This window comes from Petromyzon marinus, chromosome 2, assembly GCF_048934315.1.
Source record: "Petromyzon marinus isolate PM22_M1 ecotype Great Lakes invasive population chromosome 2, UKy_Petmar_22M1.pri1.0, whole genome shotgun sequence".
NCBI lineage: Eukaryota > Metazoa > Chordata > Hyperoartia > Petromyzontiformes > Petromyzontidae > Petromyzon > Petromyzon marinus.
The window spans coordinates 27,989,084-28,277,441 of record NC_133668.1 but is presented as its reverse complement, the minus strand read 5'-3'; the positions used below and the strand labels follow the sequence as shown (position 1 = coordinate 28,277,441).

At 45.2% G+C, this 288,358-nt stretch overlaps 1 protein-coding gene, 2 long non-coding RNA genes and 3 pseudogenes across 4 annotated transcripts; all 6 read left to right on the top strand.

Annotated features, from left to right (window-relative positions):
- The first annotated feature begins 59,057 nt into the window (after positions 1-59,057).
- On the top strand, positions 59,058-74,498 carry LOC142925590 (uncharacterized). Of its 2 annotated transcripts, none has more exons than XR_012942553.1 (3): positions 59,058-59,244; positions 60,769-60,847; positions 74,409-74,498. It is a non-coding gene; the product is annotated as an uncharacterized LOC142925590 (long non-coding RNA). The 2 variants fall into 2 exon arrangements; XR_012942552.1 differs by lacking the exon at positions 74,409-74,498 and adding an exon at positions 68,513-68,735.
- Positions 74,499-75,103: 605 nt separating this feature from the next.
- On the top strand, positions 75,104-79,588 carry LOC142925586 (exosome complex exonuclease RRP44-like). The gene is made up of 4 exons (XM_076068632.1): positions 75,104-75,294; positions 76,460-76,618; positions 78,203-78,313; positions 79,235-79,588. The coding sequence occupies exons 2-4, from the start codon at positions 76,496-76,498 to the stop codon at positions 79,262-79,264; spliced, it is 264 nt and encodes an 87-aa protein (XP_075924747.1). The 5' UTR covers positions 75,104-75,294; positions 76,460-76,495; the 3' UTR covers positions 79,265-79,588.
- A 6,296-nt stretch (positions 79,589-85,884) lies between these two features.
- Positions 85,885-104,951, top strand: LOC142925578 (exosome complex exonuclease RRP44-like; annotated as a pseudogene).
- Positions 104,952-139,058: 34,107 nt separating this feature from the next.
- LOC142929817 (uncharacterized) lies at positions 139,059-246,030 on the top strand. Its single transcript, XR_012945964.1, has 3 exons — positions 139,059-139,404; positions 140,289-140,367; positions 245,750-246,030. It is a non-coding gene; the product is annotated as an uncharacterized LOC142929817 (long non-coding RNA).
- LOC142925560 (exosome complex exonuclease RRP44-like) lies at positions 162,881-187,633 on the top strand (annotated as a pseudogene).
- Positions 246,031-260,027: 13,997 nt separating the features above from the next.
- Positions 260,028-284,214, top strand: LOC142929816 (exosome complex exonuclease RRP44-like; annotated as a pseudogene).
- The last annotated feature ends 4,144 nt before the right edge of the window (positions 284,215-288,358 follow it).

Genomic DNA, 288,358 nt, shown 5'->3' with positions numbered 1-288,358 from the left:
ACGCAAACTCCGGTCATCCTCGCAGCAGCAGCTCTTGGCCATCGAACAAAGACAATCACCGCTTCCTTCCGATATTAGAAGCCACGAGCTATGAACGACTCGGAGGTTCGAGCAACCACAGCCGAGTGGGAAGGCAGCAGCAGCCCAGGCGGTGAGCCAGCTCCAAAATCCCCCAAGCACTGAAGTTCTCGATTTAGTACATTGAAAAACACGACGGTAAGTGAAACAACGTAAATCGAAACCAATTTTGCCATTCACTTGAGGGGCCGTCCATAAATGACGTCACGCAATTTTTGACCTCTCGTCACTCGGCGTCACAAAAAGTCAGACCCCCCCCCTCAAATATGACGTCACAAAGCTCTGCCCCCCCCCCCCAAAACCATATTTCCATTTTGAAAATAAAACATGCTTCAACTATTGTCATTGTAGTGCGTGGCGCTGCACTGATGTTGTAGGAGTGTTATAACAATTAGTGTTATAACAATTCTATACTTAAAAAAGTTGCGCATTTTGATGTGACGTCACATTTCTCAAACCCCCCCCCCCTCGCCCTCGTCACACATCGTCACAAATGTCTGACACCACCCCCCCCCGAGGTGCATGACCGCGTTACCGTGTTCATTCTGTGGTGAAGGGATGAGGAAAAGGAAGAGGGAAAAGCATCCAGCGTCGCCGCACGCAGGCAACGTGTTTATCACACAGTGGTCAAAATATAAAAATACATATATATGTAGTGGGTTCCACAGAGACTGGAGACGTCTTTAGAGGCAACACGGTTTATTTGTAACTATGAACAGAACTCCCCTTAACTCCCACTATCTAGGGAGTTACAGCCTCTGGGCTAGCGTGCCCTCGCACTGATCAAACCTGGCTCTCAGCCCTCTGGCTATCTGTGCCCTAGGGGAGGCTAACTGACCCGACCCAGCCAAGGTGCGGGTCCTGACCACTGGTCCGCGCTCGGCCCCGACCCTTATAAGGATGTCGGGTCCCAGGGTCCTAGCTAGGCTGGTCTTCTGTTCTTCGTCTTCGGAGCACTGCCCGAGCTGTCCCAGAGGTGCCCCTTTAATACACCTCTCGGGGGCTCTCCGCCCCCGGTACCGCCCCCTCTCTAGAACCTTCCAGGGGGCTCTGGAAGAACCCCCCAACCCTCACCTGGGGCCTGGCTCAGGGTGGCACCCCCTATGGGCTTGTGCCCACAACTGCAGGTAAGTATACCGACGGTATAGGATGGGCATTTATTACGCTACATCTATGCAAGAGAGGTTGTGGACAAGAGTCTGCTCTGCGGGAAGCAAGCATTGCCATACGAATGAGATGAGCTCGCGTTCGATGCGGGCAGTCTTGAGGACGACCGTCGACAGGCACGCGTGGAGGCACGCCGTGGTCACAGCGCAGCGCCGACTCGTGTAGGTGGTGATGGCCCAGTTGTAGAGAGGAATGCCGGAGCTTCGAGCAGATGTAGCCGAATGTAGGATAGAGCATCTTGAGGAGCGTTGCCCTCGACCCCCTCCGGAAGGCCGTATGGTTTACTTGGCACTCCCGTCCCTTAGAGTCCAGTCTGATGTAAGCCTCCTCAGTTCCAGCAGCCTGGCTTCGTAGGTCTTCATTGCACCGCTCTGCTCGTCTAGCATAGTCTGAAGGGTCATATGTGGCTGCCTCCTGAATCTTCACCCTAATGCAAACCTTACTCGACATCTCGTTGAGGACCCGAAGAAGGGCAGTATTCTCTTTGGGTTTTTTTTTTACAAAAGGGCTTGTAAGAGCTCTCGTTCCTCCCACCGGGATCTCTGGTGTCAACTTGAACGGGGGGGAGACAAAGCTATGGCTTTTTCCCAGGGGATCTGTCTTCCATGGAGCACAAAGATACAGGCGGAAGGTCCCCTTGGCCTAGCCATGAGGTCAGGCTCGAGTTGCTTACTGAGGACCCTACACCTAAGGAGGCTGTGGATCGCCCTAGGAAGCTCCAAAGTAGAAAACCAGCTTTCCAAGGCCCCCTATAAAGTGCCTGAGGCCAGGTAGAAAAATAAGAAAACTATCAAACAGGAAAGCGCGTGGTTATGTTGGGTCGAAAAAGGTAATGTTCTAATGTAGGCGTTGGAGCGATCATTGCTGCTTACTCGGCCATGACGTCACTGCAACGCGTTGATTAACACTTTTAAAATAAAAAATCACGACGCGTACTGAACATATTATTCCGAATCGGTTTTACCACCACTACCACCATGCCACAGTGGCAAGGCTAACACATCGCTGTGCAGCTGCTAGGCTGAATCATATGAATAAATATAATCAAATCTATAAATATCCTTTATGTACCCAGGAGAGCCACATTGAGTCTCGAGACTCATTATTAGCTCCGTGCTGCATTAAGATGTTTGGACAATTTCAAGCATCAGGGTTCGGCACGTAGGAGGAAACCAGAGAAACACGCAAATGTTGTGAAGCTGGCTTGGTGGTAGAAGTCAGTCCAGAACATTTGGCCCCACACCTATCACTGTAACGAATCAGTGTTCTATGGGGGCATTCTAAGCGAGGACTGATTGTATTAAAATCTACTTTGATCTACGAATCGTAATGTATCAATAATGTTAACGTGTAACATGCCCCACGGTTTTTCTTAATCTGGAAGGAGAGAACAACGGATGATCTGTGTGCTGATGATGTTGGTGATGATCTCGTAATGGCTGTTCAATTCGAGGAGTGGGAGAGTCTGATGGTGAACCTGGATCGTGCCAATAAGAGTTAGGGCCTTACCATTTGCCCTACCAAATAAATCAAAGCAGTACCTGCCTTGATATTTTGTATGTCTTCAAGGACTCCACCCCCTCAACTCCGCATGATAGGTAGTTGTGGAAAGAGTGGAGGTATTCCCATATCTGGGCAGTTGTTTATGACCAGCTCCGATTTCAGAGCAGAGGTCTTACTCTGAATTAGTTCAGTGGCATATCCTTTTTTTCAGCTGCTTAGCGCTGTATAAAAGTTACATGGCCTATCACTTCATACAAAGCTCTGGTTCTTTTCTGCCAAACTTGTCCTCTCCCTCCCAGCTATAACCTCCCGAAAGCAACATGTGACCTTTGTTTTGGCGTGACATACACCAGTGAAAGCAAAACACCGAAAGTGTAATGACTACATGTAATGCAAGAATCTCAGTTGTATTTCTCAACGGGTATTGAATATGAAGTCCCAGGAGTGGTGAAGGTGCATCAGCCTGCAGACCCACAGGTGGCAGCGGTGGATTGGCCTGCAGACGTTGGGCTGGTGGTGGATTGGCCTGCAGACGCTGGGGTGGCGGCGGTAGATCGGCCTGCAGACGCTGGGGTGGCGGTGGTGAATCGGCCTGCAGATGTAGGGGTAGCGGCGGTGGATCTTCCAGCAGTAGCCGACCAGTGAAGTTCTCGAATAAATTTACGCAATTTGCCTAACCTGGTGGCTTTGGCACAGGCGGTGGTGGATCTCCCAGCAAAAGCTGGGGAGGCAGTGGTGCATCTGCCAGCATGAGCTGGGTTGGGATGACAGCGTTGGATCTCCCGACAGCAGCCGGGGTGGTGGTGGCGGTGTTGGAGATGCCAACAGCAGCCGGGGTGGCAGCACTGAATCTGCCAACATCAAGCGCCATGGCGGTGGGGGTGAATAATATGCCAGAAGCAGTCGGGGTGGGGGTGTCGATGCATCTCCCAACAGCATCCCTGGTGGTGGCGGCGGAACTGCATGTGGCTGCCAGGATGGCGTTGAAGGCAGTGGTGGTGTTGGTGGAGACTGTGGCCGTGGCTTTCTCCAGCTCCTTGAGCTATCGACGCATCATTTCCAACTGCAGATGGCGCTCCACATTCTCCCGTTTGTATACTTGAGTGCAGGGAAATCATCGACAGTTTGGTCAACATTAGCCCCTACACGAGCCTTCTAATCATCGCAACTCTTCAAACTATATCGCTTATATAATGTACATCATTTCAGTCACAACAAAAATTACATATAACACATCGGGGCTGTGAAAATTACGGCTTCGTATTACCAATATCTTGCCTGTCCAGAGAAGCCCATGAACTAACGTTGTACATACAAACTCATAGACTCAGAGGCCCATAGACTGAGTCACAAATAGCAGTGGATAGGGCCCGGAACGGTGTGGTGGTAGTGAAAATATGAACCCAACTGCGTCCTTTTCAATGGAACCAGGGACCCAAGTGTCATCATAGGCCTTCCCTCACAATCGAGGATTGCCTTCCAGAGAAAATTTGGATTTTCTGTGGGTCCAAAGATGGCTGAAGAGACCAATCTGGGATCGACAGATTCTGCCGCAACTCTGGCACATGTGTCCAGAAATAGTGGTGGGTGGAACTGCATTAGTAAGTCGGGCTGCAGGCTGTTGTTTCCGCCATTCCCACTTTTTCTGTTTTTGCTGTTAAGTTTAAAAATGTTTGGCTTCTTGAAATAGACTCTGCCTCCATCTGAGGTGATCCTGGGAAAGATACTCCCTTGAGTTAGTGAAGATGGAGCACTTCTTCATGTTGGACTTGAGGACATCCTTGAAGCACTTTCTCTGACGAACTACATTCTCCCACTTTTGGTTAATCAAGTTTGACGGTTTTTCATTGAGGCATTGGCGGAAGAGGTGTTGTATATATAGGTGTTATGAAAATTGATGAAAATAATGAAAATTAAATGAAATTTGAGATTTGCATAATTTATCCGAAATTATGTTAATTAGTGTAATTATGCGCATAAATTATGCTGATTCGAGAGATAATTGTATTAATTTATGCGAGTGGGCGTGGTTAGGATAATGAAGGTCGTTATGGATTATCAGGTCGAGCCTCGGTGACTAGGATTGTGTTATGAATTGGAATGACGCAATTAATCGTATGCAGTGACGCAGGCGTTGTGAGTGTGAATGAGGGAGAGTCGATTCGACTCTGTTCTTTAATTCCGTATTATCGATAAGGATACGATTACTCTCGATTGAACATTACGAATTATGTGTGTTATGGATCATGTGGTGATAGTGTGCTTATGATAGGTCCCCAGGATTCAGATCTCATACGCAGAACAATATTATGCAGAATTTCAGGAAGAATCACACACAAACCTTCTGCTTTAATCAATTTTATTTCTAGCTAACTTTAATTTTTGGATAATATGAAAAACTCAATCTCGGGATTTGGAATTTCAACACAGCGTTAACACGATACCATCACGATTGCGTTGTTTCACCTCGATAGCGGCACCTGTGGTTAATTCCCGACGCGTAACGCAATCGATCGGTTGTTGAGAGAGAGATTAAAAACATGCGAACTATTCTATCAAACCTTAACTTTATAATATGCAAACTCGTATGCTTGAATTGTTACACAACACGGCACTTGGTCTTTGATTCGTATCCAATCCTTAATACATTCTGATATGCGAAGTTATTATGCTTGAAATCGTCAGCACAGTACCACGTTGATGTTCGTTCATTGATTCATAACGATTATGAATTTAAAGCGTTCGACTGTAATACTTCTAATTGCCTTATCAACACCACTCGATGGCCACAAAGCTTCGTTACTTGAATTGTCACACAAAACAGCATTCGGTCACTGATCATGCGCGGCCCTTAATGCAATTATTGTCACGTTGTTAACAATAGGATGACTGATTATTATGCAACGCTACTCGTTGACAGGGCACTCCAACCAGTATTATTCTTGGAGGCACAAATATGCGTTTGAATTCGTTATTTCATTCGTGGATACCGGCAAGATTATGCAGAAAGACAAATATTAACGAACGACTCAAGTATTCCTAATCAACTTCTCAACGCGACTCAATGGGTGGCGATGTTTCCTTTTGAGATCCTTATCTCGGGCCAATCTTTTAATTGATTGTGGCCAGACCCCTGACAGGGAACCGGTTGAACAAGCTCTCTATCCCCGCGAGCGGCGCTCCGTGGTGAGGAGTCAAGAATTAATCCTTGTTAATGGGTCAGTTGGTAATTTATGCGGTTAGAAGTACAGCCCCAGCACAATATTACAGAGAAAAATTATGAACACTCTTAAAAACGATGGATTATTCACTCGGTCGTTGCGATGTTTCCACAATCACGGATGGTTCAATGGCTTGAGGTTTTTAGGCTTTGTTAATGACCCGTGTGTGTGTGTGTGTTGAATGGTGTGAGTGGTGAAAGAGTAGGCCAATGTTCGGAATCGATTCTTTGCGTCAAGCAGACGTCTGGTTTGTGTGTAGTGGGGGGCAGTGTATCATACGTATCAGTTGATTCTTCTTTCAGTAGTTGGTTCGGACTCGACGGACGTTGGTGAACGAGTAGATGCGTTGTTGTAGCTGAGATGACCGTCTGGTAGACGGCGTTAGAAGCACGCCCGCAGCGGCGCGCTGGTGCTGATGCTGGTGCTGATGGCACGCTGGTGGCGCGCGCTTCCTCTCCTTGAAGACGCGCGAACGCGCCTGTGCTGATTCGCTGATAGCAGTTTCTCTCCACTGCTGGCTGAGCTGCTGCACGCTCTTGCTTGGCGTTGCTGGCCGCGCTCTTTCTCCTTGAAGATGCGCGAACGCGCCCGTGCTGATTCGCTGATAGCAGTTTCTCTCCACTGCTGGCTGAGCTGCTGCACGCTCTTGCTTGGCGTTGCTGGCCGCGCTCTTTCTCCTTGAAGATGCGCGAACGCGCCCGTGCTGATTCGCTGACAGCAGTTTCCTCCACTGCTGGATGAGCTACGCCAGCGCGCGCTCTTTCCGCTGCTGTAGTAGCTGACGCTGCGCTCGCGAGCGACAGGTCAAGTTTTTCTTCTGCTGAGTTGAGTTGAGATGAGTCTTCTTCTGTTGAGCTGAGTTGAGATGAGTCTTCTTCTGTTGAGCTGCCCCCGAGGGCTGATGAGTTGGCCCCGAGGGCTGATGAGCTGGTTTCAGTGCTGAAACGGCTCCTTTTTATGCCAAAAATCTCTCCCCTTCTCGGCTCCCCCTCACGAGGTGGAGCTATCTTTGATCTGATCGTATGTCGGTGGGGGGGTTCGTGTGTCGGTGGTGGGGGGGGGTTCGTGTGTCAGTGTGTATGTTTGTGTGTGTGTCATTTATGACATGGCCCTGTTTGGGTCTTTCCTCAAGCCATAAACATCAAGACAACAGACACCTCGATTCATCTTGGTGGCGTCTGGTTGTCTAATCCCTCCACCCAGAGAGAGGGGCGGGTTCCCCCCCCCTTTTCCGTACGCGTTCCGACGCACAAAGAAATGGTTAAGATTTTTTTTAAGTTTAACATTTCACATCACAGTTGGTATCTTATCATACACAGTTATCATCCTGCTTGTGATTCATAGTATTTGATTTATTTCCAAGTGAAGATGCTCTTCCGAGCGTATGCATTTTATCACGTGCTGCAGGGAAAGACAAAGGTGGCCGGGATCTTCCCATCTCTCTATACTTTGCAAATATCATTTCGACTCCATGTTCGCCACGACTCGTGTTTGTAACTACGTCCTCCCGACACCTCTCGGTTTACCGAGGTTCGAATTGTTATGATGGAATTATTAAAAAGAAAAATAATTTTCATCCTGAGTTTAAGAGGTCCGTTTCCAGATTGTTGGAATCCATATCCCTTGGTTCTGTAAGGTTCTATAATGGAATATCGTTTAAGGTTAACACATTATTATTAATGTTATTTTGCAATTTCTTTAAAACTTGTTTGTCTGGTTGCCGTGTGTGGGGTGGGTGTGTCTCCTCATCAAACCCGGCTGGCTTTTCCAGATGGCCCCTTGTGATAAGGTGTAATTCCTGCTTCTCCGCGCTGTGAGAGAGACAAATGTGGTCGGGGTTGCTTGGAATATTGTTTAAACTCTTTCGCAAGTTTGCTCGTTGTCTCATTCCTTCTCGATAACCTTTGATGTGACTCGGTATTCTTGCTCCAAGCTTTGTTTTAACAGTAAAAGTATTAAAGGTGAAAATAATTTGATAGCGAATTAATCATTGGATAATAATTCACTGATGTGTCTGGTGGCCTGTTCTTAATTGGAGTGAGCGTTAGGCTCGCTACTTTTATCTTATTCTTGTTGTTGCCTTTTAATTTTGTTGTTGTTGTTTTACTGGAAAATAAGGAAAAGAATATGTATACGATTTACCCTGTTGGCGTCTGGTGTCTGCTCTCTTGGTGTTCTGACCTCGGGGGGACCTTTCCTAAGGGGCCCATCAAACTCTTGTTCATCTGGAGATTTTCGCCGATAGCTGTTACATCCTCGCCTCGAGAGTTTTATTATTTCTTTATTTCTTAATGGTCTGTTTATGACTGACATCTGGTTTTTCGTGTTTCTGGCTTACGGGTTTGATTCATTATTAAAAATATATATTGTTTGTCACGAAAGAAAGGAAAAAGAAATCTATGTGTATGCATCCGTAAATATTCTTATGGATATTAATTGTGGAAAAAGGGCCGTATACAACATTCCGCCCTTTTAAAAATGATCGGTGGTCTGCCACCGGTTATTTTTAATATTAAAGAAAAATGCCTTTTTCCACCATGAACTATCGATTGTCTTCAAGTTTGTGATTTTTCCTTACAACGCGCGCGTACGTGTCACAACTTAGCATGATTACATTTGAAATAAGAAAATAAAAGAACAGGAAAAAGAGAAAAATTAAGGCAACATGTTACATCGGGTCTTATCAATTATTGCTTTTTGATTTTTGTTTCAGTTCCTGGGAAACACTGGATAGCGGTTTCGAGCCCGGTGGTACACCGTTTCCCTCCTGGCATCTCTTTGTTTAATGTTTACCAAGTTATTGGCAACCTTACTGCCACCTTTGGTCAAGAGTGCAGAATAATTTTTGTCATGACCAGGTATTTCAGAGTAACCTGTGACCTTTCCATGCAACATCATCACATCGTCGTTTTGGTTCATCGTCGGTATGGCTTTAGCCAAATGAGCACGGTTCCTTGGTTCGTATCGGTAATTTTTTTTATCCCTCGCCTTCCCTGTGGGTTTATGTGGCGTGAAGCCATGTCGTACGCCACCAGGATTAGTACACAACACGAGTTTCCGTGCTCGACTGTTGGGGTCATTTGCCTTCTCTGCAGCCATGTGCAGATTTGCTGACTCCGTACCACGATCCGATTCCGTGCCTCGATTCGATTCCATGTTTTTGCGTGTGCTGGATTTCCACACATTCCCCAATCCATCATGGATTTTTGTCTCCGTAACGCGTTTCCCTGGCACTTTTACTGTACTCTCACGCAATTTTGCGACACAATTGATCGCGTTTCCATTTACCAAACAAGCATGTTTCTCCCGATCCTGTTGGTTATCATTTCCTGTTAGATCACGCTTCATGGTTAATTTTCTTTGTTCAATAGGTGGGTTCACCACGGGAGCGACTCTCGCGTTCCCCACCACATCAAAGCGGGTGCATGACGCATTTAGTTTTCCACAATCATGGTTCCCCTCCTGGTTCTGTTTGTAACCTCCAGCCTGCTTGATTTTTTCCAAGGGGTGTGAATTTTTTTTCAGATCAGCGGACACCTCTTTCCCTGTCATTTTCCTCTCAACCAGTGTGAGCGATTTATCACGTGCCCATGTCACCCTCTTTGTTACAGCCAAGCCATGTGTGCCCCTTGTGTATCGTGGAATGGGGAATCGGCGTGATTCTGCTCTTGGCCTATATGCGCCATGATTCTCGCGATTATGTGTCTTTGTGTGTCGTGGCCGCCCATTCTCTATGTGCCACTGTCGACCGTAATTGTTATATCGCCATCTGTGTGGGTAATTTTGGCCGGCTGTGTGCCGCTGCATTGGGTGAAGATATGGTCCTGCTCTTTGCTTCCACCCGTGGAGATTGTCGCAAATACGCGTCTCTGCACGCTGCGAACGCTCTCGGTCTGTGTGCCGTGGAATTGGGAACTGGTCTGACTTTGCTCGTGGTCTCCACACGTTGCGATTCTCGCAAATACGCGTCCCTGCACGCTGCGATCGCTCCCGGTCTGCGTGCCATTGTCTCGTGTAATTGTTATTTGACCACCCGTGTATGTAATTATGTTGGTAATCCGTGGGTGCTTTTTGTTTTCTGCACTGTGGGCCTGCGTGCATCAAATGCCTCACATGTTTTTTATTTTCCTCTGATAGGCTGGTTGCCTTGTCCCGTTCACTGTGTGCTGTGAAATCATTGTTTTTAGCCCGGTACAGCCAAGCCATGTGTGCCCGATCCACTATGTGGTCTAAGGAGGCTGTCTCTGGATTCAAGACCATTCCCACAATTTCTGTAATCTCTGGACTCAAAGATCCAAAAAACATAATTTTGAACCTTTTGTCACCTTCGTGATACTGATCCACATCGCCCGCATAGTACGCTCTTTTAAATCGCATGAGGTAATCCCGAGGATCCTCGTCTGCACACTGGGTCATAGATTTTGCAGCGTTAAATCCCTCAGACAGTGTTGAATATTCTCCAAACTTCCGAATCACTGCCAGGCTCAGCTTTTTAAAATCGTTCCGAACCTCGTATGGTAGCGACTTTACCCATGATATGGACTGTCCATGCAAGCTGCGTTTCAGCAAACTCGCTTTTTCATCCGTTTTCCTCAGACCCCTGATCATTGCTTCTGCTTCTACCGTTGCGATGTGAGTGTGAATGTCCCTGTTCTTATTGTGTGGATCAAAATAGGGAATTCTGACGAGAGCTTTGTCCATCAATTTCAGAGTGTCACTACTGAACGAGTATTCGGAAAGTTGATCATCGTCATCCGAGTCAGATTCGGATGAGTCATTAACATCACGGTGGCGTTGCTTAACATGATTTTTGTAGTGTATTTTGCGCCTGTAACGTGGGTCAACTTTGCTCGGTGACTCCTGTTTTCCCCATGGCTCATACTTAGGTGGTTTTTGTGGGGTGTTTGATTTATATTTGTCTGGTGCGTCGTGCCTGTCGCGATGTTTGTGTCGGCCGTCTGTGCGTGGTGTGCGTTTTCCTGGAGAGTTGCCTCGGAGCTTCGGCTCCGCCCTTTCTCGCGTTATTAGTACAGAATCTCCTGGTGATTTAGTTTTAATATTCTGTCTCACTCTGACTTCAGGGTTATCAGTCCCACCTGTTTCTTTTCCGAAATTTTCCTCCTCCCATAATCTCGGTTTGTCTGTCTGTGCGAGAGGGTCTGAGTTCAGCGTAGCTATTCCTGATGTTTTTACATCGTGTTCGCTTTTCTCCCATTTTATCCAGTTCTTAAGCAGTGTCCCAATGTCATCAATACAGCTCCTCTTCCATGTGTCTCCCTGCTTTGTTTGCTCTGTCTCACTCGGGAAGGAGTGAGACAGACTATGTTTAGGGCCACTTTCCTAGCTCCTTCCCCACGTGGGGTGAGCAGAGTGGATCATTTGAAAGGACTTCTTAGTCGCAGGTACAGCTGCAGAAACACACTCTTGTTTCTGCTGAGTGTTAGACGACCTTCTTGTAGCTGCCACTAGAAGCTTCCAGACTTCACAATCATGCTCCCGTCGTCACTAGCTGGTCACCAAAAACACTGTATTGAATGGGCCAGAAGATGTTGTTCCTTTAATGAAACACGCCTGTGCATGATTTATTTTATTGTGGAGAAGGTAATAATTGTTTTTTTACCCTGTTATCTGGCAACAAAACTGACACCAGTTTTTTACAAGGAGTCATGTTTGCATTGACCACAATACCTGCGGTAGGAATGCAAACAAAAAACATAACTCTGATAATGTATGCACTGTCCTTGAAATTGATTGGTCCACACCCCAGACAGGGTTCCTTAGAGCCTAGTCTCACATGGTGTTGGACCAGATGACGCCAAAAAGCTGTTGTACAGTAGCTTCCACACAGTTCTTGAGAGAATGGGACCATGAATCCAATGGCAAGGAAACCAGTACGATTGGAGATATCGTTCTGCTGCAGTCTTGGTCCGCCTTCACAGCTGTTGAGATGCTAACATCTTCTTCCTCCTGCTCTGCCGTTGAGGACTTGTTAACCCATGGCTGGTGGCAGACATGCCTATTATAATAGCGGCCTATACTCGCCATGTGGCAGCATCGTTAAAGGGTATATGTCGCTTTCAAGAGGAAAACCATTGGCATTTTCAGTCCTAACCACTTCCTGGTGGTGCTGTCACTGCTTGGTCCACAACTGCTTATCCGCCAGGGTTGCCGCTGCTTATTTTGCAGCTAAAGTTCACAGAGGGTCGTTCCACTATCCACCACCTGCGGACACGCTGGGTCCCTGATATACAATACCCTGGCGTCTACAAACTAAGCCATATCTGTGGCAGTAGTTACATTGGGGAAACTAACCGACATGTCTCGGACTGTGTTCATGAGCATAAGGAAGATTTGAAACACGGTAGGACCAACACAGTAGCCTTGGCTGATCATTGTTTTAATGCGGTTGGCTCACACGCCAATTGATTTCTCTAAGACGAAGGTACTTTGTAAGCCCACTGGCTATCAAAAAAATTCGTTCATGAAGCCATCCACATATACAGACACAGTCACAATTTCAACCGAGAGGATGGGTACAAACTCAGCAATCATTGAAAGAACGTCATCAACCAGTTTAAGTCATAACTGGTGTTGTTCTCATCCTGCCACCTTCCGATGTTAGTTTTTATTTTCCCCGTAGGTTCGGCTCTCCGATCTTACATTAACAGGTGAAACAAATTTCACACCAACATAGCCCCTTCCGCGTGCTGACCTCGACGTGGCGGCAGCTCTGCGATCTTACATTAAAACGCCAATCTCTCACATTAACATAGCCACCTCCGCGCCCTCGTCATGGAGGCCGCTCTCTAATCTTACATTAATGTGCTAATTTCTCGCATTAACATCACTAGCCACGTCGTTTATGACCCTTGGGCTACACCCATTTTCAACCTTTAAAACAGGCTGCCTCAGCAGCTTTCCCCCTCTTTCTTCTTCCTGATGACGATCACTTGTGTTGTGATTAAAACGTCAGAGTTTTTTGTTTATTTTATTCTTATTAATTTGAACCTATCTACGTGACTTTACCGAAAGACCCAAATAATATGAATTCCTGCAGTCACGAAAGCTTTAAGTCAAGATTTATAGTAATGACTCTTCCTCAGATCTAATAAGATGAAATCATTACCAGATGTATTTGCACAATGCAAGGCTCTCACGAAGGTGATATGTTTTACAGATGGGTAGAGTGTGCCATGGTTTGACATTAAGGGCAATGCTGCTCTGTGGTTTTAACCAATTGGATAATTGGAAAGTATTATTTAAAGTCTGGTAAATTTGGACTGTGGCACTGACGCATATGGCCGGCTCTTTTTTGAATAACAACCACCATTAGTTTAACAAGCCTAACTGATGAAACCCAAATGGAAGCCGGTATAATTATATTGCTTAAAACAAATGCTGCTGGGGAATGTTGGTGGGAAAAGCCATTAGGCTGATGTATTTAAACATCGTATTCTGATTTATGTGGATACACAAAAAGCGAGTTATGCTTCTACAGTATTTGCTTGTGCAAAGCATGGACAATCATTGCCACAGTGAAAGAATCAGCTCGGTGGCTAGGAGATGTTAACTACCTCACCTGGTATGGAGGAGGCCGAGGGTTTGATCCCGACCCTGATGCCTTTATAAGGAGTACCCTGTATATCGAGGTGGTTAAAATTTTGAAAAGTGCAGCAAAAGCCAAAAGCGTGATATTCAATACTTAAGCTTGACCTAAATAATGAGCTTACATACACGGCAACCAAAAAGACACATCACAATAGAAATGTGCTGTACTGAATGCCAAATTTACTACTATAATGAGCCAAGAATGTCTGTCCTGCACGTGACGTCACTCACGTCGAGCAGGCCCCCTCATTAATACTCATGAATAGACTAATCTCTCACAATACAAAGGCCACTGCCACAGCCATTGACATGCTAATCTCACAATACAAAGGCCACTGCCCCAGCCTCTGTGGTTGGACCATCTCTAGCTCCACCCACCTACCTTGATGCACTCATCTCAGACCTATATAAGACCTTGTCTCAGCAACTTTCGGGTGACGTCACTCCACATGGGGGGAGGGGGGGCGAAGTGCCTCCTCCCCCCTCCTCAGCGTCAACTTAGAAACTCACTACAAAGGCAGAACCCTCACGTCACGCGATCTTCCTAACGCTATTGAGACATCGAAGTAAAAAGGACGTCATGATGAACAAGGGATTATAACCTTTAAATGAAATAGGTCCGTCACCGCGGCTTTACAAATTGCACACAAATGGATGCAATGAATATCACTTCGCGGTCTGATTTACTGCAATAGATTTACTGCAATACACCCATCCTTGGATGGGCAAAAGGCTAGTAAACAAATAATCCCCTCGCCCGCTCCCCACCACGATATCACACAATGATACAGTACTTCCTTCTACAGTATACCCGCTAAAGACCAAAACTAATCCCCATGATAGGTAAATTGATATACATAGAGCTTGCCGGCGATAGGTCTAAACCACGAACTATGAACTCGTGATATTCAAGGGTCTCCCGTATTTGGAGTGTGCATGTTCTCCCCATGGTCACGTATCCTTTTCTCCAGGTCCTCCGGTTTTTTTCTCCACATCTAAAAACATACGTTAAGATAATTACTGCTATAAATATTCACATAAGCCACTTCATTGAGCAATCATATGTGGCCAGGCTGCTTCTGTAAAAGAGCTATATATCTCAGTGGGCCTTACCTGGTCAAATAAAAATAGGTCGCTTACAGGAGCTGAATGGATTGCCACATCACAGGGACGCAAGGAATCGCAGCATGGAGAGGGCTTCATACAGCAGTGGATTGATCCTGGTTTATGTTTTGCAAATAGTAAACTGCAGTGTGCACTTCCAAATGAAGGTGTGTAAAGTGTCTGTTTATCTTCTTTGGTTGTTTCGGTAAAGTCACGTAGAATGAGAATAAAATAATAAAATAAAAATAAGACAATAAAATTCTCACGACGTTTCGGCCGCAACACAAGCGGCCTTCTTCAAGTGAAAGAACAGAACTGTCGGGACGATAGTGCTTCAATGAGTGCTGCTGAGATTCGTGGCGTCTTTTAAGCTCGGTGATAGGTGTGAATGACCTAGAAAGCAGGAGAATTTAGCATTGAAATAGCAAGGGATTAGCTTGTGACAAAAAATAGCTGTGTTAAAGTCAAAGTTTACATATCAACAGAGGCATTTAGTATATGGACGCTAAAGGGCCTCCAACTACCCAACTATCATACAGTAAACCAATGTGAGAAAAAACTAAGTCTATATTACATCAGTATAATAATTGTACTTGATATATTCTTCAATAAGCTGAGCTATTAATCACAAAGCAACTGGGTATACACTATACTATATAATGAATACCATATAGTAAAACCAATGAAAACCAAAATATAAAGTACCTCAATGTTATCAATAAACTCTATATACTCTCCAATCAGCTGAGCCACCAACAATAAGTCGTTATATATCACAATGCCATATTGCAAAAAATGGCGTTTTTTCTTCCCATCAACGACCAGCACCACGGACAACGAACGAGCTTCGTTCAGACGGACGACTCAATCCATGCTCGGGAACGGAAGAGGGAGAGAGACAGCCATAATGCGTTGTTATACTCCATGTTATAAACCATACCATTAACCGTGGTGTGAGAGGTATTAAGAGGCAATATCAGCGAAAGAGCTGCGGTCTGACAGTAACCGTGAAATACAATTAATTAAGAACCATTGGAAAGATGTTTTAAACCATTTCGGAACTTCATTAAATTTATTGGCTGGTTGGGGAGGCCATATTAAGTTTGCGAGGTCTGAAACTCCAGGCCAAACATAAATAAACTTTCGTTATCTCCGAAAAAGTAAGATGGATTGATGATCAAGCTGTGGAGGTCTGCCTAAATTTATAAGATGTCCATTGTTTCACAAGAGATAGCATGAATCGGATAAGAAATACACTATAAATTCTTATACACTGGTCCATTCATACAATTAGTATATTAGTCGGCTACATTAGAGACGATAAAGGGAGGAGAGGAGAAGAGGAGGGCCGGGGTGCCCGGAGCCCAGAGAGTGCCCAGAGGGGCCAGAGAGCCAGGGGCAACCCTGATGTTTATGTTGGCTGGATAGCATGTGCTCCCGTGCATGTGAGGTTGCTCTCAACAGAAGTCGTTCCTTGCACGAGAATGGCTGAAACGCTGAGTAACCACTCAGAGGTATAGTGGTTAAGCAGTGGAGACGGTATAGTGGAAAAACAGTGGAGATTTCTGAAGCAAAGTTTAAGATTTGCAGTTGTCAAATTATATTGAGCCGATCCATATGGCAAGTGAAATAAAGAAGACTTAAAGTGTGTTGCTAAAACAATCTTGGAGGAAAGAGGATACATGTGTGCCTCTTGGAGAAGGAAAGGCATTGCTCAAAACTGTGCTGCAAGGTCACGTGCCATGAATCACATGAGTTTAAAAAACGTGACTGTAAACCAACAAGCTTGTGAATAATATTCATGGTGAAGACACCTCTATACGTTGGATACTGCACTTTGTCTTTTCATAAATGTCATATTGGCACTGGGTTATGCCTTATTAACCTAAATTCTGAATTTAGCTATTTATGTATTTCTATTACAGTATCACATATTCTTTGGACCAAGTGTCAATTGACTATTTGATGACTGGTACTCTGATTATTTTTTGCAAATAAGGGACTTGTTTTATTTAAAATGTGTCTGTGTGTGTGGTTGAACAGTGTAACAAATCCATGCGTTACATGTGTAGTGTTGCAGCGCCGACCTGGACAAGGCCTATGATACAATCAGTAGGCCAGGGCTCTGGATTGTTATTCGTGTTTTCAGAGTTTCTAACCCTCTGCTCACAATGATTAAGGACCTTCACGATGGTGGGCAGGCCCGGATAAAGTTGCGTGCCCGGGAGTCAGAGCAATTTCCTGTTTACAGTGGGGTGTGACAGGGATCTACAGTGAGGGAAAAAAGTATTTGATCCCCTGCTGATTTGTACGTTTGCCCACTGACAAATAAATCATCAGTCTATAATTTTAATGGTAGGTTTATTTGAACAGTGAGAGACAGAATAACAACAACAAAATCCAGAAAAACGCATGTCAAAAATGTTATAAATTGATTTGCATTATAATGAGAGAAGTACATATTCGACCCCCTCTCAATAAGAAAGATTTCTGGCTCCCAGATGTATTTTATACAGGTAATGAGCTGAGATTTTGAGCACACTCTTAAAGGGAGTGCTCCTAATCTCAACTTGTTACCTGTATAAAAAACACCTGTCCACAGAAGCAATCAATCAATCAGATTCCAAACTGTCCACCATGGCCAAGACCAAAGAGCTCTCCATGGATGTCAGGGACAAAATTGTAGACCTACACAAGGCTGGAATGGGCTACAAGACCATTGCCAAGCAGCTTGGTGTGAAGGTGACGACAGTTGGTGTGATTATTCGCAAATGGAAGAAACACAAAAGAACTGTCAATCTCCCTCGGCCTGGGGCTCCATGCAAGATCTCACCTCGTGGAGTTGCAATACTCATGATAACGGTGAGGAATCAGCCCAGAACTACACGGGAGGACCTTGTCAATGATCTCAAGGCAGCTGGGACCATAGTCACCAAGAAAACAATTGGTAACACACTATGCCGTGAAGGAATGAAATCCTGCAGCGCCTGCAAGGTCCCCCTGCTCAAGAAAGCTCATATACATGCCCGCCTGAAGTTTGCCAATGAACATCTGAATGATTCAGAGGACAACTGGGTGAAAGTGTTGTGGTCAGATGAGACCAAAATGGAGCTCTTTGGCATCAACTCAACTCACCGTGTTTGTAGGAGGAGGAATGCTGCCTATGACCCCAAGAACACCATCCCCACCGTCAAACATGGAGGTGGAAACATTATGCTTTGGGGGTGTTTTTTCTGCCAAGGGGATAGAACAACTTCACTGCATCAAAAGGACGATGGACGGGGCCATGTACCATCAAATCTTGGGTGAGAACCTCCTTCCCTCAGCCAGGGCATTGAAAATGGGCCGTGGATGGGTATTCCAGCATGACAATGACCCAAAACACACGGCCAAGGCAACAAGGGAGTGGCTCAAGAAGAAGCACATTAAGGTCCTGGAGTGGCCTAGCCAGTCTCCAGACATTAATCCCATAGAAAATCTGTGGAGGGAGCTGAAGGTTCGAGTTGCCAAACGTCAGCCTCGAAACCTTAATGACTTGGAGAAGATCTGCAAAGAAGAGTGGGACAAAATCCCTCCTGAGATGTGTGCAAACCTGGTGGTCCAACTACAAGAAACGTCTGACCTCTGTGATTGCCAACAAGGCTTTTGCCACCAAGTACTAAGTCATGTTTTGCAGAGGGGTCAAATACTTATTTCCCTGATTAAAATGCAACTCAATTTATAACATTTTTTACATGCGTTTTTCTGGATTTTGATGTTATCCTGTCTCTCACTGTTCAAATAAACCTACCATTAAAATTATAGACTGATCATTTCTTCGTCAGTGGGCAAACGTACAAAATCAGCAGGGGATTAAATACTTTTTTCCCTCACTGTATGTGAGGAGTCTGTGGGTCGCAACATCACGTACGGCTGGAAGTAGGACATTCCAGACTAAGAGGGTTCATAATGGCAATGTGAACGGCACTGAACCAGCCAGCAAAACTCACCGCCAATAACACATATCACATAATTCACTCTTAAGCAATTGTTCAATCAATTAATTGAATCACTACAATTAAAACCAAAGAATCTCCCAGAACAAACACTTCGCACTCTCCTCCGTCAGCCACCTGCATCGACAATAGAAACGCATCAGTCCAGCAGTGGATAAAACCTGGCGTGGGAAGTATGGGGGAGGGGGCGGCGGCTTACACTTGCGGTGGACAGCAGGGGGGTGGCTGGATGCAGTAGCCATCGCAGATCAAGCGGTAGAACTTGTCATCGACTGCCATGCGCCAGGGTAATGGGCCTCTCCTACACCTACACACATCACACTGAGCGGCACACACGTCACACCGAGGAGCACGCACGTCAAACCAAGGAGCACGCACATCACACATCCAGCGGCACGCACGTCACACACCGAGGAGCATGCACGTCACACACCGAGCAGGTTGCACAGGTCTCCTTTATCAAGACAAACGTGGAGCAGATTACAACTACAACTCTTCTACGCCTGTCACAATGCCCCCCTCTCCCCCCCCCCCCAGTTTATGGGGGGCCGCGGGCCTCACTCCCCCTTTCGCGTCAGCCCCGCCTAATAAATGGTCCGGTTGCATTGTGAATGCACCACTCGAATGACGTGCAGTCCCGTGGCGCACTGTAACGGGCTCGTGATTTACTCAATAAAATTCAACGTAAAAAATTAAAACGATCCCAAGACATTATTTAAAATAAAGGATGGCCATCGTGTGTCAGCATCACAGGCGAAAATTGTCATGTAAAAAAAAACTTCACTGCGAAACACTCAATTGGGATTGCTCGCAGCAGACAGCACTTGACCTGCTTGCAGGTTAGGTGCTGAATAACCGTGTGTGACACAGAGAACAGTTGCCACTGAGGGTGCTCTTTTCAAATGCTTGAGATGAGATGTGATTATCGCGTGTAAATGTGCACACTAAAATAAAAAAAATCTTAATTATAAGCGAACTATTATCGTTTCAGGTGGCAGGGTTGTGCAGCGGTGATCTTTGACCCTCGCAACAAGAAGGGCCTTCTTCTTTGGTTCTGTCGGTAAAGTCACGTAGAATGAGAATAAAGCAATAAATTAATAAAATAAAATAACACAATAAAATTCTCACGACGTTTTGGCCACAACACAAGTGGCCTTCATCAGGTGAAGGGACGAGACTGTCTGGAGGAGAGCGCTGGAGCGAACACAGCCAAGCTCAGACCGCGACCTTTAAGCTGTGTGAGAAGAAACAGAGCGCCTTGACAAAGGAATTAGCATAAAAAGTTAGCATTTAATTGGCGGACTTAGCATGATGCACGGTGTAGAGGGGGTGAACATGTGCGGACAGGCGAGGGGGGGAGGGGTAGTTTACATATTGATGGTGTGAAAAGGGAATTTAAGCTGCTGCGAAAGTTTGGGGTACCATCACTTGAAAAATATACTGTACCATTGAAAATTAGTTTAATGTTTGGTTCGGATAATTTAGCATTGAAATAGCTGCGTGATTAGCTTGTGACTGGTCACAGAGATGGCTATGTTAAAGTCAAAGCCTACACATGCACAGAGGCACCTAGTACAAATCAAACAGGATAATTTAGCATTGAAATAACTGAGGGATTAGCTTGTGACTGGTCATAGAAATAGCTATGTTAAAGTCAAAGCCTAAACATCTACAGAGGCACCTAGTACATGGACGCCAAAGGGGGCTGCATCCAATCGACTATCATATAGTAAACCGATGTGAAAAAACCTAAGTCTAAATTACATCAATATAATAAATGTACTCAATGTATTCTTCAATTAGCTGAGCTATTAACAGTAACTGGATATACACTACACTATATAATGAATACCATATAGTAAACCAATAAAAAACTAAAATATAAACTACCTCAATGTTATCAATAAACTCTATATATTCTCCAACCAGCTAAGCTACCAACAATAAGTCGTTATATGTCACAATGCTATATGGCGAAAAAATGGGTGGATTCTTACCCTCAACTTTAGCACCACGGATAGCTACGAGCCCCGTTCAGACGGACGGACGAGGAGGGGGAGAGAGACAGCTGCGACGCGCTGTTATACTCCATGATGTAAAACATACCATTAACCGTGGTGTGAGAGGTATTAAGAGTCAATGCCAGCGAAAGAGCTGTGGTCTGAAGCTCATCGTAAAATACAATTAATTAAGAACCGAAATGGTTTAAAACATCTTTCCAATGGTTACTAAGCCAGAATCCATCTTCTCGGTTGAAATTGGCTCTGTGCTTGTATATGTGAATGGCCTCATGAACGAATCTCTCATGGTAGTCGGTTGGTTTGCAAAGAACCTCCGTCTTGGAGAAGTCAATGTCATGTGAGCCCACTGAATTATAACTGTGATCTACCACGGCAGAGGAGTTCGTTCTACCGTGTTTCAAGTCTGATTTATGTTCGCGGATGAGGTCCGAGATATGTCGTTTGGTTTCTCAAATGTAGCTACTACCACAGAGGCACTTTAGTTTGTAAACGCCCGTGTACTGTATGTCTGGAACAGCATCAAGAAGGGCCTTGGTTAATTATCCGACTGGCACTTTGCGGAGTTTTCTACGTTCTCCCCTTTGTTCTGTATGGGTTATCCAGTTTGCTGATATAGCTAGAAAACACACAATCACAATGTAACTGGGTATTGGCCAAGCATCCCAATGCTAAAGTTACCTGCAAATTACTTCATTGGGATGACACTCGGCAGCAGAGGCGGATGATGGCATTGCTGGGGCCCTATGCCATTGTAAAGTTTAAGAGGCCCCTTCTATGAATGACTGTATATTTTTGTCAGCAGAATGAAAATAACTGCTTTGGAGAGTATTTTTTTCTCACCGATCTTTATTTTTTAAAAATTATGTTAAAACTCGAAACCTCGTGTCCATTTCTTGTTTTGTATTTAGAGCCCCCCCCCCCCCCCCCAGTGTGAGCTCGACTGTGATGGATCACACGTATAATGCACTCATTTTCTCTGGGTAGCCAGGATAATTTATTATTTAAGTGAATGCAATGGTGATCAGGAGATTGGACCCAGAGCCCCACGTACACAGTAGAGTACAAGGGAACGCCCACAGTACAGATTTGAACTGACCTCCGGATTGAGAAATTGAACTGTGTTGTGACGTGGAGGGTGTTTCTGAACGCTATTATGACCGACCCGTCCCGACGGGAGGAGAGAGGACAGGGTGGACCGGCTGCATGAGCTTACTCTCCGGCACTGCACAGCACAACATCGCCTCCCTACTGGAAAAAACTCGGCAGGACCCTCCTAAAAATAAAAGTCTTCGGAATCAGTGAGGCCTGTCCTTGGGAGGACAGGCGAAGTCTTGGTCGTCACAAGCGAACATTTGTTTCTCCACATTAATTTGTATCCCCGGGTTACCATCAGGGCTGGGCGCTGCAAGCTTAGCTTCTGAGATCTGATGAGACTGGTAGCCGTTTTTTAAAAGGTAATTTCGGCGTCTGGAGCCCAAGCATGCAACAACTTTACGCAACTTCATGGTTCTTTCGGTAAAGTCACATAGAATGGAAATAAAATAATAAAAATAAAACATAATATAAAATAAAATTCTCACGACGTTTCGGCCACAACACAAGTAGCCTTCTTCAGGTTAAGGAACAGAACTGTCGGGACGACAGCGCTTCAATAACTGCTGCTAAAATTTGCAGCGTCTTTTAAGCTAGGTGGGAGAGGTAAAGCGCCTTGACAAAGGAGTTTACATATCAAACAGGAGAATTTAGCATTGAAATCGCTGTGTTAGAGTGTTGGATCAGCAGGGTGTTAAAGTCAGAAATTAGCATGTAACTGGGAGATTAGCATCATGTTAATGTGAGTGATTAACATGTGACTGGTCACGGAAATAGCTATGTTAAAGTCAAAGTTTACATCTCAACAGATGCATTTAGTATATGGACGCTAAAGGACTGCAACTACCCAACTATTATACAATTAACCGATGTGAAAAAAAACTACGTATAAACTACATCAATATAATAAATGTACTCAATATGTTCTTCAATACGTTGAGCTATAAACATAAAGTAACTGAGTATACACTACACTATATAATGAATACCATATAGTAAACGAATTAATAAAACTAAAATATAAACTACATCAATGTTATATTCTTAGTTTTTTCGGTAAAGTCACGTTGAAGAGAAACAACAAAATAACAAAATATATATAAAACAATAAAAAATTCTCACGACGTTTCGACCATAACTCAAACGGTCATCATCAGGTGTGTCGGTTTGCATAAATTTATTTTGAAAACGGCATATTTATTTATATATATAAAAATAACGTTTGCGTCACGCGCAACGATGGCAGTTTGCCAGGACTAGTCCATCTATTTTTTGAAAAGAGGAGGGGGGAGACGAAATTTGTTTTTATGTATGCTGTCTGAAAGGCACTGTAAGCGTGAACAATCAATCAAGAACTGAAATGATTTATCAAATCTTTCCAATGATTGCTAAGATAGAATCCATCTTCTCGGTTGAAATTGTCTCTGTGTTTGTATATGTGGATAGCCTCATGAACGAATCTCTCATGGAAGCCAGATGGCTTACAAAGAACCTCCGTCTTGGAAAAGTCAATGGCATGTGAGCCTACTGAATTAGAACAATGATCTGCTACGGCCGAGGTGTTGGTCCTACCGTGTTTAAGGTCTGCTTTATGTTCACGAATGCGGTCCGAGATATGGCGTTTGGTTTCTCCAATGTAACTACTACCACAGAGGCAACTTAGTTTGTAGACACCAGGGTATTGTATGTCCGGAATCACATCTTTTACAGACGGAACCAGATCACGGATTTTATGTAATGTGTTGAAACGGACCTGGATCTTGTGTTTATTCAAGATTTTGGAGATCTTTTTTTTTTTGTGATCCCAGCAATGTAGGGTAAAGTGATGGTTTTGAAAGGCTCCTCAAGAGGGTTCTTCTTCATGGTTTGAGTGATAGCTTTGCGGATTGTATAGTCGGAGTAACCATTAGCCCTAAGAGCTTGGTGTACGTGCTTGAGTTCACTGCTTATGTGTTCCTGGTCGGATATGCATTGGGCTCTATGATACAGAGTCTTGATGAGAGAATTCTTCTGTGATGGATGGTGGTGGGAATCCGGTTTCAGATAAGCATCCGTATGGGTAGCTTTCCTGTAGACAGAGTGGCTCATTGAACCATCAGGTCTCTTTTTAATTAGGACATCCAAAAAAGGTATCTTGCCATCTATTTCGACTTCCATGGTAAATCTGATGGCTGGGTGTATGGAATTGATGTGGTCGAAGAATTTGTCTAGAGCAGGCCGGCCATGTGGCCAGATGACAAAAGTGTCATCCACGTACCTCTTCCATAAGGTTGGGCGCAGAGTGGCAGTCTGGATGGCGTCAGTCTCAAATTTCTCCATGAAAATGTTAGCTATAACTGGAGAAAGGGGGGAGCCCATTGGGGTGCCCTCAGTTTGTTTGTAGAAAGTTCCATTCCAAGTGAAGTATGTATTGGTTAAACAGTGTCTCACCAGGGGGGGTACCTCAGTGTTTAGTCCTTGATGAACCAAGTCTTCAATGATTGCAATGGTGTCAGGTACAGGAACCTTGGTGAATAAGGAAACTACATCAAAACTGACAAGCAGGTCGTCTGGGGACAGGGAAATACCCTTGATTGTTGATACCAGGTGAGTAGAATTTTTGAAGAAGAAGAACCCTCTTGAGGAGCCTTTCAAAACCATCACTTTACCCTACATTGCTGGGATCACAAAAAAGATCTCCAAAATCTTGAATAAACACAAGATCCAGGTCCGTTTCAACACATTACATAAAATCCGTGATCTGGTTCCGTCTGTAAAAGATGTGATTCCGGACATACAATACCCTGGTGTCTACAAACTAAGTTGCCTCTGTGGTAGAAGTTACATTGGAGAAACCAAACGCCATATCTCGGACCGCATTCGTGAACATAAAGCAGACCTTAAACACGGTAGGACCAACACCTCGGCCGTAGCAGATCATTGTTCTAATTCAGTAGGCTCACATGCCATTGACTTTTCCAAGACGGAGGTTCTTTGTAAGCCATCTGGCTTCCATGAGAGATTCGTTCATGAGGCTATCCACATATACAAACACAGAGACAATTTCAACCGAGAAGATGGATTCTATCTTAGCAATCATTGGAAAGATTTGATAAATCATTTCAGTTCTTGATTGATTGTTCACGCTTACAGTGCCTTTCAGACAGCATACATAAAAACAAATTTCGTCTCCCCCCTCCTCTTTTCAAAAAATAGATGGACTAGTCCTGGCAAACTGCCATCGTTGCGCGTGACGCAAACGTTATTTTTATATATATAAATAAATATGCCGTTTTCAAAATAAATTTATGCAAACCGACACACCTGATGATGACCGTTTGAGTTATGGTCGAAACGTCGTGAGAATTTTTTATTGTTTTATATATATTTTGTTATTTTGTTGTTTCTCTTCAACGTGACTTTACCGAAAAAACTAAGAATATGAATTACTGCAGTCACGAAAGCTTTAAATCAAAATTTAATCGCCTCTACGGGGAGGGTTTTCACATAACTTTAAGATCTTTCAACAAACTCCGGGATAAGAAAGCTCAGCTGATCGAGTCTCTCACCTTCCTGAAGAGATGCCGCGACTCTGGGGTAATACCAATCGCATTTACACTCACCTCTGCTACTGTAACTTCTTCTAATGCGAAACGAATTCTTTTCAAAACTAGCTTAGCTCTTATCTCAGAAAAAATCAGACTTATACGCACAGAACTAGATCAGTTAGACAAGACACTCTACAAATCACACTTATCATTGACGGCAATAATGTCCACATCGGATTGGGAACATGTAGACAATATGACTGCCTCTTCAGCTGCTACTATGTCGACCAAATGTAAGGAAAACCTGATTTCCAAATTTAACCTCCTCTTAAACAAAAGACCGGACCCACACACCAAAAAGTTAGACGTTAATAAAGTCGTAATTAATCGCAGTAACAGTTCTATTTCCGATGGTCTGAAATCCGTTTTAGCTAAAGGTCTAAACTTTGCAGTCACACCTAAACACATACCAGTTAATGATATAATTGCCCAAGTAGACGTTGCTCTCAGGGGCCTGGGTCACATCGCTGCAGACGTAGCAAGATCTGAAATCGCTGCAACCCTCAAAAACGCTAAGATGCCAGCTAGCAACCTCAGCAAAGATGAGCGTTTTGAATTATATAAATTAAAAAAGAGGAATGATATTGTAGTTCTCTCAGCTGACAAAGGCAATGCTACTGTTATCATGGATAAAATAGAATACAACAACAAAATTAAAGAATTACTCGACGATGGTAGTTATACAAAAATAAAAAGAGATCCCACCAACAGCCTCGTCACACAAACCAACAAAATAATTTCTGATTCAACCGCATTAATTGATCAATCTAAACAGTTTTCGTTGAAACCTTCTGCTGCCAGGCCACCAAGATTATACGGCTTACCAAAAATACATAAAGTTGATACACCTCTTCGTCCCATAGTCTCTACTATCAGCTCCCCCACCTACAAACTAGCTCGTTTTTTGTCTGAAATCCTGCGTCCTTTCACTGGAAAGACCACCTCTGCGGTACAAAATTCTACTCACCTGGTATCAACAATCAAGGGTATTTCCCTGTCCCCAGACGACCTGCTTGTCAGTTTTGATGTAGTTTCCTTATTCACCAAGGTTCCTGTACCTGACACCATTGCAATCATTGAAGACTTGGTTCATCAAGGACTAAACACTGAGGTACCCCCCCTGGTGAGACACTGTTTAACCAATACATACTTCACTTGGAATGGAACTTTCTACAAACAAACTGAGGGCACCCCAATGGGCTCCCCCCTTTCTCCAGTTATAGCTAACATTTTCATGGAGAAATTTGAGACTGACGCCATCCAGACTGCCACTCTGCGCCCAACCTTATGGAAGAGGTACGTGGATGACACTTTTGTCATCTGGCCACATGGCCGGCCTGCTCTAGACAAATTCTTCGACCACATCAATTCCATACACCCAGCCATCAGATTTACCATGGAAGTCGAAATAGATGGCAAGATACCTTTTTTGGATGTCCTAATTAAAAAGAGACCTGATGGTTCAATGAGCCACTCTGTCTACAGGAAAGCTACCCATACGGATGCTTATCTGAAACCGGATTCCCACCACCATCCATCACAGAAGAATTCTCTCATCAAGACTCTGTATCATAGAGCCCAATGCATATCCGACCAGGAACACATAAGCAGTGAACTCAAGCACGTACACCAAGCTCTTAGGGCTAATGGTTACTCCGACTATACAATCCGCAAAGCTATCACTCAAACCATGAAGAAGAACCCTCTTGAGGAGCCTTTCAAAACCATCACTTTACCCTACATTGCTGGGATCACAAAAAAAAAAAGATCTCCAAAATCTTGAATAAACACAAGATCCAGGTCCGTTTCAACACATTACATAAAATCCGTGATCTGGTTCCGTCTGTAAAAGATGTGATTCCGGACATACAATACCCTGGTGTCTACAAACTAAGTTGCCTCTGTGGTAGTAGTTACATTGGAGAAACCAAACGCCATATCTCGGACCGCATTCGTGAACATAAAGCAGACCTTAAACACGGTAGGACCAACACCTCGGCCGTAGCAGATCATTGTTCTAATTCAGTAGGCTCACATGCCATTGACTTTTCCAAGACGGAGGTTCTTTGTAAGCCATCTGGCTTCCATGAGAGATTCGTTCATGAGGCTATCCACATATACAAACACAGAGACAATTTCAACCGAGAAGATGGATTCTATCTTAGCAATCATTGGAAAGATTTGATAAATCATTTCAGTTCTTGATTGATTGTTCACGCTTACAGTGCCTTTCAGACAGCATACATAAAAACAAATTTCGTCTCCCCCCTCCTCTTTTCAAAAAATAGATGGACTAGTCCTGGCAAACTGCCATCGTTGCGCGTGACGCAAACGTTATTTTTATATATATAAATAAATATGCCGTTTTCAAAATAAATTTATGCAAACCGACACACCTGATGATGACCGTTTGAGTTATGGTCGAAACGTCGTGAGAATTTTTTTATTGTTTTATATATATTTTGTTATTTTGTTGTTTCTCTTCAACGTGACTTTACCGAAAAAACTAAGAATATGAATTACTGCAGTCACGAAAGCTTTAAATCAAAATTTACATCAATGTTATCAACAAACTCTATATACTCTCCAATCAGCTGAGCTACTAACAATAAGTCATTATACATTACAATGCCATATGGCGAAAAAATGGGTGGCGGTTTTTTCCTTCTTTCCAACGTTAGCACCACGGAGAGCGACGAGCCTCGTTCAGACGGACGAGTCCATCCATGCTCGGAACGGAGGAGGGGGGAGAAACAGCCACGGTATGCTGCTCTGTCCTGTGTTGCGTTACAACCATGCCATAAACTAGACTACTATACATTGTAACGTTATACCTTCCAATCCAAACTACATTGTATAATATCGTATACACAGCCCAATGTAAGCTCGAACATTATGCAGTATATTTATATGTCTTCAACTAAACTTTTTCCTACATTACACGACTATACACCGTAATATACACTACCATAGACAAACCCACCCTTGAATTACACAATGCGTTACTTTAGACTACCCTATACTTTAGACTTTAAAATGTTAGACTTGTAATATTACACTATGTATTATTCTACCAACCCTACTGTATACCACACTGCTGTATATTCACAATACAATTACGATACTATATATTGCCTTATGAATTATGTTAAACATTACAATGTTATACTATTTATTATTATATAACATGCTATAAACCATACCATTGACCGTCGTGTGAAGAGGCAGTGCCAGCGAATGGACTGCAGTCTGAATGTCACCATAAAATACAATCAATTAAGAACTGAAATTGTTTATAACGTCTTTCCAATGAAATTTTGATTTAAAGCTTTCGTGACTGCAGTAATTCATAATCTTATTCATAATAACGGTTTTTGGGTTAGATCGCGTTAATTTATAAATGTGTCGTAACCCTCCACCACCCGACACGGCCAATCAGCAAAATTGCAGTGGATGAGATAATTGCTGAGGTAGAATCAGCAGTTAGACTCCTTTCACATAATGAGGCAGAGATGACTAGACATGAGGTTGCTAAAATAATTGAGAATAGCAAAGTTCCAAAAGTAAATATTAGCTCTAACGAGGCAAAAGCCTTAAGAGAGCTGCGTGTAAATAAGGATATCCAAATCCTAGCAGCTGATAAAGGCCGCACTACTGTAGTGATGTCACGAGCCGATTATGATAATAAAATTAGAAATTTACTAGAGGAAAGTACCTATATTAAAATTAAACGAGATCCAACTAATACTTTAGAACGTAAGACCACTGCAATAATTGCAAATTCATTAATCCCTAAAAATGAGCAATACCTAATTAAGCCAAGGGCCTCAAAACCACCTAGACTCTATGGGCTACCAAAGATTCATAAAATCGGCATCCCATTACGACCCATAGTCAGTACAATTGGCTCTGCCACATATCAATTAGCAAAATATATAACCAAACAAATACAGCCCTACATCGGTAAAACATCTTCATTCATAAAAAAATCAGAACATCTTGTGAATGTGATTAAAGATATTAAACTTACTCCTGATGATATTCTGGTAAGTTTTGATGTGATTTCTCTATTCACTAAGGTTCCAGTGGACGAATCGCTTAAATTACTTGATACACTAGTAAAGAATACCGGTTTACCAAAAGATATTCCGAAACTTGCTGGCCAATGTTTAAATAACACTTACTTCTTATGGAGAGGGCTAAAACAGTGTCAGATGGTGAGAGTCTAGTGAGAGAGATTAAACACGTTAAAGACGCACTACGACAGAATGGCTACAATAATGCTCAAATTAACAGAGCACTGAATGCCAAATCACGATCGCAAAGCAATACTGCTGAAAGCGACCAGATTGTTAAAACAATAAAAATTCCATATATCTCAGGAGTAACTGACAAATTAGCCCGCGTTTTGCAAAAACAAAACATTACAGTAAGATTTGGCTCAGTACACAAAATTCAAAAACTAGTATCTTGCACTAAAGACGCATTACCTAAACCATCAACAGAAGGTGTATATCGGATTAATTGTTCATGTGGCAGCTGCTACATTGGGCAGACGGGACGTAACATCAGTGTAAGACTAAAAGAACATCAGAGAAATATTAAATTATCTCAAACACAACTGTCGGCAGTGGCAGAACATGCTTGTCAACAAGGACACTCAATTGATTTTGACAATGTTGCAGTGGTGTGTAAAACTAATTATTACTGGCAAAGACTAATTAGAGAATCCATTGAAATTGAGAGGAACAAGAATAACTTTAATCGCTCTGACAGCTACCGGCTTAGTGCGGCCTGGAAGCGTATTATTAAATAATACACATTACATTTTGATTTAAAGAATTACTAATCTACAACTCATTACTAATCATAACCAATGACTGATTACTAATCGATTATATAATTACAATACCCCCCCCTCCGCCTCTAATCACTGCACCTGATATGAGTTAAGTGATGACGTCACCCTGCTGCTCTATATAAAACCGGGAGCAAGCGAGGGCTTTACCATTCTGGCGAATTGCCCGATGATGCTGGAAGTATTTACCAGCGAAACGTCGTACTCAAACTGTAAATGTGGATTCACTCTTCAACACACCGGTGGGCTAACGTTGTGAATTATTTGTCTTTTGTCAACGTGACACTTTTTTTTGCTGATTGACCGTGTCGGGTGGTGGAGGGTTACGACACATTTATAAATAAACGCGATCTAACCCAAAAACCGTTATTATGAATAATATTGGTCGCGAAAGCCTACGTGTTAAACTGATTCATAATCTTAGTTCTTTCGGTAAAGTCACGTTGAAGGGAAACAACAAAATAATAAAATATATATAAAACAATACAAATTCTCACGACGTTTCGACCATAACACAAACCAATTCCTCGACCACATCAATTCCATACACCCAGCCATCAGATTCACCATGGAGGTCGAAAAAGATGGCAAGCTACCCTTTTTGGATGTCCTAATTAAAAGGAGACCTGATGGTTCAATGAGCCACTCTGTCGACAGGAAAGCTACGCATACGAATGCTTTCTTAAAACCGGATTCCCACCACCATCCATGCCAGAAGAACTCCCTCATCAAGACTCTATACCATAGAGCCCAATGCATTTCCGACCAGGAACACATTGCCAGTGAACTTAAGCACGTACACCAAGCTCTCAAGGCTAATGGTTACTCCGACTACACAATCCGCAAAGCCATCACTCCAGCCATGAAGAAGGATCCTCTTGAGGAGCCATTCAAAATCATCACCTTACCCTACATTGCGGGGGTCACAAAAAAGATCTCCAAAATCCTGAATAAACACAAGATCCAGGTCCGATTCAACACAGTACATAAAATCCGTGATCTGGTCCCGGCTGTAAAAGATGTGGTTCCAGACATACAGTACCCGGGCGTCTACAAATTAAGTTGCCTCTGTGGTAGCAGTTACATTGGAGAAACCAAACGACATATCTGGGACCGCATCCGTGAACATAAAGCAGACTTGAAACATGGTAGGAAGAGCACCTCAGCCGTGGCAGATCACTGTTATAATTCAGTGGGCTCACATGACATTGACTTCTCCAAGACGGACGTTCTCTGCAAGCCATCCGGCTACCATGAGAGATTCAGTCATGAGGCCATCCACATATACAAACACAGAAACAATTTCAACCGAGAAGATGGATTCTGGCTTAGTAACCATTGGAAAGACGTTATAAACCATTTTGGTACTTAATTGATTGTATTTTATGGTGACTTTCAGATCGCAGTCCATTCGCTGCCACTGCCTCTTAATACCTTTCACACGACGGTCAATGGTATGGTTTATAGCAGGGGTGTCCAAACTTTTTTTCCCCAGGGCCACATAGAGAAAAATATACGAAGGATTGGGCCACTCACTAGACGTGAGGTATACTGCCTTACTTCTCATGCACTAATATTGTCAAAATCAATCAAATGCAAGTAAATTACGTTTGATTATTGAACATGTTTGAATAAAAAAAGCCTCCATCATAGCTCTTCATTAGTAGATTTTAATTTTATTTTTTACAAAAAGGTTGGCAGGTAATTCTCTCAGTGACAGCCTCAGATTTGTTCTTAGGGTGCTGATCCCCCTTCATTGTCCATATAAAGAGAGAGACAAGAAGACAAATAGGGGATGTGGATATTTCAAGCTTATTACACAAATAAATTATTGGGCTTGTTAACACATCAACTAACGTTTGTTAAAAAAAATTGTCATCAACTTTAATTGACTGAATTTATGAAGTAATTGGGCTTATTAACAAATGAAAACGGTGTGTCTATTTTTAACTCACCTGTAATGGGAATAATGTTACGCTCAGTGGGAGCAGTGATGCTGCGCTTTGGTCTGAAGGATAGCTGGCAGGTCAGGAGTAAGTTTGGTGGTTGAGATGCGAAGGACGTCACGGAGATGGCTGTCGGTCGTTCTGGTTCTCAGCCTGCTTTTGTTCAGCGTTAACAGAGAGAATGTCTGCTCACATATGTATGTTGAGCCGAACAGACTCATCATTCGTTTTGCATGGCGTCTCGTCAGAGGAAACTTGGCCTTTTCCAAACTCCGGTAGAAGTCAGGTAGGGAGAGAAGCTGATGCTGATTCTTCAGAGAATCATCACACTGAATTTCGATCAGTTCTAATTGCAGACTCTCCTCCACTTCTTCTGCATCCATTGAAAACGGAGCCGCAAACAGTGTGATTTCCTTCTCAATGACAGAAAAATCTTGGAAGTGCTGACTGAATTCTGTCATGAGAGATGTGATCACAGACACATATTCTCCCATTTTTGCAGAGAGCTTGGCATTTGGAAATGCGCATTGATTTCGGTCAGCGTGGGGAAGTGCGCTACATTGAAGTTGCGCAGTTGTGACTCGAAGAGACGGAGCTTCGCACGGAATGCTTTCATGTGCACATACAGCTGTGGTACCAGCTGCTCTTTGCCTTGTAGTCTCTTGTTCGGGGTGTTGAGATGATCAGTGAGATCAACTAAAAAAGCCAGGCCTGCCAACCATAAAGGGTCACTGATCTCATGGAGAGGTCTGCCCTTTTCTTTCAAAAACTTGTCGATATTTGATCTCAGGGAATAAAACCACTGCAGCACGGAGCTGCGACTGAGCCAGCGCACTTGAGAATGGTAGAGTAGGTCCCCCTATTCAGCATCGACATCAGAGAGGAACGCTTGCAATTCTCTGTGGTAAAGCCCTCGGGCCATGATTTTTTTTGACATTTTTCACAACTGTGTTCATCACATCGCCAAGCTGGATTATCTTGGCACAGAGGGCTTCTTGGTAGATGATACAGTGCATTTTAACAGTCTCACCTCCGCTCTCCTGCACCTTGGCACTCACCATAGAAGCCATTCCTTTGCGCTCGCCTGTCATTGCTGGAGCCCCATCCGTTGTAATTCCACACAGCTTGTCCCATTTAAGTCCAGCCTGGTTAATTGAATCTGACACAGCTTCAAACATGTCCTTCCCAGTTGTTGTCCCCTTTAGACTCCGAAGATCAAGCAGTTCCTCCGTAATGCAAAAATTCTCATCAACTCCCCGCAAAAAAATTAACAGCCGTGCAGTGTCCGTGGCATCTGTGCTCTCATCACATGCAATCGAGTAAAAATCGAAAGCACAAGCTTTATCTGACACTTGCTGTTTTAAGTTAGCCGACAAGTCTTCAATTCGCCGCACAACCTTATTTCTGGACATACTAACATTGTTAAAATCCTGCATTTTCTCCAGGCACATTCCCACGACTTTAGTGAGGCACTGTTTGATGAAGTCACCGTCTGAGAAAGGTTTCCCGTGTAGGGCAATGAGTTGAGCTACTTCATTGCTGGCTATTGTTGCATTTTCTTGAGCTTTGTTAGCACGGAAAAAAAACCCTGCTGCTGCGTTAGCAGGCTAGCTTTCCATTTGCTTTACCTTCTCTCTCCGCTCGGCGCCAGTGTAGGACGTGAAGGTCTGATGTTTCGTTTCATAATGCCGTCGTACATTGTACTCTTTCATCACGGCAACACTCTCATTACAAATCAAACAAACACACTTCCCCTTGGTTTCAATGAAAAAAAATTCATTTTTCACCGAGTCTGAAATTTTCTGCACTCGCTTGAAACCTTGCGTCTCTTCGGTTCCGGCATTTCTGGTGACCCTGAGCAAATGTTTTCTTCGATTGCTTGCTTTGTGGAGACGCTGCCTTGTTCAATACAATAGCGCCATCTAGTGTTTAAATTAAGAAATGCAATACAGTGGGCCATAGTCCATATTTTTAAACTTTGATACGGGCCAATTAAAAATGGATGGCGGGCCGCAGTTGGCCCGCGGGCCGTAGTTTGGACACCCCTGGTTTATAGCATGTTATATAATAATAAATAGTATAACATTGTAATGTTTAACAGAATTCATAAGGCAATATATAGTATTGTAATTTTATAGTGAATATACAGCTGTGTGGTATACAGTAGGGTTGGTAGAATAATACATAGTGTAATATTACAAGTCTAATATTTTACAGTCTAAAGTATAGGGTAGTCTAAAGTAACGCATTGTATAATTCAAGGGTGGGTTTGTCTATGGTAGTGTATATTACGGTGTATAGTTGTGTAATGTAGGAAAAAGTTTATTTGGAGACATATCAATATAATGCATAATGTTAGAGCTTACATTGGGCTGTGTATACGATATTATACAATGTAGTTTAGATTGGAAGGTATAACATTACAATGTATAGTAGTTTAGTTTATGGCATGGTTGTAATGCAACACAGGACAGAGCAGCACATCGTGGCTGTTTCTCCCCCCTCCTCCGTTCCGAGCATGGATGGACTCGTCCGTCTGAACCAGGCTCGTCGCTCTCCGTGGTGCTAACGTTGGAAAGAAGGAAAAAACCGCCACCCATTTTTTTCGCCATATGGCATTGTAATGTATAACGACTTATTGTTAGTAGGTCAGCTGATGGAGAGTATATAGAGTTTATTGATAACATTGATGTATATTCTTAGTTTTTTCGGTAAAGTCACGTTGAAGAGAAACAACAAAATAACAAAATATATATAAAACAATAAAAAATTCTCACGACGTTTCGACCATAACTCAAACGGTCATCATTCGTGAACATAAAGCAGACCTTAAACACGGTAGGACCAACACCTCGGCCGTAGCAGATCATTGTTCTAATTCAGTAGGCTCACATGCCATTGACTTTTCCAAGACGGAGGTTCTTTGTAAGCCATCTGGCTTCCATGAGAGATTCGTTCATGAGGCTATCCACATATACAAGCACAGAGACAATTTCAACCGAGAAGATGGATTCTATCTTAGCAATCATTGGAAAGATTTGATAAATCATTTCAGTTCTTGATTGATTGTTCACGCTTACAGTGGCTTTCAGACAACATACATAAAAACAAATTTCGTCTCCCCCCTCCTCTTTTCAAAAAATAGATGGACTAGTCCTGGCAAACTGCCAATCGTTGCGCGTGACGCAAACGTTATATTTTTATAAATAAATAAATAAATAAATATGCCGTTTTCAAAATAAATTTATGCAAACCGACACACCTGATGATGACCGTTTGAGTTATGGTCGAAACGTCGTGAGAATTTTTTATTGTTTTTATATATATTTTGTTATTTTGTTGTTTCTCTTCAACGTGACTTTACCGAAAAAACTAAGAATATGAATTACTGCAGTCACGAAAGCTTTAAATCAAAACATTGATGTAGTTTGTATTTTAGTTTTTTTATTAGTTTACTATATGGTATTCATTAGATAGTGTAGTGTATACCCAGTTACTTTATGTTTATAGCTCAATTTTTTGAAGAATATATTGAGTACATTTATTATATTGATGAAGTTTCTACTTAGTTTTTTTTCACATCGGTTTATTGTATGATAGTTGGGTAGTTGCAGTCCTTTAGCGTCCATATACTAAATGCCTCTGTTGAGATGGAAACTTTGACTTTAACATAGCTATTTCCGTGACCAGTCACATGCTAATCCCTCACATTAACATCATGCTAATCTCCCAGTTACATGCTAATTTCTGACTTTAACACCCTGCTGATCCAACACTTTAACGCAGCTATTTCAATGCTAAATTATCCTGTTTGATATGTAAACTCCTTTGTCAAGGCGCTTTACCTCTCCCACCTAGTTTAAACGACACTGCGAAACTTAGCAGCAGTCATTGAAGTGCTGTCGTCCCGACAGTTCTGTTCCTTCACCTGAAGAAGGCTACTTGTGTTGTGGCCGAAACGTCGTGAAAATTTTATTTTTTATTACGTTTTATTTTTTTTATTTTTTTTCATTCTACGTTACTTTACCGAAAGAACCAAGAAGATGAATCCCTGCAGTCACGAAAGCTTTAAATCTGAACTTTACGCAATTAAAAATCATAGTGTAAGATAAGACTACAATCGTTGTCTGCTGTGAGGATCTTCTGTACTCAGGGCCCCGAATGTTTGTGGCAAGTGAAAGTTTGTCTCAGCAAAATATAAGATTTCTCACAGTAGCATACTGTATGACCACACGTCACTCTGCACCTTGTAGAGCCCATGGAACATGCTTTCTGAAGACATCCACTTTACAGGCAGAGGCACCTAATGGACATGACCGCATGGCCACAAGCACAACAACAATACGTTCAGTAAATTCAGTTCAGGCCGATGCATCGCGATTCGTCATACGTTTTTTGCGTGAGGCCACATATTCATCTGGCCAAATTAGCGTCATCTAGCCCTCCACTACCCTGAAGGGTTAAATGTGTAGTGACATCACGGGATGTCACTGTGTAGTGCCGGCCCTAGAGAGGCACGGCGTGCGGTGTATTGACATCGCGGATACCACTCTGGTGTGGGTGTAGTACCGGCCCTAGAGGGGCTCGGTCAGCGCTGATTGATCCGGCTGGATGGCATCACGCTTGGCGTGCAGTGCCAACCCAACAGGATAGGGTGTGGGAGTGCCGGCCGTAGGAAACGGGTTACTAAATGCCATGGCACTCTGGTTGACCCGAGAGGACACGTGACCGGTTAAGTCTACAAAGGGGCCCCAAGTGGGGGCTAGGGGTGGTCACGTGGTCGGGGTCCAGATCCTGCTGCTCGATGATTCTAGAAGGTGGTCGTGGCCAAGGGCGGAGCCAGCCACGCCACAGAGAATATAAGCTGGGTCCCCCAGAGGGACCGGCGTTGTTGTTCATCCTGAAGAACCTTTGTCTACGTCTACGTTCTACCGAGTCTCCAACACATGGACTGGGACCCGAGCTGTGGTCCCGTTCTGTCGTAGCTAGTCATGTTGTAATTAGTGTAGTTAGCCTGGTGGTCACCACCACAGGTTGTTATTCTGGGCCAGTTACCCCGTGTACCACATGGGGGGGGGGGGGAGGAGGAAGGGGATTTGTGAAATTGCCCCATATTTTGAACTGTCGGCAGAGCAGGGAGATTGAATCCAATTGCCGACCTCTGGATTGCAAGTCCAGGGTGGGAGAGCCATTGCACTACCGTGTGTGGCAGCACCCCCCACTCTTTTTTTCTTAGGGGCTGTGCAAAATAAAAAACATTGAGTACAATTAAAGTGATGGGCCTTCCATTCCGATGATGGTGATGACATTGGCGATACTGATAATGATGCTGATGATGCTAAGTAAGATGAAGGACTCACTTTGCCCTTCACCACGTAGTTGGGGTCAGTCTGGACGTTCCGTGCCAGCCCAAAGTCGCAAACCTTGGCGATGTGTCCATGCGTTACCAGCAAATTCCTCGCAGCCAGGTCGCGGTGGATGCACTAAAAAAAAGAAAAAAATTCCCTGTGTGGCCTTCAACAAACTTGGGGCAACTTCTGTGAAGGTCGGCCACGGTACACGACGGGGTGGGTGCCCAGCACCACGCCCGGCCGCCTTTGTCTCCCCAGTGTAGATGTTTACACACCGCACCAGGTACTCATTTGAGACTGAGTCCATCTGGGGAGGCCCAAGACCGGTTCAGATAATTGTCACTGGTGTTGGCCGTGAGCGGGAATCGAACTCTGGCCGTTGGGTCCGTAGCGCAGTGAACTAACCACTGAGCGACCACTCGCCACCCAGACAGACATATTAAGGGCAACAAAGACGTGCACCACAGACACAGTCACATACAAAGACACAGTTAAACACGCACAGTCACAGAGATACAGTTAAGCATACTCTTTGGTTCTTTCGGTAAAGTAACATAGGTATAAAATAAAACAAATCACGACGTTTCGGGCGCAACACAAGCGTCCCTCATCAGGTAGGAAAGCATGATCTGCTGCTGAGGCAGACTGTTTTAAAAAGTTTGAAATAGGTGTAGCCCAAGGGTCATAAAGAAGTGGGCGGGGCTAGTGATGTTAATGTGAGAAATTAGCATGTAAATGTAAGATCGGAGAGCGGCCTCCTCGACGAGGGCTTCAAATCAAGACAGTTAAACACGCGCAGTCACACATGGTCAAATTGAAACACAGAGGTGAATTTCCGGAGGTTCTTAAAGATGGTCATGGCCCTGTGGGGATAGAGACAGACAGGCACGGAGACACATACCGAGAGACACAGAGACAGGTTAAAATCATCACGTATTTTCATCATTATGTTCCACCACTCTTTTAACCGAGGAGAGAGGCTCACTGCTGATTCACTCCTCTCGCGACTCACGTTCTTGTGAGCGAGGAAGGCCATACCGCTCGCGACCTGCTCCGAGAAGCTCGGGAGGTTGTCCACCCCGGATGGAGTAGAGTCGCTCACGATCGCTTCTCTCTCCGACGAAGACGCGTCCCAGCCTGGGGCACACAAGGAAGCCCGGACGATTCAGAAATGCCCTAACTATAGAGTATCTATAGTAGATCATCGATTATTCGGCGGCTACGGGGGGGAAGGGGACGCCAAATTTTTTAACAACGCCGGATATTCACTACATAATAATTTTAAAAAGCAAATTTTTTGCACATTCTTGCATAGCATTGTTTTTAAATGTTGTGAATGTTTTGTTGTCTTTTAAATTAGTTTACTATATGAAATTGGTATGAATGAACATACAAATACACAAAAATAAATATCCTACTGTAAAATGTAACCTATTTACTGTACCGTACTTACCAATCCAATCTCAAAGACTCTGAATGGAGTGATGTATATACGTGCAGTATTGTCATTTTTTAAGTTGTATTTAGTGTATAATGTACCGTCTATAATATTTAACACTGAAATCAAGTCGGTGGCCGCTCTGGTTAATACCGCGGTCTACTTCGCAGTAGACACTGTTAGAGCGAACACGTACATGATTCGAAAAAGAGAGTCGGCCAAGTGTTGTGTGGTGTAATTATCCAAATTTGAGGAATTTACTCGCAAATTACTCCATCGGGGAAGCTGCCTAATAACATCACAAACCCACTTGGCAGGGTAAAGCCCGCTTGCAAGGCTGTGGCTGCACAGGGGCAGCTGCCCCCAGTCCATGGAAACTGGTATTGATGTAGTTTACGAATCGCCATGGGCGGCATGGTGGCACATTGGTAAGTAACCCTTGCGCCTTGCAGCAAGAAAGCTGGGTTTGATTCCTGACTCGGGCGCGTTTCGGCGTGGAGTTGTCATCTTCTCTCCCCCTGTTCGTGAGTGTGTAAGTGCAGTGAAGTGTTTGAGTGTGTGAGTGAGTGAGTTAGCGTGAATGTGTGAGTGTGTGAAGAGTGTATGTTCTCCCCCTCTTCTGGGTCTCCTCCGTGTTCTCGAGTTTCCTCCCATAGTAAAAAAAAATACCCAATACAACGAGTCTGGCATTGGGCAAAACATCCCAATACTGAAAAATCACCTGCAAATTACTCAATTGGGACTACACAGTGACGGCAAAAACTTCGCAGGACCCTCATGAAGAAGTCTTGAGTTTTTGCACAGTAAACAAATGTAATAATAAATCTCGACTTAAAGCTTTTGTGACTGCAGGAAGACATATTCTTTGGCTCTTTCGGTAACGTCACGTAGATAGGTTCAAATAAAATAACCAAAAATAACAAAAAACTACGACGTTTCGATTGCAACAGAAGCCTTCGTCATCAGGAAGAAAAAAAGAGAGGGGGACAGCTGCTGAAGCAGACAGTCTGCCTTATCTGAACCGGTGTTGTGCCTATCCTAGGTAAACTCTGTCTTAAATGAGTACCTGGTGCAGTGTGTAGGCATGAGCACTGGGGAGACAGAGGTGGCTGCATGCGCGTGGTGCTGGCCACCCACCTCCTCGTGGGCCATGCCGCCTAACAGCAGCACAGTCTGTTAAGGCTTATTTGGGTGATCTTCATCTTTGTTGTACACTTGTGCCATCTTGTGTGTCCGCTGTCACAGATTCCAGGCTACAACCCTCCGGAGTCCACCCCATGGGGCTCCCCTTCTCCCTGGCCCAAAAACCCAGACAGTACTCGTGCATCATGCATGCGGTGTCAGCAAGAGGTAAGAGGTGCATGAGTGGGCACACACTCTGGGTTTTACATCTGCAGAGTTAGTTAAGTGTACATTGTGCTCGCAAGCAGAGGTGAACAATAAAAAAATCAGTGGCGGTTATGAGAAACGCTACCCTGAAGTAACGGGCGGTTTGCACTCTGAACTTGCAATCCAGAAGTTACTGGTTCGTTTTCCCATCGCAGCGTTTGAAACAGTATCGCAATTTTCTTAAATTTACAATTTTTACCTTTCCAACCAGTACAAACAGCCAGGTGAGGTGTATAAGCGTCACTATGTATGAATAGTTTAGGACATCTTATGCCCACTTCTTAACCAGCCAAAACACTGACCCCCTTGTGACGAAGGTGATTTCACAAAAATATTGGTTACTGAATCGGTGGTGTTTATTGACTAACCACAAAACACTGTGATCCATTCTGGTATATCTCAAGATGTTCCGTAATCCACCAGAAAGCTATGAACAACAGTTACCCGGATGGATTTAACCGAGTAATACAACACGACAGACATGCCAAGTGCTAGTGCGATCTATTGGTAGAAAAGTTATGTTTTTAATCCATTAATTCTTAGTCAGGGATTCTTATTTGCCATCGACTATGAGGATTATTACTTTATATTAGAGGTGTTTGTTCTTATTTGTCCTGAGATCCACAGCCACCATTTTTTGCGATCATCCACCTCTGAATTGCGATCAACATATCGGCCACCACTTATCTAAAGTTCAAAACCTGCAATTGTGCCAGACTTGGCCTGCAGGAATGGGCCTTTAGGGCGGCCACTCAGAGGGCAAAACTCTGTGGGGAATACAAGCAACAGCTTCGTAGGCTGTGTCTCCACTCTCACAGTCACAAAGTGTAATTGTACATGGTGATACCTGCACGGGTCACGTGATGGATAGCCAATTGAATGTTTACATCGCGAGAGAATTTCCTGCAAGGCATGTTAGGTTTACTTATTCTTGTGAGGAGCCGTTTACGTTATGAAGGGGTAGGGATCAGCTGCATAGAGCAAAATGAATATGAAATTCCCCGAGCTGTTGCTGTTTAAACCGTGGTGGGTTTAAAGGAGACACGAGGTGTTTTACGCAGCAGACCCCCATCGGCCTCTGTGTGAACACACAAGGAGTGTTTTTGTTAAGAAAAATGTCGGGTTGTCAGAAAATTGAAAGGTTTGTTTTCAAATGCGCAGTTCAATTTCGTTAGAGCTACTATTTTCCTTTAGACGTGCAAAGATAATTTATGACAAAAACATTGACACGTTTGCAAATTGTTTCGTAAATTGTCGTAACTTTGCTCAGTATATACTTGGGGAATAATTCTCAACAGTGGTACAAATTTGAGCGAGTTGACGTCTTCGACACTTTGTAAATGTCTTTCAACTTTTTTAGCTGAATCGTATATATACAAGCATAAACACGTAATTAGTTCTACGCATTCATATACAAAATTAAACCGATTTATTTTCCATGCATGCTCTGTTGTCTTGGTTACTGTAAGTCGTTACGTGCACCACTGCTGGATGAACATCTCGCCACGTTGTGTTGTTGGACGTCAGGTTTAGTTTGACCATACTTCACCATGCTGGTCATTGTTGGATGATAATAATATCCACTTGTAACGTGCCACCGCATGGTATTCGCTCGCTCTCGAATAGAGAGTTATGTACCGCCGTTTCACATGCAAAATCGATTCTCAATCCCTGGGCCAACTTGCTCCTGATTAACATTCGATTTGCCACGTTTAGATCTCGGAGGTGATTGAATCCGCCGGCTTCCAGGCTGGTTGAGCCACTCAGAGGAGCAATTAAAGCAAATTGTTTCCAAAGCAAAGCGCGAGCTCGAATGTTTGTCCGTGTTCTCTTCAAACCACCAGTTGAAGGCTGGCCTCTGCCCACTTCGACCGTGCGGAGGCCCTGGCCATCGGGGAGGCCCCCTGGCCCCCGTGGTGCCTCACCACAAACGTGGGGCCCGGTGGGCCGCGTCGACTGCCGTGATCGCGTACAGGCGGTGAAACTGCCACACATGAACCATAATACCTTGCTGATCTCGTGTCAAGGAGAATAAACCAGCAGACCTTCGTTAACAATGGGAATGATCGGTAAGGGAACACATTGGGCTCTACAGAGGCACTCCACTATTATACACCACTACTCTACAGTACACATTGGGCTCTATGGAGGCCTGTCGTTAAGGAATTACTCGTTAACATGGGGTGGTCGTTAAGAGGGGTTCTATTGTATATAACAAGTTTAAATATTAAATAAGTTAATAGAGAGTACTCAACTGAGATGGCGGAGGAGTTTGCTAAACTCACAATACAAAGGCCACTGTCCCAGCCTCTGTGGTTGGACCATCTCTAGCTCCACCCACCTACCTTGATGCACCTATCTCAGGCCTATATAAGACCTTGTCTCAGCAACTTTATCTCTCACCTGAAGACGATTGCTTGTGTTGCGATCGAAACGTCGTGATATTTTTGTTATTTTTTTATTAATCATGAGCAGGTGACGTCCTCCAAATGGACACCCCCCTCCATTGATAATAATTAGCGGGTGACATCACTCCACATGGGGGGGCGAGGTGCCTCCTCCCCCCTCCTCAGCATCAACTTATAAACTCACTACAAAGGCAGAACCCTCACGTCACGCGATCTCCCTAACGCTATTGAGACATCTAAGTAAAAAGGACGCCATGATGAACAAGGGATTAAACCTTTAAATGAAATAGGTCTGTCACCGCGGCCTTACAAATTGCACACAAATGGATGCAATGAATATCACTTCGCGGTCTGATTTACTGCAATAGATTTACTGCAATACACCCATCCTTGGACGGGCAAAAGGCTAGTAAACAAATAATCCCCTCGCCAGCTCCCCACCATAATATCACACAATGATATAATACTTCCTTGTACAGTATACCCACTAAAGACCAAATCTAATCCCCATGATAGGTAAATTGATATACATAGAGCTTGCCGGCGATAGGTCTAAACCACGAACTATGAACTCGTGATATTCAAGGGTCTCCCGTATTTGGAGTGTGCATGTTCTCCCCATGGTCACGTATCCTTTTCTCCAGGTCCTCCGGTTTTTTTCTCCACATCTAAAAACATGCGTTGAGATAATGACTGCTAAAAATTTTCACATAATCCACCTCGTTGAGCAATCATATGTGGCCAGGCTGCTTCTGGAAATAAAAACAGGTCCCTGCAGGGTGGGCTGGTAGGAACATTGGAATTTTGCGCCATTTTACGACATTGTTACGTAAAATTGTGCAAATTGAGAGCGTCTTCCCACCTTTTTGCCCTCAAAATCGTTGAGGGTTCTTTGGACAAATTAACCTCTGTAGAGGAATGGAATGGTGAAATCCTTATTGACTGAAAAATGACAACAATTGCATTTTTAAATGAGGAATTGTTTCCCGGTATACGGTAGTATGGGGCTTTTGAAAGGGGACGGACGGACGGACACATTAATCTATTGCAGGCTGGTACACTCAGTTTACAACTTCGTTCCTACCAGTAATAGGTCGCTTACAGGAGCTGAATGGATTGCCACATCACAGGGATACGAGGAATAACAGCATGGAGAGGGCTTCATCCAGCAGTGGATTGATCCTGGTTTATGTTTTGCAAATAGTAAACTTCAGCGTGCACTTCCAAATGAAGGTGTTTAAAGTGTCTGTTTAGTCAAGTACACTTTTTTACATACGAGAGAAAAAAAATGCGTATACTCGTGTGTCACGAAACACCTCTCTTAATCCCCAAATGCATTAAAATGTTCTAAAAAGCCTATTTGAGCAATTTTCAATCCACAGCTGGACGAAGGCCTCTCCACATCATGTCATCCAAAGGTGTTTTATGACCATGTATCACCACGCTGCTCAGTGCAGATTAGTGGAGGGAAGGGAGGACACGATATCACTCTCTACTGATGTTAGCCATTGCTTGGAACAGCCATCCCTGGTAATGGCAAATCGGGGCAACTTCCCTAGGCCTCAGGCTGTGGGTGGACCCTGTGCTTTGACGTTGCGGTATCAGATGTAATACTTCTGGTTTAAATCTTGACTTAAAGCTTTTGTGACTGCAGGAATTCATATTATTTGGGTCTTTCGGTAAAGTCACGTAGATAGGTTCAAAGAAAATAACAAAAAAACTGTGACATTTCGATCACAACACAAGCGATCGTCATCAGCAGGAAAGAGGAAAGCTGCTGAATGCAGACTGTTTTATAGGGTGTCGTCCTAGGGTCATAAACGAAGTGGGCGGGGCTAGTGATGTTAATGTGAGAAATTAGCATGTTAATGTAAGATCGGAGAACGGCGTCCACGAGGAGTGCATGTGTGGCGACGTTAATGTGAGAGATTAGCGTGTTAATGTAAGATCGCAGAGCCAGCTCGACGTAGAGGTCGGCATCCGTAGTTGGCCACGTTGGCGCGAGAAATTCAACCTGTTAATGTGAAATTGGAGAGCCGAAGCCACGGGATTTTTTTTTAATTTACATCGAAAGGTGGCATGAAGCATCACAGCCAGTTATGCCCTAAACTGGTTGATAACGTCCTTCCAATGATTGCTAAGTTTGTACCCATCTTCTCGGTTGAAATTGTGTCTGTCTGTATATATGGATGGCTTCATGAACGAATATTTGTTGATAGCCAGTGGGTTTGCAAGTACCTTCGTCTTAGAGAAATCAATTTTGTGAGCCCACCGCATTAAAACAATGATCAGCCATGACCGAGGTATTGTTCCTTCTGTGTTTCAGATTTGCCTCATGTTCACGAACACGGTTCGAGACATGTCGCTTAGTTTCCCCAATGTAACTACTGCCACAGACACAGGTTAGTTTGTAGACGCCGGGGGTATTGCATATCAGGGAACACATTCTTCACAGATTGGATCAGATCACGAATTTTACGTACTGTGTTAAATCGAACCTGGATCTTGTTTGTTCATGATTTTGGAAATCTTTTTAGTGACCCCTGCTATGTATGAACCTATCTACGTGACTTCCGGTTTAGTTTGAAGGCTTCAGGAATCCCACACGGTGAGATTTGCACCAGGCCCCACACTCCCTCTGGATGGCTGACTGGATTATAGTGCAGTGCACCAAATAAATATTCCACCACCGTGGACGACATCGTTTTGTGTGTAGAGCTGCCGTGACGTCACCTGTATAGCTGAACACGAATGGGAACTGAGCTGTGACTTCATGTACGACTTGATGCATGGAAGGAGACTGAGAGAAGCGATCAATGATTTTCTGAATGAATGACTAAATGGATTAAGTGCCTAATTAATGAATTAATTGACAAATAAATTATTTAATGAACCTATGAATTGAAGAATGAACAGATGAAAGACGAAATGAACGAACCAGTGAGTTACTCAATTAATGCTGGTGACGCGCTCCCTTTTGTGCTGTCGCTATCTGCTGGGAGTGCACAGACTGCGTGAGTCTCGGGTTCAATATGAGACTGGGGACCATGGTGCATCATCAATACATCGATTACAAGCATTTCTTGAGGCGACCCCATACCTGAGCGATAAGTGTAACTTGGTTGCATGCAACTGAATAGGGTTAGATCGCGTAAATATGTCATTAAAACTCGGCACCACTTCACACAGCCAACTAGTAAGGGTTGTCACGTAAACAGAACATGCCAATTCGTCACTAGTACACACCGGTGTGTTGGAGAGCCAAGCCACAAGATTTACAATCTGAGTACGACGTTTCGCCAGTAATTACAACCAGTTTCATCAGGCGACGGCCAGATTTGTGGAGAAGTCCACGTGTTTCGTTCCTTATATAGAGGCATAGATGTGGTGACCACACTTCTGCGAGCCCTTTGATCTTGTCCTTCCTGTCCATTGTGTGTGTTAAAATAGCCGTACCAACAGTAATCCCTCTTGAAGTATGGTACTCTGTATAGGCATGCATTAAAATCAATGTATTATTTGATGATTTGCTTCCACTCAGCACTAAGTTCGTAGCTATCGAAACGGTTAAAATTATTTTTATTTATTTCAATTTCGATAGATTCTCTAATTAGTCTTGGGCAGTCGTAGCTAGTTTTGCACATAACTTCAACAATATCAAAATCAATTGAGTGTTCTTGTTGACACGTGTGTATTTAATATTTCTCTGATGTTCTTTTAGTCTCGTGCTGATAATTCGTCCTGTTTGCCCAACATAACATTTGCCACAAGTGCAGTTAATCCTGTACAAACCTTTTGTTGATAGCTTCAGTAATACATATTTTGTACCAGAAGTCGAGTTCAAGAAACATAAGTACGTTTTTATTACAATTGAAATATATATATAAATATCCATGTCCATCCAACCACGTCTCAATGTCTATGTCTGGGAGAACACGCTAGTTTCTCCCTCTGCGGAGTCTCCACCACTTTTCTTTCTTCTTGTTTCCCGGCTCCTGGTCTTGGTGCTCCTTCCCTCTGTCTCCTCCTCGTTCATTCTCCTCTTCCTCATCTTCCTCCTCTTCCTCATCTTTCTCCAGCTGCCGTGTGCAGCACATGAAGCTCCAAATTGCCCAACGCCAGAAACTGTTCTTTCTCTCTCCCTTAGAAGATGGGATGTGCTTAATCTCTTTCTTCTCTTCCTGAACACTCTCTGCCCTCCAAGGTTGCTCACATCTTCCTTCCTCATTCACCACTTGCTGCTTTATATCGTCTTCAATCGTGTCGACCTCCTTCAGCTCTACCTCATTTGCCTTTAACTCAATAGCTCCTACTTCTTTTGCCTCTACATCATTCTCCTCTACCAAAATCCCCTCACTCTCCTCCACCTCAATAGCCCCTACCTCCACTTCTACCTCAATCACCTCTACATCATTCGCCTCTAACTCATTTGGCTCTACCTCCATAACCACTTCCTGCTTGGCCTCTCCCTCAATCTCCTCTACCTCTTTTGCCACTTCCTGGATGGCATCTACTTCATTTGCCTCAACCTCATTTGCCCCTTCCTGCTTTATCTCCTCCACCACCTTCTCAACTTTTTTTGCCATTTCCTGTTTGGCCTTTACCTCATTCGTATCTACCTCATTGATCAAGACCTGCATGGCCTTTTCTTCGATCGTGTCGACCTGAATTGCCTCGACCTGTTTCACCAATTCCTGCTTTGTATCTCTCTCAATCGCTTCTACGACATTGGCCACTACCTCTTTCACCACTTCCTGCTTGGCCACTGCATCAACCTCAATCACCACTACCTCTACCTCACTCGCCACTTCCTTCTTGGGCTCTCCATCATTCCTCTCTCCCTCAATCTCGTTTTCTTTCATCTCTTCTACTTCACGAACTTTCATCTCAGTCCTTCGTAGCTTCCTATTCCTACGTTTCCTCTGAACACCATCCTCTCCCTCTTTCTTTGTCTCCACAACATTATCAAATTTCTTAGCCACTTCCTGTTTGGCTATTCCCTTATTCCCATCTACCTCACTTGCCTCTACCTCTTTCCCTAAGTCCTCCTTGGCATCTCTCTCAATCCCTTCTACGACATTGGCCACTACCTCTTTCACAAATTCCTGTGTGGCCACTGCATCTACCTCAATCACCGCTACCTCTACCTCACTCGCCACTTCCTTCTTGGGCTCGCCATCATTCTCCTCTCCCTCAATCTCGTTTTCCTTCATCTCTTCTACTTCCCGAACTTTCATCTCAGTCCTTCGTAGCTTCCTATTCCTACGTTTCCTCTGAACACCATCTTCTCCCTCTTTCTTTGTCTCCACAACATTATCAACTTTCTTAGCCACTTCCTGTTTGGCTATTCCCTCATTCCCATTTACCTCACTTGCCTCTACCTCTTTCCCTAAGTTCTCCTTGGAATCTCTCTCAATCCCTTCTACGACATTGGCCACTACCTCTTTCACAAATTCCTGTGTGGCCACTGCATCTACCTCAATCACCACTACCTCTACCTCACTCGCCACTTCCTTCTTGGGCTCTCCATCATTCCCCTCTCTCTCAATCTCGTTTACCTTCATCTCTTCTACTTCCCAAACTTTAATCTCAATCCTTCGTAGCTTCCTATTCCTATGTTTCCTCTGAACACAATCCTTTCCCTCTTTCTTTGTCTCCACACTATTCTCAACTTTCTCCACCACTTCCTGTTTGGCCATTCCCTCATTCCAATCGACCTCATTTGGCTCTATCTCTTCTGCTAATACCTGTTTTGCATCTCTCTCAATCCCCTCTATGACATTGGCCGCTATATCTTTCACCACTTCCTGCTTGGCCACTGCTTCTACCTTAATCACCGCTACCTCTGCCTCATTTGCTAATTCCCGCTTGCCATCTCCTTCTAACACCTCTACCTTATTCAACTCTACCTCATTCATCACATCCTCAAAAGCCACTGCCTCAATCATCTCTACCTCAATCGTCCCAACCTCCACCACTTCCTGCATGGGCTCTCCCTCACTCCCCTCTCTCTCAGCCACCACTTCTTTCACTGTCTCCTCCAGAACTTTCTTCTTGTTCTTATGTTTCTTCCTACTCCCACGTTTTCTCTTCATACCATTTCTCTCCCCCACTTTCTCCATCTCTTCCATCTCGTTCTCAACCTTGTTGCTATTCTTAAATGTCTGCTGCACATCCTCATTATTGGTGCTGACTTCTGCCTGCTGCTGCTCTTCTGCCTTTTGCTGCTGCTGCTGCTGCTGCTGGTGGTGGATGATGAAGTTCTTCAGCTCGGTGCTGTTCTGGAATTCCAGCAGCTCCCGCTGATACTTGGCCTGCTGCTGTGCACAATGATCCAGCAGGATCATCTCGAGCTCCCGAATCTGGCGCTCAGCTTCTAGTTTTGTAGCACAGAGCATCCTCTTGTGCTGCCTCTTCGAGCGACGGTCTGGGGAGTCACATGGGGAGGAGAGAGCAGCACCACAATTGATTCGTTAATGGGTGTTTGAGTATTTCCAGTATGATAATAGGTTTTTCCCATTTTTTCTGGCAACAAAACAGGTATTAAGATGTTAAAACACAAAACTGAAACCTTTTACAAGGAATCATGTCTGCATTAACCACGATGCTTGTGGTCAGAATGCAAACAAAAAACATACTCTGATAATATATGCATTGTCCTTGAAACTGATTGTTCCACACCAGGGACAGCTTTCTTTTGAGCCTCGTCTCAAACGGTGTTAGACCAGAGGATGCCAAAAGGCGTATTTCCTGTATGTTATTTTGGTAAAGAAACTTGGCACCATTGACAGGAATCTTACTTAACTTGAGACCGATGTAACAATGATAACACTGTAGGGAGGTCTGGAGGTTGACTCATATGCCGGAGACACCTCCTCCTCCAAAGAACTTTATTAGATTAATGGGCTGGCTGGGGAGGCCATATTAAGTTTGCGAGGTCTGGAAACTCCAGGCCAAACATAGATAAACTTCCATTATCTCCGAAAAAGTAATATGGATTGATGACCAAGCTGTGGAGGTCTGGCTAAATTTATAAGATGTCCATTGTTTCACAAGAGAGAGCATGAATCGGATAAGAAATCCACTTTTAATTCTTATACACTGGTCCATTCATACAATTAGTATATTAGTGGGCTACATTAGAGAAGATAAAGGGAGGAGAGGAGAAGAGGAGAGCCGGGGTGCCCGGAGCACAGAGAGTGCCCAGAGGGGCCAGAGAGCCAGGGGCAACCCTGATGTTTATGTTGGTTGGATAGCATGTGCTCCCATGCATGTGAGGTTGCTCTCAACAGAAGTCATTCCTTGCACGAGAATGGCTGAAATGCTGAGTAACCACTCAGAGGTATAGTGGTTAAGTAGTGGAGACGGTATAGTGGTAAAAGAGTGGAAATTTTAAAAGCAAAGTTTAAGATTTGCAGTTGTCAATTTATATTGAGCCGATACATATGGCAAGTGAAATTAAGAAGAGTTAAAGTGAGTTTTGCAGAAGAAATCTTGGAGGAAAGAGAGGATACATGTGTGCCTCTTGGAGAAAGAAAGGCATTGCTCAAAACTGCTGCAAGGTCACATGCCATGAATCGGATGAGTTTAGAAAAACGTGACTGTAAACCAACAAGCCTGTGAATAATTATCATGGTAAAGACACCTCTGTACGTTGGATACTGAAGGAAATCCATTGTGCTACACATCGTCAAAGCCCGACAACAACTGACATTCGAGAAAGAAGTACAATTTCATCGTTCTGCACATCCTCAATACCCCACCACATCTGGAAAGTCACCAGCTGCATCAAGCACCTGACTGTTGTGTTGTTCGAAAGACACTGTGTGTAACGACTTTACATCCACCGGCACAGCGGGTTTCTAAACGCTTGCCATGTCACCTTCTCAACACTAGCGTCAGAGACCATCTGATACAGACTGAAAGCTGATTTCCTTTGTTGCACTGTTTGCCTTTTCATGAATGTCATATTGTGCACTGGGTTATGCCTTATTAACCTAAATTCTGAATTTAGCTATTCATGTATTTCTATTACGGTATCACATATTCTTTGGACCAAGTGTCAATTGCCTATTTGATGACTAGTACTCTGATTCTTTTTTTTACAAATCAGGGACATGTTTTAATTAAAATGTGGCTGTGTGTGTGGTTGAAAAGTGTAACAATTCCATGCGTTACATGTGTAATGTTGCAGCGCCGACCTGGTGAAGGCCTATGATACAATCAGTAGGCCAGGGCTCTGGATTGTTATTCATATTTTCGGAGTCCCTAACCCTCTGCTCACAATCATTAAGGACCTTCACGATGGTTGGCAGGCCCGGATGAAGTTGCATGCCTGGGAGTCAGAGCAATTTCCTGTTTACAGTGGGGTGCGACAGGGATCTACTCTGGCTGACACATTATTTAGCATCATCTTCGACCACATAGTTGTAGAAGCTTTTTATGGCTGTACCGGTGGATTTTTTTCTATTTGCTACAGATACAATGGGAGGCTGATTGATGCCTGGGTGAGGTCAAGGGATTGCTCCCTACTGGTCAACCATGTTATGTATACTGATAATTTGGAAGTTGATGCTCACACTGAAAAATAGTTGGAGGTTCTGCTGCTAAGCCTGGAGCGTGCGACAAAGAGGTGGGGCCTTACCTTCAGCACCACCAAAACTAAGCACTCGGCTGAGTATGTTGTGTAATTTAATACTCCGCCCCCTCAACTACTCTTCAGTGATGGGGTAGTTGTAGAGAGAAGAAGTTTCCGTACCTGGATAGTGTGCTTATGCAAAAATTCCAGTTTGGCAGCAGAGGTGTCACTCCGAATCGGCATATTTTAATCAGCTTCGTAACACTTTGGGGAATCTACCTGGTCTGTCACTCGACACAAAGTGCTGGGTCTTCTTGGCCAATGATGGAATAAATTAAAAATCTGAACCAGCTTTAAACTTTCAGACTGGCCTGCCTATGATCCACCCTGGGTTTAACTAGGCTGGAATGTGTGAAGAGCTCACAGTGAGCTCCACTGGTGGGCAGGGCTGCATTGCCTGGGTCATGTAGCCCGCATGCTCAGCGACCGCATGCCCAAGCAGCTTCTGTTTTTCTAGATAGAGGGGGCTAAATGGGCGTGGCACGGCCTGGAGAAGAGATGGACTGATGCAGTACAGGAGGATACGGAACTAAGTGGACTTGCCAAAAACTGGTACCACTGGTGTCAAGATCTGCCTCTATGGAGGAAGCTCGTGAAGGACGCTTATGGGAAGTTGGTGGCAGTTGCCCTCCAGCAAAAAAGGAGGGTGAGAGGAGCGACGCTCACAACAACAGATGGTGCACTGAATGACTAAAACGCAGCAAGTTGGCACAGTAGGATGCAAAGGTGATGCGTCTGCCAGTCATCTCAGTCAGTCAACCCATCGCACTGGGGTCTGTCCCCTGATCTCCTGTCGGCAAGCCTTCGACACTTCAAGTGGCCTCGGAGTGCACCAGGCCTGGCACAAGCGCCATGGTGACGTCTCCGTCACTTAGTGGCGAATGAGGGCTGTTGTTGTTATCTGAGTCGGTTAGGGGCCTCCCCTAGGTCCACTCAGCCTCAAATAAGTATCTGATGCGGTGTGTAAACATCGCCACTTGGGAGACAAAGACGGACAGGTGTGGTGCTGGCAACCCACCCCTCGTGTGCGGTGCCGGCCGTCATAGGTGCTCACTAACAGCACTTGCTCCTACAGTGTTTCAAAGCTATACACGAGATTTCTGTCTTTGTGTCTATGTGCAGTGTCTGTATGAGTGGTTGGGAGCAGTTGTGTCTGTGGGGATCGACCTGAGTTCGATTCCCATTCACAACCATCAGTGACTAATAAATAAAACCGGTCGTGTGCCTCCCCTACATCTACTCAAATTTAAAATAGTACCTCGAGCAACGTATAAGCATCAACACTGGGGAGACAATGCATCCGGATGCGGTGCTGACCACCCACCCCATCATAGGTGCTAACTCGCTAACAGCACTTGACTCAATAGTCTGTTAAGGCTATACGGGGATCTGTCTTTGTATACAGGTGCATGTGTCTGTGTGTATGTCTGTGTGTGGAATTACAGTACTCACTTCCCGTCGGCTTGCTCTTCTCTCCACCCTGCAACAAAATCACAGCAGCGCACGTGAGACTCTAATCACATCACAGCTTACAACCACCACCACCATCATCATTACCGTCCTCATCATAACCACCATAACGATCACCATGGTAACCATCATCTTATTTCTGACTCCCCGTGCCCCTCCCCACGTGTGTCACTCCCTATACCTAACTTCACGTGTGTGGATACCGCTTCGACCAATTACTGCAAAGTATTGCAAGTCTATGGAAAATAGCACAACGGGACGCCCCCCCACTTGCCCTCTGCCCCCCCACGTGGATCCCACATTCCCTCTCGTGCCCCCACCCCTATCCCGCCCGGGCAGGGGGGGGGCGGCTGTAGGGGGCCACGCGGGGGTGAGGGAATAGAGAAAGGTCGACTAAGCTTTCACTGATGACCCAGTGCGGTGTATAAATATCAACACTGGGGAGGGAAAGGCAGCATGGTGCGGACCAAAAGGATCACTCGTTAGCTGCCTCAGCCTAAATAGAAGCACACTAACGATGCTTTCCCCAGCGGTCCATATGAATCTAGGGTGACATTCATCTGTGTGGATGTTTGTGTGAAGGCGACACGGGGATGTGTGTAACATATGTGCATGTGTGTCGATGAATGCGAGGGGCAAATGTACTCACGGGAGACATGGTCTTGACGGTACAAGAGATGTCGTGGATCTTCACCTTGTCAACGACTTTGTTAACGATGTTACGGACGTGTTCAACCTCGTTAATGTTAGTCAACGAAATTTACCAAGTCAGTTAACTGTCAACGATGTTTTTTGGCAATGTTGTCAAAGTGTGGTCCCGTATGCGATGTTGAAGTGCACAGCGAGTACGTCGGATCCTCAAGGTGAACTGAAGTCACTACTTGTCAAGACCGCGTACCCACAGCACCTAGACGCGACAGATAATGAAGCAGAGTGAGCTCGGGTCCAATGTTGCCAACTAACTCCACGACTCACATCTTATGGCACCTATACATATACGTACAGTGTCCACCATGTACGGGTCAGTACCGAAAGAACCAAGAATATAGTGATCAAGCTATGACATTTTAATATGTATGTCGAAATTATTGATCATTGATTCAGCAGTGATACAGATATGACATTTTTAATACAGGTGTCTATGTGTTCGAGCTATGAAATTTCGAATACACGTGTCTATATGATTGAGCATTGATTGAGCAGTGATCGAGCATGTGTCTATTTGTTCGAGCAGTGATCAAGCCATGACATTTTTAACATGTGTCTATCTGATCGAGTAGTGATCGAGCTTTGACATTTTGAATAAGTATGTTTATGTTTTCGAGCAGTAATTGAGCTGATATTTTGACAATGAACTAAAAACTATGATTTTTTTTTTATTTTACCAGGTAAGGCCAACTGAGCTATATTGTGCTTCTTGGGAAGCAACCTGATCCAAAAAAATATAGCCTGGCCATAAATGATAGCGCAACTAATTGTTTTATCGTGTGGAACTGTAGAGCAGACAATTAATCAAAATGCATGTTTCAAAATTTGAAAAAAATAATGGAGGACCTGAGAAAAACCCACACGACCAGGGTGAGAACATGCAAAGTCTGAATATGCAGGGGTCAGGGTTAGGATCAAAACCACAACCTCCTGTGTCTGTGTGATGAAGCATTGATCGAGCAGTGATCGAGCTATGATATTTAATACTTGTGTATACGTGATCAATCAGTGATTAAGCAAAGGTGATTTTTTTGATCGGTATAGTGATTTCTGTAAGACGATTTACGTATCGTAAAAAAGACGATTTGTAGATCAAAAAAGCCCAATGGTGGATTTTTTTGGCTGTCAGCCCTCCCATTGTACCTGATTGGCTTCCCTAAGCATGAACATAATGTATCATTAATTTTGTCGTAGATTAATTTAATTCTGTTACAGCGCCTGTGTGCATGAATGCGAGGGGAGAATGTACTCACTGAAGATGTCGCCGTGACGGTACAAGAGATGTCGTGGATCTTCACCTTGTCAACGACTTTGTTAACGATGTTACGGACGTGGTAAACCTCGTTAATGTTAGTCAACGAAGTTTACCAAGTCAGTTAACTGTGTCAACGATGTTTCTTAGCGATGTTGACAAAGTGGGTCCCGTATGCGATGCTGAAGTGCACAGCAAGCACGTCGGACCCCCACGGAGAACTCAAGTCACTACTTGTCGAGCCGCTTGTGGAGATCACGTACCCACAGCACCTAGACGCCACAGATAATGAAGCTGAGTGATCTCGGGTCAAATGTTGCCAACTAACTCCATGACTCACAACTTGTGGCACCTACCGTATACTTAGTGTCCACCATGTATGGGTCAGTCGAGAACGAGCTATGACATTTTGAATACATCTGTCTATGTGTTAAAGCAGTGATCGAGCTATGACATTTTGAATACATCTGTCTATGTGATCGAGCAGTGATCAACCTAAGACATTTTGAATATGTGTCTATGTGATCGAGCATTGATTGAACAGTGATCACGGTGTGACATTTTGAATACATGCGTCTATATGATCGAGCAGTGATCGAGCAATTACATTTTGAATATTTGTTTCTATGTGATCGAGCATTGGTCGAGCATTGACAAATTAGATAATAAAAAACGATTAATTCTTAATTTACCAGCTTAGGCCCACTGAACGACATAGCTCTTTTTCAGACGTGTCCTGGCCACAAATGATAGCTCATTGAAGTGGCTTATCACGTGGAAATTTATCTCAGCCAGGGCTCAAACCCACAACCGTCTGTACACCAGACGAGGTCGTTAACATCTCGCCACCATGGCACCACATTACATGTGTCGATGTGATCGAGCATTGATCGAGCAGTGATCGAACTATGATTCTTAATACTTGTGTTTACGTGACCAAGCAGTGATCAAGCAGAGGCATTTTATTTCAATCGGCAGTGATTCCTGTCACACGATTTGTGGATCAAAAAAGCCCACTGGTGAAATTCCTTGGCTGTTAGCCCTCCCATTGATGCTGATTGGCTTCCCTGAGGATTAACATAATTGATCAGAGATTAGCTTTACTACCCAGCTTCGCCTGGGACTTGGATTCTTGTCTTGGATTAATACACGGCCTACGCGGAGGGTGGGGGGGGGATGCGTGACGTCAGCAGGCACACTGCGTAACGCTGCCGCATGCCGGTGACATTACAGATGTGACGTCACTTGTGCAATATATTATATCAATTATTCCCCCCCCCCCCCCAAATTAAAAAAGTATATTTTTATACTTTTTACATTGTGTACAGTATGGAAGCTAGCCACATGCCAAATTTAAAGTTTGTAGCCTAGTATATTATATCCATTATTTCCCGCCGCCCCAGCCGCGCATTTGTGCGGGATACACGGCATAGAAGGAGGGTTGGGGGCGGGGGATGCGTGACGTCAGTAGGCACACTGCGTGACGCTACTGGATGCGGGTGACGTGAACAGTGACGTCACTAATGTGACGTCACTAATGTGACATTGAAACTGACGCCATCCAGACTGCTACTCTACGCCCGACCTTATGGAAGAGGTACGTTGATGACACCTTTGTCATCTGGCCACATGGCCAGCCTGCTCTAGAGCAATTCCGCGACCACATCAATTCCATACACCCAGCCATCAGATTTACCATGGAGGTCGAAAAAGATGGCAAACTACCCTTTTTGGATGTCTTAATTAAAAGGAGACATGATGGTTCAATGAGCCACTCTGTCTACAGGAAAGCTACCCATACAGATGCTTACTTGAAACCGGATTCCCACCACCATCCATCCCAGAAGAACTCCCTCATCAAGACTCTATACCATAGAGCCCAATGCATTTCCGACCAGGAACACATTACCAGTGAACTCAAGCACGTACACCAGGCTCTCAGGGCTAATGACTACTCCGACTACACAATCCGCATAGCCATCACTCCAGTCATGAAGAAGGATCCTCTTGTGGAGCCACTCAAAACCATCACCTTACCCTACATTGCAGGGGTCACTAAAAAGATCTCCAAAATCCTGAATAAACACAAGATCCAGGTCCGATTCAACACAGTACATAACATCCGTGATCTAGTTCCATCTGTAAAGATGCTGTTCCAGACATACAGTACCCGGGCGTTTACAAACTAAAGTGCCTCTGTGGTAGTAGCTACATTGGAGAAACCAAAAGACATATCTCGGACCGCATCCGCGAACATAAAGCAGACTTGAAACATGGTAGGTCGAACTCCTCTGCCGTGGCAGATCACTGTTATAATTCAGTGGGCTCACATGACATTGACTTCTCCAAGACGGAGTTTCTTTGCAAACCAACCGGCTACCATGAGAGATTCGTTCATGAGGCCATTCACATATACAAGCACAGAGACAATTTCAACCGAGAAGATGGATTCTGGCTTAGTAACCACTGGAAAGATGTTTTAAATCATTTCTGTTCTTAATTAATTGTATTTTTACGATGACCTTCAGACCGCAGCTCTTTCGCCAGCATTGACTCTTAATACCTCTCACACCACGGTTAATGGTATGGTTTTACAACATGGAGTATAATAGCGCCTCGCAGCTGTCTCTCTCCCCCTCCTATGTTCCGACCATGGACGAACTCGTCCGTCTGAACGGGGCCCGTAGCTATCCGTGGTGCTAAAGTTGAGGGTAAGAATCCACCAATTTTTTTGCCATATAGCATTGTGATATATAACGACTTATTATTGGTAGCTTAGCTGATTGGAGAATATAGAGTTTATTGATAACATTAAGGTAATTTATATTTTAGTTTTTTATTGGTTCACTATATAGTACTGTGAATAGCTCAGATGTGTAGGCCTTGACTTCAACATAGTCATTTCTGTGACCAGTCACTAGCTAATCACTCAGTTATTTCAATGCTAAATTCGCCTAGTTATTTCAATGCTAAATTCTCCTGTTTGATTTGTACTAAGTGCCTCGGTGAATGTGTATGCTCTGACTTTAACGTAGCTATTTCTGTGAGCAGTTACAAGCTAATCACTCAGCTATTTCAATGCTAAATTCTATGGTAATTCCATTGTCAAGGGGTGCCTCTGCGGATGTGTATGCTTTAACTTAGCTATTTCAATGCTAAATTCTATGCTAATTCCTTTATCAAGGGGTGCCTCTGCGGATGTGTATGCTTTAACTTTAACATAGCTATTTCTGTGACCAGTCACAAGCTAATCATTCAGCCATTTCAATGCTAAATTATATGCTAATTCCTTTGTCAAGGCACTTTGTTCCTCTCACACAGCTTAAAGGCCGTGATCTGAACGTGGCTCTTTCACTCCAGCGCTGTCCTACCAGACAGTCTCGTCCCTTCACCTGATGAAGGCCGCTTGTGTTGTGGCCGAAACGTCGTGAGAATATTATTGTGTTATTTTATTTTATCAATTTATTATTTTATTCTCATTCTACGTGACTTTACCGAAAGAACCAAAGATGAATCCTTGCAGTCACGAAAGCTTTAAATCGAAATATTATATCCATTTTTGCGCCCCCCCCCCCCCCCCCAAAATAGAAAAGTCTATTTTTATACTTTTTTAATTGTATACAGTCAGGAAGCTACCCACATGCCAAATTTCAAGTTTGTTGCATGTCGGCAAGTATATTAAACATTTCGAACACACATTCACATATAGATGTTCTCTCAGATTAATGTTATCCTGATACAGCGCGCGTGTGGATGTACTCACGGAAGATATCGCCTTGAAGGCAGAACGAGAAGTCACGGATGGTCGCGTTTTGTCAATAGATTTCGTTAACTGTGTTAATGAAGTGTTCAACCTCACGGATGTTTGTCAATGAGGTTTACCAAGTAATTTAACCGCGTTATCGATGTTCACTGACGACGTTGTCGAAGTGTGCTCCCGAATGCGATCTTTAAGAACACGGAGCGCGCGTCCACCTCCGTCTGTAACGATCGACCGTTGCTAAGGAAGTGACGTCACTGTTGTTACGGTAACAAACCCCGGAAACCACGTGGTCCACTGTATCCTCCAGGCCTGATTAGTTACACGACTGTCAAATTTTTACTTTAAACTTTCGTAACTTGCAGGAATTCATAATTTTTGGTTCTTTCGGTAAAGTCACGTAGATAGAAAATAACATTTTAAGTTAAGGCAAAAAACCCACGACGTTTCGATGGCAACACAAGCGGTCTTCATCACGTGTTGCGATCGAAACGTCGTGGGTTTTTTGCTTTTATTTTAATTTATTTTTATTTTATTGTTATTATTTTCTATCTACGTGACTTTACCTGAAAGAACCAAGAATATAGTAACGTTGTACCCTGGTCGCCACGGATGAAGAGGCCGAGCGGGCTCGGTTCAACTGTTGCCAGGTACCTCCACCACTCAGCTCGCAGCACACACACACACAGTGCCCACTATGTACGGTGTGAAAGAAGTCTAACATACTGTAAACACGTACGGGCCAGTAGTAGACCCTGTGTGTGTGTGAGTTGCACGTGCGCGGGTTCGGCACGCGGTGAGGTGGAGGGGCCGTGAGGGCCGCGCGGGGGATGGGAGCGGTGTAGAGGGAGGGGGGGGGCTCTGCCACTTTGCTGTAGAACCTCGTGGCAACTTGCTACGTTGTGCTCAGCCAGCAAAGTTCATTAACGCTCACGGCCAAAAGCAGTAGCGGCGAATATCTGAACCTGTCCCGGGCCTCCCTCAAGGTCGACTCAGCCTTAACCGAGTCGAGTGTGTAAACGTCAACACTGGCAAGACGAAGGTGGCCGGGCGTGGTGCGGACCGCATGGACTGCTCAGTTTCAGTTTCATTTGTTTGGAATAACCCTGTGAGCCATTCTACTCTTGATTCGGGTGCAACCGCGACAAACAATTCAATTACAAGATGCATTGATAATTTACTGTACACAAATTGAGACATCCCCTACAAAAACAATAAAATCTTCCAGAAAAAGCACCATTTGTTTATGCTGCGTACTAAACTGTGCAAAAAAATTCCAATTTGATGTTAGATAATAACAATCATACAGTTTAAATTAAAAATTTAAGTCTAACTCTATACTACATAAAAACATCGGGCTAAACTAAACCTTTCTAGAAGTTACTAAAATAATGCTATAAAAACAATGCAACAGTGATCATAAGAAATGTGACTGAAAGTTAACAATAGCGACATATATAACATATATTACTAAACCTAGCATCCTTCGCTAGCTGCTTGAGTCAATCCATAATAGCAGGAGTAACAATTATGTGTTGATTAACTGCGAATAACCCAATCAATAACAGATATCCATTGTAATTTACATCAATACATTACCCCCCCTCCCTCGGTCTTTGTATCGGATCTGCTTACAAGCGACGACGTCACATTTATCCCCCGTCTGCGTCTATTAAAAACCGAAACGGGAAGGATTTCACCACAACTCTGGCTGTCACCTGACGAGGCGGGTTGTTGTTGTAGTTACAGGCGAAACGTCACGGTACTTGAATTGTAAATGTTGTGGGTTTACTCTCCAACACCGATGTGCTGAAATAGTCACTAATTGGCATGTTTTGTTTACGTGACAAACTTTACTAAGATTTACGCGATCTAACCCAAACAAACAAAAACACCCTCTAATAAGCAAATATTTGTATTAATTCCATGAATGGACCTTGGCCTGGGACTGTGGGGATTGAGAAGTTATGGATGCAGCTTCTGTTTGTGCTGCCATCAGAATGACCAATAAATAAATAATACATACGGATTGGTGACTACAGTACTAGACCCCCAGTGCTTTTATATTTAAAAGTGTATGTGCTTTGTGGTTGCTTTATTGCGCGTGTGTACATACTGTGTAACACTTGTTTGAACGCAGGTGATGGGGTTGTCCATGTTGGGTGTCATTACAGCCAAAAACAAGCAGCAGTACGAAGACCAGGACGCCGTGGCCGACCATGAGGACGGAAATTGGCCTCGCCCGGTCACAACGTACGACAGCAGTACAGGTTTCCCTCCACACATGCACACACCTACGAGTTTCCCACTACAGAGACGAAGATCCCCCATATAGCCTTAACAGACTGTCGTGGCAAGTGCTGTTCGCAAGCACCAATGAAGGTCGGCATGGTATACCAGGGGGTAGGTGGCCAACACCACACCCGGCCGCCTTTGTCTCCCAAGTGGTGACGTATACGCACACCGCTCCAGGTATTCATTTGAGGTTGAGTCGACCCAGGACCAGTTCAGATAAATAATCGTTATTGGTGTTGGCCATGAGCGGGACTCCAACTCGGATGTTTGCGGGGTTCGGAGCGTAGCGTACTATCCACTGCGCCACTGCTACCCTCACATAACGCACACAGAAACAACACACAGGGACCCACTTGCACGGACACACAGGGGCCTGCTCAACATTGAAATGTGCAGCCCTTGTGTGGCGGCCTGCGTTGAATTTGGGCGTTCATCTCGTCACCCATACAAAAGGTCTCGACACAATCAATGGCAGTCCCCCTTGCCCTGCCTGGCACGCACATCGGGCCAGTCACCCCACGCACAGCGCACACAACGTGCGCGTCGCGTATGCCAAATCAAGAGCCGTCCCCGAGTGTCTGGCAAATTGGGCTGACCATCCCGGGTCCCGCGCTTTGGGGGAGGCCCCACGTGTAGACATCAGTGTCACATGTAATGCTTCCGGTTTAGTTTGAAGGCATCGGGGGGGCCCCACGCACCCCCTATGGACGGCCCTGGTCAAAGCACACGGCAGCGCGGAGCACGCGCGTCACGCGCACGGGCCACGTGCGTCACGGGTACGTGACATCTACAAGGCGAGCACCTGCATCGCGTGGTCATCACTTGTAAGGCATGCCCTTTGTGCATGTGACGTGCGTAGTGTGTGCAACACGTGGCACATGTATGTCACACATGCGCATCGCAATGTGATGTCATGTGTACGTGGACATTTGAATCGCATGTAGCTGTCTGGTGGGCAGGACGGATCTACGCGTGGGCAAGTAAGGGGGTGGCTGAGTAAGACTGATACGGATACACGTCAAGCCACACACTCACCACACACTCACCGGCACACTCACACACTTACCACATTCACCGCACACTCACTTACCGGCACACTCGCACACTGGCACTCACTGCACACTCACACCTCACACTCATCACGCACTCACTTACCGGCACACTGACTGCACATTCACACACACTCACCGCTCTCACCACGCACTCACTTACCGGCACTCTGACTGCACATTCACACACACCGCACTCACACCGCATTCACACACTCACACACACTCACACCGCACTCATTCACTCACACACACTCACACACATTTCCACACACTCACCGCACACTCACACACACTCACTTACACACACCGCACACACTCACACTCACCGGCACACTCGTGTGCAAGCACACTAGTGAGCTTCCACAAAATGTGCTGCACATTAGTGAGGCCACACACCAAAGAGCACACACCAACAGGTTTACACATCAGTGAGCTTACACACTAGTGTGCACACACACAGTCCGTAAGCTTACAGATTAGATAGCGTACACACCAGCTCACCGGTGAGGTGAGCTACACACTGGTGAGTTAACACACCCACCTGTTTACGTGCGCAAAGCTCTTAACCCTAAACCTAACATATCCCAAATGTAATGGCTAAAGTTATTTTACACACGCACGTGCATACACACGCACGTGCATACACATGCACGTGCATACACGCATGCGCATATGAAGGCACGCATGCACACGTACGTGCACACAAACACACATGCACGCACATGTTTAAACATATACAATTCCATGGCGTTGGACTTGAGACTCCCAGAAGTGGAATCAGGACTCCTGAGTGTGCGATATAGCTCAGTGGGCCTTACTTGGTAAAATTGAAATAATTAATTTAGTTTCAGGATATAGGGTTCTGAAGATATTTCATCTTTCAGTCCTTTCTGACCGTTTGAGTGTGGGTGAGTGAGTGACAACTACTTATGCATTTTTTGTTATTACAAATACAAGCATTTCCAGCTATTGACATGAAATGTATTAACTCTGGAAGATGATGGTGATACAGGTGGTGGGTAGCGGTAGTGTAGTGTTTAGCACGCTGCGCTACGAACCCGGCAACCTGAGTTAAATTATCGCTCATGCCCAACGCAGGTAACGACTCTCTGAACCGGTCATGGGCCTCCCCTAGGTCGACTCAGCCTCAAATGAGTACCTGGTGTGGTGTGAACATCACTACTGGGGAGACAAAGGCGGCCGGGCGTGGTGTTGGCCACCCACCCCTCGTGTGCCATGCTGGCCTTCACAGGTACTCGCTAACAGCACTTGGCCCAACAGTCTATTCGGGCTATACGGGGAGTCTTTGCTTTGGTGGTGATGATACAGATGGTGATTGATTATACAGATGGTTGGGATGATGATAATGATACATTTAGTGATGATGGTGGTGATGATGGGACTGTATGAGTGGTCCTTGAAGATATTTACTGTGTAATATTAAGACACACTAATATAAAATGTAATCATTGAAGCACAATATATAACATTTGTAATTTCTGTTGAAAGCAGGTGCTTATAATCGTCACGTGTATTTGTACGTGGTTGTGCATGAATGCACGTGTTTTTTATTTTCTGTATTAGGTGCTTGACGACAGCACTTGGCCCAACAGTCTATATTGGTTGTACAGGATATCTTTGTGTTTTGATTTACGAATGTTCCATTCACGAAGTTTAGTGAAAACGAAATTGACAAATTAAGGATACTTTTCGACTTACGAAATAGAATTTCAGCGGAAACAATATATCACATGGCACGCGCCATGAGATCATCAAGCAAGAAGCTGTCATCCATCCACGACAGTGTCACGGTATCCCCATAGTGCAAAAGTAACGCCTCGTCACCTCTCCAGTCATTCCAACATGCAGATCTTTTGGTGAGTTCCTTGAAGATGTTAATTATTTTTGTCTTAAATTGATTATTATTCAACCGTTATAATATTTGTTATTTATTATTTTTTGTATTGTGAAATATTGGTGTATATTTTGGGTTTAGGAGTATAGCAGAAATGACTGTCTGAAACACATGGCAAGTTTTTCTTATTCAATTAATGGGAAAGGCCATTCCGATTTACGATATTTTGTTTTGTGTGCGTTTTTCGAAGAACGCATCCCTTTCGTAAATAGAGGCATACATGTACATGAATCCATTGCCAACCGCGAATTTACCAACCACGAGATTTTAGTAAACACGAATTGGCTACTGGACACCTGTTTACTAACCACGAGCATCTCGCTTTGAGTATTCGCGAGTCGCGCCGAGTCGTGAAATCAAAACAACACGATGTACCTTATGGGGGGGGGGGGGGGGGGGGTTCTTGTATTTGTTCTTGTATTTGTGCGAGCTGTTGTTTGTTTATGTTATTGATGTTTACGGGGAGCGTTAGTGCAGCGGGTTAGCGAGCTGTACTATGGAGCCATAAATCCTGGCATTATTCCTGCTCACGGCCAACACCAGTGGCAATTATCTGAACCATTCCTGGACCTACCCTCGGCCTCAAATGAGTACTTGGTGCATTGTGAAAACATCAGCACTGGCAGAGACAAACCCCATATGCTGTGCTGGCCTACATAAGTGCTCATAACGGCACTTACCCAACAGTCTGTTACATGGGGGGATCTTAGTCTTGGCGTGTAAGTGAGAGTTTGTGGACTTTGCATGTTCTTCCCCTGTTGTGCACGCGTTTTCTCAGGGTTCTCAGCTTTCAAAAAAGAACAACCAGTTCTAACAGTGAGATTTTACTTGCAAATTACTTAAACAGGGATTACACACCGTGGCAACATCGCCCCCTTCTGTGAAAGCTGGACAGGACCCTCCTGCAAAAGAGTGAGACTTCCCTGAATAAACAAATGTAGCACGGTAATCTTTGAAATAATAAAATAAACTATTCACCCCTAGAGTGGACAAGGTAGCGAGGGCGATTCTAGCAAGTAAGGGAGCTGTGCTCGGACGGAACGGACGATGGCTCCCAGCCGACCTCTTCGCCTTTGTCGATCTTGTCATCGTTGGAGGCCGTCTCAGCTCTGCGAGGATCGCCTCAAACGTGGGGCGCTCTAACGGCGCGTAGCTCCAGCAGCGGTGCATCACCTTGCGGCTGTGGGGCGAGGGGAGGGTGCAGTGAGGGTGCGAGGAAGGCGAATCGTGCACAAGCTCGGACTGCGCTTTCACCCCTTCCAGTGTGCATTCGTTCTCAGAATGGTTGAATGAGTGCCGATGATGTTAATGACGTCACGGGGGGGATGAAGGGGGTCAGGTGGCGAGGGGGGTGAGGGGGGGGTGAGTAGGGAGAGGGTCATGAAGTCATAAAATATCTACAGTATGGATTCACACAGCGGCGTCTAAATGCCACCGCATCTCCATACGTAGTGCAGAAACACTGGTCATGTTTATCTTGTAGAGAGAGAAGAAGTATGTGGGTCTCTACAGTGAGGGAAAAAAGTATTTGATCCCCTGCTGATTTTGTACGTTTGCCCACTGACAAAGAAATGATCAGTCTATAATTTTAGTGGTAGGTTTATTTGAACAGCGAGAGACAGAATAACAACAAAAAAATCCAGAAAAACGCATGTCAAAAATGTTGTAAATTTATTTGCATTTTAATGAGGGAAATAAGTATTTGACCCCTATGCAAAACATGACTTAGTACTTGGTGGCAAAACCCTTGTTGGCAATAACAGAGGTCAGACGTTTCTTGTAGTTGGCCACCAGGTTTGCACACATCTCAGGAGGGATTTTGTCCCACTCCTCTTTGCAGATCTTCTCCAAGTCATTAAGGTTTCGAGGCTGACGTTTGGCAACTCGAACCTTCAGCTCCCTCCACAGATTGTCTATGGGATTAAGGTCTGGAGACTGGCTAGGCCACTCCAGGACCTTAATGTGCTTCTTCTTGAGCCACTCCTTCGTTGCCTTGACCGTGTGTTTTTGGTTATTGTCATGCTGGAATACCCATCCACGACCCATTTTCAATGCCCTGGCTGAGGGAAGGAGGTTCTCACCAAAGATTTGACGGTACATGGCCCCGTCCATCGTCCCTTTGATGCGGTGAAGTTGTCCTGTCCCCTTAGCAGAAAAACACCCCCAAAGCATAATGTTTCCACCTCCATGCTTGACGGTGGGGATGGTGTTCTTGGGGTCATAGGCAGCATTCCTCCTCCTCCAAACACGGCGAGTTGAGTTGATGCCAAAGAGCTCCATTTTGGTCTCATCTGACCACAACACTTTCACCCAGTTGTCCTCTGAATCATTCAGATGTTCATTGGCAGGGAAAAAAGTATTTGATCCCCTGCTGATTTTGTACGTTTGCCCACTGACAAAGAAATGATCAGTCTATATTTTTAATGGTAGGTTTATTTGAACAGTGAGAGACAGAATAACAACAAAAAAATACCGAAAAATGCATGTCAAAAATGTTATTAATTGATTTGCATTTTAATGAGGGAAATAAGTATTTGACCCCCTCACAATCAGAAAGATTTCTGGCTCCCAGGTGTCTTTTATACAGGTAACGAGCCGAGGTTAGGAGCACACTCTTAAAGGGAGTGCTCCTAATCTCAGCTTGTTACCTGTATAAAAGACACCTGTCCACAGAAGCAATCAATCAGATTCCAAACTCTCCACCATGGCCAAGACCAAAGAGCTCTCCAAGGATGTCAGGGACAAAATTGTAGACCTACACAAGGCTGGAATTGGCTACAAGACCATTGCCAAGCAGCTTGGTGAGAAGGTGACAACAGTCCTCTGAACCATTCAGATGTTTATTTGCAAACTTCAGACCGGCATGTATATGTGCTTTCTTGAGCAGGCGGACCTTGCGTGCGCTGCAGGATTTCAGTCCTTCATGGCGTAGTGTGTTACCAATTGTTTTCTTGGTGACTATGGTCCCAGCTGCCTTGAGATCATTGACAAGATCCTCCCGTGTAGTTCTGGGCTGATTCTTCACCGTTCTCATGATCATTGCAACTCCACGAGGTGAGATCTTGCATGGAGCCCCAGGCCAAGGGAGATTGACAGTTCTTTTGTGTTTCTTCCATTTGCGAATAATCGCACCAACTGTTGTCACCTTCTCACCAAACTGCTTGGCAATGGTCTTGTAGCCCATTCCAGCCTTGTGTAGGTCTACAGTCTTGTCCCTGACATCCTTGGAGAGCTCTTTGGTCTTGGCCATGGTGAAGAGTTTGGAATCTGATTGATTGCTTCTTTGGACAGGTGTCTTTTATACAGGTAGCAAGCTGAGATTAGGGGCACTCCCTTTAAGAGTGTGCTCCTAATCTAAGCTCGTTACCTGTATGAAAGACACCTGGGAGCCAGAAATCTTTCTGATTGAGAGGGGGTCAAATACTTATTTCCCTCATTAAAATGCAAATCAATTTATAACATTTTTAACATGCGTTTTTCAGGATTTTTTTGTTGTTATTCTGTCTCTCACTGTTCAAATAACCCTACCGTTAAAATTATAGACTGATCATTTCTTTGTCAGTGGGCAAACGTACAAAATCAGCAGGGGATCGAATACTTTTTCCTTCATTGTATGTGAGGAGTCTGTGGGTCGCAACAGCACGTACGGCTGGAAGTAGGACATTCCAGACTAAGAGGGTTCATAATGGCCGTGTCAACGAGACTGAACCAGCCAGCACAACTCACTGCCAATAACACATCACGTAATTCACCCTTAAGCAATTGTTCAATCAATTAATTGAATCACTACAATTAAAATCAAAGAATATCCCAGAACAAACACTTCGCACTCTCCTCCGTCAGCCACCTGCATCCACAATAGAAACGCATCAGTCCAGCAGTGGATAAAACCTGGTGTCGGAGGTATGGGGGGGCGGCTTACACTTGCGGTGGACAGCAGGGGGGTGGCTGCATGCAGTAGCCATCGCAGATCAAGCAGTAGAACTTGTCATCGACTGCCATGCGCCAGGGTAATGGGCCTCTCCTACACCCACACACATCACACTGAGCGGCACACACGTCACACCGAGGAGCACACACGTCAAACCAAGGAGCACGCACATCACACATCGAGCAGGTTGCACAGGTCTCCTTTATCAAGACAAACTTGGAGCAGAATACACCTACTACAATACGCCTGTCACAATGCCCCCCTGTCCCCCCCCCCCAGTTTATGGGGGGGCGCGGGCCTCACTCCCCCCTTCGCGTCAGCCCCCCCTAATAAATGGTCCGGTTGCATTGTGAATGCACCACTCGAATGACGTGCAGTCCCGTGGCGCACTGTAACCGGCTCGTGATTTACTCAATACAATTCAACGTAAAAAAATAAAAACGATCCCAAGACATTATTTAAAATAAAGTATGGCCATCGTGTGTCAGCATCACAGGCGACAATTGGCATGTAAAAAAAAACTTCACTGCGACTCACTCAGTTGGGATTGCTCGCAGCAAACAGCACTTGACCTGCTTGCAGGTTAGGTGCTGAATAACCGTGTGTGACACAGAGAACAGTTACCACTGAGGGTGCCCTTTTCAAATGCTTGAGATGAGATGTGATTATCGCGTGTAACTGTGCACACTTAAAAAAAAATTCTAAGCGAACTATTATCGTTTCAGGTGGCAGGGTGGTGCAGCGGTGATCTTTGACCCTCGCAACAAGAAGGGCCTTGGTTAATTATCCGACTGGCACTTTGCGGAGTTTTCTACGTTCTCCCCTTTGTTCTGTATGGGTTATCCAGTTTGCTCACATAGCTAGAAAACACACAATCACAATGTAACTGGGTATTGGCCAAGCATCCCAATGCTAAAGTTACCTGCAAATTACTTCATTGGGATGACACTCGGCAGCAGAGCCAGATGATGGCATTGCTGGGGCCCTATGCCATTGTCAAGTTTAAGAGGCCCCTTCTATGAATGCCTGTATATTTTTGTCAGCAGAATGAAAATAACTGCTTTGGAGAGTCTTTTTTCTCACCGATCTTTATTTATTAAACAATTATGTTAAAACTCTAAACCTCGTGTCCATTTCTTGTTTCGTATTTAGAGACCCCCCCCTCTGAGCTCGCCTGTGATGAATCACGTATAATTGTGCACTCTTATTTTCTATGGGTGGCCAGGAGAATTTATTATTATTTAAGTGAATGCAATGGTGATCAGGGGATTGGATCCAGAGCCCCACGAAGACAGTAGAGTACAAGGGAACGCCCACAATACAGATTTGAGCTGACCTCCGGATTGAGAAATTGAACTGTTTTGTGACGTGGAGGGTATTTCTGAACGCTATTGTGACCGACCCGTCCCGACGGGACGAGAGAGGACAGGGTGGACCGGCTGGATGAGCTTACTCTCCGGCACTGCACAGCACAACATCGCCTCCCTACTGCAATAATACTCGGCAGGACCCTCCTGAAAATAAAAGTCTTCGGAATCAGTGAGGCCTGTCCTTGGGAGGACAGGCGTAGCCTTGGTCGTCACAAGCGAACATTTGTTTCTTCACATTAATTTGTATCCCCGGGTTACCATCAGGGCTGGGCGCTGCAAGCTTAGCTTCTGAGATCTGATGAGACTGGTAGCCGTTTTTTAAAAGGTAATTTCGGCATCTGGAGCCCAAGCATGCAACAACTCTATGCAACTTCTTGGTTCTTTTGGTAAAGTCACGTAGAATGGAAATAAAATAATAAAAATAAAACATAATAAAAAATAAAATTCTCACGACGTTTCGGCCACAACACAAGTAGCCTTCTTCAGGTGAAGGAACAGAACTGTAGGACGACAGCGCTTCAATAACTGCTGCTAAGATTCGCAGCGTCTTTTAAGCTAGGTGGGAGAGGTAAAGCGCCTTGACAAAGGAGTTTACATATCAAAGAGGAGAATTTAGCATTGAAATCGCTGTGTTAAAGTGTTGGATCAGCAGGGTATTAAAGTCAGAAATTAGCATGTAACTGGGAGATTAGCATCATGTTAATGTGAGGGATTAGCATGTGACTGGTCACGGAAATAGCTATGTTAAAGTCAAAGTTTACATCTCAACAGAGGCGTTTAGTTTATGGACGCTAAAGGACTGCAACTACCCAACTATCATACATTAAACCGATGTGAAAAAAAAAACTAAGTATAAACTACATCAATGTTATCAATACACTCTATATGCTCTCCAATCAGCAGAGCGCTTCAATGAACGCTGCTAAGATTCGCAGCGTCTTTTAGGCTAGGTGGGAGAGGTAAAGCGCCTTGACAAAGGAGTTTACATATCAAACAGGATAATTTAGCATTGAAATAGCTGTGTTAAAGTGTTGGATCAGCAGGGTGTTAACGTCAGAAATTAGCATGTAACTGGGAGATTAGCATGATGTTAATGTGAGCGATTAGCATGCGACTGGTCACGGAAATAGCTATGTTAAAGTCAAAGTCTCCATCTCAACAGAGGCATTTAGTATATGGACGCTAAAGGACTGCAACTACCCAACTATTATACAATTAACCGATGTGAAAAAAAAACTAAGTATAAACTACATCAATATAATAAATGTACTCAATATGTTCTTCAATACGTTGAGCTATAAAGATAAAGTAACTGGGTATACACTACACTATATAATGAATACCATATAGTAAACGAATTAATAAAACTAAAATATAAACTACATCAATGTTATCAACAAACTCTATATACTCTCCAATCAGCTGAGCTACTAACAATAAGTCATTATACATTACAATGCCATATGGTGAAAAAAGGGTGGCGGTTTTTTTCTTCTTTCCAACGTTAGCACCACGGAGAACGACGAGCCTCGTTCAGACGGACGAGTCCACCCATGCTCGGAACGGAGGAGGGGGGAGAAACTGCCCCGATGCGCTGCTCTGTCCTGTGTTGCGTTACAACCATGCCATAAACTAGACTACTATACATTGTAATGTTATACCTTCCAATCTTAACTACATTGTATAATATCGTATACACAGCCCAATGTAAGCTCGAACATTATGCAGTATAGTCATATGTCTCCAACTAGACTTTTTCCTACATTACACAACTATACACCGTAATATACACTACCATAGACAAAGCCACCCTTGAATTATACAATGCGTTACTTTACACTACCCTATACTTTAGACTGTAAAATGTTAGACTTGTAATATTACACTATGTATTATTCTACCAACCCTACTGTATACCACACTGCTGTATATTCACTATACAATTACGATACTATATATTGCCTTATGAATTATGTTAAACATTCCAATGTTATACTATTTTGTATTATTATATAACATGCTATAAACCATACCATTGATCGTCGTGTGAAGAGGCAGTGCCAACGAATGGACCATAAAATACAAGCCGTATGGCTTGCAGAGAACCTCCGTCTTGGAGAAGTCAATGTCATGTGAGCCCACTGAATTATAACAGTGATCTGCCACGGCTAAGGTGTTCGTCCTACAGTGTTTCAAGTCTGCTTTATGTTCACGGATGCGGTCCGAGATATGTCGTTTGTTTTCTACAATGTAACTGCTACCACAAAGGCAACTTAGTTTGTAGACGCCCGGGTACTGTATGTCTGGAACCACATCTTTTACAGACGGAACCAGATTACGGATTTTATGTACTGTGTTGAATCGGACCTGGATCTTGTGTTTATTCAGGATTTTTGAGATCTTATTTGTGACCCCCGCAATGTAGGGTAAGGTGATGGTTTTGAATGGCTCCTCAAGAGGATCCTTCTTCATGGCTGGAGTGATGGCTTTGCGGATTGTGTAGTCGGAGTAACCATTAGCCTTGAGAGCTTGGTGTACATGCTTGAGTTAACTGGCAATGTGTTCCTGGTCGGAAATGCATTGGGCTCTATGGTATAGAGTCTTGATGAGGGAGTTCTTCTGGGATGGATGGTGGTGGGAATCCGGTTTTAAGTAAGCATCCGTATGGGTAGCTTTACTGTAGACAGAGTGGCTCATTGAACCATCAGGTCTCCTTTTAATTAGGACATAAAAAAGGGTCCCTTGCCATCTTTTTCGACTTCCATGGTAAATCTGATGGCTGGGTATATGGAATTGATGTGGTCGAGGAATTGGTCTAGAGCAGGCCGGCCATGTGGCCAGATAACAAAAGTGTCATCCACTTACCTCTTCCATAACGTCGGGCGTAGAGTGGAAGTCTGGATGGCGTCAGTTTCAAATTTCTCCATGAAAACGTTGGCTACAACCGGAGATAGGGGGGAGCCCATTGGGGTGCCCTCAGTTTGTTTGTAGAAAGTTCCATTTCAGGTGAAGTATGTGTTAGTTAAGCAGTGTCTCACCAGGGGGGGTACATCAGTATGCAGTCCTTGATGAACCAAGTCTTCAGTGATTGCGATGGTGTCAGGTATCGGAACTTTGGTGAATAAGGAAACCACATCAAAACTGACAAGCAAGTCGTCTGGAGACAGGGAAATGCCCTTGACCACATGTCGCTCTGCACCTTGTAGAGTCCATGGAACATGCTTTCTGGAGACATGACCGCATGGCCACAAGCACAACAACAATACGTTCAGTAAATTCAGTTCAGGGCGATGCTTCGCGATTCGTCATACGTTTTTTTGCGTGAGGCCACATTCATCTGGCCAAATTAGCGTCATCTAGCCCTCCACTACCCTGAAGGGTTAAATGTGTAATGATATCACGGGATGTCACTGTGTAGTGCCAGGTGTAGTACCGGCCCTAGAAGGGCTCGGTCAGCGCTGATTGATCAGCTGGATGGCATCACGCTTGACGTGCAGTGCCAGCCCGACAGGATAGGGTGTGGGAATGCCGGCCGTAGGAAAGGGGTTACTAAAGGCCATGGCACTCTGGTTGACCCGAGAGGACACGTGACCGGCTAAGTCTACAAAGGGGCCCCAAGTGGGGGCTAGGGGTGGTCACGTGGTCGGGGTCCAGATCCTGCTGCTCGAGGATTCTAGAAGGTGGTCGTGGCCAAGGGCGGAGCCAGCCACGCCACAGAGAATATAAGCCGGGTCCCCCAGAGGGACTGGCGTTGTTGTTCATCTTGAAGAAACCTTTGTCTGCGTCTACGTTCTTCCGAGTCTCCAACACGTGGACCTGGACCCGAGCTGTGGTCCCGGTCTGTCGTAGCTAGTCATGTTGTAATTAGTGTAGTTAGCCTGGTGGTCACCACCACAGGTTATTCTGGGCCAGAGTTACCCCGTGTACCACATGGTGGGGGGGGGGGAGAAGGCGATTTGTAAAATTGCCCCATATTTTAGACTGTCGGCAGAGCAGAGAGATTGAATCCAATTACCGACCTCTGGATTGCAAGTCCAGGGTGGGAGAGCCATTGCACCACCGTGTGTGGCAGCACCCCCACTCTTTTTTCTTAGGGGCTGTGCAAAATAAAATAAAAACATTGAGTACAATTAAAGTGATGGGCCTTCTATCCCGATGATGGTGATGACATTGGCGATACTGATAATGATGCTGATGATGCTAAGTAAGGTGAAGGACTCACATTGCCCTTCACCACGTAGTTGGGGTCAGTCTGGACGTCCCGTGCCAGCCCAAAGTCGCAAATCTTGGCGATGTGTCCATGCGTTACCAGCAATTTCCTCGCAGCCAGGTCGCGATGGATGCACTAAAAAAAGGAAAAAAATTCCCTGTGTGGCCTTCAACAAACTTGGGGCAACTTCTGTGAAGGTCGGCCACGGTACACGACGGGGTGGGTGCCCAGCACCACGCTCGGCCGCCTTTGTCTCCCCAGTGTAGATGTTTACACACCTCACCAGGTTACTCATTTGAGACTGAGTCCACCTGGGGAGGCCCAAGACCGGTTCAGATAATTGTCACTGGTGTTGGCCGTGAGCGGGAATCGAACTCTGGCCGTTGGGTTCGTAGCACAGTGAACTAACCACTGAGCGACCACTCGCCACCCAGACAGCCATATTAAGGGCAACAAAGACGTGCACCACAGACACAGTCACATACAAAGACACAGTTAAACACGCACAGTCACAGAGACACAGTTAAACATACTCTTTGGTTCTTTCGGTAAAGTAACATAGGTATAAAATAAAACAAATCACGACGTTTCGGGCGCTAAACCCTGTTTGTTTGGTATGCTTCTCTCTCTGTGTCCCCTGTTGTATCTGTGTTAGTTCCCCCCTACTTGTGTGTCTGTATATACATCTGGGGTTATGTGTTTCCTCTCTCTCGTAAATTTAGCTCTTCTGTACCTGATGATGGCTGCTTGTGTTGCAACCGAAACGTCGTACGCTATTATGTTATTTTATTATTTCTTATTTATACGTGACTTTACCGAAAAAACACAAAGAGTAATTCCTGCAGTCACGAAAGCTTTGAATCAAGTCTGTAGTGCCTCATGTTAAACAGTGCTTCAGTTAAACAGGAAAATTAATAAATCCAGCAGGCATGACTTGAAAAGTAACAAATTTACATTTTGGGTGGCACTCTAAATCGTCCGGTAAATCGTGTCGCCAATTATAATTTCTGCGTTTATCTGCGCGTGTCTGTGTACCCCCAGTGGAGGAATACGTGCGCAGCTTGCTGGACAACCCTGAGTTGATTGACCGTCTGGCACTGGCCTCGGAGCAGGTGAGACTCCGTATGCGTGCATCAGCTCTGCCCCCCCCCCTCATATTTATGGTGCGGGCCTGTACCCTTGTCCGACCCGTCACTTCCGCGTTGCATCCAGCTGCCTCACTGAAGAAAGGGACACTTGCTTTGCGCTGAGTACGACGTTTCGCTGGTTGTAATCGCCAGGGAAACGATATACTCGATTTGTAAGTGTTGTGGGTTTACTCTCCAATACACTGGCGTGCTGCAGTAGTAACTAATTGACACGTTTTGTTTTACGTAACAAACCTTACTAATTGGCTGTACCTGATTAACTGCACACATTTACGCGCTCTTACCCAAAAAACCTTTATTATGGATAATATTGGTCGCGATAGAATTCGTGTTAAACAGCTCCCTTTTAGAACATCTCATCCTCACCAGCAATGGTCAATCAATCAAATAAATCCTAGATTTATAACGTGGCATATTTAGCAAAAAGCAGAGACGGAAGGGTGAAACTCTAGAGGTAGCTCTATGATATCAGCTTTTGTGGAACGTTCTCTAACACGGATGGCCGTACTGCTCTGAGATAAATCAGACTGGATCCTTCGTCTCGTTACGTGATGGCGGTTAAAAATTGTTGTTGACGCGTGCATGTGCCGTGCGTGTGCTGTGTACGTGTGCAGGATGTGGTGGAGTCCCGGGTAATCTTCCCCGAACATCTCCCGCTGTCCCAGCTGCAGCAAGGTGTGCGCTCCGGCCGGTTTGTCCAGGGAACCTTCCTTGCGAGTCGTGAGAATTACCTGGAGGGGTCTCTGAGGGTGCGAGGGGACGGTGAAAGTGATAAAGAGGTACACGTTTCACAAGCCTGCGTCTGGAAGGAACAATGCTGTTCGATCGTATCTGTGTGAGTTTTAAAAACAAATTTATAATGAAGCAGTGGCATAGCGTTCTTGGCATGAACAGTAGCTCTTAACCTTTACTGCAAGGCTGCAGTAAAGGTTAAGAGCTACTGGGCTAAAATATTTGTATTTTGAACGTCTTTTGCACCCTACGTAGGTGTCGTAGCCTGGCTCCTGCCCCCCCGGCCTGTGGGTCCTGGTGCAGTTGCACTGCCTGCACACTCGATAGCTACGCCACCACAACCACAGTATATACTTTAATTGTGACTACTTTAATAATAGGGTTTTTCACTTTTTTTCTGGCAACAAAACTGAAACCTTTAACAAGGAATCATGTGTGCATTAACCACACCAGGGACGGCTTTCTTTTGAGCCTCGACCCAATTGGTGCAAGACCAGAGGACGCCAAAAGGCGTACGCATATATTGCAAATATTATCAGTGTGTTTTTCTTTGCATTTTGACCAAAAGTATTTTGGTTAATGCACACATGATTCCTTGTAAAAGGTTTACAAGGTTTACAAGGTTGCCAGAAAAAAGGAGAAAAACCCAATTATATTTTGGTACTGGCAAAGGAGGTCTAATGATGGTTGTGACTACTTTGTTAACAAAATGAATGGTCTATTTCCACCTCCAAAATGTAACGTTAAATAACAATTAGATACATTGGCCCTTTGTTGGAAAAAAACCCAGTCCAGAAATTGCCCTGCTTGAACATATGTTACTGAAAAACATCGGTTTCAGAAGATTCATGGGCTAATAGTCCTACATTTTAAATTGTTTATTCGTGGTATTAAAACTCTTGTACAGTAAAACCTTGGATTGCGAGCATAATTCGTTCCGGAAACGTGTTTGTAATCCAAAGCACTCGTATATCAAAGACCTCGTAAATCAGTTGTGATCACGTGACGCTCGGCAGTACAAAGCTGCTCGTATTGCAAGACCCTCGCTCGTTTATAAAATTAATATTTATTAAAAATTTTGCTCGTCTTGTAAAACACTCGCAGACCAAGTTACTCGCAATCCAAGGTTTTACTGTATATGCTGCTCTTTAACAGCACTTGGCCCAGCGGTCTGTTAAGGCTATACGGGGGATATTTTTTGTCTGCGTGCAGGTGTTGATCCAGGGGCTGCAGCATTTAAACCGCGCGATGCACGATGACATCGTGTGCGTGGAGATGTTCCCCGAGGAGCGCTGGGTTGCCCCCTCCTCGCTGGTCCTGCACGATGAGGGCGTCGCAGGGGACGTTGCAGAAGAGAATGAGGAGGATGTGGTGAGTGGAGCGTCAACACTGCCGAACCAAAATCAAACCCAGACACCTGCAGTGTGCGTGTCTCTCTCCCGGTGGTCGCATGGATTTTTCTCCAGGTCCTCCGGCTTTTCCCTCCACAGTTACAATCTGACATGCACTTAGAGTATTTGGCTGCTATCAATTTCAAATGTGATAAGATACTTCATTGAACGATCATTTGTGGCCAGGTCACTTAAAAAGAGCTATATAGCTCTCAGGGTCCTTACCTGGTAAAGTTATTTAGTTTATAGTTTTTAAATAGTTTTAATATAGTTTAAACAAAGAATAACAACAAAGACTCAACCACTTCAAGAGAGACCTTAAACATAATGAACACCGTTTGACCAGATAACAATCCACGTTAGAGATGCTGTTAGCTTGATTTTGCGTTTATTAAATGACTTTACATTACATTACTTCAAAATCAAGTCAGGAGTGCTAATCATTCCGTACTATTTTTGTATGTACGTAGGGGTTATTTGACCATACTTCGGTGCGGGTTGGTGAAGGGGGGGGGGCATATATCAGGAGCATAGAAGGACAGGACAACAGTTCATTTTGCTGTACTGTGCTCTGCTGCCTGCCATTTTGGCGCAGAGCCTATACCACCTGTTATGCATATCCAGGCTCATCACGGCGTCGCTTCCACGGTCTGAGCTGGGTCACAGGGTGGCCTCTATATTGAAAACTAATTTCTTTAGAACTGCTTTTTGTATTTAGATTGTTGTCCTTTCCGCGCACCTCCGATTAACATGGTTGGCTGTGTACGGTGCGAAATAAGTTCTACATGCATACATACCACAGTGACAAAATACAATGAAGTTAATTGAAATTGGCACGAAAACAACCGTGGTTTATGAAAAGTCGACAATATTTCACAAACATAAACAAGTGTTAGATATTAAATCACATGTAGTGCAAGTTGGCTTGGGCAGATTATTTATAGACTGATCATTGCACAGTTATACTTATAAAAAACGTTATGTAAACATTAAACACATATAGGGTGACTGATGTGCTAAGCAGGTAAGAGAAAATGTCAATCAGTGAAATCATAAAGAATCGAGAGATTAAGCATCAAATTGTGAATTAGATGGGAGGGTAACCTTTGTTGTAGAGAATATTGGTCGCAAAAGCCTACGCGTTTTTTTTTTAAACGTGTGGTATCTGATGGGCGTGTTCCGGTTGATTCTATCAATCGCCAGAACTGTTTTAACTTATCAATATTTACGGAGGACTCCTCACTGTGATCTTTCGTCATTTTAACAAAGCGTCAGTCTCATTATTGACATTGATGAGACACAGCATGAAACCACATCCGCAGGTTAAGCGCTATTGTTTTGGATTGCTCCTTCCCCTTCAGGCCAAATTGTATTGTGTTACGCAGTGAGCTGGTAAAAAAATAGTTATTTCATTATTTCAGTGTGTGAGAGAGACGCTACTGTGGTGAGTGCTCATTTGAGTTTGCGTTGTCATCTCCCGGTGCTATCCCAGCTGCTGCTGCTGCTGTCGTCGCTCTTGCTTAGATTACGCAACACGATGTTTGTCCTTTGTTTTGGTCTCCAGCTGAAAGCCGAAAGTGGGAAGATGCGTTGGCCCACTGGCAAAGTGGTCGGCATCATCAAGCGGAACTCGAGGCCGCTGTGCAGCATGCTCATGCCCAGCCCAATCAAGAAGGTGGGCTGATCTGCATGTGTGTGTGTATGTGTGGGGAGCGGTGATGTAGCGGTTAGCGCGTTGCGCTACGAATCCTGGGACCCGAGTTGGATTATATTTATCGCTCATAACCAATAAACAGCGGCAAATGTCTTGGGCCCTTCCCTACGTCGACTCGGCCATAAATGAGTATCTGATGTGGCATGTAAACATCAATGCTGTGGAGACAAAGGTGGTCGGGCATGGTGCTGGCCGTACCCACCCCGTCGTTTGCCGTACCAGCTTGAATAGGTGTGTGCTGATGGCACTCGCACGTCACACCAAGGAGCACGCACATCACACATCCAGCGGTACGCACGTCACACCGAGGAGCACGCACGTCACACACCGAGCAGGTTGCACAGGGCTCCTTTATCAAGACAAACGTGGAGCAGATTACACCTACTACAATACGCCTGTCACAATGCCCCCCTCTCCCCCCCCCCCCAGTTTATGGGGGGGCGCGGGCCTCACTCCCCCCTTCGCGTCAGCCCCCCCTAATAAATGGTCTGGTTGCATTGTGAATGCACCACTCGAATGACGTGCAGTCCCGTGGCGCACTGTAACGGGCTCGTGATTTACTTAATAAAATTCAACGTAAAAAAATAAAAACGATCCCAAGACATTATTTAAAATAAAGTATGGCCATCGTGTGTCAGCATCACAGGCGAAAATTGGCATGTAAAAAAAAAAACTTCACTGCGACTCACTCAATTGGGATTGCTCGCAGCAAACAGTACTTGACCTGCTTACAGGTTAGGTGCTGAATAACCGTGTGTCACACAGAGAACAGTTGCCACTCAGGGTGCCCTTTTCAAATGCTTGAGATGAGATGTGATTATCGCGTGTAAGTGTGCACACTAAAATAACGAAAAAATTATAAGCGAACTATTATCGTTTCAGGTGGCAGGGTGGTGCAGCGGTGATCTTTGACCCTCGCAACAAGAAGGGCCTTGGTTAATTATCCGACTGGCACTTTGCGGAGTTTTCTACGTTCTCTCCTTTGTTCTGTATGGGTTATCCAGTTTGCTCACATAGCTAGAAAACACACAATCACAATGTAATTGGGTATTGGCGAAGCATCCCAATGCTAAAGTTACCTGCAAATTACTTCATTGGGATGACACTCGGCAGCAGAGCCGGATGATGGCATTGCTGGGGCCCTATGCCATTGTCAAGTTTAAGAGGCCCCTTCTATGAATGCCTGTATATTTTTGTCAGCAGAATGAAAATAACTGCTTTGGAGAGTTTTTTTTTTCTCACCGATCTTTATTTATTAAACAATTATGTTAAAACTCTAAACCTCGTGTCCATTTCTTGTTTCGTATTTAGAGACCCCCCCCCTCTCTTAATGCGAGGCCCTAAGCTGTAAGTGTAGCCGGTGTGAGCTCGCCTGTGATGAATCACACGTATAATTGTGCACTCTTATTTTCTATGGGTGGCCAGGAGAATTTATTATTATTTAAGTGAATGCAATGGTGATCAGGGGATTGGATCCAGAGCCCCACGTACACAGTAGAGTACAAGGGAACGCCCACAATACAGATTTGAGCTGACGTCCGGATTGAGAAATTGAACTGTGTTGTGACGTGGAGGGTGTTTCTGAACGCTATTGTGACCGACCCGTCCCGACGGGAGGAGAGAGGACAGGGTGGACCGGCTGCATGAGCTTACTCTCCGGCACTGCACAGCACAACATCGCCTCCCTACTGCAATAATACTCGGCAGGACCCTCCTGAAAATAAAAGTCTTCGGAATCAGTGAGGCCTGTCCTTGGGAGGACAGGCGTAGTCTTGGTCGTCACAAGCGAACATTTGTTTCTCCACATTAATTTGTATCCCCGGGTTACCATCAGGGCTGGGCGCTGCAAGCTTAGCTTCTGAGATCTGATGAGACTGGTAGCCGTTTTTTAAAAGGTAATTTCGGCATCTGGAGCCCAAGCATGCAACAACTCTATGCAACTTCTTGGTTCTTTTGGTAAAGTCACGTAGAATGGAAATAAAATAATAAAAATAAAACATAATAAAAAAATAAAATTCTCACGATGTTTCGGCCACAACACAAGTAGCCTTCTTCAGGTGAAGGAACAGAACTGTAGGACGACAGCGCTTCAATAACTGCTGCTAAGATTCGCAGCGTCTTTTAAGCTAGGTGGGAGAGGTAAAGCGCCTTGACAAAGGAGTTTACATATCAAACAGGATAATTTAGCATTGAAATAGCTGTGTTAAAGTGTTGGATCAGCAGGGTGTTAAAGTCAGAAATTAGCATGTAACTGGGAGATTAGCATGATGTTAATGTGAGCGATTAGCATGCGACTGGTCACGGAAATAGCTATGTTAAAGTCAAAGTTTCCATCTCAACAGAGGCATTTAGTATATGCACGCTAAAGGACTGCAACTACCCAACTATTATACAATTAACCGATGTGAAAAAAAAACTAAGTATAAACTACATCAATATAATAAATGTACTCAATATGTTCTTCAATACGTTGAGCTATAAACATAAAGTAACTGAGTATACACAACACTATATAATGAATACCATATAGTAAACGAATTAATAAAACTAAAATATAAACTACATCAATGTTATCAATACACTCTATATACTCTCCAATCAGCTGAGCTACTAACAATAAGTCATTATACATTACAATGCCATATGGCGAATAAAAGGGTGGCGGTTTTTTCCTTCTTTCCAACGTTAGCACCACGGAGAGCGACGAGCCTCGTTCAGACGGACGAGTCCATCCATGCTCGGAACGGAGGAGGGGGGAGAAACTGCCACGATGCGCTGCTCTGTCCTGTGTTGCGTTACAACCATGCCATAAACTAGACTACTATACATTGTAATGTTATACCTTCCAATCTAAACTACATTGTATAATATCGTATACACAGCCCAATGTAAGCTCGAACAATATGCAGTATATTGATATGTCTCCAACTAAACTTTTTCCTACATTACACAACTATACACCGTAATATACACTACCATAGACAAACCCACCCTTGAATTATACAATGCGTTACTTTACACTACCCTATACTTTAGACTGTAAAATGTTAGACTTGTAATATTACACTATGTATTATTCTACCAACCCTACTGTATACCACACTGCTGTTTATTCACTATACAATTACGATACTATATATTGCCTTATGAATTATGTTAAACATTACAATGTTATACTATTTTGTATTATTATATAACATGCTATAAACCATACCATTGATCGTCGTGTGAAGAGGCAGTGCCAGCGAATGGACTGCGGTCTGAAAGTCACCATAAAATACAAGCCGGATGGCTTGCAGAGAACCTCTGTCTTGGAGAAGTCAATGTCATGTGAGCCCACTGAATTATAACAGTGATCTGCCACGGCTAAGGTGTTCGTCCTACAGTGTTTCAAGTCTGCTTTATGTTCACGGATGCGGTCCGAGATATGTCGTTTGTTTTCTCCAATGTAACTGCTACCACAGAGGCAACTTAGTTTGTAGACGCCCGGGTACTGTATGTCTGGAACCACATCTTTTACAGACGGAACCAGATTACGGATTTTATGTACTGTGTTGAATCGGACCTGGATCTTGTGTTTATTCAGGATTTTGGAGATCTTATTTGTGACCCCCGCAATGTAGGGTAAGGTGATGGTTTTGAATGGCTCCTCAAGAGGATCCTTCTTCATGGCTGGAGTGATGGCTTTGCGGATTGTGTAGTCGGAGTAACCATTAGCCTTGAGAGCTTGGTGTACATGCTTGAGTTAACTGGCAATGTGTTCCTGGTCGGAAATGCATTGGGCTCTATGGTATAGAGTCTTGATGAGGGAGTTCTTCTGGGATGGATGGTGGTGGGAATCCGGTTTTAAGTAAGCATCCGTATGGGTAGCTTTACTGTAGACAGAGTGGCTCATTGAACCATCAGGTCTCCTTTTAATTAGGACATTAAAAAGGGTAGCTTGCCATCTTTTTCGACTTCCATGGTAAATATGATGGCTGGGTATATGGAATTGATGTGGTCGAGGAATTGGTCTAGAGCAGGCCGGCCATGTGGCCAGATGACAAAAGTGTCATCTACGTACCTCTTCCATAACGTCGGGCGTAGAGTGGCAGTCTGGATGGCGTCAGTTTCAAATTTCTCCATGAAAACGTTGGCTACAACCGGAGATAGGGGGGAGCCCATTGGGGTGCCCTCAGTTTGTTTGTAGAAAGTTCCATTCTAGGTGAAGTATGTGTTGGTTAAGCAGTGTCTCACCAGGGGGGGTACATCAGTATGCAGTCCTTGATGAACCAAGTCTTCAGTGATTGCGATGGTGTCAGGTATCGGAACTTTGGTGAATAAGGAAACCACATCAAAACTGACAAGAAAGTCGTCTGGGGACAGGGAAATGCCCTTGACCACACGTTGCTCTGCACCTTGTAGAGCCCATGGAACATGCTTTCTGGAGACATGACCGCATGGCCACAAGCACAACAACAATACGTTCAGTAAATTCAGTTCAGGGCGATGCTTCACGATTCGTCATACGTTTTTTTGCGTGAGGCCACATATTCATCTGGCCAAATTAGCGTCATCTAGCCCTCCACTACCCTGAAGGGTTAAATGTGTAATGATATCATGGGATGTCACTGTGTAGTGCCAGGTGTAGTACCGGCCCTAGAAGGGCTCGGTCAGCGCTGATTGATCAGCTGGATGGCATCACGCTTGGCGTGCAGTGCCAGCCCGACAGGATAGGGTGTGGGAATGCCGGCCGTAGGAAAGGGGTTACTAAAGGCCATGGCACTCTGGTTGACCCGAGAGGACACGTGACCGGCTAAGTCTACAAAGGGGCCCCAAGTGGGGGCTAGGGGTGGTCACGTGGTCGGGGTCCAGATCCTGCTGCTCGAAGATTCTAGAAGGTGGCTGTGGCTAAGGGCGGAGCCAGCCACGCCACAGAGAATATAATCCGGGTCCCCCAGAGGGACTGGCATTGTTGTTCATCTTGAAGAAACCTTTGTCTACGTCTACGTTCTACCGAGTCTCCAACACGTGGACCTGGACCCGAGCTGTGGTCCCGGTCTGTCATAGCTAGTCATGTTGTAATTAGTGTAGTTAGCCTGGTGGTCACCACCACAGGTTGTTATTCTGGGCCAGAGTTACCCCGTGTACCACATGGTGGGGGGGGGGGAAGGCGATTTGTAAAATTGCCCCATATTTTAAACTGTCGGCAGAGCAGAGAGATTGAATCCAATAACCGACCTCTGGATTGCAAGTCCAGGGTGGGAGAGCCATTGCACCACCGTGTGTGGCAGCACCCCCACTCTTTTTTTCTTAGGGGCTGTGCAAAATAAAATAAAAACATTGAGTACAATTAAAGTGATGGGCCTTCTATCCCGATGATGGTGATGACATTGGCGATACTGATAATGATGCTGATGATGCTAAGTAAGGTGAAGGACTCACATTGCCCTTCACCACGTAGTTGGGGTCAGTCTGGACGTCCCGTGCCAGCCCAAAGTCGCAAATCTTGGCGATGTGTCCATGCGTTACCAGCAATTTCCTCACAGCCAGGTCGCGGTGGATGCACTAAAAAAAAGAAAAAAAATCCCTGTGTGGCCTTCAACAAACTTGGGGCAACTTCTGTGAAGGTCGGCCACGGTACACGACGGGGTGGGTGTCCAGCACCACGCTCGGCCGCCTTTGTCTCCCCAGTGTAGATGTTTACACACCGCACCAGGTACTCATTTGAGACTGAGTCCACCTGGGGAGGCCCAAGACCGGTTCAGATAATTGTCACTGGTGTTGGCCGTGAGCGGGAATCGAACTCTGGCCGTTGGGTTCGTAGCACAGTGAACTAACCACTGAGCGACCACTCGCCACCCAGACAGCCATATTAAGGGCAACAAAGACGGGCACCACAGACACAGTCACATACAAAGACACAGTTAAACACGCACAGTCACAGAGACACAGTTAAACATACTCTTTGGTTCTTTCGGTAAAGTAACATAGGTATAAAATAAAACAAATCACGACGTTTCGGGCGCTAAACCCTGTTTGTTTGGTATGCTTCTCTCTCTGTGTCCCCTGTTGTATCTGTGTTAGTTCCCCCCTACTTGTGTGTCTGTATAGACATCTGGGGTTATGTGTTTCCTCTCTCTCGTAAATTTAGCTCTTCTGTACCTGATGATGGCTGCTTGTGTTGCAACCGAAACGTCGTATGCTATTATGTTATTTTATTATTTCTTATTTATACGTGACTTTACCGAAAAAAAACAAAGAGTAATTCCTGCAGTTACGAAAGCTTTGAATCAAGTCTGTAGTGCCTCTTGTTAAACAGTGCTTCAGTTAAACAGGAAAATTAATAAATCCAGCAGGCATGACTTGAAAAGTAACAAATTTACATTTTGGGTGGCACTCTAAATCGTCCGGTAAATCGTGTCGCCAATTATAATTTCTGCGTTTATCTGCGCGTGTCTGTGTACCCCCAGTGGAGGAATACGTGCGCAGCTTGCTGGACAACCCTGAGTTGATTGACCGTCTGGCACTGGCCTCGGAGCAGGTGAGACTCCGTATGCGTGCATCAGCTCTGCCCCCCCCTCATATTTATGGTGCGGGCCTGTACCCTTGTCCGACCCCTCACTTCCGCGTTGCATCCAGCTGCCTCACTGAAGAAAGGGACACTTGCCTTGCGCTGAGTACGACGTTTCGCTGGTTGTAATCGCCAGGGAAACGATATACTCGATTTGTAAGTGTTGTGGGTTTACTCTCCAATACACTGGCGTGCTGCAGTAGTAACTAATTGACACGTTTTGTTTTACGTAAAAAACCTTACTAATTGGCTGTACCGGGTTAACTACACACATTTACGTGCTCTTACCCAAAAAACCTTTATTATGGATAATATTGGTCGCAAAATAATACGTGTTAAACAGCTCCCTTTTAGAACGTCTCATCCTCACCAGCAATGGTCAATCAATCAAATAAATCGGTTTAACACGTAGGCTTTCGCGACCAATATTATTCATAATAAAGGTTTTTGGGTTAGATCGCGTTATTTATAAATGTCTCGTAACCCTCCACCACCTGACACGGCCAATCAGCAAAAAAAGTGTCACGTTGACAAAAGACAAATAATTCACTACTTTAGCCCACTGGTGTGTTGAAGAGTGAATCCACAACATTTACAGTTTGAGTACTCAATTGGATTCACTCTTCAACACACCGGTGGGCTAAAGTAGTGAATTATTTGTCTTTTGTCAACGTGACACTTTTTTTGCTGATTGGCCGTGTCGCGTGGTGGAGGGTTACGACACATTTATAAATAACGCGATCTAACCCAAAAACCTTTATTATGAATCAAATACATCCTAGATTTATAACGTGGCATATTTAGCAAAAAGCAGAGACGGAAGGGTGAAACTCTAGAGGTAGCTCTATGATATCCGCTTTTGTGGAACGTTCTCTAACACGGATGGCCGTTCTGCTCTGAGATAAATCAGACTGGATCCTTCGTCTCGTTACGTGATGGCGGTTGCAAAATTGTTGTTGACGCGTGCATGTGCCGTGCGTGTGCTGTGTACGTGTGCAGGATGTGGTGGAGTCCCGGGTAATCTTCCCCGAACATCTCCCGCTGTCCCAGCTGCAGCAAGGTGTGCGCTCCGGCCGGTTTGTCCAGGGAACCTTCCTTGCGAGTCGTGAGAATTACCTGGAGGGGACTCTGAGGGTGCGAGGGGACGGTGACAGTGATAAAGAGGTACACGTTTCACAAGCCTGCGTCTGGAAGGAACAATGCTGTTCGATCGTATCTGTGTGAGTTTTAAAAACAAATTTATTATGAAGCAGTGGCATAGCGTTCTTGGCATGAGCAGTAGCTCTTAACCTTTACTGCAAGGCTGCAGTAAAGGTTAAGAGCTACTGGGCTAAAATATTTGTATTTTGAACGTCTTTTGCACCCTACGTAGGTGTCATAGCCTGGCTCCTGCCCCCCCGGCCTGTGAGTCCTGGTGCAGTTGCACTGCCTGCACACTCGATAGCTACGCCACCACAACCACAGTATATACGTTAATTGTGACTACTTTAATAATAGGGTTTTTCCCTTTTTTATGGCAACAAAACTGAAACCTTTTACAAGGAATCATGTGTGCATTAACCACAATACTTGTGGTCAAAATGCAAACAAAAAGGGAAAAACCCAATTATATTTTGGTACTGGCAAAGGAGGTCTAATGATGGTTGTGACTACTTTGTTAACAAAATGAATGGTCTATTTCCACCTCCAAAATGTAACGTTAAATAACAATTAGGTACATTGGCCCTTTGTTGGAAAAAAAAACCCAGCCTAGAAATTGCCCTGCTTGAACATATGTTACTGAAAAACATTGGTTTCAGACGATTCATGGGCTCATAGTCCTACATTTTAAATTGTTTATTCGTGGTATTAAAACTCTTGTACAGTAAAACCTTGGATTGCGAGCATAATTCGTTCCGGAAACGTGTTTGCAATCCAAAGCACTTGTATATCAAAGCACTCGTATATCAGTTGTGATCACATGATGCTCGGCAGTACAAAGCTGCTCATATTGCAAGACCCTCGCTCGTTTATCAAATTAATATTTATTAAAAATGTTGCTCGTCTTGTAAAACACTCGCAGACCAAGTTACTCGCAATCCAAGGTTTTACTGTATTTTCTGCTCTCTAACAGCACTTGGCCCAGCGGTCTGTTAAGGCTATACGGGGGATCTTTTTTGTCTGCGTGCAGGTGTTGATCCAGGGGCTGCAGCATTCAAACCGCGCGATGCACGACGACATCGTGTGCGTGGAGATGTTCCCCGAGGAGCGCTGGGTTGCCCCCTCCTCGCTGGTCCTGCACGATGAGGGCGTCGCAGGGGACGTTGCAGAAGAGAATGAGGAGGATGTGGTGAGTGGAGCGTCAACACTGCCGAACCAAAATCAAACCCAGACACCTGCAGTGTGCGTGTCTCTCTCCCCGTGGTCGCATGGATTTTTCTCCAGGTCCTCCGGCTTTTCCCTCCACAGTTACAATCTGACATGCACTTAGAGTATTTGGCTGCTATCAATTTCAAATGTGATAAGATACTTCATTGAACGATCATTTGTGGCCAGGTCACTTAAAAATAGCTATATAGCTCTCAGGGTCCTTACCTGGTAAAGTTATTTAGTTTATAGTTTTTAAATAGTTTTAATATAGTTTAAACAAAGAATAACAACAAAGACTCAACCACTTCAAGAGAGACCTTAAACATAATGAACACCGTGTGACCAGATAACAATCCACATTAGAGATGCTGTTAGCTTGATTTTGCGTTTATTAAATGTCTTTACATTACATTACTTCAAAATCAAGTCAGGAGTGCTAATCATTTCGTACTATTTTTGTATGTACGTAGGGGTTATTTGACCATACTTCAGTGCAGGTTGGTGAAGGGGGGGGGGGGCATAGATCAGGAGCATAGAAGGACAGGACAACAGTTCATTTTGCTGTACTGCGCTCTGCTGCCTGCCATTTTGGCGCAGAGCCTATACCACCTGTTATGCATATCCAGGCTCAACACGGCGTCGCTTCCACGGTCTGAGCTCCTTTTTAATGTTTATTTTAATTAACTTAATTAGAACTCAAGAGATCAGGACACGTATCATTTGCGAGAGTGACCTGGGTCACAGGGTGGCCTCTATATTGAAAACTAATTTCTATAGAACTGCTTTTTCTATTTAGATTGTAGTCCTTGCCACGCACCTCTTTTTAGCATGGTTGGCTGTGTACGGTGCGAAATAAGTTCTACATGCATACATACCACAGTGACAAAATGCAAAACATAATAAAGTACAGCAATGAAGTTAATTGAAATTGGCACAAAAACAACCGTGGTTTATGAAAAGTCGACAATATTTCACAAACATAAACAAGTGTTAGATATTAAATCGCATGTAGTGCAAGTTGTCTTGGGCAGATTATTTATAGATTGATCATTGCACAGTTATACTTATAAAAACGTTACGTAAATATTAAACACATATAGGGTAACTGATGTGCTAAGCAGGTAAGAGGAAATGTCAATCACAATTGCAAGTGAAATCATAAAGAATCGAGAGATTAAGCATCAAATTGTGAATTAGATGGGAGGGTAACCTTTGTTGTAGATAATATTGGTCGCAAAAGCCTACGCGTTTTTTTTTAAACGTGTGGTATCTGATGGGCGTGTTCCGGTTGATTCTATCAATCGCCAGAACTGTTTTAACTTATCAATATTTACAGAGGACTCCTCACTGTGATCTTTTGTCATTTTAACAAAGCGTCAGTCTCATTATTGACATTGATGAGACACAGCATGAAACCACATCCGCAGGTTAAGCGCTATTGTTTTGGATTGCTCCTTCCCCTGTAAGCCAAATTGTATTGTGGTACGCAGTGAGCTGGTAAAAAAATAGTTATTTCATTATTTCAGTGTGTGAGAGAGACGCTACTGTGGTGAGTGCTCATTTGAGTTTGCGTTGTCATCTCCCGGTGCTATCCCAGCTGCTGCTGCTGCTGTCGTCACTCTTGCTTAGATTACGCAACACGATGTTTGTCCTTTGTTTTGGTCTCCAGCTGAAAGCCGAAAGTGGGAAGATGCGTCGGCCCACTGGCAAAGTGGTCGGCATCATCAAGCGGAACTCGAGGCCGCTGTGCGGCATGCTCATGCCCAGCCCAATCAAGGAGGTGGGCTGATCTGCATGTGTGTGTGTATGTGTGGGGAGCGGTGATGTAGCGGTTAGCGCGTTGCGCTACGAATCCTGGGACCCGAGTTGGATTATATTTATCGCTCATAACCAATAAACAGCGCCAAATGTCTGAACCTGTCTTGGGCCCTTCCCTAGGTCGACTCGGCCATAAATGAGTCTCTGATGTGGCATGTAAACATCAGCGCTGTGGAGACAAAGGCGGTCGGACATGGTGCTGGCCGTACCCACCCCGTCGTTTGCCGTACCAGCTTGAATAGGTGTGTGCTGACGGCACTTGCCCAAACAGTTTGTTGAATGCCTTACTGGGGGCTCTTTGGGCGTGTTGCAGGCCACCCGCCACCTGTTCACGCCCGCGGACCGCCGCATGCCACGAGTGCGGGTGGAGACAAGACAAGCAGCGTCCCTGCAGGCCCACCGCATCGTGGTGGCCATCGGTGGCTGGCTGCGACACTCCCGCTACCCGAACGTACGACTGCACCGTGACGCCCCAGACGCCGTGACACCTCACCCGTCTGTCCCGTGGTCGGCATCGTCGGGCTCATCCTTCTGTCACTTGACGCGCGGCCACGCGGCTCTGTATGCAATACAGCCGTCGAACCCAAAACACGAACGGTGACACGGTGAATTGGAAGTCAGGGTGGATGAAGTGGCACCACTGTGATATTTTTTTGTTTGAAAGCATGGCAAACTCACCTGTGATTCAACCTAGGTTATTAAGGTGTTGTAAGTTGATAGTCTCAGCCCAGTCACCAATAACTGCACCAAAAACGATATTAAATTTGGTCGTGCACTTCGATTGTTTGATTTCCATCTCTGAGAAAACTACTGCGTTTGACTGCCATGTGATGAACATTACTTTGATTGGCAGAGTGGTTGGAAAAGCACTGCCCCCCTACAATTTGGACTGCATTTCACTTCAATGGATCTTAGAAGTAGCTCTGTTATGTCTGCTCCTGTGGGTCGTCCTTGACCACGAAGGGTTTGTATAGATTGCTTGTCTTGTGCGATACCATTAACACAATGAGAAACAAAATTGGTGAAAAGTTAAATATATTGTTAAGATGTATTCTTTGGGTTGTATCTTTGTTTAAACAGATGTCGGTTAATATTCTACATAATGTACGTAGACAAAAGGTTGGCATTGTGGTTGTGCTTTTCATACCTATTTGCCACTGCACAACCGAGCGACACCATGGCTGGCACGGTTTAGTAGGCTGCAGGTTGTTTATCCACTGCAAAAGCGGATCCATGCCATGGACGGTCAATGCTTTGAACAAGGCTAGGCACGTGCAGATGACGCTGTGGTGCCACGTCCCCGTGGTGTACCGACTGCCGTCACACAATTAACGTGTCGCTAGCCCCGCCCCTGGCCCTGCTCGGCCCCCGGATATATTTGGATGCCTTGTGGGGCCAGCATACTACGGTTTGGTTCTGGTTCGACACGGCAAAAAGCCAGTGGGTGACCACAGACACTTCGAGAGATCTGCACTGTCTGGGTTCCAATGTACCAGTGGAAAAGGGATACCGGTGACGATTGGCCACGTATGTGCATATGCATGTTGAACTTCTTCCGTACCATACGTAGACAACCGTGCTAATCGTCGGTGTGCTTGTGCAGGGCCATTTTGTGCGCTCTCTGGGCGAATGTGGGGATAAGGAGACGGAGACGGAGGTGCTGCTGCTGGAGCACGACGTGCCACACCAGCCCTTCAGCCAGGCCGTACTTGCATGCCTGCCCCCTTCCACGTTCAGCATCACAGCAGAGGTACGCATGAGACGTGTGACGATATGTCAATTCATCGATTGAGTTCAATTCTTACGCCTGCGGTGTGTTGGTGTGTTCGGTCGTGCATGTGAGAATCCTTTACTTCAATGTTCTTTATTACAAGGCCCACGGGCCACTGGTGGCCCCTGGGTGGCCTTTGGTGTGGCCCATGACGTGTGGCCCCCGACGTATAGGCCCCCGACAATAGACAAATGCGAAAACACCCCCCATCATCATCATCGTGCTGTCAAACCGCAATAGTTTCAAGATGTTTGGCCTGCGTAGAATACCTTCTAGAGGACCTCTCTGGAGCTCTCCCTCCAGTCGAGGTCCTTCCGTTGCACTGTCATGAACGAGAAGCCACGGGGCTCTACGCCTTTACCGCAGACCGTATATAGAAAAGCCGTCGACCTGAAAGAAAGTCGATGGCTCGGACACATCATCGTAAGAAGAGAGGAAATTCACATCGGAGGAATGAAGGCGATGGACTTATGGAAGCACCAGGGCGGAGACCCGAGAGGCAGGCCTCGAGAGATGCGGATCAAAGTGGTGAGCCAGGATATGGAGGACTTTGCAGTAGCCGTGGAGATGGTCCAGTACATAAATGAATGGAGCAAGGGGACTACAGACTTTTTTCCTATAACGCTGTACTTGCGTTCCTGAAGAACACCAAATTGTGGAAAAATCGCATAATAAATAATATAGGGTAAAGCACAGTCCGCGATAACACGTGAGATGCGTACGCAGGCTTAACAAAGACTTCGGGTACGTGAGTAGCATCTAGAAGCATCCAGAAGCATCCCGCCTTGTGTGATGCTACACCGAGGCAACCGTACAACCGCTTATTCTGCCTCGCACAACGCAGTTCTGTTCACTCGATCGCCTTTTATCCAATTCGCATCCATGTTATGAAAAAATGTGTTCCCTAATGCATTCATCGCATTATATCTAATTCACGATATGAAAACACGCAGAGTTATAGGAGAACCGACTGTACTTTCAGAATATTCAGTCGCCTATTGAGAAGATAGAACGCCATTAGAATGAAGTTGGTTTACCCATGTATGGCTCACCCTGTGTTTTGTTTGTTGTAAGGCAGCGTTTTGTTGAACCTGGTGCTGTGTGTGTCCCGTACAAGGACCAGGCTGGCAGGGAGGACCTTCGTGCGTTGTCCATCTGCAGTGTGGATCCTCCAGGCTGCACAGACATCGACGATGCCCTACACTGCAAACCGCTCGACAATGGGAACACCGAGGTATTCATTTGGTGGTGGTAATCGTGGTCACGGTCGCGGTAATTCGTGCCTATTCCTTTCATGGTTTTGTCATTGCTAGCGGAGGTTACAAGGGGAGTTTAAGTGGCACAATGATAAGTGCACTGCACATTCATCCTGTCAAGCTGGTTTAGTTCCAGTCATGGCTAACACCGGTACAGAGTGATATCTAAAAAAAACTGCCCAAGTTCTCCCCTTCACCACCTGCATTGACCATCGTAACAAAGCAAGGTCAAATGACAATCGCAACCCATTACAGCATGGAGAAGCCCTCATCCTGCAGTGGATTGACAAAGGGGTGGACAATATTCCTGTTATTAAGTTTCCAAACATTGTTGCCTTAGTGCCCGTATTCTTGGTCTCTGCTCGGCTCAGGACTGACTTCAACATGGCTTGGTTCTGGCTTGATCTGCTCCGTTGCCTCCAAAGAAGTATGAGTGGCTCAGCTGTGCCTTGGCTCAGGCTCAGCTCACGGAAATTCTGAGCGTGGCTGGGAGCATGCAGAGATATACGTGGAGGCACAAGGGACACGGAGGCTCAGGGCTGGAACCATGCTTAGAGGCAGCTTGGGTTTTAAGCGTTGCTTTGATGTGGCTTATTGAGAATTAGAATCAGAATATTTATACTGGAGGAATCCAATGAGCTATAAAGCTATTTTTCACATGTCCAGTAGAGGCGGGTAAGAACGTTACAACAGCAAACAGTACAAAAACATAATAGTAGTGCAAAGTACAAGAAAGATCAACAAATAACCCAAACACAAACAAATACAACTAAACCATCCCCATCTTACCAGGAAAAGCTCACTGAGGTATTGATTTATTTTTGATTAGTGACCTGGCCACAACTGAATAGCTCAACAAAGTGGCCCATAATTTGGACATTTATAGCAGCCAAAATAATAGAAATAATCTCAATGCATGTTGCGCGAGAGCCAAGCCTGAGCCAAGCCATGGCTAAGACCCCACTGGCCTAAGTGTCCACGTCACTGGCCGAATGCCTGGTTCACAATGAATGCACCAGGTAGTAATGGGTGTGCATTTCATTTCACATTATTGTGCTTTGGTTGGAGTGGCTATGGTGGAGGTTATGCATGCATGTGGAGTGAGCGACTTCCGCCAGACGTCTAGTAGAAGGCGTCTTATTTATTAAAAGCACACAGGGCGATACACTTCGTAACGCGGCTACACCTAGGCTGTACAAACACGCAGCCCATTTGCGTCCTGCGTAGCTACGCTGGCTGGTTGACGAGCGTAGCGGCGGAGACAGAGCTGCTCTTGCAGAAGAACCAGCCACGTGGTCGGAGACGAAGAGATGACGACCGTAGCGACGCAACCAGGACCCAGACCCCACGCTAACAGCCCCGAAGTTCTGATTCGGTGCTCTTTATATCTGCCTGGAGTGGCCAAGCTCCACCTCTGGCCACGCCCCCTTTCTAGAACCTTCTAGGCCCTTCGGGATGGTTCCCGGAGCTTCTCGACTGACTCCGCCGTTGACCTTTACCCCAGATACGCCCCTTCATAATAAGGCATTATGTAATTCAGCTATAACCTTAATTACCCTTACAGGCCGGCAGGTATCACCCTGTCATTACACATCCATGCATGTGAGGGTGGTGACGGTGTGTTAATGTGTGTTCTAGGTTGGGGTACACATCGCCGATGTGAGCTATTTTATCCGGCCGGGGAATGCCTTGGATGAGGAGGCATCTCTGCGTGGTACCACAGTTTACCTGTGTGAGAAGGTGAGATGTGGATTTCTTCTTGCCACAATATCAAGTGTTTTACGACCCGCCGATTTCATCCTTTCATTCTTAACTTTACGACATGATGTAAAATATTACGATGTAACGATCATCGCGGTACCAGTTTCCCCACAACTTTGTAATTGTATTTGACATTTTCACCACATTTTTTTGCGTGCTTTTCAGTACTTCCCGTATGAATTAGAATTTAAAAAATGTGCAACAACAATGCTAAATATCTCTCATGATGTTTTAAACGAGGTGATTTTTGTGGATTTCTTATAATATGATGTACCGTGACATCATGAGCGGCAGGCTATCGGCGCAGTGGTAACACTCGTGCCTTGCAGCAAGGAGACGCTGGGTTTGATTACTCAACTCTTGTGCCTTTTTGCTTGCAGCTTTGTTTGTTCTCCCCCCTGTTAGTGAATGGGTTTCCTCTGGATTCATCAGATTTCCTCTAAATAAAACCCATACAATCTTAACTGGCATTCGCGAAAACATCCCCTTGCTGAACAGTTACCTGCAGGTGACTTAATCATGTGTGGGTTTGCTTGCAAAACACTCGTTGAGTTGGTGCATATGTATTTGCCAGATTGTGTTTATTGACAGAGAAGTTGTTGCATTTATGTGTTTGTGCGCCTGCAGAGGATTGATATGGTGTCAGAGTTATTGAGCTCAAACCTGTGTTCCTTGAGATCCAACGTCGACCGGTGAGATGCACCAACAACTGTGAACTCGCGAGTGTGCACATTGCAACCCATACTCAGCAGCTAACGTGCGTTGTTGCCAGGTGCACATGTAATCCCATGATGCGTGGCACTGTTTAAGTGTCATTGTACAGATCCACACAAGCATGTGTACATACATAAGCAGCCAAACCAGGATGGCACAATGGTAACACATGTCTCACAGTAAGAATGGCCTAAGATTGATGCCCGACTTGGTTGCCTTTCCATGTAGATTTTGTATGTTCTCCCCCTATTTAGCATGGGTTGACTCCAGGTTATCAGGTTTCCTCTCATCGCTAACATAAACGTGTTATTACTACTATGATCCTTAACCATGGAAAGCCTCACTGAATCTCATAACTTCGGGAGGGTACTGCAAAGCTTTTGCAGTCGAACAATGGTTGCTACATATATATTCCAGTTGAGTAATTTGTAACAACCCAAACCGGTATTTGGCCAAACATCCCGCTGCTGAAAGAATGACTCGACTACCAAAAACTTGGCAAGACCCTCCTGAAAAAGAGTCTCGAGACTTTGCGAGGCTTTCCTGAGTGAACACCCTGCACCACTCCAATGTCGACGACTCTGCCACTCGACGGTGAATGGCGACGGTGCATGTGCTGTGCGCGTGCAGGCTGGCGTTCTCGTGCATATGGGAGATGACTCCAAAGGCTGAGATTGTGAGCACACGTTTTACCAAGAGCATCATCAATTCCAAGGTGATTCCCCCCCCCCCCCCCCCCCCCCCCACAGACGTTCAGTTTTTGTAAAACTCTCGTTTGCTTTCACGTGTATTGTATCGGTGCCTTGCTATGTTAGTGCAGTTGAGGTTTCCGGATGGCTGAGAGGTCAGAGCGTTGAGCTTGCACCTCTGAGTTCACAAGTGTAGCGAGATGAAACGGGTTCACAAGTGGTAGTATGTATGTTGAACTTCTTTCGCACCGTACGTAGCCAACTGTGCTAATCGGAGGTGCGAGGTAGGACATGAAAGTAGTGAGTTGATGGTCTCTGTCCAGTCAACAATCACTGCACAAAACACAGGTTTGTTTTTTTAGTTAGATCGTGTAAATATGTAAACGTGTCATTAAACCCACCCCCACCCGACACAGCCAACTAATAAGGGTTGTCATGTAAACAGAACATGCCAATTCGTCACGAGTACAGCACACCGGTGTGTTGTACCAGTGACGAATTGGCCACGTTCTGTTTATGTGACAACCCTTACTAGTCGGCTGTGTCGGGTGGTGGCGGGTTTAACGACACATTTATGTATTTACACAATCTAACCCAAACAACCTGTATTATTGATGATATTGGTCACGAAAGCCTACGTGTTAAACTCACTGCACGAAAGACCACCAAATTACATTGCACTAAATTTGGTTAAATTCCAGCTTTGAGAATTAAAAAAATATATCAATTTTACTTTCTTTGGGTGAGCGTAACCCTCAGTGGTCATCGGGAGCCACGTAGACATCTGTTGAGTTCTGGCTTGGGCTTGGATCAGGCGTGGGCATTGTGTAATTGCGAGGACCCCATGGTTCACCCGTGGTGTGTTCATCGTATCCCCGCAGGCGTCTCTGACGTACGCAGAGGCTCAGCTAATGATGGACGACGCTGGGCGGAAGGATCCGGTCACCAGCAGCTTGCGTGGCCTCAACTCCCTGGCCAAGATCCTCAAGCAGAGGCGCATTCAAAACGGGTAACTCATTGTCAAGATCCTCATCCCCTCCACCGCCACTGGAGCGATGAGCCGTATTAATGTGTGCACCGCATTTAGTCGATCGGCAGGTCGCCTGTGGCGCGGTAAAGTGTGGTTACTCCCGTGTCTTCTAAGACATCCGGCCAGTGTGGAAGAGTAGGCTAAAATACATTGAGAGGGACTGTAAAAGGGTGTATCCCTAGAGGGGCCGCCTCTTATGGGAGCCCCCTTCTTCCAGCAGTGGCTTGAGCAAGCAATTGCAAGGCTGCACCTGTTGCTTTTTTGACCCCATGATGCATGAGGCTTGGGTGAATATCATGCACAAACAAGTGTTACAGGATTCATACTCTGGTTTTTTTCGGTAAAGTCACGTAGGTAAAACTATAAAATAAAATAACAACTAAATTAAATCACGACGTTTCGGGCGCAACACAAGCGTCCTTCTTCAGGTGGGACAACCACAGCCAGAAACAATTGCTGAAGTGGGCAAAAAAGGGCTGTTGTAACAAGAGGCTATATAGGTAAGAGAGTGGGGGGGAGCAAGGGGGGAGAGATAGAGATGGGGGGTGTGGGGTAGGGGAAGTGGGGTGCTGCTAGAGGGATTAAAGGGGCGAGCACGGCAAAATGCCGGGGGGGGGGGGGAGTGAGTGGGGCTGGGAGTGGGAGGCTGAAGAAGCTGGAGATGCGGAAATGAAGGCAACAATAAAGAAGTTAAGGTTTTACCTGGTTAATAACATCCTTCTAGATTGGAGTGTTACAGGCTGCTGCGGGGCTACATTGTGGGCAATAGAGGACAATGCAGTGACAAATTGTTTTACTCTTCTTAATGCTCCCATGTCTGTGCTCCCCCACCTTTGCCAACGCGTACTGACCACCACGGTTAAGTACGGTAAAACCACCCCACGACCCGTATGACATGGGGCGGCCCTCATCCAGCAGTGGATTGACTTAACGAGCTGTGCATGTTCAACTCAAATATCTGAGTTTGTGAAGTGTCTTATATTAAGATTCTGTGTTGTTTTGGCTGGACATGATAATCGCTCATGTCCCTTCTCCACCCGTAGGGCATTGACTCTGGCATCCCCTGAGGTCCGATTCCACATGGACAGCGAAACCCACGACCCGATCGACCTGCAGACCAAGGAACTCAAGTGAGTCTCGTCAACAAGACACCTCCCATGACTGCGATCCGACTGTTGTGCAGATCTCTCTATCAGAATCAAAATATATATTTCTACTGGAAGAATCCGATGAGCTATAAAGCTCTTTTTTCACAGATGTCCAGTTGGGGCAGGTCACAACGTTACAACAACAAACAATACAAGCACACGTTAGGATTGCAAAGTATTGGAAAGGTAAACAAATAACTTAAACAAATATACAAATAAAACTAAACTATTTTTATCTTACCAAGTAAAACCCTGACCACAAATGATAGCTGAACAAAGTGGCTTATCACGTGGGAAATTTATTATCAGCAAAATAATCTAAGATAAAGAATCTTGACCCTTGTGGTTGATGTGTTGTGGTGGCGGAAACTGGTGCGTGTACACAGGGAGACCAACTCGATGGTGGAGGAGTTCATGTTGCTCGCCAACATCTCCGTGGCGGAGCGCATCGTAGGCGAATTCCCCGAGTGTGCGCTGCTCCGACGCCACCCGGCGCCTCCGCCTTCCAACTACGACATCTTGGTGAAGGCGGCGAAATCAAAGGTAGAGTTAGAACCCCTTTTAACGACCACCCTTGTTAACTAATCGCTTAACAACGGGCCTCCATAGAGCTCAATGTGTAGGCTTAACCGACCATTTCCCTGTTAACGACGGGCTCTTGTAGGTACAGTAAATATGAATTAATGCCACGTAGAAGGAAAACAATAAAATAAATATAAAACAATAAAATTATCACGACGTTTCGACTGCAACACAAGCAATCATCATCAGGTGTGAAAACCACAACAAGAAAATTTGAAAAAAGTGGCAGTTATTTTTAACGTTAGCACCACGGAGAGAGATTTGACAGTTTGTTCAGATGGACGAGTCCATCTATGTTCGGAAAAGAGGAGGGGGGAGACAAAAAATAATGGATGCGTTCTGACAGCCACCTTAAGCGTGATCAATCAATTAAGACCCGAAATGGCTTATCAAATCTCTCTCCGTGGTGCTAACGTTGAAATAACCGCCACTTTTTTCAAATTTTCTTGTTGTGGTTTTCACACCTGATGATGATTGCTTGTGTTGCAGTCGAAACGTCGTGAGAATTTTATTGTTGTATATTTTTATTATTTTATTGTTTCCCTTCTACGTGAATTTACCGAAAGAACCAAGAATATGAATCCCTGCAGTCACGAAAGTTTTAAATCAAAATGAATTCATGCATTTATTAACAGTGTTTATTTTAATATGATGTGTTTATAATGTTAGTATCTTTATGTATTAATATCCATTGTTTAAATATTATAAAGTACGTTTTTTGGGTGAACAAGGGAAACTTTCGATGCTATCGGAACGAATTAAGCTTTTAACACGTATTTCCTATACTCGCTTAATGACCAAATCCTTTAATGCTCGTGTTCGTGGAACCAATTACCGTCTTTAAGAGGGGTTCTACTGTCTCTAGATTGCTGTTAACCTTCCTTCAATATCATCCTCCTCGCAAGGAATTCAGAGGTCGTCGGGTGGCTCAAATTTTTGTTTGAGGTCTTTTGGTTTAACCGGGTGAGAACTCAAGAGAACATAATAGTCTCATTTGCAAGGGTCACCTGGGTCACCCTATGACCCAGAGATTACAGCTGGGACCCTGGCTTCAAAATCCAGCAGCCACATTGAACATACTGTGTTATCAAGTGTAGGGAGTTGAAGGACTCGGCTCGTTTCCCAGCTACTCCACAGAAATAAGCAACAAAAAACCATCACGATAAATGTAGTACTGTATTTAATCTTCTTTGGTTCTTTCGGTAAAGTCACGTAGAATGAGAATAAAATAATAAATTGATAAAATAAAATAACACAATAATATTCTCACGACGTTTCCGCCACAACACAAGCGGCCTTCATCAGGTGAAGGGAGCGAGACTGTCTGGTAGGACAGCGCTGGAGTGAGAGAGCCACGTTCAGATCACGGCTTTTAAGCTGTGTGAGAGGAACAAAGAGCCTTGACGAAGGAATTAGCATACAATTTAGCATTGAAAAGGCTGAATGATTAGCTTGTGACTGGTCACAGAAATAGCTATGTTAAAAGTTAAAGCATACACCTCCGCAGAGGCACCCATTGTTAAAAGGAATTAGCATAGAATTTAGCATTGAAATAGCTAAATTAAGGCATTCGCTTGTAACTGCTACAGAAATAGTTACGTTGAAGTCAGAGCATACACATTCACCGAGGCACTTAGTACAAATCAAAACAGGAGAATTTAGCATTGAAATAACTAGGCGAATTTAGCATTGAGCTATTCACAGTACTATATAGTGAACCAATAAAAACTAAAATATAAATTACCTTCATGTTATAAATAAACTCTATATTCTCCAATCAGCTAAGCTACCAACCATAAGTCGTTATATATCACAATGCTATATGGCGAAAAAATGGGTGGATTCTTACCCTCAAATTTCCGTACCACGGATAGCTACGGGCCCCGTTCAGACGGACGAGTTCGTCCATGGTCGGAACAGAGGAGGGGGAGAGAGACAGCTGCGAAGCCCTAGTATACTCCATGTTGTAAACCATACCATTAACCGTGGTGTGAGAGGTATTAAGAGGCAATGCTGGCGAAAGAGCTGCGGTCTGAAGGTCATCGTAAAATTACAATTAATTAAGAACAGAAATGATTTAACACATCTTTCCAGTGGTTACTAAGCCTGAATCCATCTTCTCGGTTGAAATTGTCTCTGTGCTTGTATATGTGAATGGCCTCATGAACGAATCTCTCATGGTAGCCAGTTGGTTTGCAAAGAACCTCCGTCTTGGAGAAGTCAATGTCATGTGAGCCCACTGAATTGTAACAGTGATCTGCCACGGCAGAGGAGTTCGTCTTACCGTGTTTCAAGTCTGCTTTATGTTCGTGGATGCGGTCCGAGATATGTCTTTTGGTTTCTCCAATGTAGCTACTACCACAGAGGCACTTTAGTTTGTAAACGCCCGGGTACTGTATGTCTGGAAGAGCATCTTTTACAGATGGAACTAAATCACGGATTTTGTGTACTGTGTTGAATCGGACCTGGATCTTGTATTTATTCAGGATTTTGGAGATCTTTTTAGTGACCCCTGCAATGTAGGGTAAGGTGATGGTTTTGAGTGGCTCCACAAGAGGATCCTTCTTCATGACTGGAGTGATGGCTTTGCGGATTGTGTAGTCGGAGTAGCCATTAGCCCTGAGAGCCTGGTGTACGTGCTTGAGTTCACTGGTAATGTGTTCCTGGTCGGAAATGCATTGGGCTCTATGGTATAGAGTCTTGATGAGGCAGTTCTTCTGGGATGGATGGTGGTGGGAATCCGGTTTCAAGTAAGCATCTGTATGGGTAGCTTTCCTGTAGACAGAGTGGCTCATTGAACCATCATGTCTCCTTTTAATTAAGACATCCAGAAAGGGTAGTTTGCCATCTTTTTCGACCTCCATGGTAAATTCCAGCACTGAAATGTTGAAATATCAGGTCGACTTATTGTGATGAACATTATGCTCAAAATGGGTGGGAATGTGCTACCCCCTACTGTGAAGCAGAGGTGTCTTGAAACGATGTCAGTATTGGCCTGAGCGAGCAATTGCAGGGCTGCACCTTTTACCTTTATCTTGAGATGTAGCCGTATAGTTTGCACTCGCCCTTAGAGGCAGAACAACTCAAAAGGTGTGACGAACCACAGACAACGCTGGAAGGCAGCCAGGCACTGTGCCAGATGTAGATTAATCCACTTGCTGTACTGCCTTCTCCTGGCAAGCCAGGTTATGGAAACCTGAATGCCCACAGGAAGTGCGCTGAATAACGTTTTCTTTCCAATACACCACAACCCTTGCTGCTTCCCCAGCACTGAACTACAAGCCACGTGCGAGATAGTCACCTCACAAACGCCGGTGTGCCCGATTTTTTTGCGCAGAACATCGAGATCCAGGTGGACTCGGCTAAGGCGTTGGCCGAGTCCCTGGACCGGGCGGCGGTGCCGGGAGCGCCACCATACCTCAACACTCTGCTGCGCATCCTGGCCACGCGCTGCATGATGCAGGCCATCTACTTCTGCTCCGGCATGGAGCCCGACACCCACCACTACGGGCTCGCCACCGCCATCTACACCCACTTCACGTCGCCCATTCGACGGTGATGTGCTCTGGCGTCAGGCACACGCGTGAAATCGACCTTCGCGATTATTGAGGGGACTATGTTGTTGTCTTGGTGTGGTCTGGGACTGTGCTGCCTTTCCCAAGTTTAGGAATTTATTTATTAATTGATGTACTTATGCAATGTTAACTTGTGATTACGGCACACCTCCAATTAGCACGGTTGGCTACGTACGGTGCGAATTAAGTTTAACATACAACTTGTATATCTTTTTTCTATTATTTACTTTTACTGATTTGTTTACCTTTCCTCTTCTTAGCACTCCTATCATATACCTACTGGACATCTGTCAAAACGAGCTTTTATCGCGAATCGGATTTCTCCAGGATAAAGATTCAGATTTTGAGTTATTTTTCCAAAAGGTCCTATAAACGGGAAGTTTGGCCAATTCCTTAAATGGTTGTTTGGCTTGTGTTGGGGAAAAACTAGAGGATCCGGAGAACACCAACGCCTACAAGGAGGGTGACAGTGTTCCACGTGCAGAATCAAGAATCCATTGCCGTGTTGCAGCGGCGGCCAAAAGTGAAATGCAATTCTGCCATGGATCGCTAACGATTTTGTTGTGGATCTTAAATAAGAACACAGATATGAGCAGGCAGCAATTTGCGCTACATCTGTTGACAAATAAAAAATCGTCAACAAAGAATTAAATTCATACATTAACAAAGATAATTTCCACCAGCAGATGGTGCTAGAACGTGGTATGGCCAGAGTACAGTATTCTATCACAGCGTTAAATCCATCTGAGTCATTGTTTGCGTAGCTTTCTGGTGGATCGTCAAACCCGCTGAGATCCACCAGAATGAATCGCGGTGCTTGGTGGATTAATACCGCTGCTCCGTTGGCATCTCGTGGCCATACCGCAGCCTGTATCTACTGTAAATTTAATCTTCATATTAAATAGAGGCTACAACAAATGTGAATATTGTTGTTGTTGTCTCCCTGTACCGTTACAGATACTCGGATGTGATTGTGCACCGGCTGCTGGCCGTGTGCGTGGGCGCCGACCCACGTACCCGGCGCTCACCGACAAGCAGAAGCAGCAGCAGCTCTGCAACAATCTCAACTACCGCCACAAGATGGCGCAGTACGCCCAACGCTCGTCTGTAGCTTTCCACATGCAGGTGGGAGGCGGAAGTGTGGGCCACGTGGAGCTTGCACGGCGTGTGCTTAGGCACCTGATAATGCGTCCATTCGTCTCTTGAAAACCATTTTTAAGGTCACGAAAGCAGGCATCCTATTGTGCGTGTAGTAAGAATCAATTGTTTTCTATTCGCACGCTTACGTGTGGTGGTGCCGTGGCTGTACTGGTTGGCTACACTTGACATTGCTTTTCAGCATTCTTCTGTGTTTGCTGAAAAACCTGGTTACTTGGCACATTTGCCCATGATGTGACAACTTTATTTGATTGGCTCTGTCAGGTGATGGAGGATTATAGTCAATACAATTGACATTGTACCTTCACGATTGAACTCAAAATAATCCCCATGACATGATGCCAATAGCACAACTGGAATTAATTAGCGGGGGGATGCAGAAAAATACCTTAAATTTTGTTAAATAATTGTGGGCCTGGTAAGTGATGCGCGTGTGTCTGCTCTTGGCAACGTAGCGGTGATTAACGGCTGCTGTTGTTGTGGTCTTAGTTGTTCTTCAAGAGCAAGGGAGTGGTGAGCGAAGAGGGCTTCGTGCTGTTTGTGCGCAAGAACGCCGTGGTGGTGCTCATTCCCAAGTACGGCTTGGAGGGGACGGTTTTCTTTGACTCCAAAGATCTCAAGCTCAACGTTACCTTCGACGAGGAGGTAGGGCATGTGTTCACTTAATCGGGAGGCATTGGCATTTCCCGAACGGCTGAATTCTGCATTTAAACCCAGGACTGGCTTAATGCACTGGGACCCAAGCCCCCTGACCATCTCTCTACGATTAGGTTTCTATCAGACACACAGACACTTGGTTTAAGGTGGAAGAACGCAGTGAGATACGAAGCTCCGTTTTTTTGCCATTTGGCAGTGTGGACTATTACAGAGGAAGTTACACCGGTGGATACATTAGAGCCGGATGGCTCACAGGGCTATACCAAAATAAACTGAAACTGAATTTAATGATGTAAATGCGTTTCAATTATAAAACGGTCACAATTAAATATGCTTTGGAAATAACTGCCATGACGGAGCCCGTATTGTCACGGAGAGGACATCAGATTAAAAATACAGTAAAATCCCTCAGATCCGGAAGAATTATAGAGAAAATCTAATGCTTTCTGTAAACAATGAGAAACTCAAAGGGCAGAAAAGTACTTGTAGAATAAAAACAAATGAGGGAAATAGTAGTTGATGCAAAAAGTGATCTCTAGATGGCAAAAAGCACATGTGTGACCAGTGGATCCGGTCCTTTCCAGCATGCCTTGCATGCCGCATTACATTGTCACTCTGCGTGGATAATGCACACAGCCTAATTTGGACCAGAAGCTCAAAAGGGCTTCTCATGCCTGGTTTTCAGCTCGCGCTGAGGTGGCCCAAGCGGTATTGCATTCGCTGTGTGTTGTGGAGGTTTGCGTTTCAAACTCGGTGGCCACTCCGGTTAATACTGTGGTGTGTATTAAGCGTACAATATTTACAGGCTATCCGCTTTAACAGTGTACGTTAAAAGATCCTGTAACGTTATTCGTGTGCCAGCATCATGGTCCAAGGTTGGCAAATTACATGCAAATTACTTATTTGGGGAGCACATATCAATCGTTCGCCTCCTTTTACAAAGACGTAGCAGTGACCTTGAATGCAAACGTTTTGAGAATCAGTGAGGCTTTTCTGAGTGACCCATGTAATAGTATGAATAATAACGTTGGGTTTACGTCAATCCGTGCTTGTGTGCAGGGCACTTGGCAGAGAGCAGTCAGCGGTAGTGTAGTGGTTAGCGCTCTGCGCTACGATCCCGGCGACTTGGGTTCAATTCCTTCGCACGGTCAACACCAGTGATGATTATCTAAACCGGTCCTGGGCCTCCCCTAGGTTGACTCGGAACTCAATTGAATGCCTGGTGCGGTGTATAAACATCGCCACTGGGAAGACAAAGGCGGCCGGGCATGGCGCTGGCGACCCACCCCCTTGTGTGCCGTGCCGGCCTTCATCTGTCCTCCTCGCCAACAGCACTTGCCCCAACAGTCTGTTAAGGCTACATTGGAGATATGTCTTTGTGTTTTGTGTAGGGCCCCACGCTGTGCGTGGAGGGCATCGCGCTGAACATGTTCGACCGCGTGTGCGTGCGCGTGTCGCTGGATTCGTCCAACCTGCAGCACCAGCGGATCCGCATGCACCTCGTCCGCCCGGAGGTACTCACCGTGCGGCGCGACGCGCAACCTCGGAATACCACCGATTTGTATTGTGACCATGCTGCTGTTGCTGCTTGCTGCGCCAGCAGTAGTGCACAAAAAACAAACGCTCTCCGCATCGGAACGTCAGCGGGCCGAAAATTAATGACACAAGCCACAGCATAGCGCTTGTTGCCATGCAACCCAAACTGTGGGACCGTATAGTAAACCCATAGAGACACAGAGATACATAGGAGATACAGAGAGACCCATTATGATTCCTAGAGATTCATAGAGACTCATACAGATACATAGCAGTGCATTAAAAACAAGCTACTGTACGATTGTGGCCATGCAACCCAAACTATGGACCACATTTTACACCACTGTAGTCTGCGCTCCTTCAATGGAGGGGGTGGCAAGATGACACAAACTCTCTCCTGAGGCTCTCCCGTGGCTATCAGACCCATACATTGGCATTTAGCCCCTGAACGTAATACCCTTATAACACAGGAATAAAATATAAACTCCGGTCTTGGATGGAAAAAATATATGTTTAGCTAGCATTTTGAGCTGCAGTCTGTTGTCCTATACCTCCTGTAACTGGCAAATTGGATATAACGCGATGATGAATGTATGAAGGAACGCATTTTTTGTATAACGCGGATCCGAACTGGATTTAACTCGGTTGAATGAATGGAACTACGTCGCGCGAGTAGGAATAAGCGGTCGTAACGGCTGCCTCGGCGTAGCATCACACAAGGCGGGATGCTGCTGGATGCTTCTAGATGCTACCCACGTTCCTTAGTCTTTGTTCAGCCTGTGTTACGCATCTCACGCGTTATTGCGGACTGCGCTTTACCCCATATAATATATATTATTTATTATAACACGATTTTTCCAAAACGTGGTGTTCTTGAAGTACGCAACTACCGTATTATAGAACAGACTGTATATCCAAAGACTATGGGATACTATCCCTACCTATATCAGTTGTGACTGTCCGTGTGTTTAAATCCAGCTTGAAAACGTCGTTATTAATTGGCTTTCCTGGATTCTGATTGGTTATTACTGTGAGGGGAATCATTATAATTAGCTTTTATTGCATTTTGCATGCTGTGTAAAGTGTCAGTATCACTATCATTGTTATTATCGGCTTTTACTTTATTTGTATTGGCTTGTATCTATACTTGAGTAGTTTTTTAATGTCCAGTGCTTTTTTGAGATGTTTCGATCTGCAAGGTGCTGTATAAAATAGATTTTTATTATGGCCCTAGTTCATTGCACAAGAAGGGCCATTATCTGAAACGTGACCTATTTAAATGATCGTTTGGGGCTGTTGTTGATGAATGCGAGTTCTCAAGATACCAAGCTAAGTCAGGGTGTGGGAGCCTTGGTAGATATCAGATTTCTTAACAAAACTCCATGAGTCTGTTCTGCATGGGTTTCCTCCGGGTTCTCTGGTTTCCTCCCATATCTAAAAATAAGCATGCGTTGAAACTGGTATTAAGGTAGTTTACGTATCGCCATGGGCGGCAGGGTGGCACATTGGTAAACCCTTGCGTCTTGCAGCAAGAAAACTGGGTTTGATTCCCAACTAGAGTGTTACTGTGTGGAGTTGTTAAGTTTTTCAGTGTTAATAAGTGTAATAATAACGTATCACTTGTGTTGGAAATACCCGCATGTGTGTGTGTGAGAGCATTGGTGTAGTGGTTAGCACGCTGCGCTATGAACCCGGCAACCCAATTCCCACTCACCGCCAACACCAGTGAGGATTATCTGAACTGCTGTTTTGCCTACCCAAGGTCAACTCTTTCTTAAATGAGTACCTGGTGCAGTGTGTAAACATCAGCACTGGGGAGAGGTGTTGGCCACTTACCCCCTCGTGGGCCATGCCGCCTAACAGCAGCACAGTCTGTTAAAGGCTTATTTGGGTGACTATCTTCGTTGTACGTTTGTGCCATTTGTGTGTCCGCTGTCACAGATTCCAGGCTACAACCCTGCGGAGTCTACCCCATGGGGCTCGCCTTCTCCCCGGCCTAAGAAACCCAGACAGCACTAGTGTATCGTGGATGCGGTGTCAACAAGATGTCGGAGCAGGTGCATGAGTGGGCACACACTCTGGGTTTTACATCTGCAGAGTTAATTAAGTGTACATTGTGCTCGCAAGCAGAGGTGAACAATTGAAAAAAGCAGTGGCGGTTATGAGAATTGCTACCCTGAAGTAACAGACGGTTTGCACTCTGAACTTGCAATCCAGAGGTCACCGGTTCTTTGTTCTCCTGTCGCAGCGGTTCAAACGGTAGCGCAATTTTTTTTTATTTAGAATTTTTACCTTGCCAACCAGTACAATCAGCCAATTAAGGTGTATACGCATCAAGATGTATGAAAGGTTTAGGATATATTCTTAGCTCTTTCGGTAAAGTCGCGTTGAAGGGAAACAATAAAATAATATATTTTATTATTATTACGTTGAAGGGAAACAATAACATAATAAAATATATATTTTATTATTATTTTATTGTTTCCCTTCAACGTGACTTTACCGAAAGAACTAAGAATATGAATTACTGCAGTCACGAAAGCTTTAAATCAAAGGTTTAGGATATCTTATGCCCAACTTCTTTGCCAGCCAAGACACTGACCCCCTTGTGATGAAGGTGATTTCACAAAAATATTGGTTACTGAATCGGTGGTGTTTATTGACTAACGCAGCAGCGTCCAACCCACAAAGCACTGTGATCCATTCTGGTATATCTCAACATGTTCCGTGATCTACCAGCAATATATGACCAGCAGTTACCCGGATGGATTTAACCGACTAATAGAACACTGTAGACATGCCAAGTGCTAGTGCAATCTATTGGTTTAAAATATATATTATTAATCCATTAATTCTTAGTCGGGGATTTTGTTTTGCCATCTGCTATAACAAGAAATGCTTTATATTAGAGGTGTTTATTCCTATTTGTCCCGAGATCCACAATCAAAATCTTTTGCGATCATCCACCCATGGATCGCGATTCACATATCGGCTACCACTGATCTAACAGTTGAAAACCAGTTTAACACGTAGGCTTTCGCGACCAATATCCATAACACGGGTTTTTTGGGTTAGATCGCGTAATAAATATTTAAATGTGTCGGTAAACCCGCCACCACCCGACACAGCCAATTCGAAAGGTTTGTCACATTAACAGAACGTGCCAATTCGGTACTAGTAACATCACACCGGTGTCTTGGAGAGCAAAGCCACAACATTTACAATCTGAGTACAATGTTTCACCAGTAATTACAACCAGCTTCATCAGGCGACAGCCAGATTCGTGGAGAATCCTCCTCCCTTAATGCGCATGCATAATGTGTGTTGATTAACATATAAATAACCCAATCGGCAATGGATACCCATAGTCAATGCATTCATTGATTCCCCTCCCAATTCGCGAAAGAAGTGCTCACAAGTGATGGCTGTCGCCTGATGAAGCTAGTTAGTGCTGGCGAAATGTTGTACTTAGATTGTAAATGGTGTGGCTTTGCTCTCCAACACACTGGTGGACTGTACTAGTAACGAATTGACATGTTCTGTTTACGTGACAAACCTTACTAATTGGCTGTCGGGTGGTGGTGGGTTTACCAACACATTTATATATTTAAACGATCTAACCCATAAAATGTGTATTATAGTTGAAAACCTACAATTGTGCCAGGTTTGGCCTGTCGGAGTGGGCCATTAGGGTGGCCACTCGGAGGGCAAAGCTCTGGGGAATCCGAGCAAGAGCTTCGAAGTATGATTGTGCACGGTGATACCCGCAGGGGTCTCGTGATGGATGGCAAATTGAAGATTTTTTATTGCGAGAGGATTCCCTGCAAGGGATGTTAGGTTACTTATTCTTGTGAGGATGCCATTTACTGTATGAAGGGGCAGCGGTCAGCTGCATAGAACATAGTATAAAATTCCCCGAGCTGTTGCTGTTTAAATCGTCGGTTTAACGGAGAATTTCACCTCAGGTTTTTTTACACAGCTGCCCCACCCCTCATCGGACTCTGTGCAATCACACAAGGAATGTTTTTTGGAAAAAATGTCGGTGTCAGAAAATTTTAAGGTTTAATCGTTTACAAATGCGCATTTCGTTACAGCTTCTCTTGTCCTTTAGACGTGCAAAGATAATTTCTGACAAAATATTGACACGTTTTCAAATTGTTTCGTAAATGGTCATAACTTTGCTCACGTATATACAGTACTTGGGCAATAATTCTGAGCTCCTGGAGTACTGGTAAAGATTTAAGCGAGTTGATGTCTTTGCGACTTTGTGTAAATGTGTTTAAAAATTTTTAGCTGAATCGTATATTTACAAGCATGTACACATGAGTTATACGCGTTTATATACAAAATTAAACCGATTTATTTTCCATGCATCTTGTTATTTTGGTTACTTTAAGTTACGTTTTCCACTGCTGGATGAACATCTCGCCACGTGATGTTGGATGCCAGCTTTAGTTTGACCATACTTCACCATGCTGGTCACTGTTGGATGATAATAATGTCCACTTGCAATGCACCACCGCGCAGTATTCACTCACCTTCGAATCGAGTCCTGCACCGCCGTTTCACATGCAAATTTGATTCACAATCCCTGGGCCAACTTGCTCCTGATTAGCATGCGATTTGCCACATTTCAATCTCGGAGGTGATTAAATGCGCCGGCTTCCAGGCTTGTTGAGCCGCTCGGAGCCCAATTAACGAAAATTGTTGCCAAAGCAAAAGCGTGAGCTCGAATGTTTGTCCGTGTTCTTTTCAAACCACCAGTCGAACGCCGGCCTCTGCCCACTCCGACCGTGCGGAGGCCCTGGCCGTCGGGGAGGCCCTCATGGTGCCTCACGGCAAACGTGGGGCCCGGGTGGGCGCGTCGACGGTTGATCGCGTACAGGCGGTGCAACTCCCACAAATGAAACATCACACCTTGCTGATCTCGTGTCCAGGAGCATAAACGGTCATCACGCAAACTCCGGTCATCCTCGCAGCAGCAGCTCTTGGCCATCGAACAAAGACGATCACCGCTTCCTTCCGATATTAGAAGCCACGAGCTATGAACGACTCGGAGGTTCGAGCAACCACAGCCGAGTGGGAAGGCAGCAGCAGCCCAGGCGGTGAGCCAGCTCCAAAATCCCCCAAGCACTGAAGTTCTCGATTTAGTACATTGAAAAACACGACAGTAAGTGAAACAACGTAAATCGAAACCAATTTTGCCATTCACTTGAGGGGCCGTCCATAAATGACGTCACGCAATTTTTGACCTCGTCACTCGGCGTCACAAAAAGTCAGACCCCCCCCCCTCAAATATGGCGTCACAAAGCTCTGCCCCCCCCCAAAACCATATTTCCATTTTGAAAATAAAACATGCTTCAACTATTGTCATTGTAGTGCGTGGCGCTGCACTGATGTAGGAGTGTTATAACAATTAGTGTTATAACAATTCTATACTTAAAGTTGCGCATTTTTATGTGACGTCACATTTCTCAAACCCCCCCCCCTCCCCCACGTCACACATCGTCACAAATGTCTGACCCCTGACCCCCCCCCCCCCCCGAGGTGCATGACCGCGTTACCGTGTTCATTCTGTGGTGAAGGGATGAAGAAAAGGAAGAGGGAAAAGCATCCAGCGTCGCCGCACGCAGGCAACGTGTATATCACAGTGGTAAAAATATAAAAATACACATATGTAGTGGGTTCCACGGAGACTGGAGACGTCTTTAGAGGCAACACGGTTTATTTGTAACTATGAACAGAACTCCCCTTAACTCCCACTATCTAGGGAGGTACAGCCTCCGGGCTAGCGTGCCCTCGCACTGATCAAACCTGGCTCTCAGCCCTCTGGCTATCTGTGCCCTAGGGGAGGCTAACTGACCCGACCCAGCCAAGGTACGGGTCCTGACCACTGGTCCGAGCTCGGCGCGGCCCTTACAAGGACGTTGGGCTCGAGGTCCCAGGGTCCTAGCTAGGGAGGCTACTCTGACCCGACCCAGCCAAGGTGCGGGTCCTGACCACTGGTCCGCGCTCGGCCCCGACCCTTATAAGGATGTCGGGTCCCAGGGTCCTAGCTAGGATGGTCTTCTGTTCTTCGTCTTCGGAGCACTGCCCCGAGCTGTCCCAGAGGTGCCCCTTTAATACACCTCTCGGGGGCTCTCCGCCCCCGGTGCCGCCCCCTCTCTAGAACCTTCCAGGGGGCTCTGGAAGAACCCCCCAACCCCTCACCTGGGGCCTGGCTCTCTCTGTCCTTCCCCAGCTCAGGGTGGCACCCCCTATGGGCTTGTGCCCGCAACTGCAGGTAAGTATACCGACGGTATAGGATGTGCATTTATTACGCTACATCTATGCGAGAGAGGTTGTGGACAAGAGTCTGCTCTGCGGGAAGCAAGCATTGCCATACGAATGAGATGAGCTCGCGTTCGATGCGGGCAGTCTTGAGGACGACCGTCGACAGGCACGCGTGGAGGCACGCCGTGGTCACAGCGCAGCGCCGACTAGTGTAGGTGGTGATGGCCCAGTTGTAGAGAGGAATGCCGGAGCTTCGAGCAGATGTAGCATCTTGAGGAGCGTTGCCCTCGACCCCCTCCGGGAGGCCGTATGGTTTACTTGGCACTCCCGTCCCTTAGAGTCCAGTTTGATGTAAGCCTCCTCAGGTTCCAGCAGCCTGGCTTCGTAGGTCTTCATTGCACCGCTCTGCTCGTCTAGCATAGTCTGAAGGGTCATATGTGGCTGCCTTCTGAATCTTCACCCTCCTGCAAACCTTACTCGACATCTCGTTGAGGACCCGAAGAAGGGCAGTATTCTCTTTGTTTTTTTTTTTTACAAAAGGGCTTGTAAGAGCTCTCGTTCCTCCCACCGGGATCTCTGGTGTCAACTTGAACGGGGTGGGGGGGGGGGGGAGACAAAGCTATGGCTTTTTTCCCAGGGGATCTGTCTTCCATGGAGCACAAAGATACAGGCGGAAGGTCTCCTTGGCCTAGCCATGAGGTCAGCCTCGAGTTGCTTACTGAGGACCCTACACCTAAGGAGGCTGTGGATCGCCCTAGGAAGCTCCAAAGTAAAAAAAAACAGCTTTCCAAGGCCCCCTATAAAGTGCCTGAGGCCAGGTAGAAAAATAAGAAAACTATCAAACAGGAAAGCGAGTGGTTATGTTGGGTCGAAAAAGGTAATGTTCTAATGTAGGGGTTGGAGCGGTCATTGCTGCTTACTCGACCATGACGTCACTGCAACTCGTTTGATTAACACTTTTAAAAGAAAAAATCACAACGTGCACTGAACATATTATTCCGAATTGGTTTTACCACCACTACCACCATGACACAGTGGCAAGGCTGGCACATCGCAGTGCAGCTGCTAGGCTGAATCATATGAATAAATATAATCAAATCTAGAAATATCCTGTATGTACCCAGCAGAGCCACATTGAGTCTCGAGACTCATTATTAGCTCCGTGCTGCATTAAGATGTTTGGACAATTTCAAGCATCAGGGTTCGGCACGTAGGAGGAAACCGGAGAAACGCGCAGATGTTGTGAAGCTGGCTTAGTGGCAGAAGTCAGTCCAGAACATTTGGCCCCACACCTATCACTGTAACGAATCAGTGTTCTACGGGAGCATTCTAAGCGAGGACTGATTGTATTAAAATCTACTTTGATCTACGAATCGTAATGTATCAATAATGTTAACGTGTAACATGCCCCATGTTTTTTCTTAATTTGGAAGGAAGGAACAACGGATGATCTGTGTGCTGATGATGTTGGTGATGATCTCGTAATGGCTGTTCACTTCAAGGAGTGGGAGAGTCTGATGGTGAACCTGGATCGTGCCAATAAGAGCTAGGGCCTTACCATTCGCCCTACCAAACAAATCAAAGCAGTACCTGCCTTGATATTTTGTATGTCTTCAAGGACTCCACCCCCTCAACTCCGCATGATAGGTAGTTGTGGAAAGAGTGGAGGTATTCCCATATCTGGGCAGTTGTTTATGACCAGCTCCGATCTTACTCTGAATTAGTTCAGTGGCATATCCTTTTTTTCAGCTGCTTAGTTCTGTATAAAAGTTACATGACCTATCACTTCATACAAAGCTCTGGTTCTTTTCTGCCACACTTGTCCTCTCCCTCCCAGCTATAACCTCCCGAAAGCAACATTTGACCTTTGTTTTGGCGTGACAAACACCAGTGAAAGCAAAACACCGAAAGTGTAATGACTACACGTAATGCAAGAATCTCAGTTGTATTTCTCAACGGGTATTGAATATGAAGTCCCAGGAGTGGTGAAGGTGCATCAACCTGCAGACCCACAGGTGGCAGCGGTGGATTGGCCTGCAGACGTTGGGGTGGTGGTGGATTGGCCTGCAGACCTTGGGGTGGTGGTGGATTGGCCTCCAGACGCTGGGGTGGCGGCGGTAGATCGGCCTGCAGATGTAGGGGTAGCGGCGGTGGATCTTCCAGCAGTAGCCGACCAGTGAAGTTCTCAAATAAATTTACGCAATTTGCCGAACCTGGTGGCTTTGGCACAGGCGGTGGTGGATCTCCCAGCAAAAGCTGGGGAGGCAGTGGTGCATCTGCCAGCATGAGCTGGGTTGGGATGACAACGTTGGATCTCCCGGCAGCAGCCGGGGCGGTGGTGGCGGTGTTGGAGATGCCAGCAGCAGCCGGGGTGGCAGCGCTGAATCTGCCAACATCAAGCGCCATGGCGGTGGGGGTGAATAATATGCCAGAAGCAGTCGGGGTGGGGGTGTCGATGCATCTCCCAACAGCATCCCTGGTGGTGGCGGCGGAACTGCATGTGGCTGCCAGGATGGCGTTGGAGGCAGTGGTGGTGTTGGTGGAGACCGTGGCCGTGGCTTTCTCCAGCTCCTTGAGCTATCAACGCATCATTTCCAACTGCAGATGGCGCTCCACATTCTCCCGTTTGTATACTTGAGTGCAGGGAAACATTCGACAGTTTGATCAACATTAGCCCCTACACGAGCCTTCTAATCATCGCAACTCTTCAAACTATATCGCTTATATAATGTACATCATTTCAGTCACAACAAAAATTACATAAACACATCGGGGTTGTGAAAATTACGGCTTCGTATTACCAATATCTTGCCTGTCCAGAGAAGCCCATGAACTAACGTTGTATATACAAACTCATAGACTCAGAGGCCCATAGACTGAGTCACAAATAGCAGTGGATAGGGCCCGGAACGGTGTGGTGTTAGTGAAAATATGAACCCAACTGCGTCCTTTTCAATGGAACCAGGGACCCAAGTGTCATCATAGGCTTTTCCTCGCAATCGAGGATTGCCTTCCAGAGAAAATTTGGATTTTCTGTGGGTCCAAAGATGGCTGAAGAGACCAATCTGGGATCGACAGATTCTGCCGCAACACTGGCACATGTGTCCAGAAATAGTGGTGGGTGGAACTGCATTAGTCGAGCTGCAGGCTGTTGTTTCCGCCATTCCCACTTTTTCTGTTTCTGCTATTAAGTTTTAAAATGTTTGGCTTCTTGAAATAGACTGTCTCCATCTGAGGTGATCCTGGGAAAGATACTCCCTTGAGTTAGTGTCGATGGAGCACTTCTTCATGTTGGACTTGAGGACATCCTTGAAGCACTCTCTCTGACGAACTACATTCTCCCACTTTTGGTTAATCAAGTTTGACAGATTTTCATTGAGGCATTGGTGGAAGAGGTCTTGCTTAATGGAGTCCTATAAAGCTTCAATGTTAATCTTCTGTAGACATCTCTTCTGATGAAGCCGTCACTTGCGAGCCAGTTTTATGAGCATGGTTGAGCAGATGAGTCAATGATCAGTCCAGCCACCAGCAGCTACAAGAACAGCCTGGATGATGCAGACATCTTTGGGATCCTGTTCATGGACAATGACGTAATCGATCAAGTGGCGGTGCTTAGATCACGGATGATGCTATGATGTTTTGTATTTGTTTTTTCTGGCGTAACAGGGTGTTGATGATGATGACTCCATTTTCCGAGCATTTAGTCAAGGGAAGGATGCCGTTGGAATTGACTTTACCCACTCCTTCTTTCCCGATGGTTCCATTACAGAGGTTTATGTTTCTTCCAACTCTGGCATGCATATCACCGAGCAGAATAAGTTTGTCTCCCACAGGAACAGTAGAAAAGACCTGATCAAGGTTGACGTAACATTCATAATCGGAGTGAAGAATCAGGGCATATACGCTGATGACAGTAGAATATTGGCTCCCCACCAGTTTCAGACATAGAGTCATGAGGCGCTCACTCATCAAGTAAATTCTTGATGGAGAAACCAACTCTGTGCAGCCGCCGCTGTTCTTCCTGTCTGCCTTTCCAGAAGAGGGTACAGCCAGCTCCTTGTTCCTTGAGCTGCCCCTTCTCTTCTCGTCGAGTATCATTGAGGGCAGCTACGTCAGTGTTGTGTCGTCTGAGTTTCCGGGCCACGATTAAGGTGCAGCATTCTGGGCGTTCACTTTTAGTCTTGTCCATAAGGGTCCTGACATTCCAGTTCCCAAAGGTAATTATCTGACTTTTAGTTTTGTTTCCACCACAGTAATGGGGATCCTTCTGAACGTGGTTATCCAGTCCGGAAGAAGTGAGACAGACTATGTTTAGGGACACTTTCCTAGCTCCTTTCCCCACGTGGGGTGAGCAGAGTGGATCATTTGAAAGGACTTCTTAGTCGCAGGTACAGCTGCAGAAATACACTCTTGTTTCTGCTGAGTGTTAGACGACCTTCTTGTAGCTGCCACTAGAAGCTTCCAGACTTCACAATCAAGCTCCCGTCGTCACTAGCTGGTCACCAAAAACACTGTATTGAATGGGCCAGAAGATGTTGTTCCTTTAATGAAACACGCCTGTGCATGATTTATTTTATTGTGGAGAAGCTAATAATTGTTTTTTTACCCTGTTATCTGGCAACAAAACTGACACCTGTTTTTTACAAGGAGTCATGTTTGCATTGACCACAATACCCGCGGTCGGAATGCAAACAAAAAACATAACTCTGATAATGTATGCACTTTCCTTGAAATTGATTGGTCCACACCCGAGACAGCGTTCCTTAGAGCCTAGTCTCACATGGTGTTGGACCAGATGACGCCAAAAAGCTGTTGTACAGTAGCTTCCACACAGTTCTTGAGAGAATGGGACCATGAATCCAATGGCAAGGAGACCAGTACGATTGGAGATATCGTTCTGCTGCAGTCTTGGTCCGCCTTCACAGCTGTTGAGATGTTAACATCTTCTTCCTCCTGCTCTGCTGTTGAGGACTTGTTAACCCATGGCTGGTGGCAGACATGCTTATTATAATGGCGGCCTATACTCGCCATGTGGAAGCATCGTTAAAGGGTATATGTCGCTTTTAAAGAGGAAAACCATTGGCATTTTCAGTCCTAACCACACCCTGGTGGTGCTGTCACTGCTTGGTCCACAACTGCTTATCCGCCAGGGTTGCCGCTGCTTATTTTGCAGCTAAAGTTCACAGAAGGTCGTTCCACTATCCACCACCTGCGGATACGCTGGGTCCCTGATATACAATACCCTGGCGTCTACAAACTAAGCCGTGTCTGTGGCAGTAGTTACATTGGGGGAAACTAACCGACATGTCTCGGACTGTGTTCATGAGCATAAGGAAGATTTGAAACACGGTAGGACCAACACGGTAGCCTTGGCTGATCATTGTTTTAATGCGGTTGGCTCACATGCCAATTGATTTCTCTAAGACGAAGGTACTTTGTAAGCCCACTGGCTATCAAAAAAATTCGTTCATGAAGCCATCCACATATACAGTCACATTTTCGACCGAGACGATGGGTACAAACTCAGCAATCATTGGAAGAACGTCATCAACCAGTTTAAGTCATAACTGGTGTTGTTCTCATCCTGCCACCTTCCGATGTTAGTTTTTATTTTCCCCGTAGGTTCGGCTCTCCGATCTTACATTAACAGGTGAAACAAATTTCACACCAACATAGCCCCTTCCGCATGCTGACCTAGACGTGGCGGCAGCTCTGCGATCTTACATTAACATGCCAATCTCTCACATTAACCTAACCACCTCCGCGCCCTCGTCATGAAGGCCGCTCTCCGATCTTACATTAATGTGCTAATTTCTCACATTAACATCACTAGCCACGTCGTTTATGACCCTTGGGCTACACCCATTTTCAACCTTTAAAACAGTCTGCCTCAGCAGCTTTCCCCCTCTTTCTTCTTCCTGATGACGATCACTTGTGTTGTGATTAAAACGTCAGAGCTTTTTGGTTTATTTTATTTTTATTAATTTGAACCTATCTACGTGACTTTACCGAAAGACCCAAATAATATGAATTCCTGCAGTCACGAAAGCTTTAAGTCAAGATTTATAGTAATAACTCTTCCTCAGATCTAATTAGATGAAATAATTACCAGATGTATTTGCACCATTCCTACAATGCAAGGCTCTCACGAAGGTGATATGTTTTACAGACGGGTAGAGTGTGCCATGGTTTCACATTAAGGGCAATGCTGCTCTGTGGTTTTAACCAATTGGATAATTGGAAAGTATTATTTAAAGTCTGGTAAATTTGGACTGTGGCACTGACGCAAATGGCCGGCTCTTTTTTGAATAACAACCACCATTAGTTTAACAAGCCTAACTGATGAAACCCAAATGGGAGCCGGTATAATTATATTGCTTAAAACAAATGCTGCTGGGGAATGTTGGTGGGAAAAGCCATTAGGCTGATGTATTTAAACATCGTATTCTGATTTATGTGGAGACACAAAAAGCGAGTTATGCTTCTACAGTATTTGCTTGTGCAAAGCATGGACAATCATTGCCACAGAGACTGAATCAGCTCGGTGGCTAGGAGATGTTAACTACCTCACCTGGTATGGAGGAGGCCGAGGGTTTGATCCCGACCCTGATGCCTTTATAAGGAGTACCTTGGATATCGAGGTGGTTACATTTTTGGAAAGTGTAGCAAAAGCCAAAAGCGTGATATTCAATACTTAAGCTTGACCTAAATAATGAGCTTACATACACGCAACCAAAAATAGACACATCACAATGGAAATGTGCTGTACTGAATGCCAAATTTACTACTATAATGAGCCAATAATGTCTGTGTCCCGCACGTGACGTCACTCCACGTCGAGCAGGCCCCCTCATTAATACTCATGAATAGACTAATCTCTCACAATACAAAGGCCACTGCCACAGCCATTGACATGCTAATCTTACAATACAAAGGCCACTGCCCCAGCCTCTGTGGTTGGACCATCTCTAGCTCCACCCACCTACCTTGATGCACTCATCTCAGGCCTATATAAGACCTTGTCTCAGCAACTTTCGGGTGACGTCACTCCACATGGGGGGGGCGAGGTGCCTCCTCCCCCCTCCTCAGCGTCAACTTATAAACTCACTACAAAGGCAGAACCCTCACGTCACGTGATCTCCCTAACGCTATTGAGACATCAAAGTAAAAAGGACGTCATGATGAACAAGGGATTATAACCTTTAAATGAAATAGGTCTGTCACCGCGGCCTTACAAATTGCACACAAATGGATGCAATGAATATCATTTCGCGGTCTGATTTACTGCAATAGATTTACTGCAATACACCCATCCTTGGACGGGCAAAAGGCTAGTAAACAAATAATCCCCTCGCCTGCTCCCCACCACAATATCACACAATGATATAGTACTTCCTTGTACAGTATACCCGCTAAAGACCAAAACTAATCCCCATGATAGGTAAATTGATATACATAGAGCTTGCCGGCGATAGGTCTAAACCACGAACTATGAACTCGTGATATTCAAGGGTCTCCCGTATTTGGAGTGTGCATGTTCTCCCCATGGTCACGTATCCTTTTCTCCAGGTCCTCCGGTTTTTTTCTCCACATCTAAAAACATGCGTTAAGATAATTACTGCTATAAATATTCACATAAGCCACTACGTTGAGCAATCATATGTGGCCAGGGTGCTTCTGGAAAAGAGCTATATATCTCGGTGGGCCTTACCTGGTCAAATAAAAATAGGTCGCTTCCAGGAGCTGAATGGATTGCCACATCACAGGGACGCAAGGAATCGCAGCATGGAGAGGGCTTCATCCAGCAGTGGATTGATCCTGGTTTATGTTTTGCAAATAGTAAACGTAAGCGTGCACTTCCAAATGAAGGTGTTTAAAGTATCTGTTTATCTTCTTTGGTTCTTTCGGTAAAGTCACGTAGAATGAGAATAAAATAATAAAATAAAAATAAGACAATAAAATTCTCACGACGTTTCGGCCGCAACACAAGCGGCCTTCTTCAGGTGAAAGAACATAACTGTCGGGACGACAGTGCTTCAATGAGTGCTGCTGAGATTCGTGGCGTCTTTTAAGCTCGGTGATAGGTGTGAATGACCTAGAAAGCAGGAGAATTTAGCATTGAAATAGCTAGGGATTAGCTTGTGACAAAAAATAGCTGTGTTAAAGTCAAAGTTTACATATTAACAGAGGCATTTAGTATATGGACGCTAAAGGGCCTCCAACTACCCAACTATCATACAGTAAACCAATGTGGGAAAAAAACTAAGTCTATATTACATCAGTATAATAATTGTACTTGATATATTCTTCAATAAGCTGAGCTATTAATCACAAAGCAACTGGGTATACACTACACTATATAAACAGGTCCCTGCAGGGTGGGCTGGTAGGAGCATTGGAATTTTGTCTATTGCAGGTTGGTACACTCAGTTTACAACTTCGTTCCTTCCAGTATTAATACCATATAGTAAAACCAATGAAAACCAAAATATAAACTACCTCAATGTTTTGATTTAAAGCTTTCGTGACTGCAGTAATTCATATTCTTAGTTTTTTCGGTAAAGTCACGTTGAAGGGAAACAACAAAATAATAATAATATATATATAAAACACTAAAAAATTCTCACGACGTTTCGACCATAACTCAAACGGTCGTCTTCAGGTGTGTTGGTTTGCATAAATTTATTTTTAAACGGCGCATTTATTTATTTATAAAAACGTTAGCGCCACGCGCAACGATTTGGCAGTTTATTTAGGACTAGTCCATCTATATTCTGAAAAGAGGAGGGGGGAGACGAAATTTTTTATAATGTATGCTGTCTGAAAGCCACTGTAAGCGTGAACAATCAATTAAGACCTGAAATGGTTTATCAAATCTTTCCAATGATTGCTAAGATAGAATCCATCTTCTCGGTTGAAATTGTCTCTGTGCTTGTATATGTGGATTGCCTCATGAACGAATCTCTCATGGAAGCCAGATGGCTTACAAAGAACCTCTGTCTTGGAAAAGTCAATGGCATGTGAGCCTACTGAATTAGAACAATGATCTGCCACGGCCGAGGTGTTGGTCCTACCGTGTTTAAGGTCTGCTTTGTGTTCACGAATGCGGTCCGAGACATGGCGTTTGGTTTCTCCAATGTAACTACTACCACAGAGGCAACTTAGTTTGTAGACACCAGGGTATTGTATGTCCGGAATCACATCTTTTACAGACGGAACCAGATCACGGATTTTATGTAATGTGTTGAAACGGACCTGGATCTTGTGTTTATTCAAGATTTTGGAGATTTTTTTGTGATCCCCGCAATGTAGGGTAAAGTGATGGTTTTGAAAGGCTCCTCAAGAGGGTTCTTCTTCATGGTTTGAGTGATAGCTTTGCGGATTGTATAGTCGGAGTAACCATTAGCCCTAAGAGCTTGGTGTACGTGCTTGAGTTCACTGCTTATGTGTTCCTGGTCGGATATGCATTTATAAATAAATAAATGCGCCGTTTAAAAATAAATTTATGCAAACCAACACACCTGAAGACGACCGTTTGAGTTATGGTCGAAACGTCGTGAGAATTTTTTAGTGTTTTATATATATATTATTATTTTGTTGTTTCCCTTCAACGTGACTTTACCGAAAAAACTAAGAATACCTCAATGTTATCAATAAACTCTATATACTCTCCAATCAGCTGAGCCACCAACAATAAGTCGTTATATATCACAATGCCATATTGCAAAAAATGGCGGTTTTTCTTCCCATCAACGACCAGCACCACGGACAACGAACGAGCTTCGTTCAGACGGACGACTCAATCCATGCTCGGGAACGGAAGAGGGAGAGAGACAGCCATAATGCGTTGTTATACTCCATGTTATAAACCATACCATTAACCGTGGTGTGAGAGGTATTAAGAGGCAATATCAGCGAAAGAGCTGCGGTCTGACGGTAACCGTAAATACAATTAATTAAGAACCATTGTAAAGATGTTTTAAACCATTTCGGAACTTCATAAGATTTATTGGCTGGTTGGGGAGGCTATATTAAGTTTGTGAGGTCTGAAACTCCAGGCCAAACATAAACTTCCGTTATCTCCGAAAAAGTAAGATGGATTGATGACCAAGCTGTGGAGGTCTGCCTAAATTCATGAGATGTCCATTGTTTCACAAGAGATAGCATGACTCGGATAAGAAATACACTATTAATTCTTATACACTGGTCCATGCATACAATTAGTATATTAGTGGACTACGTTAGAGAAGGAGAAGATCAAGGGAGTAGAGGAGAAGAGGAGGGCCGGGGTGCCCGGAGCCCAGAGAGTGCCCAGAGGGGCCAGAGAGCCAGGGGCAACCCTCATGTTTATGTTGGCTGGATAGCATGTGCTCCCGTGCATGTGAGGTTGCTCTCAACAGAAGTCGTTCCTTGCACGAGAATAGCTGAAACGCTGAGTAACCACTCAGAGGTATAGTGGTTAAGCAGTGGAGACGATATAGTGGAAAAACAGTGGAGATTTCTGAAATATAGAAGACTTAAAGTGTGTTGCTAAAAAAATCTTGGAGGAAAGAGAGGATACATGTGTGCCTCTTGGAGAAGGAAAGGCATTGCTCAAAACTGTGCTGCAAGGTCACGTGCCATGAATCACATGAGTTTAGAAAAAACGTGACTATAAACCAACAAGCTTGTGAATAATTATCATGGTGAAGACACCTCTATACGTTGGATACTGAAGGAAAACCATCGTGCTACGCATCGTCAAAGCACAACAACACCTGACATTTGAGAAGTACAATTTCATCGTTCTACACATCGTCAATACCCTACAACACCTGGAAAGTCACCAGCTGCATCAAGCATCTGACTGTTGTATTGTTCGAAAGACACTGTGTGTAACGACTTTACATCCACCGGCACAGCGGATTTCTAAACGCCTGCCATGTCACCTTCTCAACACTAGCGTCAGAGACCGTCTGATACAGACTGAAAGCTGATTTCCTTTGTTGCACTGTTTGTCTTTTCATGAATGTCATATTGTGCACTGGGTTATGCCTTATTAACCTAAATTCTGAATTTAGCTATTCATGTATTTCTATTACAGTATCACATATTCTTTGGACCAAGTGTCAATTGCCTATTTGATGACTGGTACTCTGATTATTTTTTACAAATAAGGAACTTGTTTTATTTAAAATGTGTATGTGTGTGTGGTTGAACAGTGTAACAAATCCATGCGTTACATGTGTAGTGTTGCAGCGCCGACCTGGGCAAGGCCTATGATACAATCAGTAGGCCAGGGCTCTGGATTGTTATTCGTATTTTCAGAGTCCCTTACCATCTGCTCACAATGAGTAAGGACCTTCACGATGGTGGGCAGGCCCGGATAAAGTTGCGTGCCCGGGAGTCAGATCAATTGCCTGTTTACAGTGGGGTGTGACAGGGATCTACAGTGAGGGAAAAAAGTATTTGATCCCCTGCTGATTTGTACGTTTGCCCACTGACAAATACATCATCAGTCTATAATTTTAATATTAGGTTTATTTGAACAGTGAGAGACAGAATAACAACAACAAAATCCAGTAAAACGCATGTCAAAGATGTTATAAATTGATTTGCATTTTAATGAGGGAAGTGAGTATTCGACCCCCTCTCAATCAGAAATATTTCTGGCTATCAGATGTATTTTATACAGGTAATGAGCTGAGATTAGGAGCACACTCTTAAAGGGAGTGCTCCTAATCTCAGCTTGTTACCTGTATAAAAAACACCTGTCCACAGAAACAATCAATCAATCAGATTCCAAACTCTCCACCATGGCCAAGACCAAAGAGCTCTCCAAGGATGTCAGGGACAAGATTGTAGACCTACACAAGGCTGGAATGGGCTACAAGACCATTGCCAAGCAGCTTGGTGCGAAGGTGACAACAGTTGGTGTGATTATTCGCAAATGGAAGAAACACAAAAGAACTGTAAATTTCCCTCGGCCTGGGGCTCCATGCAAGATCTCACCTCGTGGAGTTGCAATGATCATGAGAACGGTGAGGAATCAGCCCAGAACTACACGGGAGGACCTTGTCAATGATCTCAAGGCAGCTGGGACCATAGTCACCAAGAAAACAATTGGCAACACACTACGCCGTGAAGGACTGAAATCCTGCAGCGCCCGCAAGGCCCCCCTGCTCAAGAAAACTCATATACATGCCCGTCTGAAGTTTGCCAATGAACATCTGAATGATTCAGAGGACAACTGGGTGAAAGTGTTGTGGTCAGATGAGACCAAAATGGAGCTCTTTGGCATCAACTCAACTCACCGTGTTTGGAGGAGGAGGAATGCTGCCTAGGACCCTAAGAACACCATCGCCACCGTCAAACATGGAGGTGGAAACATTATGCTTTGGGGGTGTTTTTATGCCAAGGGGACAGGACAACTTCACCGCATCAAAGGGACGATGGACGGGGCCATGTATAGTCAAATCTTGGGTGATAACCTCCTTCCCTCAGCCAGGGCATTGAAAATGGGTCATGGATGGGTATTCCAGCATGACAATGACCCAAAACACACGGCCAAGGCAACAAAGTAGTGGCTCAAGAAGAAGCACATTAAGGTCCTGGAGTGCCCTAGCCAGTCTCCAGACCTTAATCCCATAGAAAATCTGTGGAGGGAGCTGAAGTTTCGAGTTGCCAAACGTCAGCCTCGAAACCTTAATGACTTGGAGATGATCTGCAAAGAGCAGTGGGACAAAATCCCTCCTGAGATGTGTACAAACCTGGTGGTCCAACTACAAGAAACGTCGAACCTCTGTGATTGCCAACAAGGCTTTTGCCACCAAGTACTAAGTCATGTTTTGCACACGGGTCAAATGCTTATTTCCCTGATTAAAATGCAAATCAATTTATAACATTTTTTACATGCGTTTTTCTGGATTTTGTTGTTATTCTGTCTCTCACTGTTCAAATAAACCTACCATTAAAATTATAGACTGATCATTTCTTCGTCAGTGGGCAAACGTACTAAATCAGCAGGGGATCAAATACTTTTTCCCCTCAATGTATGTGAGGAGTCTGTGGGTCGCAACATCACGTACGGCTGGAAGTAGGACATTCCAGACTAAGAGGGTTAATGATGGCAATGTCAACGATACTGAACCAGCCAGCACAACTCACTGCCAATAACACATATCACATAATTCACCCTTAAGCAATTGTTCAATCAATTAATTGAATCACTACAATTAAAACCAAAGAATCTCCCAGAACAAACACTTCGCACTCTCCTCCGTCAGCCACCTGCATCGACAATAGAAACGCATCAGTCCAGCAGTGGATAAAACCTGGCGTCGGAGGTATGGGGGGGGGCGGCGGCTTACACTTGCGGTGGACAGCAGGGGGGTGGCTGGATGCAGTAGCCATCGCAGATCAAGCGGTAGAACTTGTCATCGACTGCCATGCGCCAGGGTAATGGGCCTCTCCTACACCCACACACATCACACTGAGCGGCACACACGTCACACCGAGGAGCACGCACGTCACACACCGAGGAGCACGCACATCACACACCGAGCAGGTTGCACAGGTCTCCTTTATCAAGACAAACGTGGAGCAGATTACAACTACAACTCTTCTACGCCTGTCACAATGCCCCCCTCTCCCCCCCCCCCAGTTTATGGGGGGCCGCGAGCCTCACTCCACCCCTTCGCGTCAGCCCCCCCTAATAAATGGTCCGGTTGCATTGTGAATGCACCACTCGAATGACGTGCAGTCCCGTGGCGCACTGTAACGGGCTCGTGATTTACTCACTAAAATTCAATGTAAAAAAATAAAAACGATCCCAAGACATTATTTAAAATAAAGTATGGCCATCGTGTGTCAGCATCACAGGCGAAAATTGGCATGTAAAAAAAAACTTCACTCCGAATCACTCAATTGGGATTGCTCGCAGCAAAGAGCACTTGACCTGCTTGCAGGTTAGGTGCTGAATAACCGTGTGTCACACAGAGAACAGTTGCGACTGAGGGTGCCCTTTTAAAATGCTTGAGATGAGATGTGATTATCGCGTGTAAATGTGCACACTAAAATAAATAAAAAATCATAATTATAAGCGAACTATTATCGTTTCAGGTGGCAGGGTGTTGCAGCGGTGATCTTTGACCCTCGCAACAAGAAGGGCCTTGGTTAATCATCCGACTGGCACTTTGCGGATGTATGGGTTATCCACTTTGCTCACGTAGCTAGAAAACACACAATCACAATGTAACTGGGTATTGGCCAAGCATCCCAATGCTAAAGTTACCTGCAAATTACTTCACTGGGATGACACTCGGCAGCAGAGCCGGATGATGACATTGCTGGGGCCCTATACCATTGTCAAGCTTAAGAGGCCCCTTCTATGAATGCCTGTATATTTTTGTCAGCAGAATGAAAATAACTGCTTTGGAGAGTCTTTTTTTCTCACCGATCTTAATTTTTTTAAACAATTATGTTAAAACTCGAAACCTCGTGTCCATTTCTTGTTTCGTATTTAGAGCCCCCCCCCCCCCTTCCTCTCTTAATGCGAGGCCCTAAGCTGTAAGTGTAGCCGGTGTGAGCTCGCCTGTGATGAATAACACGTATAATTGCGCACTCTTATTTTCTATGGGTGGCCAGGAGAATGTATTATTATTTAAGTGAATGCAATGGTGATCAGGGGATTGGACCCAGAGCCCCACGTACACAGTAGAATACAAGAGAACGCCCACAGTACAGATTTGAGCTGACCTCCGGATTGAGAAATTGAACTGTGTTGTGACGTGGAGGGGGTTTCTGAACGCTATTGTGACCGACCCGTCCCGACGGGAGGAGAGAGGACAGGATGGACCGGCTGCATGAGCTTACTCTCCGGCACTGCACAGCACAACATCGCCTCCCTACTGCAAAAAAACTCGGCAGGACCCTCCTGAAAATAAAAGTCTTCGGAATCAGTGAGGCCTGTCCTTGGGAGGACAGGCGTAGTCTTGGTCGTCACAAGCGAACATTTGTTTCTCCATATTAATTTGTATCTCCGGGTTACCATCAGGGCTGGTCGCTGCAAGCTTAGCTTCTGAGATCTGATGAGACTGGGAGCCGTTTTTTAAAAGGTAATTTCGGCACGTGGAGCCCAAGCATGCAACAACTTTACGCAACTTCTTGGTTCTTTCGGTAAAGTCACGTAGAATGGAAATAAAATAATAAAAAATAAAACATATAAAAATTCTCACGACGTTTCGGCCACAACACAAGTAGCCTTCTTCAGGTGAAGGAACAGAACTGTCGGGACGACAGCGCTTCAATAACTGCTGCTAAGATTCGCAGCGTCTTTTAGGCTAGGTGTGAGAGGTAAAGCGCCTTGAAAAAGGAGTTTACATATCAAACAGGAGAATTTAGCATTGAAATAGCTGTGTTAAAGTGTTGGATCAGCAGGGTGTTAAATTCAGAAATTAGCATGTAACTGGGAGATTAGCATGATGTTAATGTGAGGGTTTAGCATGTGACTGGTCACGGAAATAGCTATGTTAAAGTCAAAGTTTACATCTCAACAGAGGCATTTTGTATATGGACGCTAAAGGACTGCAACTACCCACCTATCATACAATAAACCGATGTGGAAAAAAAACTAAGTATAAACTACATCAATGTCATCAATAAACTCTATATACTCTCCAATCAGCAGAGCGCTTCATTGAACGCTGCTAAGATTCGCAGCGCCTTTTAGGCTAGGTGTGAGAGGTAAAGCGCCTTGACAAAGGAGTTTACATATCAAACAGGATAATTTAGCATTGAAATAGCTGTGTTAAAGTGTTGGATCAGCAGGGTGTTAAAGTCAGAAATTAGCATGTAACTGGGAGATTAGCATGATGTTAATGTGAGAGATTAGCATGCGACTGGTCACGGAAATAGCTATATTAAAGTCAAAGTTTACATATCAAGCGAGGCATTTAGTATATGGACGCTAAAGGACTGCAACTACCCAACTATCATACAATAAACCGATGTGAAAAAAAAACTAAGTATAAACTACATCAATATAATAAATGTACTCAATATATTTTTCAAAAAGTTGAGCTATAAACATAAAGTAACTAGGTATACACTACACTATATAATGAATACCATATAGTAAACGAATTAATACAACTAAAATATAACTACATCAATGTTATCAATAAACTCTATATACTCTCCAATCAGCTGAGCTACTAACAATAAGTCATTATACATTACAATGCCCTATGGCGAAAAAATGGGTGGCGGTTTTTTCCTTCTTTCAAACGTTAGCACCATGGAGAGCGACGAGCCTCGTTCAGACGGACGAGTCCATCCATGCTCGGAACGGAGGAGGGGGGAGAAACAGCCACGATACGCTGCTCTGTCCTGTGTTGCGTTACAACCATGCCATAAACTAGACTACTATACATTGTAATGTTATACCTTCCAATCTAAACTACATTGTATAATATCGTATACACAGCCCAATGTAAGCTCGAACATTATGCATGATATTGATATGTCTCCAACTAAAATTTTCCAACATTACACGACTATTCACCATAATATACACTACCATAGACAAACCCACCCTTGAATTATACAATGCGTTACTTTACACTACCCTATACTTTAGACTGTAAAATGTTAGACTTGTAATATTACACTATGTATTATTCTACCAACCCTACTGTATACCACACTGCTGTATATTCACTATACAATTACGATACTATATATTGCCTTATGAATTATGTTAAACATTACAATGTTATACTATTTATTATTATATAACATGCTATAAACCATACCATTGACCGTCGTGTGAAAGCTATTAAGAGGCAGTGCCAGCGAATGGACTGCGGTCTGAAAGTCACCATAAAATACAATCAATTAAGAACCGAAATGGTTTATAACATCTTTCCAATGGTTACTAAGCCAGAATCCATCTTCTCGGTTGAAATTGTCTCTGTGTTTGTATATGTGGATGGCCTCATGAACGAATCTCTCATGGTAGCCGGATGGCTTGCAGAGAACGTCCGTCTTGGAGAAGTCAATGTCATGTGAGCCCACTGAATTATAACAGTGATCTGCCATGGCTGAGGTGTTCGTCCTACCATGTTTCAAGTCTGCTTTATGTTCACGGATGCGGTCCGAGATATGTCGTTTGTTTTCTCCAATGTAACTGCTACCACAGAGGCAACTTAGTTTGTAGACGCCCGGGTACTGTATGTCTGGAACCACATCTTTTACAGACGGAACCAGATCACGGATTTTATGTACTGTGTTGAATCGGACCTGGATCTAGTGTTTATTCAGGATTTTGGAGATCTTTCTTGTGACCCCCGCAATGTAGGGTAAGGTGATGGTTTTGAATGGCTCCTCAAGAGGATTCTTCTTCATTGCTGGAGTGATGGCTTTGCGGATTGTGTAGTCGGAGTAACCATTAGCCTTGAGAGCTTGGTGTACGTGCTTGAGTTCACTGGCAATGTGTTCCTGGTCGGAAATGCATTGGGCACTATGGTATAGAGTCTTGATGAGGGAGTTCTTCTGGGATGGATGGTGGTGGGAATCCGGTTTTAAGTAAGCATCCGTATGGGTAGCTTTCCTGTAGACAGAGTGGCTCATTGAACCATCAGGTCTCCTTTTAATAAGGACATACACAAAGGGTAGCTTGCCATCTTTTTCGACTTCCATGGTAAATCTGATGGCTGGGTGTATGGAATTGATGTGGTCGAGGAATTGGTCTAGAGCAGGCCGGCCATGTGGCCAGATGATAAAAGTGTCATCCACGTACCTCTTCCATAACGTCGGGCGTAGAGTGGCAGTCTGGATGGCATCAGTTTCAAATTTCTCCATGAAAACGTTGGCCCCCGTGGTGCTTCACCACAAACGTGGGGCCCGGTCAGCCGCGTCGACTGTCGTGATCGCGTACAGGTGGTGAAACTGCCACACATGAACCATGATACCTTGCTGATCTCGTGTCAAGGAGAATAAACCAGCAGCCCGTCGCTAGCAATGGGAATGATCGGTAAGGGAACACATTGGGCTCTACAGAGGCACTCCACTATTATACACCACTACTATACAGTAAACATTGGGCTCTATGGAGGCCTGTCGTTAAGGGATTACTCGTTAACATGGGGTGGTCGTTAAGAGGGGTTCTATTGTATATAACAAGTTTAAATATTTAATAAGTTAATAGAGAGTACTCAACTGAGATGGCGGAGGAGTTTGCTAAACTCACAATACAAAGACCACTGTCCCAGCCTCTGTGGTTGGACCATCTCTAGCTCCACCAACCTACCTTGATGCACCTATCTCAGGCCTATATAAGACCTTGTCTCAGCAACTTTCTCTCTCACCTGACCTGAAGACGATTGCTTGTGTTGCAATCGAAACGTCATGATATTTTTATTATTTTTTATCTACGTGGCTTTACCAAAGGACCCATAGAATATAATCATAAACAGGTTACGTCCTCTACATGGACCCCCCCCCCCCTCATTAATAATCATGAACAGGTGACGTCCTCCAAATAGACACCCCCCTCCATTGATAATAATTAGCGGGTGACATCACTCCACATGGGGGGGGGGCGAGGTGCCTCCTCTCCCCTCCTAAGCGTCAACTTATAAACTCACTACAAAGGCAGAACCCTCACGTAACGCGATCTCCATAACGCTATTGAGACATCTAAGTAAAAACAACGTCATGATGAACAAGGGATTATAACCTTTAAATGAAATAGGTCTGTCACCGCGGGCTTACAAATTGCACACAAATGGATGCAATGAATATCACTTCGCGGTCTGCTTTGCGCTTGCAAGTTTCAGATTTACTGCAATACACCCATGCTTGGACGGGCAAAAGGCTGGTAAACAAATAATCCCCTCGCCTGCTCCCCACCACGATATCACACGATGATATAGTACTTCCTTGTACAGTATACCCAATAAAGACCAAATCTAATCCCCATGATAGGTAAATTGATATACATAGAGCTTGCCGGCGATAGGTCTAAACCACAAACTATGAACTCGTGATATTCAAGGGTCTCCCGTATTTGGAGTTTGCATGTTCTCCCCATGGTCACGTTGGGATAATGATTGCTATGAATTTTCACATAAGCCACCTCGTTGAGCAATCATATGTGGCCAGGCTGCTTCTGGAAAAGAGCTATGTATCTCAGTGGGCCTTACCTGGTCAAATAAAAATAGGGTGCTTACAGGAGTTGAATGGATTGCCACATCACAGGGATGTGAGGAATCGCAGCATGGAGAGGGCTTTATCCAGCAGTGGATTGAGTGTTCTTGTTGAAACGTGTGTATTTAATATTTCTCTGATGTTCTTTTAGTCTCGTGCTGATCATTTGTCCTGTTTGCCCAACATAACATTTGCCACAAGTGCAGTTAATCCTGTACAAACCTTCTGTTGATAGCTTAGGTAATACATATTTTATACCAGAAGTCGAGTTCAAGAAACATAAGTACGTTTTTATTTCAACTGAAATGTATATATACATATATAAATATACATGTCCATACAACCACGTCTCAATGTCTATGTCTGGGAGAACACGCTAGTTTCTCCCTCTGTGGAGTCTCCACCACTTTTCTTTCTTCTTGTTTCCCAGCTCCTCGTCTTGGTGCTCCTTCCCTCTGTCTCCTCCTCGTTCATTCTCCTCTTCATCTTTCTCCAGCTGCCGTGTGCAGCACATGAAGCTCCAAATTGCCCAACGCCAGAAACTGTTCTTTCTCTCTCCCTTAGAAGATGGGATGTGCTTAATCTCTTTCTTCTCTTCCTGAACACTCTCTGCCCTCCAAGGTTGCTCACATCTTCCTTCCTCATTCACCACTTCCTGCTTTGTATCGTCTTCAATCGTGTCGACCTCCTTCAGCTCTACCTCATTTGCCTCTAACTCAATAGCTCCTACTTCTTTTGCGTCTACCTCTATTGCCTCTACATCATTCGCCTCTACCAAAATCGCCTCACTCTCCTCCACCTCAATATCCCCTACCTTCACTTCTACCTCAATCACCTCTACGTCATTCGCCTCTAACTCATTCGGCTCTACCTCCATAACCACCTCCTGCTTGGCCTCTCCCTCAATCTCCTCTACCTCTTTTGCCACTTCCTGGATGGCATCTACTTCATATGCCTCAACCTCATTTGCCCCTTCCTGCTTTATTTCCTCCACCACGTTCTCAACTTTTGTTGCCATTTCCTGTTTGGCCTTTAGCTTATTCTTGTCTACCTCATTGATCAAGACCTGCATGGCCTTTTCTTCGATCGTGTCGACCTGAGTTGCCTCGACCTGTTTCACCAATTCCTGCTTTGTATGTCTCGCAATCCCTTCTACGACATTGGCCACAACCTCTTTCACCACTTCCTGCTTGGCCACTGCATCTACCTCAATCACCGCTACCTCTACCTCACTCGCCACTTCCTTCTTGGGCTCTACATCATTCCCCTCTCCCTCAATCTCGTTTTCCTTCATCTCTTCTACTTCGCGAAATTTCATCTCAGTCCTTCGTAGCTTCCTATTCCTACGTTTCCTCTGAACACCATCCTCTCCTTCTTTCTTTGTCTCCACAACATCATCAACTTTCTTAGCCACTTTCTGTTTGGCTATTCCCTCATTCCCATCTACCTCACTTGCCTCTACCTCTTTCCCTAAGTCCTCCTTGGCATCTCTCTCAATCCCTTCTACGACATTGGCCACTACCTCTTTCACAAATTCCTGTGTGGCCACTGCATCTACCTCAATCACCGCTACCTCTACCTCATTTGCCTCTACCTCACTCGCCACTTCCTTCTTGGGTTCTCCATCATTCCCCTCTCTCTCAATCTCGTTTTCCTTCATCTCTTCTACTTCCCGAACTTTCATCTCAATCCTTCGTAGCTTCCTATTCCTACGTTTCCTCTGAACACAATCCTCTCCCTCTTTCTTTGTCTCCACAATATTCTCAACTTTCTCCGCCACTTCCTGTTTGGCCATTCCCTCATTCCGATCGACCTCATTTGGCTCTACCTCTTCTGCTAATACCTGTTTTGCATCTCTCTCAATCCCCTCTATGACATTGGCTGCTATATCTTTCACCACTTCCTGCTTGGCCACTGCTTCTACCTCAATCACCGCTACCTCTGCCTCATTCGCTAATTCCTGCTTGTCATCTCCTTCTAATACCTCTACCTTATTCAACTCTACCTCATTCATCACATCCTCCAAAGCCACTGCCTCAATCATCTCTACCTCAATCGTCCCAACCTCCAACACTTCCTGCATGGGCTCTCCCTCACTCCCCTCTCTCTCAGCCACCTCTTCTTTCACTGTCTCCAGAACTTTCTTCTTGTTCTTGTGTTTATTCCTATTCCTACGTTTCCTCTGAACACCATCCTCTCCCTCTTTCTTTGTCTCCACAACATTATCAACTTTCTTAGCCACTTCCTGTTTGGCTATTCCCTTATTCCCATTTACCTCACTTGACTCTACCTCTTTCCCTAAGTTCTCCTTGGTATCTCTCTCAATCACTTCTACGACATTGGCCACTACCTCTTTCACAAATTCCTGTGTAGCCACTGCATCTACCTCAATCACCGCTACCTCTACCTCACTCGCCACTTCCTTCTTGGGCTCTCCATCATTCCCCTCTCCGTCAATCTCGTTTTCCTTCATCTCTTCTACTTCTCGCACTTTCGTCTCAGTCCTTCGTAGCTTCCTATTCCTACGTTTCCTCTGAACACCATCCTCTCCCTCTTTCTTTGTCTCCACAACATTATCAACTTTCTTAGCCACTTCCTGTTTGGCTATTCCCTCATTCCCATCTACCTCATTTGCTTCTACCTCTTTCCCTAAGTCCTCCTTGGCATCTCTCTCAATCCCTTCTATGACATTGGCCACTACCTCTTTCACAAATTCCTGTGTGGCTACTGCATCTACCTCAATCACCGCTACCTCTACCTCATTCGCCTCTACCTCACTCGCCACTTCCTTCTTGAGCTCTACATCATTCCGCTCTCTCTCAATCTCGTTTACCTTCATCTCTCCTACTTCCCGAACTTTCATCTCAATCCTTCGTAGCTTCCTATTCCTATGTTTCCTCTGAACACAATCCTCTCCCTCTTTCTTTGTTTCCAAAACATTCTCAACTTTCTCCGCCACTTCCTGTTTGGCCATTCCCTCATTCCGATCGACCTCATTTGGCTCTACCTCTTCTGCTAATACCTGTTTTGCATCTCTCTCAATCCCCTCTATGACATTGGCCGCTATATCTTTCACCACTTCCTGCTTGGCCACTGCTTCTACCTCATTCACCGCTACCTCTGCCTCATTCGCTAATTCCCGCTTGCCATCTCCTTCTAACACCTCTACCTTATTCAACTCTACCTCATTCATCACATCCTCCAAAGCCACTGCCTCAATCATCTCTACCTCAATCGTCCCAACCTCCACCACTTCCTGCATGGGCTCTCCCTCACTCCCCTCTCTCTCAGCCACCTCTTCTTTCACTGTCTCCAGAACTTTCTTCTTGTTCTTGTGTTTCTTCCTATTCCTACGTTTCCTCTGAACACCATCCTCTCCCTCTTTCTTTGTCTCCACAACATTATCAACTTTCTTAGCCACTTCCTGTTTGGCTATTCCCTCATTCCCATTTACCTCACTTTCCTCTACCTCTTTCCCTAAGTTCTCCTTGGCATCTCTCTCAATCCTTTCTACGACATTGGCCACTACCTCTTTCACAAATTCCTGTGTGGCCACTGCATCTACCTCAATCACCACTACCTCTACCTCACTCGCCACTTCCTTCTTGGGCTCTCCATCATTCCCCTCTCCCTCAATCTCGTTTTCCTTCATCTCTTCTACTTCCCGCACTTTCATATCAGTCCTTCGTAGCTTCCTATTCCTACGTTTCCTCTGAAGACCATCCTCTCCCTCTTTCTTTGTCTCCACAACATTATCAACTTTCTTAGCCACTTCCTGTTTGGCCATTCCCTCATTCCGATCGACCGCATTTGGCTCTACCTCTTCTGCTAATACCTGTTTTGCATCTCTCTCAATCCCCTCTATGACATTGGCCGCTATATATTTCACCACTTCCTGCTTGGCCACTGCTTCTACCTCAATCACCGCTACCTCTGCCTCCTTCGCCAATTCCCGCTTGCCATCTCCTTCTAACACCTCTACCTTATTCAACTCTACCTCATTCATCACATCCTCCAAAGCCACTGCCTCAATCATCTCTACCTCAATCGTCCCAACCTCCACCACTTCCTGCATGGGCTCTCCCTCACTCCCCTCTCTCTCAGCCACCTCTTCTTTCACTGTCTCCTCCAGAACTTTCTTCTTGTTCTTATGTTTCTTCCTACTCCCACGTTTTTTCTTCATACCATTTCTCTCCCCCACTTTCTCCATCTCTTCGATCTCGTTCTCAACCTTGTTGCTATTCTGCATTGTCTGCTTCACATCCTCATTATTGGTGCTGACTTCTGCCTGCTGCTGCTCTTCTGCCTTTTGCTGCTGCTGCTGCTGGTGGATGATGAAGCTCTTCAGCTCGGTGCTGTTCTGGAATTGCAGCAGCTCCCGCTGATATTTGGCCTGCTGCTGTGCACAATGATCCAGCAGGATCATCTCAAGCTCCAGAATCTGGCGCTTAGCTTCTAGTCTTGTGTCAACGAGGAACCTCTTTCGCTGCCCCTTCGAGCGACGGTCTGGGGAGTCACATGGGGAGGAGAGAGCAGCACCACAATTGATTCGTTAATGGGTATTTGAGTATTTCCTGTATGATAATAGGTTTTTCCCGTTTTTACTGGCAACAAAACAGGTGTTAAGATGTTAAAACACCAAACTGAAACCTTTTACAAGGAATCATGTCTGCATTAACCATGATGCTTGTGGTCAGAATGCAAACAAAAAACATACTCTGATAATATATGCATTGTCCTTGAAACTGATTGGTCCACACCAGGGACAGCTTTCTTTTGAGCCTCGTCTCAAACGGTGTTAGACCAGAGGACGCCAAAAGGCGTATTTCCTGTATGTTATTTTGGTAAAGAAACTTGGCACCATTGACAGGAATCTAACTTAACTTGAGACCGATGTAACAATGATAACACTGTAGGGAGGTCTGGAGGTTGACTCATGTGCCGGAGACACCTCCTCCTCCAAATAACTTCATTAGGATTATGGGCTGGTTGGGGAGGCCATATTAAGTTTGCGAGGTCTGGAAACTCCAGGCCAAACATAGAAAAACTTCTGTTATCTCAGAAAAAGTAAGATGGATTTATGGGCAAGCTGTGGAGGTCTGGCTAAATTTAAAAGATGTCCATTGTTTCACAAGAGAGAACATGAATTGGATAAGAAATACACTATTAATTCTTATACACTGGTCCATTCATACAATTAGTATATTAGTGGGCTACGTTAGAAAAGATAAAGGGAGGAGAAGAGGAGGGTGCCCAAAGGGGCCAGAGAGCCAGGGGCAACCCTAATGTTTATGTTGGCTGGATAGCATGTGCTCCCGTGCATGTGAGGTTGCTCTCAACAGAAGTCATTCCTTGCACGAGAATGGCTGAAACGCTGAGTAACCACTCAGAGGTATAGTGGTTAAGCAGTGGAGACGGTATAGTGGTAAAACAGTGGAGATTTTAAAAGCAAAGTTTAAGATTTGCATTTGTCACTTTATATTGAGCCGATACATATGGCAAGTGAAATTAAGAAGACTTAAAGTGAGTTTTACAGAAAGAGAGGATACATGTGTGTCTCTTGGAGAAGGAAAGGCATTGCTCAAAACTGTGCTGCAAGGTCACGTGCCATGAATCACATGAGTTTAGAAAAAACGTGACTGTAAACCAACAAGCCTGTGAATAATTATCATGGTGAAGACACCTCTATACGTTGGATACTGAAGGAAATCCATCGTGCTACACATCGTCAAAGCCCGACAACACCTGACATTCGAGAAAGAAGTACAATTGCATCGTTCTACACATCGTCAATACCCCACCACATCTGGAAAGTCACCAGCTGCATCAAGCACCTGACTGTTGTATTGTTCGAAAGACACTGTGTGTAACGACTTTACATCTGCCGGCACTGCGGGTTTCTAAACGCCTGCCATGTCACCTTCTCAACACTAGCATCTGAGACCGTCTGATACAGACTGAAAGCTTATTTCCTTTGTTGCACTGTTTGTCTTTTCATGAATGTCATATTGTGCACTGGGTTATGCCTTATTAACCTAAATTCTGAATTTAGCTATTCATGTATTTCTATTACAGTATCACATATTCTTTGGACCAAGTGTCAATTGCCTATTTGATGACTGGTACTCTGATTCTTTTTTTTACAAATCAGGGACTTGTTTTAATTAAAATGTGTCTGTGTGTGTGGTTGAACGGTGTAACAAATCCATGCGTTACATGTGTAGTGTTGCAGCGCCGACCTGGTCAAGGCCTATGATACAATCAGTAGGCCAGGGCTCTGGATTGTTACTCGTATTTCCGGAGTCCCTAACCCTCTGCTCACAATCATTAAGGACCTTCACGATGGTGGGCAGGCCCGGATAAAGTTGCGTGCCCAGGAGTCAGAGCAATTTCCTGTTTACAGTGGGGTGCGACAGGGATCTACTCTGGCTGACACATTATTTAGCATCATCTTCGACCACATAGTTCCAGAAGTTTTTTTTTTTATGGCTGTACCGGTGGATTTTTTAATATTTGCTACAGATACAATGGGAGGCTGATTGATGCCTGGGTGAGGTCAAGGGATGGCTCCCTACTGGTCAACCATGTTATGTACACTGATCATTTGGAAGTTGATGCTCACACTGAAAAATAGTTGGAGGTTCTGCTGCTAAGCCTGGAGCGTGTGACAAAGAGGTGGTGCCTTACCATCAGCCCCACCAAAACTAAGCACCCGCCTGAGTATTTTGTGTAATTTAATACTCCGCCCCCTCAACTACTCTTGAGTGATGGGGTAATTGTAGAGAGAAGTTTACGTACCTGGATAGTGTGCTTATGCAAAAATTCTGGTTTGGCAGCAGAGGTCTCACTCCGAATCGGTCAAGTGGCATATTTTCATCAGCTTCGTAACACTTTGGGGTATCTACCTGGTCTGTCACTCGACACAAAACGCTGGGTCTTCTTGGCCAATGATAGAATAAATGAAAAATCTGAACCAGCTTTACACTTTCAGACTGGCCTGCCTACGATCCACCCTGGGTTTAACTAGGCTGGAATGTGTGAACAGCTCACAGTGAGCTCCACTGGTGGGCAGGGCTGCATTGCCTGGGTCATGTAGCCTGCTTGCTCAGCCACCGCATCCCCAAGCAGCCTCTGTTTTTCCAGATAGAGGGGGCTAAATGGGCGTGGCACGGCCTGGAGAAGAGATGGACTGATGCAGTACAGGAGGATACGGAACTAAGTGGACTTGCCAAAGACTGGTACCACTGGTGTCAAGATCTGCCTCTATGGAGGAAGCTCGTGAAGGATGCTTATGGGAAGTTGGTGGCAGTTGCCCTCAAGCAAAAAAGGAGGGTGAGAGGAGCGACGCTCACAACAACAGACGGTGCACTGGATGACTAAAACGCAGCAAGTTGGCACAGTAGGATGCAAAGGTGGTGCGTCTGCCAGTCATCTCAGTCAGTCAACCCATCGCACTGGGGTCTGTCCCCTGATCTCCTGTCGGCAAGCCTTCGACACTTCAAGTGGCCTCGGAGTGCACCAGGCCTGGCACAAGCGCCATGGTGACGTCTCCGTCACTTAGTGGCGAATGAGGGCTGTTGTTGTTATCTGAGTCGGTTAGGGGCCTCCCCTAGGTCCACTCAGCCTCAAATAAGTATCTGATACGGTGTGTAAACATCGCCACTTGGGAGACAAAGACGGACAAGTGTGGTGCTGGCAACCCACCCCTCGTGTGCGGTGCCGGCCGTCATAGGTGCTCACTAACAGCACTTGCTCCTACAGTGTTTCAAGGCTATACACAAGATTTCTGTCTTTGTTTGTTTCTATGTGCAGTGTCTGTATGAGTGGTTGGGAGCAGTTGTGTCTGTGGGGATCGACCTGAGTTCGATTCCCATTCACAACCATCAGTGACTAATAAATAAAACCGGTCGTGTGCGTCCCCTACATCTACTCAAACTTAAAATAGTACCTCGTGCAACGTATAAACATCAAATGTGGGGAGACAAAGGCATCCGGATGCGGTGCTGACCACCCACCCCATCATAGGTGCTAACTCGCTAACAGCACTTGACTCAATAGTCTGTTAAGGCTATACGGGGATCTGTCTTTGTATACAGCTGCATGTGTCTGTGTGTATGTCTGTGTGTGGAATTACAGTACTCACTTCCCGTCGGCTTGCTCATCTCTCCACCCTGCAACAAAATCACAGCAGCGCACGTGAGACTCTAATCATATCACAGCTTACAACCACCACCACCATCATCATTACCGTCCTCATCATTAAACATTTCGAACAGACACACATTCACATATAGATGTTCTCTCAGATTAATGTTATCCTGATACAGCGCGCGTGTGGATGTACTCACGGAAGACATCGCCTTGAAGGCAGAACGAGAAGTCACGGATGGTCACGTTTTGTCAATAGATTTCGTTAACTGTGTTAATGAAGTGTTCAACCTCACGGATGTTTGTCAATGAGGTTTACCAAGTAATTTAACCGCGTTATCGATGTTCACTGACGACGTTGTCGAAGTGTGCTCCCGAATGCGATCTTTAAGCACACAGAGCGCGCGTCCACCTCCGTCTGTAATGATCGACCGTTGCTAGGGAAGTGACGTCACTTGTTAAGGTAACGAACCCCGGAAACCACGTGGTCCACTGTATCCTCCAGGCCTGATTAGTTACACGACTGTCAAATTTTTACTTTAAACTTTCGTAACTTGCAGGAATTCATAATTTTTGGTTCTTTCGGTAAAGTCACGTAGATAGAAAATAACATTTTAAGTTAAGGCAAAAAACCCACGAGGTTTCGGTGGCAACACAAGCGGTCTTCATCACGTGTTGCGATCGAAACGTCGTGGGTTTTTTGCTTTTATTTTAATTTATTTGTATTTTATTGTTGTTATTTTCTATCTACGTGACTTTACCTGAAAGAACCAAGAATATAGTAAGGATTGTACCCTGGTCGCCACGGATGAAGAGGCCGAGCGGGCTCGGTTCAACTGTTGCCAGGTACCTCCACCACTCAACTCGCAGCACACACACACAGTGTCCACTATGTAAAAATCAGGCTAAACTAAACCTTTCTAGAAGTTACTAAAATAATGCTATAAAAACAATGCAACAGTGATCATAAGAAATGTGATTGAAAGTTAACAATAGCGACATATATAACATATATTACTAAACCTAGCATCCTTCGCTAGCTGCTTGAGTCAATCCATAATAGCAGGAGTAACAATTATGTATGTTGATTAACTGCGAATAACCCAATCAATAACAGATATCCATTGTAATTTACATCAATACATTACCCACCCCCCCCCGTCTTCGTATCGGATCTGCTTACAAGCGACGACGTCACATTTATCCCCCGTCTACGTCTATTAAAGACCGAAACAGGGGAAGGATTTCACCACAACTCTGGCTGTCACCTGACGAGGCGGGTTGTTGTTGTAGTTACAGGCGAAACGTCACGGTACTTGAATTGTAAATGTTGTGGGTTTACTCTCCAACACACCGATGTGCTGAAATAGTCACTAATTGGCATGTTTTGTTTACGTGACAAACTTGACTAAGATTTACGCGAGCTAACCCAAACAAACAAAAACACCCTCTAATAAGTAATTATTTGTATTAATTCCATGAATGGACCTTGGCCTGGGACTGTGCGGATTGAGAAGTTATGGATGCAGCTTCTGTTTGTGCTGCCATCAGAATGACCAACAAATAAATAAATAATACACACGGATTGGTGACTACAGTACTAGACCCCCAGTGCTTTTATATTTAAAAGTGTATGTGCTTTGTGGTTGCTTTATTGCGCGTGTGTACGTACTGTGTAACACTTGTTTGAACGCAGGTGATGGGGTTGTCCATGTTGGGTGTCATTACAGCCAAAAACAAGCAGCAGTACGAAGACCAGGACGCCGTGGCCGACCATGAGGACGGAAATTGGCCTCGCCCGGTCACAACGTACGACAGCAGTACAGGTTTCCCTCCACACATGCACACACCTACGAGTTTCCCACTACAGAGACGAAGGTCCCCCATATAGCCTTAACAGACTGTTGTGGCAAGTGCTGTTCGCAAGCACCAATGAAGGTCGGCATGGTATATCAGGGGGTAGGTGGCCAACACCACACCCGGCCGCCTTTGTCTCCCAAGTGGTGACGTATACACACACCGCTCCAGGTATTTATTTGAGGTTGAGTCGACCCAGGACCGGTTCAGATAAATAATCGTCACTGGCGTTGGCCATGAGCGGGACTCCAACTCGCATGTTTACGGGGTTTGGAGCGTAGCATACTATCCACTGCGCCACTGCTACCTTCACATAACGCACACAGAAACAACACACAGGGACCCACACGCACGGACACACAGGGACCTGCTCAACATTGAAATGTGCAGCCCTTGTGTGGCGGCCTGCGTTGAATTTGGGCGTTCATCTCGTCACCCATACAAAAGGTCTCGACAATCAATGGCAGTCCCCCTTGCCCTGCCTGGCACGCACATCGGGCCAGTCACCCCACGCACAGCACACACAACGTGCGCGTCGCGTATGCCAAATCAAGAGTCGTCCCCGAGTGTCCGGCAAATTGGACCGACTATCCCGGGCCCCGCGCTTCGGGGGAGGCCCCACGTGTAGACATCAGTGTCACATGTAATGCTTCCGGTTTAGTTTGAAGGCATCGGGGGGGGGGGGGGGGCCCACGCACCCCCTATGGACGGCCCTGGTCAAAGCACACGGCAGCGCGGAGCACGCGCGTCACGCCCACGGGCCACGTGCGTCACGGGTACGTGACATCTACAAGGCAAGCACTTGCATCGCGTGGTCATCACTTGTAAGGCATGCCCTTTGTGCATGGGACGTGCGTAGTGTGTGCAACACGTGGCACATGTATGTCACACATGCGCATCGCAATGTGATGTCATGTGTACGTGGACATTTGAATCGCATGTAGCTGTCTGGTGGGCAGGACGGATCTACGCGTGGGCAAGTAAGGGGGTGGCTGAGTAAGACTGATACGGAGACACGTCAAGCCACACACTCACCACACACTCACCGGTACACTCACACACACCACATTCACCGCACACTCACTTACCGGCACACTCGCACACTGGCACTCACTGCACACTCACACACCGCACACTCACCACGCACTCGCTTACCGGCACACTGACTGCACATTCACACACACTCACCGCTCTCACCACGCACTCACTTACCGGCACACTGACTGCACATTCACACTCACACACCGCACACTCACCACGCACTCACCGGCACACTGACTGCACATTCACACACACTCAGCGCTCTCACCACGCACTCACTTACCGGCACACTGACTGCACATTCACACACACTCACCGCACACTCACTTACCAACACTCTGACTGCACATTCACACACACCGCACTCACACCGCATTCACACACACTCACACACACCGCACTCATTCACTCACACACACTCACTCACACACACTCACACAAATTTACACACACTCACCACACACTCACACACACTCACACTCACCGGCACACTCGTGTGCAAGCACACTAGTGAGCTTCCACAAGATGTGCTGCACATTAGTGAGGCCACACACCAGCAGGTTTACACATCAGTGAGCTTACACACTAGTGTGCACACACACAGTCGTAAGCTTACAGATTAGATAGCGTACACACCAGCTCACCGGTGAGGTGAGCTACACACTGGTGAGTTAACACACCCACCTGTTCACGTGCGCAAAGCTCTTAACCCTAAACCTAACATATCCCAAATGCCATGGCTAAAGTTATTTTACACACGCACGTCCATACACGCATGCGCATATGAAGGCACGCATGCACACATACGTGCACACAAACACACGTGCACGCACATGTTTAAACATATACAATTCCATGGCGTTGGACTTGAGACTCCCAGAAGTGGAATCAGGACTCCTGAGTGTGCGATATAGCTCAGTGGGCCTTACTTGGTAAAATTTAAATAATTAATTTAGTTTCAGGATGTAGGGTTCTGAAGATATTTCATCTTTCAGTCCTTTCTGACCGTTTGAGTGTGGGTGAGTGAGTGACAACTACTTATGCATTTTTTGTTATTACAAATACAAGCATTTCCAGCTATTGACATGAAATGTATTAACTCTGGAAGATGATGGTGATACAGGTGGTGGGTAGCGGTAGTGTAGCGTTTAGCACGCTGCGCTACGAACCCGGCGACCCGAGTTAAATTCTCGCTCATGCGCAACGCAGGTAACGACTCTCTGAACCGGTCATGGGCCTCCCCTAGGTCGACTCAGCCTCAAATGAGTACTTGGTGTGGTGTAAACATCACTACTTGGGAGACAAAGGCGGCCGGGCGTGGTGTTGGCCACCCACCCCTCGTGGGCCATGCTGGCCTTCACAGGTACTTGCTTACAGCACTTGCCCCAATAGTCTATTCGGGCTATACGGGGAGTCTTTGCTTTGGTGGTGATAATACAGATGGTGATTGATTATACAGATGGTTAGGATGATGATAATGATACATTTGGTGATGATGGTGGTGATGATGGGACTGTAAGAGTGGTCCTTGAAGATATTTACTGTGTAATATTAAGACACACTAATATAAATGTAATCATTAAAGCACAATATATAACACTTGTAATTTCTGTTGAAAGCATGTGCTTTTAATGGTCACGTGTATTTGTACGTGGTTGTGCATGAATGCACGTGTTTTTATTTTCTGTATTAGGTGCTTGACGACAGCCCTTGGCCCAACAGTCTATATTGGTTGTACAGGAAATCTTTGTGTTTTGATTTACGAATGTTCCATTCACGAAATGTAGTGAAAACGAAATTGACAAATTAAGGATACTTTTCGACTTACAAAATAGAATTTCAGCGGAAACAATATATCACATGGCACGCGCCATGAGATCATCAAGCAAGAAGCTGTCATCCATTCACGACAGTGTCACGGTATCCTCATAGTGCAAAAGTAACGCCTCGTCACCTCTCCAGTCATTCCAACATGCAGATCTTTTGGTGAGTTCCTTGAAGATGTTAATTATTTTTGTTTTAAATTGATTATTATTCAACCGTTGTAATATTTGTTCTCTATTATTTTTTGCATTGTGAAATATTGGTGTTTATTTTGGGTTTATAGTAGAAATGACTGTCTGAAACACATCGCAAGTTTTTCGTATTCAATTAATGGGAAAAGCCATTCCGATTTGCGATATTTTGTTTTACGGGCGTTTTTAGAAGAACGCATCCCTTTCGTAAGTAGAGGCATACATGTACAGGAATCCATTGCCAACCGCTAATTTACCAACCACGAAATTTTAGTAAACACGGATTGACTACTGGACACCTGTTTACTAACCACGAGCATCTCGCTTTGAGTATTCGCGAGTCACGCCGAGTAGTGAAATCAAAACAACACGATGTACCTTATGGGGGGGGGGGTTCTTGTATTTGTTCTTGTATTTGTACGAGCTGTTGTTTGTTTATGTTACCGATGTTTACGGGGAGCGTTAGTGCAGCGGGTTAGCGAGCTGTACTATAAAGCCATAAATCCTGGTATAATTTCTGCTCATGGCCAACACCAGTGGCAATTATCTGAACCATTCCTGGACCTACCCTCGGCCTCAAATGAGTACTTGGTGCATTGTGAAAACATCAGCACTGGCAGAGACAAACCCCATATGCTGTGCTGGCCTGCATAAGTGCTCATAACGGCACTTACCCAACAGTCTGTTACATGGGGGGATCTTAGTCTTGGCGTGTAAGTGAGAGTTTGTGGACTTTGCATGTTCTTCCCCTGTTGTGCACGCGTTTTCTCAGGGTTCTCAGCTTTCAAAAAAGAACAACCAATTCTAACTGTAAGATATTACCTGCAAATTACTTAAAAAAGGATTACACACCGTGGCAACATCGCCCCCTTCTGTGAAAGCTGGACAGGACCCTCCTGCAAAAGAGTGAGACTTCTCTGAATAAACAAATGTAGCACGGCAATCTTTGAGATAATAAAAATAAACTATTCACCCCTAGAGTGGACAAGGTAGCGAGGGCGATCCTAGCAAGCGAGGGAGCTGTACTCAGATGGAACGGACGACGGCTCCCAGCCGACCTCTTCGCCTTTGTCGATCTTGTCATCGTTGGAGGCCGGTCTCAGCTCTGCGAGGATCGCCTCAAACTTGGGGCGCTCTCACGGCGCGTGGCTCCAGCAGCGGTGCATCACCTTGCGGCTGTGGGGCGAGGGGAGGGTGCAGTGAGGGTGCGAGGAAGGCGAATCGCGCACAAGCTCGGACTGCGCTTTCACCTCTTCCAGTGTGCGTTCGTTCTCAGAATGGTTGAATGAGTGCCGATGATGTTAATGACGTCACAGAGGGGGATGAAGGGGGTCAGGTGGCGAGGGGGGTGAGGGGGGGGTGAGTAGGTAGAGGGTCATGAAGGCATAAAATATCTACAGAATGGATTCACACAGCGGCGTCTAAATGCCACTGCATCTCCATACGTAGTGCAGAAACACTGATCATGTTTATCTTGTAGAGAGAGAAGCAGTCTGTGGGTCTCTACAGTGAGGGAAAAAAGTATTTCATCCCCTGCTGATTTTGTACGTTTGCCCACTGACAAAGAAATGATCAGTCTATCATTTTAATTGTAGGTTTATTTGAACAGTGAGAGATAGAATAACAACAAAAAATCCAGAAAAACGCATGTCAAAAATGTTATGAATTTATTTGCATTTTAATGAGGGAAATAAGTATTTGACCCCTCTGCAAAACATGACTTAGTACTTGGTGGCTAAACCCTTGTTGGAAATCACAGAGGTCAGACGTTTCTTGTAGTTGGCCACCAGGTTTGCACACATCTCAGGAGGGATTTTGTCCCACTCCTCTTTGCAGATCTTCTCCAAGTCATTAAGGTTTCGAGGCTGACGTTTGGCAACGCGAACCTTCAGCTCCCTCCACAGATTTTCTATGGGATTAAGGTCTGGAGACTGGCTAGGCCACTCCAGGACCTTAATGTGTTTCTTCTTGAGCCACTCCTTTGTTGCCTTGGCCGTGTGTTTTTGGTTATTGTCATGCTGGAATACCCATCCACGACCCATTTTCAATGCCCTGGCTGAGGGAAGGAGGTTCTCACCCAAGATTTGATGGTACATGGCCCTGTCCATCGTCCCTTTGATGCGGTGAAGTTGTCCTGTCCCCTTAGCAGAAAAACACCCCCAAAGCATAATGTTTCCACCTCCATGCTTGACGGTGGGGATTGTGTTCTTGGGGTCATAGGCAGCATTCCTCCTCCTCCAAACACGGCGAGTTGAGTTGATGCCAAAGAGCTCCATTTTGGTCTCATCTGACCACAACACTTTCACCCAGTTGTCCTCTGAATCATTCAGATGTTCATTGGCAGGGAAAAAAGTATTTGATCCCCTGCTGATTTTGTACGTTTGCCCACTGACAAAGAAATGATGAGTCTATATTTTTAATGGTAGGTTTATTTGAACAGTGAGAGACAGAATAACAACAAAAAAATCCAGAAAAATGCATGTCAAAAATGTTATAAATTAATTTGCATTTTAATGAGGGAAATAAGTATTTGACCCCTTCTCAATCAGAAAGATTTCTGTCTCCCAGGTGTCTTTTATACAGGTAACGAGCCGAGGTTAGGAGCACACTCTTAAAGGGAGTGCTCCTAATCTCAGCTTGTTACCTGTATAAAAGACACCTGTCCACAGAAGCAATCAATTAATCAGATTCCAAACTCTCCACCATGGCCAAGACCAAAGAGCTCTTCAAGGATGTCGGACAAGATTGTAGACCTACACAAGGCTGGAATGGGCTACAAGACCATTGCCAAGCAGCTTGGTGAGAGGTGAGAAGAGTTAAAGCGATTATTCGCAAATGGAAGAAACACAAAAGAACGGTCAATCTCCCTTGGTCTGGGGCTCCATGCAAGATCTCACCTCGTGGAGTTGCAATGATCATGAGAACGGTGAGGTCGTGGATGGGTATTCCAGCATGACAATGACCCAAAACACACGGCCAAGGCAACAAAGGAGGGGCTCAAGAAGAAGCACATTAAGGTCCTGGAGTAGCCTGGCCAGTCTCCAGACCTTAATCCCATGGAAAATCTGTGGAGGGAGCGGAAGGTTCGAGTTGCCAAACGTCAGCCTCGAAACCTTAATGACTTGGAGAAGATCTGCAAAGAGGAGTGGGACAAAATCCCTCCTGAGATGTGTGCAAACCTGGTGGCCAACTACAAGAAACGTCTGACCTCTGTGATTGCCAACAAGGGTTTTGCCACCAAGTGCAGAGGGGTCAAATACTTATTTCCCTCATAATGCAAATCAATTCATAACATTTTTGACATGCATTTTGCTGGATTTTGTTGTTATTCTGTCTCTCACTGTTCAAATAAACCTACCATTAAAATATAGACTGATCATTTCTTTGTCAGTGGGCAAACGTACAAAATCAGCAGGGGATCAAATACTTTTTTCCCTCAATGTATATGTGCTTTCTTGAGCAGGGGGACCTTGCGTGCGCTGCAGGATTTCAGTCCTTAACGGCGTAGTGTGTTACCAATTGTTTTCTTGGTGACTATGGTCCCAGCTGCCTTGAGATCATTGACAAGATCCTCCCGTGTAGTTCTGGGCTGATTCCTCACCGTTCTCATGATCATTGCAATTCCACGAGGTGAGATCTTGCATGGAGCCCCAGGCCGAGGGAGATTGACAGTTCTTTTGTGTTTCTTCCATGATGCGCACCAACTGTTGTCACCTTCTCACCAAGCTGCTTGGCAATGGTCTTGTAGCCCATTCCAGCCTTGTGTAGGTCTATAATCTTGTCCCTGACATCCTTGGAGAGCTCTTTGGTCTTGGCCATGGTGGAGAGTTTGGAATCTGATTGATTGATTGCGTCTGTGGACAGGTGTCTTTTATACAGGTAGCAAGCTGAGATTAGGAGCACTCCCTTTAAGAGTGTGCTCCTAATCTCAGCTCGTTACCTGTATAAAAGACACCTGGGAGCCGCTTTCTGATTGAGAGGGGGTCAAATACTTATTTCCCTCATTAAAATGCAAATCAATTTATAACATTTTTGACATGCGTTTTTCCGGATTTTTTTGTTGTTTTTCTGTCTCTCACTGTTCAAATAAACCTACCATTAAAATTATAGACTGATAATTTCTTTGTCAGTGGGCAAACGTACAAAATCAGCAGGGGATCGAATACTTTTTTCCCTCATTGTATGTGAGGAGTCTGTGGGTCGCAACAGCACGTACGTCTGGAAGTAGGACATTCCAGACTAAGAGGGTTCATAATGGCCGTGTCAACGAGACTGAACCAGCCAGCACAACTCACTGCTAATAACACATCACATAATTCACCCTTAAGCAATTGTTCAATCAATTAATTAAATCACTACAATTAAAATCAAAGAATATCCCAGAACAAACACTTCGCACTCTCCTCCGCCAGCCACCTGCATCGACAATAGAAACGCATCAGTCCAGCAGTGGATAAAACCTGGTGTGGGAGGTATGGGGGGGCGGCTTACACTTGTGGTGGACAGCAGTGGGGTGGCTGCATGCAGTAGCCATCGCAGATCAAGCGGTAGAACTTGTCATCGACTGCCATGCACCAGGGTAAGGGGCCTCTCCTACACCCACACATATCACACACCGAGCGGTACACACGTCACACCGAGGAGCACGCACGTCACACACCGAGCAGGTTGCACAGGTCTCCTTTATCAAGACAAACGTGGAGCAGATTACAACTACAACTCTTCTACGCCTGTCACAATGCCCCCCTCTCCCCCCCCCCCCAGTTTATGGGGGGGCGCGGGCCTCACTCCCCCCTTCGCGTCAGCCCCCCCTAATAAATGGTCCGGTTGCATTGTGAATGCACCACTCGAATGACGTGCAGTCCCGTGGCGCACTGTAACGGGCTCGTGATTTACTCAATAAAATTCAACGTAAAAAAATAAAAACGATCCCAAGACATTATTTAAAATAATGTATGGCCATCGTGTGTCAGCATCACAGGCGAAAATTGGCATGTAAAAAAAAACTTCACTGCGACTCACTCAATTGGGATTGCTCGCAGCAAACAGCACTTGACCTGCTTACAGGTTAGGTGCTGAATAACCATGTGTCACACAGAGAACAGTTGCCACTGAGGCTGCCCTTTTCAAAAGCTTGAGATGAGATGTGATTATCGCGTGTAAATGTACACACTAAAATAACGAAAAAATTATAAGCGAACTATTATCGTTTCAGGTGGCAGGGTGGTGCAGCGGTGATCTTTGACCCTCGCAACAAGAAGGGCCTTGGTTAATGATCCAACTGGCACTTTGCGGAGTTTTCTACGTTCTCACCTTTGTTCTGTATGGGTTATCCAGTTTGCTCACATAGCTAGAAAACACACAATCACAATGTAACTGGGTATTGGCCAAGCATCCCAATGCTAAAGTTACCTGCAAATTACTTCATTGGGATGACACTCGGCAGCAGAGCCGGATGATGGCATTGCTGGGGCCCTATGCCATTGTCAAGTTTAAGAGGCCCCTTCTATGAATGCCTGTATATTTTTGTCAGCAGAATGAAAATAACTGCTTTGGAGAGTCTTTTTTTCTCACCGATCTTTATTTATTAAGCAATTATGTTAAAACTCGAAACCTCGTGTCCATTTCTTGTTTCGTATTTAGAGATCCCCCCCCTCTCTTAATGCGAGGCCCTAAGCTGCAAGTGTGGCCGGTCTGAGCTCGCCTGTGATGAATCACACGTATAATTGTGCACTCTAATTTTCTATGGGTGGCAGGAGAATTTATTATTATTTAAGTGAATGCAATGGTGATCAGGGGATTGGATCCAGAGCCCCACGTACACAGTAGAGTACAAGGGAACGCCCACAATACAGATTTGAGCTGACCTGCGGATTGAGAAATTGAACTGTTTTGTGACGTGGAGGGTGTTTCTGACCGCTATTATGACCGACCCGTCCCGACGGGAGGAGAGAGGACAGGGTGGACCGGCTGCATGAGCTTACTCTCCGGCACTGCACAGCACAACATCGCCTCCCTACTGCAAAAATACTTGGCAGGACCCTCCTGAAAATGAAAGTCTTCGGAATCAGTGAGGCCTGTCCTTGGGAGGACAGGCGTAGTCTTGGTCGTCACAAGCGAACATTTGTTTCTCCACATGAATTTGTATCCCCGGGTTACCATCAGGGCTGGGTGCTGCAAGCTTAGCTTCTGAGATCTGATGAGACTGGCCGTTTTTTAAAAGGTAATTTCGGCATCTGGAGCCCAAGCATGCAACAACTTTATGCAACTTCTTGGTTATTTTGATAAAGTCACGTAGAATGGAAATAAAATAATAAAAATAAAACATAATAAAAAATAAAATTCTCACGACGTTTCTGCCAAAACACAAGTAGCCTTCTTCAGGTGAAGGAACAGAACTGTCGGGACAACAGCGCTTCAATAACTGCTGCTAAGATTCCCAGCGTCTTTTAAGCTAGGTGGGAGAGGTAAAGCGCCTTGACAAAGGAGTTTACATATCAAACAGGAGAATTTAGCATTGAAATAGCTGTGTTAAAGTGTTGGATCATCAGGGTGTTAAAGTCAGAAATAAGCATGTAACTGGGAGATTAGCATGATGTTAATGTGCGGGATTAGCATGTGACTGGTCACGGAAATAGCTATGTTAAAGTCAAAGTTTACATCTCAACTGAGGCATTTAGTATATGGACGCTAAAGGACTGCAACTACCCAACTATCATACAATAAACCGATGTGAAAAAAATAAGTATAAACAACATCAATATAATAAATGTACTCAATATGTTCTTCAATACGTTGAGCTATAAACATAAAGTAACTGAGTATACACTACACTATATAATGAATACCATATAGTAAACGAATTAATAAAACTAAAATATAAACTACATCAATGTTATTAATAAACTCTATATACTCTCCAATCAGCTGAGCTACTAACAATAAGTCATTATACATTACAATGCCATATGGCGAAAAAAAGGGTGGCGGTTTTTTCCTTCTTTCCAACGTTAGCACCACGGAGAGCGACGAGCCTCGTTCAGACGGACGAGTCCATCCATGCTCGGAACGGAGGAGGGGGGAGAAACAGCCACGATGTGCTGCTCTGTCCTGTGTTGCGTTACAACCATGCCATAAACTAGACTACTATACATTGTAACGTTATACCTTCCAATCTAAACTACATTGTATAATATCGTATACACAGCTCAATGTAAGCTCGAACATTATGCATTATATTTATATGTCTTCAACTAAACTTTTTCCTACATTACACGACTATACACCGTAATATACACTACCATAGACAAACCCACCCTTGAATTATAAAATGCGTTACTTTACACTACCCTATACTTTAGACTGTAAAATGTTAGACTTGTAATATTACACTATGTATTATTCTACCAACCCTACTGTATACCACACTGCTGTATATTCACAATACAATTACGATACTATATATTGCCTTATGAATTATGTTAAACATTACAATGTTATACTATTTATTATTATGTAACATGCTATAAACCATACCATTGACCGTCGTGTGAAGAGGCAGTGCCAGCGAATGGACTGCAGTCTGAATGTCACCATAAAATACAATCAATTAAGAACTGAAATTGTTTATAACGTCTTTCCAATGAAATTTTGATTTAAAGCTTTCGTGACTGCAGTAATTAATATGCTTAGTTCTTTCGGTAAAGTCACGTTGAAGGGAAACAACAAAATAATAAAATATATATAAAACAATAAAAATTCTCACGACGTTTCGACCATAACACAAACCAATTCCTCAACCACATCAATTCCATACACCCAGCCATCAGATTCACCATGGAGGTCGAAAAAGATGGCAAGCTACCCTTTTTGGATGTCCTAATTAAAAGGAGACCTGATGGTTCAATGAGCCACTCTGTCCACAGGAAAGCTACGCATACGAATGCTTACTTAAAACTGGATTCCCACCACCATCCATGTCAGAAGAACTCCCTCATCAAGACTCTTTAGCATAGAGCCCAATGCATTTCCGACCAGGAACACATTGCCAGTGAACTTAAGCACGTACACCAAGCTCTCAAGGCTAATGGTTACTCCGACTACACAATCCGCAAAGCCATCACTCCAGCCATGAAGAAGGATCCTCTTGAGCCATTCAAAACCATCACCTTACCCTACATTGCGGGGGTCACAAAAAAGATCTCCAAAATCCTGAATAAACACAAGATCCAGGTCCGATTCAACACAGTACATAAAATCCGTGATCTGGTTCCGTCTGTAAAAGATGTGGTTCCAGACATACAGTACCCGGGCGTCTACAAACTAAGTTGCCTCTGTGGTAGCAGTTACATTGGAGAAACCAAACGACATATCTGGGACCGCATCCGTGAATATAAAGCAGACTTGAAACACGGTAGGACGAGCACCTCAGCCGTGGCAGATCACTGTTATAATTCAGTGGGCTCACATGACATTGACTTCTCCAAGACGGACGTTCTCTGCAAGCCATCCGGCTACCATGAGAGATTCGTTCATGAGGCCATCCACATATACAAACACAGAAACAATTTCAACCGAGAAGATGGATTCTGGCTTAGTAACCATTGGAAAGATGTTATAAACCATTTTGGTACTTAATTGATTGTATTTTATGGTGACTTTCAGATCGCAGCCCATTCGCTGCCACTGCCTCTTAATACCTTTCACACGACGGTCAATGGTATGGTTTATAGCAGGGGTGTCCAAACTTTTGTTTCCCGAGGGCCACATACAGAAAAATATACGAAGGATTGGGCCACTCACTAGACGTGAGGTATACTGCCTCACTTCTCATGCACTAATATTGTCAAAATCAATCAAATGCAGGTAAATTACGTTTCATTATTGAACATGTTTGAAGAAAAAAAGCCTCCATCATAGCTCTTCATTAGTAGATTTTAATTTTATTTTTTACAAAAAGGTTGGCAGGTAATTCTCTCAGTGACAGCCTCAGATTGGTTCTTAGGGTGCTGATCCCCCTTCATTGTCCATATGAAGGGAGAGACAAGAAGACAAATAGGGGATGTGGATATTTCAAAATTATTGGGCTTGTTAACACATCAACTAACGTTTGTTAAAAAAATTGTCATCAACTTTAATTGACTGAATTTATGAAGTAATTGGGCTTATTAACAAATGAAAACGGTGTGTATATTTTTTAACTCACCTGTAATGGGAATAATGTTACGCTCAGTGGGAGCAGTGATGCTGCGCTTTGGTCTGAAGGATAGCTGGCAGGTCAGGAGTAAGTTTGGTGGTTGAGATGCGAAGGACGTCACGGAGATGGCTGTCGGTCGTTCTGGTTCTCAGCCTGCTTTTGTTCAGCGTTAACAGAGAGAATGTCTGCTCACATATGTATGTTGAGCCGAACAGACTCATCATTCGTTTTGCATGGCGTCTCGTCAGAGGAAACTTGGCCTTTTCCAAACTCCGGTAGAAGTCAGGTAGGGAGAGAAGCTGATGCTGATTCTTCAGAGAATCATCACACTGAATTTCGATCAGTTCTAATTGCAGACTCTCCTCCACTTCTTTTGCATCCATTGAAAACGGAGCCGCAAACAGTGTGATTTCCTTCTCAATGACAGAAAAATCTTGGAAGAGCTGACTGAATTCTGTCATGAGAGATGTGATCACAGACACATATTCTCCCATTTTTGCAGAGAGCTTGGCATTTGGAAATGCGCCTTGATTTCGGTCAGCGTGGGAAAGTGCGCTACATTGAAGTTGCGCAGTTGTGACTCGAAGAGACGGAGCTTCGCACGGAATGCTTTCATGTGCACATACAGCTGTGGTACCAGCTGCTCTTTGCCTTGTAGTCTCTTGTTCGGGGTGTTGAGATGATCAGTGAGATCAACTAAAAAAGCCAGGCCTGCCAACCATAAAGGGTCACTGATCTCATGGAGAGGTCTGCCCTTTTCTTTCAAAAACTTGTCGATATTTGATCTCAGGGAATAAAACCACTGCAGCACGGAGCCGCGACTGAGCCAGCGCACTTGAGAATGGTAGAGTAGGTCCCCGTATTCAGCATCGACATCAGAGAGGAACGCTTGCAATTCTCTGTGGTAAAGCCCTCGGGCCATATTTTTTTGACATTTTTCACAACTGTGTTCATCACATCGCCAAGCTGGATTATCTTGGCACAGAGGGCTTCTTGGTAGATGATACAGTGCATTTTAACAGTCTCACCTCCACTCTCCTGCACCTTGGCACTCACCATAGAAGCCATTCCTTTGCGCTCGCCTGTCATTGCTGGAGCCCCATCCGTTGTAATTCCACACAGCTTGTCCCATTTAAGTCCAGCCTGGTTAATTGAATCTGACACAGCTTCAAACATGTCCTTCCCAGTTGTTGTCCCCTTTAGACTCTGAAGATCAAGCAGTTCCTCCATAATGCAAAAATTCTCATCAACTCCCCGCAAAAAAATTAACAGCCGTGCAGTGTCCGTGGCATCTGTGCTCTCATCACATGCAATCGAGTAAAAATCGAAAGCAGGAGCTTTATCTGACACTTGCTGTTTTAAGTTAGCCGACAAGTCTTCAATTCGCCGCACAACCTTATTTCTGGACAACACTAACATCGTTAAAATCCTGCAATTTCTCCAGGCACATTCCCACGACTTTAGTGAGGCACTGTTTGATGAAGTCACCGTCTGAGAAAGGTTTCCCGTGTAGGGCAATGAGTTGAGTTACTTCATTGCTGGCTATTGTTGCATTTTCTTGAGCTTTGTTAGCACGGAAAAAAAAAACCTGCTGCTGCGTTAGCAGGCTAGCTTGCCATTTGCTTTACCTTCTCTCTCCGCTCGGCGCCAGTGTAGGACGTGAAGGTCTGATGTTTCGTTTCATAATGCCGTCGTACATTGTACTCTTTCATCACGGCAACACTCTCATTACAAATCAAACAAACACACTTCCCCTTGGTTTCTATGAAAAAAAAATAATTTTTCCACCGAGTCTGAAATTTTCTGCACTCGCTTGCAATCTTGCGTCTCTTCGGTTCCGGCATTTCTGGTGACCCTGAGCAAATGTTTTCTACGATTGCTTGCTTTGTGGAGACGCTGCCTTGTTCAAGACAATAGCGCTATCTAGTGCTTAAATTAAGAAATGCAATACAGTGGGCCATAGTCCATTATATTTTTAAACTTTGATACGGGCCAATTAAAAATGGATGGCGGGCCGCAGTTGGCCCGCGGGCCGTAGTTTGGACACCCCTGGTTTATAGCATGTTATATAATAATAAATAGTATAACATTGTAATGTTTAACATAATTCATAAGGCAATATATAGTATTGTAATTTTATAGTGAATATACAGCTGTGTGGTATACAGTAGGGTTGGTAGAATAATACATAGTGTAATATTACAAGTCTAATATTTTACAGTCTAAAGTATAGGGTAGTCTAAAGTAACGCATTGTATAATTCAAGGGTGGGTTTGTCTATGGTAGTGTATATTACGGTGTATAGTTGTGTAATGTAGGAAAAAGTTTAGTTGGAGACATATCAATATACTGCATAATGTTCGAGCTTACATTGGGCTGTGTATACGATATTATACAATGTAGTTTAGATTGGAAGGTATAACATTACAATGTATAGTAGTCTAGTTTATGGCATGGTTGTAACGCAACACAGGACAGAGCAGCGCATCGTGGCAGTTTCTCCCCCCTCCTCCGTCCCGAGCATGGATGGACTCGTCCGTCTCAACGAGGCTCGTCGCTCTCCGTGGTGCTAACGTTGGAAAGAAGGAAAAAACCGCCACCCATTTTTTTCGCCATATGGCATTGTAATGTATAACGACTTATTGTTAGTAGCTCAGCTGATGGAGAGTATATAGAGTTTATTGATGACATTGATGTAGTTTGTATTTTAGTTTTTTTATTAGTTTACTATATGGTATTCATTAGATAGTGTAGTGTATACCCAGTTACTTTATGTTTATAGCTCAATTTATTGAAGAATATATTGAGTACATTTATTATATTGATGAAGTTTCTACTTAGTTTTTTTTCACATCGGTTTATTGTATGATAGTTGGGTAGTTGCAGTCCTTTAGCGTCCATATACTAAATGCCTCTGTTGAGATGGAAACTTTGACTTTAACATAGCTATTTCCGTGACCAGTCACATGCTAATCCCTCACATTAACATCATGCTAATCTCCCAGTTACATGCTAATTTCTGACTTTAACACCCTGCTGATCCAACACTTTAACGCAGCTATTTCAATGCTAAATTATCCTGTTTGATATGTAAACTCCTTTGTCAAGGCGCTTTACCTCTCCCACCTAGTTTAAACGACACTGCGAATCTTAGCAGCAGTCATTGAAGTGCTGTCGTCCCGACAGTTCTGTTCCTTCACCTGAAGAAGGCTACTTGTGTTGTGGCCGAAACGTCGTGAAAATTTTATTTTTTATTACGTTTTTTTTCGTATTATTTTATATCCATTCTACGTTACTTTACCGAAAGAACCAAGAAGATGAATCCCTGCAGTCACGAAAGCTTTAAATCTGAACTTTACGCAATTAAAAATCATAGTGTAAGATAAGACTACAATCGTTGTCTGCTGTGAGGATCTTCTGTACTCAGGGCCCCGAATGTTTGTGGCAAGTGAAAGTTTGTCTCAGCAAAATATAAGATTTCTCACAGTAGCATACCGTATGACCACACGTCGCTCTGCACCTTGTAGAGCCCATGGAACATGCTTTCTGAAGACATCCACTTTACAGGCAGAGGCACCTAATGGACATGACCGCATAGCCACAAGCACAACAACAATACGTTCAGTAAATTCAGTTCAGGCCGATGCATCGCGATTCGTCATACATTTTTTGCGTCAGGCCACATTCATCTGGCCAAATTAGCGTCATCTAGCCCTCCACTACCCTGAAGGGTTAAATGTGTAGTGACATCACGGGATGTCACTGTGTAGTGCCGGCCCTAGAGAGGCACGGCGTGCGGTGTATTGACATCGCGGATACCACTCTGGTGTGGGTGTAGTACCGGCCCTAGAGGGGCTCGGTCAGCGCTGATTGATCCAGGTGGATGGCATCACGCTTGGCGTGCAGTGCCAACCCAACAGGATAGGGTGTGGGAGTGCCGGCCGTAGGAAACGGGTTACTAAATGCTATGGCACTCTGGTTGACCCGAGAGGACACGTGACCGGTTAAGTCTACAAAGGGGCCCCAAGTGGGGTCTAGGGGTGGTCACGTGGTCGGGGTCCAGATCCTGCTGCTCGATGATTCTTGAAGGTGGTCGTGGCCAAGGGCGGAGCCAGCCACGCCACAGAGAATATAAGCTGGGTCCCCCAGAGGGACCGGCGTTGTTGTTCATCCTGAAGAACCTTTGTCTACGTCTATGTTCTACCGAGTCTCCAACACATGGACTGGGACCCGAGCTGTGGTCCCGTTCTGTCGTAGCTAGTCATGTTGTAATTAGTGTAGTTAGCCTGGTGGTCACCACCACAGGTTCTTATTCTGGGCCAGTTACCCCGTGTACCACATGGGGTGGGGAGGAGGAAGGGGATTTGTGAAATTGCCCCATATTTTGAACTGTCGGCAGAGCAGGGAGATTGAATCCAATTGCCGACCTCTGGATTGCAAGTCCAGGGTGGGAGAGCCATTGCACCACCGTGTGTGGCAGCACCCCCGCTCTTTTTTTCTTCTGTGCAAAATAAAATAAAAACATTGAGTACAATGAAAGTGATGGGCCTTCCATTCCGATGATGGTGATGACATTGGCGATACTGATAATGATGCTGATGATGCTAAGTAAGGTGAAGGACTCACTTTGCCCTTCACCACGTAGTTGGGGTCAGTCTGGACGTTCCGTGCCAGCCCAAAGTCGCAAATCTTGGCGATGTGTCCATGCGTTACCAGCAAATTCCTCGCAGCCAGGTCGCGGTGGATGCACTAAAAAAAAGAAAAAAAATCCCTGTGTGGCCTTCAACAAACTTGGGGCAACTTCTGTGAAGGTCGGCCACGGTACACGACGGGGTGGGTGCCCAGCACCACGCCCGGCCGCCTTTGTCTCCCCAGTGTAGATGTTTATACACCGCACCAGGTACTCATTTGAGACTGAGTCCATCTGGGGAGGCCCATGACCGGTTCAGATAATTGTCACTGGTGTTGGCCGTGAGCGGGAATCGAACTCTGGCCATTGGGTTCGTAGTGCAGTGAACTAACCACTGAGCGACCACTCGCCACCCAGACAGACATATTAAGGGCAACAAAGACGTGCACCACAGACACAGTCACATACAAAGACACAGTTAAACACGCACAGTCACAGAGATACAGTTAAACATACTCTTTGGTTCTTTCGGTAAAGTAACATAGGTATGAAATAAAACAAATCACGACGTTTCGGGCGCAACACAAGTGTCCTTCATCAGGTGGGAAAGCATGATCTGCTGCTGAGGCAGACTGTTTTAAAAGGTTTGAAATAGGTGTAGCCTAAGGGTCATAAAGAAGTGGGCGGGGCTAGTGATGTTAATGTGAGAAATTAGCATGTAAATGTAAGATCGGAGAGCGGCCTCCTCGACGAGGGCTTCAAATCAAGACAGTTAAACACGCGCAGTCACACATGGTCAAATTGAAACACAGAGGTGAATTTCCGGAGGTTCTTGAAGATGGTCATGGCCCTGTAGGGATAGAGACAGACAGGCACGGAGATACATACAGAGAGACACAGAGACAGGTTAAAATCATCACGTATTTTCATCATTATGTTCCACCACTCTTTTAACCGAGGAGAGAGGCTCACTGCTGATTCACTCCTCTCGCGACTCACGTTCTTGTGAGCGAGGAAGGCCATACCGCTCGCGACCTGCTCCGAGAAGCTCGGGAGGTTGTCCACCCCGGATGGAGTAGAGTCGCTCACGATCGCTTCTCTCTCCGACGACGACGACGCGTCCCAGCCTGCGGCGCACAAGGAAGCCCGGACGATTCAGAAATGCCCTAACTATAGAGTATCTATAGTAGATCATCGATTATTCGGCGGCTACGGGGGGGAAGGGGATGCCACATTTTTTAACAACGCCGGATATTCACTACATAATTTGAAATAGCAAATTTTTTGCACATTCTTGCATAACATTATGTTTTTAAATGTTGTGAATGTTTTTGTCTTTTAAATTAGTTTACTATATGAAATTGGTATGAATAAACATACAAATACACAAAAATAAATATCCTACTGTAAAATGTAACCTATTTACTGTACCGTACTTACCAATCCAATCTCGAAGACTCTGAATGGAGTGATGTATATACGTGCAGTATTGTCATTTTTAAAGTTGTATTTAGTGTATAATGTACCGTCTATAATATTTAACACTGAAATGAAGTCGGTGGCCGCTCTGGTTAATAACGCGGTCTACTTCGCAGTAGACACAGTTAGAGCGAACACGTACATGATTAGAAAAAGAGAGTCGGCCAAGTGTTGTGTGGTGTAATTACCCAAATTTGAGAAATTTACTCGCAAATTATTCCATCGGGGAAGCTGCCTAATAACATCACAAACCCACTTGGCAGGGTAAAGCCCGCTTGCAAGGCTGTGGCTGCACAGGGGCAGCTGCCCCCAGTCCATGGAAACTGGTACTGATGTAGTTTACGAATCGCCATGGGCGGCATGGTGGCACATTGGTAAGTAACCCTTGCGCCTTGCAGCAAGAAAGCTGGGTTTGATTCCCGACTCGGGCGCGTTTCGGCGTGGAGTTGTCATCTTCTCTCCCCCTGTTCGTCAGAGTGTGTAAGTGCAATGAAGTGTTTGAGTGAGTGTGTGAGCGAGTGAGTTAGCGTGAATGTGTGAGTGTGTGAAGATTGTATGTTCTCCCCCTCTTCTGGGTCTCCTCCGTGTTCTCGAGTTTCCTCCCATAGTAAAAAAAATACCCAATACAACGAGTCTGGCATTGGGCAAAACATCCCAATACTGAAAAATCACCTGCAAATTACTCAATTGGGACTACACAGTGACAGCAAAAACTTCGCAGGACCCTCATGAAGAAGTCTTGAGTTTTTGCACAGTAAACAAATGTAATAATAAATCTTGACTTAAAGCTTTTGTAACTGCAGGAAGACATTCTTTGGGTCTTTCGGTAACGTCACGTAAATAGGTTCAAATGAAATAACCAAAAATAACAAAAAACTACGACGTTTCGATCACAACACAAGCTTTTGTCATCAGGAAGAAAAAAAGAGAGGGGGACAGCTGCTGAGGCAGACAGTCTGCCTTATCTCAACCGGTGTTGTCCCTATCCTAGGTAAACTCTGTCTTAAATGAGTACCTGGTGCAGTGTGTAGACATGAGCATTGGGGAGACAGAGGTGGCTGCATGCGCGTAGTGCTGGCCACCCACCTCCTCGTGGGCCATGCCGCCTAACAGCAGCACAGTCTGTTAAGGCTTATTTGGGTGATCTTCATCTTTGTTGTACGCTTGTGCCATCTTGTGTGTCCGCTGTCACAGATTCCAGGCTACAACCCTCCGGAGTCCACCCCATGGGGCTCCCCTTCTCCCCGGCCCAAAAAACCCAGACAGTACTCGTGCATCATGCATGCGGTGTCAGCAAGAGGTAAGAGGTGCATGAGTGGGCACACACTCTGGGTTTTACATCTGCAGAGTTAGTTAAGTGTACAGTGTGCTCGCAAGCAGAGGTGAACAATAAAAAAAATCAGTGGCGGTTATGAGAAACGCTACCCTGAAGTAACGGGCGGTTTGCACTCTGAACTTGCAATCTAGAAGTTACTGGTTCGTTTTCCCATCGCAGCGTTTGAAACAGTGGCGCAATTTTCTTAAATTTACAATTTTTACCTTGCCAACCAGTACAAACAGCCAGGTGAGGTGTATAAGCGTCACTATATATGAATAGTTTAGGACATCTTATGCTCACAAACTCACCCATTCACGCACTCAACCACCAACTCAATCTCACTCAAATCACCAACTCACTCTCACTCAAACCACCAACTCACTCAACCATCAACTCACTCAACCCACCATCTCACTCAAACCACCAACTCACTCAACCATCAACTCACTCAACCCACCATCTCACTCAAACCACCAACTCACTCAAACCACTATCTCAAACCACCATCTCAAACCACCAACTCACTCAAACCACCATCTCACTCAAACCACCACCATCTCACTCAAACCACCATCTCACTCAAACCACCACCATCTCACACAAACCACCAACTCACTCAAACCACCATCTCACTCAAACCACCATCTCACTCTAAAAGGTTGAAGGTTAAGGTGCAGGCAGCCCTGAAAATATATTGGCTCGTGCCACTGCAAGCTCCCTTCTGGAGGATATGTTGTTGAGCCAGACGTTTGGAAGAGGTGGGAGTAACCCACATTTTACCCCACCACACACGACCTGCCGATGGACTACCCATTGACAGTGCTGAGTGGACAACGGCAGGGCCAGTGAGGGGGGATTTAAGAAACGGTTCAATCACCTGCCGCGCTTGGAGGATGAACCGGCGGCATTTGGGTTGCCAAGCCCAGTGTGATAACCGTCACATTATGGCAGCATCATAATCTGAATATTTTTCCTGGATCAATCCGATGAGCTATAAAGCTATTTTTCACAGGTGTCCAGCACCACTTCATCATATGGATGAGGGGTTCCTGAATCAGGTGAGAGACAGATTTGTCCTCCTCTACCAGGTGAGGTCAGGCAATTTTACTTCTCACTTCACCTTCCTCACCTCAACTGGTAAGGTAGGAAAATCATTGCTCCTGAACTAGGTGAGAGCCCAATCAGGTGTGACCCGTGGTGCATAAGGGGACCACACCAATGATAAAAAAAATACTAAACTATTTTTTATTTTCTTGGTTCTTTCGGTAAAGTCTCGTAGAAGATAAATAATAAAAATATAAAACAATACAATTCTCACGACGTTTCGACTGCAACACAAGCAATCATCATTCCTTCTACGTGACTTTACCGAAAGAACCAAGAATATGAATGCCTGCAGTCACGAAAGCTTTAAATCAAAATGTATTTTTTATTTATTTACCAAGGTCACATCTATAACAGCAGCCACTATACCTGATCAGTGTTACTCATTTCTACTGTTACCTATTATTATGATTAGTGTGTGGACCCACCACAAAATTTCATACTTAACTTGCAGTTCATCAATCTTTGTAATAGCGTAATCAACCAGACTATGCGTTAATTGTGTTTTGACCGACCGTCTGTGTTGCTTTATATGGTTTCCAAATTTTGCTAAATACTGTTTGTTTGGTATGCTTCTCTCTCTGTGTCCCCTGTTGTATCTGTGTTAGTTTCCCCCTACTTGTGTGTCTGTATATACATATGGGGTTATGTGTTTCCTCTCTCTCGTAAATTTAGCTCTTCTGTACCTGATGATGGCTGCTTGTGTTGCAACCGAAACGTCGTACGCTATTATGTTATTTTATTATTTCTTATTTATACGTGACTTTACCGAAAAAAAACAAAGAGTAATTCCTGTAGTCACGAAAGCTTTGAATCAAGTCTGTAGTGCCTCTTGTTAAACAGTGCTTCAGTTAAACAGGAAAATTAATAAATCCAGCAGGCATGACTTGAAAAGTAACACATTTACATTTTGGGTGGCACTCTAAATCGTCCGGTAAATCGTGTCGCCAATTATAATTTCTGCGTTTATCTGCGCGTGTCTGTGTACCCCCAGTGGAGGAATACGTGCGCAGCTTGCTGGACAACCCTGAGTTGATTGACCGTCTGGCACTGGCCTCGGAGCAGGTGAGACTCCGTATGCGTGCATCAGCTCTGCCCCCCCCCTCATATTTATGGTGCGGGCCTGTACCCTTGTCCGACCCCTCACTTCCGCGTTGCATCCAGCTGCCTCACTGAAGAAAGGGACACTTGCCTTGCGCTGAGTATGACGTTTCGCTGGTTGTAATCGCCAGGGAAACGATATACTCGATTTGTAAGTGTTGTGGGTTTACTCTCCAATACACTGGCGTGCTGCAGTAGTAACTAATTGACAAGTTTTGTTTTACGTAACAAACCTTACTAATTGTCTGTGCCGGGTTAACTACGCACATTTACGCGCTCTTACCCAAAAAACCTTTATTATGGATAATATTGGTCGCAAAAGAACACGTGTTAAACAGCTCCCGTTTAGAACGTCTCATCCTCACCATCAATGGTCAATCAATCAAATAAATCCTAGATTTATAACGTGGCATATTTACCAAAAAGCAGAGACGGAAGGGTGAAACTCTAGAGGTAGCTCTATGATATCCGCTTTTGTGGAACGTTCTCTAACACGGATGGCCGTACTGCTCTGAGATAAATCAGACTGGATCTTTCGTCTCGTTACGTGATGGCGGTTGCAAAATTGTTGTTGATGCGTGCATGTGCCGTGCGTGTGCTGTGTACGTGTGCAGGATGTGGTGGAGTCCCGGGTAATCTTCCCCGAACATCTCCCGCTGTCCCAGCTGCAGCAAGGTGTGCGCTCCGGCCGGTTTGTCCAGGGAACCTTCCTTGCGAGTCGTGAGAATTACCTGGAGGGGACTCTGAGGGTGCGAGGGGACGGTGACAGTGATAAAGAGGTACACGTTTCACAAGCCTGCGTCTGGAAGGAACAATGCTGTCCGATCGTATCTGTGTGAGTTTTAAAAACACATTTATAATTAAGCAGTGGCATAGCGTTCTTGGCATGAGCAGTAGCTCTTAACCTTTACTGCAAGGCTGCAGTAAAGGTTAAGAGCTACTGGGCTAAAATATTTGTATTTTGAACGTCTTTTGCACCCTACGTAGGTGTCATAGCCTGGCTCCTGCCCCCCCGGCCTGTGAGTCTTGGTGCAGTTGCACTGCCTGCACACTCGATAGCTACGCCACCACAACTACAGTATATACGTTAATTGTGACTACTTTAATAATAGGGTTTTTCCCTTTTTTTCTGGCAACAAAACTGAAACCTTTTACAAGGAATCATGTGTGCATTAACCACAATACTTGTTGTCAAAATGCAAACAAAAAACACACTATGATAATATATGCATTGTCCTTGAGACTGATTGGTTCACACCAGGGACGGCTTTCTTTTGAGCCTCGACCCAATTGGTGCGAGACCAGAGGACGCCAAAAGGCGTACGCATATATTGCAAATATTATCAGTGTGTTTTTGTTTGCATTTTGACCACAAGTATTGTGGTTAATGCACACCTGATTCCTTGTAAGAGGTTTCAGTTTTGTTGCCAGAAAAAGGGGAAAAACCCTATTATATTTTGGTACTGGCAAAGGAGGTCTAATGATGGTTGTGACTACTTTGTTAACAAAATGAATGGTCTATTTCCACCTCCAAAATGTAACGTTAAATAACAATTAGGTACATTGGCCCTTTGTTGGAAAAAAAAAACCCAGTCTAGAAATTGCCCTACTTGAACATATGTTACTGAAAAACATTGGTTTCAGAAGATTCATGGGCTCATAGTCCTACATTTTAAATTGTTTATTCGTGGTATTAAAACTCTTGTACAGTAAAACCTTGGATTGCGAGCATAATTCGTTCCGGAAACGTGTTTGTAATCCAAAGCACTCGTATATCAAAGCACTCGTATATCAGTTGTGATCACGTCACGCTCGGCAGTACAAAGCTGCTCGTATTGCAAGACCCTCGCTCGTTTATCAAATTAATATTTATTAAAAATTTTGCTCGTCTTGTAAAACACTCGCAGACCAAGTTACTCGCAATCCAAGGTTTTACTGTATATGCTGCTCTCTAACAGCACTTGGCCCAGCGGTCTGTTAAGCCTATACGGGGGATCTTTTTTGTCTGCGTGCAGGTGTTGATCCAGGGGCTGCAGCATTTAAACCGCGCGATGCACGACGACATCGTGTGCGTGGAGATGTTCCCCGAGGAGCGCTGGGTTGCCCCCTCCTCGCTGGTCCTGCACGATGAGGGCGTCGCAGGGGACGTTGCAGAAGAGAATGAAGAGGATGTGGTGAGTGGAGCGTCAACACTGCCGAACCAAAATCAAACCCAGACACCTGCAGTGTGCGTGTCTCTCTCCCCGTGGTCGCATGGATTTTTCTCCAGGTCCTCCGGCTTTTCCCTCCACAGTTACAATCTGACATGCACTTAGAGTATGTGGCTGCTATCAATTTCAAATGTGATAAGATACTTCACTGAACGATCATTTGTGGCCAGGTCACTTAAAAAGAGCTATAGAGCTCTCAGGGTCCTTACCAGGTAAAGTTATTTAGTTTATAGTTTTTAAATAGTTTTAATATAAATTTTGATTTAAAGCTTTCGTGACTGCAGTAATTCATATTCTTAGTTTTTTTTCGGTAAAGTCACGTTGAAGGGAAACAACAAAATAATAATATATATAAAACAATAAAAAAATTCTCACGACGTTTCAACCATAACTCAAACGGTCGTCTTCAGGTGTGTTGGTTTGCATAAATTTATTTTTAAACGGCGCATTTATTTATTTATAAAAACGTTAGCGCCACGCGCAATGATTTAGCAGTTTATTTAGGAATAGCCCATCTATATTCTGAAAATAGGAGGGGGGAGACGAATTTTTTTATAATGTATGCTGTCTGAAAGCCACTGTAAGCGTGAACAATCAATTAAGACCTGAAATGGTTTATCAAATCTTTCCAATGATTGCTAAGATAGAATCCATCTTCTCGGTTGAAATTGTCTCTGTGCTTGTATATGTGGATAGCCTCATGAACGAATCTCTCATGGAAGCCAGATGGCTTACAAAGAACCTCTGTCTTGGAAAAGCCAATGGCATGTGAGCCTACTGAATTAGAACAATGATCTGCCACGGCCGAGGTGTTGGTCCTACCGTGTTTAAGGTCTGCTTTGTGTTCACGAATGCGGTCCGAGACATGGCGTTTGGTTTCTCCAATGTAACTACTACCACAGAGGCAACTTAGTTTGTAGACACCAGGGTATTGTATGTCCGGAATCACATCTTTTACAGACGGAACCAGATCACGGATTTTATGTAATGTGTTGAAACGGACCTGGATCTTGTGTTTATTCAGGATTTTGGAGATCTTTTTTGTGACCCCCGCAATGTAGGGTAAAGTGATAGTTTTGAAAGGCTCCTCAAGAGGGTTCTTCTTCATGGTTTGAGTGATAGCTTTGCGGATTGTATAGTCGGAGTAACCATTAGCCCTAAGAGCTTGGTGTACGTGCTTGAGTTCACTGCTTATGTGTTCCTGGTCGGATATGCATTGGGCTCTATGATACAGAGTCTTGATGAGAGAATTCTTCTGTGATGGATGGTGGTGGGAATCCGGTTTCAGATAAGCATCCGTATGGGTAGCTTTCCTGTAGACAGAGTGGCTCATTGAACCATCAGGTCTCTTTTTAATTAGGACATCCAAAAAAGGTATCTTGCCATCTATTTCAACTTCCATGGTAAATCTGATGGCTGGGTGTATGGAATTGATGTGGTCGAAGAATTGGTCTAGAGCAAGCCGGCCATGTGGCCAGATGACAAAAGTGTCATCCACGTACCTCTTCCATAAGGTTGGGCGCAGAGTGGCAGTCTGGATGGCGTCAGTCTCAAATTTCTCCATGAAAATGTTAGCTATAACTGGAGAAAGGGGGGAGCCCATTGGGGTGCCCTCAGTTTGTTTGTAGAAAGTTCCATTCCAAGTGAAGTATGTATTGGTTAAACAGTGTCTCACCAGGGGGGGTACCTCAGTGTTTAGTCCTTGATGAACCAAGTCTTCAATGATTGCAATGGTGTCAGGTACAGGAACCTTGGTGAATAAGGAAACTACATCAAAACTGATAAGCAGGTCGTCTGGGGACAGGGAAATACCCTTGATTGTCGATACCAGGTGAGTCGAATTTTGTACCACAGAGGTGGTCTTTCCAGTGAAAGGACGCAGGATTTCAGACAAAAAACGAGCTAGTTTGTAGGTGGGGGAGCCGATAGTAGAGACTATGGGACGAAGGGGTGTATCTACTTTATGTATTTTTGGTAAGCCGTATAATCTTGGTGGCCTGGCAGCAGAAGGTTTCAACGAAAACTGTTTAGATTGATCAATTAATGCGGTTGAATCAGAAATTATTTTGTTGGTTTGTGTGACGAGGCTGTTGGTGGGATCTCTTTTTATTTTTGTATAACTACCATTGTCGAGTAATTCTTTAATTTTGTTGTTGTATTCTATTTTATCCATGATGACAGTAGCATTGCCTTTGTCAGCTGAGAGGACTACAATATCATTCCTCTTTTTTAATTTATATAATTCAAAACGCTCATCTTTGCTGAGGTTGCTAGCTGGCATCTTAGCATTTTTGAGGGTTGCAGCGATTTCAGATCTTGCTACGTCTGCAGCGATGTGACCCAGGCCCCTGAGAGCAACGTCTACTTGGGCAATTATATCATTAACTGGTATGTGTTTAGGTGTGACTGCAAAGTTTAGACCTTTAGCTAAAACGGATTTCAGACTATCGGAAATAGAACTGTTACTGCGATTAATTACGACTTTGTTAACGTCTAACTATAAATGCACCATATTCTTAGTTTTTTCGGTAAATTCACGTTGAAGAGAAACAACAAAATAACAAAATATATATAAAACAATAAAAAATTCTCACGACGTTTCGACCATAACTCAAACGGTCATCATCAGGTGTGTCGGTTTGCATAAATGTATTTTGAAAACGGCATATTTATTTATTTATATATATATATATATATATATAAATATATAACGTTTGCGTCACGCGCAGCGATTGGCAGTTTGCCCAGGACTAGTCCATCTATTTTTTGAAAAGAGGAGGGGGGAGACGAAATTTGTTTTTATGTATGCTGTCTGAAAGCCACTGTAAGCGTGAACAATCAATCAAGAACTGAAATGATTTATCAAATCTTTCCAATGATTGCTAAGATAGAATCCATCTTCTCGGTTGAAATTGTCTCTGTGCTTGTATATGTGGATAGCCTCATGAGCCACTCTGTCTACAGGAAAGCTACCCATACGGATGCTTATCTGAAACCGGATTCCCACCACCATCCATCACAGAAGAATTCTCTCATCAAGACTCTGTATCATAGAGCCCAATGCATATCTGACCAGGAACACATAAGCAGTGAACTCAAGCACGTACACCAAGCTCTTAGGGCTAATGGTTACTCCGACTATACAATCCGCAAAGCTATCACTCAAACCATGAAGAAGAACCCTCTTGAGGAGCCTTTCAAAACCATCACTTTACCCTACATTGCTGGGATCACAAAAAAGATCTCCAAAATCTTGAATAAACACAAGATCCAGGTCCGTTTCAACACATTACATAAAATCCGTGATCTGGTTCCGTCTGTAAAAGATGTGATTCCGGACATACAATACCCTGGTGTCTACAAACTAAGTTGCCTCTGTGGTAGTAGTTACATTGGAGAAACCAAACGCCATATCTCGGACCGCATTCGTGAACATAAAGCAGACCTTAAACACGGTAGGACCAACACCTCGGCCGTAGCAGATCATTGTTCTAATTCAGTAGGCTCACATGCCATTGACTTTTCCAAGACGGAGGATCTTTGTAAGCCATCTGGCTTCCATGAGAGATTCGTTCATGAGGCTATCCACATATACAAGCACAGAGACAATTTCAACCGAGAAGATGGATTCTATCTTAGCAATCATTGGAAAGATTTGATAAATCATTTCAGTTCTTGATTGATTGTTCACGCTTACAGTGGCTTTCAGACAGCATACATAAAAACAAATTTCGTCTCCCCCCTCCTCTTTTCAAAAAATAGATGGACTAGTCCTGGGCAAACTGCCAATCGCTGCGCGTGACGCAAACGTTATATATATTTTTTATATATAAATAAATAAATATGCCGTTTTCAAAATACATTTATGCAAACCGACACACCTGATGATGACCGTTTGAGTTATGGTCGAAACGTCGTGATAATTTTTTATTGTTTTATATATATTTTGTTGTTTCTCTTCAACGTGACTTTACCAAAAAAACTAAGAATATGAATTACTGCAGTCACGAAAGCTTTAAATCAAAAATATAAATGCACCGTTTTAAAATAAATTTATGCAAACCAACACACCTGAAGACGACCGTTTGAGTTATGTTCGAAACGTCGTGAGAATTTTTTATTGTTTTATATATATTTTATTATTTTGTTGTTTCCCTTCAACGTGACTTTACCGAAAAAAAAAACTAAGATTATAGTTTTAATATAGTTTAAACAAAGAATAACAACAAAAACTCAACCACTTCAAGAGAGACCTTAAACATAATGAACACCGTGTGACCAGACAACAATCCACATTAGAGATGCTGTTAGCTTGATTTTGCGTTTATTAAATGACTTTACATTACATTACTTCAAAATCAAGTCAGGAGTGCTAATCATTTCATACTATTTTTGTATGTACGTAGGGGTTATTTGACCATACTTCGATGCGGGTTGGTGAACGGGGGGGGGGCATAGATCAGGAGCATAGAAGGACAGGACAACAGTTCATTTTGCTGTACTGCGCTCTGCTGCCTGCCATTTTGGCGCAGAGCCTATACCACCTGTTATGCATATCCAGGCTCAACACGGTGGCGCTTCCACGGCCTGAGCTCCTTTTTAATGTTTATTTTAATTAACTTAATTAGAACTCAAGAGATCAGGACACGTATCATTTGCGAGAGTGACCTGGGTCACAGGGTGGCCTCTATATTGAAAACTAATTTCTTTAGAACTGCTTTTTGTATTTAGATTGTTGTCCTTTCCGCGCACCTCCGATTAGCATGGTTGGCTGTGTACGGTGCGAAATAAGTTCTACATGCATACATACCACACTGACAAAATGCAAAACATAATAAAGTACAGCAATGAAGTTAATTGAAATTGGCACGAAAACAACTGTGGTTTATGAAAAGTCGACAATATTGCACAAACATAAACAAGTGTTAGATATTAAATCGCATGTAGTGCAAGTTGGCTTGGGCAGATTATTTATAGGCTGATCATTGCACAGTTATACTTATTAAAACGTTACGTAAACATTAAACACATATAGGGTGACTGATGTGCTAAGCAGGTAAGAGAAAATGTCAATCAGTGAAATCATAAAGAATCGAGAGATTAAGCATCAAATTGTGAATTAGATGGGAGGGTAACCTTTGTTGTAGATAATATTGGTCGCAAAAGCTTACGCGTTTTTTTTTAAACGTGTGGTATCTGATGGGCGTGTTCCGGTTGATTCTATCAATCGCCAGAACTGTTTTAACTTATAAATATTTACGGAGGACTCCTCACTGTGATCTTTTGTCATTTTAACAAAGCGTCAGTCTCATTATTGACATTGATGAGACACAGCATGAAACCACATCCGCAGGTTAAGCGCTATTGTTTTGGATTGCTCCTTCCCCTTCAAGCCAAATTGTATTGTGTTATGCAGTGAGTTGGTTAAAAAAATAGTTATTTCATTATTTCAGTGTGTGAGAGAGACGCTACTGTGGTGAGTGCTCATTTGAGTTTGCGTTGTCATCTCCCGGTGCTATCCCAGCTGCTGCTGCTGTCGTCGCTCTTGCTTAGATTACGCAACACGATGTTTGTCCTTTGTTTTGGTCTCCAGCTGATAGCCGAAAGTGGGAAGATGCGTCGGCCCACTGGCAAAGTGGTCGGCATCATCAAGCGGAACTCGAGGCCGCTGTGCGGCATGCTCATGCCCAGCCCAATCAAGGAGGTGGGCTGATCTGCATGTGTGTGTGTACGTGTGGGGAGCGGTAATGTAGCGGTTAGCGCGCTGCGCTACGAATCCTGGGACCCGAGTTGGATTATATTTATCGCTCATAACCAATAAACAGCGCCAAATGTCTGAACCTGTCTTGGGCCCTTCCCTAGGTCGACTCGGCCATAAATGAGTCTCTGATGTGGCATGTAAACATCAGCGCTGTGGAGACAAAGGCGGTCGGGCATGGTGCTGGCCGTACCCACCCCGTCGTTTGCCGTACCAGCTTGAATAGGTGTGTGCTGACGGCACTTGCCCAAACAGTTTGTTGAATGCCTTACTGGGGGCTCTTTGGGCGTGTTGCAGGCCACCCGCCACCTGTTCACGCCCGCGAACCGCCGCATGCCACGAGTGCGGGTGGAGACAAGACAAGCAGCGTCCCTGCAGGCCCACCGCATCGTGGTGGCCATCGGTGGCTGGCTGCGACACTCCCGCTACCTGAACGTACGACTGCACCGTGACGCCCCGGACGCCGTGACACCTCACCCGTCTGTCCCGTGGTCGGCATCGTCGGGCTCATCCTTCTGTCACTTGACGCGCGGCCACGCGGCTCTGTATGCAATACAGCCGTCGAACCCAAAACACGAACGGTGACACGGTGAATTGGAAGTCAGGGTGGATGAAGTGGCACCACTGTGATATTTTTTTGTTTGAAAGCATGGCAAACTCACCTGTGATTCAACCTAGGTTATTAAGGTGTTGTAAGTTGATAGTCTCAGCCCAGTCACCAATAACTGTACCAAAAACGATATTAAATTTGGTCGTGCACTTCGATTGTTTGATTTCCATCTCTGAGAAAACTACTGCGTTTGACTGCCATGTGATGAACATTACTTTGATTGGCAGAGTGGTTGGAAAAGCACTGCCCCCCTACAATTTGGACTGCATTTCACTTCAATGGATCTTAGAAGTAGCTCTGTTATGTCTGCTCCTGTGGGTCGTCCTTGACCATGAAGGGTTTGTATAGATTGCTTGTCTTGTGCGATACCATTAACACAATGAGAAACAAAATTGGTGAAAAGTTAAATATATTGTTAAGATGTATTCTTTGGGTTGTATCTTTGTTTAAACAGATGTCGGTTAATATTCTACATAATGTACGTTAGGTACAAGGTTGGCATTGTGGTTGTGCTTTTCATACCTATTTGCCACTGCACAACCGAGCGACACCATGGCTGGCACGGTTTAGTAGGCTGCAGGTTGTTTATCCACTGCAAAAGCGGATCCATGCCATGGACGGTCAATGCTTTGAACAAGTCTAGGCACATGCAGATGACGCTGTGGTGCCACGTCCCCGCGGTGTACTGACTGCCGTCACACAATTAACGTGTCGCTAGCCCCGCCCCTGGCCCTGCTCGGCCCCCGGATATATTTGGATGCCTTGTGGGGCCAGCATACTACGGTTTGGTTCTGGTTCGACACGGCAAAAAGCCAGTGGGTGACCACAGACACTTCGAGAGATCTGCACTGTCTGGGTTCCAATGTACCAGTGGAAAAGGGATACCGGTGACGATTGGCCACGTATGTGCATATGCATGTTGAACTTCTTCCGTACCATACGTAGACAACCGTGCTAATCGTCGGTGTGCTTGTGCAGGGCCATTTTGTGCGCTCTCTGGGCGAATGTGGGGATAAGGAGACGGAGACGGAGGTGCTGCTGCTGGAGCACGACATGCCACACCAGCCCTTCAGCCAGGCCGTACTTGCATGCCTGACCCCTCCCACGTTCAGCATCACAGCAGAGGTACGCATGAGACGTGTGACGATATGTCAATTCATCGATTGAGTTCAATTCTTACGCCTGCGGTGTGTTGGTGTGTTCGGTCGTGCATGTGAGAATCCTTTACTTCAATGTTCTTTATTACAAGGCCCACGGGCCACTGGTGGCCCCTGAGTGGCCTTTGGTGTGGCCCATGACGTGTGGCCCCCGACGTATAGGCCCCCGACAATAGACAAATGCGAAAACACCCCCCATCATCATCATCGTGCTGTCAAACCGCAATAGTTTCAAGATGTTTGGCCTGCGTAGAATACCTTCTAGAGGACCTCTCTGGAGCTCTCCCTCCAGTCGAGGTCCTTCCGTTGCACTGTCATGAACGAGAAGCCACGGGGCTCTACGCCTTTACCGCAGACTGTATATAGAAAAGCCGTCGACCTGAAAGAAAGTCGATGGCTCGGACACATCATCGTAAGAAGAGAGGAAATTCACATCGGAGGAATGAAGGCGATGGACTTATGGAAGCACCAGGGCGGAGACCCGAGAGGCAGGCCTCGAGAGATGCGGATCAAAGTGGTGAGCCAGGATATGGAGGACTTTGCAGTAGCCGTGGAGATGGTCCAGTACATAAATGAATGGAGCAAGGGGACTACAGACTTTTTTCCTATAACGCTGTACTTGCGTTCCTGAAGAACACCGAATTGTGGAAAAATCGCATAATAAATAATATAGGGTAAAGCACAGTCCGCGATAACACGTGAGATGCGTACGCAGGCTTAACAAAGACTTCGGGTACGTGAGTAGCATCTAGAAGCATCCAGAAACATCCCGCCTTGTGTGATGCTACACCGAGGCAACCGTACAACCGCTTATTCTGCCTCGCACAACACAGTTCTGTTCACTCGATCGCCTTTTATCCAATTCGCATCCATGTTATGAAAAAATGTGTTCCCTAATGCATTCATCGCATTATATCTAATTCACGATATGAAAACACGCAGAGTTATAGGAGAACGGACTGTACTTTCAGAATATTCAGTCGCCTATTGAGAAGATAGAACGCCATTAGAATGAAGTTGGTTTACCCATGTATGGCTCACCCTGTGTTTTGTTTGTTGTAAGGCAGCGTTTTGTTGAACCTGGTGCTGTGTGTGTCCCGTACAAGGACCAGGCTGGCAGGGAGGACCTTCGTGCGTTGTCCATCTGCAGTGTGGATCCTCCAGGCTGCACAGACATCGACGATGCCCTACACTGCAAACCGCTCGACAATGGGAACACCGAGGTATTCATTTGGTGGTGGTAATCGTGGTCACGGTCGCGGTAATTCGTGCCTATTCCTTTCATGGTTTTGTCAATGCTAGCGGAGGTTACAAGGGGAGTTTAAGTGGCACAATGATAAGTGCACTGCACATTCATCCTGTCAAGCTGGTTTAGTTCCAGTCATGGCTAACACCGGTACAGAGTGATATCTAAAAAAAACTGCCCAAGTTCTCCCCTTCACCACCTGCATTGACCATCGTAACAAAGCAAGGTCAAATGACAATCGCAACCCATTACGGCATGGAGAAGCCCTCATCCTGCAGTGGATTGACAAAGGGGTGGACAATATTCCTGTTATTAAGTTTCCAAACATTGTTGCCTTAGTGCCCGTATTCTTGGTCTCTGCTCGGCTCAGGACTGACTTCAACATGGCTTGGTTCTGGCTTGATCTGCTCCGTTGCCTCCAAAGAAGTATGAGTGGCTCAGCTGTGCCTTGGCTCAGGCTCAGCTCACGGAAATTCTGAGCGTGGCTGGGAGCATGCAGAGATATACGTGGAGGCACAAGGGACACGGAGGCTCAGGGCTGGAACCATGCTTAGAGGCAGCTTGGGTTTTAAGCGTTGCTTTGATGTGGCTTATTGAGAATTAGAATCAGAATATTTATACTGGAGGAATCCAATGAGCTATAAAGCTATTTTTCACATGTCCAGTAGAGGCGGGTAAGAACGTTACAACAGCAAACAGTACAAAAACATAATAGTAGTGCAAAGTACAAGAAAGATCAACAAATAACCCAAACACAAACAAATACAACTAAACCATCCCCATCTTACCAGGAAAAGCCCACTGAGGTATTGATTTATTTTTGATTAGTGACCTGGCCACAACTGAATAGCTCAACAAAGTGGCCCATCATTTGGACATTTATAGCAGCCAAAATAATAGAAATAATCTCAATGCATGTTGCGCGAGAGCCAAGCCTGAGCCAAGCCATGGCTAAGACCCCACTGGCCTAAGTGTCCACGTCACTGGCCGAATGCCTGGTTCACAATGAATGCACCAGGTAGTAATGGGTGTGCATTTCATTTCACATTATTGTGCTTTGGTTGGAGTGGCTATGGTGGAGGTTATGCATGCATGTGGAGTGAGCGACTTCCGCCAGACGTCTAGTGGAAGGCGTCTTATTTATTAAAAGCACACAGGGCGATACACTTCGTAACGCGGCTACACCTAGGCTGTACAAACACACAGCCCATTTGCGTCCTGCGTAGCTACGCTGGCTGGTTGACGAGCGTAGCGGCGGAGACAGAGCTGCTCTTGCAGAAGAACCAGCCACGTGGTCGGAGACGAAGAGATGACGACCGTAGCGACGCAACCAGGACCCAGACCCCACGCTAACAGCCCCGAAGTTCTGATTCGGTGCTCTTTATATCTGCCTGGAGTGGCCAAGCTCCACCTCTGGCCACGCCCCCTTTCTAGAACCTTCTAGGCCCTTCGGGATGGTTCCCGGAGCTTCTCGACTGACTCCGCCGTTGACCTTTACCCCAGATACGCCCCTTCATAATAAGGCATTATGTAATGCAGCTATAACCTTAATTACCCTTACAGGCCGGCAGGTATCACCCTGTCATTACACATCCATGCATGTGAGGGTGGTGACGGTGTGTTAATGTGTGTTCTAGGTTAGGGTACACATCGCCGATGTGAGCTATTTTATCCGGCCGGGGAATGCCTTGGATGAGGAGGCATCTCTGCGTGGTACCACAGTTTACCTGTGTGAGAAGGTGAGATGTGGATTTCTTCTTGCCACAATATCAAGTGTTTTACGACCCGCCGATTTCATCCTTTCATTCTTAACTTTACGACATGATGTAAAATATTACGATCTAACGATCATCGCGGTACCAGTTTCCCCACAACTTTGTAATTGTATTTGACATTTTCACCACATTTTTTTGCGTGCTTTTCAGTACTTCCCGTATGAATAACGATAACTTAAAAATGAATTAGAATTAAAAAAATGTGCAACAACAATGCTAAATATCTCTCATGATGTTTTAAACGAGGTGATTTTTGTGGATTTCTTATAATATGATGTACCGTGACATCATGAGCGGCAGGCTATCGGCGCAGTGGTAACACTCGTGCCTTGCAGCAAGGAGACGCTGGGTTTGATTACTCAACTCTTGTGCCTTTTTGCTTGCAGCTTTGTTTGTTCTCCCCCCTGTTAGTGAATGGGTTTCCTCTGGATTCATCAGATTTCCTCTAAATAAAACCCATACAATCTTAACTGGCATTCGCGAAAACATCCCCTTGCTGAACAGTTACCTGCAGGTGACTTAATCATGTGTGGGTTTGCTTGCAAAACACTCGTTGAGTTGGTGCATATGTATTTGCCAGATTGTGTTTATTGACAGAGAAGTTGTTGCGTTTATGTGTTGTGCGCCTGCAGAGGATTGATATGGTGCCAGAGTTATTGAGCTCAAACCTGTGTTCCTTGAGATCCAACGTCGACCGGTGAGATGCACCAACAACTGTGAACTCGCGAGTGTGCACATTGCAACCCATACTCAGCAGCTAACGTGCGTTGTTGCCAGGTGCTCATGTAATCCCATGATGCGTGGCACTTTTTAAGTGTCATTGTACAGATCCACACAAGCATGTGTACATACATAAGCAGCCAAACCAGGATGGCACAATGGTAACACATGTCTCACAGCAAGAATGGCCTAAGATTGATGCCCGACTTGGTTGCCTTTCCATGTAGATTTTGTATGTTCTCCCCCTATTTAGCATGGGTTGACTCCAGGTTATCAGGTTTCCTCTCATCGCTAACATAAACGTGTTATTACTACTATGATCCTTAACCATGGAAAGCCTCACTGAATCTCATAACTTCGGGAGGGTACTGCAAAGCTTTTGCAGTCGAACAATGGTTGCTACATATATATTCCAGTTGAGTAATTTGTAACAACCCAAACCGGTATTTGGCCAAACATCCCGCTGCTGAAAGAATGACTCGACTACCAAAAACTTGGCAAGACCCTCCTGAAAAAGAGTCTCGAGACTTTGCGAGGCTTTCCTGAGTGAACACCCTGCACCACTCCAATGTCGACGACTCTGCCACTCGACGGTGAATGGCGACGGTGCATGTGCTGTGCGCGTGCAGGCTGGCGTTCTCGTGCATATGGGAGATGACTCCAAAGGCTGAGATTGTGAGCACACGTTTTACCAAGAGCATCATCAATTCCAAGGTGATTCCCCCCCCCCCCACAGACGTTCAGTTTTTGTAAAACTCTCGTTTGCTTTCACGTGTATTGTATCGGTGCCTTGCTATGTTAGTGCAGTTGAGGTTTCCGGATGGCTGAGAGGTCAGAGCGTTGAGCTTGCACCTCTGAGTTCACAAGTGTAGCGAGATGAAACGGGTTCACAAGTGGTAGTATGTATGTTGAACTTCTTTCGCACCGTACGTAGCCAACTGTGCTAATCGGAGGTGCGAGGTAGGACATGAAAGTAGTGAGTTGATGGTCTCTGTCCAGTCAACAATCACTGCACAAAACACAGGTTTGTTTTTTTAGTTAGATCGTGTAAATATGTAAACGTGTCATTAAACCCACCCCCACCCGACACAGCCAACTAATAAGGGTTGTCACGTAAACAGAACATGCCAATTCGTCACGAGTACAGCACACCGGTGTGTTGTACCAGTGACGAATTGGCCACGTTCTGTTTATGTGACAACCCTTACTAGTCGGCTGTGTCGGGTGGTGGCGGGTTTAACGACACATTTATGTATTTACACAATCTAACCCAAACAACCTGTATTATTGATGATATTGGTCACGAAAGCCTACGTGTTAAACTCACTGCACGAAAGACCACCAAATTACATTGCACTAAATTTGGTTAAATTCCAGCTTTGAGAATTAAAAAAATATATCAATTTTACTTTCTTTGGGTGAGCGTAACCCTCAGTGGTCATCGGGAGCCACGTAGACATCTGTTGAGTTCTGGCTTGGGCTTGGATCAGGCGTGGGCATTGTGTAATTGCGAGGACCCCATGGTTCACCCGTGGTGTGTTCATCGTATCCCCGCAGGCGTCTCTGACGTACGCAGAGGCTCAGCTAATGATGGACGACGCTGGGCGGAAGGATCCGGTCACCAGCAGCTTGCGTGGCCTCAACTCCCTGGCCAAGATCCTCAAGCAGAGGCGCATTCAAAACGGGTAACTCATTGTCAAGATCCTCATCCCCTCCACCGCCACTGGAGCGATGAGCCGTATTAATGTGTGCACCGCATTTAGTCGATCGGCAGGTCGCCTGTGGCGCGGTAAAGTGTGGTTACTCCCGTGTCTTCTAAGACATCCGGCCAGCGTGGAAGAGTAGGCTAAAATACATTGAGAGGGACTGTAAAAGGGTGTATCCCTAGAGGGGCCGCCTCTTATGGGAGCCCCCTTCTTCCAGCAGTGGCTTGAGCAAGCAATTGCAAGGCTGCACCTGTTGCTTTTTTGACCCCATGATGCATGAGGCTTGGGTGAATATCATGCACAAACAAGTGTTACAGGATTCATACTCTGGTTTTTTTCGGTAAAGTCACGTAGGTAAAACTATAAAATAAAATAACAACTAAATTAAATCACGACGTTTCGGGCGCAACACAAGCGTCCTTCTTCAGGTGGGACAACCACAGCCAGAAACAATTGCTGAAGTGGGCAAAAAAGGGCTGTTGCAACAAGAGGCTATATAGGTAAGAGAGTGGGGGGGAGCAAGGGGGGAGAGATAGAGATGGGGGGTGTGGGGTAGGGGAAGTGGGGTGCTGCTAGAGGGATTAAAGGGGCGAGCACGGCAAAATGCCGGGGGGGGGGGAAGTGAGTGGGGCTGGGAGTGGGAGGCTGAAGAAGCTGGAGATGCGGAAATGAAGGCAACAATAAAGAAGTTAAGGTTTTACCTGGTTAATAACATCCTTTTAGATTGGAGTGTTACAGGCTGCTGCGGGGCTACATTGTGGGCAATAGAGGACAATGCAGTGACATAAATTGTTTTACTCTTCTTAATGCTCCCATGTCTGTGCTCCCCCACCTTTGCCAACGCGTACTGACCACCACGGTTAAGTACGGTAAAACCACCCCACGACCCGTATGACATGGGGCGGCCCTCATCCAGCAGTGGATTGACTTAACGAGCTGTGCATGTTCAACTCAAATATCTGAGTTTGTGAAGTGTCTTATATTAAGATTCTGTGTTGTTTTGGCTGGACATGATAATCGCTCATGTCCCTTCTCCACCCGTAGGGCATTGACTCTGGCATCCCCTGAGGTCCGATTCCACATGGACAGCGAAACCCACGACCCGATCGACCTGCAGACCAAGGAACTCAAGTGAGTCTCGTCAACAAGACACCTCCCATGACTGTGATCCGACTGTTGTGCAGATCTCTCTATCAGAATCAAAATATATATTTCTACTGGAAGAATCCGATGAGCTATAAAGCTCTTTTTTCACAGATGTCCAGTTGGGGCAGGTCACAACGTTACAACAACAAACAATACAAGCACACGTTAGGATTGCAAAGTATTGGAAAGGTAAACAAATAACTTAAACAAATATACAAATAAAACTAAACTATTTTTATCTTACCAAGTAAAACCCTGACCACAAATGATAGCTGAACAAAGTGGCTTATCACGTGGGAAATTTATTATCAGCAAAATAATCTAAGATAAAGAATCTTGACCCTTGTGGTTGATGTGTTGTGGTGGCGGAAACTGGTGCGTGTACACAGGGAGACCAACTCGATGGTGGAGGAGTTCATGTTGCTCGCCAACATCTCCGTGGCGGAGCGCATTGTAGGCGAATTCCCCGAGTGTGCGCTGCTCCGACGCCACCCGGCGCCTCCGCCTTCCAACTACGACATCTTGGTGAAGGCGGCGAAATCAAAGGTAGAGTTAGAACCCCTTTTAACGACCACCCTTGTTAACTAATCGCTTAACAACGGGCCTCCATAGAGCTCAATGTGTAGGCTTAACCGACCTTTTCCCTGTTAACGACGGGCTCTTGTAGGTACAGTAAATATGAATTAATGCCACGTAGAAGGAAAACAATAAAATAAATATAAAACAATAAAATTATCACGACGTTTCGACTGCAACACAAGCAATCATCATCAGGTGTGAAAACCACAACAAGAAAATTTGAAAAAAGTGGCAGTTATTTTTAACGTTAGCACCACGGAGAGAGATTTGACAGTTTGTTCAGATGGACGAGTCCATCTATGTTCGGAAAAGAGGAGGGGGGAGACAAAAAATAATGGATGCGTTCTGACAGCCACCTTTAGCGTGATCAATCAATTAAGACCCGAAATGGCTTATCAAATCTCTCTCCGTGGTGCTAACGTTAAAATAACCGCCACTTTTTTCAAATTTTCTTGTTGTGGTTTTCACACCTGATGATGATTGCTTGTGTTGCAGTCGAAACGTCGTGAGAATTTTATTGTTGTATATTTTTATTATTTTATTGTTTCCCTTCTACGTGAATTTACCGAAAGAACCAAGAATATGAATCCCTGCAGTCACGAAAGTTTTAAATCAAAATGAATTCATGCATTTATTAACAGTGTTTATTTTAATATGATGTGTTTATAATGTTAGTATCTTTATGTATTAATATCCATTGTTTAAATATTATAAAGTACGTTTTTTGGGTGAACAAGGGAAACTTTCGATGCTATCGGAACGAATTAAGCTTTTAACACGTATTTCCTGACCAAATCCTTTAATGCTCGTGTTCGTGGAACCAATTACCGTCTTTAAGAGGGGTTCTACTGTCTCTAGATTGCTGTTAACCTTCCTTCAATATCATCCTCCTCGCAAGGAATTCAGAGGTCGTCGGGTGGCTCAAATTTTTGTTTGAGGTCTTTTGGTTTAACCGGGTGAGAACTCAAGAGAACATAATAGTCTCATTTGCAAGGGTCACCTGGGTCACCCTATGACCCAGAGATTACAGCTGGGACCCTGGCTTCAAAATCCAGCAGCCACATTGAACATACTGTGTTATCAAGTGTAGGGAGTTGAAGGACTCGGCTCGTTTCCCAGCTACTCCACAGAAATAAGCAACAAAAAACCATCACGATAAATGTAGTACTGTATTTAATTTTAGATAAATTCCAGCACTGAAATGTTGAAATATCAGGTCGACTTATTGTGATGAACATTATGCTCAAAATGGGTGGGAATGTGCTACCCCCTACTGTGAAGCAGAGGTGTCTTGAAACGATGTCAGTATTGGCCTGAGCGAGCAATTGCAGGGCTGCACCTTTTACCTTTATCTTGAGATGTAGCCGTATAGTTTCCACTCGCCCTTAGAGGCAGAACAACTCAAAAGGTGTGACGAACCACAGACAACGCTGGAAGGCAGCCAGGCACTGTGCCAGATGTAGATTAATCCACTTGCTGTACTGCCTTCTCCTGGCAAGCCAGGTTATGGAAACCTGAATGCCCACAGGAAGTGTGCTGAATAACGTTTTCTTTCCAATACACCACAACCCTTGCTGCTTCCCCAGCACTGAACTACAAGCCACGTGCGGGATAGTCACCTCACAAACGCCGGTGTGCCCGATTTTTTTGCGCAGAACATCGAGATCCAGGTGGACTCGGCTAAGGCGTTGGCCGAGTTCCTGGACCGGGTGGCGGTGCCGGGAGCGCCACCATACCTCAACACTCTGCTGCGCATCCTGGCCACGCGCTGCATGATGCAGGCCATCTACTTCTGCTCCGGCATGGAGCCCGACACCCACCACTACGGGCTCGCCACCGCCATCTACACCCACTTCACGTCGCCCATTCGACGGTGACGTGCTCTGGCGTCAGGCACACGAGTGAAATCGACCTTCGCGATTATTGAGGAGACTATGTTGTTGTCTTGGTGTGGTCTGGGATTGTGCTGCCTTTCCCAAGTTTGAGAATGTATTTATTAATTGATGTACTTATGCAATGTTAACTTGTCATTATGGCACACCTCCGATTAGCACGATTGGCTACGTACGGTGCGAATGAAGTTCAACATACAACTTGTATATCTTTTTTCTATTATTTACTTTTAGTGATTTGTTTACCTTTCCTATTCTTAGCACTCCTATCATCTACCTACTGGACATCTGTCAAAAAGAGCTTTTATCGCGAATCGGATTTCTCCAGGATAAAGATTCAGATTTTGACTTATTTTTCTAAAAGGTCCTATAAACGGGAAGTTTGGCCAATTCCTTAAATGGTTATTTGGCTTGTGTTGGAGAAAAACTAGAGGATCCGGAGAACACCAACGCCTACAAGGAGGGTGACAGTGTTCCACGTGCAGAATCAAGAATCCATTGCCGTGTTGCAGCGGCGGCCAAAAGTGAATTGCAATTCTGCCATGGATCGCTAACGATTTTGTTGTGGATCTTAAATAAGAACACAGATATGAGCAGGCAGCAATTTGCGTTACATCTGATGACAAATAAAAAATCCTCACCAAAGAATTAAATTCATACATTAACAAAGATAATTTCCACCAGCAGATGGTGCTAGAACGTGGTATGTCCAGAGTACAGTATTCTATCACAGCGTTAAATCCATCTGAGTCATTGTTTGCGTAGCTTTCTGGTGGATCGTGAAACCCGCTGAGATCCACCAGAATGAATCGCGGTGCTTGGTGGATTAATACCGCTGCTCCGTTAGCATCTCGTGGCCATACCGCAGCCTGTATCTACTGTAAATTTAATCTTCATATTAAATAGAGGCTACAACAAATGTGAATATTGATGTTGTTGTCTCTCTGTACCGTTACAGATACTCGGATGTGATTGTGCACCGGCTGCTGGCGTGTGCGTGGGCGCCGACCCCACGTACCCGGCGCTCACCGACAAGCAGAAGCAGCAGCAGCTCTGCAACAACCTCAACTACCGCCACAAGATGGCGCAGTACGCCCAACGCTCGTCTGTAGCTTTCCACACGCAGGTGGGAGGCGGAAGTGTGGGCCACGTGGAGCTTGCACGGCGTGTGCTTAGGCACCTGATAATGCGTCCATTCGTCTCTTGAAAACCATTTTTAAGGTCACGAAAGCAGGCATCGTATTGTGCGTGTAGTAAGAATCAATTGTTTTCTATTCGCACGCTTACGTGTGGTGGTGCCGTGGCTGTACTGGTTGGCTACACTTGACATTGCTTTTCAGCATTCTTCTGTGTTTGCTGAAAAACCTAGTCACTTGGCACATTTGCCCATGATGTGACAACTTTATTTGATTGGCTCTGTCAGGTGATGGAGGATTATAGTCAATACAATTGACATTGTACCTTCACGATTGAACTCAAAATAATCCCCATGACATGATGCCAATAGCACAACTGGAATAAATTAGCAGGGGGATGCAGGAAAATTACCTTAAATTTTGTTAAATAATTATGGGCTTGGTAAGTGATGCGCGTGTGTCTGCTCTTTGCCACGTAGCGGTGATTAACGGCTGTTGTTGTTGTGGTCTCAGTTGTTCTTCAAGACTAAGAGAGTGGTGAGCGAAGAGGGCTTCGTGCTGTTTGCGCGCAAAAACGCCGTGGTGGTGCTCATTCCCAAGTACGGCTTGGAGGGGACGGTTTTCTTTGACTCCAAAGATCTCAAGCTCAACGTTACCTTCGATGAGGAGGTAGGGCATGTGTTCACTTAACCGGGAGACATTGGCATTTCCTGAACGGCTGAATTCTGCATTTAAACCCAGGACTGGCTTAATGCACTGGGACCCAAGCCACCTGACCATCTCTCTACGATTAGGTTTCTATCAGACACACAGACACTTGGTTTAAGGTGGAAGAACGCAGTGAGATACGAAGCTCCGTTTTTTTTGCCATTTGGCAGTGTGGACTATTACAGAGGAAGTTACACCGGTGGATACATTAGAGCCGGATGGCTCACAGGGCTATACCAAAATAAACTGAAACTGAATTAAATGATGTAAATGTGTTTCAAATATAAAACTGTCACAATTAAATTTGCTTTGGAAATAACTGCCATGACGGAGCCCGTATTGTCACGGAGAGGACATCACATTAAAAATACAGTAAAATCCTTCAGATCCGGAAGAATTATAGAGAAAATCTAATGCTTTCTGTAAACAATGAGAAACTCGAAGGGCAGAAAAGTACTTGTAGAATAAAAACAAATGAGGGAAATAGTAGTTGATGCAAAAAGTGATCTCTAGATGGCAAAAAGCACATTTGTCATCAGTGGATCCGGTCCTTTCCAGCATGCCTTGCATGCCGCATTACATTGTCACTCTGCGTGGATAATGCACACAGCCTAATTTGGACCAGAAGCTCAAAAGGGTCAACATTTGCAGCCATATTTTAGGTATGTTCTTAACTGCAATTGTGCACTCCATATAACCTAAGGGGGGTTGCATCTACTCCTTAATGATGGCCAAATAAGGCTTTAAAATTCCTTGGATGGCCCGCACATCACGATCCCTCGGTTGGTTTGGTCATTGCAGCCATCGGCTTCTCATGCCTGATTTTCAGCTCGCGGTGAGGTGGCCCAAGCGGTATTGCATTCGCTGTGTGTTGTGGAGATTTGTGTTTCAAACTCGGTGGCCACTCCGGTTAATACTGTGGTGTGTCTTCTTTGGTTCTTTCGGTAAAGTCACGTAGAATGAGAATAAAATAATAAATTGATAAAATAAAATAGCACAATAATATTCTCACGACGTTTCGGCCACAACACAAGCGGCCTTCATCAGGTGAAGGGACGAGACTGTGTTGTGGCCGAAACGTCGTGAGAATATTATTGTGTTATTTTATTTTATCAATTTATTATTTTATTCTCATTCTACGTGACTTTACCGAAAGAACCAAAGAAGATGAATCCTTGCAGTCACGAAATCTTTAAATCAAAACTGTGGTGTGTATTAAGCGTAAAATATTTACAGACTATCCGCTTTAACAGTGGACGTTAAAAGATCCTGTAACGTTATTCGTGTGCCAGCATCATGGTCCAAGGTTGGCAAATTACATGCAAATTACTTATTTGGGGAGCACATATCAATCGTTCGCCTCCTTTTACAAAGACGTAGCAGTGACCTTGAATGCAAACGTTTTGAGAATCAGTGAGGCTTTTCTGAGTGACCCATGTAATAGTATGAATAATAACGTTGGGTTTACGTCAATCCGTGCTTGTGTGCAGGGCACTTGGCAGAGAGCAGTCAGCGGTAGTGTAGCGGTTAGCGCTCTGCGCTACGATCCCGGCGACTTGGGTTCGATTCCTTCGCACGGTCAACACCAGTGATGATTATCTGAACCGGTCCTGGGCCTCGCCTAGGTTGACTCGGAACTCAATTGAATGCCTGCTGCGGTGTGTAAACATCGCCACTGGGGAGACAAAGGCGGCCGGGCATGGCGCTGGCAACCCACCCCCTTGTGTGCCGTGCCGGCCTTCATCTGTCCTCCTCGCCAACAGCACTTGCCCCAACAGTCTGTTAAGGCTACATTGGAGATATGTCTTTGTGTTTTGTGTAGGGCCCCACGCTGTGCGTGGAGGGCATCGCGCTGAACATGTTCGACCGCGTGTGCGTGCGCGTGTCGCTGGATTCGTCCAACCTGCAGCACCAGCGGATCCGCATGCACCTCGTCCGCCCGGAGGTACTCACCGTGCGGCGCGACGCGCAACCTCGGAATACCACCGATTTGTATTGTGACCATGCTGCTGTTGCTGCTTGCTGCGCCAGCAGTAGTGCACAAAACACAAACGCTCGCCGCATCGGAACGTCAGCGGGCCGAAAATTAATGACACAAGCCACAGCATAGCGCTTGTTGCCATGCAACCCAAACTGTGGGACCGTATAGTAAACCCATAGAGACACAGAGATACATAGGAGATACAGAGAGACCCATTATGATTCCTAGAGATTCATAGAGACTCATACAGATACATAGCAGTGCATTAAAAACAAGCTCCTGTACGATTGTGGCCATGCAACCCAAACTATGGACTACATTTTACACCACTGTAGTCTGCGCTCCTTGAATGGAGGGGGTGGCAAGATGACACAAACTCTCTCCTGAGGCTCTCCCGTAGCTATCAGACCCATACATTGGCATTTAGCCCCTGAACGTAATACCCTTATAACACAGGAATAAAATATAAACTCCGGTCTTGGATGGAAAAAATATATGTATAGCTAGCATTTTGAGCTGCAGTCTGTTGTCCTATACCTCCTGTAACTGGCAAATTGGATATAACGCGATGATGAATGTATGAAGGAACGCATTTTTTGTATAACGCGGATCCAAACTGGATATAACTCGGTTGAATGAATGGAACTACGTCGCGCGAGTAGGAATAAGCGGTCGTAACGGCTGCCTCGGCGTAGCATCACACAAGGCGGGATGCTGCTGGATGCTTCTAGATGCTACCCACGTTCCTTAGTCTTTGTTCAGCCTGTGTTACGCATCTCACGCGTTATTGCGGACTGCGCTTTACCCCATATAATATATTATTTATTATAACACGATTTTTCCAAAACGCGGTGTTCTTGAGGTACGCAACTACCGTATTATAGAACAGACTGTATATCCAAAGACTATGGGACACTATCCCTACCTATATCAGTTGTGACTGTCCGTGTGTTTAAATCCAGCTTGAAAACATCGTTATTAATTGGCTTTTCCTGGATTCTGATTGGTTATTACTGTGAGAGGAATCATTATGATTAGCTTTTATTGCATTTTGCATGCTGTGTAAAGTGTCAGTATCACTGTCATTATTGTTATTATCGGCTTTTACTTTATTTCTATTGGCTTGTATCTATACTTGAGTAGTTTTTTAATGTCCAGTGCTTTTTTGAGATATTTCGATATGCAAGGTGCTGTATAAAATAGATTTTTATTATGGCCCTAGTTCATTGCACAAGAAGGGCCATTATCTGAAACGTGACCTATTTAAATGATGAATGCGAGTTCTCAAGATACCAAGCTAAGTCAGGGTGTGGGAGCCTTGGTAGATATCAGATTTCTTAACAAAACTCCATGAGTCTGTTCTGCATGGGTTTCCTCCGGGTTCTCTGGTTTCCTCCCATATCTAAAAATAAGCATGCGTTGAAACTGGTATTAAGGTAGTTTACGTATCGCCATGGGCGGCAGGGTGGCACATTGGTAAACCCTTGTGTCTTGCAGCAAGAAAACTGGGTTTGATTCCCAACTAGAGTGTGTTACTGTGTGGAGTTGTCATCTTCTCTCCCCGTGTTCCTCAAAAGTCTTCAGACTTGGCGAAGTTTTTCAGTGTTAATAAGTGTAATGATAACGTATCACATTTGTTGGAAATACTCGCATATGTGCGTGTGAGAGCATTGGTGTAGTGGTTAGCACGCTGCGCTATGAACCCGGCAACCCAATTCCCACTCACCGCCAACACCAATGAGGATTATCTGAACTGCTGTTTTGCCTACCCAAGGTCAACTCTTTCTTAAATGAGTACCTGGTGCAGTGTGTAAACATCAGCACTGGGGAGAGGTGTTGGCCACTTACCCCCTCGTGGGCCATGCCGCCTAACAGCAGCACAGTCTGTTAAAGGCTTATTTGGGTGACTATCTTTGTTGTACGTTTGTGCCATTTGTGTGTCCGCTGTCACAGATTCCAGGCTACAACCCTGCAGAGTCCACCCCATGGGGCTCGCCTTCTCCCCGGCCTAAGAAACCCAGACAGCACTAGTGTATCGTGGATGCGGTGTCAACAAGATGTCGGAGGAGGTGCATGAGTGGGCACACACTCTGGGTTTTACATCTGCAGAGTTAATTAAGTGTACATTGTGCTCGCAAGCAGAGGTGAACAATTGAAAAAAAAAAGCAGTGGCGGTTATGAGAAATGTTTCCCTGAAGTAACAGACGGTTTGCACTCTGAACTTGCAATCCAGAGTTCACCGGTTCTTCGTTCTCCTGGCGCAGCGGTTCAAATGGTAGCGCATTTTTTTTTAGAATTTTTACCTTGCCAATCAGTACAATCAGCCAATTAAGGTGTATACGCGTCAAGATGTATGAAAGGTTTAGGATATCTTATGCCCCACTTCTTTGCCAGCCAAGACACTGACCCCCTTGTGATGAAGGTGATTTCACAAAAATATTGGTTACTGAATCGGTGGTGTTTATTGACTAACGCAGCAGCGTCCAACCCACAAAGCACTGTGATCCATTCTGGTATATCTCAACATGTTCCGTGATCTACCAGCAATATATGACCAGCAGTTACCCGGATGGATTTAACCGACTAATAGAACACTGTAGACATGCCAAGTGCTAGTGCAATCTATTGGTTTAAAATATATATTATTAATCCATTAATTCTTAGTCGGGGATTTTGTTTTGCCATCTGCTATAACAAGAAATGCTTTATATTAGAGGTGTTTATTCCGATTTGTCCCGAGATCCACAATCAAAATCTTTTGCGATCATCCACCCATGGATCGCGATTCACATATCGGCTACCACTGATCTAACAGTTGAAAACCAGTTTAACATGTAGGCTTTCGCGACCAATATCCATAACACGGGTTTTTTGGGTTAGATCGCGTAATAAATATTTAAATGTGTCGGTAAACCCGCCACCACCCGACACAGCCAATTCGAAAGGTTTGTCACATTAACAGAACGTGCCAATTCGGTACTAGTAACATCACACCGGTGTCTTGGAGAGCAAAGCCACAACATTTACAATCTGAGTACAATGTTTCACCAGTATTTACAACCAGCTTCATCAGGCGACAGCCAGATTCGTGGAGAATCCTCGTCCCTTAATGCGCATGCATAATCTGTGTTGATTAACATATAAATAACCCAATCGGCAATGGATACCCATAGTCAATGCATTCATTGATTCCCCTCCCAATTCGCGAAAGAAGTGCTCACAAGTGATGGCTGTCGCCTGATGAAGCTAGTTAGTGCTGGCGAAATGTTGTACTTAGATTGTAAATGGTGTGGCTTTGCTCTCCAACACACTGGTGGACTGTACTAGTAACGAATTGAAATGTTATGTTTACGTGACAAACCTTACTAATTGGCTGTCGGGTGGTGGTGGGTTTAACAACACATTTATATATTTAAACGATCTAACCCATAAAATGTGTATTATAGTTGAAAACCTACAATTGTGCCAGGTTTGGCCTGTCGGAGTGGGCCATTAGGGTGGCCACTCGGAGGGCAAAGCTCTGGGGAATCCGAGCAAGAGCTTCGAAGTATGATTGTGCACGGTGATACCCGCAGGGGTCTCGTGATGGATGGCAAATTGAAGATTTTTTATCGCGAGAGGATTCCCTGCAAGGGATGTTAGGTTACTTATTCTTGTGAGGATGCCATTTACTGTATGAAGGGGCAGCGGTCAGCTGCATAGAACATAGTATAAAATTCCCCGAGCTGTTGCTGTTTAAATCGTCGGTTTAACGGAGAATTTCACCTCAGGTTTTTTTACACAGCTGCCCCACCCCTCATCGGACTCTGTGCAATCACACAAGGAATGTTTTTTGGAAAAAATGTCGGTGTCAGAAAATTTTAAGGTTTAATCGTTTACAAATGCGCATTTCGTTACAGCTTCTCTTGTCCTTTAGACGTGCAAAGATAATTTCTGACAAAATATTGACACGTTTTCAAATTGTTTCGTAAATGGTCATAACTTTGCTCACGTATATACAGTACTTGGGCAATAATTCTGAGCTCCTGGAGTACTGGTAAAGATTTAAGCGAGTTGATGTCTTTGCGACTTTGTGTAAATGTGTTTAACATTTTTTAGCTGAATCGTATATTTACAAGCATGTACACATGAGTTATACGCGTTTATATACAAAATTAAACCGATTTATTTTCCATGCATCTTGTTATTTTGGTTACTTTAAGTTACGTTTTCCACTGCTGGATGAACATCTCGCCACGTGATGTTGGATGCCAGCTTTAGTTTGACCATACTTCACCATGCTGGTCACTGTTGGATGATAATAATGTCCACTTGCAATGCACCACCGCGCAGTATTCACTCACCTTCGAATCGAGTCCTGCACCGCCGTTTCACATGCAAATTTGATTCACAATCCCTGGGCCAACTTGCTCCTGATTAGCATGCGATTTGCCACATTTCGATCTCGGAGGTGATTAAATGCGCCGGCTTCCAGGCTTGTTGAGCCGCTCGGAGCCCAATTAACGAAAATTGTTGCCAAAGCAAAAGCGTGAGCTCGAATGTTTGTCCGTGTTCTTTTCAAACCACCAGTCGAACGCCGGCCTCTGCCCACTCCGACCGTGCGGAGGCCCTGGCCGTCGGGGAGGCCCTCATGGTGCCTCACGGCAAACGTGGGGCCCGGGTGGGCGCGTCGACGGTTGATCGCGTACAGGCGGTGCAACTCCCACAAATGAAACATCACACCTTGCTGATCTCGTGTCCAGGAGCATAAACGGTCATCACGCAAACTCCGGTCATCCTCGCAGCAGCAGCTCTTGGCCATCGAACAAAGACGATCACCGCTTCCTTCCGATATTAGAAGCCACGAGCTATGAACGACTCGGAGGTTCGAGCAACCACAGCCGAGTGGGAAGGCAGCAGCAGCCCAGGCGGTGAGCCAGCTCCAAAATCCCCCAAGCACTGAAGTTCTCGATTTAGTACATTGAAAAACACGACATTAAGTGAAACAACGTAAATCGAAACCAATTTTGCCATTCACTTGAGGGGCCGTCCATAAATGACGTCACGCAATTTTTGACCTCGTCACTCGGCGTCACAAAAAGTCAGACCCCCCCCCCCTCAAATATGGCGTCACAAAGCTCTGCCCCCCACCCAAAACCATATTTCCATTTTGAAAATAAAACATGCTTCAACTATTGCCATTGTAGTGCGTGGCGCTGCACTGATGTAGGAGTGTTATAACAATTAGTGTTATAACAATTCTATACTTAAAGTTGCGCATTTTGATGTGACGTCACATTTCTCAAACCCCCCCCCTCCCCCACGTCACACATCGTCACAAATGTCTGACCCCTGACCCCCCCCACCCCCCCGAGGTGCATGACCGCGTTACCGTGTTCATTCTGTGGTGAAGGGATGAGGAAAAGGAAGAGGGAAAAGCATCCAGCGTCGCCGCATGCAGGCAACGTGTATATCACAGTGGTAAAAATATAAAAATACACATATGTAGTGGGTTCCACGGAGACTGGAGACGTCTTTAGAGGCAACACGGTTTATTTGTAACTATGAACAGAACTCCCCTTAACTCCCACTATCTAGGGAGGTACAGCCTCCGGGCTAGCGTGCCCTCGCACTGATCAAACCTGGCTCTCAGCCCTCTGGCTATCTGTGCCCTAGGGGAGGCTAACTGACCCGACCCAGCCAAGGTACGGGTCCTGACCACTGGTCCGAGCTCGGCGCGGCCCTTACAAGGACGTTGGGCTCGAGGTCCCAGGGTCCTAGCTAGGGAGGCTACTCTGACCCGACCCAGCCAAGGTGCGGGTCCTGACCACTGGTCCGCGCTCGGCCCCGACCCTTATAAGGATGTCGGGTCCCAGGGTCCTAGCTAGGATGGTCTTCTGTTCTTCGTCTTCGGAGCACTGCCCCGAGCTGTCCCAGAGGTGCCCCTTTAATACACCTCTCGGGGGCTCTCCGCCCCCGGTGCCGCCCCCTCTCTAGAACCTTCCAGGGGGCTCTGGAAGAACCCCCCAACCCCTCACCTGGGGCCTGGCTCTCTCTGTCCTTCCCCAGCTCAGAGTGGCACCCCCTATGGGCTTGTGCCCGCAACTGCAGGTAAGTATACCGACGGTATAGGATGTGCATTTATTACGCTACATCTATGCGAGAGAGGTTGTGGACAAGAGTCTGCTCTGCGGGAAGCAAGCATTGCCATACGAATGAGATGAGCTCGCGTTCGATGCGGGCAGTCTTGAGGACGACCGTTGACAGGCACGCGTGGAGGCACGCCGTGGTCACAGCGCAGCGCCGACTAGTGTAGGTGGTGATGGCCCAGTTGTAGAGAGGAATGCCGGAGCTTCGAGCAGATGTAGCCGAATGTAGGATAGAGCATCTTGAGGAGCGTTGCCCTCGACCCCCTCCGGGAGGCCGTATGGTTTACTTGGCACTCCCGTCCCTTAGAGTCCAGTCTGATGTAAGCCTCCTCAGGTTCCAGCAGCCTGGCTTCGTAGGTCTTCATTGCACCGCTCTGCTCGTCTAGCATAGTCTGAAGGGTCATATGTGGCTGCCTCCTGAATCTTCACCCTCCTGCAAACCTTACTCGACATCTCGTTGAGGACCCGAAGAAGGGCAGTATTCTCTTTGTTTTTTTTTTTACAAAAGGGCTTGTAAGAGCTCTCGTTCCTCCCACCGGGATCTCTGGTGTCAACTTGAACGGGGTGGGGGGGGGGAGACAAAGCTATGGCTTTTTTCCCAGGGGATCTGTCTTCCATGGAGCACAAAGATACAGGCGGAAGGTCCCCTTGGCCTAGCCATGAGGTCAGGCTCGAGTTGCTTACTGAGGACCCTACACCTAAGGAGGCTGTGGATCGCCCTAGGAAGCTCCAAAGTAAAAAAAACAGCTTTCCAAGGCCCCCTATAAAGTGCCTGAGGCCAGGTAGAAAAATAAGAAAACTATCAAACAGGAAAGCGAGTGGTTATGTTGGGTCGAAAAAGGTAATGTTCTAATGTAGGGGTTGGAGCGGTCATTGCTGCTTACTCGACCATGACGTCACTGCAACTCGTTTGATTAACACTTTTAAAAGAAAAAATCACAACGCGCACTGAACATATTATTCCGAATCGGTTTTACCACCACTACCACCATGACACAGTGGCACGGCTGGCACATCGCAGTGCAGCTGCTAGGCTGAATCATATGAATAAATATAATCAAATCTAGAAATATCCTGTATGTACCCAGGAGAGCCACATTGAGTCTCGAGACTCATTATTAGCTCCGTGCTGCATTAAGATGTTTGGACAATTTCAAGCATCAGGGTTCGGCACGTAGGAGGAAACCGGAGAAACGCGCAGATGTTGTGAAGCTGGCTTGGTGGTAGAAGTCAGTCCAGAACATTTGGCCCCACACCTATCACTGTAACGAATCAGTGTTCTACGGGGGCATTCTAAGCGAGGACTGATTGTATTAAAATCTACTTTGATCTACGAATCGTAATGTATCAATAATGTTAACGTGTAACATGCCCCATGGTTTTTCTTAATCTGGAAGGAGGGAACAACGGATGATCTGTGTGCTGATGATGTTGGTGATGATCTCGTAATGGCTGTTCACTTCAAGGAGTGGGAGAGTCTGATGGTGAACCTGGATCGTGCCAATAAGAGGTAGGGCCTTACCATTCGCCCTACCAAACAAATCAAAGCAGTACCTGCCTTGATATTTTGTATGTCTTCAAGGACTCCACCCCCTCAACTCCGCATGATAGGTAGTTGTGGAAAGAGTGGAGGTATTCCCATATCTGGGCAGTTGTTTATGACCAGCTCCGATTTCAGAGCGGAGGTCTTACTCTGAATTAGTTCAGTGGCATATCCTTTTTTTCAGCTGCTTAGTGCTGTATAAAAGTTACATGGCCTATCACTTCATACAAAGCTCTGGTTCTTTTCTGCCACACTTGTCCTCTCCCTCCCAGCTATAACCTCCCGAAAGCAACATTTGACCTTTGTTTTGGCGTGACAAACACCAGTGAAAGCAAAACACCGAAAGTGTAATGACTACACGTAATGCAAGAATCTCAGTTGTATTTCTCAACGGGTATTGAATATGAAGTCCCAGGAGTGGTGAAGGTGCATCAACCTGCAGACCCACAGGTGGCAGCGGTGGATTGGCCTGCAGACGTTGGGGTGGTGGTGGATTGGCCTGCAGACCTTGGGGTGGTGGTGGATTGGCCTGCAGTCGCTGGGGTGGCGGCGGTAGATCGGCCTGCAGATGTAGGGGTAGCGGCGGTGAATCTTCCAGCAGTAGCCGACCAGTGAAGTTCTCGAATAAATTTACGCAATTTGCCGAACCTGGTGGCTTTGGCACAGGCGGTGGTGGATCTCCCAGCAAAAGCTGGGGAGGCAGTGGTGCATCTGCCAGCATGAGCTGGGTTGGGATGACAACGTTGGATCTCCCGGCAGCAGCCGGGGCGGTGGTGGCGGTGTTGGAGATGCCAGCAGCAGCCGGGGTGGCAGCGCTGAATCTGCCAACATCAAGCGCCATGGCGGTGGGGGTGAATAATATGCCAGAAGCAGTCGGGGTGGGGGTGTCGATGCATCTCCCAACAGCATCCCTGGTGGTGGCGGCGGAACTGCATGTGGCTGCCAGGATGGCGTTGGAGGCAGTGGTGGTGTTGGTGGAGACCGTGGCCGTGGCTTTCTCCAGCTCCTTGAGCTATCAACGCATCATTTCCAAATGCAGATGAGGCTCCACATTCTCCCGTTTGTATACTTGAGTGCAGGGAAACATTCGACAGTTTGATCAACATTAGCCCCTACACGAGCCTTCTAATCATCGCAACTCTTCAAACTATATCGCTTATATAATGTACATCATTTCAGTCACAACAAAAATTACATAAACACATCGGGGCTGTGAAAATTACGGCTTCGTATTACCAATATCTTGCCTGTCCAGAGAAGCCCATGAACTAACGTTGTACATCCAAACTCATAGACTCAGAGGCCCATAGACTGAGTCACAAATAGCAGTGGATAGGGCCCGGAACGGTGTGGTGTTAGTGAAAATATGAACCCAACTGCGTCCTTTTCAATGGAACCAGGGACCCAAGTGTCATCATAGGCTTTCCCTCGCAATCGAGGATTGCCTTCCAGAGAAAATTTGGATTTTCTGTGGGTCCAAAGATGGCTGAAGAGACCAATCTGGGATCGACAGATTCTGCCGCAACTCTGGCACATGTGTCCAGAAATAGTGGTGGGTGGAACTGCATTAGTCGGGCTGCAGGCTGTTGTTTCCGCCATTCCCACTTTTTCTGTTTCTGCTATTAAGTTTTAAAATGTTTGGCTTCTTGAAATAGACTGTCTCCATCTGAGGTGATCCTGGGAAAGATACTCCCTTGAGTTAGTGTCGATGGAGCACTTCTTCATGTTGGACTTGAGGACATCCTTGAAGCACTTTCTCTGACGAACTACATTCTCCCACTTTTGGTTAATCAAGTTTGACAGTTTTTCATTGAGGCATTGGTGGAAGAGGTCTTGCTTAATGGAGTCCTATAAAGCTTCAATGTTAATCTTCTGTAGACATCTCTTCTGATGAAGCCGTCACTTGCGAGCCAGTTTTATGAGCATGGTTGAGCAGATGAGTCAATGATCAGTCCAGCCACCAGCAGCTACTAGAACAGCCTGGATGATGCAGACATCTTTGGGATCCTGTTCATGGACAATGACGTAATCGATCAAGTGGCGGTGCTTAGATCACGGATGATGCTATGATGTTTTGTATTTGTTTTTTCTGGCGTAACAGGGTGTTGATGATGATGACTCCATTTTCCGTGCATTTAGTCAAGGGAAGGATGCCGTTGGAATTGACTTTACCCACTCCTTCTTTCCCGATGGTTCCATTACAGAGGTTTATGTTTCTTCCAACTCTGGCATGCATATCACCGAGCAGAATAAGTTTGTCTCCCACAGGAACAGTAGAAAGGACCTGATCAAGGTTGACGTAACATTCATAATCGGAGTGAAGAATCAGGGCATATACGCTGATGACAGTAGAATATTGGCTCCCCACCACTTTGAGACATAGAGTCATGAGGCGCTCACTCATCAAGTAAATTCTTGATGGAGAAACCAACTCTGTGCAGCCACCGCTGTTCTTCCTGTCTGCCTTTCCAGAAGAGGGTACAGCCAGCTCCTTGTTCCTTGAGCTGCCCCTTCTCTTCTCGTCGAGTATCATTGAGGGCAGCTACGTCAGTGTTGTGTCGTCTGAGTTTCCGGGCCACGATTAAGGTGCAGCATTCTGGGCGTTCACTTTTAGTCTTGTCCATAAGGGTCCTGACATTCCAGTTCCCAAAGGTAATTATCTGACTTTTAGTTTTGTTTCCACCACAGTAATGGGGATCCTTCTGAACGTGGTTATCCAGTCCGGAAGAAGTGAGACAGACTATGTTTAGGGCCACTTTCCTAGCTCCTTCCCCACGTGGGGTGAGCAGAGTGGATCATTTGAAAGGACTTCTTAGTCGCAGGTACAGCTGCAGAAACACACTCTTGTTTCTGCTGAGTGTTAGACGACCTTCTTGTAGCTGCCACTAGAAGCTTCCAGACTTCACAATCAAGCTCCCGTCGTCACTAGCTGGTCACCAAAAACACTGTATTGAATGGGCCAGAAGATGTTGTTCCTTTAATGAAACACGCCTGTGCATGATTTATTTTATTGTGGAGAAGCTAATAATTGTTTTTTTACCCTGTTATCTGGCAACAAAACTGACACCTGTTTTTTACAAGGAGTCATGTTTGCATTGACCACAATACCCGCGGTCGGAATGCAAACAAAAACATAACTCTGATAATGTATGCACTGTCCTTGAAATTGATTGGTCCACACCCGAGACAGCGTTCCTTAGAGCCTAGTCTCACATGGTGTTGGACCAGATGACGCCAAAAAGCTGTTGTACAGTAGCTTCCACACAGTTCTTGAGAGAATGGGACCATGAATCCAATGGCAAGGAGACCAGTACGATTGGAGATATCGTTCTGCTGCAGTCTTGGTCCGCCTTCACAGCTGTTGAGATGTTAACATCTTCTTCCTCCTGCTCTGCTGTTGAGGACTTGTTAACCCATGGCTGGTGGCAGACATGCTTATTATAATGGCGGCCTATACTCGCCATGTGGAAGCATCGTTAAAGGGTATATGTCGCTTTTCAAGAGGAAAACCATTGGCATTTTCAGTCCTAACCACACCCTGGTGGTGCTGTCACTGCTTGGTCCACAACTGCTTATCCGCCAGGGTTGCCGCTGCTTATTTTGCAGCTAAAGTTCACAGAAGGTCGTTCCACTATCCACCACCTGCGGATACGCTGGGTCCCTGATATACAATACCCTGGCGTCTACAAACTAAGCCGTGTCTGTGGCAGTAGTTACATTGGGGAAACTAACCGACATGTCTCGGACTGTGTTCATGAGCATAAGGAAGATTTGAAACACGGTAGGACCAACACGGTAGCCTTGGCTGATCATTGTTTTAATGCGGTTGGCTCACACGCCAATTGATTTCTCTAAGACGAAGGTACTTTGTAAGCCCACTGGCTATCAAAAAAATTCGTTCATGAAGCCATCCACATATACAGACACAGTCACATTTTCGACCGAGACGATGGGTACAAACTCAGCAATCATTGGAAGAACGTCATCAACCAGTTTAAGTCATAACTGGTGTTGTTCTCATCCTGCCACCTTCCGATGTTAGTTTTTATTTTCCCCGTAGGTTCGGCTCTCCGATCTTACATTAACAGGTGAAACAAATTTCACACCAACATAGCCACTTCCGCATGCTGACCTAGACGTGGCGGCAGCTCTGCGATCTTACATTAACATGCCAATCTCTCACATTAACCTAACCACCTCCGCGCCCTCGTCATGAAGGCCGCTCTCCGATCTTACATTAATGTGCTAATTTCTCACATTAACATCACTAGCCACGTCGTTTATGACCCTTGGGCTACACCCATTTTCAACCTTTAAAACAGTCTGCCTCAGCAGCTTTCCCACTCTTTTTTCTTCCTGATGACGATCACTTGTGTTGTGATTAAAACGTCAGAGCTTTTTTGTTTATTTTATTTTTATTAATTTGAACCTATCTACGTGACTTTACCGAAAGACCCAAATAATATGAATTCCTGCAGTCACGAAAGCTTTAAGTCAAGATTTATAGTAATAAATCTTCCTCAGATCTAATTAGATGAAATCATTACCAAATGTATTTGCACCATTCCTACAATGCAAGGCTCTCACGAAGGTGATATGTTTTACAGACGGGTAGAGTGTGCCATGGTTTCACATTAAGGGCAATGCTGCTCTGTGGTTTTAACCAATTGGATAATTGGAAAGTATTATTTAAAGTCTGGTAAATTTGGACTGTGGCACTGACGCAAATGGCCGGCTCTTTTTTGAATAACAACCACCATTAGTTTAACAAGCCTAACTGATGAAACCCAAATGGGAGCCGGTATAATTATATTGCTTAAAACAAATGCTGCTGGGGAATGTTGGTGGGAAAAGCCATTAGGCTGATGTATTTAAACATCGTATTCTGATTTATGTGGAGACACAAAAAGCGAGTTATGCTTCTACAGTATTTGCTTGTGCAAAGCATGGACAATCATTGCCACAGAGACTGAATCAGCTCGGTGGCTAGGAGATGTTAACTACCTCACCTGGTATGGAGGAGGCCGAGGGTTTGATCCCGACCCTGATGCCTTTATAAGGAGTACCTTGGATATCGAGGTGGTTACATTTTTGGAAAGTGTAGTAAAAGCCAAAAGCGTGATATTCAATACTTAAGCTTGACCTAAATAATGAGCTTACATACACGCAACCAAAAATAGACACATCACAATGGAAATGTGCTGTACTGAATGCCAAATTTACTACTATAATGAGCCAATAATGTCTGTGTCCCGCACGTGACGTCACTCCACGTCGAGCAGGCCCCCTCATTAATACTCATGAATAGACTAATCTCTCACAATACAAAGGCCACTGCCACAGCCATTGACATGCTAATCTTACAATACAAAGGCCACTGCCCCAGCCTCTGTGGTTGGACCATCTCTAGCTCCACCCACCTACCTTGATGCACTCATCTCAGGCCTATATAAGACCTTGTCTCAGCAACTTTCGGGTGACGTCACTCCACATGGGGGGGGGGCGAGGTGCCTCCTCCCCCCTCCTCAGCGTCAACTTAGAAACTCACTACAAAGGCAGAACCCTCACGTCACGCGATCTCCCTAACGCTATTGAGACATCAAAGTAAAAAGGACGTCATGATGAACAAGGGATTATAACCTTCAAATGAAATAGGTCTGTCACCGCGGCCATACAAATTGCACACAAATGGATGCAATGCATATCATTTCGCGGTCTGATTTACTGCAATAGATTTACTGCAATACACCCATCCTTGGACGGGCAAAAGGCTAGTAAACAAATAATCCCCTCGCCTGCTCCCCACCACAATATCACACAATGATATAGTACTTCCTTGTACAGTAGACCCGCTAAAGACCAAAACTAATCCCCATGATAGGTAAATTGATATACATAGAGCTTGCCGGCGATAGGTCTAAACCACGAACTATGAACTCGTGATATTCAAGGGTCTCCCGTATTTGGAGTGTGCATGTTCTCCCCATGGTCACGTATCCTTTTCTCCAGGTCCTCCGGTTTTTTTCTCCACATCTAAAAACATGCGTTAAGATAATTACTGCTATAAATATTCACATAAGCCACTACGTTGAGCAATCATATGTGGCCAGGCTGCTTCTGGAAAAGAGCTATATATCTCGGTGGGCCTTACCTGGTCAAATAAAAATAGGTCGCTTACAGGAGCTGAATGGATTGCCACATCACAGGGGGGACGCAAGGAATCGCAGCATGGAGAGGGCTTCATCCAGCAGTGGATTGATCCTGGTTTATGTTTTGCAAATAGTAAACGTAAGCGTGCACTTCCAAATGAAGGTGTTTAAAGTATCTGTTTATCTTCTTTGGTTCTTTCGGTAAAGTCACGTAGAATGAGAATAAAATAATAAAATAAAAATAAGACAATAAAATTCTCACGACGTTTCAGCCGCAACACAAGTGGCCTTCTTCAGGTGAAAGAACATAACTGTCGGGACGACAGTGCTTCAATGAGTGCTGCTGAGATTCGTGGCGTCTTTTAAGCTCGGTGATAGGTGTGAATGACCTAGAAAGCAGGAGAATTTAGCATTGAAATAGCTAGGGATTAGCTTGTGACAAAAATAGCTGTGTTAAAGTCAAAGTTTACATATCAACAGAGGCATTTAGTATATGGACGCTAAAGGGCCTCCAACTACCCAACTATCATACAGTAAACCAATGTGGGAAAAAACTAAGTCTATATTACATCAGTATAATAATTGTACTTGATATATTCTTCAATAAGCTGAGCTATTAATCACAAAGCAACTGGGTATACACTACACTATATAAACAGGTCCCTGCAGGGTGGGCTGGTAGGAACATTGGAATTTTGTCTATTGCAGGTTGGTACACTCAGTTTACAACTTCGTTCCTTCCAGTATTAATACCATATAGTAAAACCAATGAAAACCAAAATATAAACTACCTCAATGTTTTGATTTAAAGCTTTCGTGACTGCAGTAATTCATATTCTTAGTTTTTTCGGTAAAGTCACGTTGAAGGGAAACAACAAAATAATAATATATATAAAACAAAAAATTCTCACGACGTTTCGACCATAACTCAAACGGTCGTCTTCAGGTGTGTTGGTTTGCATAAATTTATTTTTAAACGGCGCATTTATTTATTTATAAAAACGTTAGCGCCACGCGCAACGATTTGGCAGTTTATTTAGGACTAGTCCATCTATATTCTGAAAAGAGGAGGGGGGAGACGAAATTTTTTATAATGTATGCTGTCTGAAAGCCACTGTAAGCGTGAACAATCAATTAAGACCTGAAATGGTTTATCAAATCTTTCCAATGATTGCTAAGATAGAATCCATCTTCTCAGTTGAAATTGTCTCTGTGCTTGTATATGTGGATAGCCTCATGAACGAATCTCTCATGGAAGCCAGATGGCTTACAAAGAACCTCTGTCTTGGAAAAGTCAATGGCATGTGAGCCTACTGAATTAGAACAATGATCTGCCACGGCCGAGGTGTTGGTCCTACCGTGTTTAAGGTCTGCTTTGTGTTCACGAATGCGGTCCGAGACATGGCGTTTGGTTTCTCCAATGTAACTACTACCACAGAGGCAACTTAGTTTGTAGACACCAGGGTATTGTATGTCCGGAATCACATCTTTTACAGACGGAACCAGATCACGGATTTTATGTAATGTGTTGAAACGGACCTGGATCTTGTGTTTATTCAAGATTTTGGAGATTTTTTTGTGATCCCCGCAATGTAGGGTAAAGTGATGGTTTTGAAAGGCTCCTCAAGAGGGTTCTTCTTCATGGTTTGAGTGATAGCTTTGCGGATTGTATAGTCGGAGTAACCATTAGCCCTAAGAGCTTGGTGTACGTGCTTGAGTTCACTGCTTATGTGTTCCTGGTCGGATATGCATTTATAAATAAATAAATGCGCCGTTTAAAAATAAATTTATGCAAACCAACACACCTGAAGACGACCGTTTGAGTTATGGTCGAAACGTCGTGAGAATTTTTTAGTGTTTTATATATATATTATTATTTTGTTGTTTCCCTTCAACGTGACTTTACCGAAAAAACTAAGAATACCTCAATGTTATCAATAAACTCTATATACTCTCCAATCAGCTGAGCCACCAACAATAAGTCGTTATATATCACAATGCCATATTGCAAAAAATGGCGGTTTTTCTTCCCATCAACGACCAGCACCACGGACAACGAACGAGCTTCGTTCAGACGGACGACTCAATCCATGCTCGGGAACGGAAGAGGGAGAGAGACAGCCATAATGCGTTGTTATACTCCATGTTATAAACCATACCATTAACCGTGGTGTGAGAGGTATTAAGAGGCAATATTAGCGAAAGAGCTGCGGTCTGACGGTAACCGTAAAATACAATTAATTAAGAACCATTGTAAAGATGTTTTAAACCATTTCGGAACTTCATAAGATTTATTGGCTGGTTGGGGAGGCTGTATTAAGTTTGTGAGGTCTGAAACTCCAGGCCAAACATAAACTTCCGTTATCTCCGAAAAAGTAAGATGGATTGATGACCAAGCTGTGGAGGTCTGCCTAAATTCATGAGATGTCCATTGTTTCACAAGAGATAGCATGACTCGGATAAGAAATACACTATTAATTCTTATACACTGGTCCATGCATACAATTAGTATATTAGTGGACTACGTTAGAGAAGGAGAAGATCAAGGGAGTAGAGGAGAAGAGGAGGGCCGGGGTGCCCGGAGCCCAGAGAGTGCCCAGAGGGGCCAGAGAGCCAGGGGCAACCCTCATGTTTATGTTGGCTGGATAGCATGTGCTCCCGTGCATGTGAGGTTGCTCTCAACAGAAGTCGTTCCTTGCACGAGAATGGCTGAAACGCTGAGTAACCACTCAGAGGTATAGTGGTTAAGCAGTGGAGACGATATAGTGGAAAAACAGTGGAGATTTCTGAAATATAGAAGACTTAAAGTGTGTTGCTAAAAAAATCTTGGAGGAAAGAGAGGATACATGTGTGCCTCTTGGAGAAGGAAAGGCATTGCTCAAAACTGTGCTGCAAGGTCACGTGCCATGAATGACATGAGTTTAGAAAAAACGTGACTGTAAACCAACAAGCTTGTGAATAATTATCATGGTGAAGACACCTCTATACGTTGGATACTGAAGGAAAACCATCGTGCTACGCATCGTCAAAGCACAACAACACCTGACATTTGAGAAGTACAATTTCATCGTTCTACACATCGTCAATACCCTACAACACCTGGAAAGTCACCAGCTGCATCAAGCATCTGACTGTTGTATTGTTCGAAAGACACTGTGTGTAACGACTTTACATCCACCGGCACAGCGGATTTCTAAACGCCTGCCATGTCACCTTCTCAACACTAGCGTCAGAGACCGTCTGATACAGACTGAAAGCTGATTTCCTTTGTTGCACTGTTTGTCTTTTCATGAATGTCATATTGTGCACTGGGTTATGCCTTATTAACCTAAATTCTGAATTTATCTATTCATGTATTTCTATTACAGTATCACATATTCTTTGGACCAAGTGTCAATTGCCTATTTGATGACTGGTACTCTGATTATTTTTTACAAATAAGGAACTTGTTTTATTTAAAATGTGTATGTGTGTGTGGTTGAACAGTGTAACAAATCCATGCGTTACATGTGTAGTGTTGCAGCGCCGACCTGGGCAAGGCCTATGATACAATCAGTAGGCCAGGGCTCTGGATTGTTATTCGTGTTTTCAGAGTCCCTTACCATCTGCTCACAATGAGTAAGGACCTTCACGATGGTGGGCAGGCCCGGATAAAGTTGCATGCCCGGGAGTCAGATCAATTGCCTGTTTACAGTGGGGTGTGACAGGGATCTACAGTGATGGAAAAAAGTATTTGATCCCCTGCTGATTTGTACGTTTGCCCACTGACAAATACATCATCAGTCTATAATTTTAATATTAGGTTTATTTGAACAGTGAGAGACAGAATAACAACAACAAAATCCAGTAAAACGCATGTCAAAGATGTTATAAATTGATTTGCATTTTAATGAGGGAAGTGAGTATTCGACCCCCTCTCAATCAGAAATATTTCTGGCTATCAGATGTATTTTATACAGGTAATGAGCTGAGATTAGGAGCACACTCTTAAAGGGAGTGCTCCTAATCTCAGCTTGTTACCTGTATAAAAAACACCTGTCCACAGAAGCAATCAATCAATCAGATTCCAAACTCTCCACCATGGCCAAGACCAAAGAGCTCTCCAAGGATGTCAGGGACAAGATTGTAGACCTACACAAGGCTGGAATGGGCTATAAGACCATTGCCAAGCAGCTTGGTGCGAAGGTGACAACAGTTGGTGTGATTATTCGCAAATGGAAGAAACACAAAAGAACTGTAAATCTCCCTCGGCCTGGGGCTCCATGCAAGATCCCACCTCGTGGAGTTGCAATGATCATGAGAACGGTGAGGAATCAGCCCAGAACTACACGGGAGGACCTTGTCAATGATCTCAAGGCAGCTGGGACCATAGTCACCAAGAAAACAATTGGCAACACACTAGGCCGTGAAGGACTTAAATCCTGCAGCGCCCGCAAGGCCCCCCTGCTCAAGAAAACTCATATACATGCCCGTCTGAAGTTTGCCAATGAACATATGAATGATTCAGAGGACAACTGGGTGAAAGTGTTGTGGTCAGATGAGACCAAAATGGAGCTCTTTGGCATCAACTCAACTCACCGTGTTTGGAGGAGGAGGAATGCTGCCTATGACCCTAAGAACACCATCGCCACCGTCAAACATGGAGGTGGAAACATTATGCTTTGGGGGTGTTTTTATGCCAAGGGGACAGGACAACTTCACCGCATCAAAGGGACGATGGACGGGGCCATGTATAGTCAAATCTTGGGTGATAACCTCCTTCCCTCAGCCAGGGCATTGAAAATGGGTCATGGATGGGTATTCCAGCATGACAATGACCCAAAACACACGGCCAAGGCAACAAAGTAGTGGCTCAAGAAGAAGCACATTAAGGTCCTGGAGTGCCCTAGCCAGTCTCCAGACCTTAATCCCATAGAAAATCTGTGGAGGGAGCTGAAGTTTCGAGTTGCCAAACGTCAGCCTCGAAACCTTAATGACTTGGAGATGATCTGCAAAGAGCAGTGGGACAAAATCCCTCCTGAGATGTGTACAAACCTGGTGGTCCAACAACAAGAAACGTCGAACCTCTGTGATTGCCAACAAGGCTTTTGCCACCAAGTACTAAGTCATGTTTTGCACACGGGTCAAATGCTTATTTCCCTGATTAAAATGCAAATCAATTTATAACATTTTTTACATGCGTTTTTCTGGATTTTGTTGTTATTCTGTCTCTCACTGTTCAAATAAACCTACCATTAAAATTATAGACTGATCATTTCTTCGTCAGTGGGCAAACGTACTAAATCAGCAGGGGATCAAATACTTTTTCCCCTCAATGTATGTGAGGAGTCTGTGGGTCGCAACATCACGTACGGCTGGAAGTAGGACATTCCAGACTAAGAGGGTTAATGATGGCAATGTCAACGATACTGAACCAGCCAGCACAACTCACTGCCAATAACACATATCACATAATTCACCCTTAAGCAATTGTTCAATCAATTAATTGAATCACTACAATTAAAACCAAAGAATCTCCCAGAACAAACACTTCGCACTCTCCTCCGTCAGCCACCTGCATCGACAATAGAAACGCATCAGTCCAGCAGTGGATAAAACCTGGCGTCGGAGGTATGGGGGGGGCGGCGGCTTACACTTGCGGTGGACAGCAGGGGGGTGGCTGGATGCAGTAGCCATCGCAGATCAAGCGGTAGAACTTGTCATCGACTGCCATGCGCCAGGGTAATGGGCCTCTCCTACACCCACACACATCACACTGAGCGGCACACACGTCACACCGAGGAGCACGCACGTCACACACCGAGGAGCACGCACATCACACACCAAGCAGGTTGCACAGGTCTCCTTTATCAAGACAAACGTGGAGCAGATTACAACTACAACTCTTCTACGCCTGTCACAATGCCCCCCTCTTCCCCCCCCCCCAGTTTATGGGGGGCCGCGGGCCTCACTCCACCCCTTCGCGTCAGCGCCCCCTAATAAATGGTCCGGTTGCATTGTGAATGCACCACTCGAATGACGTGCAGTCCCGTGGCGCACTGTAACGGGCTCGTGATTTACTCACTAAAATTCAATGTAAAAAAATAAAAACGATCCCAAGACATTATTTAAAATAAAGTATGGCCATCGTGTGTCAGCATCACAGGCGAAAATTGGCATGTAAAAAAAAACTTCACTCCGAATCACTCAATTGGGATTGCTCGCAGCAAAGAGCACTTGACCTGCTTGCAGGTTAGGTGCTGAATAACCGTGTGTCACACAGAGAACAGTTGCCACTGAGGGTGCCCTTTTAAAATGCTTGAGATGAGATGTGATTATCGCGTGTAAATGTGCACACTAAAATAAAAAAAATCATAATTATAAGCGAACTATTATCGTTTCAGGTGGCAGGGTGTTGCAGCGGTGATCTTTGACCCTCGCAACAAGAAGGGCCTTGGTTAATCATCCGACTGGCACTTTGCGGATGTATGGGTTATCCACTTTGCTCACGTAGCTAGAAAACACACAATCACAATGTAACTGGGTATTGGCCAAGCATCCCAATGCTAAAGTTACCTGCAAATTACTTCACTGGGATGACACTCGGCAGCAGAGCCGGATGATGACATTGCTGGGGCCCTATGCCATTGTCAAGCTTAAGAGGCCCCTTCTATGAATGCCTGTATATTTTTGTCAGCAGAATGAAAATAACTGCTTTGGAGAGTCTTTTTTTCTCACCGATCTTAATTTTTTTAAACAATTATGTTAAAACTCGAAACCTCGTGTCCATTTCTTGTTTCGTATTTAGAGCCCCCCCCTCTCTTAATGCGAGGCCCTAAGCTGTAAGTGTAGCCGGTGTGAGCTCGCCTGTGATGAATAACACGTATAATTGCGCACTCTTATTTTCTATGGGTGGCCAGGAGAATGTATTATTATTTAAGTGAATGCAATGGTGATCAGGGGATTGGACCCAGAGCCCCACGTACACAGTAGAATACAAGGGAACGCCCACAGTACAGATTTGAGCTGACCTCCGGATTGAGAAATTGAACTGTGTTGTGACGTGGAGGGTGTTTCTGAACGCTCTTGTGACCGACCCGTCCCGACGGGAGGAGAGAGGACAGGGTGGACCGGCTGCATGAGCTTACTCTCCGGCACTGCACAGCACAACATCGCCTCCCTACTGCAAAAAAACTCGGCAGGACCCTCCTGAAAATGAAAGTCTTCGGAATCAGTGAGGCCTGTCCTTGGGAGGACAGGCGTAGTCTTGGTCGTCACAAGCGAACATTTGTTTCTCCATATTAATTTGTATCTCCGGGTTACCATCAGGGCTGGGCGCTGCAAGCTTAGCTTCTGAGATCTGATGAGACTGGTAGCCGTTTTTTAAAAGGTAATTTCGGCACGTGGAGCCCAAGCATGCAACAACTTTATGCAACTTCTTGGTTCTTTCGGTAAAGTCACGTAGAATGGAAATAAAATAATAAAAAATAAAACATAAAAAAATTCTCACGACGTTTCGGCCACAACACAAGTAGCCTTCTTCAGGTGAAGGAACAGAACTGTCGGGACGACAGCGCTTCAATAACTGCTGCTAAGATTCGCAGCGTCTTTTAGGCTAGGTGTGAGAGGTAAAGCGCCTTGACACAGGAGTTTACATATCAAACAGGAGAATTTAGCATTGAAATAGCTGTGTTAAAGTGTTGGATCAGCAGGGTGTTAAATTCAGAAATTAGCATGTAACTGGGAGATTAGCATGATGTTAATGTGAGGGTTTAGCATGTGACTGGTCACGGAAATAGCTATGTTAAAGTCAAAGTTTACATCTCAACAGAGGCATTTTGTATATGGACGCTAAAGGACTGCAACTACCCAACTATCATACAATAAACCGATGTGGAAAAAAAACTAAGTATAAACTACATCAATATAATAAATGTACTCAATATATTTTTCAAAAAGTTGAGCTATAAACATAAAGTAACTAGGTATACACTATACTATATAATGAATACCATATAGTAAACGAATTAATACAACTAAAATATAACTACATCAATGTTATCAATAAACTCTATATACTCTCCCATCAGCTGAGCTACTAACAATAAGTCATTATACATTACAATGCCCTATGGCGAAAAAACGGGTGGCGGTTTTTTCCTTCTTTCAAACGTTAGCACCATGGAGAGCGACGAGCCTCGTTCAGACGGACGAGTCCATCCATGCTCGGAACGGAGGAGGGGGGAGAAACAGCCACGATGCGCTGCTCTGTCCTGTGTTGCGTTACAACCATGCCATAAACTAGACTACTATACATTGTAATGTTATACCTTCCAATCTAAACTACATTGTATAATATCGTATACACAGCCCAATGTAAGCTCGAACATTATGCATGATATTGATATGTCTCCAACTAAAATGTTCCAACATTACACGACTATTCACCATAATATACACTACCATAGACAAACCCACCCTTGAATTATACAATGCGTTACTTTACACTACCCTATACTTTAGACTGTAAAATGTTAGACTTGTAATATTACACTATGTATTATTCGTCCAACCCTACTGTATACCACACTGCTGTATATTCACTATACAATTACGATACTATATATTGCCTTATGAACTATGTTAAACATTACAATGTTATACTATTTATTATTATATAACATGCTATAAACCATACCATTGACCGTCGTGTGAAAGCTATTAAGAGGCAGTGCCAGCGAATGGACTGCGGTCTGAAAGTCACCATAAAATACAATCAATTAAGAACCGAAATGGTTTATAACATCTTTCCAATGGTTACTAAGCCAGAATCCATCTTCTCGGTTGAAATTGTCTCTGTGTTTGTATATGTGGATGGCCTCATGAACGAATCTCTCATGGTAGCCGGATGGCTTGCAGAGAACGTCCGTCTTGGAGAAGTCAATGTCATGTGAGCCCACTGAATTATAACAGTGATCTGCCATGGCTGAGGTGTTCGTCCTACCATGTTTCAAGTCTGCTTTATGTTCACGGATGCGGTCCGAGATATGTCGTTTGTTTTCTCCAATGTAACTGCTACCACAGAGGCAACTTAGTTTGTAGACGCCCGGGTACTGTATGTCTGGAACCACATCTTTTACAGACGGAACCAGATCACGGATTTTATGTACTGTGTTGAATCGGACCTAGATCTAGTGTTTATTCAGGATTTTGGAGATCTTTTTTGTGACCCCCGCAATGTAGGGTAAGGTGATGGTTTTGAATGGCTCCTCAAGAGGATTCTTCTTCATTGCTGGAGTGATGGCTTTGCGGATTGTGTAGTCGGAGTAACCATTAGCCTTGAGAGCTTGGTGTACGTGCTTGAGTTCACTGGCAATGTGTTCCTGGTCGGAAATGCATTGGGCACTATGGTATAGAGTCTTGATGAGGGAGTTCTTCTGGGATGGATGGTGGTGGGAATCCGGTTTTAAGTAAGCATCCGTATGGGTAGCTTTCCTGTAGACAGAGTGGCTCATTGAACCATCAGGTCTCCTTTTAATAAGGACATACACAAAGGGTAGCTTGCCATCTTTTTCGACTTCCATGGTAAATCTGATGGCTGGGTGTATGGAATTGATGTGGTCGAGGAATTGGTCTAGAGCAGGCCGGCCATGTGGCCAGATGATAAAAGTGTCATCCACGTACCTCTTCCATAACGTCGGGCGTAGAGTGGCAGTCTGGATGGCATCAGTTTCAAATTTCTCCATGAAAACGTTGGCCCCCGTGGTGCCTCACCACAAACGTGGGGCCCGGTCAGCCGCGTCGACTGTCGTGATCGCGTACAGGTGGGGAAACTGCCACACATGAACCATGATACCTTGCTGATCTCGTATCAAGGAGAATAAACCAGCAGCCCGTCGCTAGCAATGGGAATGATCGGTAAGGGAACACATTGGGCTCTACAGAGGCACTCCACTATTATACACCACTACTATACAGTAAACATTGGGCTCTATGGAGGCCTGTCGTTAAGGGATTACTCGTTAACATGGGGTGGTCGTTAAGAGGGGTTCTATTGTATATAACAAGTTTAAATATTTAATAAGTTAATAGAGAGTACTCAACTGAGATGGCGGAGGAGTTTGCTAAACTCACAATACAAAGACCACTGTCCCAGCCTCTGTGGTTGGACCATCTCTAGCTCCACCAACCTACCTTGATGCACCTATCTCAGGCCTATATAAGACCTTGTCTCAGCAACTTTCTCTCTCACCTGACCTGAAGACGATTGCTTGTGTTGCGATCGAAACGTCATGATATTTTTATTATTTTTTTTATCTACGTGGCTTTACCAAAGGACCCATAGAATATAATCATAAACAGGTTACGTCCTCTACATGGACCCCCCCCCCCTCATTAATAATCATGAACAGGTGACGTCCTCCAAATGGACACCCCCCTCCATTGATAATAATTAGCGGGTGACATCACTCCACATGGGGGGGGGGGGGGGGGGGGCGAGGTGCCTCCTCTCCCCTCCTAAGCGTTAACTTATAAACTCACTACAAAGGCAGAACCCTCACGTAACGCGATCTCCATAACGCTATTGAGACATCTAAGTAAAAACAACGTCATGATGAACAAGGGATTATAACCTTTAAATGAAATAGGTCTGTCACCGCGGGCTTACAAATTGCACACAAATGGATGCAATGAATATCACTTCGCGGTCTGCTTTGCGCTTGCAAGTTTCAGATTTACTGCAATACACCCATGCTTGGACGAGCAAAAGGCTAGTAAACAAATAATCCCCTCGCCTGCTCCCCACCACGATATCACACGATGATATAGTACTTCCTTGTACAGTATACCCAATAAAGACCAAATCTAATCCCCATGATAGGTAAATTGATATACATAGAGCTTGCCGGCGATAGGTCTAAACCACGAACTCGTGATATTCAAGGGTCTCCCGTATTTGGAGTTTGCATGTTCTCCCCATGGTCACGTTGGGATAATGACTGCTATGAATTTTCACATAAGCCACCTCGTTGAGCAATCATATGTGGCCAGGCTGCTTCTGGAAAAGAGCTATGTATCTCAGTGGGCCTTACCTGGTCAAATAAAAATAGGTTGCTTACAGGAGTTGAATGGATTGCCACATCACAGGGATGTGAGGAATCGCAGCATGGAGAGGGCTTTATCCAGCAGTGGATTGAGTGTTCTTGTTGAAACGTGTGTATTTAATATTTCTCTGATGTTCTTTTAGTCTCGTGCTGATCATTTGTCCTGTTTGCCCAACATAACATTTGCCACAAGTGCAGTTAATCCTGTACAAACCTTCTGTTGATAGCTTAGGTAATACATATTTTATACCAGAAGTCGAGTTCAAGAAACATAAGTACGTTTTTATTTCAACTGAAATGTATATATACATATATAAATATACATGTCCATACAACCACGTCTCAATGTCTATGTCTGGGAGAACACGCTAGTTTCTCCCTCTGTGGAGTCTCCACCACTTTTCTTTCTTCTTGTTTCCCAGCTCCTCGTCTTGGTGCTCCTTCCCTCTGTCTCCTCCTCGTTCATTCTCCTCTTCATCTTTCTCCAGCTGCCGTGTGCAGCACATGAAGCTCCAAATTGCCCAACGCCAGAAACTGTTCTTTCTCTCTCCCTTAGAAGATGGGATGTGCTTAATCTCTTCTCTTCCTGAACACTCTCTGCCCTCCAAGGTTGCTCACATCTTCCTTCCTCATTCACCACTTCCTGCTTTGTATCATCTTCAATCGTGTCGACCTCCTTCAGCTCTACCTCATTTGCCTCTAACTCAATAGCTCCTACTTCTTTTGCGTCTACCTCTATTGCCTCTACATCATTCGCCTCTACCAAAATCGCCTCACTCTCCTCCACCTCAATATCCCCTACCTTCACTTCTACCTCAATCACCTCTACGTCATTCGCCTCTAACTCATTCGGCTCTACCTCCATAACCACCTCCTGCTTGGCCTCTCCCTCAATCTCCTCTACCTCTTTTGCCACTTCCTGGATGGCATCTACTTCATATGCCTCAACCTCATTTGCCCCTTCCTGCTTTATTTCCTCCACCACGTTCTCAACTTTTGTTGCCATTTCCTGTTTGGCCTTTAGCTCATTCTTGTCTACCTCATTGATCAAGACCTGCATGGCCTTTTCTTCGATCGTGTCGACCTGAATTGCCTCGACCTGTTTCACCAATTCCTGCTTTGTATGTCTCGCAATCCCTTCTACGACATTGGCCACAACCTCTTTCACCAATTCCTGCTTGGCCACTGCATCTACCTCAATCACCGCTACCTCTACCTCACACGCCACTTCCTTCTTGGGCTCTACATCATTCCCCTCTCCCTCAATCTCGTTTTCCTTCATCTCTTCTACTTCACGAAATTTCATCTCAGTCCTTCGTAGCTTCCTATTCCTACGTTTCCTCTGAACACCATCCTCTCCTTCTTTCTTTGTCTCCACAACATCATCAACTTTCTTAGCCACTTCCTGTTTGCCTATTCCCTCATTCCCATCTACCTCACTTGCCTCTACCTCTTTCCCTAAGTCCTCCTTGGCATCTCTCTCAATCCCTTCTACGACATTGGCCACTACCTCTTTCACAAATTCCTGTGTGGCCACTGCATCTACCTCAATCACCGCTACCTCTACCTCATTTGCCTCTACCTCACTCGCCACTTCCTTCTTGGGTTCTCCATCATTCCCCTCTCTCTCAATCTCGTTTTCCTTCATCTCTTCTACTTCCCGAACTTTCATCTCAATCCTTCGTAGCTTCCTATTCCTACGTTTCCTCTGAACACAATCCTCTCCCTCTTTCTTTGTCTCCACAATATTCTCAACTTTCTCCGCCACTTCCTGTTTGGCCATTCCCTCATTCCGATCGACCTCATTTGGCTCTACCTCTTCTGCTAATACCTGTTTTGCATCTCTCTCAATCCCCTCTATGACATTGGCTGCTATATCTTTCACCACTTCCTGCTTGGCAACTGCTTCTACCTCAATCACCGCTACCTCTGCCTCATTCACTAATTCCTGCTTGTCATCTCCTTCTAATACCTCTACCTTATTCAACTCTACCTCATTCATCACATCCTCCAAAGCCACTGCCTCAATCATCTCTACCTCAATCGTCCCAACCTCCACCACTTCCTGCATGGGCTCTCCCTCACTCCCCTCTCTCTCAGCCACCTCTTCTTTCACTGTCTCCAGAACTTTCTTCTTGTTCTTGTGTTTATTCCTATTCCTACGTTTCCTCTGAACACCATCCTCTCCCTCTTTCTTTGTCTCCACAACATTATCAACTTTCTTAGCCACTTCCTGTTTGGCTATTCCCTTATTCCCATTTACCTCACTTGACTCTACCTCTTTCCCTAAGTTCTCCTTGGCATCTCTCTCAATCACTTCTACGACATTGGCCACTACCTCTTTCACAAATTCCTGTGTAGCCACTGCATCTACCTCAATCACCGCTACCTCTACCTCACTCGCCACTTCCTTCTTGGGCTCTCCATCATTCCCCTCTCCCTCAATCTCGTTTTCCTTCATCTCTTCTACTTCCCGCACTTTCATCTCAGTCCTTCGTAGCTTCCTATTCCTACGTTTCCTCTGAACACCATCCTCTCCCTCTTTCTTTGTCTCCACAACATTATCAACTTTCTTAGCCACTTCCTGTTTGGCTATTCCCTCATTCCCATCTACCTCACTTGCCTCTACCTCTTTCCCTAAGTCCTCCTTGGCATCTCTCTCAATCCCTTCTATGACATTGGCCACTACCTCTTTCACAAATTCCTGTGTGGCTACTGCATCTACCTCAATCACCGCTACCTCTACCTCATTTGCCTCTACCTCACTCGCCACTTCCTTCTTGAGCTCTACATCATTCCGCTCTCTCTCAATCTCGTTTACCTTCATCTCTCCTACTTCCCAAACTTTCATCTCAATCCTTCGTAGCTTCCTATTCCTATGATTCCTCTGAACACAATCCTCTCCCTCTTTCTTTGTTTCCAAAACATTCTCAACTTTCTCCGCCACTTCCTGTTTGGCCATTCCCTCATTCCGATCGACCTCATTTGGCTCTACCTCTTCTCCTAATACCTGTTTTGCATCTCTCTCAATCCCCTCTATGACATTGGCCGCTATATCTTTCACCACTTCCTGCTTGGCCACTGCTTCTACCTCAATCACCGCTACCTCTGCCTCATTCGCTAATTCCCGCTTGCCGTCTCCTTCTAACACCTCTACCTTATTCAACTCTACCTCATTCATCACATCCTCCAAAGCCACTGCCTCAATCATCTCTACCTCAATCGTTCCAACCTCCACCACTTCCTGCATGGGCTCTCCCTCACTCCCCTCTCTCTCAGCCACCTCTTCTTTCAATGTCTCCAGAACTTTCTTCTTGTGTTTCTTCCTATTCCTACGTTTCCTCTGAACACCATCCTCTCCCTCTATCTTTGTCTCCACAACATTATCAACTTTCTTAGCCACTTCCTGTTTGGCTATTCCCTCATTCCAATTTACCTCACTTGCCTCTATCTCTTTCCCTAAGTTCTCCTTGGCATCTCTCTCAATCCTTTCTACGACATTGGCCACTACCTCTTTCACAAATTCCTGTGTGGCCACTGCATCTACCTCAATCACCGCTACCTCTACCTCACTCGCCACATCCTTCTTGGGCTCTCCATCATTCCCCTCTCCCTCAATCTCGTTTTCCTTCATCTCTTCTACTTCCCGCACTTTCATATCAGTCCTTCGTAGCTTCCTATTCCTACGTTTCCTCTGAAGACCATCCTCTCCCTCTTTCTTTGTCTCCACAACATTATCAACTTTCTTAGCCACTTCCTGTTTGGCCATTCCCTCATTCCGATCGACCTCATTTGGCTCTACCTCTTCTGCTAATACCTGTTTTGCATCTCTCTCAATCCCCTCTATGACATTGGCTGATATATCTTTCACCACTTCCTGCTTGGCCACTGCTTCTACCTCAATCACCGCTACCTCTGCCTCATTCGCTAATTCCCGCTTGCCATCTCCTTCTAACACCTCTACCTTATTCAACTCTACCTCATTCATCACATCCTCCAAAGCCACTGCCTCAATCATCTCTACCTCAATCGTCCCAACCTCCACCACTTCCTGCATGGGCTCTCTCTATAAAGTGCCTGAGGCCAGGTAGAAAAATAAGAAAACTATCAAACAGGAAAGCGAGTGGTTATGTTGGGTCGAAAAAGGTAATGTTCTAATGTAGGGGTTGGAGCGGTCATTGCTGCTTACTCGACCATGACGTCACTGCAACTCGTTTGATTAACACTTTTAAAAGAAAAAATCACAACGTGCACTGAACATATTATTCCGAATCGGTTTTACCACCACTACCACCATGACACAGTGGCAAGGCTGGCACATCGCAGTGCAGCTGCTAGGCTGAATCATATGAATAAATATAATCAAATCTAGAAATATCCTGTATGTACCCAGCAGAGCCACATTGAGTCTCGAGACTCATTATTAGCTCCGTGCTGCATTAAGATGTTTGGACAATTTCAAGCATCAGGGTTCGGCACGTAGGAGGAAACCGGAGAAACACGCAGATGTTGTGAAGCTGGCTTGGTGGCAGAAGTCAGTCCAGAACATTTGGCCCCACACCTATCACTGTAACGAATCAGTGTTCTACGGGAGCATTCTAAGCGAGGACTGATTGTATTAAAATCTACTTTGATCTACGAATCGTAATGTATCAATAATGTTAACGTGTAACATGCCCCATGGTTTTTCTTAATTTGGAAGGAAGGAACAACGGATGATCTGTGTGCTGATGATGTTGGTGATGATCTCGTAATGGCTGTTCACTTCAAGGAGTGGGAGAGTCTGATGGTGAACCTGGATCGTGCCAATAAGAGCTAGGGCCTTACCATTCGCCCTACCAAACAAATCAAAGCAGTACCTGCCTTGATATTTTGTATGTCTTCAAGGACTCCACCCCCTCAACTCCGCATGATAGGTAGTTGTGGAAAGAGTGGAGGTATTCCCATATCTGGGCAGTTGTTTATGACCAGCTCCGATCTTACTCTGAATTAGTTCAGTGGCATATCCTTTTTTTCAGCTGCTTAGTTCTGTATAAAAGTTACATGACCTATCACTTCATACAAAGCTCTGGTTCTTTTCTGCCACACTTGTCCTCTCCCTCCCAGCTATAACCTCCCGAAAGCAACATTTGACCTTTGTTTTGGCATGACAAACACCAGTGAAAGCAAAACACCGAAAGTGTAATGACTACACGTAATGCAAGAATCTCAGTTGTATTTCTCAACGGGTATTGAATATGAAGTCCCAGGAGTGGTGAAGGTGCATCAACCTGCAGACCCACAGGTGGCAGCGGTGGATTGGCCTGCAGACGTTGGGGTGGTGGTGGATTGGCCTGCAGACCTTGGGGTGGTGGTGGATTGGCCTCCAGACGCTGGGGTGGCGGCGGTAGATCGGCCTGCAGATGTAGGGGTAGCGGCGGTGGATCTTCCAGCAGTAGCCGACCAGTGAAGTTCTCAAATAAATGTACGCAATTTGCCGAACCTGGTGGCTTTGGCACAGGCAGTGGTGGATCTCCCAGCAAAAGCTGGGGAGGCAGTGGTGCATCTGCCAGCATGAGCTGGGTTGGGATGACAACGTTGGATCTCCCGGCAGCAGCCGGGGCGGTGGTGGCGGTGTTGGAGATGCCAGCAGCAGCCGGGGTGGCAGCGCTGAATCTGCCAACATCAAGCGCCATGGCGGTGGGGGTGAATAATATGCCAGAAGCAGTCGGGGTGGGGGTGTCGATGCATCTCCCAACAGCATCCCTGGTGGTGGCGGCGGAACTGCATGTGGCTGCCAGGATGGCGTTGGAGGCAGTGGTGGTGTTGGTGGAGACCGTGGCCGTGGCTTTCTCCAGCTCCTTGAGCTATCAACGCATCATTTCCAACTGCAGATGGCGCTCCACATTCTCCCGTTTGTATACTTGAGTGCAGGGAAACATTCGACAGTTTGATCAACATTAGCCCCTACACGAGCCTTCTAATCATTGCAACTCTTCAAACTATATCGCTTATATAATGTACATCATTTCAGTCACAACAAAAATTACATAAACACATCAGGGTTGTGAAAATTACGGCTTCGTATTACCAATATCTTGCCTGTCCAGAGAAGCCCATGAACTAACGTTGTATATACAAACTCATAGACTCAGAGGCCCATAGACTGAGTCACAAATAGCAGTGGATAGGGCCCGGAACGGTGTGGTGTTAGTGAAAATATGAACCCAACTGCGTCCTTTTCAATGGAACCAGGGACCCAAGTGTCATCATAGGCTTTTCCTCGCAATCGAGGATTGCCTTCCAGAGAAAATTTGGATTTTCTGTGGGTCCAAAGATGGCTGAAGAGACCAATCTGGGATCGACAGATTCTGCCGCAACACTGGCACATGTGTCCAGAAATAGTGGTGGGTGGAACTGCATTAGTCGGGCTGCAGGCTGTTGTTTCCGCCATTCCCACTTTTTCTGTTTCTGCTATTAAGTTTTAAAATGTTTGGCTTCTTGAAATAGACTGTCTCCATCTGAGGTGATCCTGGGAAAGATACTCCCTTGAGTTAGTGTCGATGGAGCACTTCTTCATGTTGGACTTGAGGACATCCTTGAAGCACTTTCTCTGACGAACTACATTCTCCCACTTTTGGTTAATCAAGTTTGACAGATTTTCATTGAGGCATTGGTGGAAGAGGTCTTGCTTAATGGAGTCCTATAAAGCTTCAATGTTAATCTTCTGTAGACATCTCTTCTGATGAAGCCGTCACTTGCGAGCCAGTTTTATGAGCATGGTTGAGCAGATGAGTCAATGATCAGTCCAGCCACCAGCAGCTACAAGAACAGCCTGGATGATGCAGACATCTTTGGGATCCTGTTCATGGACAATGACGTAATCGATCAAGTGGCGGTGCTTAGATCACGGATGATGCTATGATGTTTTGTATTTGTTTTTTCTGGCGTAACAGGGTGTTGATGATGATGACTCCATTTTCCGAGCATTTAGTCAAGGGAAGGATGCCGTTGGAATTGACTTTACCCACTCCTTCTTTCCCGATGGTTCCATTACAGAGGTTTATGTTTCTTCCAACTCTGGCATGCATATCACCGAGCAGAATAAGTTTGTCTCCCACAGGAACAGTAGAAAGGACCTGATCAAGGTTGACGTAACATTCATAATCGGAGTGAAGAATCAGGGCATATACGCTGATGACAGTAGAATATTGGCTCCCCACCAGTTTGAGACATAGAGTCATGAGGCGCTCACTCATCAAGTAAATTCTTGATGGAGAAACCAACTCTGTGCAGCCGCCGCTGTTCTTCCTGTCTGCCTTTCCAGAAGAGGGTACAGCCAGCTCCTTGTTCCTTGAGCTGCCCCTTCTCTTCTCGTCGAGTATCATTGAGGGCAGCTACGTCAGTGTTGTGTCGTCTGAGTTTCCGGGCCACGATTAAGGTGCAGCATTCTGGGCGTTCACTTTTAGTCTTGTCCATAAGGGTCCTGACATTCCAGTTCCCAAAGGTAATTATCTGACTTTTAGTTTTGTTTCCACCACAGTAATGGGGATCCTTCTGAACGTGGTTATCCAGTCCGGAAGAAGTGAGACAGACTACGTTTAGGGACACTTTCCTAGCTCCTTTCCCCACGTGGGGTGAGCAGAGTGGATCATTTGAAAGGACTTCTTAGTCGCAGGTACAGCTGCAGAAATACACTCTTGTTTCTGCTGAGTGTTAGACGACCTTCTTGTAGCTGCCACTAGAAGCTTCCAGACTTCACAATCAAGCTCCCGTCGTCACTAGCTGGTCACCAAAAACACTGTATTGAATGGGCCAGAAGATGTTGTTCCTTTAATGAAACACGCCTGTGCATGATTTATTTTATTGTGGAGAAGCTAATAATTGTTTTTTTACCCTGTTATCTGGCAACAAAACTGACACCTGTTTTTTACAAGGAGTCATGTTTGCATTGACCACAATACCCGCGGTCGGAATGCAAACAAAAAACATAACTCTGATAATGTATGCACTTTCCTTGAAATTGATTGGTCCACACCCGAGACAGCGTTCCTTAGAGCCTAGTCTCACATGGTGTTGGACCAGATGACGCCAAAAAGCTGTTGTACAGTAGCTTCCACACAGTTCTTGAGAGAATGGGACCATGAATCCAATGGCAAGGAGACCAGTACGATTGGAGATATCGTTCTGCTGCAGTCTTGGTCCGCCTTCACAGCTGTTGAGATGTTAACATCTTCTTCCTCCTGCTCTGCTGTTGAGGACTTGTTAACCCATGGCTGGTGGCAGACATGCTTATTATAATGGCGGCCTATACTCGCCATGTGGAAGCATCGTTAAAGGGTATATGTCGCTTTTAAAGAGGAAAACCATTGGCATTTTCAGTCCTAACCACACCCTGGTGGTGCTGTCACTGCTTGGTCCACAACTGCTTATCCGCCAGGGTTGCCGCTGCTTATTTTGCAGCTAAAGTTCACAGAAGGTCGTTCCACTATCCACCACCTGCGGATACGCTGGGTCCCTGATATACAATACCCTGGCGTCTACAAACTAAGCCGTGTCTGTGGCAGTAGTTACATTGGGGAAACTAACCGACATGTCTCGGACTGTGTTCATGAGCATAAGGAAGATTTGAAACACGGTAGGACCAACACGGTAGCCTTGGCTGATCATTGTTTTAATGCGGTTGGCTCACATGCCAATTGATTTCTCTAAGACGAAGGTACTTTGTAAGCCCACTGGCTATCAAAAAAATTCGTTCATGAAGCCATCCACATATACAGACACAGTCACATTTTCGACCGAGACGATGGGTACAAACTCAGCAATCATTGGAAGAACGTCATCAACCAGTTTAAGTCATAACTGGTGTTGTTCTCATCCTGCCACCTTCCGATGTTAGTTTTTATTTTCCCCGTAGGTTCGGCTCTCCGATCTTACATTAACAGGTGAAACAAATTTCACACCAACATAGCCCCTTCCGCATGCTGACCTAGACGTGGCGGCAGCTCTGCGATCTTACATTAACATGCCAATCTCTCACATTAACCTAACCACCTCCGCGCCCTCGTCATGAAGGCCGCTCTCCGATCTTACATTAATGTGCTAATTTCTCACATTAACATCACTAGCCACGTCGTTTATGACCCTTGGGCTACACCCATTTTCAACCTTTAAAACAGTCTGCCTCAGCAGCTTTCCCCCTCTTTCTTCTTCCTGATGACGATCACTTGTGTTGTGATTAAAACGTCAGAGCTTTTTGGTTTATTTTATTTTTATTAATTTGAACCTATCTACGTGACTTTACCGAAAGACCCAAATAATATGAATTCCTGCAGTCACGAAAGCTTTAAGTCAAGATTTATAGTAATAACTCTTCCTCAGATCTAATTAGATGAAATCATTACCAGATGTATTTGCACCATTCCTACAATGCAAGGCTCTCACGAAGGTGATATGTTTTACAGACGGGTAGAGTGTGCCATGGTTTCACATTAAGGGCAATGCTGCTCTGTGGTTTTAACCAATTGGATAATTGGAAAGTATTATTTAAAGTCTGGTAAATTTGGACTGTGGCACTGACGCAAATGGCCGGCTTTTTTTTGAATAACAACCACCATTAGTTTAACAAGCCTAACTGATGAAACCCAAATGGGAGCCGGTATAATTATATTGCTTAAAACAAATGCTGCTGGGGAATGTTGGTGGGAAAAGCCATTAGGCTGATGTATTTAAACATCGTATTCTGATTTATGTGGAGACACAAAAAGCGAGTTATGCTTCTACAGTATTTGCTTGTGCAAAGCATGGACAATCATTGCCACAGAGACTGAATCAGCTCGGTGGCTAGGAGATGTTAACTACCTCACCTGGTATGGAGGAGGCCGAGGGTTTGATCCCGACCCTGATGCCTTTATAAGGAGTACCTTGGATATCGAGGTGGTTACATTTTTGGAAAGTGTAGCAAAAGCCAAAAGCGTGATATTCAATACTTAAGCTTGACCTAAATAATGAGCTTACATACACGCAACCAAAAATAGACACATCACAATGGAAATGTGCTGTACTGAATGCCAAATTTACTACTATAATGAGCCAATAATGTCTGTGTCCCGCACGTGACGTCACTCCACGTCGAGCAGGCCCCCTCATTAATACTCATGAATAGACTAATCTCTCACAATACAAAGGCCACTGCCACAGCCATTGACATGCTAATCTTACAATACAAAGGCCACTGCCCCAGCCTCTGTGGTTGGACCATCTCTAGCTCCACCCACCTACCTTGATGCACTCATCTCAGGCCTATATAAGACCTTGTCTCAGCAACTTTCGGGTGACGTCACTCCACATGGGGGGGGGGCGAGGTGCCTCCTCCCCCCTCCTCAGCGTCAACTTAGAAACTCACTACAAAGGCAGAACCCTCACGTCACGTGATCTCCCTAACGCTATTGAGACATCAAAGTAAAAAGGACGTCATGATGAACAAGGGATTATAACCTTTAAATGAAATAGGTCTGTCACCGCGGCCTTACAAATTGCACACAAATGGATGCAATGAATATCATTTCGCGGTCTGATTTACTGCAATAGATTTACTGCAATACACCCATCCTTGGACGGGCAAAAGGCTAGTAAACAAATAATCCCCTCGCCTGCTCCCCACCACAATATCACACAATGATATAGTACTTCCTTGTACAGTATACCCGCTAAAGACCAAAACTAATCCCCATGATAGGTAAATTGATATACATAGAGCTTGCCGGCGATAGGTCTAAACCACGAACTATGAACTCGTGATATTCAAGGGTCTCCCGTATTTGGAGTGTGCATGTTCTCCCCATGGTCACGTATCCTTTTCTCCAGGTCCTCCGGTTTTTTTCTCCACATCTAAAAACATGCGTTAAGATAATTACTGCTATAAATATTCACATAAGCCACTACGTTGAGCAATCATATGTGGCCAGGGTGCTTCTGGAAAAGAGCTATATATCTCGGTGGGCCTTACCTGGTCAAATAAAAATAGGTCGCTTCCAGGAGCTGAATGGATTGCCACATCACAGGGATGCAAGGAATCGCAGCATGGAGAGGGCTTCATCCAGCAGTGGATTGATCCTGGTTTATGTTTTGCAAATAGTAAACGTAAGCGTGCACTTCCAAATGAAGGTGTTTAAAGTATCTGTTTATCTTCTTTGGTTCTTTCGGTAAAGTCACGTAGAATGAGAATAAAATAATAAAATAAAAATAAGACAATAAAATTCTCACGACGTTTCAGCCGCAACACAAGCGGCCTTCTTCAGGTGAAAGAACATAACTGTCGGGACGACAGTGCTTCAATGAGTGCTGCTGAGATTCGTGGCGTCTTTTAAGCTCGGTGATAGGTGTGAATGACCTAGAAAGCAGGAGAATTTAGCATTGAAATAGCTAGGGATTAGCTTGTGACAAAAAATAGCTGTGTTAAAGTCAAAGTTTACATATTAACAGAGGCATTTAGTATATGGACGCTAAAGGGCCTCCAACTACCCAACTATCATACAGTAAACCAATGTGGGAAAAAAACTAAGTCTATATTACATCAGTATAATAATTGTACTTGATATATTCTTCAATAAGCTGAGCTATTAATCACAAAGCAACTGGGTATACACTACACTATATAAACAGGTCCCTGCAGGGTGGGCTGGTAGGAGCATTGGAATTTTGTCTATTGCAGGTTGGTACACTCAGTTTACAACTTCGTTCCTTCCAGTATTAATACCATATAGTAAAACCAATGAAAACCAAAATATAAACTACCTCAATGTTTTGATTTAAAGCTTTCGTGACTGCAGTAATTCATATTCTTAGTTTTTTCGGTAAAGTCACGTTGAAGGGAAACAACAAAATAATAATATATATAAAACAATAAATTCTCACGACGTTTCGACCATAACTCAAACGGTCGTCTTCAGGTGTGTTGGTTTGCATAAATTTATTTTTAAACGGCGCATTTATTTATTTATAAAAACGTTAGCGCCACGCGCAACGATTTGGCAGTTTATTTAGGACTAGTCCATCTATATTCTGAAAAGAGGAGGGGGGAGACGAAATTTTTTATAATGTATGCTGTCTGAAAGCCACTGTAAGCGTGAACAATCAATTAAGACCTGAAATGGTTTATCAAATCTTTCCAATGATTGCTAAGATAGAATCCATCTTCTCGGTTGAAATTGTCTCTGTGCTTGTATATGTGGATTGCCTCATGAACGAATCTCTCATGGAAGCCAGATGGCTTACAAAGAACCTCTGTCTTGGAAAAGTCAATGGCATGTGAGCCTACTGAATTAGAACAATGATCTGCCACGGCCGAGGTGTTGGTCCTACCGTGTTTAAGGTCTGCTTTGTGTTCACGAATGCGGTCCGAGACATGGCGTTTGGTTTCTCCAATGTAACTACTACCACAGAGGCAACTTAGTTTGTAGACACCAGGGTATTGTATGTCCGGAATCACATCTTTTACAGACGGAACCAGATCACGGATTTTATGTAATGTGTTGAAACGGACCTGGATCTTGTGTTTATTCAAGATTTTGGAGATTTTTTTGTGATCCCCGCAATGTAGGGTAAAGTGATGGTTTTGAAAGGCTCCTCAAGAGGGTTCTTCTTCATGGTTTGAGTGATAGCTTTGCGGATTGTATAGTCGGAGTAACCATTAGCCCTAAGAGCTTGGTGTACGTGCTTGAGTTCACTGCTTATGTGTTCCTGGTCGGATATGCATTTATAAATAAATAAATGCGCCGTTTAAAAATAAATTTATGCAAACCAACACACCTGAAGACGACCGTTTGAGTTATGGTCGAAACGTCGTGAGAATTTTTTAGTGTTTTATATATATTTTATTATTTTGTTGTTTCCCTTCAACGTGACTTTACCGAAAAAACTAAGAATACCTCAATGTTATCAATAAACTCTATATACTCTCCAATCAGCTGAGCCACCAACAATAAGTCGTTATATATCACAATGCCATATTGCAAAAAATGGCGGTTTTTCTTCCCATCAACGACCAGCACCACGGACAACGAACGAGCTTCGTTCAGACGGACGACTCAATCCATGCTCGGGAACGGAAGAGGGAGAGAGACAGCCATAATGCGTTGTTATACTCCATGTTATAAACCATACCATTAACCGTGGTGTGAGAGGTATTAAGAGGCAATATCAGCGAAAGAGCTGCGGTCTGACGGTAACCGTAAAATACAATTAATTAAGAACCATTGTAAAGATGTTTTAAACCATTTCGGAACTTCATAAGATTTATTGGCTGGTTGGGGAGGCTATATTAAGTTTGCGAGGTCTGAAACTCCAGGCCAAACATAAACTTCCGTTATCTCCGAAAAAGTAAGATGGATTGATGACCAAGCTGTGGAGGTCTGCCTAAATTCATGAGATGTCCATTGTTTCACAAGAGATAGCATGACTCGGATAAGAAATACACTATTAATTCTTATACACTGGTCCATGCATACAATTAGTATATTAGTGGACTACGTTAGAGAAGGAGAAGATCAAGGGAGTAGAGGAGAAGAGGAGGGCCGGGGTGCCCGGAGCCCAGAGAGTGCCCAGAGGGGCCAGAGAGCCAGGGGCAACCCTCATGTTTATGTTGGCTGGATAGCATGTGCTCCCGTGCATGTGAGGTTGCTCTCAACAGAAGTCGTTCCTTGCACGAGAATAGCTGAAACGCTGAGTAACCACTCAGAGGTATAGTGGTTAAGCAGTGGAGACGATATAGTGGAAAAACAGTGGAGATTTCTGAAATATAGAAGACTTAAAGTGTGTTGCTAAAACAATCTTGGAGGAAAGAGAGGATACATGTGTGCCTCTTGGAGAAGGAAAGGCATTGCTCAAAACTGTGCTGCAAGGTCACGTGCCATGAATCACATGAGTTTAGAAAAAACGTGACTATAAACCAACAAGCTTGTGAATAATTATCATGGTGAAGACACCTCTATACGTTGGATACTGAAGGAAAACCATCGTGCTACGCATCGTCAAAGCACAACAACACCTGACATTTGAGAAGTACAATTTCATCGTTCTACACATCGTCAATACCCTACAACACCTGGAAAGTCACCAGCTGCATCAAGCATCTGACTGTTGTATTGTTCGAAAGACACTGTGTGTAACGACTTTACATCCACCGGCACAGCGGATTTCTAAACGCCTGCCATGTCACCTTCTCAACACTAGCGTCAGAGACCGTCTGATACAGACTGAAAGCTGATTTCCTTTGTTGCACTGTTTGTCTTTTCATGAATGTCATATTGTGCACTGGGTTATGCCTTATTAACCTAAATTCTGAATTTAGCTATTCATGTATTTCTATTACAGTATCACATATTCTTTGGACCAAGTGTCAATTGCCTATTTGATGACTGGTACTCTGATTATTTTTTACAAATAAGGAACTTGTTTTATTTAAAATGTGTATGTGTGTGTGGTTGAACAGTGTAACAAATCCATGCGTTACATGTGTAGTGTTGCAGCGCCGACCTGGGCAAGGCCTATGATACAATCAGTAGGCCAGGGCTCTGGATTGTTATTCGTATTTTCAGAGTCCCTTACCATCTGCTCACAATGAGTAAGGACCTTCACGATGGTGGGCAGGCCCGGATAAAGTTGCGTGCCCGGGAGTCAGATCAATTGCCTGTTTACAGTGGGGTGTGACAGGGATCTACAGTGAGGGAAAAAAGTATTTGATCCCCTGCTGATTTGTACGTTTGCCCACTGACAAATACATCATCAGTCTATAATTTTAATATTAGGTTTATTTGAACAGTGAGAGACAGAATAACAACAACAAAATCCAGTAAAACGCATGTCAAAGATGTTATAAATTGATTTGCATTTTAATGAGGGAAGTGAGTATTCGACCCCCTCTCAATCAGAAATATTTCTGGCTATCAGATGTATTTTATACAGGTAATGAGCTGAGATTAGGAGCACACTCTTAAAGGGAGTGCTCCTAATCTCAGCTTGTTACCTGTATAAAAAACACCTGTCCACAGAAACAATCAATCAATCAGATTCCAAACTCTCCACCATGGCCAAGACCAAAGAGCTCTCCAAGGATGTCAGGGACAAGATTGTAGACCTACACAAGGCTGGAATGGGCTACAAGACCATTGCCAAGCAGCTTGGTGCGAAGGTGACAACAGTTGGTGTGATTATTCGCAAATGGAAGAAACACAAAAGAACTGTAAATTTCCCTCGGCCTGGGGCTCCATGCAAGATCTCACCTCGTGGAGTTGCAATGATCATGAGAAGGGTGAGGAATCAGCCCAGAACTACACGGGAGGACCTTGTCAATGATCTCAAGGCAGCTGGGACCATAGTCACCAAGAAAACAATTGGCAACACACTACGCCGTGAAGGACTGAAATCCTGCAGCGCCCGCAAGGCCCCCCTGCTCAAGAAAACTCATATACATGCCCGTCTGAAGTTTGCCAATGAACATCTGAATGATTCAGAGGACAACTGGGTGAAAGTGTTGTGGTCAGATGAGACCAAAATGGAGCTCTTTGGCATCAACTCAACTCACCGTGTTTGGAGGAGGAGGAATGCTGCCTAGGACCCTAAGAACACCATCGCCACCGTCAAACATGGAGGTGGAAACATTATGCTTTGGGGGTGTTTTTATGCCAAGGGGACAGGACAACTTCACCGCATCAAAGGGACGATGGACGGGGCCATGTATAGTCAAATCTTGGGTGATAACCTCCTTCCCTCAGCCAGGGCATTGAAAATGGGTCATGGATGGGTATTCCAGCATGACAATGACCCAAAACACACGGCCAAGGCAACAAAGTAGTGGCTCAAGAAGAAGCACATTAAGGTCCTGGAGTGCCCTAGCCAGTCTCCAGACCTTAATCCCATAGAAAATCTGTGGAGGGAGCTGAAGTTTCGAGTTGCCAAACGTCAGCCTCGAAACCTTAATGACTTGGAGATGATCTGCAAAGAGCAGTGGGACAAAATCCCTCCTGAGATGTGTACAAACCTGGTGGTCCAACTACAAGAAACGTCGAACCTCTGTGATTGCCAACAAGGCTTTTGCCACCAAGTACTAAGTCATGTTTTGCACACGGGTCAAATGCTTATTTCCCTGATTAAAATGCAAATCAATTTATAACATTTTTTACATGCGTTTTTCTGGATTTTGTTGTTATTCTGTCTCTCACTGTTCAAATAAACCTACCATTAAAATTATAGACTGATCATTTCTTGGTCAGTGGGCAAACGTACTAAATCAGCAGGGGATCAAATACTTTTTCCCCTCAATGTATGTGAGGAGTCTGTGGGTCGCAACATCACGTACGGCTGGAAGTAGGACATTCCAGACTAAGAGGGTTAATGATGGCAATGTCAACGATACTGAACCAGCCAGCACAACTCACTGCCAATAACACATATCACATAATTCACCCTTAAGCAATTGTTCAATAAATTAATTGAATCACTACAATTAAAACCAAAGAATCTCCCAGAACAAACACTTCGCACTCTCCTCCGTCAGCCACCTGCATCGACAATAGAAACGCATCAGTCCAGCAGTGGATAAAACCTGGCGTCGGAGGTATGGGGGGGGGCGGCGGCTTACACTTGCGGTGGACAGCAGGGGGGTGGCTGGATGCAGTAGCCATCGCAGATCAAGCGGTAGAACTTGTCATCGACTGCCATGCGCCAGGGTAATGGGCCTCTCCTACACCCACACACATCACACTGAGCGGCACACACGTCACACCGAGGAGCACGCACGTCACACACCGAGGAGCACGCACATCACACACCGAGCAGGTTGCACAGGTCTCCTTTATCAAGACAAACGTGGAGCAGATTACAACTACAACTCTTCTACGCCTGTCACAATGCCCCCCTCTCCCCCCCCCCCCCAGTTTATGGGGGGCCGCGAGCCTCACTCCACCCCTTCGCGTCAGCCCCCCCTAATAAATGGTCCGGTTGCATTGTGAATGCACCACTCGAATGACGTGCAGTCCCGTGGCGCACTGTAACGGGCTCGTGATTTACTCACTAAAATTCAATGTAAAAAAATAAAAACGATCCCAAGACATTATTTAAAATAAAGTATGGCCATCGTGTGTCAGCATCACAGGCGAAAATTGGCATGTAAAAAAAAACTTCACTCCGAATCACTCAATTGGGATTGCTCGCAGCAAAGAGCACTTGACCTGCTTGCAGGTTAGGTGCTGAATAACCGTGTGTCACACAGAGAACAGTTGCCACTGAGGGTGCCCTTTTAAAATGCTTGAGATGAGATGTGATTATCGCGTGTAAATGTGCACACTAAAATAAAAAAAAATCATAATTATAAGCGAACTATTATCGTTTCAGGTGGCAGGGTGTTGCAGCGGTGATCTTTGACCCTCGCAACAAGAAGGGCCTTGGTTAATCATCCGACTGGCACTTTGCGGATGTATGGGTTATCCACTTTGCTCACGTAGCTAGAAAACACACAATCACAATGTAACTGGGTATTGGCCAAGCATCCCAATGCTAAAGTTACCTGCAAATTACTTCACTGGGATGACACTCGGCAGCAGAGCCGGATGATGACATTGCTGGGGCCCTATACCATTGTCAAGCTTAAGAGGCCCCTTCTATGAATGCCTGTATATTTTTGTCAGCAGAATGAAAATAACTGCTTTGGAGAGTCTTTTTTTCTCACCGATCTTAATTTTTTTAAACAATTATGTTAAAACTCGAAACCTCGTGTCCATTTCTTGTTTCGTATTTAGAGCCCCCCCCCCCTTCCTCTCTTAATGCGAGGCCCTAAGCTGTAAGTGTAGCCGGTGTGAGCTCGCCTGTGATGAATAACACGTATAATTGCGCACTCTTATTTTCTATGGGTGGCCAGGAGAATGTATTATTATTTAAGTGAATGCAATGGTGATCAGGGGATTGGACCCAGAGCCCCACGTACACAGTAGAATACAAGGGAACGCCCACAGTACAGATTTGAGCTGACCTCCGGATTGAGAAATTGAACTGTGTTGTGACGTGGAGGGTGTTTCTGAACGCTATTGTGACCGACCCGTCCCGACGGGAGGAGAGAGGACAGGATGGACCGGCTGCATGAGCTTACTCTCCGGCACTGCACAGCACAACATCGCCTCCCTACTGCAAAAAAACTCGGCAGGACCCTCCTGAAAATAAAAGTCTTCGGAATCAGTGAGGCCTGTCCTTGGGAGGACAGGCGTAGTCTTGGTCGTCACAAGCGAACATTTGTTTCTCCATATTAATTTGTATCTCCGGGTTACCATCAGGGCTGGTCGCTGCAAGCTTAGCTTCTGAGATCTGATGAGACTGGGAGCCGTTTTTTAAAAGGTAATTTCGGCACGTGGAGCCCAAGCATGCAACAACTTTACGCAACTTATTGGTTCTTTCGGTAAAGTCACGTAGAATGGAAATAAAATAATAAAAAATAAAACATATAAAAATTCTCACGACGTTTCGGCCACAACACAAGTAGCCTTCTTCAGGTGAAGGAACAGAACTGTCGGGACGACAGCGCTTCAATAACTGCTGCTAAGATTCGCAGCGTCTTTTAGGCTAGGTGTGAGAGGTAAAGCGCCTTGACAAAGGAGTTTACATATCAAACAGGATAATTTAGCATTGAAATAGCTGTGTTAAAGTGTTGGATCAGCAGGGTGTTAAAGTCAGAAATTAGCATGTAACTGGGAGATTAGCATGATGTTAATGTGAGAGATTAGCATGCGACTGGTCACGGAAATAGCTATATTAAAGTCAAAGTTTACATATCAAGCGAGGCATTTAGTATATGGACGCTAAAGGACTGCAACTACCCAACTATCATACAATAAACCGATGTGAAAAAAAAACTAAGTATAAACTACATCAATATAATAAATGTACTCAATATATTTTTCAAAAAGTTGAGCTATAAACATAAAGTAACTAGGTATACACTACACTATATAATGAATACCATATAGTAAACGAATTAATACAACTAAAATATAACTACATCAATGTTATCAATAAACTCTATATACTCTCCAATCAGCTGAGCTACTAACAATAAGTCATTATACATTACAATGCCCTATGGCGAAAAAATGGGTGGCGGTTTTTTCCTTCTTTCAAACGTTAGCACCATGGAGAGCGACGAGCCTCGTTCAGACGGACGAGTCCATCCATGCTCGGAACGGAGGAGGGGGGAGAAACAGCCACGATGCGCTGCTCTGTCCTGTGTTGCGTTACAACCATGCCATAAACTAGACTACTATACATTGTAATGTTATACCTTCCAATCTAAACTACATTGTATAATATCGTATACACAGCCCAATGTAAGCTCGAACATTATGCATGATATTGATATGTCTCCAACTAAAATTTTCCAACATTACACGACTATTCACCATAATATACACTACCATAGACAAACCCACCCTTGAATTATACAATGCGTTACTTTACACTACCCTATACTTTAGACTGTAAAATGTTAGACTTGTAATATTACACTATGTATTATTCGTCCAACCCTACTGTATACCACACTGCTGTATATTCACTATACAATTACGATACTATATATTGCCTTATGAACTATGTTAAACATTACAATGTTATACTATTTATTATTATATAACATGCTATAAACCATACCATTGACCGTCGTGTGAAAGCTATTAAGAGGCAGTGCCAGCGAATGGACTGCGGTCTGAAAGTCACCATAAAATACAATCAATTAAGAACCGAAATGGTTTATAACATCTTTCCAATGGTTACTAAGCCAGAATCCATCTTCTCGGTTGAAATTGTCTCTGTGTTTGTATATGTGGATGGCCTCATGAACGAATCTCTCATGGTAGCCGGATGGCTTGCAGAGAACGTCCGTCTTGGAGAAGTCAATGTCATGTGAGCCCACTGAATTATAACAGTGATCTGCCATGGCTGAGGTGTTCGTCCTACCATGTTTCAAGTCTGCTTTATGTTCACGGATGCGGTCCGAGATATGTCGTTTGTTTTCTCCAATGTAACTGCTACCACAGAGGCAACTTAGTTTGTAGACGCCCGGGTACTGTATGTCTGGAACCACATCTTTTACAGACGGAACCAGATCACGGATTTTATGTACTGTGTTGAATCGGACCTGGATCTAGTGTTTATTCAGGATTTTGGAGATCTTTCTTGTGACCCCCGCAATGTAGGGTAAGGTGATGGTTTTGAATGGCTCCTCAAGAGGATTCTTCTTCATTGCTGGAGTGATGGCTTTGCGGATTGTGTAGTCGGAGTAACCATTAGCCTTGAGAGCTTGGTGTACGTGCTTGAGTTCACTGGCAATGTGTTCCTGGTCGGAAATGCATTGGGCACTATGGTATAGAGTCTTGATGAGGGAGTTCTTCTGGGATGGATGGTGGTGGGAATCCGGTTTTAAGTAAGCATCCGTATGGGTAGCTTTCCTGTAGACAGAGTGGCTCATTGAACCATCAGGTCTCCTTTTAATAAGGACATACACAAAGGGTAGCTTGCCATCTTTTTCGACTTCCATGGTAAATCTGATGGCTGGGTGTATGGAATTGATGTGGTCGAGGAATTGGTCTAGAGCAGGCCAGCCATGTGGCCAGATGATAAAAGTGTCATCCACGTACCTCTTCCATAACGTCGGGCGTAGAGTGGCAGTCTGGATGGCATCAGTTTCAAATTTCTCCATGAAAACGTTGGCCCCCGTGGTGCCTCACCACAAACGTGGGGCCCGGTCAGCCGCGTCGACTGTCGTGATCGCGTACAGGTGGTGAAACTGCCACACATGAACCATGATACCTTGCTGATCTCGTGTCAAGGAGAATAAACCAGCAGCCCGTCGCTAGCAATGGGAATGATCGGTAAGGGAACACATTGGGCTCTACAGAGGCACTCCACTATTATACACCACTACTATACAGTAAACATTGGGCTCTATGGAGGCCTGTCGTTAAGGGATTACTCGTTAACATGGGGTGGTCGTTAAGAGGGGTTCTATTGTATATAACAAGTTTAAATATTTAATAAGTTAATAGAGAGTACTCAACTGAGATGGCGGAGGAGTTTGCTAAACTCACAATACAAAGACCACTGTCCCAGCCTCTGTGGTTGGACCATCTCTAGCTCCACCAACCTACCTTGATGCACCTATCTCAGGCCTATATAAGACCTTGTCTCAGCAACTTTCTCTCTCACCTGACCTGAAGACGATTGCTTGTGTTGCGATCGAAACGTCGTGATATTTTTATTATTTTTTATCTACGTGGCTTTACCAAAGGACCGATAGAATATAATCATAAACAGGTTACGTCCTCTACATGGACCCCCCCCCCCCTCATTATTAATCATGAACAGGTGACGTCCTCCAAATGGACACCCCCCTCCATTGATAATAATTAGCGGGTGACATCACTCCACATGGGGGGGGGCGAGGTGCCTCCTCTCCCCTCCTAAGCGTCAACTTATAAACTCACTACAAAGGCAGAACCCTCACGTAACGCGATCTCCATAACGCTATTGAGACATCTAAGTAAAAACAACGTCATGATGAACAAGGGATTATAACCTTTAAATGAAATAGGTCTGTCACCGCGGGCTTACAAATTGCACACAAATGGATGCAATGAATATCACTTCGCGGTCTGCTTTGCGCTTGCAAGTTTCAGATTTACTGCAATACACCCATGCTTGGACGGGCAAAAGGCTGGTAAACAAATAATCCCCTCGCCTGCTCCCCACCACGATATCACACGATGATATAGTACTTCCTTGTACAGTATACCCAATAAAGACCAAATCTAATCCCCATGATAGGTAAATTGATATACATAGAGCTTGCCGGCGATAGGTCTAAACCACAAACTATGAACTCGTGATATTCAAGGGTCTCCCGTATTTGGAGTTTGCATGTTCTCCCCATGGTCACGTTGGGATAATGATTGCTATGAATTTTCACATAAGCCACCTCGTTGAGCAATCATATGTGGCCAGGCTGCTTCTGGAAAAGAGCTATGTATCTCAGTGGGCCTTACCTGGTCAAATAAAAATAGGGTGCTTACAGGAGTTGAATGGATTGCCACATCACAGGGATGTGAGGAATCGCAGCATGGAGAGGGCTTTATCCAGCAGTGGATTGAGTGTTCTTGTTGAAACGTGTGTATTTAATATTTCTCTGATGTTCTTTTAGTCTCGTGCTGATCATTTGTCCTGTTTGCCCAACATAACATTTGCCACAAGTGCAGTTAATCCTGTACAAACCTTCTGTTGATAGCTTAGGTAATACATATTTTATACCAGAAGTCGAGTTCAAGAAACATAAGTACGTTTTTATTTCAACTGAAATGTATATATACATATATAAATATACATGTCCATACAACCACGTCTCAATGTCTATGTCTGGGAGAACACGCTAGTTTCTCCCTCTGTGGAGTCTCCACCACTTTTCTTTCTTCTTGTTTCCCAGCTCCTCGTCTTGGTGCTCCTTCCCTCTGTCTCCTCCTCGTTCATTCTCCTCTTCATCTTTCTCCAGCTGCCGTGTGCAGCACATGAAGCTCCAAATTGCCCAACGCCAGAAACTGTTCTTTCTCTCTCCCTTAGAAGATGGGATGTGCTTAATCTCTTTCTTCTCTTCCTGAACACTCTCTGCCCTCCAAGGTTGCTCACATCTTCCTTCCTCATTCACCACTTCCTGCTTTGTATCGTCTTCAATCGTGTCGACCTCCTTCAGCTCTACCTCATTTGCCTCTAACTCAATAGCTCCTACTTCTTTTGCGTCTACCTCTATTGCCTCTACATCATTCGCCTCTACCAAAATCGCCTCACTCTCCTCCACCTCAATATCCCCTACCTTCACTTCTACCTCAATCACCTCTACGTCATTCGCCTCTAACTCATTCGGCTCTACCTCCATAACCACCTCCTGCTTGGCCTCTCCCTCAATCTCCTCTACCTCTTTTGCCACTTCCTGGATGGCATCTACTTCATATGCCTCAACCTCATTTGCCCCTTCCTGCTTTATTTCCTCCACCACGTTCTCAACTTTTGTTGCCATTTCCTGTTTGGCCTTTAGCTTATTCTTGTCTACCTCATTGATCAAGACCTGCATGGCCTTTTCTTCGATCGTGTCGACCTGAGTTGCCTCGACCTGTTTCACCAATTCCTGCTTTGTATGTCTCGCAATCCCTTCTACGACATTGGCCACAACCTCTTTCACCACTTCCTGCTTGGCCACTGCATCTACCTCAATCACCGCTACCTCTACCTCACTCGCCACTTCCTTCTTGGGCTCTACATCATTCCCCTCTCCCTCAATCTCGTTTTCCTTCATCTCTTCTACTTCGCGAAATTTCATCTCAGTCCTTCGTAGCTTCCTATTCCTACGTTTCCTCTGAACACCATCCTCTCCTTCTTTCTTTGTCTCCACAACATCATCAACTTTCTTAGCCACTTTCTGTTTGGCTATTCCCTCATTCCCATCTACCTCACTTGCCTCTACCTCTTTCCCTAAGTCCTCCTTGGCATCTCTCTCAATCCCTTCTACGACATTGGCCACTACCTCTTTCACAAATTCCTGTGTGGCCACTGCATCTACCTCAATCACCGCTACCTCTACCTCATTTGCCTCTACCTCACTCGCCACTTCCTTCTTGGGTTCTCCATCATTCCCCTCTCTCTCAATCTCGTTTTCCTTCATCTCTTCTACTTCCCGAACTTTCATCTCAATCCTTCGTAGCTTCCTATTCCTACGTTTCCTCTGAACACAATCCTCTCCCTCTTTCTTTGTCTCCACAATATTCTCAACTTTCTCCGCCACTTCCTGTTTGGCCATTCCCTCATTCTGATCGACCTCATTTGGCTCTACCTCTTCTGCTAATACCTGTTTTGCATCTCTCTCAATCCCCTCTATGACATTGGCTGCTATATCTTTCACCACTTCCTGCTTGGCCACTGCTTCTACCTCAATCACCGCTACCTCTGCCTCATTCGCTAATTCCTGCTTGTCATCTCCTTCTAATACCTCTACCTTATTCAACTCTACCTCATTCATCACATCCTCCAAAGCCACTGCCTCAATCATCTCTACCTCAATCGTCCCAACCTCCAACACTTCCTGCATGGGCTCTCCCTCACTCCCCTCTCTCTCAGCCACCTCTTCTTTCACTGTCTCCAGAACTTTCTTCTTGTTCTTGTGTTTATTCCTATTCCTACGTTTCCTCTGAACACCATCCTCTCCCTCTTTCTTTGTCTCCACAACATTATCAACTTTCTTAGCCACTTCCTGTTTGGCTATTCCCTTATTCCCATTTACCTCACTTGACTCTACCTCTTTCCCTAAGTTCTCCTTGGCATCTCTCTCAATCACTTCTACGACATTGGCCACTACCTCTTTCACAAATTCCTGTGTAGCCACTGCATCTACCTCAATCTCCACTACCTCTACCTCACTCGCCACTTCCTTCTTGGGCTCTCCATCATTCCCCTCTCCCTCAATCTCGTTTTCCTTCATCTCTTCTACTTCCCGCACTTTCATCTCAGTCCTTCGTAGCTTCCTATTCCTACGTTTCCTCTGAACACCATCCTCTCCCTCTTTCTTTGTCTCCACAACATTATCAACTTTCTTAGCCACTTCCTGTTTGGCTATTCCCTCATTCCCATCTACCTCACTTGCCTCTACCTCTTTCCCTAAGTCCTCCTTGGCATCTCTCTCAATCCCTTCTATGACATTGGCCACTACCTCTTTCACAAATTCCTGTGTGGCTACTGCATCTACCTCAATCACCGCTACCTCTACCTCATTCGCCTCTACCTCACTCGCCACTTCCTTCTTGAGCTCTACATCATTCCGCTCTCTCTCAATCTCGTTTACCTTCATCTCTCCTACTTCCCGAACTTTCATCTCAATCCTTCGTAGCTTCCTATTCCTATGTTTCCTCTGAACACAATCCTCTCCCTCTTTCTTTGTTTCCAAAACATTCTCAACTTTCTCCGCCACTTCCTGTTTGGCCATTCCCTCATTCCCATCGACCTCATTTGGCTCTACCTCTTCTGCTAATACCTGTTTTGCATCTCTCTCAATCCCCTCTATGACATTGGCCACTATATCTTTCACCACTTCCTGCTTGGCCACTGCTTCTACCTCAATCACCGCTACCTCTGCCTCATTCGCTAATTCCTGCTTGCCATCTCCTTCTAACACCTCTACCTTATTCAACTCTACCTCATTCATCACATCCTCCAAAGCCACTGCCTCAATCATCTCTACCTCAATCGTCCCAACCTCCACCACTTCCTGCATGGGCTCTCCCTCACTCCCCTCTCTCTCAGCCACCTCTTCTTTCAATGTCTCCAGAACTTTCTTCTTGTTCTTGTGTTTCTTCCTATTCCTACGTTTCCTCTGAACACCATCCTCTCCCTCTATCTTTGTCTCCACAACATTATCAACTTTCTTAGCCACTTCCTGTTTGGCTATTCCCTCATTCCCATTTACCTCACTTGCCTCTACCTCTTTCCCTAAGTTCTCCTTGGCATCTCTCTCAATCCTTTCTACGACATTGGCCACTACCTCTTTCACAAATTCCTGTGTGGCCACTGCATCTACCTCAATCACCGCTACCTCACTCGCCACTTCCTTCTTGGGCTCTCCATCATTCCCCTCTCCCTCAATCTCGTTTTCCTTCATCTCTTCTACTTCCCGCACTTTCATATCAGTCCTTCGTAGCTTCCTATTCCTACGTTTCCTCTGAAGACCATCCTCTCCCTCTTTCTTTATCTCCACACCATTATCAACTTTCTTAGCCACTTCCTGTTTGGCCATTCCCTCATTCCGATCGACCTCATTTGGCTCTACCTCTTCTGCTAATATCTGTTTTGCATCTCTCTCAATCCCCTCTATGACATTGGCTGATATATCTTTCACCACTTCCTGCTTGGCCACTGCTTCTACCTCAATCACCGCTACCTCTGCATCATTCGCTAATTCCCGCTTGCCATCTCCTTCTAACACCTCTACCTTATTCAACTCTACCTCATTCATCACATCCTCCAAAGCCACTGCCTCAATCATCTCTACCTCAATCGTCCCAACCTCCACCACTTCCTGCATGGGCTCTCCCTCACTCCCCTCTCTCTCAGCCACCTCTTCTTTCACTGTCTCCAGAACTTTCTTCTTGTTCTTGTGTTTATTCCTATTCCTACGTTTCCTCTGAACACCATCCTCTCCCTCTTTCTTTGTCTCCACAACATTATCAACTTTCTTAGCCACTTCCTGTTTGGCTATTCCCTTATTCCCATTTACCTCACTTGACTCTACCTCTTTCCCTAAGTTCTCCTTGGCATCTCTCTCAATCACTTCTACGACATTGGCCACTACCTCTTTCACAAATTCCTGTGTAGCCACTGCATCTACCTCAATCACCGCTACCTCTACCTCACTCGCCACTTCCTTCTTGGGCTCTCCATCATTCCTCTCTCCCTCAATCTCGTTTTCCTTCATCTCTTCTACTTCCCGCATTTTCGTCTCAGTCCTTCGTAGCTTCCTATTCCTACGTTTCCTCTGAACACCATCCTCTCCCTCTTTCTTTGTCTCCACAACATTATCAACTTTCTTAGCCACTTCCTGTTTGGCTATTCCCTCATTCCCATCTACCTCATTTGCTTCTACCTCTTTCCCTAAGTCCTCCTTGGCATCTCTCTCAATCCCTTCTATGACATTGGCCACTACCTCTTTCACAAATTCCTGTGTGGCTACTGCATCTACCTCAATCACCGCTACCTCTACCTCATTTGCCTCTACCTCACTCGCCACTTCCTTCTTGAGCTCTACATCATTCCGCTCTCTCTCAATCTCGTTTACCTTCATCTCTCCTACTTCCCGAACTTTCATCTCAATCCTTCGTAGCTTCCTATTCCTATGTTTCCTCTGAACACAATCCTCTCCCTCTTTCTTTGTTTCCAAAACATTCTCAACTTTCTCCGCCACTTCCTGTTTGGCCATTCCCTCATTCCCATCGACCTCATTTGGCTCTACCTCTTCTGCTAATACCTGTTTTGCATCTCTCTCAATCCCCTCTATGACATTGGCCGCTATATCTTTCACCACTTCCTGCTTGGCCACTGCTTCTACCTCAATCACCGCTACCTCTGCCTCATTCGCTAATTCCCGCTTGCCATCTCCTTCTAACACCTCTACCTTATTCAACTCTACCTCATTCATCACATCCTCCAAAGCCACTGCCTCAATCATCTCTACCTCAATCGTCCCAACCTCCACCACTTCCTGCATGGGCTCTCCCTCACTCCCCTCTCTCTCAGCCACCTCTTCTTTCAATGTCTCCAGAACTTTCTTCTTGTTCTTGTGTTTCTTCCTATTCCTACGTTTCCTCTGAACACCATCCTCTCCCTCTATCTTTGTCTCCACAACATTATCAACTTTCTTAGCCACTTCCTGTTTGGCTATTCCCTCATTCCCATTTACCTCACTTGCCTCTACATCTTTCCCTAAGTTCTCCTTGGCATCTCTCTCAATCCTTTCTACGACATTGGCCACTACCTCTTTCACAAATTCCTGTGTGGCCACTGCATCTACCTCAATCACCGCTACCTCTACCTCACTCGCCACTTCCTTCTTGGGCTCTCCATCATTCCCCTCTCCCTCAATCTCGTTTTCCTTCATCTCTTCTACTTCCCGCACTTTCATATCAGTCCTTCGTAGCTTCCTATTCCTACGTTTCCTCTGAAGACCATCCTCTCCCTCTTTCTTTGTCTCCACAACATTATCAACTTTCTTAGCCACTTCCTGTTTGGCCATTCCCTCATTCCGATCGACCTCATTTGGCTCTACCTCTTCTGCTAATACCTGTTTTGCATCTCTCTCAATCCCCTCTATGACATTGGCTGATATATCTTTCACCACTTCCTGCTTGGCCACTGCTTCTACCTCAATCACCGCTACCTCTGCCTCATTCGCTAATTCCCGCTTGCCATCTCCTTCTAACACCTCTACCTTATTCAACTCTACCTCATTCATCACATCCTCCAAAGCCACTGCCTCAATCATCTCTACCTCAATCGTCCCAACCTCCACCACTTCCTGCATGGGCTCTCCCTCACTCCCCTCTCTCTCAGCCACCTCTTCTTTCACTGTCTCCAGAACTTTCTTCTTGTTCTTGTGTTTATTCCTATTCCTACGTTTCCTCTGAACACCATCCTCTCCCTCTTTCTTTGTCTCCACAACATTATCAACTTTCTTAGCCACTTCCTGTTTGGCTATTCCCTTATTCCCATTTACCTCACTTGACTCTACCTCTTTCCCTAAGTTCTCCTTGGTATCTCTCTCAATCACTTCTACGACATTGGCCACTACCTCTTTCACAAATTCCTGTGTAGCCACTGCATCTACCTCAATCACCGCTACCTCTACCTCACTCGCCACTTCCTTCTTGGGCTCTCCATCATTCCCCTCTCCGTCAATCTCGTTTTCCTTCATCTCTTCTACTTCCCGCACTTTCGTCTCAGTCCTTCGTAGCTTCCTATTCCTACGTTTCCTCTGAACACCATCCTCTCCCTCTTTCTTTGTCTCCACAACATTATCAACTTTCTTAGCCACTTCCTGTTTGGCTATTCCCTCATTCCCATCTACCTCATTTGCTTCTACCTCTTTCCCTAAGTCCTCCTTGGCATCTCTCTCAATCCCTTCTATGACATTGGCCACTACCTCTTTCACAAATTCCTGTGTGGCTACTGCATCTACCTCAATCACCGCTACCTCTACCTCATTCGCCTCTACCTCACTCGCCACTTCCTTCTTGAGCTCTACATCATTCCGCTCTCTCTCAATCTCGTTTACCTTCATCTCTCCTACTTCCCGAACTTTCATCTCAATCCTTCATAGCTTCCTATTCCTATGTTTCCTCTGAACACAATCCTCTCCCTCTTTCTTTGTTTCCAAAACATTCTCAACTTTCTCCGCCACTTCCTGTTTGGCCATTCCCTCATTCCCATCGACCTCATTTGGCTCTACCTCTTCTGCTAATACCTGTTTTGTATCTCTCTCAATCCCCTCTATGACATTGGCCGCTATATCTTTCACCACTTCCTGCTTGGCCACTGCTTCTACCTCATTCACCGCTACCTCTGCCTCATTCGCTAATTCCCGCTTGCCATCTCCTTCTAACACCTCTACCTTATTCAACTCTACCTCATTCATCACATCCTCCAAAGCCACTGCCTCAATCATCTCTACCTCAATCGTCCCAACCTCCACCACTTCCTGCATGGGCTCTCCCTCACTCCCCTCTCTCTCAGCCACCTCTTCTTTCACTGTCTCCAGAACTTTCTTCTTGTTCTTGTGTTTCTTCCTATTCCTACGTTTCCTCTGAACACCATCCTCTCCCTCTTTCTTTGTCTCCACAACATTATCAACTTTCTTAGCCACTTCCTGTTTGGCTATTCCCTCATTCCCATTTACCTCACTTTCCTCTACCTCTTTCCCTAAGTTCTCCTTGGCATCTCTCTCAATCCTTTCTACGACATTGGCCACTACCTCTTTCACAAATTCCTGTGTGGCCACTGCATCTACCTCAATTACCACTACCTCTACCTCACTCGCCACTTCCTTCTTGGGCTCTCCATCATTCCCCTCTCCCTCAATCTCGTTTTCCTTCATCTCTTCTACTTCCCGCACTTTCATATCAGTCCTTCGTAGCTTCCTATTCCTACGTTTCCTCTGAAGACCATCCTCTCCCTCTTTCTTTGTCTCCACAACATTATCAACTTTCTTAGCCACTTCCTGTTTGGCCATTCCCTCATTCCGATCGACCGCATTTGGCTCTACCTCTTCTGCTAATACCTGTTTTGCATCTCTCTCAATCCCCTCTATGACATTGGCCGCTATATATTTCACCACTTCCTGCTTGGCCACTGCTTCTACCTCAATCACCGCTACCTCTGCCTCCTTCGCCAATTCCCGCTTGCCATCTCCTTCTAACACCTCTACCTTATTCAACTCTACCTCATTCATCACATCCTCCAAAGCCACTGCCTCAATCATCTCTACCTCAATCGTCCCAACCTCCACCACTTCCTGCATGGGCTCTCCCTCACTCCCCTCTCTCTCAGCCACCTCTTCTTTCACTGTCTCCTCCAGAACTTTCTTCTTGTTCTTATGTTTCTTCCTACTCCCACGTTTTTTCTTCATACCATTTCTCTCCCCCACTTTCTCCATCTCTTCGATCTCGTTCTCAACCTTGTTGCTATTCTGCATTGTCTGCTTCACATCCTCATTATTGGTGCTGACTTCTGCCTGCTGCTGCTCTTCTGCCTTTTGCTGCTGCTGCTGGTGGTGGATGATGAAGCTCTTCAGCTCGGTGCTGTTCTGGAATTGCAGCAGCTCCCGCTGATATTTGGCCTGCTGCTGTGCACAATGATCCAGCAGGATCATCTCAAGCTCCAGAATCTGGCGCTTAGCTTCTAGTCTTGTGTCAACGAGGAACCTCTTTCGCTGCCCCTTCGAGCGACGGTCTGGGGAGTCACATGGGGAGGAGAGAGCAGCACCACAATTGATTCGTTAATGGGTATTTGAGTATTTCCTGTATGATAATAGGTTTTTCCCGTTTTTACTGGCAACAAAACAGGTGTTAAGATGTTAAAACACCAAACTGAAACCTTTTACAAGGAATCATGTCTGCATTAACCATGATGCTTGTGGTCAGAATGCAAACAAAAAACATACTCTGATAATATATGCATTGTCCTTGAAACTGATTGGTCCACACCAGGGACAGCTTTCTTTTGAGCCTCGTCTCAAACGGTGTTAGACCAGAGGACGCCAAAAGGCGTATTTCCTGTATGTTATTTTGGTAAAGAAACTTGGCACCATTGACAGGAATCTAACTTAACTTGAGACCGATGTAACAATGATAACACTGTAGGGAGGTCTGGAGGTTGACTCATGTGCCGGAGACACCTCCTCCTCCAAATAACTTAATTAGGATTATGGGCTGGTTGGGGAGGCCATATTAAGTTTGCGAGGTCTGGAAACTCCAGGCCAAACATAGAAAAACTTCCGTTATCTCAGAAAAAGTAAGATGGATTTATGGGCAAGCTGTGGAGGTCTGGCTAAATTTAAAAGATGTCCATTGTTTCACAAGAGAGAACATGAATTGGATAAGAAATACACTATTAATTCTTATACACTGGTCCATTCATACAATTAGTATATTAGTGGGCTACGTTAGAAAAGATAAAGGGAGGAGAAGAGGAGGGTGCCCAAAGGGGCCAGAGAGCCAGGGGCAACCCTAATGTTTATGTTGGCTGGATAGCATGTGCTCCCGTGCATGTGAGGTTGCTCTCAACAGAAGTCATTCCTTGCACGAGAATAGCTGAAACGCTGAGTAACCACTCAGAGGTATAGTGGTTAAGCAGTGGAGACGGTATAGTGGTAAAACAGTGGAGATTTTAAAAGCAAAGTTTAAGATTTGCATTTGTCACTTTATATTGAGCCGATACATATGGCAAGTGAAATTAAGAAGACTTAAAGTGAGTTTTACAGAAAGAGAGGATACATGTGTGTCTCTTGGAGAAGGAAAGGCATTGCTCAAAACTGTGCTGCAAGGTCACGTGCCATGAATCACATGAGTTTAGAAAAAACGTGACTGTAAACCAACAAGCCTGTGAAGAATTATCATGGTGAAGACACCTCTATACGTTGGATACTGAAGGAAATCCATCGTGCTACACATCGTCAAAGCCCGACAACACCTGACATTCGAGAAAGAAGTACAATTGCATCGTTCTACACATCGTCAATACCCCACCACATCTGGAAAGTCACCAGCTGCATCAAGCACCTGACTGTTGTATTGTTCGAAAGACACTGTGTGTAACGACTTTACATCTGCCGGCACTGCGGGTTTCTAAACGCCTGCCATGTCACCTTCTCAACACTAGCGTCTGAGACCGTCTGATACAGACTGAAAGCTTATTTCCTTTGTTGCACTGTTTGTCTTTTCATGAATGTCATATTGTGCACTGGGTTATGCCTTATTAACCTAAATTCTGAATTTAGCTATTCATGTATTTCTATTACAGTATCACATATTCTTTGGACCAAGTGTCAAATGCCTATTTGATGACTGGTACTCTGATTCTTTTTTTTACAAATCAGGGACTTGTTTTAATTAAAATGTGTCTGTGTGTGTGGTTGAACGGTGTAACAAATCCATGCGTTACATGTGTAGTGTTGCAGCGCCGACCTGGTCAAGGCCTATGATACAATCAGTAGGCCAGGGCTCTGGATTGTTACTCGTATTTCCGGAGTCCCTAACCCTCTGCTCACAATCATTAAGGACCTTCACGATGGTGGGCAGGCCCGGATAAAGTTGCGTGCCCAGGAGTCAGAGCAATTTCCTGTTTACAGTGGGGTGCGACAGGGATCTACTCTGGCTGACACATTATTTAGCATCATCTTCGACCACATAGTTCGAGAAGTTTTTTTTATGGCTGTACCGGTGGATTTTTTAATATTTGCTACAGATACAATGGGAGGCTGATTGATGCCTGGGTGAGGTCAAGGGATGGCTCCCTACTGGTCAACCATGTTATGTACACTGATCATTTGGAAGTTGATGCTCACACTGAAAAATAGTTGGAGGTTCTGCTGCTAAGCCTGGAGCGTGTGACAAAGAGGTGGTGCCTTACCATCAGCCCCACCAAAACTAAGCACCCGCCTGAGTATTTTGTGCAATTTAATACTCCGCCCCCTCAACTACTCTTGAGTGATAGGGTAATTGTAGAGAGAAGTTTACGTACCTGGATAGTGTGCTTATGCAAAAATTCTGGTTTGGCAGCAGAGGTCTCACTCCGAATCGGTCAAGTGGCATATTTTCATCAGCTTCGTAACACTTTGGGGTATCTACCTGGTCTGTCACTCGACACAAAACGCTGGGTCTTCTTGGCCAATGATAGAATAAATGAAAAATCTGAACCAGCTTTACACTTTCAGACTGGCCTGCCTACGATCCACCCTGGGTTTAACTAGGCTCGAATGTGTGAACAGCTCACAGTGAGCTCCACTGGTGGGCAGGGCTGCATTGCCTGGGTCATGTAGCCTGCTTGCTCAGCCACCGCATCCCCAAGCAGCCTCTGTTTTTCCAGATAGAGGGGGCTAAATGGGCGTGGCACGGCCTGGAGAAGAGATGGACTGATGCAGTACAGGAGGATACGGAACTAAGTGGACTTGCCAAAGACTGGTACCACTGGTGTCAAGATCTGCCTCTATGGAGGAAGCTCGTGAAGGATGCTTATGGGAAGTTGGTGGCAGTTGCCCTCAAGCAAAAAAGGAGGGTGAGAGGAGCGACGCTCACAACAACAGACGGTGCACTGGATGACTAAAACGCAGCAAGTTGGCACAGTAGGATGCAAAGGTGGTGCGTCTGCCAGTCATCTGAGTCAGTCAACCCATCGCACTGGGGTCTGTCCCCTGATCTCCTGTCGGCAAGCCTTCGACACTTCAAGTGGCCTCGGAGTGCACCAGGCCTGGCACAAGCGCCATGGTGACGTCTCCGTCACTTAGTGGCGAATGAGGGCTGTTGTTGTTATCTGAGTCGGTTAGGGGCCTCCCCTAGGTCCACTCAGCCTCAAATAAGTATCTGATACGGTGTGTAAACATCGCCACTTGGGAGACAAAGACGGACAAGTGTGGTGCTGGCAACCCACCCCTCGTGTGCGGTGCCGGCCGTCATAGGTGCTCACTAACAGCACTTGCTCCTACAGTGCTTCAAGGCTATACACAAGATTTCTGTCTTTGTTTGTGTCTATGTGCAGTGTCTGTATGAGTGGTTGGGAGCAGTTGTGTCTGTGGGGATCGACCTGAGTTCGATTCCCATTCACAACCATCAGTGACTAATAAATAAAACCGGTCGTGTGCGTCCCCTACATCTACGCAAACTTAAAATAGTACCTCGTGCAACGTATAAACATCAAATGTGGGGAGACAAAGGCATCCGGATGCGGTGCTGACCACCCACCCCATCATAGGTGCTAACTCGCTAACAGCACTTGACTCAATAGTCTGTTAAGGCTATACGGGGATCTGTCTTTGTATACAGGTGCATGTGTCTGTGTGTATGTCTGTGTGTGGAATTACAGTACTCACTTCCCGTCGGCTTGCTCATCTCTCCACCCTGCAACAAAATCACAGCAGCGCACGTGAGACTCTAATCATATCACAGCTTACAACCACCACCACCATCATCATTACCGTCCTCATCATTAAACATTTCGAACAGACACACATTCACATATAGATGTTCTCTCAGATTAATGTTATCCTGATACAGCGCGCGTGTGGATGTACTCACGGAAGACATCGCCTTGAAGGCAGAACGAGAAGTCACGGATGGTCACGTTTTGTCAATAGATTTCGTTAACTGTGTTAATGAAGTGTTCAACCTCACGGATGTTTGTCAATGAGGTTTACCAAGTAATTTAACCGCGTTATCGATGTTCACTGACGACGTTGTTGAAGTGTGCTCCCGAATGCGATCTTTAAGCACACAGAGCGCGCGTCCACCTCCGTCTGTAACGATCGACCGTTGCTAGGGAAGTGACGTCACTTGTTAAGGTAACGAACCCCGGAAACCACGTGGTCCACTGTATCCTCCAGGCCTGATTAGTTACACGACTGTCAAATTTTTACTTTAAACTTTCGTAACTTGCAGGAATTCATATTTTTGGTTCTTTCAGTAAAGTCACGTAGATAGAAAATAACATTTTAAGTGAAGGCAAAAAACCCACGAGGTTTCGGTGGCAACACAAGCGGTCTTCATCACGTGTTGCGATCGAAACGTCGTGGGTTTTTTTCTTTTATTTTAATGTATTTTTATTGTTATTATTTTCTATCTACGTGACTTTACCTGAAAGAACCAAGAATATAGTAAGGATTGTACGCTGGTCGCCACGGATGAAGAGGCCGAGCGGGCTCGGTTCGACTGTTGCCAGGTGCCTCCACCACTCAGCTCGCAGCACACACACACACACAGTGTCCACTATGTAAAAATCAGGCTAAACTAAACCTTTCTAGAAGTTACTAAAATAATGCTATAAAAAACAATGCAACAGTGATCATAAGAAATGTGATTGAAAGTTAACAAAAGCGACATATATAACATATATTACTAAACCTAGCATCCTTCGCTAGCTGTTTGAGTCAATCCATAATAGCAGGAGTAACAATTATGTATGTTGATTAACTGCGAATAACCCAATCAATAACAGATATCCATTGTAATTTACATCAATACATTACCCCCCCCCCCTCCCCCGGTCTTCGTATCGGATCTGCTTACAAGCGACGACGTCACATTTATCCCCCGTCTACGTCTATTAAAGACCGAAACAGGGGAAGGATTTCACCACAACTCTGGCTGTCACCTGACGAGGCGGGTTGTTGTTGTAGTTACAGGCGAAACGTCACGGTACTTGAATTGTAAATGTTGTGGGTTTACTCTCCAACACACCGATGTGCTGAATTAGTCACTAATTGGCATGTTTTGTTTACGTGACAAACTTGACTAAGATTTACGCGATCTAACCCAAACAAACAAAAACACCCTCTAATAAGGAAATATTTGTATTAATTCCACGAATGGACCTTGGCCTGGGACTGTGCGGATTGAGAAGTTATGGATGCAGCTTCTGTTTGTGCTGCCATCAGAATGACCAACAAATAAATAAATAATACACACGGATTGGTGACTACAGTACTAGACCCCCAGTGCTTTTATATTTAAAAGTGTATGTGCTTTGTGGTTGCTTTATTGCGCGTGTGTACGTACTGTGTAACACTTGTTTGAACGCAGGTGATGGGGTTGTCCATGTTGGGTGTCATTACAGCCAAAAACAAGCAGCAGTACAAAGACCAGGACGCCGTGGCCGACCATGAGGACGGAAATTGGCCTCGCCCGGTCACAACGTACGACAGCAGTACAGGTTTCCCTCCACACATGCACACACCTACGAGTTTCCCACTACAGAGACGAAGATCCCCCATATGGTCTTAACAGACTGTTGTGGCAAGTGCTGTTCGCAAGCACCAATGAAGGTCGGCATGGTATACCAGGGGGTAGGTGACCAACACCACACCCGGCCGCCTTTGTCTCCCAAGTGGTGACGTATTACACACACCGCTCCAGGTATTCATTTGAGGTTGAGTCGACCCAGGACCAGTTCAGATAAATAATCGTTATTGGTGTTGGCCATGAGCGGAACTCCAACTCGCATGTTTGCGGGGTTCGGAGCGTAGCTTACTATCCACTGCGCCACTGCTACCCTCACATAACGCACACAGAAACAACACACACACACACAGGGACCCACACGCACAGACACACATGGACCTGCTCAACATTGAAATGTGCAGCCCTTGTGTGGCGGCCTGCGTTGAATTTGGGCGTTCATCTCGTCACCCATACAAAAGGTCTCGACACAATCAATGGCAGTCCCCCTTGCCCTGCCTGGCACGCACATCGGGCCAGTCACCCCACGCACAGCGCACACAACGTGCGCGTCGCGTATGCCAAATCAAGAGTCGTCCCCGAGTGTCCGGCAAATTGGACCGACTATCCCGGGCCCCGCGCTTCGGGGGAGGCCCCACGTGTAGACATCAGTGTCACATGTAATGCTTCCGGTTTAGTTTGAAGGCATCGGGGGGGGCCCACGCACCCCCTATGGACGGCCCTGGTCAAAGCACACGGCAGCGCGGAGCACGCGCGTCACGCGCACGGGCCACGTGCGTCACGGGTACGTGACATCTACAAGGCAAGCACCTGCATCGCGTGGTCATCACTTGTAAGGCATGCCCTTTGTGCATGGGACGTGCGTAGTGTGTGCAACACGTGGCACATGTATGTCACACATGCGCATCGCAATGTGATGTCATGTGTACGTGGACATTTGAATCGCATGTAGCTGTCTGGTGGGCAGGACGGATCTACGCGTGGGCAAGTAAGGGGGTGGCTGAGTAAGACTGATACGGATACACGTCAAGCCACACACTCACCACACACTCACCGGCACACTCACACACACCACATTCACCGCACACTCACTTACTGGCACACTCGCACACTGGCACTCACTGCACACCCACACACACCACACTCACCACGCACTCACTTACCGGCACACTGACTGCACATTCACACACCGCTCTCACCACGCACTCACTTACCGGCACACTGACTGCACATTCACACACACTCACCGCACACTCACCGCACACTCACCACGCACTCACTTACCGGCACTCTGACTGCACTTTCACACACACCGCACACTCACCACGCACTCACTTACCGGCACTCTGACTGCACATTCACACACACTCACCGCACACTCACCGCACACTCACCACGCACTCACTTACCGGCACTCTGATTGCACATTCACACACACTCACTGCACACTCACCACGCACTCACTTACCGGCACACTGACTGCACTTTCACACACACTCACCGCACACTCACCACGCCCTCACTTACCGGCACTCTGACTGCACATTCACACACACTCACCGCACACTCACTTACCAACACTCTGGCTGCACATTCACGCACACCGCACTCACACCGCATTCACACACACTCACACACACTCACACCGCACTCATTCACTCACACACACTCACTCACACACACTCACACACATTTACACACACTCACCGCACACTCACACACACTCACTTACACACACCGCACACACTCACACTCACCGGCACACTCGTGTGCAAGCACACTAGTGAGCTTCCACAAAATGTGCTGCACATTAGTGAGGCCACACACCAAAGAGCACACACCAGCAGGTTTACACATCAGTGAGCTTACACACTAGTGTGCACACACAGTCGTTAGCTTACAGATTAGATAGCGTACACACCAGCTCACCAGTGAGGTGAGCTACACATTGGTGAGTTAACACACCCACCTGTTTGCGTGTGCAAAGCTCTTAACCCTAAAACTATTTTACACACGCACGTGCATACACACGCACGTGCATACACACGCACGTGCATACACGCATGCGCATATGAAGGCATGCATGCACACATACGTGCACACAAACACACATGTACGCACATGTTTAAACATATACAATTCCATGGCGTTGGACTTGAGACTCCCAGAAGTGGAATCAGGACTCCTGAGCATGCGATATAGCTCAGTGGGCCTTACTTGGTAAAATTGAAATAATTTAGTTTCAGGATGTAGGGTTCTGAAGATGTTTCATCTTTCAGTCCTTTCTGACCGTTTGAGTGTGGGTGAGTGAGTGACAACTACGTATGCATTTTTTGTTATTACAAATACAAGCATTTCCAGCTATTGACATGAAATATATTAACTCTGGAAGATGATGGTGATACAGGTGGTGGGTAGCGGTAGTGTAGCGTTTAGCACGCTGCGCTATGCACCCGGCGACCCGAGTTAAATTCTCGCTCATGCCCAACGCAGGTAACGACTCTCTGAACCGGTCATGGGCCTCCCCTAGGTCGACTCAGCCTCAAATGAGTACCTGGTGTGGTGTAAACATCACTACTGGGGAGACAAAGGCGGCCGGGCGTGGTGTTGGCCACCCACCCCTCGTGTGCCATGCTGGCCTTCACAGGTACTCGCTAACAGCACTTGCCCCAACAGTCTATTCGGGCTATAAGGGGGTCTTTGCTTTGGTGGTGATGATACAGATGGTGATTGATTATACAGATGGTTGGGATGATGATAATGATACTTTTGGTGATGATGGTGGTGATGATGGGACTGTAAGAGTGGTCCTTGAAGATATTTACTGTGTAATATTAAGACACTAATATAAAATGTAATCATTAAAGCACAATATATAACATTTGTAATTTCTGTTGAAAGCATGTGCTTATAGTGGTCACGTGTATTTGTACGTGGTTGTGCATGAATGCACGTGTTTTTTATTTTCTGTATTAGGTGCTTGACGACAGCACTTGGCCCAACAGTCTATATTGGTTGTACAGCAAATCTTTGTGTTTTGATTTACGAATGTTCCATTCACGAAATTTAGTGAAAACGAAATTGACAAATTAAGGATACTTTTCGACTTACGAAATAGAATTTCAGCGGAAACAATATATCACATGGCACGCGCCATGAGATCATCAAGCAAGAAGCTGTCATCCATCCACGACAGTGTCACGGTATCCCCATAGTGCAAAAGTAACGCCTCGTCACCTCTCCAGTCACTCCAACATGCAGATATTTTGGTGAGTTCCTTGAAGATGTTAATTATTTTTGTCTTAAATAGATTGTTATTCAACCGTTATAATATTTGTTCTTTATTAGTTTTTGTATTGTGAAATATTGGTGTATATTTTGGGTTTAGGAGTATAGCAGAAATGACTGTCTGAAACACATCGCAAGTTAAATTTTGATTTAAAGCTTTCGTGACTGCAGTAATTCATATTCTTAGACTTTACCGAAAGAACTAAGAATATGAATATACATCGCAAGTTTTTCGTATTCAATTAATGGGAAAGGCCATTCCGATTTACGATATTTTGTTTTGCGTGCGTTTTGAGAAGAACGCATCCCTTTCGTAAATAGAGGCATACATGTACAGGAATCCATTGCCAACCGCTAATTTACCAACCACGAGATTTTAGTAAACACGGATTGACTACTGGACACCTGTTTACTAACCACGAGCATCTCGCTTTGAGTATTCGCGAGTCGCGCCGAGTCGTGAAATCAAAACAACACGATGTACCTTATGGGGGGGGGGGGTTCTTGTATTTGTTCTTGTATTTGTACGAGCTGTTGTTTGTTTATGTTACAGATGTTTACGGGGAGCGTTAGTGCAGCGGGTTAGCGAGCTGTACTATGAAGCCATAAATCCTGGTTTAATTCCTGCTCATGGCCAACACCAGTGGCAATTATCTGAACCATTCCTGGATCTACCCTCGGCCTCAAATGAGTACTTGGTGCATTGTGAAAACATCAGCTCTGGCAGAGACAAACCCCATATGCTGTGCTGGCCTGCATAAGTGCTCATAACGGCACTTACCCCAACAGTCTGTTACATGGGGGGATCTTAGTCTTGGCGTGTAAGTGAGAGTTTGTGGACTTTGCATGTTCTTCCCCTGTTGTGCACGCGTTTTCTCAGGGTTCTCAGCTTTCAAAAAAGAACAACCAATTCTAACAGTGAGATTTTACTTGCAAATTACTTAAACAGGGATTACACACCGTGGCAACATCGCCCCCTTCTGTGAAAGCTGGACAGGACCCTCCTGCAAAAGAGTGAGACTTCCCTGAGTAAACAAATGTAGCACGGTAATCTTTGAAATAATAAAATAAACTATTCACCCCTAGAGTGGACAGGGTAACGAGGGTGATTCTAGCAAGCGAGGGAGCTGTACTCGGACGGAACGGACGACGGCTCCTAGCCGACCTCTTCGCCTTTGTCGATCTTGTCATCGTTGGAGGCCGGTCTCAGCTCTGCGAGGATCGCCTCAAACGTGGGGCGCTCTAACGGCGCGTGGCTCCAGCAGTGGTGCATCACCTTGCGGCTGTGGGGCGAGGGGAGGGTGCGGTGAGGGTGCGAGGAAGGCGAATCGCGCACAAGCTCGGACTGCGCTTTCACCTCTTCCAGTGCGCGTTCGTTCTCAGAATGGTTGAATGAGGGCCGATGATGTTAATGACGTCACGGAGGGGGATGAAGGGGGTCAGGTGGCGAGGGGGGTGAGGGGGGGTGAGTAGGGAGAGGGTCATGAAGGCATAAAATACCTACAGTATGGATTCACACAGCGGCGTCTAAATGCCACCGCATCTCCATACGTAGCGCAGAAACACTGGTCATGTTTATCTCGTAGAGAGAGAAGCAGTCTGTGGGTCTCTATGTGAGGAGTCTGTGGGTCGCAACAGCACGTACAGCTGGAAGTAGGACATTCCAGACTAAGAGTGTTCATAATGGCCGTGTCAACGGCACTGAACCAGCCGGCACAACTCACTGCCAATAACACGTATCACATAATTCACCCTTAAGCAATTGTTCAATCAATTAATTGAATCACTACAATTGAAACCAAAGAATCTCCCAGAACAAACACTTCGTACTCTCCTCCGTCAGCCACCTGCATCGACAATAGAAACGCATCAGTCCAGCAGTGGATAAACCTGGTGTGGGTGGTATGGGGGGGGCGGCTTACACTTTCGGTGGACAGCCGGGTGGTGGCTGCATGCAGTAGTCATCGCAGATCAAGCGATAGAACTTGTCATCGACTGCCATGCGCCAGGATAAGGGGCCTTTCCTACACCCACACACATCACACCGAGCGGCACACACGTCACACCGAGGAGCACGCACATCACACACCGAGCAGGTTGCACAGGTCTCCTTTATCAAGACAAACGTGGAGCAGATTACAACTACAACTCTACGCCTGTCACAATGCCGCCCTTCCCCCCCCCCCAGTTTATGGGGTGGCGCGGGCCTCACTCCCCTCTTCGCGTCAGCCCCTACTAATAAATGGTCCGGTTGCATTGTGAATGCACCACTCGAATGACGTGCAGTCCCGTGGCACACTGTAACAGGCTCGTGATTTACTCAATACAATTCAACGTAAAAAAGTAAAAACGATCCCAAGACTTATTTAAAATAATGTATGGCCATCGTGTGTTAGCATCACACGCGAAAATTGGCATGTAAAAAAAAACTTCACTGCGAAACACTCAATTGGGATTGCTCGCAGCAAACAGCACCTGCCCTGCTTGCAGGTTAGGTGCTGAATAACCGTGTGTCACACAGAGAACAGTTGCCACTGATGGTGCCCTTTTCAAATGCTTGAGATGAGATGTGATTATCGCGTGTAAATGTGCACACCAAAATAAAAAAATATAAGCGAACTATTATCGTTTCAGGTGGCAGGATGGTGCAGCGGTGATCTTTGACCCTCGCAACAAGAAGGGCCTTGGTTAATTATCCGACTGGGACTTTGCGGAGTTTTCTACGTTCTCCCCTTTGTTCTGTATGGGTTATCCAGTTTGCTGACATAGCTTGAAAACACACAATCACAATGTAACTGGGTATTGGCCAAGCATCCCAATGCTAAAGTTACCTGCAAATTCCTTCATTGGGATGACACTCGGCAGCAGAGCCGGATGATGGCATTGCTGGGGCCCTATGCCATTGTCAAGCTTAAGAGGCCCCTTCTATGAATCCCTGTATATTTTTGTCAGAAGAATGAAAATAACTGCGTTGGAGAGTATTTTTTCTTACCGATTTTTATTTTTTTAATAATTATGTTAAAACTCGAAACCTCGTGTCCATTTCGTCTTTCGTATTTAGAGCCCCCCCCCCTTCTCTTAATGCGAGGCCCTAAGCTGTTAGTGTAGCCGGTGTGAGCTCGCCTGTGATGAATCACACGTATAATTGTGCACTCTTATTTTCTATGGGTAGCCAGGATAATTGTTTATTTAAGTGAATGCAATGGTGATCAGGGGATTGGACCCAGAGCCCCACGTACACAGTAGAGTACAAGGGAACGCCCACAATACAGATTTGAGCTGACCTCCGGATTGAGAAATTGAATTGTGTTGTGATGTGGAGGATGTTTCTGATCACTATTGCGACCGTTCTGTCCCGACGGGAGGAGAGAGGACAGGGTGGAGCGGCTATATGAGCTTACTCTCCGGCACTGCACAGCACAACATCGCCTCCCTACTGCAAAAAACTCGGCAGGACCCTCCTGAAAAAAAAAGTCTTCGGAATCAGTGAGGCCTGTCCTTGGGAGGACAGGCGTATTCTTGGTCGTCACAAGCGAACATTTGTTTCTCCACATTAATTTGTATCCCCGGGTTGCCATCAGGACTGGGTGCTGCAAGCTTAGCTTCTGAGATCTGATGAGACTGGTAGCCGTTTTTTAAAAGGTAATTTCGGCATCTGGAGCCCAAGCACGCAACAACTTGATGCAATTAAAAATAATAGTGTAAGCTAAGACTATCATTGTTGTCTGCTGTGAGGATCTTCTGTACTCAGGGCCCGAATGTTTGTGGCAAGTGAAAGTTTGTCTCAGCAAAATATAAAATTTCTCACAGTAGCATACCGTATGACCACACGTCGCTCTGCACCTTGTAGAGCCCATGGAACATGCTTTCTGGAGACATCCGCTTTACAGGCAGAGGCACCTAACGGACATGACCGCATGGCCACAAGCACAACAATAATACGTTCAGTAAATTCAGTTCAGGGCGATGCTTCGCGATTCGTCATACGTTTTTTGCGTGAGGCCACATATTCATCTGGCCAAATTAGCGTCATCTAGCCCTCCACTACCCTGAAGGGTTAAATGTGTAATGACATCATGGGATGTCACTGTGTAGTGCCGGGCCTAGAGAGGCACGGCGTGCGGTGTATTGACATCGCGGATACCACTATGGTGCGGGTGTAGTACTGGCCCTAGAGGGGCTCGGTCAGCGCTGATTGATCAGCTGGATGGCATCACGCTTGGCGCGCAGTGCCAGCCCGACAGGATAGGGTGTGGGAATGCCGGCCGTAGGAAAGGGGTTACTAAATGCCATGGCACTCTGGTTGACCCGAGAGGACACGTGACCGGTTAAGTCTACAAAGGGGCACCAAGTGGGGGCTAGGTGTGGTCACGTGGTCGGGGTCCAGATCCTGCTGCTCGAGGATTCTAGAAGGTGGTCGTGGCCAAGGGCGGAGCCAGCCATGCCACAGAGAATATAAGAGGGACTGGCGTTGTTGTTCATCTTGAAGAAACCTACGTTCTACTGAGTCTCCAACACGTGGACCTGGACCCGAGCTGTGGTCCCGGTCTGTCGTAGCTAGTCATGTTGTAATTAGTGTAGTTAGCCTGGTGGTAACCACCACAGGTTATTCTGGGCCAGAGTTACCCCGTGTACCACATGGTGGGGGGGGGGAGGAGGAAGGCGATTTGTGAAATTGCCCCATATTTTAAACTGTCGGCAGAGCAGAGAGATTGAATCCAATTACCGACCTCTGGATTGCAAGTCTAGGGTGGGGGAGCCATTGCACCACCGTGTGTGGCAGCACCCCCGACTCTTTTTTTTCTTAGGGGCTGTGCAAAATAAAATAAAAACATTGAGTACAATTAAAGTGATGGGCCTTCTATCCCGATGATGGTGATGACATTGGCGATACTGATAATGATGCTGATGATGCTCAGTAAGGTTAAGGACTCACATTGCCCTTCACCACGTAGTTGGGGTCAGTCTGGACGTCCCGTGCCAGCCCAAAGTCGCAAATCTTGGCGATGTGTCCATGCGTTAACAGCAAATTCCTCGCAGCCAGGTCGCGGTGGATGCACTAAAAAAAAGAAAAAAAATCCCTGTGTGGCCTTCAACAAACTTGGGGCAACTTCTGTGAAGGTCGGCCACGGTACACGACGGGGTGGGTGCCCAGCACCACGCCCGGCCGCCTTTGTCTCCCCAGTGTAGATGTTTACACACCGCACCAGGTACTCATTTGAGACTGAGTCCACCTGGGGAGGCCCAAGACCGGTTCAGATAATTGTCACTGGTGTTGGCCGTGAGCGGGAATCGAACTCTGGCCATTGGGTTCGTAGTGCAGTGAACTAACCATTGAGCGACCACTCGCCACCCAGACAGACATATTAAGGGCAACAAAGACGTGCACCACAGACACAGTCACATACAAAGACACAGTTAAACACGCACAGTCACAGAGATACAGTTAAACATACTCTTTGGTTCTTTCGGTAAAGTAACATAGGTATAAAATAAAACAAATCACGACGTTTCGGGCGCAACACAAGTGTCCCTCATCAGGTGGGAAAGCATGATCTGCTGCTGAGGCAGACTGTTTTAAAAAGTTTGAAATAGGTGTAGCCCAAGGGTCATAAAGAAGTGGGCGGGGCTAGTGATGTTAATGTGAGAAATTAGCATGTAAATGTAAGATCGGAGAGCGGCCTCCTCGACGAGGGCTTCAAATCAAGACAGTTAAACACGCGCAGTCACACATGGTCAAATTGAAACACAGAGGTGAATTTCCGGAGGTTCTTAAAGATGGTCAAGGCCCTGTAGGGATAGAGTCAGACAGGCACGGAGACACATACCGAGAGACACAGAGACAGGTTAAAATCATCACGTATTATCATTGTTCCACCACTCGTTTAACCCAGGAGAAAGGCTGACTGCTGAGTCACTCCTCTCACGACTCATGTTCTTGTGAGCGAGGAAGGTTGTCCACCCCGGATGGAGTAGAGTCGCTCACGATCGCTTCTCTCTCCGACGACGACGCGTCCCAGCCTGCGGCGCACAAGGAAGCCCGGACGACTCAGAAATGCCCTAACTATAGAGTATCTATAGTAGATCATCGATTATTCTGCGGCTTCGGGGCGGGGGGGGGGGGACACCGAATTTTTTAACAGCGCCGGATATTCACTACATAATAATTTTAAATAGCTAATTTTTTTGCACATTCTTGCATAGCATGTTTTTTAATGTTGTGAATGTGTTTTTTTGTGTTTTAAATTAGTTTAATACGTGAAATTGGTATGAATAAACATGCAAATACACAAAAAAAATATCCTACTGTAAAATGTTACGGTATTTACTGTACCGTGCTTACCAATCCAATCTCGAAGACTCTGAATGGAGTGATGTATATAGTGCAGTATTGTCATTTTTTAAGTTGTATGAGGTGTATAATGTACCGTCTGTAATATTTAACACTGAAATGAAGTCGGTGGCCGCTCTGGTTAATACCGCGGTCTACTTCGCAGTAGACACAGTTAGAGCGAACACGTACATGATTCGAAAAAGAGAGTCGGCCAAGTGTTGTGTGGTGTAATCCAAATTTGAGAAATTTACTCGCTAAATATTCCATCGGGGAAGCTGCCTAATAACATCACAAACCCACTTGGCAGGGTAAAGCCCGCTTGCAAGGCTGTGGCTGCACAGGGGCAGCTGCCCCCAGTCCATGGAAACTGGTATTGATGTAGTTTACGAATCGCCATGGGCGGCATGGTGGCACATTGGTAAGTAACCATTGCGCCTTGTAGCAAGAAAGCTGGGTTTGATTCCCGACTCGGGCGCGTTTCGGCGTGGAGTTGTCATCTTCTCTCCCCGTTCGTCAGAGTGTGTAAGTGCAATGGAGTGTTTGAGTGAGTGTGTGAGCGAGTGAGTTAGCGTGAATGTGTGAGTGTGTGAAGATTGTATGTTCTCCCCCTCTTCTGGGTCTCCTCCACATTCTCGAGTTTCCTCCCATAGTAAAAAAAAAACCCAATACAACGAGTCTGGCATTGGGCAAAACATCCCAATACTGAAAAATCACCTGCAAATTACTCAATTGGGACTACACAGTGATGGCAAAACTTCGCAGGACCCTCATGAAGAAGTCTTGAGTTTTTGCACAGTAAACAAATGTAATAATAAATCTTGACTTAAAGCTTTTGTGACTGCAGGAAGACATTCTTTGGGTCTTTCGGTAACGTCACGTAGATAGGTTCAAATGAAATAACCAAAAATAACAAAAAACTACGACGTTTCGATCGCAAGACAAGCCTTCGTTATCAGGAAGAAAAAAAGAGAGAGGGACAGCTGCTGAGGCAGACAGTCTGCCTTATCTGAACCGGTGTTGTGCCTATCCTAGGTAAACTCCGTCTTAAATGAGTACCTGGTGCAGTGTGTAGACATGAGCACTCGGGAGACAGACGTGGCTGCATGCGCGTGGTGCTGGCCACCCACCTCCTCGTGGGCCATGCCGCCTAACAGCAGCACAGTCTGTTAAGGCTTATTTGGGTGATCTTCATCTTTGTTGTATGCTTGTGCCATCTTGTGTGTCCGCTGTCACAGATTCCAGACTACAACCCTCCGGAGTCCACCCCATGGGGCTCCCCTTCTCCCCGGCCTAAAAAACCCAGACAGTACTAGTGCATCATGCATGCGGTGTCAACAAGAGGTAAGAGGTGCATGAGTGGGCACACACTCTGGGTTTTACATCTGCAGAGTTAGTTAAGTGTACAGTGTGCTCGCAAGCAGAAGTGAACAATTAAAAAAATCAGTGGCGGTTATGAGAAACGCTACCCTGAAGTAACGGGCGGTTTGCACTCTGAACTTGCAATCCAGAAGTTACTGGTTCGTTTTCCCATCACAGCGTTTGAAACAGTAGCGCAATTTTCTTAAATTTACAAATTTTACCTTGCCAACCAGTACAAACAGCCAGGTGAGGTGTATAAGCGTCACTATGTATGAATAGTTTAGGACATCTTATGCTCACAAACTCACCCGTTCTCACTCAAACCACCAACTCAATCTCACTCAAACCACCAACTCACTCAACCATCAACTCACTCAACCCACCATCTCACTCAAACCACCAACTCACTCAAACCACCAACTCACTCAAACCACCATCTCACTCAACCATCAACTCACTGAAACCACCAACTCAATCAACCATCAACTCACTGAAACCATCAACTCACTCAACCCACCATCTCACTCAAACCACCAACTCACTCAAACCACCAACTCACTCAAACCACCAACTCACTCAAACCACCAACTCACTCAAACCACCAACTCACTCAAACCACTAACTCAAACCATCAACTCACTGAAACCATCAACTCACTCAAACCACCAACTCACTCAAACCACCAACTCACTCAAACCACCAACTCACTCAAACCACCAACTCACTCAAACCACCAACTCACTCAAACCACTAACTCACTCAAACCATCAACTCACTCAAACCACCAACTCACTCAAACCACCAACTCACTCAAACCACCAACTCACTCAAACCACCAACTCACTCAAACCACCAACTCACTCAAACCACCAACGCACTCAAACCACCATCTCACTAAAACCACCAACTCACTCAAACCACCAACTCACTCAAACCACCATCTCACTCAAACCACCATCTCACTCAAACGACCATCTCACTCAAACCACCAACTCACTCAAACCACCAACTCACTCACTCAAACCACCAACTCACTCAAACCACCAACTCACTCAAACCACCAACTCACTCAAACCACCAACTCACTCAAACCACCAACGCACTCAAACCACCATCTCACTAAAACCACCATCTCACTCAAACCACCACCATCTCACTCAAACCACCACCATCTCACTCAAACCACCAACTCACTCAAACCACCATCTCACTCAAACCACCATCTCACTCAAACCACCAACTCACTCAAACCACCATCTCACTCAAACCACCAACTCACTCAAACCACCAACTCACTCAAACCACCAAACTCACTCAAACCACCATCTCATTCAAACCACCATCTCACTCAAACCACCAACTCACTCAAACCACCAACTCACTCAAACCACCATCTCACTCAACCATCAACTCACTGAAACCACCAACTCAATCAACCATCAACTCACTGAAACCATCAACTCACTCAACCCACCATCTCACTCAAACCACCAACTCACTCAAACCACCAACTCACTCAAACCACCATCTCACTCAACCATCAACTCACTGAAACCACCAACTCAATCAACCATCATCTCACTCAAACCACCAACTCACTCAAACCACCAACTCACTCAAACCACCAACTCACTCAAACCACCAACTCACTCAAACCACCAACTCACTCAAACCACTAACTCAAACCATCAACTCACTGAAACCATCAACTCACTCAAACCACCAACTCACTCAAACCACCACCATCTCACTCAAACCACCAACTCACTCAAACCACCAACTCACTCAAACCACCAACTCACTCAAACCACTAACTCACTCAAACCATCAACTCACTCAAACCACCAACTCACTCAAACCACCAACTCACTCAAACCACCAACTCACTCAAACCACCAACTCACTCAAACCACCAACTCACTCAAACCACCAACGCACTCAAACCACCATCTCACTAAAACCACCAACTCACTCAAACCACCAACTCACTCAAACCACCATCTCACTCAAACCACCATCTCACTCAAACGACCATCTCACTCAAACCACCAACTCACTCAAACCACCAACTCACTCACTCAAACCACCAACTCACTCAAACCACCAACTCACTCAAACCACCAACTCACTCAAACCACCAACTCACTCAAACCACCAACGCACTCAAACCACCATCTCACTAAAACCACCATCTCACTCAAACCACCACCATCTCACTCAAACCACCACCATCTCACTCAAACCACCAACTCACTCAAACCACCATCTCACTAAAACCACCATCTCACTCAAACCACCAACTCACTCAAACCACCATCTCACTCAAACCACCAACTCACTCAAACCACCAACTCACTCAAACCACCAAACTCACTCAAACCACCATCTCACTCAAACCACCATCTCACTCAAACCACCAACTCACTCAAACCACCACCATCTCACTCAAACCACCAACTCACTCAAACCACCAACTCACTCAAACCACTATCTCACTCAAACCACCATCTCACTCAAACCACCAACTCACTCAAACCACCAAACTCACTCAAACCACCAACTCACTCAAACCACCAAACTCACTCAAACCACCAACTCACTCAAACCACCAAACTCACTCAAACCACCAACTCACTCAAACCACCACCATCTCACTCAAACCACCATCTCACTCAAACCACCATCTCACTCAAACCACCATCTCACTCAAACCACCAACTTACTCAAACCACCATCTCACTCAAACCACCAAACTCACTCAAACCACCATCTCACTCAAACCACCATCTCACTCAAACCACCAACTCACTCAAACCACCAACTCACTCAACCACCATCTCACTCAAACCACCATCTCACTCTAAAAGGTTGAAGGTTAAGGTGCAGGCAGCCCTGAAAATATATTGGCTCGCGCCACTGCAAGCTCCCTTCTGGAGGATATGTTGTTGAGCCAGACGTTTGGAAGAGGTGGGAGTAACCCACATTTTACCCCACCACACACGAACTGCCGATGGACTACCCATTGACAGTGCTGAGTGGACGACGGCAGGGCCAGTGAGGGGGGATTTAAGAAACGGTTCAATCACCTGCCGCGCTTGGAGGACGAACCGGCGGCATTTGGGTTGCCAAGCCCAGTGTGATAACCGTCACATTATGGCAGCATCATAATCTGAATATTTTTCCTGGATCAATCCGATGAGCTATAAAGCTCTTTTTCACAGGTGTCCAGCACCACTTCATCATTTGGATGAGGGGTTCCTGAATCAGGTCAGAGACAGATTTGTCCTCCTCTACCAGGTGAGGTCGGGCAATTTTACTTCTCACTTCACCTTCCTCACCTCAACTGGTAAGGTAGGAAAATCATTGCTCCTGAACTAGGTGAGAGCCCAATCAGGTGTGACCTATGGTGCATAAGGGGACCACACCAATGATAAAAAAATACTAAACTATTTTTTATTTTCTTGGTTCTTTCGGTAAAGTCTCGTAGAAGGGAAATAATAAAATATAAAACAATACAATTCTCACGACGTTTCGACTGCAACACAAGCAATCATCATCCCTTCTACGTGACTTTACCGAAAGAACCAAGAATATGAATCCCTGCAGTCACGAAAGCTTTAAATCAAAATGTATTTTTTATTTATTTACCAAGGTCACATCTATAACAGCAGCCAATATACCTGACCAGTGTTACTCATTTCTACTGTTACCTATTATTATGATTAGTGTGTGGACCCACCACAATGCGTTATACCCCTGCTACAACTTTATCACCTTAGTTCTCATCTGATCTCCGATGCTAAGCAGAGTTAAGCCTGGGCTTGCCCTGAGCTACAGACGTGTGACTGTCAGGTGACCAGGGGATGGCAGTGCTGAGTGTTTTCTTCAGCTGCAAGCCGAATGTGGGGAGTTGTGTCGACTGACAGGCAAAGCTGTACCAGCTCAGCGCTCAGACCTCTTGAGACACATACCCACATTACGATCATATGATATAATGTTTCGTTTTAGGTGGAGCGCCGTTGATGCAAATTGCATGAACAATGTCACTGCAGCCAAGCGGTGAGCCAGCACCAACAATTGCCCAAGCTCTATATACCAATATATTCCAGCCAATGTATGCGTGTTTATTCATGTGGGGGGGCAACACTTTATCCCATACAGAAGGGACAGATAATATTAGTCCACATTTTGCTATGCTGCCTTTTGGCATATCCGGGGTATGGCACTTCCTGCATGCTCACGGGAAAGAAGTTTCGCAACATTTGCGTGATCCATGAATCCTCGCCTCAACGGTGCTGGATTACAGGCGTGCACCACCGCCGCCTGGCTAATGAATGCTCCCCTCGTGTGTACGTTTGCGTGTGTGCTTGCTTCTCAGATTGACCTGCTGGAGGACCCATGCCTGCTTAACGTGGTGATTCTGCAGACGGTGTTGCAGGAGATCCGCCATCGCTCCGCTCCCGTCTACAAGAGACTTCGCGACATCATCTCCACTCCGCAGAAACACTTCTACGCCTTCACCAATGAGCACCATCGGTAGGCGCCGCTCTCCAACCGGTCCTAGCCATCTCGCCAATCCAGTGTGCACGGCACACGAATTGACGTCTCTTTACTTCTGAACTGTGGCACACGGTGGCGGTTGGTGGCGCAAAGTCTCGTTGGGACTGTTTCCCAGTGCCATGAGGGCCAGCAGAGTTGGTGGCGTAGTGGCGTTGTGCATAAGGCTGCCCCTGTCCAGATGGCCAAGGATTGGTAGCTGATTTTTTCGCCAGGGCTGAAATTAATTGCACTCCCTTTATTGAATTTTGGCACTCTGTGGGGTGGGGTTTGCATTGTATGTATGTTGAACTTCCTTCACACAGTACATAGCCAACTGTGCTACATACAGTTGAGATAATAAACTGTGCATCTGATTCGGCTCGTGGGACTGAACGCCCCCGTGGCTTGAGTTACCGAGCAAAAAGGCGTTTTATAAATGTAATTCATGATTATTAAATACATTTCTTGTCATTAAAACTGGATTCCTGAAGGCGTTTCCAGCACTCGGAGGGAAACCTCTGACATTATGCCTCCACAACTTTGTTACTGTGACTAGCGTGCAAGTGATTACACAGCAACGCCCAGTGTGATTGTCTAACAGCGCCGTAACTTGATTGTCGTGTGTCTCAGAGACACGTATGTGGAGCAGGAGAAGGGGGAGTCTTCCAATGACTGTAATGACCGAGCCATCCGATATTCTGCGTTGACTATTCCACCTGAAGACGGAAGCTTGTGTTGCCTCCGAAACGTCGTGATTGAATTGTTTTCTTTTATTTTGTTTTATTTTATCTACGTGACTTTACCGAATAAAACCAAAGAGTATGAATCCTTGCAGTCACGAAAGCTTCAAATCTTGTCACACTGCTTTTCACATGTAACAGCCCTCTTTTTCAATCCACTGCTGGGTGTGGGCCTCGTTCTGTGCGAGGTTGTGCAAGGTTATTTGACCGCACGGTAGATCCCTGTTGAATGCGCGTTCACACTACGCGTTTTGGCTTTAACACGGTTTTACCTTTTTATGGAAAGTTTTTAGATTTTAACGCTCAACCGCGCTCCCTACATTGCAAGTATAGCGCGTGGTCACGGACTACTTTTCTGAGCGGCGTCGGTGTTAGCAGTGTTGTTGGATGATGCTGGAAGCTGTAGTACTGATGTATGCTGTGATACCCAGCGTACCTTCCTCTTCCTCGGTCTTTGTTCCAGCAGGATCTTTGTGCGCGGAGCGTCATCTCGCTCCATTATATTTTTCACTCACCATATCTCTCATTTGAGATTTAATTAAAGGAGTGTCATACTTAGCATATTGATAGAGATACTATATAAATACAACACATTTTAAAATGAACATGTAAAACAGTGTACTGTGCTATCAAAAACAATTAAATTACGGGCTGGAACGGCACCCCCACCTTTACCGTTATTTGTTATGGGAAAATTACTCCCGTTGAACGCGGATTCGTTTCACTTAGCAATTGTCAGGAACGCAACCCCCGTGTTAAGCGAGGACTTGCTGTATCTCACAACTTTGGTCAGTGCGGGTTGGTGACGACGATAGCGCGGAACAAAACAATGGACATTGCTTCACCGCCATATGCTGCCCACCACAGCCTATAACAATCTGCTGCGGTCGACTTTATCAAAGGCTGCTTTATAATACTCCAATAGCATGACAACAATACGATGATAATATCCGAGTAGATGGGAGCCTCGGAAAGAACGATTTGCCCCCCAGCTTCACGATTAAATGAATACCACGGCTCGGGGCCGTGATGCCTTTTAAGGATCCCTCTCTTTAACAGTGGTAAATGTAGTGCCTCTTGTTAAACAGTGCTTCGGTCATTGAAGTGCTGTCGTCCCGACAGTTCTGTTCCTTCACCTGAAGAAGGCCACTTGTGTTGTGGCCGAAACATCGTGATTTTTGTTGTTTTATTTTTTACCTATGTGACTTTACCGAATAGAACCAAAGAGTATGTATCCTTGTAGTCACAAAAGCTTCAAATCTAGAAGTGCTTCAGTTAAACAAGAAAATCAATAAATCCAGCAGGCATGACTTGAAAAGTAACAAATTTACATTTTGGGTGGCACTCTAAATCGTCCGGTAAATCGTGCCGCCAATTATAATTTCTGTGTTTATCTGCGCGTGTCTGTGTACCCCCAGTGGAGGAATACGTGCGCAGCTTGCTGGACAACCCTGAGTTGATTGACCGTCTGGCACTGGCCTCGGAACAGGTGAGACTCCGTATGCGTGCATCAGCTCTGCCCCCCTCATTTATGGTGCGGGCCTGTACCCTTGTCCAACCCCTCACTTCCGCGTTGCATCCAGCTGCCTCACTGAAGAAAGGGACACTTGCCTTGCGTTGAGTATGACGTTTCGCTGGTTGTAATCGCCAAGGAAACGATATACTCGATTTGTAAGTGTTGTGGGTTTACTCTCCAATACACTGGCGTGCTGCAGTAGTAACTAATTGACACGTTTTGTTTTACGTAACAAACCTTACTAATTGGCTGTACCGAGTTAACTACACACATTTACGCGCTCTTACCCAAAAAACCTTTATTATGGATAATATTGGTCGCAAAAGAATACGTATTAAACAGCTCCCTTTTAGAACGTCTCATCCTCACCAGCAATGGTCAATCAATCAAATAAATCCTATATTTATAACGTGGAATATTTAGCAAAAAGCAGAGACGGAAGGGTGAAACTCTAGAGGTAGCTCTATGATATCCGCTTTTGTGGAACATTCTCTAACACGGCTGGCCGTACTGCTCTGAGATAAATCAGACTGGATCCTTCGTCTCGTTACGTGATGTCAGTTGCAAAATAGTTGTTGACGCGTGCATGTGCCGTGCGTGTGCTGTGTACGTGTGCAGGATGTGGTGGAGTCCCGGGTAATCTTCCCCGAACATCTCCCGCTGTCCCAGCTGCAGCAAGGTGTGCGCTCCGGCCGGTTTGTCCAGGGAACCTTCCTTGCGAGTCGTGAGAATTACCTGGAGGGGACTCTGAGGGTGCGAGGGGACGGTGACAGTGATAAAGAGGTACACGTTTCACAAGCCTGCGTCTGGAAGGAACAATGCTGTTCGATCGTATCTGTGTGAGTTTTAAAAACAAATTTATAATCAAGCAGTGGCATAGCGTTCTTGGCATGAGCAGTAGCTCTTAACCTTTACTGCAAAGCTGCAGTAAAGGTTAAGAGCTACTGGGCTAAAATATTTGTATTTTGAACGTCTTTTGCACCCTACGTAGGTGTCGTAGCCTGGCTCCTGCCCCCCCGGCCTGTGGGTCCTGGTGCAGTTGCACTGCCTGCACACTCGATAGCTACGCCACCACAACCACAGTATATAAGTTAATTGTGACTACTTTAATAATAGGGTTTTTCCCTTTTTTTCTGGCAACAAAACTGAAACCTTTTACAAGGAATCATGTGTGCATTAACCACAATATTTGTGCTCAAAATGCAAACAAAAAACACACTATGATAATATATGCATTGTTCTTGAGACTGATTGGTCCACACCAGGGATGGCTTTCTTTTGAGCCTCGACTCAATTGGTGTAGACCAGAGGACGCCAAAAGGCGTACGCATATATTGCAAATATTATCAGTGTGTTTTTGTTTGCATTTTGACCACAAGTATTGTGGTTAATGCACACATGATTCCTTGTAAAAGGTTTCAGTTTTGTTGCCAGAAAAAAGGGGAAAATCCTATTATATTTTGGTACTGGCAAAGGAGGTCTAATGATGGTTGTGACTACTTTGTTAACAAAATGAATGGTCTATTTCCACCTCCAAAATGTAACGTTAAATAACAATTAGGTACATTGGCCCTTTGTTGGAAAAAAAACCCAGTCCAGAAATTGCCCTGCTTGAACATATGTTACTGAAAAACATTGGTTTCAGAAGATTCATGGGCTCATAGTCCTACATTTTAAATTGTTTATTCGTTGTATTAAAACTCTTGTACAGTAAAACCTTGGATTGCGAGCATAATTCGTTCCGGAAACGTGTTTGTAATCCAAAGCACTCGTATATCAAAGCACTCGTATATCAAAGCACTCGTATATCAGTTGTGATCACGTGACGCTCAGCAGTACAAAGCTGCTCGTATTGCAAGACCCTCGCTCGTTTATCAAATTAATATTTATAAAAAAATTTGCTCGTCTTGTAAAACACTCGCAGACCAAGTTACTCGCAATCCAAGGTTTTACTGTATATGCTGCTCTCTAACAGCACTTGGCCCAGCGATCTGTTAAGGCTATACGGGGGATCTTTTTTGTCTCCGTGCAGGTGTTGATCCAGGGGCTGCAGCATTTAAACCGCGCGATGCACGACGACATCATGTGCGTGGAGATGTTCCCCGAGGAGCGCTGGGTTGCCCCCTCCTCGCTGGTCCTGCACGATGAGGGCGTCGCAGGGGACGTTGCAGAAGAGAATGAGGAGGATGTGGTGAGTGGAGCGTCAACACTGCCGAACCAAAATCAAACCCAGACACCTGCAGTGTGCGTGTCTCTCTCCCCGTGGTCGCATGGATTTTTCTCCAGGTCCTCCGGCTTTTCCCTCCACAGTTACAATCTGACAGGCACTTAGAGTATTTGGCTGCTATCAATTTCAAACGTGATAAGATACTTCATTGAACGATCATTTGTGGCCAGGTCAATTAAAAACAGCTATATAGCTCTCAGGGTCCTTACCTGGTAAAGTTATTTAGTTTATAGTTTTTAAATAGTTTTAATATAGTTTAAACAAAGAATAACAACAAAGACTCAACCACTTCAAGAGAGACCTTAAACATAATGAACACCGTGTGACCAGACAACAATCCACATTAGAGATGCTGTTAGCTTGATTTTGCGTTTATTAAATGACTTTACATTACATTACTTCAAAATCAAGTCAGGAGTGCTAATCATTTTGTACTATTTTTGTATGTACGTAGGGGTTATTTGACCATACTTTGGTGCGGGTTGGTGAAGGGGGGGGGCATAGATCAGGAGCATAGAAGGACAGGACAACAGTTCATTTTGCTGTACTGCGCTCTGCTGCCAGCCATTTTGGCGCAGAGCCTATACCACCTGTTATGCATATCCAGGCTCAACACGGCGTCGCTTCCACGGTCTGAGCTGGGTCACAGGGTGGCCTCTATATTGAAAACTAATTTCTTTAGAACTGCTTTTTGTATTTAGATTGTTGTCCTTTCCGCGCACCTCCGATTAGCATGGTTGGCTGTGTACGGTGCGAAATAAGTTCTACATGCATACATACCACAGTGACAAAATGCAAAACATAATAAAGTACAGCAATGAAGTTAATTGAAATTGCCACGAAAACAACCGTGGTTTATGAAAATTCGACAATATTGCACAAACATAAACAAGTGTTAGATATTAAATCGCATGTAGTGCAAGTTGGCTTGGACAGATTATTTATAGACTGATCATTGCACAGTTATACTTATAAAAACGTTATGTAAACATCAAACACATATAGGGTGACTGATGTGCTAAGCAGGTAAGAGAAAATGTCAATCAGTGAAATCATAAAGAATCGAGAGATTAAGCATCAAATTGGGAATTAGATGGGAGGGTAACCTTTGTTGTAGATAATATTGGTCGCAAAAGCCTACGCGTTTTTTTTTTAAACGTGTGGTATCTGACGGGTGTGTTCCGGTTGATTCTATCAATCGCCAGAACTGTTTTAACTTATCAATATTTACGGAGGACTCCTCACTGTGATCTTTTGTCATTTTAACAAAGCGTCAGTCTCATTATTGACATTGATGAGACACAGCATGAAATCACATCCGCAGGTTAAGCGCTATTGTTTTGGATTGCTCCTTCCCCTTCAAGCCAAATTGTATTGTGTTACGCAGTGAGCTGGTAAAAAAAAATAGTTATTTCATTATTTCAGTGTGTGAGAGAGACGCTACTGTGGTGAGTGCTCATTTGAGTTTGCGTTGTCATCTCCCGGTGCTATCCCAGCTGCTGCTGCTGCTGCTGTCGTCGCTCTTGCTTAGATTACGCAACACGATGTTTGTCCTTTGTTTTGGTCTCCAGCTGAAAGCCGAAAGTGGGAAGATGCGTCGGCCCACTGGCAAAGTGGTCGGCATCATCAAGCGGAACTCGAGGCCGCTGTGCGGCATGCTCATGCCCAGCCCAATCAAGGAGGTGGGCTGATCTGCATGTGTGTGTGTACGTGTGGAGAGCGGTGATGTAGCGGTTAGCGCGCTGCGCTACGAATCCTGGGACCCGAGTTGGATTATATTTATCGCTCATAACCAATAAACAGCGGCAAATGTCTGAACCTGTCTTGGGCCCTTCCCTAGGTTGACTCGTCCATAAATGAGTATCTGATGTGGCATGTAAACATCAGCGCTGTGGAGACAAAGGCGGTCGGGCATGGTGCTGGCCATACCCACCCCGTCGTTTGCCGTACCAGCTTGAATAGGTGTGTGCTGACGGCACTCGCCCAAACAGTTTGTTGAATGCCTTACTGGGGGCTCTTTGTGCGTGTTGCAGGCCACCCGCCACCTGTTCACACCCGCGGACCGCCGCATGCCACGAGTGCGGGTGGAGACAAGACAAGCAGCGTCCCTGCAGGCCCACCGCATCGTGGTGGCCATCGATGGCTGGCTGCGACACTCCCGCTACCCGAACGTACGACTGCACCGTGACGCCCCGCACGCCGTGACACCTCACCCGTCCGTCCCGTGGTCGGCATCGTCGGGCTCATCCGTCTGTCACTTGACGCGCGGCCACGCGGCTCTGTATGCAATACAGCCGTCGAACCCAAAACACGAACGGTGACACGGTGAATTGGACGTCAGGGTGGATGAGCTGGCACCACTGTGATTTATTTGTTTGAAAGCATGGCAAACTCACCTGTGATTCAACCTAGGTTATTAAGGTGTTGTAAGTTGATAGTCTCAGCCCAGTCACCAATAACTGCACCAAAAACGATATTAAATTTGGTCGTGCAGTTCGATTGTTTAATTTCCATCTCTGAGAAAACTACTGCGTTTGACTGCCATGTGATGAACATTACTTTGATTGGCAGAGTGGTTGGAAAAGCACTGCCCCCCTACAATTTGGACTGCATTTCACTTCAATGGATCTTAGAAGTAGCTCTGTTATGTCTGCTCCTGTGGGTCGTCCTTGACCACGGAGGGTTTGTATAGATTGCTTGTCTTGTGTGATACCATTAACACAATGAGAAACAAAATTGGTGAAAAGTTAAATATATTGTTCAGATGTATTCTTTGGGTTGTATCTTTGTTTAAACAGATGCCGGTTAATATTCTACATAATGTACGTTAGGTACAAGGTTGGCATTGTGGTTGTGCTTTTCATACCTATTTGCCACTGTACAACCGAGCGGCACCATGGCTGGCACGGTTTAGTAGGCTGCAGGTTGTTTATCCACTGCAAAAGCAGATCCATGCCATGGACGGTCAATGCTTTGAACAAGTCTAGGCACATGCAGATGACGCTGTGGTGCCACGTCCCCGTGGTGTACCGACTGCCGTCACACAATTAACGTGTCGCTAGCCCCGCGCCCTGGCCCTGCTCGGCCCTCGGATAGATTTGGATGCCTTGTGGGGCCAGCATATCACGGTTTGGTTCTGGTTCGACACGGCAAAAAGCCAGTGGGTGACCACAGACACCTCAAGAGCTCTGCGCTGTTTGGGTTCCAATGTACCAGTGGAAAAGGGATACCGGTGACGATTGGCCACGTATGTGCATATGCATGTTGAACTTCTTCCGTACCATACGTAGACAACCGTGCTAATTGTCGGTGTGCTTGTGCAGGGCCATTTTGTGCGCTCTCTGGGCGAATGTGGGGATAAGGAGACGGAGACAGAGGTGCTGCTGCTGGAGCACGATGTGCCACACCAGCCCTTCAGCCAGTCCGTACTTGCATGCCTGCCCCCTCCCACGTTCAACATCACAGCAGAGGTACGCATGAGACGTGTGACGATATGTCAATTCATCGATTGAGTTCAATTCTTACGCCTGCGGTGTGTTGGTGTGCTTGGTCGTGCATGTGAGAATCCTTTACTTCAATGTTCTTTATTACAAGGCCCACGGGCCACTGGTGGCCCCTGGGTGGCCTTTGGTGTGGCCCATGACGTGTGGCCCCCGACGTATAGGCCCCCGACAATAGACAAATGCGAAAACAGCCCCCATCATCATCATCGTGCTGTCAAACCTCAATAGTTTCAAGATGTTTGGCCTGCGTAGAATACCTTCTAGAGGACCTCTCTGGAGCTCTCCCTCCAGTCGAGGTCCTTCCGCTGCACTGGCATGAACGAGAAGCCACGGGGCTCTACACCTTTACCGCAGACCGTATATAGAAAAGCCGTCGACCTGAAAGAAAGTCGATGGCTCGGACACATCATCGTAAGAAGAGAGGAAATTCACATCGGAGGAAGGAAGGCGACGGACTTATGGAAGCACCAGGGCGGAGACCCGAGAGGCAGGCCTCTAGAGATGCGGATCAAAGTGGTGAGCCAGGATGTGGAGGACTCTGCAGTAGCCGTGGAGATGGTCCAGTACAGAAATGAATGGAGCAAGGGGACTACAGACTTTTTTCCTATAACGCTGTACTTGCGTTCCTGAAGAACACCGAATTGTGGAAAAATCGCATAATAAATAAGATAGGGTAAAGCACAGTCCGCGATAACACGTGAGATGCGTACGCAGGCTTAACAAAGGCTTCGGGTACGTGAGTAGCATCTAGAAGCATCCAGAAGCATCCCACCTTGTGTGATGCTACACCGAGGCAACCGTACAACCGCTTATTCTGCCTCGCACAACGCAGTTCTGTTCACTCGATCGCCTTTTATCCAATTCGCATCCATGTTATGAAAAAAATGTGTTCCCTAATGCATTCATCGCATTATATCTAATTCACGATATGAAAACACGCGGAGTTATAGGAGAATGGACTGTACTTTCAAAATATTCAGTCGCCTATTGAGAAGCTAGAACGCCATTATAATGAAGTTGGTTTACCCATGTATGGCTCACCCTGTGTTTTGTTTGTTGTAAGGCAGCGTTTTGTTGAACCTGGTGCTGTGTGTGTCCCGTACAAGGACCAGGCTGGCAGGGAGGACCTCCGTGTGTTGTCCATCTGCAGTGTGGATCCTCCAGGCTGCACAGACATCGACGATGCCCAACACTGCAAACCGCTCGACAATGGGAACGCCGAGGTATTCATTTGGTGGTGGTAATCGTGGTCACGGTCGGGGTAATTCGTGCCTATTCCTTTCATGGTTTTGTCAATGCTAGCGGAGGTGACAAGGGGAGTTTAATGACACAATGATAAGTGCACTGCACATTCATCCTGTCAAGCTGGTTTAGTTCCAGTCATGGCTAACACCGGTACAGAGTGATATCTAAAAAAACTGCCCAAGTTCTCCCCTTCACCACCTGCATTGACCATCGTAATAAAGCAAGGTCAAATGACAATCGCGACCCATTACGGCATGGAGAAGCCCTCATCCTGCAGTGGATTGACAAAGGGGTGGACAATATTCCTGTTTTTAAGTTTCCAAACATTGTTGCCTTAGTGCCCGTATTCTTGGTCTCTGCTCGGCTCAGGACTGACTTCAACATGGCTCGGTTCTGGCTTGATCTGCTCCATTGCCTCCAAAGAAGCATGAGTGGCTCAGCTGTGCCTTGGCTCACGCTCAGCTCACAGAAATTCTGAGCGTGGCTGGGAGCATGCAGGGATATACGAGGAGGCACAAGGGACACAGAGGCTCAGGGCTGGAACCATGCTTAGAGGCAGCTCGGGTTTTAAGCATTGCTTTGATGTGGCTTATTGAAAATTAGAATCAGAATATTTATACTGGAGGAATCCGATGAGCTATAAAGCTATTTTTCACATGTCCAGTAGAGGCGGGTAAGAACGTTACAACAACAAACAGTACAAAAACATAATAGTAGTGCAAAGTACAAGAAAGACAAACAAATAACCCAAACACAAACAAATACAACGAAACCATCCCCATCCTACCAGGCAAAGCCCACTGAGGTATTGATTTATTTTTGATTAGTGACCTGGCCACAAATGAATAGCTGAACAAAGTGGCCCATCATTTGGACATTTATAGCAGCCAAAATAATAGAAATAATCTCAATGCATGTTGCGCGAGAGCCAAGCCTGAGCCAAGCCATGGCTAAGACCCCACTGGCCTAAGTGTCCACATCACTGGCCGAATGCCTGGTTCACAATGAATGCACCAGGTGGTAATGGGTGTGCATTTCATTTCACATTATTGTGCTTTGGTTGGAGTGGCTATGGTGGAGGTTATGCATGCATGTGTAGTGAGCAACTTCCGACAGACGTCTAGTAGAAGGCGTCTTATTTATTAAAAGCACACAGGGCGATACACTTCGTAACGCGGCTACACCTAGGCTGTACAAACACGCAGCCCATCTCCATCCTGCGTAGCTACGCTGGTTGGTTGACGAGCGTAGCGGCGGAGACAGAGCTGCTCTTGCAGAAGAACCAGCCACGTGGTCGAAGACGAAGAGATGACGACGGTAGCGACGCAACCAGGACCCAGACCCCACGCTAACAGCCCCGAAGTTCTGATTCGGTGCTCTTTATATCTGCCTGGAGTGGCCAAGCTCCACCTCTGGCCACGCCCCCATTCTAGAACCTTCTAGGCCCTTCGGGATGGTTCCCGGAGCTTCTCGACTGACTCCGCCGTTGACCTTTACCCCAGATACGCCCCTTCATAATAAGGCATTATGTAATGCAGCTATAACCTTAATTACCCTTACAGGCCGGCAGGTATCACCCTGTCATTACACATCCATGCATGTGAGGGTGGTGACGGTGTATTAATGTGTGTTCTAGGTTGGGGTTCACATCGCCGATGTGAGCTACTTTATCCGGCCGGGGAATGCCTTGGATGAGGAGGCATCTCTGCGTGGTACCACAGTTTACCTGTGTGAGAAGGTGAGATGTGGATTTCTTCTTGCCACAATATCAAGTGTTTTACAACCCGCCGATTTCATCCTTTCATTCTTAACTTTACGACATGATGTAAAATATTATGATGTAATGATCATCGCGGTACCAGTTTCCCCACAACTGTAATTGTAGTTGACATTTTCACCACATTTTTTTGTGTGCTTTTCAGTACTTCCCGTATGAATAACAACAATGCTAAATATCTCTCATGATGTTTTAAACGAGGTGATTTTTGTGGATTTCTTATCATATGATGTACCGTCACATCATGAGCGACAGGCTATCGGCGCAGTGTAACACTCGTGCCTTGCAGCAAGGAGACGCTGGGTTTGATTACTCAACTCTTGTGCCTTTTTGCTTGCTGTTTTGTTTGTTCTCCCCCCTGTTAGTGAATGGGTTTCCTCTGGATTAATCAGATTTCCTCTAAATAAAACCCATACAATCTTAACTGGCATTCGCGAAAACATCCCCTTGCTGAACAGTTACATGCAGGTGATTTAATCATGTGTGGGTTTGCTTGCAAAACACTCGTTGAGTTGGTGCATATGTATTTGCCAGATTGTGTTTATTGATAGAGAAGTGGTTGCGTTTATGTGTTTGTGCACCTGCAGAGGATTGATATGGTGCCAGAGTTATTGAGCTCAAACCTGTGTTCCTTGAGATCCAACGTCGACCGGTGAGATGCACCAACAACTGTGAACTCGCGAGTGCGCACATTGCAACCCATACTCAGCAGCTAACGTGCGTTGTTGCCAGGTGCACATGTAATCCCATGATGCGTGGTACTGCAAAGCTTTTGCAGTCGAACAATGGTTGCTACGTATATATTCCAGTTGAGTAATTTGTAACAACCCAAACCGGTATTTGGCCAAACATCCCGCTGCTGAAAGAATGACTCGACTACCAAAAACTTGGCAAGACCCTCCTGAAAAAGAGTCTCGAGACTTTGCGAGGCTTTCCTGAGTGAACACCCTGCACCACTCCAATGTCGACGACTCCGCCACTCGACGGTGAATGGCGACGGTGCATGTGCTGTGCGCGTGCAGGCTGGCGTTCTCGTGCATATGGGAGATGACTCCAAAGGCTGAGATCGTGAGCACACGTTTTACCAAGAGCATCATTAATTCCAAGGTGATTCCCTCCCCCCCCCCCACAGACGTTCAGTTTTTGTAAAACTCTCGTTTGCTTTCACGTTTATTGTATCGGTGCCTTGCTATGTTAGTGCAGTTGAGGTTTCCGGATAGCGAGATGAACCGGGTTCACAAGTGGTAGTATGTATGTTGAACTTCTTTTGCACCGTACGTAGCCAACTGTGCTAATCGGAGGTGCGAGGTAGGACATGAAAGTAGTGAGTTGATGGTCTCTGTCCAGTCAACAATCACTGCACAAAACACAGAACATGCCAATTCGTCACGAGTACAGCACACCGGTGTGTTGTACCAGTGACGAATTGGCCACGTTCTGTTTATGTGACAACCCTTACTAGTCGGCTGTGTCGGGTGGTGGCGGGTTTAACGACACATTTATGTATTTACACAATCTAACCCAAAAAACCTGTATTATGGATGATATTGGTCACGAAAGCCTACGTGTTAAACTCACTGCACAAAAGACCACCAAATTACATTGCACTAAATTTGGTTAAATTCCAGCTTTGAGAATTCAAAAAATATAAATTTTACTGTCTTTGGGTGAGCGTAACCCTCAGTGGTCATCGGGCGCCACGTAGACATCTGTTGAGTTCTGGCTTGGGCTTGGATCAGGCGTGGGCATTGTGTAATTGCGAGGACCCCATGGTTCACCCGTGGTGTGTTCATCGTATCCCCGCAGGCGTCTCTGACGTACACAGAGGCTCAGCTAATGATGGACGACGCCGGGCGGAAGGACCCGGTCACCAGCAGCTTGCGTGGCCTCAACTCCCTGGCCAAGATCCTCAAGCAGAGGCTCATTCAAAACGGGTAACTCATTGTCAAGATCCTCATCCCCTCCACCGCCTCTGGAGCGCTGAGCAGTATTAATGGGTGCACCACATTTAGTCGATCGGCAGGTCGCCTGTGGCGCGGTAAAGTGTGGTTACTCCCGTGTCTTCTAAGACATCCGGCCAGCGCGGAAGAGTAGGCTAAAATACATTGAGAGGGACTGTAAAAGGGTGTATCTCTAGAGGGGCCCCCTCTTATGGGAGCCCCCTTCCAGCAGTGGCTTGAGCAAGCAATTGCAAAGCTGCACCTGTAGGTTTTTTTGACCCCATGATGCATGAGGCTTGGGTGAATACCATGCACAAACAAGTGTTACAGGATTCATACTCTTTGTTTTTTTTTCAGTAAAGTCACGTAGGTAAAACTATAAAATAAAATAACAACTAAATTAAATCACGACATTTCGGGCGCAACACAAGCGTCCTTCTTCAGGTGGGACAACCACAGCCAGAAACAATTGCTGAAGTGGGCAAAAAAGGGCTGTTGTAACAGGCTATATAGGTAAGAGAGTGGGGGGGAGCAAGGGGGGAGAGATAGAGAGGGGGGTGTGGGATAGGGGAAGTGGGGTGCTGCTAGAGGGATTAAAGGGGCGAGCACGGCAAAATGCCGGGGGGGGGGGGGGGAAGTGAGCGGGGCTGGGAGTGGGAGGCTGAAGAAGCTGGAGATGCGGAAATGAAGGCAACAATAAAGAAGTTAAGGTTTTACCTGGTTAATAACATCCTTCTAGATTGGAGTGTTACAGGCTGCTGCGGGGCTACATTGTGGGCAATAGAGGACAATGCAGTGACATAAATTGTTTTACTCTACTTAATGCTCCCATGTCTGTGCTCCCCCACCTTTGCCAGCGCGTACTGACCACCACGGTTTAGTACGGTAAAACCACCCCATGACTCGCATGACATGGGGGTGGCCCTCATCCAGCAGTTGATTGACTTAACGAGCTCTGCATGTTCAACTCAAATATCTGAGTTTGTGAAGTGTCTTATATTAAGATTCTGTGTTGTTTTGGCTGGACATGATAATCGCTCATGTCCCTTCTCCACCCGTAGGGCATTGACTCTGGCATCCCCTGAGGTCCGATTCCACATGGACAGCGAAACCCATGACCCGATCGACCTGCAGACCAAGGAACTCAAGTGAGTCTCGTCAAGAAGACACCTCCCATGACTGCAATCCGACTGTTGTGCAGACCTCTCTATCAGAATCAAAATATATATTTCTACTGGAAGAATCCGATGAGCTATAAAGCTCTTTTTTCACAGATGTCCAGTTGGGGCAGGTCACAACGTTACAACAACAAACAATATAAGCACACGTTAGGATTGCAAAGTATTGGAAAGGTAAACAAATAACTTAAACAAATATACAAATAAAACTAAACTATTTTTATCTTTTTAAAAAATCTTACCTGACCACAAATGATAGCTGAACAAAGTGGCTTATCACGTGGGAAATTTATTATCAGCAAAATAATCTAAGATAAAGATTCTTGACCCTTGTGATTGATGTGTTGTGGTGGCGGAAACTGGTGCGTGTACACAGGGAGACCAACTCGATGGTGGAGGAGTTCATGTTGCTCGCCAACATCTCCGTGGCAGAGCGCATCGTAGACGAATTCCCCGAGTGTGCGCTGCTTCGACGCCACCCGGCGCCTCCGCCTTCCAACTACGACATCTTGGTGAAGGCGGCGAAATCAAAGGTAGAGTTAGAACCCCTTTTAACGACCACCCTTGTTAACTAATCGCTTAACAACGGACCTCCATAGAGCTCAATGTGTAGGCTTAACCGACCATTTCCCTGTTAACGACGGGCTGTTGTAGGTACAGTAAATATGAATTAATGCCACGTAGAAGGGAAACAATAAAATAATAAGAATATAAAAAAATAAATTCTCACGACGTTTCGACTGCAACACAAGCAATCATCATCAGGTGTGAAAACCACAACAAGAAAATTTGAAAAAAGTGGCAGTTATTTTTAATGTTAGCACCACAGAGAGAGATTTGACAGTTTGTTCAGATGGACGAGTCCATCTATGTTCGGAAAAGAGGAGGGGGGAGACGAAAAATAATGGATGCGGTCTGAAAGCCACCTTGAGCGTGATCAATCAATTAAGACCCGAAATGGTTTATCAAATCTCTCTCCGTGGTGCTAACGTTAATATAACCGCCACTTTTTTCAAATTTTCTTGTGGTTTTCACACGTGATGATGATTGCTTGTGTTGCAGTCGAAACGTCGTGAGAATTTTATTGTTTTATATTTTTATTATTTTATTGTTGCCCTTCTACGTGAATTTACTGAAAGAACCAAGAATATGAATTCCTGCAGTCACGAAAGCTTTAAATCAAAATGAATTCATGCATTTATTAACAGTGTTTATTTTAATATGATGTGTTTATAATGTTAGTATCTTTATGTATTCATATCCATTGTTTAAATATTATAAAGTACGTTTTTTGGGTGAACAAGGGAAACTTTCGATGCTCGTGTTCGTGGAACCAATTACCGTCTTTAAGAGGGGTTCTATCGTCTCTAGATTGCTGTTAACCTTCCTTCAATATCATCCTCCTCGCAAGGAATTCAGAGGTCGCCGGGTGGCTCAAATTTTTGTTTGAGGTCTTTTGGTTTAACCGGGTGAGAACTCAAGAGACCATAATAGTGTCATTTGCAAGGGTCACCTGGGTCACCCTATGACCCAGAGATTACAGCTGGGACCCTGGCTTCAAAATCCAGCAGCCGCATTGAACACACTGTGTTATCAAGTGTAGGGAGTTGAAGGACTCGGCTCGTTTCCCAGCTACTCCACAGAAATAAGCAACAAAAAACCATCACGATAAATGTAGTACTGTATTTAATTTTAGATAAATTCCAGCACTGAAATGTTGAAATATCAGGTCGACTTATTGTGATGAACATTGTGCTCAAAATGGGTGGGAATGTGCTACCCCCTACTGTGAAGCAGAGGTGCCTTGAAACGATGTCAGTATTGGCCTGAGCGAGCAATTGCAGGGCTGCACCTTTTACCTTTATCTTGAGATGTAGCCGTATAGGTTCCACTCGCCCTTAGAGGCAGAACAACTCAAAAGGTGTGACGAACCACAGACAACGCTGGAAGGCAGCCAGGCACTGTGCCAGATGTAGATTAATCCACTTGCTGTACTGCCTTCTCCTGGCAAGCCAGGTTATGGAAACCTGAATACCCACAGGAAGTGCGCTGAATAACGTTTTCTTTCCAATACACCACAACCCTTGCTGCTTCCCCAGCACTGAACTACAAGCCACGTGCGGGATAGTCACCTCACAAACGCCGGTGTGCCCGATTTTTTTGCGCAGAACATCGAGATCCAGGTGGACTCGGCTAAGGCGTTGGCCGAGTCTCTGGACCGGGCGGCGGTGCCGGGAGCGCCACCATACCTCAACACTCTGCTGCGCATCCTGGCCACGCGCTGCATGATGCAGGCCATCTACTTCTGCTCCGGCATGGAGCCCGACACCCACCACTACGGGCTCGCCACCGCCATCTACACCCACTTCACGTCGCCCATTCGACGGTGACGTGCTCTGGCGTCAGGCACACGCGTGAAATCGACCTTCGCGATTATTGAGGGGACTATGTTGTTGTCTTGGTGTGGTCTGGGACTGTGTTGCCTTTCCCAAGTTTAGGAATTTATTAATTAATTGATGTACTTATGCAATGTTAATTTGTCATTATGGCACACCTCCGATTAGCACGATTGACTACGTACTTGTATATCTTTTTTCTATTATTTACTTTTAGTGATTTGTTTACCTTTCCTATTCTTAGCACTCCTATCATCTACCTACTGGACATCTGTCAAAAATAGCTTTTATCGCGAATCGGATTTCTCCAGGATAAAGATTCAGATTTTGACTTATTTTTCTAAAAGGTCCTTTAAACGGGAAGTTTGGCCAATTCCTTAAATGGTTGTTTGGCTTGTGTTGGAGAAAAACTAGAGGATTCGGAGAACACCGACGCCTACAAGGAGGGTGACAGTGTTCCACGTGCAGAATCAAGAATCCATTGCCGTGTTGCAGCGGCAGCCAAAAGTGAATTGCAATTCTGCCATGGATCGCTAACAATTTTGTTGTGGATCTTAAATAAGAACACAGATATGAGCAGGCAGCAATTTGCGTTACATCTGATGACAAATAAAAAGTCCTCAACAAAGAATTAAATTCATACATTAACAAAGATAATTTCCACCAGCAGATGGTGCTAGAACGTGGTATGGCCAGAGTACAGTATTCTATCAGGGTTAAATCCATCTGAGTCATTGTTTGCGTAGCTTTCTGGTGGATCGTGAAACCCGCTGAGATCCAACAGAATGAATCGCGGTGCTTGGTGGATTAATACCGCTGCTCCGTTGGCATCTCGTGGCCATACCGCAGCCTGTATCTACTGTAAATTTAATCTTCATATTAAATAGAGGCTACAACAAATGTGAATATTGTTGTTGTTGTCTCCCTGTACCGTTACAGATACTCGGATGTGATTGTGCACCGGCTGCTGGCCGTGTGCGTGGGCGCCGACCCACGTACCCGGCGCTCACCGACAAGCAGAATCAGCAGCAGCTCTGCAACAACCTCAACTACCGCCACAAGATGGCGCAGTACGCCCAACGCTCGTCTGTAGCTTTCCACACGCAGGTGGGAGGCGGAAGTGTGGGCCACGTGGAGCTTGCACGGCGTGTGCTTAGGCACCTGATAATGAGTCCATTCGTCTCTTGAAAACCATTTTTAAGGTCACGAAAGCAGGCATCGTATTGTGCGTGTAGTAAGAATCAATTGTTTTCTATTCACACGCTTACGTGTGGTGGTGCCGTGGCTGTACTGGTTGGCTACACTTGACATTGCTTTTCAGCATTCTTCTGTGTTTGCTGAAAAACCTCGTCACTTGGCACATTTGCCCATGATGTGACAACTTTATTTGATTGGCTCTGTCAGGTGATGGAGGATTATAGTCAATACAATTGACATTGTACCTTCACGATTAAACTCAAAATAATCCCCATGACATGATGCCAATAGCACAACTGGAATAAATTAGCGGGGGGATGCGGAAAATTACCTTGAATTTTGTTAAGTAATTATGGGCTTGGTAAGTGATGCGCGTGTGTCTGCTCTTGGCCACGTAGCGGTGATTAACGGCTGTTGTTGTTGTGGTCTCAGTTGTTCTTCAAGAGCAAGGGAGTGGTGAGCGAAGAGGGCTTCGTGCTGTTTGTGCGCAAGAATGCCGTGGTGGTGCTCATTCCCAAGTACGGCTTGGAGGGGACGGTTTTCTTTGACTCCAAAGATCTCAAGCTCAACGTTACCTTCGACGAGGAGGTAGGGCATGTGTTCACTTAACCGGGAGGCATTGGCATTTCCCGAACGGCTGAATTCTGCATTTAAACCCAGGACTGGCTTAATGCACTGAGACCCAAGCCCCCTGACCATCTCTCTACGATTAGGTTTCTATCAGACACACAGACACTTGGTTTAAGGTGGAAGAACGCAGTGAGATACGAAGCTCCGTTTTTTTTGCCATTTGGCAGTGTGGACTATTACAGAGGAAGTTACACCGGTGGATACATTAGAGCCGGATGGCTCACAGGGCTATACCAAATTAAACTGAAACTGAATTAAATGATGTAAATGCGTTTCAAATATAAAACGGTCACAATTAAATTTGCTTTGGAAATAACTGCCATGACGGAGCCCGTATTGTCACGGAGAGGACATCACATTAAAAATACAGTAAAATCCCTCAGATCCGGAAGAATTATAGAGAAAATCTAATGCTTTCTGTCAACAATGAGAAACTCGAAGGGCATAAAAGTACTTGTAGAATAAAAACAAATGAGGGAAATAGTAGTTGATGCAAAAAGTGATCTCTATATGGCAAAAAGCACATTTGTGATCAGTGGATCCGGTCCTTTCCAGCATGCCTTGTATGCCGCATTACATTGTCACTCTGCGTGGATAATGCACACAGCCTAATTTGGACCAGAAGCTCAAAAGGGTCAACATTTGCAGCCATATTTTAGGTATGTTCTTAACTGCAATTGTACACTCCATATAACCTAAGGGGGGTTGCATCTACTCCTTAATGATGGCCAAATAAGGCTTTAAAATTCCTTGGCTGGCCCACACATCACGATCCCTCGGTTGGTTTGGTCATTGCAGCCATCGGCTTCTCATGCCTGGTTTTCAGCTCGCGGTGAGGTGGCCCAAGCGGTATTGCATTCGCTGTGTGTTGTGGAGGTTTGCGTTTCAAACTCGGTGGCCACTCCGGTTAATACTGTGGTGTGTATTAAGCGTAAAATATTTACAGGCTATCCGCTTTAACAGTGGACGTTAAAAGATCCTGTAACGTTATTCGTGTGCCAGCATCATGGTCCAAGGTTGGCAAATTACATGCAAATTACTTATTTGGGGAGCACATATTAATCGTTCGCCTCCTTTTACAAAAACGTAGCAGTGACCTTGAATGCAAACGTTTTGAGAATCAGTGAGGCTTTTCTGAGTGACCCTTGTAATTGTATGAATAATAACGTTGGGTTCACGTCAATCCGTACTTGTATGCAGGGCACTTGGCAGAGAGCAGTCAGCGGTAGTGTAGCGGTTAGCGTTCTGTGCTACAATCCTGGCGACTTGGGTTCGATTCCTTCGCACGGTCAACACCAGTGATGATTATCTGAACCGGTCCTGGGCCTCCCCTAGGTTGACTCGGAACTCAATTGAATGCCTGGTGCGGTGTGTAAACATCGCCACTGGGGAGACAAAGGCGGCCGGGCATGGCACTGGCAAACCACCCCCTTGTGTGCCGTGCCGGCCTTCATCTGTGCTCCTCGCCAACAGCACTTGCCCCAACAGTCTGTTAAGGCTACATTAGAGATGTCTTTGTGTTTTGTGTAGGGCCTCACACTGTGCGTGGAGGGCATCGCGCTGAACATGTTCGACCGCGTGCGCGTGTCGCTGGATTCGTCCAACCTGCAGCACCAGCGGATCCGCATGCACCTCGTCCGCCCGGAGGTACTCACCGTGCGGCGCGCAACCTCGGAATACCACCGATTTGTATTGTGACCATGCTGCTGTTGCTGCTTGCTGCACCAGCAGTAGTGCACAAAAAACAAACGCTCGCCGCATCGGAACGTCAGCGGGCCGAAAATTAATGACACAAGCCACAGCATAGCGCTTGTTGCCATGCAACCCAAACTGTGGGACCGTATAGTAAACCCATAGAGACACAGAGATACATAGGAGATACAGAGAGACCCATTATGATTCCTAGAGATTCATAGAGACTCATACAGATACATAGCAGTGCATTAAAAACAAGCTCCTGTACGATTGTGGCCATGCAACCCAAACTATGGACCACATTTTACACCACTGTAGTCTGCGCTCCTTCAATGGAGGGGGTGGCAAGATGACACAAACTCTCTCCTGAGGCTCTCCCGTGGCTATCAGACCCATCCATTGGCATTTAGCCCCTGAACTTAATACCCTTATAACACAGGAATAAAATATAAACTCCGGTCTTGGATGGAAAAAATATATGTATAGCTAGCATTTTGAGCTGCAGTCTGTTGTCCTATACCTCCTGTAACTGGCAAATTGGATATAACGCGATGATGAATGTATGAGGGAACGCATTTTTTTGTATAACGCGGATCTGAACTGGATTTAACTCGGTTGAATGAATGGAACTACGTCGCGCGATTAGGAATAAGCGGTTGTGTAACGGCTGCCTCGGCGTAGCATCACACAAGGCGGGATGCTGCTGGATGCTTCTAGATGCTACCCACGTTCCTTAGTCTTTGTTCAGCCTGTGTTACGCATCTCACGCATTATTGCGGAATGCGCTTTACCCCATATAATATATATTATTTATTATAACACGATTTTTCCAAAACGCGGTGTTCTTGAGGTACGCAACTACCGTATTATAGAACAGACTGTATATCCAAAGACTATGGGATACTATCCCTACCTATATCAGTTGTGACTGTCCGTGTGTTTAAATCCAGCTTGAAAACGTCGTTATTAATTGGCTTTTCCTGGATTCTGATTGGTTATTACTGTGAGGGGAATCATTATGATTAGCTTTTATTACATTTTGCATGCTGTGTAAAGTGTCAGTATCACTGTCATTATTGTTATTATCGGCTTTTACTTTATTTCTATTGGCTTATATCTATACTTGAGTAGTTTTTTAATGTCCAGTGCTTTTTTGAGATATTTCGATATGCAAGGTGTTGTATAAAATAGATTTTTATTATGGCCCTAGTTCATTGCACAAGAAGGGCCATTATCTGAAACGTGACCTATTTAAATGATCGTTAGGGGCAGTTGTTGATGAATGCGAGTTCTCAAGATACCAAGCTAAGTCAGGGTGTGGGAGCCTTGGTAGATATCAGATTTCTTAACAAAACTCCATGAGTCTGTTCTGCATGGGTTTCCTCCGGGTTCTCTGGTTTCCTCCCATATCTAAAAATAAGCATGCGTTGAAACTGGTATTAAGGTAGTTTACGTATCGCCATGGGCGGCAGGGTGGCACATTGGTAAACCCTTGCATCTTGCAGCAAGAAAACTGGGTTTGATTCCCAACTAGAGTGTGTTACTGTGTGGAGTTGTCATCTTCTCTCCCCCTGTTCCTCAAAAGTCTTCAGACTTGGCGAAGTTTTTCAGTGTTATTAAGTGTAATAATAACGTATCACTTGTGTTGGAAATACTCACATGTGTGTGTGTGAGAGCATTGGTGTAGTGGTTAGCACGCTGCGCTATGAACCCGGCAACCCAATTCCCACTCACCGCCAACACCAATGAGGATTATCTGAACTGCTGTTTTGCCTACCCAAGGTCAACTCTTTCTTAAATGAGTACCTGGTGCAGTGTGTAAATATCAGCACTGGGGAGAGGTGTTGGCCACTTACCCCCTCGTGGGCCATGCCGCCTAACAGCAGCACAGTCTGTTAAAGGCTTATTTGGGTGACTATCTTTGTTGTACGTTTGTGCCATTTGTGTGTCCGCTGTCACAGATTCCAGGCTACAACCCTACGGAGTCCACCCCATGGGGCTCGCCTTCTCCCCGGCCTAAGAAACCCAGACAGCACTAGTGTATCGTGGATGCGGTGTCAACAAGATGCCGGAGGAGGTGCATGAGTGGGCACACACTCTGGGTTTTACATCTGCAGAGTTAATTAAGTGTACATTGTGCTCGCAAGCAGAGGTGAACAATTGAAAAAAAAGCAGTGGCGGTTATGAGAAATGCTACCCTGAAGTAACAGACGGTTTGCACTCTGAACTTGCAATCCAGAGGTCACCGGTTCTTCGTTCTCGTGTCGCAGCGGTTCAAATGGTAGCGCAATTTTTTTTTTTAGAATTTTTACCTTACCAACCAGTACAATCAGCCAATTAAGGTGTATACGCGTCAAGATGTATGAAAGGTTTAGGATATCTTATGCCCCACTTCTTTGCCAGCCAAGACACTGACCCCCTTGTGATGAAGGTGATTTCACAAAAATATTGGTTACTGAATCGGTGGTGTTTATTGACTAACGCAGCAGTGTCCAACCCACAAAGCACTGTGATCCATTCTGGTATATCTCAACATGTTCCGTGATCTACCAGCAATATATGGCCAACAGTTACCCGGATGGATTTCACTGACTAATAGAACACTGTAGACATGCCAAGTGCTAGTGCGATCTATTGGTTTAAAATATATATTATTAATCCATTAATTCTTAGTCGAGGATTTTGTTTTGCCATCTGCTATAACAAGAATTGCTTTATATTAGAGGTGTTTAATCCTATTTGTCCCGAGATCCACAATAAAAAATCTTTTGCGATCATCCACCCATGGATCGCGATTCACATATCGGCTACCACTGATCTAACAGTTGAAAACCAGTTTAACACGTAGGCTTTCGCGACCAATATCCATAACACGGGTTTTTTGGGTTAGATCGCGTAATAAATATTTAAATGTGTCGGTAAACCCGCCACCACCCGACACAGCCAATTCGAAAGGTTTGTCACATTAACAGAACGTGCCAATTCGTTACTAGTAACATCACACCGGTGTCTTGGAGAGCAAAGCCACAACATTTACAATTTGAGTACAATGTTTCACCAGTAATTACAACCAGCTTCATCAGGCGACAGCCAGATTCGTGGAGAATCCTCGTCCCTTAATGCGCATGCATAATGTTTGTTGATTAACATATAAATAACCCAATCGGAAATGGATACCCATAGTCATATGCATTCATTGATTCCCCTCCCAATTCGCGAAAGAAGTGCTCACAAGTGATGGCTGTCGCCTGATGAAGCTAGTTAGTGCTGGCGAAATGTTGTACTTAGATTGTAAATGGTGTGGCTTTGCTCTCCAACACACTGGTGGACTGTACTAGTAACGAATTGACATGTTCTGTTTACGCGACAAACCTTACTAATTGACTGTCGGGTGGTGGTGGGTTTAACAACACATTTATATATTTAAACGATCTAACCCATAAAACGTGTATTATAGTTGAAAACCTACAATTGTGCCAGGTTTGGCCTGTCGGAGTGGGCCATTAGGGTGGCCACTCAGAGGGCAAAGCTCTGGGGAATCCGAGCAAGAGCTTCGAAGTATGATTGTGCACGGTGACACCCGCAGGGGTCTCGTGATGGATGGCAAATGGAAGATTTTTTTATCGCGAGAGGATTCCCTGCAAGGGATGTTAGGTTACTTATTCTTGTGAGGATGCCATTTACTGTATGAAGGGGCAGCGGTCAGCTGCATAGAACAGAGTATAAAATTACCCGAGCTGTTGCTGTTTAAATCGTCGGTTTAACGGAGAATTTCACCTCAGGTTTTTTTTACACAGCTGCCCCACCCCTCATCGGACTCTGTGCAATCACACAAGGAATGTTTTTGGAAAAAATGTCGGTGTCAGAAAATTTTAAGGTTTAATCGTTTACAAATGCGCATTTCGTTACAGCTTCTCTTGTCCTTTAGACGTGCAAAGATAATTTCTGACAATATTGACACGTTTTCAAATTGTTTCGTAAATGGTTATAACTTTGCTCACGTATATACAGTACTTGGGCAATAATTCTAAGCTCCTGGAGTAGTGGTAAAGATTTAAGCGAGTTGATGTCTTTGCGACTTTGTGTAAATGTGTTTAACATTTTTTAGCTGAATCGTATATTTACAAGCATGTACACATGAGTTATATGCGTTTATATACAAAATTAGATCGATTTATTTTTCATGCATCTGTTATTTTGGTTACTTTAAGTTACGTTTTCCACTGCTGGATGAACATCTCGCCACGTGATGTTGGATGTCAGGTTTAGTTTGACCATACTTGACCATGCTGGTCACTGTTGGATGATAATAATGTCCACTTGCAATGCACCACCGCGCAGTATTCACTCGCCTTCGAATCGAGTCCTGCACCGCCGTTTCACATGCAAATTTGATTCTCAATCCCTGGGCCAACTTGCTCCTGATTAGCATGCGATTTGCCACATTTCGATCTCGGAGGTGATTAAATGCGCCGGCTTCCAGGCTTGTTGAGCCGCTCGGAGCCCAATTAACGAAAATTGTTGCCAAAGCAAAAGCGTGAGCTCGAATGTTTGTCCGTGTTCTTTTCAAACCACCAGTCGAACGCCGGCCTCTGCTCACTCCGACCATGCGGAGGCCCTGGCCGTCGGGGAGGCCCTCATGGTGCCTCGCGGCAAACGTGGGGCCCGGGTGGGCGCGTCGACAGTTGATCGCGTACAGGCGGTGCAACTCCCACAAATGAAACATCACACCTTGCTGATCTCGTGTCCAGGAGCATAAACGATCATCACGCAAACTCCGGTCATCCTCGCAGCAGCAGCTCTTGGCCATCGAACAAAGACGATCACCGCTTCCTTCCGATATTAGAAGCCACGAGCTATGAACGACTCGAAGGTTCGAGCAACCACAGCCGAGTGGGAAGGCAGCAGCAGCCCAGGCGGTGAGCCAGCTCCAAAATCCCCCAAGCACTGAAGTTCTCGATTTAGTACATTGAAAAACACGACGGTAAGTGAAACAACGTAAATCGAAACCAATTTTGCCATTCACTTGACGGGCCGTCCATAAATGACGTCACGCAATTTTTGACCTCTCGTCACTCGGCGTCACAAAAAGTCAGACCCCCCCCTCAAACATGACGTCACAAAGCTCTGCCCCCCCCCCCAAAACCATATTTCCATCTTGAAAATAAAACATGCTTCAACTATTGTCATTGTAGTGCGTGGCGCTGCACTGATGTTGTAGGAGTGTTATAACAATTAGTGTTATAACAATTCTATACTTAAAGTTGCGCATTTTGATGTGACGTCACATTTCTCAAACCCCCCCTCCCCCTCGTCACACATCGTCACAAATGTCTGACCCCCCCCCCGAGGTGCATGACCGCGTTACCGTGTTCATTCTGTGGTGAAGGGATGAGGAAAAGGAAGAGGGAAAAGCATCCAGTGTCGCCGCACGCAGGCAACGTGTTTATCACACAGTGGTCAAAATATAAAAATACATATATGTAGTGGGTTCCACATAGACTGAAGACGTCTTTAGAGGCTACACGGTTTATTTGTAACTATGAACAGAACTCCCCTTAACTCCCACTATCTAGAGAGGTACAGACTCCAGGCTAGCGTATCCTCGCACTGATCAAACCTGGCTCTCAGCCCTCTGGCTATCTGTGCCCTAGGGGAGGCTAACTGACCCGACCCAGCCAAGGTGCGGGTCCTGACCACTGGTCCGCGCTCGGCCCCGACCCTTATAAGGATGTCGGGTCCCAGGGTCCTAGCTAGGCTGGTCTTCTGTTCTTCGTCTTCGGAGCACTGCCCCGAGCTGTCCCGGAGGTGCCCCTTTAATACACCTCTCGGGGGCTCTCCGCCCCCGGTACCGCCCCCTCTCTAGAACCTTCCAGGGGGCTCTGGAAGAACCCCCCAACTCCTCACCTGGGGCCTGGCTCTCTCTGTCCTTCCCCAGCTCTGGGTGGCACCCTCTATGGGCTTGTGCCTGCAACTGCAGGTAAGTATACCGACGGTATAGGATGTGCATTTATTACGCTACATCTCTGTGAGAGAGGTTGTGGACAGGAGTCTGCTCTGCGGGAAGCAAGCATTGCCATACGAATGAGATGAGCTCGCGTTCGATGCGGGCAGTCTTGAGGACGACCGTCGACAGGCACGCGTGGAGGCACGCCGTGGTCACAGTGCAGCGCCGACTCGTGTAGGTGGTGATGGCCCAGTTGTAGAGAGGAATGCCGGAGCTTCGAGCAGATGTAGCCGAATGTAGGAGAGAGCATCTTGAGGAGCGTTGCCCTCGACCCCCTCCGGGAGGCCGTATGGTTTACTTGGCACTCCCGTCCCTTAGAGTCCAGTCTGATGTAAGCCTCTTCAGGTTCCAGCAGCCTGGTTTCGTAGGTCTTCATTGCACCGCTCTGCTCGTCTAGCATAGTCTGAAGGGTCATATGTGGCTGCCTCCTGAATCTTCACCCTCCTGCAAACCTTACTCGACATCTCGTTGAGGACCCGAAGAAGGGCAGTATTCTCTTTGTTTTTTTTTTTACAAAAGGGCTTGTAAGAGCTCTCGTTCCTCCCACCGGGATCTCTGGTGTCAACTTGAACGTGGGGGGGGGGGGGGGAGACGAAGCTATGGCTTTTTTCCCAGGGGATCTGTCTTCCATGGAGCACAAAGATACAGGCGGAAGGTCCCCTTGGCCTAGCCATGAGGTCAGGCTCAAGTTGCTTACTGAGGACTCTAGCACCTAAGGAGGCTGTGGATCGCCCTAGGAAGCTCCAAAGTAGAAAACCAGCTTTCCAAGGCCCCCTATAAAGTGCCTGAGGCCAGGTAGAAAAATAAGAAAACTATCAAACAGGAAAGCGAGTGGTTATGTTGGGTCGAAAAAGGTAATGTTCTAATGTAGGGGTGGGAGCGGTCATTGCTGCTTACTCGGCCATGACGTCACTGC

Excerpts from the sequence above, each read along its gene's own strand:
- LOC142925586 (XM_076068632.1), top strand. The coding sequence starts at position 76,496 with ATGCACGATGACATCGTGTGCGTGGAGATGTTCCCCGAGGAGCGCTGG. Across the intron at positions 76,619-78,202 it reads AAGAGAATGAGGAGGATGTG|CTGAAAGCCGAAAGTGGGAA; the intron begins GTGAGTGGAGCG and ends TTTGGTCTCCAG. Across the intron at positions 78,314-79,234 it reads TGCCCAGCCCAATCAAGAAG|GTGGCAGGGTGGTGCAGCGG; the intron begins GTGGGCTGATCT and ends TTATCGTTTCAG.